This window comes from Harpegnathos saltator, unplaced genomic scaffold (genome assembly GCF_003227715.2).
Source record: "Harpegnathos saltator strain DR-91 unplaced genomic scaffold, Hsal_v8.6 scaffold320, whole genome shotgun sequence".
Taxonomy (NCBI): Eukaryota; Metazoa; Arthropoda; class Insecta; order Hymenoptera; family Formicidae; genus Harpegnathos; species Harpegnathos saltator.
Genome location: NW_020230118.1, coordinates 272,468 through 560,825, shown reverse-complemented (window position 1 = coordinate 560,825; position 288,358 = coordinate 272,468). Strand labels below are relative to the sequence as shown.

At 39.6% G+C, this 288,358-nt stretch overlaps 9 protein-coding genes, 3 long non-coding RNA genes and 3 pseudogenes across 24 annotated transcripts; 9 read left to right on the top strand and 6 right to left on the bottom strand.

Moving 5' to 3' along the window:
- Positions 1 to 22,968: 22,968 nt before the first annotated feature.
- On the top strand, positions 22,969 to 24,536 carry LOC109504249 (uncharacterized; annotated as a pseudogene).
- A 565-nt stretch (positions 24,537 to 25,101) lies between these two features.
- Positions 25,102 to 25,952, bottom strand: LOC105187566 (putative nuclease HARBI1; annotated as a pseudogene).
- A 4,768-nt stretch (positions 25,953 to 30,720) lies between these two features.
- LOC109504250 (putative nuclease HARBI1) lies at positions 30,721 to 48,383 on the bottom strand (annotated as a pseudogene).
- Positions 48,384 to 79,650: 31,267 nt separating this feature from the next.
- LOC112588864 (uncharacterized) lies at positions 79,651 to 83,139 on the top strand. The gene is made up of 3 exons (XR_003113090.1): positions 79,651 to 79,704; positions 82,554 to 82,813; positions 82,924 to 83,139. It is a non-coding gene; the product is annotated as an uncharacterized LOC112588864 (long non-coding RNA).
- A 2,302-nt stretch (positions 83,140 to 85,441) lies between these two features.
- Positions 85,442 to 98,840, top strand: LOC112588863 (uncharacterized). Of its 2 annotated transcripts, XM_025300048.1 has the most exons (3): positions 85,462 to 85,677; positions 97,916 to 98,054; positions 98,285 to 98,840. In XM_025300048.1, the coding sequence occupies exons 2-3, from the start codon at positions 97,931 to 97,933 to the stop codon at positions 98,782 to 98,784; spliced, it is 624 nt and encodes a 207-aa protein (XP_025155833.1). In that variant the 5' UTR covers positions 85,462 to 85,677; positions 97,916 to 97,930; the 3' UTR covers positions 98,785 to 98,840. The 2 variants fall into 2 exon arrangements, 1 of the variants encoding a protein (XP_025155833.1); XR_003113089.1 differs by lacking the exons at positions 97,916 to 98,054; positions 98,285 to 98,840 and adding an exon at positions 86,362 to 87,211 and having other exon boundaries at positions 85,442 to 85,677.
- LOC109504428 (uncharacterized) lies at positions 91,784 to 95,545 on the top strand. Its single transcript, XM_025300054.1, has 7 exons — positions 91,784 to 93,101; positions 93,409 to 93,603; positions 93,791 to 93,919; positions 94,022 to 94,141; positions 94,229 to 94,487; positions 94,948 to 95,352; positions 95,498 to 95,545. The coding sequence occupies exons 1-7, from the start codon at positions 93,037 to 93,039 to the stop codon at positions 95,543 to 95,545; spliced, it is 1,221 nt and encodes a 406-aa protein (XP_025155839.1). The 5' UTR covers positions 91,784 to 93,036.
- Positions 98,841 to 106,043: 7,203 nt separating the features above from the next.
- On the top strand, positions 106,044 to 108,347 carry mip40 (Myb-interacting protein 40). The gene is made up of 7 exons (XM_011146244.3): positions 106,044 to 106,263; positions 106,624 to 106,699; positions 106,827 to 106,962; positions 107,045 to 107,248; positions 107,505 to 107,688; positions 107,860 to 108,008; positions 108,152 to 108,347. Exons 2-7 carry the CDS (start codon positions 106,624 to 106,626, stop codon positions 108,171 to 108,173), a joined length of 771 nt encoding a protein of 256 aa, XP_011144546.1. The 5' UTR covers positions 106,044 to 106,263; the 3' UTR covers positions 108,174 to 108,347.
- Positions 108,348 to 108,387: 40 nt separating this feature from the next.
- On the bottom strand, positions 108,388 to 114,765 carry LOC105186204 (ankyrin repeat domain-containing protein 13D). 2 transcript variants are annotated; one of them, XM_025300047.1, is made up of 14 exons: positions 114,302 to 114,765; positions 113,448 to 113,583; positions 113,160 to 113,284; positions 112,798 to 112,843; positions 112,478 to 112,621; positions 112,251 to 112,322; positions 111,650 to 111,830; positions 111,348 to 111,573; positions 111,129 to 111,257; positions 110,848 to 110,998; positions 110,588 to 110,749; positions 110,406 to 110,506; positions 110,222 to 110,310; positions 108,388 to 109,883 (listed from the first exon to the last, which is right to left on the bottom strand). In XM_025300047.1, exons 1-14 carry the CDS (start codon positions 114,398 to 114,400, stop codon positions 109,646 to 109,648), a joined length of 1,899 nt encoding a protein of 632 aa, XP_025155832.1. In that variant the 5' UTR covers positions 114,401 to 114,765; the 3' UTR covers positions 108,388 to 109,645. The 2 variants fall into 2 exon arrangements, with proteins under 2 accessions (XP_025155832.1, XP_011144547.1); XM_011146245.3 differs by lacking the exon at positions 112,251 to 112,322 and having other exon boundaries at positions 108,389 to 109,883; positions 114,302 to 114,761.
- A 186-nt stretch (positions 114,766 to 114,951) lies between these two features.
- Positions 114,952 to 117,708, top strand: LOC105186206 (uncharacterized). Of its 4 annotated transcripts, none has more exons than XR_850002.2 (5): positions 114,952 to 114,988; positions 115,741 to 116,040; positions 116,122 to 116,263; positions 117,140 to 117,257; positions 117,369 to 117,708. It is a non-coding gene; the product is annotated as an uncharacterized LOC105186206 (long non-coding RNA). The 4 variants fall into 4 exon arrangements; XR_003113088.1 differs by lacking the exon at positions 114,952 to 114,988 and adding an exon at positions 115,314 to 115,523; XR_003113087.1 differs by lacking the exon at positions 114,952 to 114,988 and adding an exon at positions 115,314 to 115,667.
- A 600-nt stretch (positions 117,709 to 118,308) lies between these two features.
- Positions 118,309 to 123,607, bottom strand: LOC109504102 (uncharacterized). Of its 2 annotated transcripts, XR_003113092.1 has the most exons (5): positions 122,979 to 123,607; positions 119,975 to 120,279; positions 119,663 to 119,833; positions 119,425 to 119,592; positions 118,309 to 119,048 (listed from the first exon to the last, which is right to left on the bottom strand). It is a non-coding gene; the product is annotated as an uncharacterized LOC109504102 (long non-coding RNA). The 2 variants fall into 2 exon arrangements; XR_003113091.1 differs by lacking the exon at positions 122,979 to 123,607 and having other exon boundaries at positions 119,975 to 120,489.
- An 8,371-nt stretch (positions 123,608 to 131,978) lies between these two features.
- Positions 131,979 to 134,993, top strand: LOC105186207 (Multiple inositol polyphosphate phosphatase 2). 3 transcript variants are annotated; one of them, XM_011146249.3, is made up of 9 exons: positions 131,979 to 132,112; positions 132,391 to 132,690; positions 132,779 to 133,089; positions 133,157 to 133,282; positions 133,397 to 133,541; positions 133,655 to 133,755; positions 133,896 to 134,005; positions 134,096 to 134,293; positions 134,390 to 134,993. In XM_011146249.3, the coding sequence occupies exons 2-9, from the start codon at positions 132,531 to 132,533 to the stop codon at positions 134,493 to 134,495; spliced, it is 1,257 nt and encodes a 418-aa protein (XP_011144551.1). In that variant the 5' UTR covers positions 131,979 to 132,112; positions 132,391 to 132,530; the 3' UTR covers positions 134,496 to 134,993. The 3 variants fall into 3 exon arrangements, with proteins under 3 accessions (XP_011144551.1, XP_011144550.1, XP_025155835.1); XM_011146248.3 differs by having other exon boundaries at positions 131,986 to 132,112; positions 134,376 to 134,976; XM_025300050.1 differs by having other exon boundaries at positions 131,989 to 132,112; positions 132,565 to 132,690; positions 134,376 to 134,976.
- A 224-nt stretch (positions 134,994 to 135,217) lies between these two features.
- On the top strand, positions 135,218 to 149,827 carry Cep290 (Centrosomal protein 290kDa). 2 transcript variants are annotated; one of them, XM_019842819.2, is made up of 24 exons: positions 135,218 to 135,304; positions 135,399 to 135,565; positions 136,026 to 136,110; positions 136,210 to 136,256; positions 136,335 to 136,418; positions 136,495 to 136,630; positions 136,736 to 136,872; positions 136,970 to 137,208; positions 137,284 to 137,416; positions 137,627 to 137,817; positions 137,899 to 138,040; positions 138,179 to 138,419; positions 138,673 to 138,838; positions 138,920 to 140,263; positions 140,363 to 140,660; positions 140,855 to 141,876; positions 142,020 to 142,218; positions 142,304 to 142,521; positions 144,252 to 144,399; positions 146,352 to 146,747; positions 146,820 to 146,986; positions 147,071 to 147,275; positions 148,531 to 148,788; positions 148,872 to 149,827. In XM_019842819.2, exons 1-24 carry the CDS (start codon positions 135,295 to 135,297, stop codon positions 148,944 to 148,946), a joined length of 6,108 nt encoding a protein of 2,035 aa, XP_019698378.1. In that variant the 5' UTR covers positions 135,218 to 135,294; the 3' UTR covers positions 148,947 to 149,827. The 2 variants fall into 2 exon arrangements, with proteins under 2 accessions (XP_019698378.1, XP_011144552.1); XM_011146250.3 differs by lacking the exon at positions 135,218 to 135,304 and having other exon boundaries at positions 135,311 to 135,565.
- Positions 149,828 to 155,790: 5,963 nt separating this feature from the next.
- On the top strand, positions 155,791 to 244,094 carry LOC112588865 (uncharacterized). 4 transcript variants are annotated; one of them, XM_025300053.1, is made up of 4 exons: positions 155,791 to 156,257; positions 221,527 to 221,640; positions 237,475 to 237,623; positions 244,038 to 244,094. In XM_025300053.1, the coding sequence occupies exons 1-3, from the start codon at positions 156,248 to 156,250 to the stop codon at positions 237,579 to 237,581; spliced, it is 231 nt and encodes a 76-aa protein (XP_025155838.1). In that variant the 5' UTR covers positions 155,791 to 156,247; the 3' UTR covers positions 237,582 to 237,623; positions 244,038 to 244,094. The 4 variants fall into 4 exon arrangements, 3 of the variants coding, with proteins under 3 accessions (XP_025155838.1, XP_025155836.1, XP_025155837.1); XM_025300051.1 differs by lacking the exons at positions 237,475 to 237,623; positions 244,038 to 244,094 and adding an exon at positions 240,938 to 241,220; XM_025300052.1 differs by lacking the exon at positions 244,038 to 244,094 and having other exon boundaries at positions 237,475 to 237,849.
- On the bottom strand, positions 156,629 to 209,326 carry cysu (peroxidase homolog). Its single transcript, XM_011146257.3, has 17 exons — positions 208,873 to 209,326; positions 196,969 to 197,157; positions 182,517 to 182,599; positions 180,973 to 181,066; positions 180,675 to 180,866; positions 176,950 to 177,146; positions 175,673 to 175,925; positions 174,186 to 174,331; positions 172,730 to 172,971; positions 169,781 to 169,913; positions 169,476 to 169,603; positions 169,294 to 169,403; positions 167,196 to 167,288; positions 166,851 to 167,020; positions 166,606 to 166,714; positions 165,881 to 165,971; positions 156,629 to 160,511 (listed from the first exon to the last, which is right to left on the bottom strand). The coding sequence occupies exons 1-17, from the start codon at positions 208,881 to 208,883 to the stop codon at positions 158,073 to 158,075; spliced, it is 4,680 nt and encodes a 1,559-aa protein (XP_011144559.2). The 5' UTR covers positions 208,884 to 209,326; the 3' UTR covers positions 156,629 to 158,072.
- Positions 244,095 to 258,543: 14,449 nt separating the features above from the next.
- Positions 258,544 to 262,461, bottom strand: LOC105186209 (integumentary mucin C.1). Its single transcript, XM_011146251.3, has 3 exons — positions 262,207 to 262,461; positions 260,899 to 261,136; positions 258,544 to 260,260 (listed from the first exon to the last, which is right to left on the bottom strand). The coding sequence occupies exons 1-3, from the start codon at positions 262,264 to 262,266 to the stop codon at positions 259,986 to 259,988; spliced, it is 573 nt and encodes a 190-aa protein (XP_011144553.1). The 5' UTR covers positions 262,267 to 262,461; the 3' UTR covers positions 258,544 to 259,985.
- Positions 262,462 to 288,358: the final 25,897 nt, after the last annotated feature.

The window sequence follows — 288,358 nt, the reverse complement described above, 5'->3', positions numbered from 1 at the left end:
GATTGGCCTGCGGGTGATACGGCGGTACGGTACTGTGATGTATGCCGTTTTCTTTTGCGAATTGCTCGATATCCTTATTCACGAACTCGGTACCGTTGTCTGTCAACAAGACCTTCGGTGTTCCCCAGCGCGATATTACGAGATCGTCGAGAGCGGCCCGAATGAGCTTTCCGTTCGCGCTACGCAAGGGCCGGCACTCCATCCATTTGGAAAATAAATCCTGGATCACTAAAAGATAGGAGTAACCGGCCCGGCTGCGCGACAACGGGCCCATTATGTCGGCCGCGACCACTGTCCAGGGCTTCTCGACGACCCTCCGACCCATCAGGCCGGCAGGGGCCTGCTGGTCCACCTTGGTCCGCTGACAGACCTCGCATCGTCTAACGAAATTTGCGGTATCCCGAAACATATTGGGCCAATAATAGGCGACGGCAAGACGATGATAAGTCTTCTCGACGCCCAAATGGCCCGCCTGAGGATGATCGATTCGCCCGGCAACACCAACTTCCAACGATCGAGTCTCCACCAAATCGGAAATTATTTTCGCGGGCCGCAAGAAATATAATTTTTCCTCAATGATTCGCCAAGTCGGGAAACGCTTCGGGTCCTTCGAGACCTCACGATAACGCTTGCGGTACCATTTGTCGGAGGTCTCCGGTACCTCCGACTCGACATTCGCTTCGAGATCGCTTCCGCCTCCCATTGCCGTGGCCGTCATGGGGTCTCGGAATCCCCCTCATACATGCGCGATAGCGCGTCGGGAACATGATGCAACGCTCCCTTGCGATGTATGATTTCGTAATCATACTCTAGTAGCTCTAACGCCCAGCGTGCAAGCCGACCCGTGGATTGCTCAAATTGTGTAGCCACCTTAAGCTGCTGTGATCGGTAATCACGGTAAAACGGTAGCCCTCCAAATAAGGTCTGAATTTCTTTATCGCCCAAACGACCGCTAAACACTCGAGCTCCGTGGTGCTGTATTTTCTTTCCGCGTCCGCGAGCACGCGGCTCGCGTACGCGATGACGCGCTCGACCCCGTCGATCGTCTGCGTCAACACGGCCCCCACGCCCACCGAACTCGCATCGGTCTGTACGATAAATGGTACTTCGAAATTTGGGCACGAAAGAATCGGAGCAGTGGTCAAATCAGATCGTATCCTCTCAAAAGCGGTAGTTTGCTCGGTAGTCCACTCCCATCGCCTGCCCTTCCTGAGCAGTCGCGTGAGCGGTTCGCTAATAGACGCGAATTTCGGTAAGAAGCGACGATACCACGACGCCATCCCTAAAAAGCGGCGCAGTTGCTTTAAATTGGTCGGCGTCGGGTATTCGAGAAGCGGCTTGACTTTCTCGTCGTCGACCTTTAAACCGTCCCGGTGCACTAAAAAACCCGAGATATCTCACTTCCGAGCGGCAAAATTCACATTTTTCTAAATTCACGGTAAGTCCGGCCGAGCTGATCTTTTCGAGAACGCGCGATAACCATTCGAGATGCTCTTCGAATGTTTCCGGTAACTACGACAATATCATCCAAATACGCGAATGCATGGGGCTCCATTTCTGGCCCGATTAATTTATCGAGAAGCCGTTGAAACGTGGCCGGAGCCCCCGATAATCCGTACGGCATTCGCGTAAAGTGATAGTGGCCTTTGCCCGGTACGGAAAAAGCGGTAATCTCTCGACTTTCTGTTGCCAGCGGTATCTGAAAGTAGGCCTGGCTCAGGTCTATCGTCGAGATGTATCGCGCGGACCGTAACTTGTCGAGAATTCCCGTCATGTTTGGCAACGGATATGCGTCCTTCTTCGAGACGTTATTTACTTTCCGAAAGTCGATACAGAAGCGATATTTGCCACTCGGTTTCTTCACCATAACTACCGGATTTGACCACTCACTACCGGAGGGCTCGATAATTCCGGCCTTGAGCATAACGTCTACTTCCCCACGGATCGCCTCTTGCACTTTAGGCGACACTAAGTAACATCGCTGCCGAATCGGTAAATGCGTCCCAACGTCGATTCGATGTTCCGTCAGCGACGTGACGCCGGGATTTTCGGCAGCGATCGGTACGGTAGAATCGATAAATTTCGTGAGCCTCACTTCCTGCTCTCGCGACAATTCCGAGACCCCGCAGCAAAAGCTCTGTTGTCCGCGCTCGTTGCAGAAAGGATAGCGGCTCAGTGCGTCATCCGCGAAGCTCCATTCGCCCCGGGCGAAATCGAGAACTAAACGAAATCTCGCCAGAAAATCCATCCCCAGGATGGCCGGTACTGCGAGATTCGGTAAAAACCCGATCGTGAGCGTTTCTTGGCGTCCCTGCAATTCGAGAATAACGTCCGCTGACCCGTCCAGCGTGGTCAGCGTCCCGTCCGCCAGACGGATCCGGGAAGATACGGTACTCGGGAACGATAGCCCCTGCCCGCGGATTGCATCGATACCCTCTACACCAAAAAGGGTTCGATCCGAACCGGTATCGACCAACCCGAGCAGGGGAAACTCACCAATTAATATCTCAAGGAATTGCAGGGACGCTCTCTCACGCCCTTCGAACGCACCATAAGAGCTCGCCACCCCCTGCCTTTTCTCGCGGGTCTCGGAAGCGGGAGGAGACGCAGGGACCCTCTCTAGCGTCTCCCTGCCCCGTTTCCCGCGCACGAGGGACACGTCCTCACTGTATGCTGCCCCCTTCCGCAGCGATAGCAGTGGACTCGCGGGGGCGCGCGACATTCGCGCGCCAAATGACCGGCCGAGTCGCAGTTCCAACATTTGTCGGAACCGCTCCTTGCTGCCGGTCCGGGGGCAGGTTCCCCGGCAGTTTCCTGCCGAGTACTTCTCCTCGCCCCCGCCCCCGCGCCCCCGGCTCGAGGGGTCGCCCAGCGATCCTCTCTCACCGGAGCCGGCGGGGTCGCCCCCGCCGGTTGACGCGTCACCTCCGCGGCGCGCGGACGCTCCCTCTCACGAATTTCCTCTCGCTCCGCGGCTCGATAATTCGATAAATGCTCGGCCGTCATCGCGGGAGACGGCCGAGACGAGCGCGGTGGCGGCCGGTAGGCGAGATCCGGACACGCGGATCTCTCGGGAGGCGGAGGGGCACGATACTGACTCGCGGCAGCGTAACTACGCTCGACGCGCGTCGCGAGCCTCTCTAACGCGTCTATCGACACGACATCATCTCGGTGCACCGAGATTTGTAGGCGCGGGAGCATATTTCTATGCGCGTAATTTAACAGCTCGACCTCACCCCACGGTGGGTCGAGCCGCCCGAACAGCCCGCGCATGCACGTCAAATAATCCGCGACCGGTTCCTGTTCCCCCTGAGTGCGCCGCAAAATTTGATCGCGCAACGCGAATTGGAAGTCGGGGTCGCCGAACCGTGAGCGCATCGCGACCTCGAACTCCCGCCACGAGAACCAACGAGATTTGCCCACACGGTACCACTCCAGTGCGATGCCGGTGAGGAAGAACGGCATACACTTGAGCATATCGGTGTCGGCAATCGGCACAATGTCCCTCCCCTCCGATATTCGCAGGAGGAACGCCTCTACGTCACCTCCCGCCGCTCCGGAAAAACTTATATTCCAGCGACGCATCACGTTGTATGCGTCGCTGGTCGACATCGCGGGGTGATTCGAGCGCATCCCCGGCCCTCGGGTCGGCGATCTCGGAACTTGCGGTACGAAAAGAGGAGGTATCTCCTCTGGCGGTAGCGATAACGGCGGTGGCGGTACCGCGCGGTACGGTGACGATATTCTCACCGTCGGCACTCGTAAGGTATCGGGGCTGACCTTCCCCGGCTCGAGGACCGTTCTCTCGACGAACTCGGGTTCCTCCGTTTTCCCCCCGATGTCTTCGCGCGTCAGGGGCGGGCGCATCGCGTCCTCCGCCGGGGACGGCGGGGGAGGGTCTCGCCGCTCCGCTCGCTCGTAGCGCAGCAAGCGAGCACGGAGGGTCGCCGCGTTGCCCGCTGCGTTTATCCCGCGCGCCGTCGCTTGATCTCGCAGCTGCTCCAAGGGCAGCGCGTAGATCCACGCTTCGCGGTCGGAGTCTTCCGGCATGATTCCTCGCTACTCCTCGTCGCGCACGAAACGGAACGGGAATCCTAAGCGTTACGAGATACCCGCAGCCTAAACTTTGGTGTGGAAGCGACCAGCCTGACGGGAGCCTCTTCAACGGCGCTATTAGCCGTTACGGCACACGAAGAACGGTACACGAGAAAGAAAAAAAAAAAGGGTCCCCCAACACCAACAATCACCCAGACAATTTGGTAGCCACCAAGACAAACACCGGGACACCACCACAACAAGAGCAGCCTCGATATCCCGAGCAGAGCGTGATCACGGAAAAAAAAATATAGCAAAGAAACTCTGAGCGAAAATAATCGATAATTCTTGCACCGCGACAAACGATCTCGCACGTGCCGAAATCCCACCGGAAAAAAAACGAAAACACGGAAAGTCGGGCTTAGCGTCGGCAACCCGGAACCCGAAAAACCGTAAACACGAGTCGAGCAAAAAAAACGAGTCGAGACGTGTCGTCGTTTTCGCGACTTTCGGTTAATTTAAATTATCCTCCTTTGTCTCGACCAAATAGCGGAAATTATCTCGCCGAAATCGAGCCCCACGTTGGGCGCCAAAAATTTGCGACGCGATTATCGCTCGCCGTCGGCAAACTGCCGTCGGTCCGCGCGCCTCGGCCAACCTAGCTCTCACCAAAATTGGTTGGGCGCCAGGTGCAGCGGGCTGCACCGTTCACCAATGCTACGCGACACCTCACCAAAGGGCCGAGACACGCGAAGTCGACGGGACCGGTAGCCCTGCGGTATTTAAGTCGGTAGACGGGAAGGGTTCGTCGGAAGTCGGGAACGACCGGGAAAACACAAAAATAACGAGGCGCGTTTTGACTATCGTTAGCTTTATTCTTTCGGGAATCGGAACGGTCCGACCCCCTCGGTACGATACACTCCGCTTGGGCTCTCGCGAATTCGAGATTGCCCGCTACGCCGGTAACTTTAACGAGACTTTCTAGGCTCACGACACCGAAACGATAATGCAGGTGGAAGGTCTTACACAATCGGGAACCTCCCGGCGACGTGGTCCTCCTCTCCGATTTTCCTCTCTCGCTCGCTCTGGCACACGCGGCCACCGACGTCTCCTCCGCTTGCTGACGCCACCAACTCCACCCACTAAATCCCTCAACTGTATCTTCACTTTTTCGATAGCCGATAGTTTCCGGTACTAAATCGAAGCAGATCTGCGATATACGAGAGCGACAACAGGAGACTCTTCTTTTTATCTCCTTCTCTCCGGACAGACTTCCTTGTCCTTCGGTGTTGTCTCGTGCTACCCGCCTCTCCCCGTTCCTCGGTAAAATCTCCCGATACGGGAATCCTTCCGCGGATCTTTGTTTTTCGATCCGCGGGACGGGTGCTCGGTCTCACTCTCTTGCTCACTCTCTCTCTCTCCTGCTCACACTCGCCCGATCTCATTGTTCAGGCTGGCTTTGTTTAGCCGGCGTTCACGCGCCAAGCACGGGAACGCCGACCGTTCGGCACGATATCCTTGCAGGCCTGTGGACAACGGAAGCGACAGCGAGAACTTTTCACGACGATACGAAACCGATACTAGCATTATTAAAGGAGTGCATTCACCTGGCGGTCTTGCCGAGGGGGTGTCATCCTCTTCCTTCCTCCACCGATCCCTCCTCTCCTGATGTGCGGCGCAGGAGGTCCAGGGGTACAGAGCTCGGGGACGCGGGACCGTTCCACCTGCGCGCTCCGACTACTAACGCTAATTATTACGGGGGAGAGCGCAAGGCGACACCCCCCCCCCGAGAGTCTCGCCTAAGGGCCGAAAGGTCGGCCTGTGACGGGCGCCTTTCCGGCTGCCACGTCACAACCGTTTGTTCTTTTGTAAGGAACTTGTTCGTCTTATCCAGTGGGAGAGTTATTGAAAATAAATTCTCCTATTGCATGAGACGGACAGATTCCTAAGGTTACGAGAGAACGAACCGGACAATCTTTTAATCCTCTTTTAAATCTTACCTGAAATGGAATCATTATCAGAGGAAGAATTTCTCTCGACGCCTGAAAAAGATATCAAAGAACATCATTTACATGTAAGTTTAATGTATGTTTTTTTTTATTTTACGTACTTGTTATCCTCAATGTCGACGTTGACGCTTCCTCGTCATTGTGTTGCTGCGTCTCTACGTTTACGTCAGAGTTTAGCGACATTTCCAGTTCTTTTTCGAGTTCCCTCTCCAGTTCGGTAATATTTAAAAGAATTGGCATTGCATCCTGCTGAACGTTGTCGCTATCCGTGCTGCGTACGTCAAGTTTCGTAAAGGCTCGTTTCATCTTGCGTTTACCTTGTTTCAGATTACCTATGATACAAATCATAAAATTGTTACGCAACATCTTTATCCTGTAATTCCAAGTAACTTTTCTTAACACATATATACTTACGTGCGTAGGACAATATTTCGATCTGGGAACATTCCCATTCTTCTAGCGGTTCATGTCGCAAGGGTACTTAATGCTGCAGTTTCTTGTACTCTGCCGGGCAAGGATATTTGCAAAATACTGTTCCTATCTCGTCCGTCAATACCCAGGAAGGCACCAGCTCGATCGAATTTCCCGTCTCCTTTCTTGGTAAAAATAGTACGACAACGTACGATTTTTCCTCCTCTTTGCTTGCTATCTAAAAACATTTTATATTAATGCACGTGAATATATATTCAATTTAATAACGTTAACATTAGTGTTTACACTTACCTCTTGAGAGCAAAAATTGTCCTGCTTGGTCATATAATTGTCCATTGAACCGGACTTATGTCACGAGACGTTGCCGCACCTGTTATTTATCAAGAGGGTACGCCGCATTAACAACTGCATGTACAAGAGGTACATGCAGTCATTAATGCGACATACCCATCTTTACATTTTGCAACATTAAAAGACTATTAACCGTTTGAGTCCCAAGCAGCGCGATCGCGCTGTTCAGATTTTATGTCGAGAAAACCCAGTACATTTCGATCATTGTGGACAACTGACGATGCGTTACCGATTATCGAAGTCGCGCGCTCAGATTTACTAAAGCAAGTATATCACACCGATCCTTTTAATGTAAATAGTACATTTTATAATAGGTAGAATAATACTATAATAATGCAATAATACATTACAAAATAAAAATTTTTATTTCATTGTTATCTTCTCAATAATTTTTATCGAACAAAACTTGAAATATTTATAAATTTACAGTACGCATATGTAATAATACAGATGTATTTTATAAAATAACGAATTACAAATTAACAATATTTTTGTGTTATGAACAAATAATTTAAATGGAGAGTAACAATTATAATTTGTAACATCGGTGTTTATCAAAACATGTTGGATGGATTCCTTTTGCTTCGTTGCTCCGTTGCTTCGTCTAATCATTTTGAAACACACAATTATTAACAATGAGAAACACTTACGCAAGAATACGTCCGATCGCTTTGCAAACTACAATAAATGTGACAGAGCGATGAGAAAAAGACGAGAATCGCGTTACCTAACAAATACAAGAAGCGGTATTGGTCCGATTGGGATTCATCGATGTAAAATAAACAAAGCGCTATCGCGCTACTTGGTATTTCTCGACCTAAAATAAAACAAGCGCTATCGCGCTGCTTGGGTCTTTTCATACTCATTTATAGAAAGCGCGGTTGCGCTGTTTGGGATTCTTCGACAGTGTTTTTTCAATACCCCCGGGACTCAAACGGTTAATAATTGATGAAAAAGTAATATAACTGTATAGAAGTATACAACAGAATAAGTATAGAGATAAAACATGGAAAATATGTGTACATAATGTGTGCAGAATATAAAAAAGGAAACGGTATCTATATATCATGCTCTTTAAATATTGTATATGAAAATGTGAAAGAAATAACATATGAATTTAATCTATTAGATATTGTTTGTATGCAATAAGGAAATTACGTAGTGATCGTTATTAATATTTAATAACATGCATTTATGTCGTACATCCTTTAAAGCGAACATTTCTTCGCGTTCCGAAAATTTTTTGCCAACAAAAATTCCAACTTCTTTTGACGATGTTGGGTAATTAAATGTTTCGCGTGGATCATGCAGTTCATAGCCCAACATATATAAATCTTGCAGTCCTAATCTATTCTCAAGATCTCGTTTCTTCAGCAAAATGCAATCGATCTTAACAATTCTGTTATCGCTTAATTGAACCACATTGTCAGGATGGACACACTTCAGTACAAAGTTATCTATTTTGATGCTAGACACTATGATGTATTCTTCCTCTTCAGCAACAAATGTATTACTAACTTCAAAAACACATTTATCCAAATATCGTTTTTCTCGAATGCCATTTGATATCTGTGACTCTAATTCACACAATCTGTTTACAATTTGTGTAAGAGGTTTTTTGGGTGATTTTACAAGTTTCTTAAATATACCTATAAAACTCTCACCCCAAAAGGCAGACAGCTCGCTCAAAGACATTTTGAAATGTTTAACATCATCTGTTACATGAATTAAATAGTGCATACTCAGAACTTGCGACTGTTGACCATATAAAGAGGGTAATAAATAAAAGAATTTCCTTAATAACTTGCTTGCATAATCACAATATGATAAATTAATGTTTGGCTTGTGTAAAATACGACACGCTACAAATAAAAGTAAAAAATGTCTATAAAAATTATCTGGAAGTACATTATGTAACACGGTTGAACTACAATACAATAAAACCAATCTATATTGAGTCGCTTTCCATGTAGATAGTACATTCAAGTCACATTTCTTACGTTGAAACTCGCATGGTATATCTCTACTAATAGAAATCATTACGTCTCTCAAATATCTCACTCTATGTCTTTTGAGCCCTGCAACGCTCTTTCTCATTGTCCACTTTTCCAGTAAATTTTTCATGACACCAAGATACAATAAGTGCATCGAATCTATTACTACAGAATTAACTATATCAAATTTTGGTAATTGCAACAATACAGAGTGTACATCGCTTTTATGATGTTGTGGCTGTTCTCGGTTTTCAAATGAGTTCTTATTTCGTTTTTTACAGTCAATTTCTGGATAAACTCTTTTAATACCGGGTTTCGTTCCTACTGAAATACCTTTCGTAACACATCTCTCACAAGCAAAAAAAGAATTCGGTGGTTTGCAATACTTAATGAACGCTCTCGCCGGACTGTCAGCTATTATCGCACAAATCTTAAAAGAAAATGTCTTCCCGTTCAATTTTATACCGTTTATTGTTAAATTTTTATACCGTTTATTGTTAAATTTTTAGCTTCTTCTATGAAATCGTTAAGAAAATCATTACTGCTTTAAGGCTTTGAATCACCGCAATATATACCAACGACAAAAGGTTTCGAAATATAATTGATATGGTAAAGCTTTGCGCTTATGGGCCACACTTGCATCTGCGCGTTATTATAAATTTGCATTCCGTCTATATGAATGAGGAAAGAAATTTCATTTTCACAATAAATATTTGGCAAAATAATTTTCTGTAATCCCATCCGTATATCCAAATACACGTATCCACCTTCAGTCTCTCGATTACTATTCATTACTTGTAACACTCGATAATGCTTCGTACCTAACAGGCCCTGAGCAGTTCTTGGCAATGTTTCGTGTCCCTCTTCTCTTAATAACACTAGTAATTCCGTAATCACATTTAATCTCAATGTATTTAAATTTTTCAATGCCCATTGCCGAATTTTATCGTTAATTCATCCCTTTGACTCCTGAAGTTTATCATCAAATAACGCGGATTCATCGTCACTAACATGTTCAAATACTTCATCCATGTGTGTGTTTCCCTCAATATTAAACATTTCATTACGATCTTCTTTATCGCGGCTCGTTTCTGCATGATCCTTTCTACTAACGTCTTCGTATTCACGCGTCTCCCCTCGTCTTCTCTTAAACTCGCGAAACTTTTTCACTCGATAGTAACTCGACATATTTTCCACGTATATGTTTTATCTCGCGGTATGATATAAAAATAACCGACACGTACAACTGACCTCACAGAGAAAAAAGAGAGAAAAAATTATTACTCAACTTAACACCTTGACGAAATCACTCGGGCGATGACTGCAACGACTTCTTCTTAAATAATTAAATAATTAAATACGCAGTTTCGAACGTATGCAACAAACGATTTTGTGAAAAATTTATACAAATTGATGAACAACGCGGTATTCGGCAAAACGATGGAAAATGTTCGCAATTACGTCGATGTAAAACTTTTGACAAAATGGGATGGACGATACGGTGCAGAGGCAATGGTCGCAATGTCAAATTTTCATAGCAGGAGCATCTTTTCAGAAAATTTAATTGCTGTTGAATTGCGAAAACTCGAAGTGAAGTTCAACAAGCCGATCTATGTGGGTATGTGTATTCTCGACATATCTAAGACCTGCCTGTATGAATTTCACCATGAGTATATGTCACTTCTGTATTGCGAGAAATGTAAAGTACTGTATACGGACACAGATAGTTTAATTTACCACATAATGTCCGACGATGTGTATGAGCTAATGAAACGTGACATTGCTAGATTTGATACGAGCGATTATCCTCAAAATAACATACACGGTATACCGCTTAAGAACAAAAAAGTTCCAGGACTTATGAAAGACGAAAATAACGGAGCTATAATGACAGAATTCGTCGGGCTCAGAGCAAAAATGTATGCGCTGAAAGTAGAAGGTAAAAAGGATACTAAAAGGGCGAAAAGTGTTAAGAGGAATATTATAGCGCGAACGATCAATTTTGACGATTACATGCATTGTTTGAGAGAGGAAATTGAAACGAGTCGGCGTCAATCGTACATAAGATCCAAGTTGCATGAGGTATACGCGGTATTCGAAACGAAAACTGCTCTCAGTCCATACGATGATAAGCGATATATCGTGTCAGACTCGATAAATACATTACCATGGGGACATTACAGTACACCATTATAACGTTTATTTGTTTTATTAGCTATTTTACAATTAAGTATGTCATCAAATGTTCTGATAAAACTGTATTCATTTTTTTACAATACATTATCCTTTTGTATCCATGAATTATGCGAATTGTCGAATCCCAACCATTTTACATATACTTTGTTACCTTGCCTGCGTAACACCTTTTCTACTAAGTATACATCTGGATTGGCGACACTATGTAGTTCGTGTTCGTAGAAACCCCCGGCGATAGGTTTCCCGCGCGAGTCTGCGAGTAGGTAAGTTGCAGGATTAGTTGTCTGCACTTTGACGATTTTAAACACTTCGGTTGTCCAATTCGGTGTATAGCCTTTCTCAAAGATAGTTTTGAATTTGCTGACACGTACCAAATCACCCATTTTAAATTTCGCAGGCGCTGCAATCTTTATGTTACTGTAGACTGTGTTTAAGAACTTATTAGCAATCGCAGGAGTCACATCGATAGTTCGATGTTTTTGCGTGGTGTATTCAGCGACGAGGCGCGGTAATGAGTCAATCCATTTGTAAATTCCGTTGAACGTAAACATTTTCCACATATTGTTCTTAACATTCTTAACGTGCGGTTGAATCGCTCCACAACAGATGCCTTCATTACTGAATAAGTCGAATAATGATTGACACCGTGTTTCTTCACAAGTCTCTGCAACTCTGTATTGTAAAACTCCTTTCCCTGATCAGTTTGCAAGTTCTTCGGACATCTTCCATCCGCTCGAATTATCTTTGCGAATGCCTCAGCTATCTCCTTTCCGCTTTTGCTCTTTAACGGCACGGCCCATGCGTGCTTGCTCAGTACATCGATAATGGTGAGTATGTAATGGTGGCTTCCATTGAATCGCGAGTAAGGACACATTTCCACCACATCGGCCTGCCAAAGATCATCGTATCCACGCACTATGACGCGTCTACGAGGAAAATTTCGTCTCGCTGGAGCGTGTAATTCTTTTACTAGTTGTTGTTTTTCGGAATATTTCTTCTCATTTTTCCTTGTTACTCGCTGAGTCGTTTTTCCATCATACGTGAGGTTTTGTCGCTTTATATCGGCAGAAACAGCTAAAATAGTATCGATGAGTTGCTTCCCTGAATTTTTCTTCTTTTTGTTAAATTTTAACGATTGCTTCACCATTACAGCTCGTGATGATCCGTCTCCTGCTTATGTCGATACTATATGTCAATTTAACTATAATATTCTACTTTTATATTTTCCTTGTTTGCTTTATTTCTGAACGAGTCCAGTCTAAAATTTGTTCTATGTTCTCATGAATGCTATTTATGCTCTGTATGTTTCTCTTCCGGTAGTTTTCCAGCCAATCCTTCAATTTTTTAACATTCTCATCTACATACTGCTTCGTCTCAACATTACTCTCATGCAGTAGAAGCTTTACAGCATTTATATTCTCATCAATATACTGTTTCTTCTTAATGTTACTCTCATGCAACAGAAGTTTTACAGACTTTATACTCTCATCCACATAATATTTTTGCGCAGCGTCATTGAAGGCTTCCGACCGCGGTACATTATGTATCGCGTGCATTTTTGCATCGAAACATTTGCCATCAAAACCTTTACTATTGGCGGTTAGACAAAGGGTATTTTCATGTACATATCGTTTGGTTGTAACGCTGTTTAAATGATATCTCACACCTTCAACACATTCTTCCACGTAGCGTTTAGTTGCAACATCACTGTAGGCTTCAGTTTGCGCTACATGTTTTATCTTGCGCGACTTTGCGTCAAAAACTTTGGCAGCGTTTAAACAAAAGGCATTTTCATGTATGTAATTTTCAACATGTTCATTCCATTGATGCGCTCGAGTTTTCGCACCATTGTTTTCTCACGACACTCCAAACTTATTCAACGACATTTCGGAGCAAGTTATACCGACTGACTGACTTGTGTCAATGCTACGCTGCTCAATTTATAATGAGACCAGCTTCACGGAGTTCTTCGATAATCGATAAAATTTCGTGCTCGTGCGAGTTGTTGCCAGCTTGGCGCGAAGCGTCAAGCAATCGCAGACGATCCATCAGCTCGTTGGGATCATCCCAATGCACGTAATCGATATTGCTGTCATTTAAGGTATCATAGCTTGCGATGCGTATAAACCTCTTCCTCTCACTTTATTGCTCGACGTATCTGATACTAGGGGCGCGATTATATGTTTATATTTGTGTCCCTTGTTACCGAGTATAGGATTTTGCGGGAGGTACCCGCGTCTGTGAGTATTTGTCGCCAATAGTATATTTTTGTATTTTTGCATATCAGCTTCGGTGTACACAGAATCGTCAGGGATTCTTTTGAATATTAGCTCGTAAAGACCGGGTGTTCCAATGTATCCTGTTTCGCCTATGATTATATTATCGTCTCTGTCCACATCGATACGTTTATCACCGAGCATCGTTCCATCGTTACTAAGACGTACGCCGTAAACATAATCTATAGTGTTATCTTTTCCACTACTTAGCACAGCTTCCATATATTTTTGACCCAACGGACCAAAATGATCACGTAAAGTTTGTTGTCCTTTGTACGTTCGCAACTGATGTCTAACGGATGTCACTACCGATTTATCAGGGGTTTCGGAAACATTCTCATCATCATCATCATCAGTGAGTAGATTGTCGATCGGTGAAGGTTCATGTGACATTCCATGTAGTTCCTCATGTTGTAGAGCTCCCGTCGATGTAGGAACTATCAGAGGATCGTTTAATAGTTTCCGTTTCGGTGTAGTCAATGCGACTGATGAAAGTTTTGCCTTACGCTTTATCTTTTTTTCGGGTTTTAATATTACACTATTTGTTTCTTCGCTTGTACTCATTGATAGTGGCTCAGTTTTAACATTAACGTTACTTTCCACATTAGCGCTGCTTCCCGCGATTTGCTTGAGAGGTTCAATAATAGGTTTAAAGTGTCTCTCCAATGCAGCATTTTCCACCATTCTACCGGTTTTCAAAGCGCGATATTTCTTGCGGATCGATTCGCTCGTTTTCGCAATCTCTTCCGTTACCTTTTCACGATCCATGATCTTCATGCTACTATTCATCATTGATATGTTTGTCTTGTGGATGTTGAAGATGTTACCACGTTGAGGTTACAATGACGATTGTGCATCTCACAGCACAGCAAAGTCGTTAAATCCTTTCCTGTACCGTCCGTCGGTCATTGAGCTGTCCTTATCAATCACTGTGAAACTATATTTATCCTCCCAACATTTGCAACACAATGTACTGAAATCCACATATGACATGTCATATTCACATGATCGTTGTACACATGTTTCAAGTTGGTACCATCCTGTTTAAAGAGAATCAAAAGATTTGCATTGTCCCGTATAAGATGCTTGGGTATTTTTGCGTACGTCTGACAGAGATAGAAACAGTCAACGTTCGAATGACGACCCATTGCAAAGTATTCTCTTATCGTATCTTGTTTGTCACATGCAATGTCATCAAAGATAAAAATGGAATTTTTGGGCGCTTCGGTCGTTGGAATCACATCGCTGTTATTGGAAAATGTAAAGTATCCAATTTCATCTATCGATTTCAGCAGATTTTCCAAGTAGCGATATTTAGGTTGTTGCAACGATTTCGAGTACACGTACAAGTTCTCGAAACGTAGACCGTGCGGACTTTCCAACAAGCTGATGAGAATGTTTGCCTTGCCGCAATTCGAGGGACCGCGTATGATGCCGCGTATGGTGTTCGGAAGCATGTTTCCATGCCTGCGCGCCTCTTGCTCAAACATTGATTCCGTTCTATTGTCGAAATTTGTCACGCATATCGACGTTGGTTGCTTCACGAACCGCATGCTTCCCCCGTGAGTCGCAAAATAATTTAAATGTGACGCTGATTTAACTATATATATATAAGCGCGTCAATCTTGGAAACACTCAGTTTAGAAAATGTTCCTCCTGTTGACAGATACCCATGATATTCGAGAGCTAACCTCCGAACAACTGAAATATATACCGAAGATTGTTCTGTTACGCGAATTTGCAAAGTATATTGACAATTTGCAGGATAGACTCCCGGAACATTTAAGAGTCGATCCAGAGGTTCAGCAGTATCGTCGGTGTTTGGAACATTACAATCGTCCGTGGCAGCAAACATATATCGACGGTCCAGCATCGCTGATCAGGGACTGTAATGAATGTCGTCGACAAAAGTCAAAGTCGGCAGTGGTCTATTGAATCACGCGATAAATGCGCTTCCTATCGAACTACACATTCCCAGATATCAATTTTGTGGTCCTGGAACTCGCTTGGTAAAACGATTGGCCAGAGGTGACCAAGGCATTAATTCATTGAACGCGGCGTGTCGTGAGCACGATATAGCCTATTCGCGTAGCAGTAATCTCACCGATCGGCACGCTGCGGATGAGATTCTCGCTGTGAAAGCGCGGAAACGCATAATTTCGAAAGAATCAACTCTAGGCGAGAAAGCTGCTGCTGCAGTCATTTGGGTGCTATGAAAGCCAAAACGAAAATCGGCATGGGCATGGGCACGAAGAAAAAGAAGTCGTCTAAGAAAGAAATCCGAAAACGAGCACTTCCAGTAGCAAAACGGAGTGGTATTTTACCAGTTCTACCATTACTGGGAGTTCTCGGTTCACTAGTCGGTGAAGCGGCGGGTGTCGCAAAAGCGGTGAATGATGGCAAAGCCGCTCGGCAGTTTGCAAACATGTCGCTAACGCTTACGTTGACTGGCAACAGTAGCACCCTTACGGTGAGCTACTTTCCCGCTATAGATTTGAGCGATGGTGATTACGAGCTCGGTTTAACGGATTTCGAAGCATACAATACGATACCAAACGTAAATTCGTCGAATAATAAATTTTACAATGGTGCTAACGATGAAGAAATTACGATTCCTGAAGAATCGTACGAATTGCGCGCCATATACGAATATCTGAAACGTGCAATTTCACATTCTCCAAAAGCAGTGCGTTCCAAAAATAATCCATATAGAGATGACGAGAATGAATATCCTATAATAATTCGTGCCAATAATAATACGATGAGGAGTGAAATAAAATGTGCTTATAGAATAAATTTTAGCAAACCAAACAACATTGGTTCGCTTTTGGGATTCTCATCGAGTCGTATATTAGAACCCTACCAATGGTACGAATCGGACGCCCCGATTAAGATTATCAACGTGAATATCATTCGTATAGAATGCAGCGTTGTCAGTGGTGCGTACAGTAACAATATGCGTGTACATACGATACATGAATTCTCGCCTAAGGTGCCACCAGGATATAAGATATCGGAAACACCGACACATGTCATTTATCTTCCAATCATCGCACGGAGCATTACAGATTTAACGGTGCATGTAGTTGATCAAGAAGGACAATCGCTCGATTTTCGAGGAGAAGAGATTACCATTAGGTTGCACGTACGACGGTGACAATAATAAACGTAATCTATGAAATGCTTGTGGTGAATCAAGTGGAACAGGTGAAACAAGCTGGAAATATACTTTTTACGAGACGCGCGATTAACAGTACAAAATCCCTCGTTCGAAAGAAACTCAGCGCGTTGAACGTTGAATTTTTGAAATCTCTGGGATTCATCGTACGAAACGATTGAGAAAGATGATTGACATTTTGAACATTGGAAATGAACCGGTCTTTGACGAGCGCATCGTCAAGATTGAGACACATACGTACAATCCATACGCTAACACAACGTTTGGACATAGCGACGAGATACGAATACCCATACAGCAGAAGGATTTATACATATTGCCATGTGAGAGTTATCTCTATGTCGAGGGGAAGGTGACGAAACAAGTTGCAGTCGATGGTGCGACTGTAACGCTGGGATATAATTGCGTTGCATTCATGTTTGATGAGATCCGTTATGAACTGGATGGTGTGGAGATTGATCGTAACAGAAACGTGGGAATAACTTCAACGCTCAAAAACTATGTATCGATATCTTCAGACAAAAATGTCATCATGAAAAATGCCGCGTGGGATATGACTGACACTATTTCGCCGGACGGATACTTCAACTTTTGCGTACCACTCAGCGTGTTGCTAGGATTCTGTGAAGACTACAAACGTATAGTGATTAACGCGCGTCACGAATTGATTCTATTACGATCGCGCAGCGACAACAACAGTCTACTAGGATCTTCAGCACTGGATCCTAAGATTGAGCTACTCAAGATACAATGGCGAATGCCTCACGTAATCTTGAACGATATCAATAAACTTTCTATGCTGAAAACTTTGGAGGATAGACGATACCTGAGTATAAGTTTCCGCTCGTGGGATCTGTATGAATTTCCTCTACTGCAAAGCACGACCAAACACTTGTGAACCGTCAAAACTGCTACTAATTTGGAGAAAATTCGATACGTTATCTTTGCGCTGCAGACTGGCCGGAAGAATGTCATGTCGGAAAATATAACTCGTTTCAATGACTGCAATTGATCAACGTGAAGCTCTATCTGAATTCAGAGTGTTATCCGTATGACGACATGAATTTGGACTTTACAAAAAATAAATACGCCGTACTTTACGATATGTATAGACGTTTTCGTAAATCGTATTATGGATGCGACAATGCTGAGGCATGGTTAACAACTACCGACTTTCTGAGGCTAGGTCCTTTTGTGGTTATCGATTGCTCGCGTCAAAATAAGTCCGTCAAGAGTGCCACTGTGGATGTGCGCATAGAATTTGAGTGTAAGGAGAATATACCGGCGAATACTACCGCATATTGTCTCATCCTGCATGATCGTGTAGTTGAATACAGCCCGCTAACCAACATGGTGCGCAAACTTAATTAACATCAGAAAGTATGTACGAGAAAAGAATAATACATGCAACAAAGTGCTATAAACAACATTTCTCTCCCGGACGTGTCGAAGAATATTTCACCATGGATGTGCCGACTTTTGTGGATCTACAAGGGTACATGGTTGGAAAGAGATTTATTGTAAAAGAAGCGGCGATACTGAAGAATGGAACTATTCTTTCACACTACTTCTTCACGAGTCCGATGCCATGGCATCTGCTCACAAGATCAGACAAATCGAGAGCCTACTGGTTAACGGCTAATCATCATGGATTACGATGGGAAGATGGAACCGTCAAATACTGCAGAGCTGAACATTTGATTACTACCGCTGTGGTGGGTGATATGTATTGCGACGCGATTTTCGTTCGCCGTCGGCAAACTGCCGTCGGTCCGCGCGTCTCGGCCGTTCACACTCTCACGAAAGTGGTTGGGCGCCAGGTGCAGCGGGCTGCACCGTTCACCAACGCGAAGCGACACACCACCAAAGGGCCGAGATACGCGAAGTCGACGGGACCGGTAGCTCTTCGGTATTTTAAGTCGGTAGACGGGAGGGTTCGATCGGGAATTCGGGAAGCGACCGGGAAAACACAAGAATAACTAGGCGCGTTTCGACTATCTCAATCTTTATTATTTCGGGAATCGGAACGGTCCGACCCCTCGATACGGTACACTCCGCTTTGCTCTCGCGTATTCGAGATTTGCTCTACGCTGATAACTATAACGAGACTCAGCACGTTTGCGACACCGAAACAATAAAGCAGGTGGAAGGTCTTACAGATTCGGGAACCTCCTGGCGGCGTGGTCCTTCGCTTTCCTCCTTCTTCCGCTCGCTCTGGCGCAACGCTGGCACCGACGGTCCCTTCTAGGGCGAGGGGAACACCAAAACTTCTACACTCGCTAACTTCAAAGCGATACTCTTCTTAGTAATGGTAGGCGATATAACTCCGCAATGCTCGGAAGCAGACCGGCGATATTAGAGAGAGCGACAATGGTAGTCCGCTCTTTTTATCTCCTTCTACAGACATGTTTTCTTGTTCTTTTGTGTTGTCTCGTGCTACCCGTCTTTCCCCGTTCCTCGTTAAACCTCCAAATACGGGAATCCTTCCGCGGATCTTTGTTTTCGATCCGCGGGACGGGTGCTCGGTCTCACTTTGGCGCGTGCTCCCTTCTGCTCCCGTGCTCTCTTCGCCTAGGCCGGCTTTGTCTAGCCGGTGATCACGCTCCGAGAACGGGGGCGATGACAGATTCGCTGGATATTCCTGCGGGCCTGTGGACACGGGAACGGCAGCGAGAATCTTTTACGGCGATACAGGAATCGGTAACATATAAAAGGTGGTGCATTCACCACCTGAGGTGGCGGTCCGATCGATGGGTGTCGTCCTCTGGTTCCTCTGGTCTCGTTGGGCGGCACAGGAGGTCCAGGGGCACAGAGCTCGGGGACGCGGGACCGTTCCACCTGCGCGCTCCTATTACTAACACTAATTAATACGGGGCGCAATGCGACCCCCCCCCCGCAATTCTCGCGCGATGTACTGTCCGCCCCCCCCGCCAACCTCGCGTAAGGATCGAGGGTTCGCCCTGGGACGGGCGCCTTCCCGGCTGCCACGTTACAGTATGGCGAGCTTGAAGATGTCGCATCTCAACTTGTGTATGTAAAGGGGCATGAGAAGCAAGAATGGTTGTTACACCTTCTGGATGACAATGTGAGAAGCAACGTGATCATTAGGACCGTGGACACCGATTATGATGACATGCCTTCTCTGCAAAAATTGAATAATACAATACTTTTCGATGTAATAATCATATGAAAAATTGTGCCTTACAGAACGTACTAAACATTTTCAATTGGTGGTCTTGGAGAGAATTGTAGGACGCTTAATAAAACATTATTTCAAATGTACAGATGTTTCTTCCAACACGCTTATCCCCTTTCACCTCTTAGGATTTTATATGATAATTGTGTTTGATAAAAATACAGTTCTTTATTTGCGGTATGATGATTATTAAACGTCCGAAAGACGTCCGATAGACGTCCGATAGATGTTCGAGAGACGTCCGATAGACGTTCGATAGTAATCGCGGGGCCCAGGTTCGATAGTAATCGCGGGGCCCAGGTTCGACCCTACCTACACCGCCGCCATGTTTGTTCTTTTGACGTATGCGTGACGTCACGGTCGCCATCTTACCCGTAATGTGACGTCTACTAGCAATAGGCGACGGTGGTCTAGAAGGTTCGAGCGCTCGATAGCAACCGCGGGACCCAGGTTCGAGTCTGGCCTACACCGCCGCCATGTTTTTTCTTTTGACGTATGCGTGACGTCATCACACACATACTGTAAGAACCTTCACTAGACGTCTATTAGCAACAGGCAGCAATGGTCTAGGAGGTTCGAGCGTCCGATAGCAACCCGCGGGGCCCAGGTTCGAGTCTACCTACGGCCCGACGCGTTTTTCTCTCGTGACGTCACGACCCCCATCTTGCTCATATAATCAAAAATTCTGGGGTGGAGGAGGGAGGGTACCAATAAAGAGGGGGTATCAATTAAGAGGGGGGATCTATTAAGAGGGGGTATCAATTAGGGGGGGGGTATTAGTTATAAAATATTAATTAATAAATAACGTATTTTGCATAATTAATTAGCAATTTGAGTTAGAATCCCCCTAATCTATCTACTTACTCGAATTCGAATCGAATTGAATGAAATCGAATTGAATCATTAAAAAATTTAACATGACTATTAAACATGCAAATAATGATGGAAGATTTTAATATAAAAGGGAATATTGATATTGTAATCTTAAGTATTTTAAGTCTTAAGTATATTGATATTGTAATCTTAAGTATCTAAGCATCTTAAAGTAAAATATATATTTAAGTATTTAAAGTAATTTATAATTAAGTTATTAATTACAAGTTAAGTTAATTACAAATTAAGGGTTTAAACATACAGGCCCAAATGCCCCGTTTTGTAGCGCGCAAACGCTAATGTATTTGATTTGTATTCGAATTTTCGCGTTTCGAAATTTTCGAATTATTCGAATTCGAATCGAATTACATTAGATTCGATTCGATTCGATTTGAATTCGAATAGCTCGTACATCTCTAATTGACAGATCATCCAAACACCCTTGCGGTCGACTTAATGAAAAGCAACACATGTATTAGACGGCTAAAAAGAAAAATCCACAAGACCTGGCAACATAATGCCAAAATTTAGTTATGTGTGCATCTGAAGGCTGCATCTTGCCCAAGTCTTTCGCTGTATCCAAAGATTGCAAAGTGCTCTAATAAGGCAAGTGGCTGATAATTAGGAGTTAAAAAAATGTTCGAATAATGATCATATTCCTCATGGCGAGGACGCTCTGCGCTCACTGCATGAAATATTTAAAAGAGCACTCGAAAATCCTCAAGTCTCATGGACCGACCTTCGCGTAAACGAAAAGAAACGTCGTCGTCGTCGTCGACTGTACCTTCATACGCTTCATATGAATCAAGGCTTTTTCGTGTACATATACATTTTGCGTTTCATTAATTTAAGCAATTTACTTACATGCGCATTCTCTTTGTTTCCGCATCCTTTCGCAAATGCAACTTAGAATGTTTAATGTCGCTCGCGATTTTTTGTCACTTTACGTACACAGCGCCACATGCAGCGAATCTTAGTCAAATTAAACATTCATAAAACACACATGCGTCGTGCTGAAGCGCGGCGTCAATGTTTAAACGTTTAAAAGGTGCAATTAAAATTTCTTTCAGCCTCGGACTGGCGCGCCCGGCTGAATTTTCCAATTTGTTTACACGGATGAATAAGTTGTTCCTTCGCGAAGAAGGAAACTCGTCGGAAACGAACGCGATTGAACTGGCATATCATTAGGTCTTTAGCGGAATTACACGCTCTTGTTGTTTCCATTCCTTTGTCCGTTGACCCGGTGTAATTATTTTTCTTTTTCCTTCTCTCTCTCTCTCTCTCTCTCTCTCTCTCTCTCTCTCTCTCTCTCTCTCTCTCTCTCTTTCTCTCTCACTTTTTCTCTTGACGTATCGTCAATTCGGTGATATAATGAAGATAAAAATAAAAACGCGTTATGACGGTGTGTCCACTCTAACCTATCAAAATGGCTAGATGCGGTCGATTAACCGATATTCCGCACCTTTCATCACTCTCAGGGGTGAAATCTCTTTGTGAGCCTTCGTATTGATGGCACTCATCAATCAATAACATAACAATAGATCTCGAAAACGATCGACAAGAATAGGCGGTGAGATGTGAGTGAGGAGGCGAACGAAGATAGATTTGACGTTTCCTTGGATAATAACGGATGTCAAATTATCGGCTGCGTCAAACTGTCATTACACTTTGGGTGCGTTCACGTTGGACGCTCATGCGCTTTAAGCGCTTACAAGCGTCGTTCAGACCGTTTTCTTTGGCGCTATAAGCGCTTAGAGAAGCATTCGTAACATCACTGATGACGTCATAAATACTGCTCACAAACGCTTATTTCACGGAGGTAGGGCAGCATGAGTGTAAGTGTTTGAGCGTGAGCGTCCAAAAAGAACGCATGTAAACGAGCGGAAGAAAACCTAACCAATGTGACGAATATTATTTTTTTCATTGAATACAGAAAAGAAAAATGGAAGATAAAGTTAAGCTAACCTTGAAAAACGCTGAAAATGGTCAGCTGTATAATATTTTTGTTTCTCCAGAGGAAGCAAAACGCTTAGAAACCGGTAAGTTTATTATATGTAAATTACTTTTTTTTTCTTTTGTTAATGCTGTTACTGAATATTGTGATTAACATTGTCTATTTTCACGTTTGCTATACTATTATTTGTATCTTTGCTTTTACATTATTATTTGCATGCTTGCAATTTACAGATATGATTTTTGCTACTGAAAAATTGCATGAAGCAATAAAAAAATATAGTATGTTTGGTTATGATATGGGGTAATTAGATTGAGTTACTTTAATATAACAGTTTTTATGTATAATGGTAACTAATATATAACAAAATATATATCGTTTTATAAATTCACTCCTATAATTATCTTAATTTAGATGAGAGTAACAGCAGTATCATAGACACTGAATTAGAACACTTTGACGAAAATGAATTAGATGAAAAACAAGGAGAAGAAGATAAAAGTAATATGCAATATCATTTTTAAGTAAATTATATGTAACTTTTGAAGTTTTTAACTGAATATTATTTTAACAGTATTTAGATTAGCCACATGAAGCTATTCTTTTATTAATTGAAGAATATCGTTTGCGGCAAAACGATCTCAGTAGTGGCAAAATGTCTAAAAAAAAATATGGGCATTGATTGCGGAAAAATTAAGAAAACACATATATAATGTTACGGGGCCTCAATGTTTATCCAAATTATCTGGCCTAAAACGGACTTACAAAGCTATCGTAGACCACAATAATAAGTCGGGCAACTCAACAAGAACATGGCCATATCTTTCTGTAAGTCATTATCTTAAAATAACTGATATTATTACGAAAAATATAAAATTAAATTTATTTAACATTTTTCTAGCTTATGAACGAGCTACTTGGCTCAAAGCCATTTATGTCTCCTATAAGCACAGTATCGTCAACTGGAAAAAAATCTAGATCACCATCTTCTGAATGTAGTACATCCAGCTTTGATAGTTGCTCGCATAAAGAAGAAAATTTGTTTGCGATCCGTCCAAGGCGCCGCTCTTTGTGTCGACGAAATCAAGGATTCTCGATATCACGAGATATCCTGCGTGACTCTCGCGTGAGCACGCCGTGCGTGTTTGCTACCGGACACCGCGTAGTTGTTGTCACGTTTTGTCCGTATGTGACTGCCAAATATGGCAACGTTTTCGACAATAGCGGTTACCATATCATCTCCGAGCGACACAAAACAAACAATACATGTAAGATCGAAGTGACGAACGGCTTTTCGGTTCCTCGCGTCGATCAGATCTTCTCTTCGCACGAAACCGCTCGCAAGTAATATTTCAGTTTGTTCCGCTCCGTTTTTCGGTTTTTTTCAACTCAGCTGCTCGACCGCTCCGGTCGAACCTCATCGTACGAAATACGATTGCGGCCTCAACGCATTGCGCTTCGAACGGACGTGCTACGTACGATCATATTCATCGCACATTGTTAAAGTTTATTTTGTATTTTTTTTATAATAAAATTGGGATCGCGTGTTCGAGTCGTGCTCACGCTTCAACTGGCGAGCATTAGCCTCCCAGCGCCTCGACGAACGTCGAAGCTGATCAGGAAGGAAAAGGAGGACCGATCCCACAAGAAACAAAAGAGACTACATTATCTTCCTGTTAAGTCGCACCCCGCGCTCATTGCTGAGCCGTCCCGGCCTCTTGTTCGCTTCGCCAAAGAGCGAACAAAATTCACAACCTAGTAGGTTAATTTATTATGATTATGTAGAATGTTTCATTTAATAATCTTAATTCAATTATGATTTTTTAATTCATATAGAACTATTATAACTACATATGACTTTAAAATAATAGTATTAGTGTTCAAGATTTTAGTAACGTCAGTAAGATAGTTTACCTTTAAATGTATTAATTTTTTATATATTTCTGTTTGTAGAAAAAGCTCGACATACATCTAATATGGAAAGATTAGTGCAAACTTTCAAAGATGAAAGAAAGATCGCAGAAGAAGCTGAACAAAAATGACATGAAGAAAATGTACAGTTACGTCAGAAGTTGTTAAATTTGTTTGAAAGAATGTTGGACATATTGGAAAAAAAATAAATTGGCAGTATATATAAATAATCTTAAAAAAACATTGTAAAACTTTATTATATATAAGTAATCTTAAAACATTGTTTTTAATTATAGTTTATTGTTTAATATAGCACCGAAATGATACAAAATGTACATGACTGTGATATAATGTATGAAAATGACAAATAAATGATACATGTAATCTTTACGCATTTCGCATTATTAAACTATTACAAATTACATCTCGTTTCATAAGCCCTGCATTATTTCCTGCTCGGTTTATTAACGGAATATCATTATTATATTCTATACAATTTAATTCCATAATCGAAATTTCATCATTGCGTAACAAACAAATATTATATAAGGTACAGCATGCAATGATGAACTCTGGAATTAAATCGATACGTTCCATATCAAGTACTGTTAGCAGACTTCGAAATCTTCCTTTTAGTAACGCAAATGCTCTTTCAATTGTAATTCGAGTGAATGCATGACAAAAATTATAGTTTTTCTATCTAGCTATCAGATGACCGTTATCACGATATGGCGTCATTAGATTTTTGTGAAGAATATAGGCTGCATCACCCACTAAATGACTGTCATTAGGAAATTTGTTTACGTCATCCAAATATGTATGAACCTCAGATAAACGAAATACCCATTGATCGTGAACAGAACCAACATGACCAGCAAGACAATGGGTAAATTGTCACTTATGATCACAAACAGCCTAATAATAAATATGAAATTATAATTCATGATATAGTTATTAAAAAACAAAAAAGATTAAGGTAATATGAATTACTTGTAATTGTATACTATGATGTTCTTTCCTGTTAACATAAGATTCGGAATTGATGTGTGGTGCTTTTATATTTATGTGTGTGCCATCAATCGCTCCTATTATTCGAGGAAAGCCACTGACTGCAGCAAATCCTGCATGTATTTCATCTATTCTATCATTCTGTGGCCATTCAATGAAGCAAGGAGTAAACTTCACAATTACTTTTTGTCACTTTTCTCACAGCATTTAATGCTGTAGATCTTCCAACATTAAATTTTTCACAAATAGATCTAGATAGATAAATATCATATTATTAAATAAAATAAATTCTATATACATACATATAGATAAAATAATATCATATTATTAAATAAAATAAATTCTATATACATACATATAGATAAAATAATAATTATAAATTAAAAATATATTATGTACCGATATGAATCAGAAGTGGCCATTTTCCAGATAGTAATCAGAAATTGTTTTTCTGGTGATATCCTCCTATGTCCAGATCTTGTTCTTATTAAATAAGGTTTTATAATATTTAAAATATAATAAAAAGTTGATCGTTCCATTCTGAAAAGAAAAAATCAATTATATATATTATTATATATATATCATTTTAGAACATAAAAAAATAAACTCTCTTATTACTTTAATATATAATTAATAATTATGTACCTATATATATTATAAATATATATTGTAAATATATATATGAATTTTTCTTATTTTCAAAAATGAAATTGTTTAAAAATATTTATATAAGAAATATACAAACCTGAGATGTGTTTTAAATTGTTCGTCACTATAACATTGTACAATTTCTTCCACATAACCTCGTAACCGCAGCGGAGTATTTTTAATAGAATATTTTAGAATAAACATAAAATTATCGAATTTTTTATATGTAATAGAATTCTTATCGTCTTCAAATAATTCTAATAGAATTAATGCTTGCGCAAATAATATAGGCATCAATTCCTTTTTATTTATGTTTGTCATATTAACACTGTTCATAAACGCTTATTAATGTTAAAACAAACAACATTAGCATCAATAACGTGAACATTCACAAACCAAACCGAACTCACAAACCGAACGGTTACTATTAACACTTGTAAGCGTTAACGCTTAAAGCGCATGAGCGTCCAACGTGAATGCACCCTAGCATCAACAACGTGAGCGCTCACAAATCAAACCGAACGATTACTATTAACGCTTGTAAGCGTGAGCGCTTAAAGCGCATGAGCGTCCAACGTGAACGCACCCTTATTTAACGACATTTAACTCTCGATATTTCGCTAACTATTTGTCGGAAGTGTAGAAGTCCGTTAGCGCGACCATCCCGAAAACGACACGTCGAGCGGTTTTGATTTGTTTTATTCCGATTGGTCAAATTTCAATCTTCAATCCGCAATCCTTGATATCGATTCTGTAATTTAAGAGAGATCATTCACTTTTCACACTTTCATTTCACGTAAATGTTTTCGCTCAATTCTATAACACCGAAGTGAAAATACGAAATCACTAGATTTACTAGTATGAGGGAAAACGTTTTATCAGGAACTGTACCTGAAATCATAACCATAAATGTTTGAAGTAAGTGTGAAACAGATCTTGCGACTGTTATAAATATACTTCTTTCTGTGATTTTGTATGTAATAAAAAACATGAATGTGACAGAAAAACAAAAACAAATTCTTATAAATTTTATGCGGTCTCATCCTGATTTTGGAAGAGGCAGATTACGATATAACCGCGAAAATAAAAGGAAAATAGTAAGTGATTTTATAAGTTGTCTTATGAAATATAAGTTGTATTATGAAATGAAATATTACTTTTACAAACGTTAAGTAATAGAAATGATAGATTGTAAATAAAAATAACAAATGAATATAATATATATACTTTTTTTACAGGACGAATTATGGGAAGAAGTAACATCAGCTCTCAATTGTGCAGGCTGTGGCCCTAAAAAGTTGCCAAAAGAATGGGCAAAGGTACACACACACGCAAAGGCACACACGCGCGCGCGCGCACACACACACACACACACACACACACACACACACACACACACACACACACACACACATATATATGAGTCTCAAATTAGATTTAGTATTATTAATATAATACTATCACAATCTTATTTTATGTAATAATATCACATTAATGATTAATGGTTCTTTCTTTATTATAGACATGGCGTGATTGGAAATGTAATTTGCTAAAAAGGGTGGCCGCATATAAAAGTTACGCAGCAGATACTGGAAGAGGTCCAGCAAAACATTAGATACAAGCTCCTCTGAAGATAATTTACTAGAATTTTTGATACCCGAAGCCAGTGGAATGCCTAATATTTTTGAAGGAGGAGCTATTGGCAATAATGATTCATTTTCACAGGAATCTTTTACTTCGAAAATCTCAAAAGAAAATTTTGCCTCTCAGAGTCTGCCAAACTTCACTGCTAGCTATCTAACTTCTAAAAGAACTTTCATGTCGCCGAATCTACAGGATTCTTCTATTGAGCAAACCACTAAGGAGCTCTTTAATAAACATCAAGTAACAGCAATATAACACCAATATTATAATTTTTTACTCAACAATAATATGTTCATTGTAATGGTTACATTGTTGAATAGAAAATTATATTATTGATGTTGTTATTATTACTTGATGTTTAAGACTTGGTCTAACCTTATAGAGTTTGAAGAGTCCCAAGAAGACAACGTGCTCTCAGAGACTGCAGGATGCGACTTTCTCTTGGCAGATTAATGTTGAAGTAATATTGTTTAACAGAGTTTTAAAGTCATAATATTTGTTATAAAATTTGTTATAAATTTTAAGATCAAGTTTCCCACAGCGACGTAATGAATAATATAGAGGTTAATATAGAGGATCTTCCAATAGATGTACAGTGTTGGACAAAATAAATCATACACCTTTCAACTATTTGAATCTGTTAGTGTAACTATTCTTACAACAAGCAAATATATTATGAGATACAGGAAAATCAAAGCATTTTAAAGTATTTAAATAAAGGAAATGTGAAATAATAAAAATTGTGCTCAATTTGTTTGCAAATAATTTATTACTCAATATTGGTACATTGTACTCTGGACAAAATAAATCATACACCTAAATGATATATGGTAGGAAACTGTCAATATTTACATTTCATCGTTCTGCTATTGTTCGTCATTCTACTGTTTGTTTACATTGTATATATGACTAGAGTTTATGTGTTCGGTGAAGCAGTAATAATTGTGACAACCAAGAACAATGTCACAGAAGCAAATTTCTCTTGATATCCGAAATTTAATCATTCGCGACCGACAGAATGGTAATTCTTTTAGAAAAATTGCTAATAAATACGTGATTTCTGTCGGAGCAGTGCAGCACATCTGGAAAAAATATGAAACACATGGGATTGTGGCAAACTATTCCGGAAAAGGTCGAAAACGGGCTACAACTTTTCGTGATGACACCAGAATCGTTAGAATGGTAAAACAAAATCCGAAGCTATCATCGCGAAACATTGTGGAATCGATGAACCTGACTGTCAGCAGTAGAACTGTGCGTCGTAGACTTAGGGAATCTAGACTAAAAAGTGTGTTCGCGTCAAAACGTCCTTTCATCAATAAATTAAATAAGAAAAAGTGATTCGAGTTTGCCACGAAGTACGCGAATATGCCTCTAAGTTTTTGGAAAACAGTATTGTGGTCTGATGAGAGTTTGAGTTATTCGGACAAAAACGACGGTCTAGAGTATGGCGAAAATCTGGTGAGGGTCTCAAAGAAATAAATGTTCAGAAGACTGTAAAACATGGAGGCGGTAATATCATGGTATGGGGATGATTTGCATGGTCTGGTATCGGTAATTTGGCTCGAATTGAAGGCATTATGACGGCAGAAAGATATATTGATATATTGTGCGAGAATTTGGAAGAAACTCTTTTGAAATTAGATTTAGAAACTAACTTTATCTTCCAGCAAAATAATGATCCGAAGCATAAAGCGAAAAAAACTATTGCCTTTTTTAAATCTAATAAAATAAAACTGCTCGAATGGCCGCCACAATCACCAGACTTAAACCCCATTGAAAATCTGTGGGCTTATTTAGATAGGAACGTGGATAAAACGAACGTAACTGACAAGACATCGTACTATGCAGCAATTCAGAAAGCTTGGGAGGATATTGATCCTGAATATATGAAAAAATTAGTTGAGAGTATGCCTCGCCGACTGGAAGCAGTATTAAAAACTAAAGGCGGCAACACCAAGTACTAAGCACCATTAGAATTAATGTTCTTTGTTCGTGACTACTTTTTTCTATAAGTGTATGATTTATTTTGTCCAGGGCACAACGCACCAATATTGAGTAATAAATTATTTGCAAACAAATTGAACACAATTTTTATTATTTCACATTTCCTTTATTTAAATACTTTAAAATGCTTTGATTTTCCTATATCTCATAATCAATTTGCTTGTTGTAAGAATAGTTACACTAACAAATTCAAATAGTTAAAAGGTGTATGATTTATATTGTCCAGCACTGTAAGTGACGCCAAATAATGTTTCTTTTCTACATGGTATGCAGATTTATTCCTTGCAAAGCAGTATATATAATACGAATATTTTGCTCCATTTCAAATATCTTCCAATGTACTCACTTCTGTAGAAAATATACAAGAACAGACTCCTAAAGAAATACATGGCTCCTAAAGAAATACAACTCCAAAGCAATATCAGCAAAAAACAAAAAATATTCTGATGACGAAAGTAATTGAAATTAACTAACTAATAACAAGTCCTTTCTTGTGTGATATCAACAATATTTCATTTAACTGATATTTTATTATTATAAGAAACATGATGTTAATATTATAATATTATTAAACTAATTTTTTCAGATACTGGTAACAAAAAAATAAAGCAGAATGTAAAAAACTTATTCGAGCAATACACTTCGGATCATAGCAATATTCAGAAACAAATATTGCAATTGAAACAGGAAAAATTGGCCATAGCTAAAAAATTAGAATTTAAAAAAAAAGCTCACCAAGAAAATACTACGTTCCTGATATCGTTGCTTGACAAAGTGGATGAATTAACAAATGTTACTCGATCCATTGTTCCACAATATATAGAATAAAAATAACGTATATTTTTACATAAAAATAAATATATATTTTCTGTTACAATAATATTTACAAATATTTCTTTTATAATTTAATATTAAATATAATTTAATAATTTAATATTGTTTCTCAAGGAAGAACAATTATAATTATTATTTGACCATAATCGACCTTGTAGTTAAATAAAAGGTTTGTTAATTGGTAAAATACCACCGGATCACTCGATCTCAAGTTTGTTCTCCACGTTCTTCATTAATACCCTCATATGGCAATCGGTGGTATAACATCTTGTTCATCCAAATATACTTCGTCATTAACAATTCCTCATCTAATTGCCATATTATGCAGAACGCAACAAGCATTGATAATAAGAGCTGTGTGACAAAAAATATTCCATCAATATATATTGCAACTAGTAAAATTATGAAATAACAACTTTAAACTTACATTTAAAATAACAAGAAGTCAAATAACACTTTATCATGAAGAAAACTATAAAATAATAAAAGATATTAAAAAGTGAGATTACCAGCGAATTGTGGACGATAATGTAATGCTCGTTCCTTCCGTAAGCAACGCCAGCGACCTTTGAGAATGCCGAAACGCTCTATAGCTACATGAGTTCGAACATGGTGATCTGTATACCTTGCGCCTGGAGTTCCTTCTGCTTGATTTAATTTTGGAGTCAGCAAAAAAAGTAGAAGAGAGTATGCGGAATCACCTAAAACGTACAATGTTTTTATTACCAAGTATATTATCAAGTTTTTGGTTTTATAGATGCAAAATTAAAGAAAAAATTATTAATATTTAAAAAAAAATTCAGTGAAACATGAACACGACTGTTTCTGAATATCAATATTATTATTGGGCTATATAATTATTTGCCTAGAAGCCAGGAATCTATTTCACCTTCTCTGTATCTCCGTTCCAAATGAGCAAATATTCTGGATGATCGTAATACTCGAGCATCATGTGTTCGGCCACCATGGGCACTATTTACAGCAAGAATTTCGCACTTAGAATCACAAATCTGAAATCACATCAATTATTTAGTAATTTATTATTATTGTATTATCAGTATTGTATATTTTTTATACAGTGTTAACAAAAAAAAGCATTCAACATTTGTATAGTAGATAGTACACATCATACACATCATACTGAATAAAAGTCTTAGTAAATATAAGTCGGACTAAAAACTAAATCGTTGGAGATATTAATATTTGTATACATTAGTCTTGATCTATATTTTTTACACACACTACAGGTTTTTACTCAGTATGGTGTGTATGATCTACCATATGAATGCTGAGTGTTTTTTTAATGCCTTGTATATATTTCAATATTTCAGTATGACAAAATACTTATATACCTACAACTAATACATTTAGCGAATGGTATAACTTCCTATTAATAAATAAATATTCTCTTTCAGCTTTGGGTGGAAAAATGGCAATATGTGTCCCATCGATTGTTCCAATTACTCCTGGAAAACCACTGTTTCTGAAAAATCTGAAAGAAAAAAGTAATTATTTTAAAAGAATATCTCCATCTTTCAAAACCTATTATAACTTATATTGAATGTTGTTATATATAATAAATAAAATTATGATATAAAAACCTGATTAAAAGTTAATATTTAATTGATTTTATATAAATACACATCACAGAATTACTAATTATTACCCTTGTTTGATTTCTTCAATTCTGTCAGTAGTTACTGGAAAACGAATCCAATTATCCATCACATAATTCAGAGCATTGACAGTTGCATGAAGAGAGCGGCTTAATGATGTTTGTGACATGCACGTTAAAAAATCCTGACCAACTCTTCTCTGATAAGATCCTGCTGCAAAAAAGTTTAACGATGCCAGTATCTAAATAAAATATTAAGTACGCAACTAAGTTCCCGCTGTTTTTCAAGAGATGGCTCCAGTAGTAAGTGCTGGTCGATTGTGACATAACCAAAACGTCATGAACCAAGCTTAGACATATAGTAAACAAACCGCTTTGACACATTAGTGATTTTGCGTCATATACTTTTGGTTGTGTGAAAATGTCTGATTTTGTGCCAAATAATCGTCATTTGCGGGAAGTGTTGCTTTTCTTCTTTCATTCGGCGAAAGAAAACGGCGGCTGAAGCACATCGAGAACTCCAAAAAGTTTACGGAGATGCTGCTCTAAGTGAAACAACGTGCCGTGATTGGTTCCGTCGCTTCAAAGACGATGATTTCGATGTTGACGACCGTTCGCGTGAAGGAAGGCCAAAAACCTTCGAAGACGCTGAATTGGAGGCATTGCTCGATGAGGATCCGTGCCAAACGCAAAAAGAGCTTGCTTCAGCATTAGGAGTTACCCGCCAAGCCATTTCCAAGCGATTGCATGCGTTGGGAATGATTAAAAAACAAGGAACTTGGGTTTCTTATGATTTGAAGCCAAGAGACGTTGAGCGTCGTTTTTTCGCCTGTGAACAACTGCTCCAGCGGCAAAAAAGGAAGGGTTTTCTTCATCGCATCGTTACGGGTGATGAAAAATGGATTCATTACAGCAACCCAAAGAGAACAAAATCATGGGGACTGCCCGGTCATGCTTCTACGTCGTCGGCTCGGCCGAATATTCACGCTGCGAAGGTTTTGCTGTGTATTTGGTGGGACCAGGGCGGTGTTATTTATTATGAGCTGTTAAAACCGAACGAAACCATCACTGGGGAACGGTATCGAACTCAATTGATGCGATTGAGCCGAGCTCTGCGCGAAAAGCGGCCACAATACGAGCAGAGGCACGAAAAAGTGATTCTACAGCATGACAACGCTCGGCCTCACGTTGCCAAACCTATTTAGAAACGCTCAAATGGGAAGTCCTACCCCCCCCGCCATATTCCCCAGATATTGCGCCGTCCGATTATTACTTGTTCCGTTCGATGGCACATGGTCTGGCTAATCAGCAGTTCCGCTCATATGAAGACATCTCAAAATGGCTTGATTCGTGGATAGCCTCAAAAGACGAACACTTCTACCGTGACGGTATTCGAGCTCTGCCAGAAAGATGGGAAAAAGTTGTCGCTAGCGATGGGCAATATTTTGAATGATTCATTTGTAACCATTTTTTCACAATAAAGTTGCATTTTCATCAAAAAAACAGCGAGAACTTAGTTGCGCACCTAATATATCATTAATTCTGGGAACATTCCCTCTCAATCTAACCAACTAATTACCTCTGCGATTCAATGGAACTGCAGATCTATAAAGGCAAGGATTGGAGACCTTGCTTCTTTAATTGACTCGTTACCTCAACTCCCTTCTTTTATTTGTTTATCTGAGACGTGGCTTAAAGACTCGGATCACTTTTCAATACCTAACTACAATCTTGTCGCTGACAACAGAGAGGAACTCAGAGGAGGTTCAGCCATTACTGTCCTGAAAAACATTAAATTCTCGGTTATTAATAATCACCCTCTTATTTTCCTTAGCCATAATCATAATGTTAATATTTGCATCATAGAATTCACCTTTAACAATAAGCAAATCATCCTCATATCCATTTACAATCCCCCTAATAACCCCGCTTTAAACAGGAATACTTCCTTCTGGGATCGATTCTTTGTTTTTTGCGATCAATACTCTAACATAATAGTCTTGGGTGATTTTAACTTTAAACATCCGCTTTGGTGCTTAAATACTCCTCAAGCTTCCTGCAATGGCTTTTGTCTTGCCGAAGCTATTTCAAATTCAAACCTTGTCATTTTAAATGATGGCTCTCCTACTTGGCACTCTAAAGATCTTCTACATAACAGTGCCTTAGATATCTCATTAATTTCTCCTAGTCTCATGATCTCCTTATCATGGAATGTCCTTTCGTCTTCACACAGCAGTGATCATTTCCCTATCATTATCAATCTTACTGAGTTGATTCCAGACAAATTTATTTGTAAACCACATTTTAATTTATCCAAAATTAACTGGAATTCTTTTCATTCTGCTCTTAGTGCTCACCTTCCTTCTACACCCGAAGAAGTCTCCTCTTGGACAAATTCCTCGGACCCAGTGCAGAAATATAACGATCTAACCAGGCACATTGAAACTGCTCTTCTGGACTCTGGTGCTCTCATAGATACCAACAGTACACCTTCTAGAAGGCCCCCTTCCCCTTGGTGGGACTCGGAATGTAAGCAAATTTTTCAGAGTAAGATTGAGGCTTTCCATGCTTACAAAAAGAACCCATCTTTACAAAATTTAGAATCTTACAATCAAATATGTAAAATCATTCATAAGCAACTTCGTAAAATTAAAAAATCTAAATATCAAGCCTTCTGCGAATCCTTAAACAAAAACTCGGATGTCAAAAAGACATGGAATACGATCGCCGCTTTCAAAAACAAAAAGTCGGTTAGAAAGGCCTTCTCTGAATTTTCTCAAGAGAAGCTAACTATCGCGGAGAACGCTTTCTGTAATGCGGTTGCTGAACAACCTAATTGTAATATGTCTCTATCGTTTTTAGAAAACAATCCCAATTCAGCTATCCCTAACAATTTTTCTAACATTAATTCAGCGAGGTCAAACATAAAGGTCTTTCAGGAAGATATTTCTCCTGAAGAATTCGAACAAACATTACTGAAGGTACTGAAGAAAAAACCGCCCCAAGTCCGAATCTTATTAGCTATAACATCCTTTCACATCTCCCTCCTAATGTTTTCCATATCATTAGAATCATTTTTAATTCGCTATTACGACATGGGAAGTTTCCAGACGCCTGGAATAAGTATTTTATGGTCTTTTTACCAAAACAAAACTCGGATAAACTCCGACCAATTTCTTTGGCTAATACCTTATTTAAATTGTTAGAAAAATCATTAAAGGCAGACTTGAGTGGTGGCTGGAATCTCTAAATACCTTACCGACATATCAAAACGGTTTTCATCGTGGGAGATCTTATGCTAATAGTGTCTTAAAGCTTAAATACTTTATTAAGGACGCATTCAAATTAGGCTTAAAGGTGGGCGCTATCTTCATTGACATTGAAGGCGCTTTCGAATGTTAACCCTTTTAAATTAATCTGCATGATTATAGATTTAGATATTCCTCGCAAAATTATTCAGTTTATATCTTTTATCCTTCTAAAAAGAATAGTTACAGGCTACTACAACGGCCGATCTTTGGGCACCAGGAAGGGTTCGAAGAGCATCCCGCAGGGCTTTGTTTTGAGCCCCTTGTTATTCGATATCTATATTTCTAAAATACATCTTAATCTTAACAAGAACACGCACATCTTAGCTTACGCGGATGACATAATTATTTTTACTCGGGATAAAAACTTATCTAAATTATCACAAACACTTATTACTAGGAGCTATCAGTACGGAACCGCCGTCCAACGATTACTGCTCCAGATTTCATGAAGACGCCATTCTCGACCATCACGATTATTACCTCAACGGCGCAATTCAGGAATTAGAACAAGAATTCTTATACAAAGGAACCAGATACAAGAAACATTCTTTACATATCCTTCGGGGACCCCGGTTCAAAGGTTTCCAGAACACTGATAGGAACACCCTTACCCTAATAGCCAGGCTCAGGTCGTTCCACATTTCCACTGGTGACCACCTACTCAGTAAAAACATCGTCAACGACGAGTCCTGCCCATGTAGATGCCAACATAGGAGTTTGGAGCACATCCTTTTTAGATGAGATACAGATACAGCAAAGAATCAGATTTGCTACTCTTGCGACTATTTTATTTGGATTGTTCTTTTGCCACAAGCAATTTATATGAAGCCGCCTTTTATACCGACAATATCTCCATATTTGCAGAGATAGCTAGATTTCTCAAAGTCACTAGCCAAGTTATATAAAGCCTGTATATTGAATTGATCTGGAGAATAGCGTATGGACGTACCCCAATTTGTCCGGAGCCATATATTGAACTGAACTGAACTGAGAGAAATCGGCCTGAAGATTCTTAACCTCGAAGGTTCGGATCTAGAAGAACGGCGTAGGGGCTTACTCTTACAAGCCCAGAGCCATATATTGAAGGAAGGAAGGAAAGTTTGGATCTGCCCAACTACAGAATGGTATCAAGGCGTCAATTATGTGCTCACAAGCCGCATGTATTAGATCAGAATTGTATCCTAGACGTTCAGTCACAGTTGTGTTGACATCGACACCCGCATCGAACTATTCTCGTATCCTATCGCCTTGGTCAAAGACTCTCTTCGAAAAAACGTCAGGATACAATCGATTGAGCGGTGAGCTAAGACGCGCTTCTGCTATCAAGGAAGCGGTGTGTAAAATGCGCGATAGTGCTGAGACCCGCACGAGCGTTTTGTTAAATAGCTTATCTCATATTATATAACTTTTGTCGTTCAGTATTTCGAAGATCAATAAGTTCTCCTTTATTTTGTAGCACACAGGCGCCCATGGTTCTCCACGATGCTCCTCGCAGAATATTGGCATTAAGGTGTTCTGGAACATCGTCTCTTACTTGAAGAAGCCGATATTTATCACATATTCGACTTGGTCGACAGTCTTATTGAAGAATGGCAGAGTGACCTTTTTCTTCCTCGTCGAAGCTGTCACAGTTAGATAGTAATGAGAACCGAGATCGGTCGGAAACTTAGGTCGGAATACTATATTCAATAGAATTCACTTCATAGTTCAGCACGTTTCTCACGACTTCCTTCACTTCTTCAATTGAGAGCCACTTCCGAATAACATAGCTTTCAACAACATTGATAGTTTCTGTCTCTAAATGTTCTTTTTTTCATATTGCTGTGTTGGACATTCTACCTATAGATGCTGCTTTTGAAATGAAATGTCTGAAATTATGGCAATTCGTTAGCTTTTATACACTCTATATATTTATCAATTTATTAACTAATTCCGTCATGTGTAATATAGAACGTTCCATATTTTCATCAAGATATTTCTCGATAAATAAATGCATATTCTCGACACAATGCAGACGATATGACAAAACCTGAATTTATGTTAACTTACATTGAACCGTTGATTGTGACGTTGCATTCCTATGTAAATTTATTGACAATTCCTTTTAAGTTGTTATCGCACCGAAATAACCAGCATGATATTTATAATTGAGTATAGATATTCAATATTTGAGTGTATAATTCAATATTTTCGTAACGGGAGAAACCTGAGGAACACTCGTGACAAATACGTCCACGAGCGTTTGAATGAAACGACCTCCGTCGTTTCGGATGGCCTGCCCTTCCGGACTAAACAGCCTGCAAGCTGCCACGTTCCTGAGAAGCGTGGAGATGCTAAGCGACAAGAGAAAGTGCTGAGCTCGTGTCACGCGAGAGGCGACTCAGTTGCTCCGGGGCGACTAGCCAAGGCCTTGAAGACGCTTGGACAGAGAGCTCAGAGTTCTCGAAGAAGCAACCACGTCGCTTTTGAACGCACCAAGATCCTAGATGGATACTTGGCAAGAGAGTTCGCAAATCTCTCAAGGAGACGGCAACGCCGTTCCCAACAGCCGAGGTCTTCGACGGACGTTCGGAAAGAGAGGCGATCGAGTTCGCTCCTGAATCGTGGCAACGAGGCGAACTCAAAGCTAAAGTGGATTCTCACTATAAAGCCTCAACCCAGCAGGGTATATTAGCACCGCAGTCAACTCAGCAGAGTGTAGAGTGCGTTGGTTTGAATCTCTACTATGCACGAAAACTGCTTTTGGAAAGCCTAGAGAGAACGTCGGTAAAGACGGGCGCTACAAGTCGCACAGACCAGACACCAGGGATTGCCACAATCGGCGTTGGGCCATGCGAAGGCCCCGCGCCGGCCGTTGCGCTGGGTGATATACCCGGCCGGCGGATTCTTGCCCGCGAGTCACGGACTGGTGAGGCGTGCCTCATAGCAGCGTCGGGGCGAGCTACTCGCTAGGCGCGGGCGACGGCGGGACGGTCTCGCACTCACCTGCGAGAGACCGTGCGCCTCGTCGACTGCGAGAACACCGGCGCCGGGAAGCCAGACCGCCCGCCATGCAGGATCGGCTGCATTCCCGAACAGTGGAGAATATGGATAGTACAAGCTGATATAATCCTGAATTGATCCATTGGTGAATTATTTATTTATTATTATTATATTATTGAAAAAATACAAAAAATACAAAATATAATATAAAGAATAGTAACGATTCGAAACAGGTAAATTTATAAAATAAATTTTGCAAAATCGTCAATTTGTTAATAAACCGTTAACATTACATTGCTTGTTGAATTCTGCTTGCTGGATTCTGAATCCTGGATTTGATGTTAATTATAACCTTTTTAATGATTTGTTTGGATTTTTTTTAGTTTAATACATTTTTTGCCAGTTTACAGGTAAACAAAAAGAAGAAATATCTACAATATTGTGGAATGTCTAGGATTATAACATCAGGGATTGCAGGTTTGGATATTTTCAATATTAAGAAAGGGTAAATAAATTGGCAGAAACAAAATGAACACACAGAATAAGGTAAATATAATCATAAAATTTTATTTATTATTTAAAATTTTATATATAACTTGAAACATGTTACTGTTATAAAAAATGACTATAAAGATAATATTAATTTTTAAAAAATAAAATAAAAAAGAAGTGAGGTATAAACCATTACATAAAATATATTTTCCATACAACAAAATATGATGCTTAAGCAAAAAGCATAAAAAGTAAAAAAAAGAATACAGCACAAAAAGTTGCAGCAGTGTTGCTGCAACTTTTGTGCTATATGGGATTTAACCGTTTCACTGCTACGCGGCGCAAAAGCGCTGCGTTCATTTGTCTCGAAAACCGCAACGCAGCGCTTTTGCAGTGTGTCTTTGTTACTCCGTGGAAGTGAATGTAGTCTGACCTCACGCATACTTTGTAACACGAGTGCATTCTAAAATAACTTTTTACCGTTTTTATATATTATTTTTAAAAAATAACCATGTCACGGGCTATTATTTCGGACGTTGATTCGATTGCTAGTGATTCTGAGGATGGTGAAAGAACAGACACAAGTAGTGATGATAGTATTATTATAATTCATCAAAGAAAAAGACTGAGGATTGAAAGTGAGTCTTCTATCTCATCCTCATCTTCAGAAACAGAAGAAACACCAACTTTTACGAATATTCCTCCGACAAATGTGTTTTCCAAAGCAACAAATAATTTTTTCGAGACTCCTGGACCACATCAAAAATTATTGACGATATCGAAAAGGAGTGGATGAATCATAAAAATAGCGTGTCAACACAACCATCTTCATCAACCAAAAAATTTGCGCTTGAAAAATTACCGGGACGTAACTTACGACAATGTGCGGTGTGTAGCAACAGAAGGAGCGGGATCAAGCGATCCCGCCTTATTTGCGCTTGTTGTAAAAAAGACCTTCACGCTATTTGTGCGGCAAAACATAGTTGTTATACATAAATTTTTCATGTAAGAGTCAGTGATCTTCCCCTAATCAAAATGATCCTTTACGTGCTGATCATTCAGAGAAGATCAATAAACTTTAAGTTATCTTTTTATAAATTTTAATTTTCAAAGAAAAAAAACAATTTAATGTTTATTTTTTCTTATTCACAATCACAATTAATATTGTTTCTTTATAATACGAAAAGAATTATTAAAATTGATTGATATTTGTCTAAATGAGAGTGTTTTATTTGACGACATCAAGTCAAAATATGTCCCGCAGTTTTCGTGCGTTCTTGCAAGAATTGCTTAGCAGTCAAACGGTTAATCAATATAGAAAATAACTCGAGCTATTCATGTGAATTATTCAATACATGAATGTTTACACCTATGAGTGTTTTAGGTTAAATTTCCACATGAGATAAATCACCGAGAACACCACTTTCTTATCACTTTTATCAATTTCGTTTAATATTGAAATTACGTTTAACATGTTTCACGATATATATGCGAACTCATATTTTTATGAGATTACACTATTGACTCGATGTTTATAAAATTTGCTTCTCAAAACATAAAAGTAATGCCTTTATATTGTTGCAACTCATATGTTTGATATACAACATGTACTTTTTGCTTTCCAGAAAATAATGGCCGCGTTCAGCAGAAAAACTGCTTAATAATGGAGAATTCACACTGCGTCCGATGTCCGTACGTCCGGACCTACGACGTCCGACATCCAATAGGAGAACAGCTTTCCAATGGAGAATTGAATTCTCCATTATAAAACTGTTGAATAAGCGCTTGGTTATTATTATCTATGGCTGCATTCAGAACAAAATAGGTGTTCAGCGGAGAAAACCGCTCAGTAAGCGATTAGTGACTATTGGTCCTTACTGTTAGTTCCTTACATTCAGACCAATAACGTTGACGAATTACTCAACAGTTGCACAACTGTTGAGTGTCGTGAACGCACCCAATAATCAGTGAGCGCTTAATGATTCTCGCTCCTGATTAGCAAATACTTCTGGGTCTATGAAGAATCTAAAAGAATAGGTGCGTTCACGACACTCAACGGTTGAGCAACTGTTGAATAATTCGTCAACATTATTGGTCTGAATGTAAGGATCTAACAGTAAGGACCAATAATCACTAATCGCTCACTGAGCGGTTTTCTCCGCTGAACGCAATGGCCGTGTTCAGCAGAAAAAGCTGTTTACTAAACGCTTAGTGATTATCATTCCTGATTGGTTCATTCCCCTAGATTTGTTAAAGATCTAAAAGAATACTCTAATCATAGATAATAATCGCTAAGCGCTTAATAAGCAACTTTTTTTGCTGAACGCGGCCAATGAATAATCGTTAATGGACCTTCTACAATAAGTTATTAGTCATAAGTTATAACCAAATTGACCAACCACAATCGATTATTTAAATAATCAAGGTTATTTAAATAATCAATTATGGTTGGTCAATTTGGTTACAACTTATGACTAATAGCTTATTGTAGAAGGCCCATAAGGCTTCCTTAAGTTTATCTTCAGATGGTCTATCAGATGGTCTGTACTACAGACTGCAGCCAATAAAATAATCCGTGCAGCATCTAAAGATGGATATAAGGAGACCTCAAATATAAGGCCTGACTATGGATACGGGTATAAGCGCTCACTGATCACTCTGTTCTGCTGAACGTAGCCAGTGATTGGAATATTCTTTCAGATCTTTAACAAATCCAGGGGAATGAACCAATCAGACCAACCTGCGCAGTAACTCACAACGAAAGGCGAGAAATGAAATATACGTGGTATGACATAAGAATGTCAACAATCATTGGCTGCATTCAGAAAACACAACGGTTACACAACGGTTGAATAATTCGTTAACGTTATTGGTCTGAATATAAGGATCTAACAATAAGGATCAGTAGTTACTAAGCGCTCAGTGAGCGCTCTTTTTCTTCTGTTTTTCATTTTTTCTGAACGCAACCATTGCGTTCAGCAGAGAAAACCGCTCAGTGAGCGATTATTAGTGACTACTGGTCCTTACTATTAGATCTTTACATTCAGATCAATAACGTTAACGAATTATTCAACAGTTGCTGAACTGTTGAGTGTCGTGAACGCACCCAATTCTTACATTTTGGAAAATCAGCAGCGGAGGGATAGATACATAATGCACTCAAATGGGAATGCGTCTTTTGCAAGGTATTAAACAGGTATGAATATTAAATTTTAAGTGAAATCGTATTTATTTAGTCACTAATCGCTCACTGAGCGATTTTCTCCGCTGAACACAATGATTGTTGACATACTTATGTCACACCATGTATATTTCATTTCTCGCCTTTCGTTGTGAGTTACTGCATAGGCGTGCTGTGCAGGCGGAGCAGCAGCTCTCATCTTTTTCAAGTCAAGATGCGTCCCAAAAGTCATTAAAAAAAGTGACAACTTTTATGTCCGCGACTGTACTGTTGAACTAGTGCAATAAGTTAGAATAGCTGCGTTCAACAGAACAAAATGATCGGTGAGCGCTTAATGATTATTGTCTGTGGCTGGAGCATTCTTTTAGATTCTTCATAGACCCAGAAGTATTTGGCAATCAGGAGCGAGAATCACTAAGCGCTCACTGATCATTTTGTTCTTCTGAATGCAGCCAATGAGATAACTATACTTCTTCTCACTCCAACTTATTGCACCAGTTCAGCAGTGCAGCTAAAAAGAACAGACCCATAATCAACTACTGGGTGCTTCCGAAATGTCCAGGGTTGGGTCGAGTCCCCTGACTCCCCCCACTTCGGTCCGAACGGTAGGCACCCCGCAGAGGTTTTAGCCGGTAAGAGTTCGACATAACCCCCGCCCTCCCCAAAAGGGCGGGGGTATCCATGAGGATTTCCCCTGCGTGACCAAAAAAAAAAAAGGGTTGGGTCGAGTTGAGTTAGTTCCACTATAGTATATGTATACGGATATTGGCTGCGTTCCGAAATTCACTGCCAGTACTGAAAATACATAGTTTGTGTCACGTATATTATAAATTGTCAGTGCTGGCAGTAAATATCGGAACGCAGCCATTATAGTGAAATTAACTCAACTCGATCCAATTTTAGATATTTCAAAAGCACTTACACAGTTAAAAACATTTCGTACTTTTGTTAAAATTATTTGTGTGTAGAAAGTTTTGTGTTAAATGTTTTATACAGTCGTGTGTTAATTTAACATATCATTATTGTGTTACCCAGACTTTCTTATGTTACATTAAGATTAACTATTTTCAAGTGTCAAAATGACATTTCCAATTAAAATAACACAATTTATATGTAAATGCATGAATTCTTGCTATGACATATTTTATACGTTGAAGTCAACACCTAAAATGTGTTACTTTCCTCATTATGATAGTTATCATGTGTTAAATGTATAATGTTAACGTTTTTGGTATGTGAAGATTGAATTTTTAACACATAAATTATGTCAATCTAACACTTTCATTTCATTAAATCATAGGTCATTACTTTTCCCAAATGTTGAAGTAACATTCATTGTATGTCAATTTAACACAAACTGTGATTCTTGACAGCATCCAAATGTTAAATTTTTGTGTAAATTTTTTCATATTATGTGTTATTTTTTAACATATTTGCTGTATGTTGAATTAACACATAAATAAGAGTGGATGATTTGAGACACATGAAATATGTTAAATTTAACACATTATTTCTACAGTGTATTATGAATCCAGGTATAATTCAAGACTATTAATTGCGATAAATTTGGAGGAATTGTTACACTCGCCATCATTTTGAACAATATGATATGATAACTACTTAATCAGGCCCTTCAAATCCAATCACAATTTGATATTATTGTTAACTTTTATCTGGACCATCTGTTCAAGCGCGAATTGTAAACGTCCATTTCGTTATGGCCAATGTGATGTACCCAATCACTGATCGCTAGTTAAAAGTAACATCCCTAGTGTAAAAAACTAGAAACACGTATGAACAATCTCTATAGCATTGATATATGACTTGCGATACAGCCATTAGGTAAAAATCGTTAATACCTGGAAGGGACGGAAGTGGCGATTTATTAAATGAACAGAAACTGACACAGAAGGTTAGTCGTAGGCGAAACGTCGATGGGAGATGATGTGACGTTGGTGTATAGTGTAGTTATGTAAGTATAAACACATATATATAAACACACACATATACAGGGTGTTTGATAGCTGATCATGCAGACGAAAGTTGGAGATCGATTGGGTGTAGCCGAGAAGAAAAGTCATGTACCATAATGTCAAATTGGCAATAGTTATCGAGTTATTAATTAAAATATGTGAGCCAACGAGCGCGTAGAGAGCGGAGGGCGGCCGCAGTAAGCACGTAGACATTTGATACAGGCGGAGTCAATGAGTGACGGTAGGCAAGCGCGTGCAACGAGGGGCAACGTAAGCGACAAGAGGCGATCGCGCGTGACGAGGAGCGAGCGAGCTTTTTCTTTATAGCTTTTTCCTTATAGCTCGCTCGCTCCTCGTCGTTCGCGCTCGCTCGCTCTTCGTCGCACTCGCTCGCCTCTTGTCGTTCGCGCTCGCTCGCTCCTCGTCGCGCGCGTTCGCCTCTTGTTTACGTTGCCCCTCGCCGCGCGCGCTCGCCCATCGTCACTCGCTGACTCCGCCTGTATCAAATATCTATGTGCTTACTGTGGTCGGCCTCCGCTCTCTACGCGCTCATTGGCTCACATGTTTTAATTAATAACTCGATAACTATTGCCAATTTGACATTATGGTACATGACTTTTCTTCTCGGCTACACCCAATCTATCTCCAACTTTCGTCTGCATGATCAGCTATCAAACACCCTGTATACACACACACACACGAGAGAGAGAGAGAGAGAGGGAGAGGGAGAGGGAGAGGGAGAGGGAGAGGGAGAGGGAGAGGGAGAGAGAGAGAGGGAGAGAGAGAGAGAGAGGGAGAGAGAGAGGGAGAGAGAGAGAGAGAGAGAGAAAGACACATATATATATATGTAATAAAGCAAAGTATTTTGTATATAGTGACCTTGAAAATCGATATTTTCACGGTCACTCTTTACATTGCGAAAAGCTATCTGTTGCGCACGAAAACGCAACAGATGTGAATAGAACATTAAACGAATAAATAGTAGGAATAGTAGGATATAATAAAATTAAAATTAAAATTAAATTAAAAAAAAGGAATACTGTTTAGGAGTGAGTGTGCCGTCCTAGAGACGCGAGCGGAGCCCGCCTGTCACGCATGGCGGACGGCATGGGTTCCCGGCGCCGGCTTACTCGAAGTCGGCGTAGCGGTCTCGTTCGGCGAGTAGCTCCCGCTGTGGCTGCTACGAGGCGCGCCACCCGACTCCGCAACCCGCAGGCAAAAATCCGCCGGCCGGGTATATCACCCAGCGCAACGACCGGCGCAGCGCCTTCGCATGGCCCAACGCCGATTGTGGCAATCCCTGGTGTTAGGTTTGTGCGACTTATAGCGCCCGTTTTTACCGACGTTTTCTCTAGACTCTCCTAGAGCACTTTTCGCGCATAGTCAAGATTCAAACCAACGCAATCTATACTCTGCTGAGTTAACGCGGTGACAATAGACCCTGCTGCGTTGAGACTTTATTGTGAATCGACTTTAGCTTAGAGTTCACCTCGTTGCCACGATTCAGGAGCGAACTTCGATCGCCTCCGTGTGGAACGAGTAACTCTCTATCTCCGAGCGTCCGTCGAAGACCTCGGCTATTAGGAACGGCGTTGCCGTCTCCTTGAGAGATTTGCGAACTCTCTCTTGCCTAGTATCCGTCTAGGATCTTGATGCGTTCAAAAGCGACAAGGTCGCTTCTTCGAGAACTCTAAGCTTTCTGCCCAAGCGTCTTCAAGGCCTTGACTAGTCGCCCTGGAGCAATCTCTCTGAGTCATCTCTCGGGCGACACGAGCTCAGCGCATTCTCTAGTGCCTCTCCACGCTTCTCAGGAACGTGGTGGCTGGCAGGCCGTTTAGTCCGGAAAGGCAGGCCAGCCGAAACGACGGAGGTCGTTTCACTTTGTAACGAGTTTTTTTTACCCCCGTTACTATCGTGTGACGGCGACCACCGATCGTCACACGATCGCGAGAAATCATCGCTAAGCGCCCGGCAACACCTATGCCGCGGCAACCCGCCAGACCGCCGGAAAAAGCCGAATTCTGCGAAGCGGTCGGGGAAGATCGGTCCCCCCAGAAAGGAGTAATTCGCGAAAATCGCATGCGCGACTTTCCGGGAAATCGGGGGGGAACTAATCCCCCGATTATCGGCCATCTATCGTCGAGAGGAATTTAGGGTATAAAACCCGCTCTAGACGAGAAATCGAGGCAGACCGTGAGAGACAGTGAGTCCACCAGATCAGCTACCAAAGAGAGCTCCAGCGAGAATCGTGAAGAGAAGTCGACGAGAAGGCAAGGCATCCGCCGGTGAGTAAAGCTTCCACACCGTACCGAACCATCGGGAACTTTTACAAGACCCGGCAGCCGAGCCTCGTCGGCCGATCAGGCATCGCGACTTTACCGTACTTGTCCGTCTGTGTCGGCAGCAGTTAGCCACCGGTACAGAATATCTCTAAGTCTCCATTCGCGAATTTACCGTATTCGTCCGTCTGTGTCAGCAGCAGTTAGCCACCGGCATAGAATATTTCTAAGTCTTTGTTCGCGAATTTACCGTATTCGTCCGTCTGTATCGGCAGCAGTTAGCCACCGGCATAGAATATTTCTAAGTCTCTGTTCGCGAATTTACCGTATTCGTCCGTCTGTATCGGCAGCAGTTAGCCACCGGTACAGAATATTTCTAAGTCTCTGTTCGCGAATTTACCGTATTCGTCCGTCTGTGTCGGCAGCAGTTAGCCACCGGCACAGAATATTTCTAAGTCTCTGTTCGCGAATTTACCATACTCGTCTGTCTGTGATGGCAGCAGTTAGCCACCGGCACAGAATAATTTAAGTATCTGTTCGCGAATTTACCGTGCCCGTCCGTCTGTGTCGGCAGCAGTTAGCCACCGACACAGAATATTTCTAAGTATCTGTTCGCGGATTTATATGTGCTCGTCCGTCTGTGTCGGCAGCAGTTAACCACCGGCGCAGAATATTTCTAAGTATTTGTGCACGGAATATAAGTGCTCGTCCGTCTGTGTCGGCAGCAGTTAGCCACCGACACAGAATATTTCTAAGTATCTGTTTCCGACCAAACGGCAGCAGTTCGCCGCCGTTCCGCGATTCATAAGTGCTTGCCCGTCTGCGTCGGTAGCCATTAGCCACCGACGTAGATTAATTTCTAAATTCCTGTGCGCGAGGATAAGTGTTCGTCCGTCTGTGTCGGCAGCGTTGGCCACCGACGTAGAATATTTCCGAAGCATCGCGAAGGTTCCGCGGAATTATCAGTGCTTGTCCGACTTTGTGACCGTGGTACGCTGCCCGGAATAAACCACCTCCCGCTTATCCAAAGAACAGCTGGCGTAAGTCGCCCTCAACAGGACTCGTGACCGAGGACGTCGGACCGCCAAGAGGCCGCGAAACATCCCCTCTGATCCCGCGGATAGGGGACCACCCTTGCGGCTACGCAGGAATCACGGGCACCAAGGAACGGACATCGCCGACGCCACACCGGGCCAGCGAGCCGCCCACATACACTAATATATATATATATTATATAGCATCGAACGTCTTTTAAATAAACGGGGCGCCTTGCGGGACGCACCCAACTTGTTAACACAGAAACGCTGAACACACATTTCTTCCGAGAAGCAACCTACGACAAAGCCCTTCACCCGAGTAACGCACCGACGCGGCGGCGAGCGAGGCGTCGCGGAAGCGGCGAGCCGGGCGCGACGGTGGGGTGACCGATCGCACCGAACCCCGTGGGCGTTATCGTTACATGGCGATCCTGCCAGAATCGGTCGGCTAGGGTGAAGAAAAAGGAAGAAGAAACACAGCGAAGAGAATGCCGAAGGCGTGGATCCAAGAGCTACGCAAACCCGAGATCGCCCGAATTCTCGGGGAACACGGGCTCGAGATAGAGGGGTCGATCGACGACCTGCGCCACCGACTGCGAAGGTTCGTGGACGACCACCCCTCGATGTTCGAGACCGGGCCACGAAGACGGGTCATCCCTGCCCCACTGTTGGCGGATGAAGAGTCCTCCCGAGGGGGCTCTGTCATAGGGATAGATCCCCCCGTAAGGATCCCCACCGATGCGCAGACCATGCTGTGCATCCACAAATGGGACTGCCGTTTTTCCGGGAAGGACCGCTGGACTTCCTGGAACGCGTGGACGAGCTCCGGACATGTTATGGAGTCACGACCGCCCAGCTGTTGTGGTGCATTCCGGAACTCCTGCGCGGAGATCCGCTGCGCTGGTACCGAAACCACCGGGCCGCCTGGACAACATGGGAGGACTTCTGTGCCGCTTTCCGGAATCATTTCCTCCCGCCGAGATACCGAGCGCAACTGCGGCGAAAAATATTGGAGCGCCGCCAGCGCGCCGGGGAGGCATACCGTGAGTACGAGACCGCCATGCTCACGATGCGCCGTAGCGGGGATGACGATTACCTGGACAACGCAATACCGCTACTCTATGACAACCTAGATGTCGACTACAAAATGTTCATAGGCGCACACGAGATCCGAGATGTAGCCCACTTGGGACAACTGGCTCGCCAGTACGAGGATATCGTCCAGCAACGCGAGGAACAGGGGCGACCGGTACGAACTACCGGCCCCACGGTCGCTGCTCTTCTATACCGTGAAACGTGTTGCTGGAAGTGCAAACAGCCGGGACATCATCGCCGAGCCTGCCGACAATCAGCCGTAAAATTCTGTTCACGCTGCGGCAAGGACGGCGTGTTAACCCGCCAATGTCATCCCACGGCGGGAAACGAGTCCGCGGCCGGGAGTGGCGCCGCCACGACCGGCTCTCCGTATAAAATATCAGCCAAGACCATACCTGACCATCCAGTACCAGCAACGCCCATTAAGGGCACTAATTGACTCTGGAGCCGAAACGTCCTTAATCGATATTCGATCGCTACGAGACGAAGATCTCCCACGAGGGGAAGCCGGCCGAATCACGCTGGCAGATGGGACCGGCAGTCCGACATACGGTCGGACTTGGCTCCACGTAGAGGTGGGACGGCAGAAGTACCGCCACCAATTTACCGTGATGGCCAACCTGACCGCGGAAGTTATCATCGGGGTTGACCTCTGGGCCCGGCTCCAGATTGCGCTGCCGCCACCCCCGAGGAACTTCCGGCGATTACAACCACCCCGAGTGGGGATCATAGAGGGGGGCCTGACGACCAGGACGGACGAAGAGGAAGCCAGATTCAACCAATTCCTGACGAGCGAACTGGCTCTCTTCGATAAAGTCTCCGGGCCGACCCCATCGATCCGCCACCAGATTCGGGTGTGCCCCGGCACGAGCCCCATCAAGCAGCGCTACCGACCACGGAACCCGGCTATGCAAGCCATTATTGATGAGGAGGTCGCAAAGATGGAGGCGGAGGGAGTGATTGAGCCCTCGTCTAGTGCCTGGAGCTCCCCCGTCGTCCTCGTCCGGAAGAAGGACGGCGGATACCGCTTCTGTATAGACTTCCGGAAGGTGAACGAGATAACCGAGCGAGACGCCTACCCTCTACCGCAGATAAGTGCGACTTTGGACCGACTACGCGGGGCCCGCTACCTATCCTCATTAGGCTTGAAGAACGGGTACTGACAAGTTCCATTGACCAAGGACAGCAAGCCAATCACTGCGTTCACCGTGCCCGGCCGGGGTCTCCGCCAATTCACCGTCCTCCCGTTCAGCCTGCACTCCGCGCCGGCAACCTTCCAGAGGTTGGTGGACACCGTGTTGGGCGCTGACCTAGAACCGCACGTATTAGTGTATCTCGATGATATTATTGTGTTAAGTACTACACTGGACGAACACATGAAACACTTACGAGAGGTATTCCGGCGGTTGCGGGAAGCTCGATTACGCCTCAACACGGAGAAGTGCCACTTCTGTAGAAGCGAGCTGCGCTACCTCGGACACTTGGTCACTCGCGACGGCATACATACCGACCCGGCCAAGGTAATCGCCATTACTGCCTGGCCAGCTCCGAGGACGGTGAGGCAAGTCCGCCAGTTTTTAGGCCTCGCCTCCTGGTATCGGAGGTTCGTCAAGAATTTTTCCGCGATTGCGGCACCGCTGACGGAGTTAACCAAGAAGAAAGTGAGATGGAAATGGGGATCAAGGGAGGAAGAGGCCTTTGAACAACTGAAAAAGGCTCTTACCACGGCCCCAGTGCTGGCATGTCCAGATTTTCAGAAACCATTCTCGTTGCAGACGGACGCCAGTCAGCACGGCCTGGGAGCAGTGTTAACTCAGAACTTGGAGGAAGGCGAGCGCGTGATCGCCTATGCTAGCCGGACTCTCAACCAGGCGGAGAAAAACTATAGCGCTACCGAGCTAGAATGCCTGGCTATTGTGTGGGGCATTCGTCGATTGCGCGAGTATTTGGAGGGCTACACTTTCACCGTGGTGACCGACCATCAATCCTTGAAGTGGCTGCAGAAACTGTGGAAACCGCCACCGGTCGGCTAGGGCGGTGGAAGTTTGAACTACAGCAATATACCTTCAATGTAGCATACCGGAAGGGCTCGCAAAATCGCGTAGCAGACGCGCTGTCGCGCGACCCCGCAGTCTGCGAAATCAGGGAAGCCACCGGATGCTCATGGTACGAGCCGCTCAAAAAACAAGTTGCCGCTCGGCCCCACGATTTCCCCGATTACACCATTCGGGATGGTGTCCTGCACCGACACTTCCTCCACACGTTAAACTTCCGCGAAGTACCCGCGGAGAATCAGTGGAAAAAGTATGTTCCGACCAACGATAGAAGGGAAGTATTGAAACGCTACCACGATAGTCCCGCCGCAGGCCATCTGGGAATCGCTAAAACGATTGCTCGACTCGCCGAGCAGTACTATTGGCCGGGGATGGCTCGAGACGCCGCTGGGTACGTCCGGAACTGCCAAAAATGCTTAGCCTACAAGGCTAGTCAACGGAAGACGGCCGGCCTCCTCCACGCCACCGCATCACATCGGCCGTGGGAGCATGTCTCAATCGACCTGATCGGGCCGCTGCCCCGATCACGACGAGGATTCACCTGGCTGCTGACTATGCAGGATCGTTTTACGAAGTGGCTCGAAACTAAGCCCGCGATAGGCCACCACACCATCGGTAATCCGCGGGATTAGTGATCTGGTGATTTACCGACACGGCTGTCCAGCCGTGATCACCACCGATAACGGGACGCAATTTACAGCGAAAGAATTTGAAACATTCTTAACAGACCATGGGATCCACCATCGCACGACACCAAGCTACACTCCCCAGTGCAATCCCGTCGAGCGCACGAATCGGACCATCAAAACGATGATCGCTCAGTTCGTCGATAAACAACACCGTCATTGGGATGAACAGCTCTCAGCCCTGCGTTTTGCGTATAATACCGCTCAACATGCCTCCACACAGTTCAGCCCGGCGTTTCTAAATCACGGGCGCGAGCTCGACCGACCGCATCCCGCCGACCGCAGTAGTACTAGGGCGGGGGCGAATCCGCAGGAAGTCGGAAAAATATTGAAGGAAACGTACGAACTGGTGGAAGTGCATTTGGCACAAGCGTTTCAAAAACAAGAAACACATTATAATCTGCGTCGACGAGCTTGGCGACCAGAAGTGGGAGACACGGTCTGGAAACGAGAACACCCGCTATCCGACAAAGCTAAAGCATTTAACGCGAAGCTAGCACCGAAATACAAGGGGCCGTTGATTGTGAAGAAAATTATTTCTCCAGTAATTGTAGATCTGAAAGATCCACGCGGAAAGTGGTATCGACACGTACACGTGAGAGATTTACGAACCGCTACAACAACAGACGAACCGTGTCAACAATAATCGAAGACAATACAGCATCAATATCAGCAGACCGGTAAGTATTTCTCAAATAATGTATCAATAATGTATACATTAAGTATAACGGCCGATAAACGGGAGCAAGGAATCGAGAACACCGAAATTACGCGAAACTTCCCGAGAGGAAAAAACTATAAAAGCACCGGTCGCGCAGTGAACGAAATAGTCTTCAAACCGCAATGGAGCTAGGAGACTACGAAGAAGAGCTGCAGGAGGTATTAATCGCCAGCGAGGACGATGCTCGCATCGTTTGGGAGAGGATATCGCGACCGTTCCGACCATCGTCGTCGGAGACGATAGGCCATACAGCCGGACCGGCCAAGGAAAGACCGCTACCAGAATTAGGTACCCCAACACCAAAGGCCGAGAAAACGCCCGTAGCACTACCAGGAGGGCAGAAGATCCGACACGAACCGGCCGCGAACACCTGCGGCCGGATTCAGCGGTCCGACCACCAGATACGGAAGAAATGGGAAGGTCTGACCTCACCACCGCCACCTCGACCGGGACGTGGGCCTTTCCGCCGGCGAGGACTTCGGCCGATCCATCCAGCACCAGCTACCTTGGTACTGAGGAAGGCCAAGGCCGATGAGCAACGACCGCCGTCACGAACACCGACGAGCAGCAACGAGACCAGCGCAGCAAAAATCGGACCGATCATAAGGGAGATCTCGACCCCGCCAGTACGAGTGGTCGTAAGACGGGAGACCGCCACACCAGCCGAACAGCCGCTATCACTGCTACTTTCGGGCCTGCTCCACCGCCACCGGTAGGCATAAGATTACCCGACGGGACAACCGCGGAGATCCCATATTTCTCCGCGGTCGTCAAACGCCGTTACCGGCTCTATATTGCAGGGGCTCGATGGAACCTCTGGTTCCACCGGGACGGCACCCTCTGCAGTGCACATCGCGTAGGGCAGGAATAAGCCCTACGCTGTTCAAAAGGGGGGGGGGTAATGTAACGAGTTTTTTTTACCCCCGTTACTATCGTGTGACGGCGACCACCGATCGTCACACGATCGCGAGAAATCATCGCTAAGCGCCCGGCAACACCTATGCCGCGGCAACCCGCCAGACCGCCGGAAAAAGCCGAATTCTGCGAAGCGGTCGGGGAAGATCGGTCCCCCTAGAAAGGGGTAATTCGCGAAAATCGCATGCACGACTTTCCGGGAAATCGGGGAGGAACTAATCCCCCGATTATCGGCCATCGATCATCGAGAGGAATTTAGAGTAACCCGCTCTCGATAAGAAATCGAGGCAGACCGTGAGAGACACTGAGTCCACCAGATCAGCTACCAAAGAGAGCTCCAGCGAGAATCGTGAAGAGAAGTCGACGAGAAGGCAAGGCATCCGCCGGTGAGTAAAGCTTCCACACCGTACCGAACCACCGGGAACTTTTACAAGACCCGGCAGCCGAGCCTCGTCGGCCGATCAGGCATTGCGACTTTGCCGTACTTGTCCGTCTGTGTCGGCAGCAGTTAGCCACCGGCACAGAATATCTCTAAGTCTCCGTTCGCGAATTTACCGTATTCGTCCGTCTGTATCGGCAGCAGTTAGCCACCGGCATAGAATATTTCTAAGTCTCTGTTCGCAAATTTACCGTATTCGTCCGTCTGTATCGGCAGCAGTTAGCCACCGGCACAGAATATTTCTAAGTCTCTGTTCGCGAATTTACCGTATTCGTCCGTCTGTGTCGGCAGCAGTTAGCCACCGGCACAGAATATTTCTAAGTCTCTGTTCGCGAAGTTACCGTATTCGTCCGTCTGTGTCGGCAGCAGTTAGCCACCGGCACAGAATATTTCTAAGTCTCTGTTCGCGAATTTACCGTATTCGTCCGTCTATATCGGCAGCAGTTAGCCACCGGCATAGAATATTTCTAAGTCTCTGTTCGCGAATTTACCGTATTCGTCCGTCTGTATCGGCAGCAGTTAGCCACCGGTACAGAATATTTCTAAGTCTCTGTTCGCGAAGTTACCGTATTCGTCCGTCTGTGTCGGCAGCAGTTAGCCACCGGCACAGAATATTTCCAAGTCTCTGTTCGCGGATTTATATGTGCTCGTCCGTCTGTGTCGGCAGCAGTTAGCCACCGGCGCAGAATATTTCTAAGTATCTGTTCGCGGATTTATATGTGCTCGTCCGTCTGTGTCGGCAGCAGTTAGCCACCGGCGCAGAATATTTCTAAGTATTTGTGCACGGAATATAAGTGCTCGTCCGTCTGTGTCGGCAGCAATTAGCCACCGACACAGAATATTTCTAAGTATCTGTTTCCGACCAAACGGCAGCAGTTCGCCGCCGTTCCGCGATTCATAAGTGCTCGTCCGTCTGCGTCGGTAGCCATTAGCTACCGACGTAGATTAATTTCTAAATTCCTGTGCGCGAGGATAAGTGTTCGTCCGTCTGTGTCGGCAGCGTTGGCCACCGACGTAGAATATTTCCGAAGCATCGCGAATGTTCCGCGGAATTATCAGTGCTTGTCCGACTTTGTGACCGTGGTACGCTGCCCGGAATAAACCACCTCCCGCTTATCCAAAGAACAGCTGGCGTAAGTCGCCCTCAACAGGACTCGTGACCGAGGACGTCGGACCGCCAAGAGGCCGCGGAACATCCCCTCTGATCCCGCGGATAGGGGACCACCCTTGCGGCTACGCAGGAATCACGGGCACCAAGGAACGGACATCGCCGACGCCACACCGGGCCAGCGAGCCGCCCACATACACATATATATATATATATTATATAGCATCGAACGTCTTTTAAATAAACGGGGCGCCTTGCGGGACGCACCCAACTTGTTAACACAGAAACGCTGAACACACATTTCTTCCGAGAAGCAACCTACGACAAAGCCCTTCACCCGAGTAACGCACCGACGCGGCGGCGAGCGAGGCGTCGCGGAAGCGGCGAGCCGGACGCGACGTTGGGGTGACCGATCGCACCGAACCCCGCGGGCGTTACCGTTACAACTTTAACGCCCGTGGGCATCTTTGTTACGCGGGTTTTCGGCCAAGATTTACGACTCGCACAGGCCGTACAAGACCTGAGCCTATTACCATCTTCAACTCCGATCCTTCTGATAAGGGTGTTCCGGCATTCGCTTATCTCCGCTCATTCGGGAGCGGAGTCGCAAACATTTTATATACATAACCGTAATTAAATACGTAAACCGAAAATTTTTATTTTATATATTTTTATATAAAATGTATATATATAGATATATATATATATTAAATATTTTATTTATTTTGCAGAAACCAACGAGACGTCACGTGAACGCAGAATCATTTAGGTAAGTAAATTTAAAAATCAAAAGGAAGGGAAAGAAAGAGAGAGAGAACAGGGAGAAGAGGAATATAATATTGCGCAATAAGATCTCTTTTCATTATCTTGGTTTGGTAAATATGCAGTATAACGCCCACACGTTAGATTTTTTTGAAATTTTGAAAATTTATGTATTTTAATGCGTAGAATTGATTTCTGAAAACGAAAATTGTCGCTCATGTACCGTTTTTTTTTGTTTTTTTATTAAAAGTTTTATGATATCGGTAAGTAAGAAAGTGATAAAATTAGTAATCTTTATTAATAAAGCTAGCTCGAATACGTCTAACTTCAGTTATATTATATCGTCAAACTTCAATTATATTGAGTTGTTAACACAGTTGTGTGTTATAACCTAAATAATCTGACAAAAGATTTTTTAATGCGAAGCAAGATTCCGGATGGGTTTGCAACTTTTCACACGTAACGAGGACGGGGTGGGTGCGGGAGGGAAGGCCGAAGGCCCCTCTCGCACCCCCCCCCGTGTGTGTGTGTTGTGTGTGTACATATGTTGAGACATTTTCATTTATTAAACATATAAATTTTCAGCTGTATTAGTGGTTATTTCTTTTTTTTAATAACCACTAATACATGAGCTACAAATTCATATACATATATAATACAAATTCATGTTTAATAAATAAAAATGTCTCAAACATATGCACACACACACACACACACACACAGGGCCGAAGGCCCCCCTCCCGCACCCACCCCGTCCTCGTTACGGGTGGAAAGTTGCAAACCCATCCGGAATTTTACTTATCTGTCGCCTCTGTAACAGATTTCCTAATCTAAATTGTCATCAACTTTAACAATTTATATCTCGCTCCACAAGGCAGAGCGACGATTTTTTCAAATAGAAAAGTTGTTTCTCTTGCAAAAACGCGTCGATTAAATATTTTTTCGTTGATATCAGAGGTGAGGGGGATATTCTGTATAATTATCGCATTTATATATGTGAAGTTTATTAAAATTATCCGATTATGATCAGTTAAATTTCTACCCCAGAACAATTTTCTGATAAATTTAAGCCATAATTTTGCATCACCAACTATACCTTGAACTCCAAGCCAAGGATTATTATTAATTTGTTCTACTGAATATCCCATTTTTAGGTTTTGAGGTTACGATTACAGATGAAAGTAAACTTATTTAGGAATATAACTGAAGTTAGACGTATTCGAGCTAACTTTATCAGTAAAATTTACTAATTTTATCACTTTCTTACTTACCGACATCATAAAACTTAATTAAAAAAAACGGTACATGAGCGACAATTTTCGTTTTCAGAAATCAATTCTACGTATTAAAATACATAAATTCCCAAAATTTCAAAAAAATCTAAGGTGAGGGCGTTATACTACATATTTACCTTTGGTTTTCATAGCGACATAGTGTTGAGAAAGAAGTGTTGAAGTATAAATAAATACATATAACAAAAAGGGAATGTATATTTTATTATATGTGTACATATCCATAAAACGTACGTTATTAATATATTTAAACAATCAAACTACTTTGTATTCACAATTAGATCTTATATTTAAGAATTTTTAATTTATCTTCAGATACTTTATCGACCGGTTATATAATGAGAAATTATATAGTATTTATTTTAACATTTATACCTTGTTATATAGGATATAATATATCTAATTTTTGCAATATGAAACAAGGCTAATGTTTACGCTATCTAGGTTTTTGTGTTGGGAAAGGAATGTAGAAATAAAATTAAATATAACGAAAAAAGAATGTATATTCTCTTATATGTGTACACAGGATGGGCCATTTTAATTTATCCACACTAATAACTTCGAAGATTATGGAAATATCGAAAAATGTCCAAAAGAAAAGTTATAGAGTTCGTAGGGGGTCAACTGATGGTGACCTTGACTTTGACCTTGAAGTACATTTTCAAGGTAAGTTGAAGGTCAACTTAATTTTTTTTAATGGAGCCCAATTTTTATTATATCTTCGTTTTCTACCAATTAATTTTAACAACTTTTGTCTGAAACATTTTTTTATTTGCCTAATATTTTTTGAAATATTTAAGAAAAGCTTGATAACTTTTTCAATATTTAACTTTGTTGAGAAATAAGAAGCGGCAGCAAAGGTGGCCATGATCCTACACGTAAAAAAAAGGAGGCTTGTTCAAGACGGTTGCAAGGGGCAATTCTCGATATAACATTTTCTCTTTTATTCATTCTACTTTCTGCTATTACTTGAATCAGTCGTATTTTCATCTCTCTCACGTGCTATAATTGTGTTTATCTCAGTTTTGTTCTAATAGCAGTGTTCTAATAACAGTGGTGAAAGTTTCAGAACATTGCGCATTATGCGCCAAGTATCAAGCTTCTGGCGCCAAGCTTGCGCCTCGTGCGCCAGAACATTGCGCCTTGTGCGCCGGGCATTGTGCTTCTTGCGCCAGGTTTTTTGATTACAGTTTCGCCATCCTCTGTCGCCACCTCTGTCAACGCTCCTGATCAGCGGCTGTTCGTCGCCTCCCTTTCTGAAGTCCAGATCTTTAATGGCTCCCGCCACCTTCTTCACAACTCCCAGATTTACAACGTCTCCTGTCATCACCTCCACCGGCGCTACTGATTTACAGCATTTCTCCATTTCCTTCCCTGACGTCCGAACCTGCATCGTCTTCTGCCACCTCTACTGTCAACGCTCCTGAACTTCGGCTATTGCCCCTCTCGAAAACGCTGTTGAATTGAAATTATCGACTGCCTCCTCTCCCGCTGGCCGAATCTATTACGACTCTCATCACTACCAATTACAACGCTCCCTTCAAAGTTTACGTGAATATACTTATTTCAATTATAATAATTTTACTATACGTATATGTAGTTATATATATAATTATATATAAGTCTCAACTTTACCGCTCTAGGACATCTAGTGTGTCGCGATGGCCTCTTGGTGCTTAGACAGTAGAGGAACAAAAAAGTCCTCTACCATAATGTGAAAATCGTAATAGTTTTTTAGTAATAACCGCGTAAAGTTTGGCGTTTTCCACGCCCATCGTGACCTATAGATGCTCCGCGGCAGGCTGTGTGCGTAGGAGCTGAGCAATAACGCGCTGGCTGTCGCGATGGCCTCTTGGTGCTTTGACACCGCGCGACAGTCAGCGCGAGCCGCGTTATTGCTCAGCTCCTACGCACACAGCTTGCCGCGGAGCGTCCATAGGTCACGATGGTCGTGGAAAACGCCAAACTTTATGCGGTTATTACTAAAAAACTATTACGATTTTCACATTATGGTAGAGAACTTTTTTGTTCCTCTCACTTAGCTCTATGTCCCTACGGAGCCCGTGTCCCAAAGTTCTGAGATACCCTATATATATATATAAATGATATATATACAGGGTGTTTGATAGCTGATCATGCAGACGAAAGTTGGAGATAGATTGGGTGTAGCCGAGAAGAAAAGTCATGTACCATAATGTCAAATTGGCAATAGTTACCGAGTTATTAATTAAAACATGTGAGCCAACGAGTGCGTAGAGAGCGGAGGGCGGCCGCAGTAAGCACGTAGACATTTAATACAGGCGGAATCAGCGAGTTACGGTGTAGATAAGCACGCGCGGCGAGGGGCAACGTAAGCGACAAGAGGCGATCGCGCGCGACGAAGAGCGAGCGAGCTTTTTCTTTATAGATTTTTCCTTATAGCTCGCTCGCTCGCTCGCTCTTCGTCGCGCTCGCTCGCCTCTTGTCGCTTGCGCTCGCTCGCTCCTCGTCGTTCGCGTTCGCTCGCTCCACGTCGCGCGCGCTCACCTACCGTCACTCGCTAACTCCGCCTGTATTAAATGTCTACGTGCTTACTGCGGCTGCCCTCCGCTCTCTACGCACTCGTTGGCTCACATGTTTTAATTAATAACTCGATAACTATTGGCAATTTGACATTATGGTACATGACTTTTCTTCTCGGCTACACCCAATCTCTCCAACTTTCGTCTGCATGATCAGCTATCAAACACCCTGTATATATATACTTGACATATATATAGGAACTCATTAAATAAATTAAAAAATTGAAAATTTCTTAAGAAAATCTTATACTAGTGCAAAAATATATTTTTTTGGACACGTAATATTTTGTTTTGGCTGCACGGATTTCAAAATATTTCTGCAAAGTTAAAATATATATTATTAGAAGATGTGTTATTTTGTAGTTTAAACGTCAAAAGTGCAAAAAACAGACCTTTTTTGGGCAAATATAAGATTCTTTTAATACTACGAAATATGAAGGTAATATTTTTTCAGGTCATTCTACATTAAAATTTGTACATTGTTACACCGGACAAGTAGATTCCGTTCGTGACATGAGAGTTTTTTAATTATCACGTTTTCAAGATATGTGCACAGAAGATAACTTTCCGGAAGATAGCCACCTATTGAGAGATGCTGCATATAGGATACAAAAATATATTATGATCCGTTTCGTGACAATGGGCACTTAACTGAGACTGAAAAAAATTACAATCGCATACATTCTTCTGCGCGTATGATTATCGAAAGATCACTATGTCTTTTAAAAGGACGATTTCGAAATATACTAGATAAGTTACCAATAACAAGAACCGATTTAATATCAAAATATATAGTGGCATGTTGTATTTTACATAATATTTGTTTATTACATGATGATATTATTGATATTCCAATAGTAATAAATGAGGCACAATATGTACGTAATCAGAATATAATAAATATTCAAAATAGAGAAGAAGGTATTCAAAAACGAAATGTTATTGCCTATTCATTGATGAATCCTCATTTATTCTTGGAATAAAAAAATTTGATATATATTTATTTACACACATGAGAAATTGTTTTTATCTATTATAATCTATAATATTTGTATCTGTTGTGTGTATGTGTGTGTAAACGTAATATACAGGGTGTCCCATTTAACCTGACAAATCATAATATCTGGAAAACTACATGTCGGATAAAAAAAGTGGGTAATGAAATTTGTTCGTCTCGAAGGGGGACATCCAATGATATCAAACTCGACCTCCCATCCCATTCCCGGGGGGTGGGGGTTGGGGGCAACTTTGAAATCTTAAATGGGAACCTCCATTTTTTATTGCAGATTCGGATTCTACGCCATAAAATATGTAAGTTTCGTCCGAAACTTTTTTTTTATTCGTGATAGATGGCGCTGTAATCGCAAAAAATTAGATTTTCTGCAATTCTCCAGAAATAATCATTGGATTGAAAAATAAAAAAATACCTGTTCAATATTTTTAAAAATATTTTTAAAAAACAACAGTTATTCCCCCCCATCCCCTCGGAGTAAGGTGGGTGGTAATGTTCAAATCTCAAATGAGAACCCACATTTTTCATTGCAGAATTATATTTTACGTGAAGTTTTTATGGAAACAATTTTTTTCATTCGTGATAGCGTTGAATTTTTCCGAGAAAGTACTTTTAGCGTTACCCAGGAACAAGGTGTCTAATAATGATCGTCTCTTAAGTTCTATGGGCGCGGACGATGGAGAGATGCCACTAACAAATTAATTATGCAAAATCGCCCCGATAATGAGAGGCGAGGGGACTCACCTAAAACAAGCACCCCGAAGGGAAGAGAAAGCTACTACGTCTTCGTCGTTGTTCCTGGGCAACGCTAAAAGTAGTTTCTCGGAAAAATTTAACGCTATCTATCACGAATGAAAAAAATTGTTTCCATAAAAACTTCACGTAGAATCTAATTCTGCAATGAAAAATGTGGGTTCTCATTTGAGAACGTTACCACCCACCCTACCCCGGGGGATGGGGGGAATAACTGTTGTTTTTTAAAAATGTTTTTAGAAATATTGAACAGGTATTTTTTTATTTTTGAGTCCAATGATCATTTCTGGAGAATTGCAGAAAATCTAATTTTTTGCGATTACAGCGCCATCTATCACGAATCAAAAAAGAAGTTTCGGACGAAACTTACGATTTTGTGTCGTATAATCCGAATCTGCAATAAAAATTGGGGTTCTCATTTAAGATTTCAAAGTTGCGCCCCAACCCCACCCCCCGGGAGTGGGAGGTCGAGTTTGATATCATTGGATGTCCCCCTTCGAGACGAACAATTTCATTACCCACTTTTTTTTGATCCGACATGTAGTTTTCCAGATATTACGATTTGTCAGGTTAAATGGGACACCCTGTATTACATCTGACATCACTGGGTGTATATATCGGCACCGCCTTCTACTCAGCAGGGTGTATAATTGCGGTGGTTCGAATGTATATTGCACGCCAAAACTGAACTAGGAAAACCTAGAAGAGCACGTCGGAAAAGATGTACGCTGCACTAAGTCATACAGTCAAACACCAGAGATTGCCACAATCGGCGTTGGGCCATGTGAAGGCACGCGCTTCGCGTTCGCGCTCGGTTATAACACCCGGGCGGCCGAATCTTAGCTGCGAGCAGAGAAATCGGTGAGTGTGTCGCGTAGCGGCCACGAACGGCACTAGTGTAATGCGCGGGGCGCCGGCGGGAGCACCGCATGCTCGCCTGCGAGAAACCGACGGGAGGCCGTCCGCCACGCAGCACCGACTCGACGATTATAATAATATGCATGTTACGGCAATGTGAATGAATGTCGCCGCCCACACACTTCCGAACACTCAACAAGGAAAGCTTGCTCGCCAAATTGCTAATTGCTTATTAATTGATAACAGTACTGTAAATAAGATTATTGCTAAATATAAGTTGACGAACTTTCTAGCTAATAAACCACGAAACGGTAGACCTCGCAAAACTACAAAGCGCGTCGATAAAATAATTAAAAGAAAGTCGATAGCAGATATTAAAAAAATTGCCATGGATATTTCTCGAGAACAACGAGAAGAAAATCTTGCTGATGCTAGTCAAAGTACAATATTTCAACGTCTAATGGAAGTAGGACTTTTAGGACGCGCTAGTATAAAAAAACCATTAATTAGTGCAGAAAAATAGGAAAGCTCGATTAGATTTTGCAAGGAAATTTGAACATTGGACTGAAGTTGATTGGCGAAAAGTACTTTTCTCTGACGAGTCAAAGTTTCAGTTATTCGGAAGTGATGGTAGAAAGTATATACGATGTCCAACAAGCACAAGATATAACTCAAGACACCAAATTCCTATCGTAAAACATGGTGAAGGTTTGGGGATCATTCTCTTATAATGGAGTTGGTCCATTGGTTGAGATTATGAGTATTACAGACGCTATAACGTATCGAGATATATTGACACAGCATATGCTGCCATATGCAACTCGAAACATGCCACGTGATTGGATTTTCCAACAAGATAACGATCCCAAACATTCATCACTTCAAAACTAATAAAAGAATTTTTCATCATGAAAAAAATGCTAGTTCTTAACTGGCCCTCGCAATCGCCGGACTTGAATCCTATTGAGCATTTGTGGCAAGAATTCAAACTGTGTACAGGAAATAAGAAACACTCCAATAAAGCTGAATTGTGGCAAGATTTGTGCAAACTCAATAGCAAAATTTACCTCAAGATCGCATTTTTAATTTAATTGCATCAATGCCTCACCGTTGTGCTGCAGTGATTGCTTCTAAAGATATGCCAACAAAGTATTAAGTTTAAAAAAACGTTGACAACATTTTCTATTATTATTTTTCAATAATATATTTTTCTTATGCATAAGAAGACTTTTTGGCGCAATATTTTTGCACTGTCTGTAATAAAACATTGTATAAAAATAAAGTATTTAGAATTATTAAGAGTTTGTAAAATTTATATAATTGTAGGACAAATAAATTGTATTTTTACAGATACACGAGGATATGAAAAGATTCCCACAGTCCCACTGATCCAGAATATCTGATACAAAATATCTTGGATTATTGCATCCATGCCGAAATTATTTTTCCGGCCGTTTTCATTTAATACATCCACCGCTGAAGAAAAAGAACAGCGATACAGAGACATGGGCTACAATATTATAAATAAACCCAGGTAACAAAAAGTATTCAAGTTTTAAAATGCTTTCTTCTCTCATTTTCTAGTTAAACGGATTGCATTGAATAGCAGGTTTAAATATATATATATATATATATATATGTATATGAGGCATTCTTTGCGAAACCGACCACCCTTTCTTGCCAAATTTGGTTTCAACCGAAAAATTTTTTCCGGGGCTAAAAATTTTCTTTATGATGTCTACTTTCATTAGCCGTGTGGCCTTTTCGGAAAATCTCAATGGCGGATTCAGAATGGCGCCAGCAAACGCAGAAGAAGGGGAAAAAGTTAGAATTAATCCTTCTCTCCACGATTGGTTTTAACAAAAAAATTGTTTCCGGGATTCTAAATACTTTTTGTGATATAGACATTCATTAGCCGTGTGGCCTTTTTAAGAATTCAACATGGTGGATCCAATATGGCGGATGAAACATCAAAACTGAAAATTTTACAGTTGCAAAAATATGATCATATTCTATGTCAAATTTTGAATACAAATGCTCTCTTGCGATTTTTCGATTAAACGCATGGTTGTCGAAAGAAAAATTCATGAACATTGAAATGTTAGTTAAACCTAGAAAAGCTGAATTTCAAATGTCGTATCGAAGAGTGTAGAACCCATCAGATAAAAATTGAGGTCGTGATGAGAATATTTTGGAGTGACTAAATACAAATCCGGGATGAATGTTGGAAAGGCGGATGAATATCTCTTGAAAACATTTGAGCATAAGCTAACCAATCCTATGGGAACGCAGTGATCAAAGTAATGAAAATTAAACCGTTTATTCGTGCTGCTTGGCCTTTTTCCAAAATCAAACCTGTCAATTTGAAATGACGGCAGCTTACGAAAATGGAGAAATGTGAGTCTTCTTAGTATAAATGTATATTACAATGTATAAATGTATATTACATAATGTAATATACATAATGTACATAAATGTATACAGGGTGTCCCATTTAACCTGACAAATCGTAATATCTGGAAAACTACATGTCGGATCAAAAAAAGTGGGTAATGAAATTTGTTCGTCTCGAAGGGGGACATCCAATGATATCAAACTCGACCTCCCATCCCATTCCCGGGGGGTGGGGGCAACTTTGAAATCTTAAATGGGAACCTCCATTTTTTATTGCAGATTCGGATTCTACGCCATAAAATACGTAAGTTTCGTCCGAAACTTTTTTTTTATTCGTGATAGATGGCGCTGTAATCGCAAAAAATTAGATTTTCTGCAATTCTCCAGAAATGATCATTGGATTGAAAAATAAAAAAATACTTGTTCAATATTTTTAAAAATATTTTTAAAAATATTATATATATTATATAATTATTATATAATAATATTATATAATTTTATAGTTTTATAATTATAATTTTTTCCTCCCTTAATAATCGCTTTAAAATATATATGTTTATGTGTTTTATACACACATACATGCATATATATATATTATTTAGTGGAGTAGGCCTACTGGGGAAAGCACTTTAAAAAAACGCATCAGCAATAGTACTTCACAGGTGATGTGGAAATCTATTGCAAAATATATTATATATATAAAATATTATATTGGGTGAGTGCAAAAGTTCGTGCGGAGTTTGTGAGTAAAAGTCACACAGTGATTAGGCAAACAAAAATCTTTATTCAATCAATGATATATTCTCCATCGTTTTCTATAATCTTTTCCCAACGTTCTGACAGCATACGGATGCCTCGATCATAAAGACTGCGCGGTTTAGATTCGAAGAACGAAGAGACGCCGTTTTTTAAGGCCTCCAAAGAGTCAAAGTTTTTTCCATTTAAATAATTTTGCAATGACCGGAACAAGTGATAGTCAGATGGTGCGATACCAGGAGAATACGGTGGATGCGTTAAGACATCCCATTTCAGGCTCTTCAGTTTGCGCAGCGTCTTTTTCGAAACGTGTGGTCTGGCATTGTCGTGATGAAAGACGACTCCCTTGTGATTTGACAAAATCGGACGTTTCTCTTTTATTTCTCGATTCAGATTGGTTAATTGGCGACAGTACTTGTCCGAATCAATCGTTTCGCCAGCGGGGAGAAGCTCGAAATAGATTATGCCCTTGCAATCCCACCAAACAGAGAGCATCACCTTCATCAGGTGCAAACTGGCCTTTGGCATTGCGTCACCATGTTCACCTGATTGTTTCCATGTCCGTTTGCGCTGAACATTGTTGTAGAGGACCCATTTCTTATCGCCCGTCACTAGTCGATCCAAAAACGATTCGTTATTGAGCCGCCCGAGTAAAGAAACGGCTGCAGAAATTCGCTTGATTTTGTTCTTCTCGGTCAGCAAATGGAGCACCCATATATCGAGCTTCAAATCGAATCCCATCTTTTTTAAACGCCGAAAAGGGGTTGATCGGTCAACGTTTAGTGCAGTAGTAACTTCTGTTGAAATTCGCGGATTATTGAGCACTAAAGTACGCAAAACATCGTCATCAATATCAGAAGGTCGACCAGATCGTGGCTCGTCTTCAAGGTTAAATTCTCCGCGCCGAAATTTAGCAAACCATTTTTCCACAGTTCGTTTAGCTGGTGCTTCATCCTGATAAACATCCTGAATGTTTTTTACGGCTGCGGCAACGTTTATTCCCTTCCGAAACTCGTAAAGCATAACATGCCGTAAATGCACCTTATCGATACTCATTTTTAAAGTGATATTTCTCGAAGCAGTTTGTATGAAAACAAATGATTTTTTTTTTAATAACAGCTGAAGACATCACCTTTCCAACGTTATATAATATGTAGATGGAAGTATTAATGACAATACTTTACGACGCTTATAACTCCATCTATTGAAACTCCGCACGAACTTTTGCACTCACCCAATATATATTATAAAATTATAAAACACGAGGGTACGCTCCAGCTGACATCTTACGTAGCGACGGGCCTGAGCGATCCGCGATCGTCGCCTCGGCCGCTGAACGCGGAGCGGTGGAAAGGGGACGGTGGGTGTCACCGCTTGAAATGCGGCCGAAAAGGGCACTTAGTCTCCAGCTCTGATCTAAGGATACCATGAAAAAAGGAGGGCGTACTAGGTGGCGACGGGACACGCCCGTGCGTTCGAGACCTGCATCTTATTTTCGTTCTGAAGAGAGAAAAATATCGAGAGCGCGGTAGTCGCTAGACCGGGAATCGAACCCGGGTCTTTCGCTTGCCGGGCGACTGCTCTAAACCACTGAGCTACCTGACGCTCCACACTCACGACATTCTCCTCTCCCTAGATACCGTGGTACTACATCTCATAGTACGTACATATATTATGAACTACGAGATTTACATTTCCGAACGGAACGCTTGCGCGCATCGCCCTGGCTGGAAAATGTCTGGAAGCGATGTTCACTCTCAGCTTACGACTTGGCAATGTAATTACAAAAAAATCATCTGGCTACCAATTCAACGCTTCTTTTTGGCTTTCGACAAAGCTTTCAGCGAGAATCTATGTATCGAGGGATTTCCGAATAATCTTGATCAAAAACAGGCATATCTAACGATTGTATGTCACAGTAATGATATACTTACTGGGACTTGCAAGTGTTGAATGAATAAAAATCCATCGATGCACAGGTAACTGTTATTTTTAACATTGTACACACAGGATGAGGAGTACCAATGATAGTAGACATGATAATAATGAAATTCACGTATATAATGGAATAATGGAATATGGAATATGGAATATGGAATATGGAATATGGAATAAATATGGAATAAACTCGACATGGACATGGTGATAGGCTCATATTCCCCTCCAATTTTGGAAAGTAGCGATGTACCTGATTTACAGAGAAACAGAGTAAGTTACAACAGAGTTTTCTTATGTTATACTTTTTTTATTTTCGATGATGTAAATATATTTTAAGTTTTATATCCCTACTTATAGGCGTTTGAAGAGTTACGTTCACATTCGAAGAGCTATATTCATCAGTGAATTTGCTCACAAAGCATACATGCTCTTTTATAGATGTGTTGATAGCGAGATGTGCAGCAGATACTTAAAAATCACGAGCATGTACAGGCCAGCTCGGCCATAATTATGAGCAAGGAGTAAAAGCGACGTCTCAAAGCATCAGTGTCACATCAGATTTTTTTCCATGATATTAAATATGATAAGATATTATATGTTAATCTTTTTAATATTTTACTGTTGAAGATAATGCGGGCAAGTACAATATGTTGCTCCCTACAGACTGCGATATGATAGAGAGCGTAGAGCTAATCGACAAAGGTGTTTGTAGTTTTGGAAATATATCTGTTACAAGAAATCGATTCGAAATACAAAAAAACTATGCTAAATCCCAATCTACGACGGAGGCAAATGCTACCATAAATCGTGAGATTTGTCTGCCATGCGTTGGCAGACAATTACGTGGTAATTGACTGACCTATTGGGAACACGAGATAGGAAGGCCGAATAAAGATACAATATTTAATATAAAGCAGATAAAACTTCAGACTTTTAGCGGACATACGAATAATATAAGGTGTCTCTATGTGTTGGACAACGAAAATAGTTTTATGAGCGGTAGAGACAAAGCCGTGAAGTTATAGAGTTTACGAAGCCAGGTAGAGTTTTGTTATTACGCAACTCACTATTCGAATAAATAGCAATAAAAGTTATTATAATATCAATACTTAATTATTGATATTGTGGAATCATACAAGGCGATGAAAATATAGTCTTGTCATGTCAATATACACTGAACACAAAAGTCTATCCTTTCACTTTCTGGGAGTCTTTGAGATATACAGTGACATGCGACGGTGTCATTCATTGTTGGGATCCTTTTATGGATTCGCTTCTGGGATGTCTAGAGAGCAGCCGATCCGTTTTTGTGAACACTTTAGTTATAAGCCCTTCTCCTTCTACTCTTCTTGTGGGAACAGCAGACATCACTCTTAGAGTTATCAATTGCAGAACATTCCAATATGTCAATGAGATGAAAGTATATATATCTAGTTATCTTTAAAGTTGGAACAGTTAATGTTACTTACGTAGGAATTAACGCTTCTAACGTTGATATTTGGTAGGTTTTTATGAATCCAACTGGCTTAATAAGATGTATTACAGTAGCGTCTAGTGGTTATTGGGTCGCTCTTGGTCAAGCATCGGGCTTCCTAATGATACTTGATACTCGCAGTGGCTTGATCATCACGTCTTGGAAGGGATACGAATGCGAGGTAGAAATTTAATGATTATTAACAATTTAAAAACATTGCATACAAATTTACAATTTTATCGCTCCCTTATTTTTCGTTTTATAGATACTACAATTAGAAGTGATAAACGAAACCACTATAATAGTTTCGTCATTGGATCAAAGAATCACAGTGTACGTGGAATGGATGGTAAACTTAAGTTTCACATAAAGTAAGGTCAAAAGTTGCTGAATCGTAGTAAAGTTATTTCTAACGTAAAATTGGACATACAATACGAGGGCGGTCCGATAAGTACTTAGCCTCACCGCCCAATGGCGCCACTATCGCAAGAGAAATTTACTATCGTGTAGTACATTCTCGTAGACGGCTACTATCGAAATTTCAGCCGAATCGGACTCGTAGTTTTGTTTTGACCGCGTGTGGAAGCGGGCGTGTCCGCGGATTTTAGAAAAATGGAAAAAGAGCAATATTGGTCGGTGATTCGATTCTTGTTTTTGGAAGGGAAATCGCGCAGCGAAATCAAAGAGCGCTTGGATGCTGTGTACGGTGACTCTTCTCCTTCGATGACGACCGTCAAAAATTGGTTTAACGAGTTTCAACGTGGTCGCACGTCGGTTTTTGATGAGCCATGCCCAGGTACCCCAAAAACGGCTACCACGGAGGATAACATGACAAAAATCCACGATCTCGTATTGGCAGACCGCCGATTGAAGGTGCGCGAGATAGCTGAGACAGTAGGCATCTCAAAAGACCACGTGGGTCATATCCTGCATGAAATTTTGGGCATGAGAAAGCTGTCGGCGCGATGGGTGCCGCGTTTGCTCACTCCGGACAACAAGCGCAACCGTGAGACCACTTCAGAGCAGTGTTTGACGCTGTTTAAGCGCAATCCGAAGGAGTTTCTGCGTCGTTTCGTGACCGTCGACGAAACATGGATCCACTGGTACACACCAGAGACCAAGGAACAGTCGAAACAGTGGACTTCACCCGGCGAACGTGCTCCGAAGAAGGCGAAGACTGTCCTATCGGCCGGAAAGGTGATGGCCACCGTTTTCTGGGATTCACAAGGTGTGATCTACATCGACTATCTGGAGAAGGGCAAAACGGTCACAGGGCTATACTATGCCGAATTATTGGGCCGATTTGACGCCGAATTGCAGAAAAAACGGCCCCATTTGGCGAAGAAAAAAGTGCTTTTCCACCATGACAACGCACCGGCTCACACCTCCGCCCTCGCCACGGTCAAATTGGTCGAATTGGGCTACGAACTGCTGCCCCATCCACCGTATTCTCCAAATTTGGCCCCGTGCGACTTCTTTTTGTTTCCAAACTTGAAAAAATCACTCGCCGGGCAGAAATTTGAGCCGAATGAGGAGGTCATCGCCGCCACAGAGACCTACTTTGCAGACCTCGAGAAAACGTATTTTTCAGGCGGGTTAAAGAAGTTGGAGCATCGCTGGGTCAAGTGTATCGAGCTAAAAGGAGACTATGTTGAGAAATAAATCGCCACTTTTCCAAAATTTTCGTTTTTCTTTTGTAGGCTAAGTACTTATCGGATCACCCTCGTATATAACATTTTTATCATGTTCCAAAGCGCAGAACTTATTCATTGCATGGCGACATATAAACAGGAATTAGTAATAGGAACAACAGTTTTTATTTTGACTCTCTCTAGAATCCTTTCCCTAAAATCTGCTAGTGACTTCTGAAACACCTTATAATTATGAAATAATATCATAAAATAAAAAAAACTAATTTGATAAATAGTAAATATAAATGCAATTTACATATGCATATGAACCGTTGAGAGCAAAAGTGGTATAAATCAAAATTTTTCAATGTAGATTAGCATCACAGCAGAAAAGGTCTCTTTCTCTATCTGTGATTATCATTTTTAAAAATCGATATTCTGACCATATTAATATCATATGAAAGTAATAAGATTATCTTCCATTTGCTCCTTTATCAAAAATTAAATTTTTCCAACATTAATCAATAAGTAATGCAGTTTTAATCAAAATGATAAAAGGTTAGGATAAAAAAATAATTTCTGATTAATAAAATACTTAAATTACAAAAATTATTTTTTAAGACTAAAAATAAAATATGAATTGTTATTGTCTTTCTATTAATGTTATTTTAAGTATTTTAGACAAACAAATAAACCTTTGTCATTTTTAGTACATTTAATATATTTTTTATAAAACATAAAATGTATTTTATAATGTTCAATTATAGGGTGCTATTATTAATAACCTGTATGACTTCTTAAAAACATTCCTAAAATTTAATTACTGATTAAACTAAATTTCGACATCGCTATATGCTTTATGCTAATAGAATCAGCATAAAAACTGTATATTAAGCAACTAAACAACTAATATTATTTATTAATAAACGTTAGAACAAAAACAAACTTACTGGAGCATAGCAACAAACGTCAGTATAATAATTTTCATTTTATAACGGCATGCGATGTTTCATAACTGCAATTGTTTCAGGTATTACAGAATCATATAAAAAGGAATATAATAGGAGAATTTTAATTTTTCTGTGAAAATTGTTTTTTATAAGTAACTAGCCTTTTTACCAACATGACGTTTTTACTTTACATATTAGGTCTGCTTTTTATCGCTGAACTAGTGTTCAGGGAACATAAAAAGAAATAGATATAAAAAGAAATAGATAAAGAAATAGATATCCTAGATATACATCTAGGAATTAGTGAAAAGGAGAGAAGAAGAGAATAAGTGCAAGTTAGTGCAGCCAGTTCAGCAATAGAAAACAAACCTATGACATATTATAAGGACCTTGCATATGACAGGTTTCAGAAATAAATGAAAAATATATGAAATTATTTCATGTGAAATGATTCCAAAGGTAACTCAATTGAAAATTTTGAACATTATGTTCATGTGAAAGGTTTCAAATACATTTCTGTTGCAACATTTCATATGACATATTGCACAATTTTTTCATACATGTTGCGCATGAAATGTGAAAAGTTGAAATATTTTTGAAATCATTCTAACAGCTTTCTGAAACTTTCTGTGCTATATAGGGGATAATTACAAGATTGTGAGAAAATAGTAATGAAGGAATCACAAAAATGTAAGGAAATGGAAAATATACTATTAATTGATGATTATAAAGAACCAATAAAAAAACTGTAAATATATAGCATAAACCAGAAGCGTATATAATTAAGGAAATACTAAAGTGGACGACGAACTTTAAAAACGTTTATAACGTAGAGATGTTCCTCAAAACATGTCAAGTAAGCATTGTGATACAATCATGCTAACTTTTCATATTTTTTGTGTGTATAGATTTTATATAAATACTACTTGATTTACTTTATTTTATCTCATTTAAAGGTAAACATAATCAGGCATATACAAAAATATTCCTGCAAACTTCTTGTATAAGTGCAAAATATCATTACGTTTAAGAATATGTTATACTTTAAAACTTTACCAACAGAATGCTAATTCTTTTTTTTTCTATAAAGTTTATCTATTTTCTATAAAGTTATCATATTGGTTGCATAAAATTACAAATATTTTTACACAGTGGAAGAACATACAGAAATTGCTTGATTCATAAAAAAGATGCAAACTTTTAAAATTGACATCTTGGATTGTCAGTGTAAAGATTTGCCTAATTTTGCAAAATTTTGTAACTTATACTGAATGTGTGTTTATTTCGCTCAGGAAATTTTCAGAGAAAATTTTTTTCTTTAATTCTTTTTAATTTATGTTTTCTTTTTAATTTTGTTTGTGACGAGGAGGAAGGAAAATCCACAACTCACGATCAAACCGAATGTAAAGTTTAAAAGAAAACTCTTTAATATTACAGGAACGAGCGCGCTTAATAAAAGCTGTCATTTTCAAGAAAATCTTTACAAAGGAATACTAATCTATCAGTTTTCTTAAAAGTAAGAATATCTTATGTTTTTCAAATCATGATTAATATTGTAAATTTAAAGATTGGAAACTTCTTAAGGCTTATTGCGGTGGACCACTTACAAAATTTTCTTTTAAACACCAGATATATAATTATCTAGGACAGTGGTCCAAAAGATCTCAAAGAGACGAAAGCATTAAACATTAATAAACCTGTTAGTATTGACACTTTTAAAGTAAGAATAAATTTTACTTATGCGCAAAGCTGTATACATTTTGTATGACTTCCCGTACGGCACCGAAAGATTGCAACAATATTGTAGAAACATTGCGGTGCAAGATTGCAACATTGCAGAAATGCTGCAAAATGTTATCACAACATTGCTGCAAGATTGCAGCAACGGTAAAATGTCCGCCTTGAAAAACATTGCAATGCAACATTGTAGCAATTGTTGTAATGCAATATATATGCAATATTACTTTAGGTCATACATGCGTTATTATACACACGTTATTATATACAAATTAGCATAATCGCCTTAACATACAAATAAACATACAAATAAACCTTAACATACAAAAGTAAAACCATTCTAGAACACATGGATCTCTTACGTAAAGTTTTAGAATGATATTACTTAAGGCTGCGTTCCGAAATTCACAGTACTGAAAATACATAGTTTATATCACGTATACTATAGAATTTCAGTGCTGGCAGTGAATATCGGAACGTAGCCTAAGTATTAGGCCTGTTCGTTTTGTCTGCACTGCTGAACTGGTGCATTAAGTTAAAGTAAGACAAACGTAGGTTTTCTCACTTCAACTTGTTGCACCAGTTCAGCAATGCAGACAAGACGAACAGGCCTATTACTAGTACATAAATAATACTATTATATTTTAAATTTCCGTAAGATTAATCCGTAAAATATTTCCGTAAGAGATCCACGTGTTCTACAATGATTTCACTTTCGTGGGTTAAGACAATTATGCCGACTTGTATACAATAGCTTAGTTGTAATCTTCAGTTTTGGGAATAATAAATAATGATACATATATCTTATATTTATATATATTAATAAAATATTTTACTGATATTGACTGTTATAATGTTTATAATTATAAATACATAAACTTAAAAAAAGTTATATAGTATAATTATAAGTATTTGTATTATAGCTACTATAAGTAAACAAAAAAGAATTATTTTTTATAATTAACATATAAACATTTCATATAAACAAAAAACATTTATCTATTATAGCTACTATAAATATAAAAAAATAATTATCTTTGGTTAGTATCACATATGTTGTTTCCTTAAAATTCGAATAGATATAAGAAAAAATGTAAATTGCCAGTTAATCAAGTAGTTTTTAAGTGTCATTTTTAAATGCACTGTTATCAATAAAAGTGAGAAAATGGACTATACATATAAAATTGAAATTTATAGGAGTAATTATTGTAATAATAACCGCATATTAATAATTTTTGTAAATTTATTTTAAATAATATTCACACAATTAAAAATAGGATATTTTTGCCACAATATTGTTACAATGTTGCTGCAATATTGGTTAAACAATACTGCACACTAATATTTATAAAATGTTGCTGCAATATTGCTCTACAATGTACAATATTGCAATGTTACTACAATGTTGCTGCAAATCTTTGTGCTATACGGGTTGTAACAAAAATAAAAACAAACATATAATAGAGATAAATTTATTACATATATTTTCTTGCTGCTGGAATGTAAAAAACATTCCAGATGACACCTCCTCCCCCCGCGCAAGTTCAAAATTCAAATATAAATGTTTAACTGTAGGTTTCCTGTATAAAATGTCGAATTGAAACGTATTAAAAAGTATTGACATTTTGAATATGAATTTTGCTTTCTTATCCAAAGAAAGGGATTGAAAAGTATTAGTTCCCATTAAATTTCATCGCGTTAAATGCGAGACAGCAGTGGTGAATGCTTCGCATTAAAAAGGCCAGATAACCAAACCTGCGCGAGCAGATTTCGAGCGAAGCCTGCTATCATACCAGGTATGTAAATATGAAACCGGAATTTTTGTATAGAAAATACATGTTTATTGTATAAAAATAATAAAAAATATTTTATTCGAAGTATTGCCCATCGCTAGCTGTATGTGTGTCAGCAGAGATAAGGACTATGCAGTAATAGTGCATCAATTTTTAACTGATACTTTCCCAAACCGATGAATAACAAGATGTGGAGAAATAGAGTGGCCCTCTAGATCACCAGATCTTTCTCCATTGGACTACTTCTTATGGGGATATGTTAAAAACAATGTGTACGGAACGAAACCTGCTAACTTAGCAGACCTTAGGAAACGCATACTGCACCAAGTAAATCTTATTTCACCAAAAATGAGATGAAACGTTTTAAAAAAATTTCATCTACGATAAGGTTATTGTCAAGCAGCAGACGGAAGACAATTTGAATACTTAATTCAATAAAAACCCGTCTACATACTCACGCGCATGCGCGCGAGCGCGCACACACACATATAGCAGAGAGGGTTTGGAGTCATTAAATACTGCGGTAGTGACGAACCGTGGAGTCCTTATTTTTGCTGACACATACACACACACATACACACACACACAGGGGGGTGTAAAGTCTGACCATGCAACCTCCTCGCGGTACATCCTGAATAATACTAATGCTGGCGGCACCGTAAATTCTAAAGCTCATAACTTAGACAATTCTCAACAAAAATAGGTCATCAAGTAGTGTTTTGGACGTCTCGCTGTCATCTTTAACACTATGTGATAAAAAATGGGATATTCTATTTAAAAAAATCATGTTGGCATTGACTTCGCCTTGACTCCTCTATTCAAAGTCAACCGGATATGATCATTCAATAGAACTTTTAAAACCCTACAACTTTAGTTGGAAATATTTTTCTTAAAAATGTTTCGTTTTCAAGGTATTTGACGGTTTTCAGACTTTTCTAACTAAAGTGATATGGTCCATTATCGATGATTTTATTAAAAAATCTTTCGAACGAAAGTTGCATGGCTTGAAGGACGACACATGACGGAAATGTAGACTTGATCTTGAGTGACCTTGTCAAAATCAGGCCAAGGTCATTAATGTTTTTTTAAATAGAAACTACTATGTTTTATAACATATTCTTGTAGTTTATCTCGAGAGCTTTCCAAAACACTCTAACAAAGTTACATTTCATTGAGTACTTTCCGAGTTATGAGGCTTGGAACTTAAGGCAAGACCGATCACTGATCCGACCAATTAAGGCAAGATCAATTCGAATATGTCTTTAGCCGTTAATAAGTCTTGGCCTTAGAAATACGAAATAAAACCTCCTTGCTTTTATTACAATATCCTGTAAGTTAACCAATATTCTTCACACATACAAACATAGTATTATTATATTTTTATTGAGTAGTGCACTGAACAACTATGACATTGTTCTGAGAGTTTTCTCATTTAGAGCGACGAAACAAATATATTTTATGAATTTTTTTTCGCGCAGATAGAAAATTTCACGGATGTAATTGCTTTTGGAGATTATTTAATATTGTATGAAAAATATTTATTAACTTACAGGATATTGTAATAAAAGCAAAGAGGTTTCATTTCGTACTTCTTGATTCTGTTACAATATTCTTTTATATTTCATACTACATCCTTGTATAATTTAAAATTATTCTTAAAATATTATTAAATAATTCAATAATCAAACCTGTGAACCTGCCCGACTCCGCAAAATAATTAATAAAATATATTTCATTTTCTTGGCGCCGAATATTATCAATACTATTACAAATAATATTACAAATGATATAAATTTTTACAAGTAACATTTGTAAAAATTTGTATTATTTGTAACATTATTATACAATTACAAATAAAATTACAAATAATAATATTACAAATAATATATATTACAAATAATAATATTATTAATAATAAAATATTATGTATAATAATTTCGGTACGCCGAGTAGACAAAACTTTTCAGTATTGTCCTAGAGAGGAAAGGAGAAAGAGACAGTCGCGCCCGCAATTCAGATTATGGGCAAGAAAGAATTAGGCTTGCTCGCTGAGCGAGAACGAGAGCGACAAGGAGGGAATGATATTCTCTCTCTCTCTCTCTCTCTCTCTCTCTCTCTCTCTCTCTCTCTCTCTCTCTCTCTCTCTCTCTCTCTCTCGCTCGCTCGCTCGCTCGCTCGCTCGGCGCGTCGACGATTGCCGATCGCGTGGCTCACACGGATAGACCGAGCCGGCTGTATGCGTATATGGGGGGGGGAGGAGAATCCTCGTGCAAGTCCGTCACCAAATTCGCATCACTGCTACCAATGATGTCAAAACCGAACAAGCTGCAGACAAGCGTAACTTGTAAATACCGGAGATCAACTGTTTATCAGTTCATAGACAATTAATATGACGAGATACCTGTGGAGACCCGTGTACTTCTCTTTCGTCTTTGCGTACAATTGCGATCAATAAAAAATTTTCACGAATTGTTCGGTTTTGACATCATTGGTATACGTGTGTATGTGTATGTGTATGTGTACACGTACAATTACAATATACACTTATCATGTTAACATTGATCATTTTTATTCATGCTAAAAAAAAATTAGTATGATTATGTAAAGAATTTGTCTGCGTATTATTATACATTCTACATAGTTCTCCCTGTGATAGTAAAAATAACACACTTGAACAACCTCTACGCTCATATCACAAAGCCTGATCCACTGCGCTACTAAAGTAAATTGGTAATTCTTCTGCTATAACGACATTAAGAGAAAAGACTAAACTTCAAACTGCATTTCTCAAAAACGTTTAAGTTTGCGCCGTTTTTGGATAGCATTTGTTACTATTACATCAATATTATATTTTTCTAAAAGCAAAATCGCACGGTGATTTCAAGGATGAAGATTCCTCTTGTGTGAGATATTAATTATTCATTCTTTATTAATGAGAAAAGATTTTCCTTTGGTTTAAATGTTCAAGAAAAGTTATTTGTTCTCTGAGAGTCTTTCAATTTTTATGTTCGTGAAATCCGTTTTTATGTTTATAAAATCCGTAAAGAAAAAAAATTATTTTACTACCTACCTGTTCAAGAGTTGCGCATAAAAGATATTTTAACAAATTTGAATCTGAATCAGTCAACAAATTAAATTTTTCATTCAAAGAAGCATATGTAGGATAAGCATAAGTAAGATAAGTATAAATAATAAATTAAATATTATTCTCTCGATATAATAATAAATACTTTTTCTTTAGCTGAATCATCGAAATAAATATTCTATTATAAATTGACTTTTCGGATTACAATATCAATTTGATTTTTCAGAGTACGCTTTCAAATTGACTCTTCGGAATACGCTATTAAATTGACTTTTCGGAGTACACTTTTAAATTGACTCTTCTGATTACACATTTGTTAGTTGACTCTGTGGAATACATATTTTTTAATTAACTCTTCGGAGAGAAGAGAAGAGAAACATTTTATATTTTATTTAAAAAATCTTAATTTTTGCAGAAAACTGATTGATGAATACAAAAATTAATTCACGACCTCAACGAAGATCTTAAAAAAATTACTGCAAGAAATGAAGTTGTTATTATATGCCATATTGTACAATATTAAAACATACGCGCAATAATTATCTATAATTTGCATATATGGACGTTTATGTAATTATAAGTAATATAAAAGTCATGACAAATTAATGTGGCCGCGTGTTATTTCTGTCGCGTCATTGCTAGAAATCGTCCAAACTCTCGAAATTATTTTCTTCCCGAATTATGAATATAAAACAATGTGGAAAGGAAAACAAGGGGGTGAAAGGGGAGACGGCGACGTCTGCCTTACGGTAACATCGCTGCTGGCTCGCTTCGTCGCGATTGTTTATTCGCCGGTGGTGAGACAAAGACCGATTCTTCGTTTTTATCTAACTAATCTAGCTCGCTCGTGAACATAGCACAGAACAGAACCAAATAATTATGGACATAGCACGGAATAGTACCAACAAATCGTGGACATTGGCTTAGTAGTTCATGTCCATGAAAAATGGACCCAGTTGGCGCTTCAAATCAGACAACTTTCCCATAACACTGTAAATGCAGCCATGCCCGCTCTCAGGCTTCTCTCTGCTGTAAATGCAGCCATGCCCGCTCTCAGGCTTCTCTCTGCTGTAAATGCAGCCATACCCGCTCTCATGCTTCTCTCTGGGACGGTTATTGTTCACTCTACTTCCTTGAGGAAGATAGTAAGTTAAAAAAGCACAGACGATCAATCGCTCTCCATCTTTGTCGCACCACCGATGAGCGAGTGCACGGCAGGACGAGGCACGAAGCGAGTCAGCGGCAGATTTTATCGCTAAACTAGAATCTCTTCCGTCTTGCCCCTTCTGGCCTCCTCATCTTTCGCGCAACGCACTACCCGCAATTCGGAATGTACATTTGTGAACTAAAAGATATGTGCGCCGATTTTTTGTTGACTTCAGAACACGCTCCAACTTGAGGAGAAAGATAACCACTGCTTCATACGTCAGCGCTGTCACTTATTACGAGAGCAGAAGGATGGCATATACGAGTGTCAAATAAGTAGTGATTGTGGCATAGACACAAATGTCTTGGAGACTTTGAGTTATAATTGAAGAAATAAAGAAAACAAATAGTGATTGTGAAGAAAAGTGGCAAAAGGCTTCATAAAATTTGTAAAACAGCATATTAAAGGAGAATATTAATTGTCTAATAATATTTTAAGTGAAAAATATTTTTTATAGCTATAAAAAATAATTTTATAGCTATAAATTTGCCTTCGATGTTAAATGAATTTGTATGTAATGCTATCATTTACATAGATGGAAAATTATGCTATTGCGCTCATAAAAAATAAGCAGCAGACCAAGTCGAGTGATATTTTTTTAACAAGATACTCATATCACTCAACTTGGTCTGCTGCTTACCTCTGTGAAGTTGGCCCCACCTTTTCAAAATTTGAAAAAAATGAGCAGAGTTCTGATTGCCCCCAAAGAGTTCTAGAGTTCTCTATTAATAAAAAAAAGAGTTCCGTTGATTAAAGGGGTCAAAACACGAAATAAAATTATGGGGAGGCCAACTTCACAATTGCGTAAATATCAAAAGGTCATAACTTTTTACCTTAAACTTTAGCGCTTTGATGCTTGAAGAAAATCGATAGAACTCTTCGGGGGGCTACCAGAACTCACAAGTTCATGCAAAAATAATGGATTTCTTTTTACTACATCTGATATATCTGCAATGTTGTAGCAACATTTCAAATTGCAGTTATTATTAAAAAATTATACAAGATATCGTTAAATGGAAGAGCACTTTTTCGTTCCTCTCGCTTAGCTCTACGCCCCTATGGAGTTGGTATGTTACAATTATGGGACATTTTGTATATTGCTCTAATTTTCATATTTAATCACCAATTATATTTAATCACTACGATTTTTGGTTTTACAATGATTTAGTTTCATATCCCAAACTTAGACGTGTTATTAATTCAAGAATAGTTACCCCAAGTCTTTAAGACCTGTATTATTCCAAATAACAAGGTGACATCTTATTGACGTTCTATTGAGTCAATAAAACAGCGTCTTTTTAAGATATAATTTTATTCTTTGAAATATTACAGATCTTGGGAACTTTCTGTGACTATTCTTGATTGATGTCAGAAATGAAAACAATGGTATATTAATCTTTTTTTTCATGTACGTTAAAATAAGAGATTTCCATAAAACGACACTTATGACCGATTTTATAAATTTGTAAAATGTTCTGAACACTTTTCTTTTGCTGTATGATAATCATTCACTGTAAATAATTAGTGAAATTTATACAAATGTTAAGTTGAACATATTATCTCTCATGATTATTGTTACAGAATTTTTATGGAAAATTATTGATTGTCACAATAAGAGGAAAGTGTGTCCAGAATATTTTATAAATTTTTAGATCGATCATAAATATCATCCTCTGGTATGTATCTATATAACAAAAACAATTTTTGGCATACGATCTTTCGCTTCTACCGTCATTAAATAAAAACTTTCCAGGAGACTCAATATACAGGGTGCACGATTTATCTGAAGACATTGAAATATCTCGAGAACTATGCATTGGATAAAAAAAAGTGGTTAATGAAAGTTGTTAGTCTCGAAACGGGACATCCAATGATACCAAACTCGACCTCCCACCCCACCCTCTGGGGGTGGGGGTTGGGGGCAACTTTGAAATCTTAAACGGAAACCCCCATTTTTTATTGCAGATACGGATTCTACGCCACAAAATACGTAAATTTTGTCCGAAACTTTTTTTTTGATTCGTGATAGATGGCGCTGTAATCGCAAAAAATTATATTTTCCGCAATTCTCCAGAAATGATCATTGGATTGAGAAATAACAAATACCTGTTCAATATTTTTGAAGAACATAAGAGAAGTTATTCCCCTCCATCCTCTCGGGATAGGGTGATAACGTTCAAATCTCAAATGGGGACCCACATTTTTCATTGCAGAACTAGATTGTACGTGAAATTTTTATTGAAACAATTTTTTTCATTGAAACAATTTTTTATAATAAGCCGTAGTTCGCCATACACCCACAATGGCGCGTCGAGCAGTTCCCTCTTCGATTCCCATTTGAGATTTGAACGTTACCACCCACCTTACCCCGAAAGGATGGAGGGGAATAACTTTTATTATGCTCTTTAAAAATATTGAACAGATATTTTTTATTTCTCAATCCAATGATCATTTCTGGAGAATTGCGGAAAATATAATTTTTTGCGATTACAGCGCCATCTAATAAAAAAAAAGTTTCGGACAAAATTTACGTATTTTGTGGCGTAGAATCCGCATCTGCAATAAAAAATGGGGGTTTCTATTTAAGATTTCAAAGTTGCCCCCAACCCCCACCCCCAGAGGGTGGGGTGGGAGGTCGAGTTTGGTATCATTGGATGTCCCGTTTCGAGACTAACAACTTTCATTAACCACTTTTTTTTATCCAATGCATAGTTCTCGAGATATTTCAATGTCTTCAGATAAACCGTGCGCCCTGTATACGGGGTGTCCCATTTTAAAGGACCTACTCAAATATCTCAAAAATACCCCTGAGTAACGAATTTCAAGTGAATCTGATGAATTTAAGAAAAATTCGTCCGCTATATTGGATCCGCCATTTTGAATTTTTAAAATCTGACTTCAGATTCGTAATCAGCAGCCAAAAATCTTAAAAGAACCATTTCGGCTGAATTTTTTGGACATTATTATTGGAGTATAAATGTGAAGCTGCTATATTTTTTAATTGGACATGGTCAACTTTGACCCCCTATATTTCTTAAACGGGGCATATGCTCATCTTGAAATTTTGCAGGGATTTTTGAGTCATCACAAGTAACCATTTGGCATAAAAAAAGTTTCAAAAATCGAGGTACCGAAAACGAGCATTTTTTGCCGATGCTCTTTTATCTCATGTTTCTTATATACGCAGATTGATTTTTAGAAAAAAAATGATGAGGAAGCAGAGTTTCAAGTTTACTGCAAAATTCTTCGACGAAATCATGTGCGGAAAGACATTCTTTTTTTAAGGTGTATCGATCAGTCGTTTGCCATACACTGAAAATTACTTCCGATATCGCATTCTCGTCAAATGAATTTACGAGAAAGTCGTGGTGTTCATTAACTTGCGGGCAAGTTTTACATTCGCGTAAATAGCATGATAGTGTTGCATCAGGACATAATAAAAAACGAGAACAATCTTGATATTCTTTAATGGGGGTTTCAGTTCCCTCAGTGAGTTTGATTAGATTCACTGCATCACACATATTTTTAAAATTTTGATGTATTGTGCATACACAAACTGTGTGAGTACCATTTGAGCCAGCGGAAACACACCATTTCGGTCGCAGTTCAGCGAATTTAGAAAAGCTAATTTGAAAATGAGGAAATTTTTCTTTGTTGAAAAATTTCCTCATTTTGAACTGATTATGTAAACTTATTATATCACACAGCATCAATCGCTTTTGCTTTTTTCGTTTCTCACCATTGTGTATTACCGTGATGACATCTTTTTGATTTGGCATCATTCTACTGTTTTCATCATCTTCATAGAAGCTTCTTACGGCATGAACGAGGTCGTCCGATAATGTTTTCCCCGATATTGCAACTGGCGTGAATAAAATTCCGAATGACTCTTTCAATTTTCTCGCTTTATGGACAGTTCGTTTCGAGGTACCAAACTCCTTCGCTGTTTTCGTTACACCCCAGCAATCAGGAGCTGTAGTTAAGATCATTAAACGAAGGAGATCTGTGGGCGACAAACTTGAGAAGCGATTTTTCAACCCGGTGAGCATTTCTTCCAGCTCTTCTTCTCTTGATAAATGAGGTATTTTCATTGAAGAAGGGCCATCTTCATCTCCAGAATTCAAAAAATTGCTTTCGGCTTCCTCAGACAAGTCAGATTCATTGTGTTTGGCTGAAGTAAGTTTTCTACAAGAGTGGCATATTTTCTCAAAACCAATAAAATCTGGAAAATTACGTAGCAAACTGTTAGGAATCTTGCTTAAAGATTTCCCTTTGTGACTTTTCAGATCGAACGGATTGCAGCATCTATCTGCCCGAGTTTTTGACGCCAAAGATGACATTTTTATCAGAGTTCGCAAAATATAAAAAATTAGGATTTCAGAATAAATTTTGACTGTGTCGTATCAGGTGCGCTAAATGCAGGTGTGAAAATGCCTGACGAAAAAGAAAGTGATTTTATAAAGCAATTGTTTGCCCAACAGCAAAAAACAACAATAAAAAAATGTTTCAGACAAATGTTGTTCAAATTAATTGGTAGAAAAAGGAGATATAATAAAAAACTAGGCTTTCAACTTAAAAAAATTAAGTTGACCTTCAACCAACTTTGAAAATGCCTTCCAAATAAAAAACTGATAATGCCATTCTCTTTCCCCTTCGAAATCATGGAACGTGTTTTAGCTTTTTTTAATATTTTTCATAGTTTTCTAGATTTCTTACCTGTTACGTTTGAAATTTAGCACTCTATATATATATTTACAAAATCGGTCCTGAAATATAAGAAATAAAAGTAAATTCATTAATAAACTTCTAATATTACAACAACTTTAATGGTTCCTACAGTTACTTGTAGGAGTTAACAGTTACCTGTTGTTGTCCCGTACAGTCGCTTATAATATATATATGTGTTAATAATCAAAACCCTGCTTTATAGTGATGTTAGAAATAATACAAGGAATACAGCCGAACAATTTGATGGTGATATATTACATTAACGAGGCAATATTTCTCATGTTCCAAAATTGTACGTGACATATTGCAATGCCCGGTACAGTCTTTTATATACGATGAATATTAGGCGGTCTGATTGCGAAATCTGGCTTTGTAAAGACCTCGAGGATAGATCGAGGAATAGGTTATAACAATTTGGTGCTGTTATATGACAGCAACGAGGCAAAATATTTTTTCTTATAACATGGTATTTCGCGGGACTCGCTACGATGTTTCGTACGACACACGCTTTATTAATATATGATAAATTTTTGACGGCCGGAATGCAAAATCTGGCTCTGTAGGGACCTTAATAATAGTTCAAGGAATATTCCATATCAATTCGGCGGTTACATATATTACGCCAACAAGGCGGAATATCTCTTCTTGTGAAATTGTATTTGCGTGATCCACCTTGATGCATCTTTATTTATTTATAATAAAAATTAGACAGCCCGATTGCAAAATCTGGCTTTGTGAGGATCTTGAGAATAGTTTTAGAGATATGTTATAACAATATGATGATGATATATTATTACATCAGTGAAGTAATATATCTCATTTTATAAAATGGTATTGTACGTGATCTGCTCCGACGCTTGATAAATCTTTATTTATTTATGATTTCTCACAACCTCACTGCAAAATCTGGCTCTATAAGTTTCTTGGGGATAGTTCAAAAAAGATGCTATAACAATTTGGCGGTGAAACACATCGTCAACGAAGTGAAATTTTGCATCTCCTACAATGATTTTTCAACTGATTCGCTCCAACGCCTAGTACGACGGGCGCTTTATTTATATATTATAAATTTTTGACGACCGGATTGCAAAATCCGGCTTTGTACCGATCTCGGGAATAGTACGAAGAAGATGCTGCAACAATTTGGTAATAATACGTATCGTCAAAGAGACGAAATATTGCATCTCGTAAAATGATATTTCGAGTAACTCGCAGCGACGCTTGGTACAGCGAATGCTTTATTAATGTATGATAAATTTTTGACAGCCGGATTGCAAAATCTGGCTGTGTAGGGTTCTTGGGGATAGTTCAAAGAAGATACCATAATAATTTGGCGATTATATATATTGTCAACGAGGCAATATATCTGTTCTTGAAAAATTGTATTCCGCCTGATTTGCTGCGATTTGGTACAGCTGACGCTTTATTTATGTATAATAAATTGTTGACGGCCTATTTGTAAAATCTAACTCTGTAGAAATTTCGGAAATAGTTGTAGGAAGATGCTATAACAAGTTCATGGTCATATATTACGTCAATAAGGCAAAATATTGCTTTTTGTAAAATGGTATTCCACCTGACTCGCTGCAATTCCTGGTACGGCTAATACTTTATTTATATATTATAAATTTTGGACGACCGGATTGTAAAATCTGGCTGTGTAAGGTCCTCAGGGATAGTTCAAGGAAGATGCTGTAACAGTTTAGCAATTATACGTATCGTCAACGAGGCAAAATTTTGCATCTTGTAAAATAATTTTTGGAGTGATTCGCTGCGATGCTTGGTACGGTGGACGCTTCATTTATATTTCATAAATTTTGGACGGCCGGATTGCAAAATCTAACTTTGTAGGGATCTCGAGAATAATATAAGAAACATGCTATAATAATTTGGCAGTGATATATAACGTCAGGTAGACAAAATACGACAATTTGTAAAATGGTATTGTACGTAAGTTGCTGCGACGCTTGGCTCACTCACCCAAAAGCCTGGAAAGCATTTTCTCGCCGTGTATCGACCGGCGAAATGCCCAAGTGAGTAAGACAAGGATAATGCGATCGATTGTTCGTCCTTGTCAAACTGACTTGACCCAACCTTCCTGCTCTTGCGCTTGCGCGCACAGTGTTGGTTCGCGATCTCACCGCACGAAGCCTCCAAAGTCAACGCTGGATTTGTCTCTGGCTCCTGCAGATCCTTAAGAAGGTGTTTCGTATACTTAAGTACCCAAAAAAGAGCATTTCAGTGTTATAGGAAGAAAGAAGAAGGACCAACGAGGGACAAAGAGCGTGTGGCGTCATAATATTGACATATACGTAAATATTTATATATATATGTGTGTAGATAAAATTAATCTTTATTATAAATCTTTATTATAAATTGGCGACAGATCGTTCAAATGTGACGTGTCGACAGATATAAAATTATCTACGGTCTTTTTTTTTTTTTTTGGTCTTTGGATACCCCCTCCCCTTGGGGGGAGGGGGTTATGTCGGACTCTTACCGACTAAAACCCCTGCGGAATATCTATTTGTTGGGCCGTGAGGAGGGGAGTCAGGGGAACTACTCCCGTATTCCCTCCTCAAATTAGGGCCTACGGCCCTAATCTGCTATTATTATGTTTAAGCCTACTCACACATTGTAACACATATTGTAACAGCAAATTGGTTAAAAACGAGCAGAATCTGCTATATGTTATATAGTATTTAAATATATTAGAACGACAAACTTGATTTCTATACAGTCACTCTATCAAATTTTGCTATCAGATCATATTTCTGCTAGTAAACTACAAATTCTATCAGCAGTTTAATGGCAGAAATATCATAGGATCTGATGACTGAATATATGACAAATTGATGTCAGAAATCGAGCAAGATCTGTCATTTCAATATATTTAAATGGAACATTGCAAATCCTGCTTGCTTCCTATTGTCTATCTGTTGTTGTGTTGTCAGTCTCTCAGCAGGTTCGGTAAAAAGAATAATAACAAATTATAGATGTTGTAGGACTTCCGTTTCCGGCGACGAATAAGACGGCGAGTAGTGAGTGATAGGGCGAAAAAAGGGCGAGGGTGTCAATGGGAAGCCGTGATGGGAAATCGATAACGGGCTCGCCAACGAATTTCCCCTACCACGCACGCACCACAGCCGACTCGGTCTATCTGTGTCGGCCACGCGCTCGGCAATCGTCGGCGCGTCGAGCGAGAGAGAGAGAATATCATTCCCTCTTTCTCGCTCTCGTGTTAGCTCGGCGACATGAGCGAGAATATAATTCCCTCTTTCTCGCTCTCGTTCTCGCTCAGCGACGCGAGTTAGGCTGATTCTTTTTCGGCTGTAATCTGAGTCGCGGGCGCGACTATGACGATACTGAGAAGTTTTTTCTATTCGGCGCGCCGAAATTATTATGAATATTATATTATTATTAATAATATTGTTGTTTACAATAATAATATTAATAATATTCCGCGCCGAGAAAATGGAATATATTTCATTAATTGTTTTGCTGAGACGGACAGGTTCATAGATTTGATTATTGTTAGGAATTGTTTATTAATATTTGAAGAATAATTTTAAGTTGTATAAAGATGTAGAATAAAATCTGGAAAAGTATTGTAACAAAATCAAGAAGGTACGAAATGAAACCTTCTTACTTTCATTACAATATCCTCTGAATTAACAAATACTCTTCAAACAGTATTAAACAATCTTCAAAAACAATTACATCCGTGTATCCGAAATCTTCTGTCTGCGCGAAAAAAATTCATAAAATATGTCTGTTTCGCCGCGCTGAATGAGAAAACCCTCAGAACAATGTTATATTTAAAATGATGTACAGTGCATTAATAAATATGCAGTCTAGTAAAAAGGTAATTTATTTGCTTATTACAATATCTTCGAATGTATGCACTTGTTCGCGAAACAGTTTTCCCATGTATTTTCAATGCAGTGTCAAACAGCACAACTGTTAATCCAATGAACCTGTTTAAGAGAAATAAGTGGACCATTGGCAGCGCTCTGAATTCAGTGTTCAGTGCACCACTCAATAAAAATATAATAATACTATGTTTGTATTAAAATGACACGAAGTTTAACGAATTATTTGTGAAAAATCACCGTAAATGGATGAAAAACAGTGTACAGTTATAGCATACAGTTTAGAAAACCCACTCCTTGCCAGCAATGTGGATAGAATCAAGTTGGAAAAAGAGTAAACATTATTTTTACCGATTCATGCGATGATACCAAAGTATGAAGCAAATGCATTATGTATGTAGTACTGCAGTGGTATTGTGTATGCATGAAGAATGGAAAACTATTAATAAAGTAATTATTAGTAATTAAGTAACTAATCAGTGTTTAAAAAGATGTACTATGTCGTTTATATAAATGGTTTTAGTAAGAAAGAATATGTAAATCCGCATTACTGCTGGATGGAAATCGCGAGAAGGTGGTGGTTTCTTCTATCAGGAGGAAATGATAAACAAATGTCGAATAAGTCACTTATGAAATAGAATTATTTGACATAGGTTTATATTTCCTCCAAGGAATGATAGGATGTAAGGAAAGGAAGAAGCAAACATAAAGGGATCTTTCGTGTATTTTAATATCGCATTTTCTTCTTTATTTGTATGTTTTGTCTGCATAACGCTTGCATGACACTACTATCCCTTTCTTCTTCTCCTTTTTTACTAAAACCATTTATATACACGGCACAGTACATCTTTTTAAACAATGATTAGTTACTTAATTACTAATAATTACTTTATTAATAGTTTTCCATTCTTCATGCATACACAATACCACTGCAGTACTACATGCATAATGCATTTGCTTCATACTTTGGTATCATCACATGAATCGGCAAAAATAATGTTTACTCTTTTCCCAACTTGATTCTATCCACATTGCTGGCAAGGAGTGGGTTTTCTAAACTGTATGCTATAACTGTATATTGTTTTTCATCCATTTACGGTGATTTTTCACAAATAATTCGTTAAACTTCGTGTCATTTTAATACAAACATAGTATTATTATATTTTTATTGAGTGGTGCACTGAACACTGAATTCAGAGCGCTGCCAATGGTCCACTTATTTCTCGTAAACAGGTTCATTGGATTAACAATTGTGCTGTTCGACACTGCATTGAAAATAAATGGAAAAACTGTTTCGCAAACAAGTGCATACATTCGAAGATATTCTAATAAGCAAATAAATTACCTTTTTACTAGACTACATATTTATTAATGCACTGTACACTGTATTGCATCGGTTCGTTCCGCGAGAGGGGAAATGGAGGTCCCCCTCTCTGGCATGCTATTGTGCGCCAGCTCTCGGCGGCCGGCCGCCCGAGCGCTCAACTTATCGACGACTTTACCGACACTGCAATGGTAACACGAGCAGCGAAAGAATAGTTGTTGCGTCGATAAAGACATGTATGTGAGAAAGCGGGAGAATATAAAGTCTGCCACTTTTATTTAGAGAACTTTTGTCACAATGTAAATCGTGTTATTTTTTATGTAATAATATTAAATAGATAAATATAAAAAAAAATTGTATACCGTCACACATACGCGATATTGGATCTAAGTGAGAGATTGGTGCAGTGCATATATGTGACGTTGATTGCAAGCAAATTGAATTTTTGATTAATCAAATAATTATGCGCACATACGGAAGTGTTCCTTTGTTAATATTTGGGTGGCTCTGAAAAGAGCCGTTTGATGTTTGGCTCTGAAAAGAATCGTTTTAATAATCTGTCCAATGCCCTTGGCGTGCAACAACTTGTTGGAGACATGCGTCGATGGAATTGTGCAAATTCCAGAAAAATTGAGGCTCCCGTCTAAGATCCTCTCATGCGTTCTTCGCGTGTGCAACCAAAGTTGTTATATTTCTCTCATGAGCTCTCATGAGCAGGATTTTACAGTTTTCCCCTTATGTTTTCTGTTTAACTGAGATCCGCAGATTTCACTAGACAATTGAGAACTTCATGCACTGTTATCTTGAAATAATCGAATTGTCGGCATATCGTCGTCTGCATAGATTCTGCTGATGCAATAACGTATCGGCAACATCTTTTATCTCGCTACGCCGACGTGCTTGTTTCGCGTCATTACATTTCGCGCTCTTTCAAAAACAAAAGAAGAGCAAAGATATATAGGACTGCGAAAGGAAAACAATTGCCGAGATGCATTTGTTTTTATCATTGCTGTTTCTTCTAACAGTCGTGTCCTATTGCGTATCTTTATATATGATCATGGAACATATATTTACTGAAGTCGACCGTGGACGCATTATTGGGATGTGGGAGTGTGGTGCAACAAATGAAGAGATCGCACGTCGCATTCGAAGATATTCGCATTCCATGTTCCGAAAGAACAGTGCGGAAGTGGATTGGACAGTGGCAAGCAGAAGGAAAAGAGGGCCTTGTCGACAGAAGAAAATATAATAGGGGAGTTCGTCTATCAATCGAGCAGGAAGACGCACTTTTGTTGGCAGAGGCAAACAACAATCCTTTTCTTTCTTTGTCGCAAAGCGTACATCAACTGGATTTGCCGTTTTCGGCATACACTGCGCGATGTAGACTAAATGACGCCGACATATATTGTTATCGTCCTGCCCGGAAGATACTACTGACCGAAGAACATCGCGATAATCGTGTAGCATTTGCTCTAGAGCAAATAAACACCGTTTTGCCAGAAGATTGGGAGCGTACTATTTGGACGGACGAAAGGATATTTTGTTCATCGGTGGATCAACAGCAGTTCGTATGGAAACCGTTTGATTCTCTCCGTCTAAATCCATATATGCCGACAATTCGATTATTTCAAGATAACAGTGCACGAAGTTTTCAATTGGCCAGTGAAATCTGCGGATCTCAGTTAAACAGAAAACATAAGGGGAAAATTGTAAAATCCTGCTCATGAGAGCTCATGAGAGAAATATAACAACTTTGGTTGCACACGCGAAGAACGCATGAGAGGATCTTAGACGGGAGCCTCAATTTTTCTGGAATTTGCACAATTCCATCGACGCATGTCTCCAACAAGTTGTTGCACGCCAAGGGCATTGGACAGATTATTAAAACGATTCTTTTCAGAGCCAAACATCAAACGGCTCTTTTCAGAGCCACCCAAATATTAACAAAGGAACACTTCCGTATGTGCGCATAATTATTTGATTAATCAAAAATTCAATTTGCTTGCAATCAACGTCACATATATGCACTGCACCAATCTCTCACTTAGATCCAATATCGCGTATGTGTGACGGTATACAATTTTTTTTTATATTTATCTATTTAATATTATTACATAAAAAATAACACGATTTACATTGTGACAAAAGTTCTCTAAATAAAAGTGGCAGACTTTATATTCTCCCGCTTTCTCACATACATGTCTTTATCGACGCAACAACTATTCTTTCGCTGCTCGTGTTACCATTGCAGTGTCGGTAAAGTCGTCGATAAGTTGAGCGCTCGGGCGGCCGGCCGCCGAGAGCTGGCGCACAATAGCATGCCAGAGAGGAGGACCTCCATTTCCCCTCTCGCGGAACGAACCGATACAATACAATATACATCATTTTAAATATAACATTGTTCTGAGGATTTTCTCATTCAGCGTGGCGAAACACATTTTATGAATTTTTTTTCGATCAGACAAAAGATTTTACGGATGTAATTGTTTTTAGGGATTGTTTAATACTGTTTGAAGAGTATTTGTTTATGTAATTCAGAGGATATTCCCATATAGCACAGACAATTGCAGCAATATTGCTGTAATGTTGCAACATTGCACATTGCAGTGCAATATTGCAGAGACATTGCAAAAACAATATTTTGCATTATTGCAAATTTATACAAATGTTGAGTTGAACATATTATCTCTCATGATTATTGTTACAGAATTTTTATGGAAAATTATTGATTGTCACAACAAGAGGAAAGTGTGTTCAGAATATTTTATAAATTTGTTAGATCGATCACAAATATCATCCTCTGGAATGTATCTATATAACAAAAACAATTTTTGGCATACGATCTTTCGCGGTGAGGGATAGGATAAGGAAGGGAGCGAGGGTGATGGGGCAGGTATGGGGATTAGTCCCCCCCTCCTTTGGAGGGGAAGTAAGGGGGCGCGGAGGGAGGGTGGATGTCCCCTCCCTCTAAGTATAAACCAGAAGGCCAACCCCACCGGGAAACCGGTCGGGGGACTGCGCCATGTACTCCCTGAGTGCAGGGCGCGGTACTCGAGGCGAGGGGCTCCCGGAGAGCCCTGGGGCCGGGGTGTCGGGGAGGGAAAACGGGAGTAGTTCCCCTGACTCCCCCCACCACGGTCCGAATGGTAGACATCCCGCAGGGGTTTTAGTCAGTAAGAGTCTGACATACCCCCCCTCCCAAAAGGTCGGGGGTATCCATGATGGATTTCCCCTGCGTTATCAAAAAAAAAAAAAGGTATGGGGATTAGAGAAAAGGAGATTTAGAAAGGACTGGGGAAAGAGGATATGGCTGTTTGACAAATTGGTGTGGCCGGTGGTAAGTTATGGGGTGAAGATTTGGAGATGGAGAGAGAGGAGAAAAATAGAGGAATTGCAGGAGAGATACTTGAGATGGGCACTGGGGATAGAAAGATGGACGCCAGGGTATATGGTGAGAGGAAATGCAGAGGGAATTAATGAGGAGCAGAGCGGGAATAAGGGCGTGAGGGTATGAGAGGAGGTTGGGTGAGGGAAGGGGGGAAGATAGCAAGAATGTGTTGGATGGAGATGAGGGATAGGGCGAGGAGAGGGAAAGAAGTAGGGAGATGGGAGGAGGAGAGGAAAAGGTTTTTTGAGGAAAGAAGGTGGAAAATAGACAGGATAGAAGAGATAAGGAAAACAGGAGGGGAAATAAGGGGAAAGGAATTAAAGAGTAGGGAAAAGAGAAGACAGGTGAAGGAAAGATGGGAAAAGATAAGGGAGTCAAGGTTTAATGAGAGATATGGAAGGGTGAAAGGAAGAGGAGTACCAGAGTATCTAAAGAAGGGCTGAGGGAAAATAGATGGAGGAGGATAGCGAGGTTTAGGCTGGGGTGTGAATTGAAGGGAAGTAGGTATTGGGAGGAAGAGGAAAAAAGAAGATGCAGGATGTGTGAGGGAAGAGAGGAGACATGGAAGCACATATGGGAGGAGTGTACGAGGTGGGGGGGGAGACGTGAACTGTGACAGGGTGGAACGCAGCTGCGCTACCTGGCTGGGAGGACGGAAGGTCTGTCTTCCCAAAGGAGGGCTAACCTGGAGCCTAATGCCAGGCGCTCGTTGCGACTCTCTGCGGCCATGGAAGGGAGAGGTTAGCCCCTCTCCAGCTGGTTTGCAGACGGCCTGCTAATGAGAATACCTCCTGTGGTAACAGCAGAGCATAGACCTTATATATATGGACATACATAGCAGATCGTGTCCAGAGGAGGTTAGACAGAGAAACGTACTTTTCGGGACTTCTCTGTCTTTTCATCTCCGAAAATATGTTTTGCACATGCGTGGATTAAATAAACTATTCTGATTGGTTGTACGCAACATGATATAGTTTCTGCAAACATGGCGATGTAGGTATCTGTGTTGTGCCAGATATTGGATAGCGCTTGATGGGATAAATGATCTGATCTTTTAAAAAGATCTTAAAAAGAAGAAAACTTCACCATGGTTGAAACATGTGTCCTTTGCGGTATGAAGTATTGTACGAAAAATAGTGTTTCTTTTCATTCGTAAGTATTAAGCAAATTTTAGTAATACAATGACATAGAAGTAAAGAAAAAGTCAGCTATCATCTCGATAGGAATGGGACGTGGAATCCACGTCGAATTCATGTGAAGCACAGATTGAAGCATAGATTCGACGTGGACTCCACGTGAATCCACGTAGATTCCATACTTCCTATCGAGATGAAGCTTCCGCATAATCGCCTCGACGCTCATTCAACAACCTTTACTTGTTCTATGCCTCTAACGGGTCGATGTTGTAAGATACTCTATTATTAACTAAATTATATTAACTAAACATTAACAATTTTAGTTTCCCAACAAATGAAAAATATAAAAAGTTATGGATGGAAGCATGCAATTTAAGTACAATAAAGAAAAAAAGTAAGATTTGTTCACGTCACTTCAGTTCTTTACAATTTAAAGCATGGAATGAAGGACGTAGATTATTGAAGAACGATGCAGTTCCATTATTATTTTTTGGAGAAAATAAAACATATTTAAAAAGGTAATATATATATAAATATATATATAGGTAAAATATAAAATATACCCAAAGGAAAAATATTTAACTTGCAATTTTACATGTGTTACATTGGAGTTATTTTTCACATCTTATTAATGCGTTCTAAAAAACTATTTTTAAGATATTTTGATTTGATTAATAATATAAATTTTGTTTTTCATTTTTTTAGAATAAGAAAACAGTCTTTGTCTGCTTCAATTATTTTACCAGACTCGTTTTTTTCATCAACGTCAGACGCAGCAAATATAGTTCAACTTATTCATAATGAAAAAGAAGAAATGGAATTTACATCACCAAGGTATATTTTTGCTTTTAAGAAAATGTTAATGTTATTTTTTAACGTTTAATTATTAATGATTAATGGAAAATTTACATGTATTTTGTAATTCGTTTGTTATAGAGCTGATGATTCAACTTTATCTGTATGTAAGACAACAAATACATCCACGTTAGAAGAAAATGAGAATGAAATAACAGACATAAATATTCAACAGGACAATATAGAAATACAATATTCCCAGTAATATTTATTTTCTTTTATCATTAAATATATTTACTGGTAACTATATATAAATACCTGTGTTGACTAAAATATCTTATTTTGTAGGAAATCGCTTGATAGAAGGAAGAAGATTTGGCGTCCTGCAAGAGTTGGAGACTGTACAGAAGAACATTTTTCAACTCCACGCCGTGCTAAACATTGTTTTGACTTAGTAGTAAGAAAACTTTCTGACTGTCGAAGACAATTAGATACTTCTAAGAAACATATAAAAAGGTTAGAGTCAAAAGTGCACACACTCGAAGATTTACTTAAAAAATTACGGAAAAAACAATTAATATCAGAAAGTGCAGCTCATATGTTACAGGTATTTATTTTAAAAAAATTCTATTGACATTTAACATTAAGTAGTAGTTAATATAATCAACAAAAAATACGAATTTTATTGAAATCAGTTTCAACAGTTTACAACACTTTATCCTTATATCAATAAATTGTGTGCGTGTGTGTGCCCGCATGCGTCTGTGTTCATATACTTGTAATAATAATGATTTAATTGTATAGTTTGTATTTAATATAATAGAATATAATTTGCACATAATTTAATTTATAAATCGCAATTTATCTTGAAATTTTGATATTGTAGTGAAACATTGTTTACAGTCTGTGTAATATATATAATACGTAATTGTGTTGCTATTTTTTATATTGTACTACTATTCAATGTTTTAAATAACAATGCCAATTTTTTTCTTAATATAGCAAAACGGTCAATTTTGTTTTACGGACTTTTTTTTTGACTTATAATTTTCTTTTTATTTATACAGACGACAGCATCTGATTCGCTTGCACAAATCATGAAAAGACATTTATCGGGAGTTAAGAAAGCGCCTTTTAACTCTGACTTAAGGCGATTTGCTTTAACATTACATTTTTATTCTGCTAGAGCTTATGCTTATGTTACCAAATCTTTTAACAATTTATTACCGAGTGAGCATACAATACGTAAGTGGTATGAGACGATTGACGGAAAACCTGGATTCACGCACGAATCTTTTAATTCTATTAGACAAAAAGTACAAGAAGGAGTCGTTATTGTTAATATTGTCATTGACGAGATGGCAATTCGGCAACACGTTCATTGGGATGGTCACAAGTGTTCTGGTTTTATTAACTTAGGTTCAGATTTTACTTACGATCATGATGATTTAGATTTGGCAAAAAACGCTTTGGTATTTCTTGCTGTTGCTTTAAACAGTCATTGGAAAATACCGTTAAGATATTTTTTAATTGACGGTTTAAATGCGATGGAAAGAGCTAATTTATTGAAGACTTGCTTATCTTTATTACATGACACAAAATGTCATGTTTATTCAGTTACATTTGATGGAGCACCCGTTAATAAATGTATGTGTGCACAATTAGGTGCAGTTTTTAATTTTAATACTTTGTGTATTTTCGCCATCCCATAACAAGAGACAATATTTTTATATTTTTGGATCCTTCCCATAGTATTAAATTAATAAGAAATGCTTTTGGTGAGAGAAAAGTATTCTTTAATGAAAAAGGAGAATTGATAAAATGGGAATATATAATCGCTCTTTATAATAAAGAAAAAATAGAAGGTTTAAAAGCTGCCACAAAATTAACTGGGCGTCACATTAATTATCACAATGAGAAAATGAATGTTCGTTTAGCAGTACAAGTGTTAAGCGATAGTGTGAACAAAGCACTAATATATTGTGTAGAGAAAAAATATGATGGTTTTCAAGGAGCTTTAGCTACTGCAGAATTTTGTTCTCTAATGAATAGAGCGTTTGACATATTAAACTGTCGAAATAAATTTTCTAAAAGACCCTTTAATCAGCCCGTTAGTAACAATACCTTAATAGAATATTCAGACTTTATATCAACATTTAAAACGTACATTTCTAATTTAAAAGATAATACTGGTAGACACATTATACATTCAACACGAAGTACAGGTTTTATTGGAATAGTATATTGTTTAGAAAATGCACTTGAATTATATCGAACTTTGCACTCAAAAAAATATATAGAATATTTACTTACCTATAAATTATTGCAAGGTCACTTGCAGTCGTTCTTCAGTGCAATCCGAAGTCGTGGAGGTTTTAACAGCAATCCAACATGTATTCAATTTGAAAGTGCTTACAAAAAATTATTAGTACACATCAGAATCAGAATATGCTAATTGTACAATATTAGATACGACATCAATATTACCAGTTTCTGTTTTGAGACATAAAAATGCAAGTGATATTAGTAATATCGATAAAAACAGTGAGCAAGTGATTACCAATAAAAATGTTTTATTTGATCATGATTATATTTTTGGCATTCCTTCCTTAAGTATATTTGTTACTGATATTACTGAATACATAGCTGGATTTGTTGTTAAACAATTAAAAAAAAAATTTCGTGCACAGTATGTAAAAAATATTTGGAAACAAACGATACAACCAACTTATTATTATTAAAAAGAGATAGAGGTATGTTACTTAAACCATCAAAAGACATTTTTTATGTTTGTACATGGGTAGAAAGAATTATTAGACAATATCAAAGTGATATTTTTAAAATAAATGTAAAACCTGTAATTATAAACCGTGTTGTACAATATGTATTACCTTGTGTCTTTTTAGACATGAGTGATCATATTCTATCTCAGGAACCATTCAATAATCATAAAAAGCAATTAATTGTAAGTATTACTTAGAGAGATGGCAGGAAGTGGAGAGGGAGATTCTAGGAGAGGAGGGAAGGAGGAGAGGTGGATGAGGGAAGTAGAGAATTGGTGGAGAGGGGAGGGGGGTGAGGGAGAGGAAGGAGGAGATAGAAAGAGCGGCGGAAACGGAGATCAAGGTGTGAAAGGAGAGGAATGGAGAGTGAGAGAGAGGGAGAGAATGAAAAAGTGGAGGAATGGAGTGTGGGTGCGGAGTGCTCTCCCTCGTGCGGATTGCGAATAGTTTGTAAGGATATAGTTGTAAAAAAGTAGAGTGTAAAAGTAGGGGGTGGGAAAGAATTGTAACCCCAGGGGAAAGCAATAAAGCAAATTATTATAGATATTGTAAATCTATCAATTTGTTAACATATTCCATGAAAAAAGGAGGGCATACTAGGTGGCGATGGGACGCCGTACATTCGGGACCTGCATCTTATTTTCGTTCCGAAGAGAGAAAAATATCGAGAGCGCGATAGTCGCTAGACCGGGAATCGAACCCGAGTCTTTCGCTTGCCGGACGACTGCTCAAGATCACTAAGCTACCTGACGCTCCACGCTCACGACACTCTCCCCTCCCTAGATAACGTTGAGAGATGCGTTCGGAAGCGACATCTCTAGTGCTATCCCGAGCGCAGGGCGACTACAGAGAGAGGCATTGTTACTTGTACCTAGTGGTACAAACTGGTGGTCTCTCAAGGTCAAAGGTTGCTATCCTTTAAGACCTGCTGTCCATATATGCCGGCCTCCACCATTGCCCCTCCTTATCCGGTGCAAATAATAGAAATAAGCCCCGGAGTCGACGCCATATTTAACATATTCTGCTCAAATTTATTGCCAATCGTTGATCACACTGTTAACAAATTATTTACTGAGTTGGTTACCTCTCTTAATATTACATGTTAATATAACACTTAATATTTCTTAGAGAAAATAAAGAAAAGAGAGAATATGCTTCTTACTTTATGGTTTATTTTGTCTTTTTATTAATTAATATTTTATTTTGTATTAATATCTTACTTTATATATAAGTAACAATGTTAATTTTCTAGGTACATTTCTTCAAGATGGTGTGGAAGTGTTGTATTCCGCAATGTAAGTCCACATCTCAAATACCTGTACATCGCTTCCCAGAGGATGCATCGAAAAGGGAACATTGGCTAATAGCTATAGGCAAAACTGATTTGATCGGTAAGTATTAAACAGATGCAATGACAATTTTTTAATAGTAAATATTTTTATTTAAAATTTATTAAATATATTTTAATTAATTTAAACACATTTTCTTTATCTTATGTATAGATATCCATGTTTATCTTTAACATCGCAATGCTCTCGTTTTTCTAATGTAATTTTTAATATTTCATAATTATTTCATATCATGTAATTTCTTATATTTCATGTAATTTGTGATATAATAGGTGCGCCTAAAGAAATTACAACATTGACCAAATTGAGAATCTGTACGAAACATTTTCCAGAAAATATAGTACAGCCTTATGGGTCTAGGCGACGCCTAACCAATAATGCTGTACCAACATTACATTTGCTTTTAAATTTTGAACATGTTGATATTAACGTTAACGATAATATTTGTGAGCATGTTAGTGTAGTAGAAAATGTTCCAAACAATTCTGCTTTTGTGCCACTGCCCATAAACATAGGTGAAGAGACAGCAAGAAAAAATGAAGAAGAAGAAATCTATGTTTTAAGAAGAAACTTAAGGACACAATGGAAGATGTTACACAATAAGAACAGGATTATTTATCACCAGCATCAGAGGATCAACAAACTGCGACGTGGGAATAAATGGGATGACATCACGAAGGACATGTCAAATGTACAGAAGACTTTCTTCCAAATGTTGACGATAAATTTAAAATGTTCTCCACAGGTATGTTTCATTTCATTATTATGTTAACATTATTTCTATAAAAAAAATCATTTTTTCTCATAGCTATTCACTAATGAAAACATCTGCACAATATTTTATATATAAATGAATCTTATTTTACTGTGTGTGACATCCTATTATATATATCAGTATATTTCAAATTTAATATATTATTTAATAATGTAGAAAATGCGATAAATTTTACTTTTATTATAAGAAATATTGTAACCGTTTAAAATAATATTTGTAAACATGGCAATAACAAAATACAAAATAAAAGTTGTAATAAATATGTAGTTTTATATTTATATTGTGTTTCTAATATATACATATTGAGTTGTGTAGTTGTATGCTGCTGATATCTATAATTTTGTATTTTCTATACAATTATTTTAAAAAATTATACAGACATAAAAATTCTATCATTTCATTTTACCTAATAATTTTGAAATTATACATATATTACACAACTCAATATACATATCCCACACAGCACTGCAATATTGCAGCAATATTGAAGCAATATTACAATATCGTAGCAATATTACAAAATCACAAGATTATTATATAATATTCCAGCAATATTATCACAATATTACGAGTGATATATCAGATTACAATATCACTAGAATATTACTGCAATGTTACAATGTGACTATCGTATGGCAACATAGTGACAATATTACAACAATATTGCGCGATAATAAATCTCATTGCAGTATCATAGGAATATTGCCGCTATATTCCAGCATGATAGACCACTACGTAATATTTCTGAGTATCGCAGTAATACTAATGTGATATATCAATCTACAATATCGCAGGAATATTAGAACAATGTTGCGGAGTGATATATCAGACAGATTGAATAAATCAGCATTATAAAGTGAAAAAGCGTTAGAAAAATCGATATAAGATGAAATTCGTGATTTCGGCTGCAATGTTGAATCCGCCATATTGAAAAAAAATTTAGAAAAAAAACTACCCACATATTTTTAAGGTACAAATGTTAATAACGCGATCTTTGTAGTTTCCGGTATAAAATAACAATTTTTTTTAAGAAATCAATAATTTTCATAAAAGACAGACTGAAGAAAATACGCCGTTTTGTTTAGATCTAAATGGTCAAATTGTAAAAAGCTTACCCGAAAACTTTTAAAACAATTATTCTCGAAAAGAATTATTAGCGATTTCTTTAATATCTGTTAGTTCAAAGTTTATAGTCACGCTATTGACGGTTGCTGTACTCAGTTTCAGAATCCTTTACTGAATAAGACATAAAATTTTTTCGATTTGCGAAAAGTTCTTATTGAGAACTTCCATAAACATTATTGTTTATGCTATCATTATATTTATATTTCTATTATTGAAAATTGTCTTATATCAGGTGTAGTAAAAAGAAATCCATTATTTTTCCAATAGATGGCTTTAGTTATCTGTATCTCGCGTTGTATAAGTCCGATCGGGTTCCACTAGATGGCGTTAGAAAGATGAGATTTCGTACTAAAAAAACTTTTCTGACAGTTTTGTGATTAGTTGACTCAGTTTTGTTTGAGCGCGCGTCAAAGATAGACACTAGCAAAGAGAAAATACGCTATATTTTACAGTTTTTCTTCGATAAAGGCGAAAACGCAAGCCAGGTGGCTGAAAATGTGAATAGTGTTTATGGTCCTGATACTGTAACAGCCAATCACGCGCAATTTTGGTTGCGTCGATTCCGTTCCGGTAATTTCGATGTCAAAGATGCACCACGCACTGGAAGGCCAATTGTCAAAAATATCGATAAAATCATGGACATTGTCGAGTCCGACCGTCATGTAAGCACTGTTTTGATTGCCCAAGAGCTAAAGATTGCACAAAAAACCGTTTGGAACCATTTGAATAAGGCTGGATACAAAAAGAAGCTCGATGTATGGGTGCCACACAAGTTAACGAAAAAAAACCTCATGGACCGAATTTCCATCTGCGAATCGCTACTGAATCGCAACAAAATCGACCCATTTCTGAAGCGGTTGGTCACTGGTGATGAAAAGTGGATCACTTACGACAACGTCAAGCGAAAACGGTCGTAGTCGAATCGCGGTGAGCCGGCGGAAACGGTGGCCAAGCCAGGATTGACGGCCAGGAAGGTTTTGCTGTCTGTTTAGTGGGATTGGCAGGGAATTATCTACTATGAGCTGCTCCCCTACGGCAAAACCCTTAACTCGGAACTGTACTGTCAACAATTGGACCGTCTGAAGGAAGCAATCGCCCAGAAGCGGCCAGCTTTGGCCAATAGGAGAGGAATTGTGTTCCATCAGGACAACGCCAGGCCACACACATCGATAGTGACTCGCCAGAAGCTCCGGGAACTTGGTTGGGAGGTTCTTATGCATCCATCTTATAGTCCGGACCTGGCACCAAGTGATTACCATCTGTTTCTGTCCATGGCGAACAATTTTGCTGGTGAAAAATTCGCTTCAAGAGAGGCTTGTGAAAATCGACTGTCTCAATTTTTTGCCAATAGGGACGAGGGCTTCTATGAGAGAGGCATAATGAAATTACCTTCAAAATGGCAACAAGTTATCGAACAAAACGGCGCATATTTGACCTAAATCGGATCATTCTAACTATGGTAATTAAAGCCTTCAATTTCATGCAAAAATAATGGATTTCTTTTTACTACACCTGATATATATACGTTAATATTACATCTGTATTTTTATTATAAAAATGATAATGATAAGATACTGATTTTAATAAAAACTTTTTAGTAATTATGGTTTATAGCATCTTACAAATAAAATTTATATTTATTACATTATAAAATTTATGATTCTGAAGCTATGATTACCGAAAATATTTGCGTTTTGACTTAACAGATGAGCGATATATCAGACAATATCACTGGAATATTACAATATCACTGGAATATTACTGCAATGTTACAATGTGACTATCGTATGGCAACATAGTGACAATATTACAACATTATTGCGTGATGATAAATCTCATTGCAATATCACAGGAATATTGCCGCTATATTCCAGCATTACGGACCGCCACATAATATTTCTGATTATCGCCGCAATACTGCAGTGTGAAACAATATATATACAGGGTGTCCCATTTTAATGTCACATCACAAATATCTCAAAAACACTGCATTAAATCAAAAAAGGTTTCAGACAAAAGTTGTTTGGCTTGAAAGAGGACAAGAAAGCGATAGCATTTTGTTTATAAATGGCGCCACTTTTGAGATATTCACTGACAATCAATTTTCATAAATGGAAATCCGAATTTTTTGTTATATTTTCTTTTTCTATCAATTAATTTGAACAATTTTTGTCTGAAACATTTTTTTATTTGGTTAATATTTTTTGAGATATTTAAGGAAAACTTGGTAACTTTTTCAACATTTAACTTACGATATCTCGCTAACTATTCGTCGAAAGAAAAAATAGTATTAGACTTTTTTACTTTACTTACTATCAAGAATATATTATTATAATAGTGCCCTAACTTTTGTTAACTTATCGACCTTTGGAAATTTCAAAATTATTAAATTAACAAAAGTTAGGGCACTATTAATATATTCTTGATATTAAATAAAGTAAAAAAGTCTAATGCTATTTTTTTGTCGATGAATAGTTAGCGAGATATCGTAAGATAAATGTTGGAAAAGTTACCAAGTTTTCTGTATGGTCGCGGAGATAAAGGTTGTCACTTTTTTTTTAATGACTTTCAGGACGCATCCCGACTCGAGAAAGATGAGAGCTGCTGTTCCGCCTGCGGAGCACGCCTACGCAGTAACCAGGGGGTTCAAACTCTCCGTATTTTTTGGCTCCGGAAGTTCAGTTCAGTGGTCGGTGCTCTAGGCGGCAGCACAGTCGATCCCTCTCTTTTCCTCTCTTTTCCCCTTGCCCATAAGTTGATTTTGATTTGATTTTTTTTGCCTTGACAGTTTATCACCGTTTATGGTTAAACAATTCATAGTGCAGCATAGTACAATTAACGCTAAACGCAAATTTTTTAGTGCTATTTGTGTTTATGTAGTGAATATTTTGTAATATATTATAACGTGTTTTTTTTTTTTTTTAGTTGTATAGTAAATTATAGTGTTTAAGTGTATAAGTGATTTATAGTGTTTAAGTGTTTAATTGATAGTGTTTCAGTGATTTATAGTGTTTAATTATTATTAGTGAATAATACTGATTTCATTGTATATATATACTTATTACAATATTTTATATATCCTTATTATATAAGATATTATATTATATATTATTAGTTTATATATTATTTATTATATATAATTGTTCAATGTTGTTCTCTTTAGACAAATATTTAGAAAATATAGCAAACGAATCCATTTATAATGATGATGAAGTTCCGGAATTACTGTCAGAAAATAATGTTTCGAATGATATATTAAACGTAGTATCTTTAGATAATCGGGAACATATAATTAGATCTATTTTGAAGGAAGTTAATTTTTGTACAGAATGTGAAAATAGTCTATTGAGTAGTGAATTTTCAGTTTGCATTAAACAAATTACAGGCGTTATTAATAAATTGTTAAAAACTAGAGTACATAAAAAAAATATTTTAAAAGTATTGTTACAATTTTTAGAAAATTATAATATTAATATGAGTTGGCATGAGTGTGTAGAACATACAAATATATGTAAAATTATAGTGCATGTGTTAGCTATGCAAATTATAATATTGTGGTGTGAGAAAAAAAATTCTGCAATAAAAAATTCAGATGTAAATATTGAAATACTGCAGCGTAATGTGATCGCGAGTGTTAATAAAATTAAGCAGATGCGTACAAATTTTATAATAGAGCGAACAAAAAGAAATATTATTTTAAAAAATTATAAAGATTATATTCACAAAAAACGGCGTGTGCAATAATATTGTTATATTATTTTTTGAATTATTTAGGTTATATTTATTAATTATATTTAAGTTTTACTTATTATATATAATATATTTATTGTATGTATTTTTTATATTTATTTATTTCCAAAATATTGTATACAATTTGTAATTCTATTTTTATTGTATTTCATTTTTGTAATGGTATGTTGAGTGACAATTGTATGATAAAATTATGTATTGTATGACAATATATTTGTATGACTGTGAGTATGAGTAGCTTATTAATAGAGATAGGTAGGTCCTTCTACTCCGATCAATTATCTACCTGAAGAAGTCATATTTTCCTATAAGAAGGCATGCCTTCAGGCAGTGGTGGTTAGTAGATGGAGATAAGATCGGAGGAAAGATGCGAAATTCTAGCGAAAGCAGAATATCGCATCTGAGAAGAAGTGTAGTGATATAAAAGGAATGCTTCTAGGATAACTTCTGTAAACAATTTGTTATGTATGTTATTATTTAGTTATGTATGTTATTATTTTATATTATATTAATTTGTAAAGTGTGTATGAATGATTGAGTGCTTGAATGCTTTTATGATGCGGTTGTGCACAAATTATGTGCTTTGCATCACATTTTTTAACCACACCGGATATTTTACATGTTTATGTCCGACAGTCCGTAGTCTGTTTAAAGTGGGACGGGAAAATGTTATGTAAAGCTTTTTTATATGTGAATTATATTATATATATATATATAATTTATAATTTAGCAATATATGTTACATGATTCAACATTATATTATTATTTTTACTACTTTTTTCAAATAGTTTACTTATTATATTTACCTGTTATATATATTTTGTTATATTTTAATTTTTGTGCAACAAAAAACTAATAAAAATAATATGTAATTATGTTCTATTTAAATGTAATTAAATGTACAAATGTATACATTGATAAATAATGTAATTAAATGTACAAATGTAAACATTGATAAATATCTTTATGTGCATTGTGATATATTTTAATAATATAATATTAACGTATATATATTATAATCCTCTCAATAATATTGTTTGCAAAAAATAATAAAGTGATAAGTTTCTGAGCGATGTTGTTCAGTTTAACTATTATTTACTGTACTTAAGATTACAAATGAAAACTATTTTAAATTTGTGAAACATTTTTTACGTAGTCTTAAGTAACGTAAATAACATTTAAACTTTACAATATCGCTCAGGAACTTATAAATTTAATTTTAATATCTATAAGTATGTACCACGCGCGCGCGGTATGATTTAAATATGGCGGCAACCTCCCCACCACTCGTTCCTTAGTTCGTTACTTCCGGGCTGGTGCTCCAGGCGGCGTTGAAAATAGTGTCCCCTTCTCACAAGAGGCGAGTTTTAACCTCCTGGCAGTAACTCACAACGAAAGGCGAGAAATGAAATATACGTGGTATGACATAAGTATGTCAATAATCATTGCGCTCAGCAGAGAAAACCGCTCAGTGAGCGATTAGTGACTAAATAAATACGATTTCACTTAAAATTTAATATATATACCTGTTCAATACCTTGCAAAAGACGCATTCCCATTTGAATGACTTACACTATGTATCTATCCCTCCGCTGCTGATTTTTCAAAATGTAAGAATTGGGTGCGTTCACGACACTCAACGGTTGAGCAACTGTTGAATAATTTGTCAACGTTATTGGTCTGAATGTAAAGATCTAACAGTAAGGACCAATAGTCACTAATTGTTCATTATGCGGTTTTCTTCACTAAACGCAATGATTGTTGACATACTTATGTCATACCATGTATATTTCATTTCTCGCCTTTCGTTGTGAGTTACTGCGCAGGCGTGCTCCGCAGGCGGAGCAGCAGCTGTCATCTTTCTCGAGTCGGGATGTGTCCCAAAAGTCATTAAAAAAAAGTGACAACCTTTATGTCCGCGACCGTACCCCCTGGTTCAATGGGTGCATTCAGTACTACAACCGCTCACTGAGCGCTAAGTGAGCTCTTGCATCTGATTGGTATATATTTTTAAATCTAAAAGAATATACCAATCAAATGTAAAAGCTCATTGAGAGATTGTAGTACTGAATGCACCCAATAGTTGCGTTCAGAAAACAAAACGCTCACTGAGCGCTCAGTAACTATTTGTCCTTACTGTTAGATCCTTACATTTAGACCAATAACGTTGACGAATTACTCAACCGTTGTGTAACCTTTGTGTTTTCTGAACGCAGCCACTGAGTGCATTCAGTACTATAACCGCTTACTGAGCGCTCAATGAGCTTTTACATTTGATTGGTATATTCCTTTAGATTTAAAAATATACACCAATCAGATGCAAGAGCTCACTTAGCGCTCAGTGAGCGGTTGTAGTACTGAATGCACCCAATGATTTGTTCTTTTTAGCCAAACTAAATTGCACTTTTTGACATTAAAGTAAAAATATATAAACTTGTGTTGAAAAAAGGACGAAGCTTTAATACAGCACTATAGCTCAGCTAAAAACAACCTTTTGTAAAAAAAGACCTTTTGTTTCATTCAAATTTATTGCACTAATGTGTGCACCAGTTCAGGAAGTTTTGCGAAGGAGAACAGGCTAAGTGATTGTTTTGGAAAGAGGTTAGGACTGAAGAATTATTCTAATCCGCTATTTTTTTATCTATTTTTATTATTATAGTAACATCAAATAAATATTAAATAATTTATTATATGTATACGAAAAGTATATTTGTTATTGGATCAGCAAAAAATTGTTTGATTTAAATTTTGTATGCATATGAACGTTACTTTATTTTGATGTTTACAGTTATTTTATAGTTATTTTATAGCAGGAGCACTGTATGTAAGATGCAAGTTTTTTTTATAAATTATGTAGATTTTTCTTATAAGTATTAATTTAATTATTATTAAATATTAATTTAAGACAAAATAATTAAGTTGACACTAATAAAATCATTGTTAAGTATAGTAATATTTTAGATGGGGAAAAAAAGAAATATTCAACCTCCACCAATAATGCCAGGGCGAGTGAAAGTGGAAATAAAAGATGAAATAGGTAATATTTGAAAATAAAGTATTTGAAATATTTGAAATTGAATTGAAGTATTTGAAAAGAAATATTAAGTACTATAAGTAACTTTGTTAGCAACTTTGAGTATAATGTAAATCATACATGTTAATAGGGGACAGTGATGTACTTGTAGCAAGAGATCGATTAAAAGGTGCTCTCCGTGAATTACTACAACACAGTGATACAGGTTCTTCAGCAGATTCGAGCGAAGAAAGTTCTGCTCATGATTATAAACAAATGAAGAAAACGTAAGTTTTAACTCATTTTCATGATTACATAATATAAATTCATAATGATCAATTTTTTCTTTTAATTATATGAGATATACAGGACAAAGACTATGAATTTTCAACAACCACGGAAAATCAGGCGTCGCCGTCAGATACAAGCTGACACACCATTTCATCATACATATGTGATGAAATTATTTGATCGTAGTGTTGATTTAGCTCAATTTCAAGAAGATACTCCACTTTATCCCATATGTCGTGCTTGGATGGCCAATCAACCAAGAAATCCGAACTTGGTTCCTAAGTAAGCAATACTTGCATATATTATTATTTACTCATCTTGATGTTTGGTTCATTTTAGTTTCAATTGGTTGTACTATTTTAGAATGCTATTTGGTACCTGATACATTTTTATCAATATTTTTTATTTTTTTTAATGTACTTTGTAAGTTATATAATATGAAATATTAAAGCATATAAGTGTATGTGTGTGAAGAAAAAAGGAATTTTATAAACAACTCTTTATAAAAAAATTTAGAGACACTCATATATTTGCATAGAGTACGCAGTCCAAGCCCAGAAATAGTGAATGAAGTTAACATAGGGAATAATTTATTTGGAATAAATGGAGAGTTGAATGATGTCCATTATTTACCACTACCTTTGCCCTGTGAAGAGGCTATACCAAAAAATCGTATTCCATCTCCTGTACTTGGGGAGAAGGAGGAACTGAACTTAGATTATGTAAGTCAATAACTTAGACAAATGTGTATAAAATTCAAATTTATATTAAAAAGACTTGTGAACACATTGTATATTGAAACTTCAAAAATAAAAAAAGATATATATCATACATATTCTTTATGTTAACAATAATATATATTATGAATATAAATTATACATAACACATTGTAGGACGGACATACTCTCAAATCGCGAGAGACACTAATGAAGGAGCATACTGCACGGTGGAATACTATTCGCAAAAAGTGGCATCAGCAAGCGCATAAGAATGAACTACGTTTTATAGAAAGCGCTAATATACTCAGCACCATTTTTAAAAAGTTTGTATAAAAGATGTTAATTAATTATAGAAAATTTTCATGATGAGTATTATAGCGATTCACTAGTATATTAGGTTTAGCATAATGTCCCTATTCCTAATGTCACTATTGATACCTTTATTATAGTGTTTTTAATGTTTCAGGGCACAGTCAGAATTTGAATAGTAGAGACGAAAGAGTAGCATTCCTGCAACTGCTGATTCTTTCGCCGCTGGTAGTTTTTATTATGTCATCAAGGAGTAACTTCTTATTTGCTATTTTTCTATACGGTTGCTTATCGGTGAATATATATATGTAAGAGATGATGATATATGTTGCACATGTGTGTATATATATATATATATATATATATACACTTATACATATATATATATATATATATATATCTGAATTTATTTGTAGTGGTTAGAAGAAAATCTAATCATGTTTTTCAATGAACATTTTCCCGATAGCAAATTATCACTTTAATATGGAACTATTATTGCAACTCTTGTACATTTCCTTTTTCTTTTTTAATAAAACATGCAAATAAGGAAATAATTCCTTCCTCAAAACAGATGAAGCGTTTTAGCAACAGTATATGTCTACTTTTATCATAAAACGCGGCATTTCGTAATAATTCTAGTCATATTTATCGACTCTCTTGAAAAGTGATAATTTTCACGAAATACCGCGTTTAATGAAAAATCGACGACATATAATAATCTTCGAATATCATATATCAACAAAACAACGTATAAAAATAAGATTTACTTATTTGATATTGAATAATTAACAGTATACAGTATTACATGCTAACTTTACATCTTTATAAATTTATTTTTAATTTCCGGAAGAGATTGAACACTTAAAAGTGCTTATATGTTATGTGTAATCCATAATATTTCATACATAATTCTTTCACTATAAATACAAAAACGGATAGTATAAATGTGTATTTATTTTGATTATAGATGGTACTTTCCTGCATTACCTCAATTGCAATTATTAATGTGTGCATTCTCATAAATTTATAAAAACCAAAACTGAGGAGGAAGGATAAGACGAATAATTCTTGAAGACTTGAGAATTACACGCTTTTTATTCTAGATTCTAGATATTAACAATCGCGCAACTTACATTATTTACTTTCATTTATTAGGATTCTCATACAAACACTGTTTGATTGTTTGTCGATTGTGAATGCATTTCTTTCAAAGAGCAGTTGTAATTGTCAAGACTTCCTTTACATTTTCCGAGATGTCTACGTTATTGAAGAATTTCGTCTCATATAAAATGTAACTAAGAAATAAATAACATAATTTAAATATATCATTCGCTCGTTCAACTACTACTATGCTATTTTTTCTATCTTTTGACTTGTATTGTGTAACTGTATACTTCAATAACAAATATTTATTATAAGCAACATTATTACCTCTCAATGCACTTTGTAATTTATGAATCGTGGGAAGTGATTTTTTGTACAATCTCATTTTAATGAGACTGGGAAATTTTCACGATTATCTTGAAGTATACTTCAATGAATTAAATTTTCCGTCACTATTGCACACGTACGCACATATACGTACACACACATACACACATATACGTACACACACATACACACATACACTTTCTCTCTTTCTAATGGAAGTTTACTTGTCCGTCAAAGACAGTTCCAATACTTGGCGGAACGTTTCCTCCTCTAGCAATCGCCGTTGTTCTTCTTCTATTTGTTGCTGTTCGGAAAGTTTTAACGCTAATCTTAATTGTTCTGTTGCGCCCTCAAGAGAATCACTATCTTCGTTCTCATTTACAGTGGCTGAATCTGCAGTACTTTCAGCTGATCCTGCTGTAGTTTCTTGATATAGAACTAAGCTAGCTTGAATTGCTCTGTATTAAAGGAAAATGTGTCATTTAAGTACAATTATTTTTGAATATTCTATTGATTGATATACATAACTTAAAGTTATAATTATGAGTAAACAATATTTATATATTATATGTAGTCTGAATATACGAACAGGTTTACTGATTCTAATTTATCTGCAATTTATATGTGTGTTTATAATAATCACCCACCTGCCTAAACATGAATTGTTGCAGGAAAACACATGCAAAATTAATAATAAAGTTCCGTCAATAATATAAATTTAACTAAAGACAGGACATAGAAATAATAAAATAAATAGAAAGATTATCTTCTATACGTGTATCTACTTATTACATACCTCTGAAGCTGTCTTTCTTCCTCAGAGCTCATATTAGGTGTAGTTGGTCTGGATGGCTTTTGAGCTTTCAACGCTTCCCATATATCAACCTTTGTGTAAAATTAAACAAATAATAATATATACAATCTCTATTTTATATATATATATATATATAAACATGAATTATGAATTAAATGAGTAATACCTCATCACGTTCGCTGCCAGCTTCCAAAAGACTTTGCTGAATTGCGAACTGTAGTAAATCGTCCTCTTCTTCGATACTAAATTGAGTTCTAACTTCTGCACCTGTATTTAATCAATGTTACGAATTAAACAAAGTGAGATATCAATTGTAGAATATATGCGTAAGCGCAAAATGACAGTTACCTAATTTAACATATCCACTGGGAACTTCGAAACAGATATCGTCAACTAAACATGTTATACGATTAGTTTCTTGCAAGTGACCAACATGGGACACTTCTTGATCTAAGCCGAATATATTTCCAAAAGTTATCCTTGCGTTGAGAATATGAAATAATGGAATTTCTAGGGAAAAAAATGATTGTTAATAACTGTTCTGTATTTAATATGCACATATTCGATACTACAATGTATATATCCATCCCATTATATAAAAAATTTACCAATTTTAACGGGAAAACCGGCTGGAAGTTGCATTTGGATGAAATCCTTTAACTTAGCAAAATGTGAACTAGATATAGCCATCAAATCTACAATTGGCATGATCTGCTCTTGAAGGCTTAAGGGATATTCTTCACTCAACCACAAAGTTGCCTGAATTAATATATTATTGATATATTTATATGCCAAATATATATATATAAAAAACTTATCAAAACTTATAGTCAGGAATGTATTATAATTATCAATTTAATCAAATATCAAGATACACAATTCATAATACCTTAAATTTCTGTATTTTTGTATTAACTTCCTTTGGTCTACCTATGTCTCTCCCATTTAAATCAACGTCTGAATCAAAATATTCTTCAGCAGTGATGTTGGAAGGGTTACCTATGTTATTATATTCTTCCTAAAATACACAGAACTTGATACATATTAAAGTTTTAAATAAAGATAGCTAGTTTATTCAGAAATTACTATGTAGGAAAAAGAAAATTACACTAGTGACAATAGCACTGCAGTTATCTTGCTGCTGCTCTGCAATACCAAGAAAGGACTGTAAAGGTGTTCTTGGTGCTCGAGCCCTTGCTTTATCTGCTTCGGATAGATGCTCTAGTCGAGTTTTAGTTATTAATTCCACGTTACTCGCACTAAAGACTTTACATTCATGACCATTTATCATCTCACTTTTATCAGAACGCCATCCCCATAGACCTGCTTTATTGCTAATTCGATATAGGCAATATTAAAATAAATAGAATAGATTGTTATTAATTATACTATAATGATAGATATGGTTACCGTTCGAAACTAATTTTATCGGTATCTATGTATGTCGTAACTATAGGATTGGTTAAACGAGCTATCACGCCTTCTTCAGAAGGTTCCATTAATTGTATATTATCATCTCCTATAAGTTTCATATGTTCAACATACACTTTTCTTGTCTCATGATCTACTTCCATCATTGTTGCTCCATCATCTGAAAAAATAATATTTGTCTTATATTTTATAAGTAGAACATAAAAAATCATAATTTCCATTTAGTCAAGTTTACCATTGAAAAAAATATATTATCATATTAATTACCAACTTTGTTGTATGGTCATATAATTATTAATTGTCTTTACATTTACATACATATATATTATACTAAGTAATTAATAAATATTTAGTTTTCTAAAAAAGAAGCCTTACTGTTTGACTGCACTGTTACCTTATTGTTAAGTCGCAATTTACATAAATTAATAGGAAGAAATAAGAAAAACAAAAGAAATAGAATGTTCTGCTTATTAAAAGATTTATAAATTATTAATATTAATTATCTCATATTTATGCAGATTGAAATGTTTACTAAGTTCTAGCAATATGGTGCATAAATTAAAAGTTCGAATTGTATCACCTGTATGATGGCCACCCATGCTGAACACATAACTGCGTTCACATCTAATTGCCACAGGTGGATTTGATGCAGCTTGCATTAATATACAAAATTTAGTAATAAACAATAGTATAACAATCTCAAGACATAACAATCAATTGTAATTAAAACAGAATTATGGAATAATCATGCGCAAACATGTATATATGTGTATGTTAAGATTATTTATTAAGTAAATTTATGCTTACTTTGCCCTTTGAAGACATAACTACGATTTCCACGTTGCCAATTTGCATGATCAAAACCTAATAGAGTAGTGTCAATCCTCACATTACTACCTTGTTTGTAAACTTTATAGGTATCACTTGGACACATCCGAGATGCGAGAGGAACTGGACAACACAAAAACAACAGTTAACCACATGTAAGTTACTAAAGAAAAATCAAAGTATATATCTTCAAGTTAAAATTAAAATCAAACATAAGCTGTGAATTAAACTAATATGTCTAGCATAGCAGATTTAATCAAATACATTTAAAATCAAGTATTATAATCTTCATTCCTTACCCCAACTTGTGAACTCCCACTTCATTTCTACATAAAAATCTGGTGCCTGAAAAGAACTTCTGTTACTAGGACTATCAAATTAGCAATGAAGAATGTAAAAAAAAATATCGTAATATTATTAGCTTATATAACAATTCATACACACACACATATAAGAAACACATAGGTTATTTTAGCTATACAGAGATTGTAGAAAAAATGTTCTCATCTACTAGAACATATTATTTGTGTATATAAACACACAATATGTTTTTCTAAATATTCTCATTTTACTTTATATGTATATGTACATATCAGACAAAAAGTAAATATCTACTAAATTTAAAATATTTCTAATTACTAATTATTACAGGGTAACTGACCTGCTTAAGCTTATGAAGCAATTCTGGTATGCCAGCCACTCGATTGCAGTACCTCTGATAATCTCGTCGAGCTAGCACTATTTGTAGTAATTCAGGATTCCCTGTACCAACTGCTTCTTGAACAACTATATTGAGAAAGGTTAAATTATTTGTTAATAAACTTTCTAATATAAACAAATATGTTTTGCATTTTATAAAGAAATTAATTAATAAATAAAAACTATCTAGATATATGTAGACATAGTACATGCTTATTCCAGAAATAAATATATTATGAAAAAAAATTACCACTCCATCCCTGAGTATTCTCTGTATTAACATTGGCTTCATGATGTAATAGTACTGTAGTAGAATCTGTATGACCCAAAGTTACTGCCAACATTAAAGGTGTCCTCCCACGATTGTCATGTTTTTCTATATCATGCTAAGAAACATTTAAGTAGTTATATAATTTCATTCATACTATATTTTATATTTAAATATTTTACAATTAATACAAAGCATATATGCTAATATATACTTTGAATATTCTGATATCCTGCTTATTTCTATTTTTGTTATTATTGTATATTGTGTTTCTCTTTAAGTCTATTTTATTATACCTTAACAGTATCTAATTTTACACGATGCAAAGTATACTAAAAGTTTTTTCTCATGATGGGCCACAGATATACTTTTAAAAATTCTTACTATATACTCAAATTATCTAACTAGAATAATTTAACAAAAGCAATATACTGGAATAACTTGTTTAGAATCCTAAATACAAAATATCTATATATATATATGTATATTTTTATAGTAATATATATGTATATATAATTAGATAAATGACAAAAAGTATATATCAAGAATATTTTAGAATAACATATGGCTCACTCACATTATAATACATAAGAATACACGATATCGTATCGAGTGACGTTAAATACGTAATTACCAGTAGTATATCAATTATATTCTCAGAAAGCTTGCTATCATTGATAACGAATCGGCACTTATCGATAAAAGAACACGTAAAACCGTACTTAGTAAGTACAAAGGAAATGTATATTTAACGTTAAACATGTATATGGCTTCATATAATACACGCAATCTAATTAATATCGGATGAAATAAGCTTGTTATAGCAGAATGCAAACCTGATTTGTGGATAGTTCCTTGTCAAGTTCTACATAGCTGTTATGCCAAACGAGCCAGTGCAGTGGATAATTCTTTCGTATAGTATCTATATTCACCATTTCTACTAAATTTGCTTGACGTCACATACAACACGCTTATTGTGACAAATACCACGATGCACCAAATGCACAATACGAAATTTTGACAGCAAGATACATGATATTAAGCGAGTGACGACTATTGGTCGTTGAATGTGCGATGCTTAGGTGGCATGCTGCGTGTGTGAGATTCGAAGGTCAGGCAGTTACGAGGAAAGAAGATTGAGGACCGTATCCTGGAAGTTGATCATGAATCTTCGACTTTAGCGTGAATCCCTTGAAAGTGGAACTTCTAACTTGGAAGCATTTGAAAATGCCCACTTTTCACGACTTCATATTCGAACGAGTTCATACTGAAAAAGGTTTTATGTAGTTCGTTCTTTTTTACTTCTCTCCGCACTACTCTGTGCGCATATCGGTTCTTTTTTCCTCCTTTTTCCAGTCTCAACTTATGACGCTCGGCTCCGTAGGTCGAACAGATGTGATTGGTCACATGACTACCAATAAGAACATTGTATTTGGATCACGTCCGTGATATACCATCTAGAGATATATTATTAATCTATGTATAACGGTTAGGTTAGGGTTTGAAGAAGAGACCGTTGTAAGGTAAGAAAGAATTCTACTTTATAAAATAGGTTTAAATTTAGTAGTTTATGCAGAAAACGATCTTCGTGTGGCAATCCTCTTTTTCAATCATTCGTCTGGTGATTACAACGAAATATGCATCTTTTACCTATATTCATATACCCGTATTCATAGTCCTTTCTTAAGGAACCCAGACAGCACACGAATGTCCATTGGACATCCGTTATATGTCCATTTTTTTTTTACAAAAGACGTCCATAGGACGTACGTTTGTCACAACTTCGGACATAGCACGTCCGATGGATGTGCATCGGACGTCTTACAGGTCCGATGTCCAATAAGGACATCCTTGTTACGTTCAATTTATGTCCACGGACGTAAATCGGACATACGGACATAAATTGGACGTGAAACGTACATTCATTGGTCATACATACATCAACACATACATCAACTCCGTTTAAAGCAAGTTGTGGAACTGGGCCTAAGGAGCCTTATTGGCTTCCTTATCTCAAGGGAGGTCACGAGCTTCCTTGAAGAGGAGATGCCGCCTTTGGTCTGTTCGTTTTTGCTGCCCTTCTGAACTAACGCAAAAGTTAGAGTGAAATAAATATATTTTCTCTTACTCTAATGTGTTAGTTCAGAAGTGCAGCGAAAATGAACAGACCACTTTTAGCACATGATGCGCAGAGTACACAGAGTACAACCACATATAACCTATAAAAATTTGTCACATTTTAATTTTGTGGTTACTTGTGGTGTCGCGTTTTCAGACAAAGTGTATAAGGAAAAAAAGAATCTTGGACAATGTATTTTTAAATGATTCTGACGTGGGATTTGAGGACGAAAATTCAGAGGATCCGATTCTGTGTCGATCTGTGAAAAGGTACATTCGTGATTAGGAAAACCCCTTAGAATTTTTCGAAGATGTTCCTTTTCGGAAAAGGTTCAGCAAAGAAGCTGTGATTGCGATCTTATTACCTCTCGTAAATGCTCGTAAATGGTTGAGGCGATTGAACAACTGTGGTTTCTCCATTAATGCTTAATGGCACTGCGCAACAAGCAGCTTTCAGGTTTGAAACTTTTGTTATAACACCGTGGTAAATAAATAGACAATTAATTTTCATTTCATTTGTATGCTGTTTTAATTGCAGATTGTTAATGGAGACTTGCGAGGATACAGTCAAGCATCAATATCGAGAATTGTTGCATGAGTTTCCAGAATTTTAGCATCATATTTGAATGCATATATTAATTTTTCTACCGAACAAAAACGTCGAGATAATAAAAATAAAGGTAATTATACAGAATACCTCCCTCACCTCCGATATTGACGAAAAAATATTTAATCGACGCATTTTTGCAAGAGAAACAACTTTTCTATTTGAAAAAATCATCGCTCTACTCTGTGGAGCGAGATATAAATTATTAAATTTGATAACAATTTATCCAGCGAGAAATGACTCGTCGATCGACGTCGAAACGATGTCGAATCGACGTCGAAATAATCAAATCGATGTCGATTCGACATCGTTTCGAAGTCGATCGACGAATCATTTCTCGAAGGGTAGGTTAGGAAATCTGTCACGGAGGCGACAGATAAGCAAGATTCTGGATGGGTTTGCAACATTGCAACTTTCCACGCGCAACAAAGACGGGATGGGTGTGGGAAGGGGGCCGAAGGCCCCCCTTGCACCCCCCCGTATGTGTGCGTGTGTGTATACACATATGTTTCAGCATTTTCATTTATTAAACATATAAATTTTTAGCTCATGTATTAGTGGTTATTTTTTTTTTAATAACCACTGATACATAAGCTACAAATTCATATATTTAATAAATAAAAATGTGTCAAACATATGTACACACACACACGGGGGGTGTAAGGGGGGCCTTCGGCCCCCCTCCCGCACCCACCCTGTCCTTGTTGCACGTGGAAAGTTGCAAACCCATCCGAAATCTTGCTTATTTATCGCCTCCGTGACAGATTTCCTAATCTAAATTGTTATCAAATTTAACAATTTATATCTCGCTGCGCAAGGCAGAGCGACGATTTTTTCAAATAGAAAAGTTGTTTCTCTTGCAAAAACGCGTCGATTAAATATTTTTTCGTCGATATCGGAGGTGAGAGGAGTATTCTGTATAATTATCAAAATAAATTTTATGATGTAGCCAACTGTTCATCCACAATAAGATGTATCGATTGCAGCCATATACCATACGCATAGCGAATCTTGGAGGAAGTAATAGAGAGGTATTCCGGAATCGGAAAGGATGGTTCTCTCTAAATGTACAGATACATTTTTTCAATTGTTTTATTTTGTGTGCATGTCAAATTTCGTATGTTAAATAATTATGAATAAGTTAATAATAAGTTAATTTTTATGATTTGTTTTTATAGGTTGGCCCTCAACGAGAAATTCTTGACATAGTTATCAGGCATCCAGATTCAACTCATGATGCCGTAATATTTGATTGAAGCGGTCTAAGCTGTCGTTTCGAGCTAGGACACCTAATGGCGCGATTCTTTAACTCGTTATTGGAGTTAACAACACTTTCGTTACTGCTGCGCAGCTTTTGTATATCGTAGAAAAGCTGCGCAATGATAACGAAACTGTCGTTAACTCCAATAACGAGTTAAAGAATCGCACCACTGGACGGCATTTTATTTGGTGTTAGTGAATATGCGTGCCGCAGTTATCTACTGACGCCTGTTTTAAGACAGACGCAGAAATTCGATACAATACTGCAGATACCAAAACATGAATTATCGTTGAACTGTTCGGAGTTTGGAAATGTCGATTTCCATGTCTGTACTACGGCTTAAGAACAAAGTTGACCACATCGGTGGTAATTGTATGTGCCACTGCCGTTTTACACAATGTATGTATTCAAAATAATTTGAGTGAAGTGGTCGGAGAGGAGCTTAATGAGAATATATTTGAGGATATTATAAATCGAGAACAAAATGGTATAGGACTTGCGCACAGAAATGCTTTTATTTTAAGACATTTTTCTTAAATATGAAACAGTTCTGTGAACTAATTATATTTTTTATATTAAGTTTATATCTACGATGAATGGCATGTTCTAATAATGTTAATCAAGATAAATTCATACAAATTTACACTTATACATATATTTAGATTAAAAATTAATAATTATTTGAAGGATGTTTTATTTATTTACCAAAAACTAAACTAAAATGTTTCTTATTTAAAGTGGCGTTTCAAAATTTAAAAACACAAGATTTCATCTTTTGTAATAAGTATATTTTATAATAAACAAAAAATTTATATAAATATTTTACATTATACTTGTAACAATAACTACATATTTAAAAACATAACTTACATCTGTAGGATAACTTTATAAAGGTTGTTTTATCATATATACAAGGTGTCTCGTAACTAATGTTGCAGAGCTTGTGGAGACATAGAGCGGGTTAAGACAAACATAAAAGTCCTATACCGTTATGCGAGATTCGCAATAATTATCGAATTATTAATGACAGAAATCTGACGAGTGAGCGCGCGTCGAAATGGATGATTGGAGAAGCGTCGCAGCCGGGCCATAGCACGGCTCAATCAATCTAGCAACTATTGGCAGAATGCGGCGAAACGTAGGAGTGGCGAAATAAAACACGAATAGCGACACATTGTCCTTCCCTTCGCCGCGCACCGGCAGTTTCTGGATCGACTGGGCCGCGCTCTTGTCGAAATGGCTGCAACGCTTCTCAAATCATTTATCAGTCGGCGCGCTTCTATTTCTCAGATTTCTATCATTAATAATTCGATAATTATTGCAAAACGGTATGGGACTTGTATGTTTGTCTTAAACCGTTCTATGTCTCCATGAGCTCTGCAACATTAGTTATGAGACATCCTGTATATATTATATCGTTGTCAATATTTTATATATTATACTATGTTTGCTTGAGTGCCTCTTCCTTCTTCAACAGTTTTAGCATAACAATCTTCTCTTCTGCTTCTGCAATCGCCATTTTTTTAGCATGAAGCTCCCGCTGCTGCTCAATTGCTTCTCGTAGTTTTATTAATCTTAATTATTTTTTGTTACAGTTCTGAAAATCAATTACTTTACCATTAGTATTTTATTATCATTAATTTGATGAAATGAAGATTACTTTCCCCCTTACTTTTGTTTCGTTGCAATTTCAATAATATTGCCAGTAAGATAAATATCATATTACTATATAAACGTTATACATTAGGCTGTTGCTGAAATATTTATGTATTTAATTTCATACACAAATCAGTTAAAATTATGTGTTCATTTAATGTTGTAATATACAAAGTTTAATATGTAACGTTACTGGGATATATTTGCTTTACCAGCAAGTTATTGAAATGACAACGAAATATTATTCATATTAACGAATATTAATAATTAATATAAACTAAAATTTATAAGATTTTTCATTGCCATTAGATTTTTACTCTTTAAAGCGGTCCCTTTTTCCAATGGTGTGCTATGAGATTTGGATGGGATGCTCTGATCATACAGAAATACATCATTAGTATCTTCCTCGTCCTTCTCATTTTCATCTTCGATGATCACTTATGTGGATGGTCTTTATGTGGATGTAGAACATATCTGTACATTATCTGAAAAATGAAAAGTCAAAATTGAATGTTGTAATATAAAAGAAAAATAAGATCTACATATAGTGCTTACATTCTTTCTCAAATACCGCAGTGCTGTCAAATGGGCAATTAATTTCTGCGTCTAAATTAGCATGTGTTGCATCCATGAATTCCATTACTGGGTCATTCGGTTGTACTAATGCAGAACCTCCACCTGTCATAAGCCGGTGTGGTACCGGATCGTCGTGTTTAATTTTCGTTTCTTGAAATGATAAATTAATAAGATAAATATCAAAATATAATAAAAAGGAACTAAATATAAAGACATACATATGTTAAAAGAAGTTCACTTAACAAAAGTATATATAATAAACTGATAAATTATCAATAAGATCATTATTACTTTTATTTCATGTTATCCCAGCATTTCCTCAGTTGTTTGCTGGAACGAAGCGTACAACTTTCGCTAGCATATTTTTTTGTTACTCTCTCCTATGCCTCTGCCTTATTCTTCATATCTGTCGCATCGGTTTTTTTATATTTAATAACTTTTTCTTCCGAAATAAGCCGCGCCAAGAGCATTCTCTCCCAGTCCGTATAATGAACACTTTTGTCCATTATTGACTAATATGATTTTTGTTTTATTGTAAATAAGATAGTGACAGGACTGACAGGTTATAGGCCTGTTCTTTCCATGGACCTAAGAATCTATGAACAGCGCAAAGCATATATTGGGAATATAGATTGGCAATAGATTGGGAAATATATGGGCGGTAAGGAGGGGTATAGCGCTGTCTCTTTCTACAATAGGACACTGTCGGATGTTTCCACACACACGATGATTTCCGAAGTTAACGAATATAACATATAAGTCTTTCCCCAGCAAACACAATATTACATGTAATGTGCATGTTAGTTATAATTTCCTACTCAACAATATAACTGTTATATAACACATGTGTTTTTCATATATATATATATATATATATATATATATGTCACATATATATATGTATACAGGGTGCACGATTTATCTGAAGATATTGAAATATCTCGAGAACTATGCATTGGATAAAAAAAAGTGGTTAATGAAAGTTGTTAGTCTCGAAGGGGGACATCCAATGATACCAAACTCGACCTCCCACCCCACCCCCTGGGGGTGGGGGTTGGGGGCAACTTTGAAATCTTAAATAGAAACCCCCATTTTTTATTGCAGATGCGGATTCTACGCCATAAAATACGTAAATTTTGTCCGAAACTTTTTTCGATTCGTGATAGATGGCGCTGTAATCGCAAAAAATTATATTTTCCGCAATTCGCCAGAAATGATCATTGGATTGAGAAATAAAAAATACCTGTTCAATATTTTTAAGGAACATAATAAAAGTTATTTCCCCCCCCATCCTCTCGGGGTAGGGTGGGTGATAACGTTCAAATCTCAAATGGGGACCCACATTTTTCATTGCAGAATTACATTGTACGTGAAATTTTTATTGAAACAATTTTTTTCATTCGTGATAGATAGCGTTGAATTTTTCCAAGAAACTACTTTTAGCGTTACACAGGAACAACGACGAGGACGTAGTAGTATTATGTTCCCTTCGGGTGCTTTTTTAATGTGAGTCCCCTTGCCTCTCACAGATCGGGGTGCTTCTTTAATGTGAGTCCCTTTGCCTCTCACTGTTCAATTAATTAGAGTAAGTATTCGAAATTTTTACCTTCAACTTCAATACACTTATTGATCCTTTTTTCAAATGACTGTACACAGGATAGAAGCATATCTGCGGGAATTTCAGCGCAAGCGTTTCTTATGCGTTCTACCATGTTTTCACGAGTTGTTGGCACTTGTTGATAAACCTTATCTTTTAGGTTAGGTTGATAAGCCTTATCTTTTTAATAACTTTTATTATGTTCCTTAAAAATATTGAATAGGTATTTTTTATTTCTCAATCCAATGATCATTTCTGGAGAATTGCGGAAAATATAATTTTTTTGCGATTACAGCGCCATCTATCACGAATCGAAAAAAAAGTTTCAGACAAAATTTACGTATTTTGTGGCGTAGAATCCGTATCTGCAATAAAAAACAGGAGTTTCTATTTAAGATTTCAAAGTTGCCCCCAACCCCCACCCCCAGGGGGTGGGGTGGGAGGTCGAGTTTGATATCATTGGATGTCCCCCTTCGAGACTAACAACTTTCATTAACCACTTTTTTTATCCAATGCATAGTTCTCGAGATATTTCAATGTCTTCAGATAAAACGTGCACCCTGTATATATACAGGGTATCCCATTTTAAAGGACCCACTCAAATATCTCAAAAACACTCCGTTAAATCGAAAAATGATTCAGACAAAAGTTGTTCAAATTAGTTGGTAGAAAAAGATAATATAATAAGAGATTGGGATTTCTATTTAAGAAAATTGATGATCAGTGAATATCTCGAAAGTGATGCCATTTATAAACAAAATGCTATCGCTGTCTTATGTCTTCCTTCAAGCCAAACAGCTTTTGTCTGAAACATTTTTTCGATTTAACGCAGTATTTTTAAGATATTTGAGTAGGTCCTTTAAAATAGGACACCCCGTATATATTGAGTCTTCTGGAAAGTTTTTATTTAATGACGGCAGAAGCGAAAGATCGTATGCCACAAATTGTTTTTGTTATATAGATACATTCCAAAAGATGATATTTGTGATCGATCTAGCAAATTTATAAAATATTCTGGACACACTTTCCTCTTGTTGTGACAATCAATAATTTTCCATAAAAATTCTGTAACAATAATCATGAGAGATATGTTCAACTCAACATTTGTATACATTTCATTAATTATTTACAGTGAATGATTATCATACAGCAAAAGAAAAGTGCTCGGAACATTTTACAAATTTGTAAAATCGATCATAAGTGTCGTTTTATGGAAGTCTCTTATTTTAACGTACATGAAAAAAAAAAGATTAATATACCATTGTTTTCATTTCTGACATCAAACAAGAATAGTCACAGAAAGTTCCCAAGATCTGTAATATTTCAAAGAATAAAATGATATTTTAAAAAGACGCCGTTTTATCGACTCAATAGAACGTCAATAAGATGTCACCTTGTTATTTGGAATAATACAGGTCTTAAAGACTTGCGGTAACTATTCTTGAATTAATAAGACGTCTAAGTTTGGGATATGAAACTAAATCATTGTGAAACTAAATCGTGGTGATTAAATATAATTGGTGATTAAATATGAGAATTAGAGTATGTGACGTGGCGATTTTGGGGTCGCCCGTCACAAGAGGCGGAGGGTCTCCGAGGGGGTCCCCGGGCTGTCGCGCTCGGTCGCGATCGTGACACGAGCTGCGTAATTTTACGGAGGAATCGCGGATATGTTTTGGTTGGTGAGCGATCTCGTACCAGCAGGTGCAGGATTGCTGTTCTTTTTCTTTCTGGTGATACTCCCGCGGCCCTATGACTTGTGTGCCCCTTCGCCGTGGGTAGCCTCCGACTAGCAGGAGCAGAGGACGAGGGAAAAGAGACCGAGAAGGAAGGAAGGAGATATCGAGAAGCCGCCGCGAGCATTAAGGGATCTCTCAGGTGATGTCATTGGCCCACTTATAATTTCGGTTTCGAACAATTGTGCCGTTAAGATCGCACCGCTGCGATCGATATATTTTTGTCTATTATCGTAGGCACGAAAACAAACCGGGACACGACACCTGCTAACGAGGAACCTGGATCACGCGGAAGAGGCTCGTCGACAAAGGAGAAAATAAAGAGCCGCCTCTCGATGTCGCGTGATCCCGGAAGGAAAAAAAATTGAAGCAACAGGAGCAACGTCGTTCGAGATCGGAGGAAGAGATCTCACTTCTGGCGAAGACGCGAACAGAGAACGAACGCATAATTGTTGTCGAAAAAGACCTCGCGAGCTTAGGGGAGCTATCGCATTTTTTTATGGTGTCGTGGGTGCATGGGCGTGCAGTGTATCGTGCACGTGCGAATCCCGGAGAGAGGTAGCGAGAGCGAGCGAGGCGGGCTAGAGAGAGAGAGAGAGAGAGAGAGAGAGAGAGAGAGAGAGAGAGAGAGAGAGAGAGAGAGAGAGAGAGAGAGAGAGAGAGAGAGAGAGATCGAGCGAGGGCAGGCGGCGAGAAGGAGAGCGAGCGAATCGGACCAGTGGAGGAGCGCGACGCAACCGAAGGAGGCTGCCGCCGGCGTGAGAGAGTGTAAGAGTATCCGTCTGTAGTAGCCTTTGCTGCGTGAACCGCTTGCGCGGCGGGACCGATCGGCTGTCGGACTTTGGGGCGAAAATTTGTGTTGAGAGTTGGTGTCCGAAGCCGTTTGGCGGTCCTCCCGCGGAACGCGGGGAGCAGGGCGTCTCTCTCTCGTACGCGAGTGTTAGCAGCTATCGAAAGCACGAGTTGTGCGCTGCGAGGACATATCGGGTCGATATCGCCTCTCCGTCAGGAGTCAATCGGACAATTTTTGTACGTGGCCCGCGAGTCACCGCGTATACCGAACAGCTATCGGAGTAGCGATCCCGGCGGGACTCAGGTGTCGCCGGGACAGGAATACCGAATTGAAATATACGTCGTTTCTGTTAAACCGCTTGAGTCCGCATTATTTCCAATTCCCACCCCCGACTCCGACTATAATTCTAGGAGTTACCGGTCTCGTAGACGATCGAGTCGTCTCGCCGCCGCTATCGTTAGTGTTGGTGGGCACGATCATCATGCATGGCGCCCAACCACTTTGGAGGAGGAAAGTTTTTGGCGACGAGGCGGAGGGCGACGGACAGATCGTCGCGAATTTTTGCCTGCTTCCTGCGTGATAGGAGCGGTCGCAAGCAATATACAAAGTGTCCCATAATTGTAACATACCAACTCCATAGGGGCGTAGAGCTAAGCGAGAGGAACGAAAAAGTGCTCTTCTATTTAGCGATATCTTGTATAATTTTTTAATAATAACCGCAATTTGAAATGTTGCTACAACATTGCAGATATAATAATGCAAAATATTGTTTTTGAAATATCTCTGCAATATTGCACTACAATGTGCAATGTTGCAACATTGCAGCAATATTGCTGCAATTGTCTGTGCTGTATGGATACTGCAACACAAAATTGACCCCAAAAATTATGTATTACATAAGGGAATCAAACATCTGCGTATGCGTATATTGGAGTCCACAAGGAGAGGGGGTATATAAACAATATGGCCCATCCAATTAGGAGAAATGTGTTTTGATTTAACCAATCGGACGTGAATGTCGGACACTAGGATGGTACATACTTTTCGGGGTCATGTATTGAGTCGGAGTTAGCAGTCTAATTATACTATAAAAGTCTGTGAGTACATCTATGAAATAAGGCGGCCTTGGAGACAGTGTTGAGAACATAGACATAGTATATCTAGACTGCGTGTTCTCCCAAATTTCAAGAGTGGAGGTATAACACTCGTAGAAAAGGAAGCACTCTGTTTTTACTATTCGTTCTCTCTCGCACAGTCCCGATGGAAGGGGAATAGAGGCGGTGGTTACTGTATAGCACTGTACAGCAACTGCCTCCCCTATACCCCTTCTATCGGGACTGTGCGAGATAGAACGAATAGTAAAAATCATAGACTTATAGAGATAGACTGCGCGTCCAATGAGAGGACTTGAGGGAAACATTAAAGTGAGAGGATCGATAGCTGAGCGAGTGTGTCTCTGTCTAACATGTGTCTTTGTGGGGGAAGCCGAAGAGGTGAAAGAGAGTGGGAGAGTTAAGCCCTAAACACAATGCCAGATAACAGACAATAAGAATAAAAATATACCAATCACAATCGACTATTACAAGAATAATCTATTGTGATTGGTCTATTTTTATTCTTATTGCCTGTTGCCTGGCATTGTGTTTAGGGTTTTATACGACCAGTACAACATTCCCCAGTACATCTTTCCCCTTATGTTCTTTTCTCCCCTTTCCTAACACAGAGCGAGAGAGAGAGCCTCACTCACGCAATATCTCTGTCCTCTAATGTTGTCTTCAGCACGCCCATAAGGAGGCGCAATCTATGGACCAGAGCACAGACTTCTGCATAACGCATAATACACAACGCATAAGATAATCAACCAATCAGAGTTCTTCATTTCTGTCCTGAGGAGGGAAATGAAGAAAACTAATTGGTTTATTCTCTTATGTGTTATGTATTATGTGTTATGCAAAAGCCTGTGCTCTTGCCCTATGGGCCAGAGCACAGGCTTTCTGCATAACGCATAATACACAACGCATAAGAGAATCAACCAATCAAAGTTCTTCATTTCTATCTTGAGGAGGGAAACGAAGAAAACTAATTGGTTTATTCTCTTATGCGTTATGTATTATGCGTTATGTATTATGTGTTATACAAAAGCCTTTGCTTTTGCCCTATCTCTATAAGTCTATGGTAAAAACAGAGTATATCCTTTTCTACGTGAGCTATACCCCCACTCCTCGAACACGCAGTTTAGATATACTAGATGCGCAACTAAGTTTTCGGATTTCACACATGGATGGCGCTAACGACACATGTAGTCGACATACATGTCTGAAGTTGTGTTTTTTTATAGCTTGGACATCTGTTAACAATAACCAGTCGTAATACCAACACATATCGCAACGCAAAAATATTTTTTCTAATCACGAAGATGTTGAGTTTTGTGCCAAATAAACAGCATTTGCGGGAAGCTTTGCTTTTCTGCTTTAACTTGAAAAAAGTGCAGCTGAAGCACGTCGTTTACTTGAGGAGGCCTACGGCGAACATGCACCATCGAAAACTACCTGTGAAGATTGGTTTAAACGCTTCAGAAGTGGCGATTTCGATACTGAGGACAAGGAGCGCTCCGGAAGACCAAAAACAAGCCGGAGGACGCTGATCTGCAAACGTTATTGGATGAAGATGATACGCAAACACAAAACCAACTTGCGGAGGTATCAAACATGACTCGCCAAGATATTTCCAAACGTTTACATGCCATGGGAAAAATTGAAAAGGAAGGAAAATGGATGCCGCATGAGTTGACTGAGAGACAAATGGAAAATCGAAGAGCCACTTCCGAAATTTTGCTTTTGCGGCATGAAAGAAAGAGTTTCCTGCATCGAATTGTTACTGGCGATGAGAAGTGGATATATTTCGAGAATCCCAAGCGCAAAAAATCGTGGTTTTCACCTGGCGAAGCATCAACATCGACGGCACGGCCAAATCGCTTCGGAAAGAAGACAATGCTCTGCGTTTGGTGGGACCAGAAAGGAATCGTGTACTATGAGCTGCTGAAAAGAAGCCGGGCGAAACTATCAATGGGCATCGCTACCGACAACAACTGATCAATTTGACCACCATGCATTGCTCGAAAAATGGTCAGAATGGGACACGAGACACGAATGAGTGATATTGCAGCACGACAACGCTCCGTGCCATTGCACTTCTATCGTCCAGGACGCCATCAAAACGCTGAAATGGAATCTGCTACCGCACCCGCCGTATTCGCCAGACCTGGCCCCTTCCGATTATCACTTGTTCCGGTCGATGGCGCATGGCTTGGCTGGGCAACACTTGGCCAATTTCGAAAAAGTGCAAAATTGGTTGGATGAATGATTTCGGTCTAAAGACGCGTCGTTTTATCGTCGCGGTATTCATGAGCGATATTGCCACAGAGATGGCAAAAATGTGTAGTTAGCAAGGGACGATATTTTGAATGAACCATTTTTTATATTTCTCTTGAAATTTTCCATTTTTCATTGATCAAAAAAACCCGGAAACTTAGTTGCGCACCTAGTACTATGTCTATGGCTGGGAATGCCATCGCGCGCACAGTCGCGGCCTATTCCCACCACTCACTCGATCTCCTCATGCTCCTCACGCGCTTGACGCAGTGAGCGAGATTGAGATAGCGCGCTCATGCTCGCCTTATCGCACGCCGAGCGAGACAGCGCGCTCATGTTCGCCTTGTCGCACTGACTTATCACGCGATAGATTTCTTCGCGTCCTCGGCGTGAATTCTAAATCCCCGAGCGGCTCAGGTCGAGCTGCAACTATGACCGTTAATTATACTCGATATAATTAATATATATAATTATTTATAATTATGAAAAATTGAGGAAGAAAGAAAACCACTCTTAACCAGAAACGTGGAGAGAATGAAATCATAAAAATAATATATTCTTACTCATTTATAACATCCCAAAACAATATTATTATACAAAAAAATATTAATATACATGCATAAAGTAAATAATTAGATGTGCACAAGCTATATTTTATCTTTTATAAAAGCGAATTAGAAAGAGATCGAATTGTACTAATTAATTTTGTTAATACCGGTTATTTAAAATTACTGTTCATAGTTTTACTTGATAATATGATTTTCTATGCATCGTCAAAATGTAAAGCAATTAATTGATCCTTCTGCTCTGATGTAAAATTTAGATGCAAAGATTGCCATTCTTTTTGTAAAATCTCCTCATCAAATCCGCTGAATCGTTTGGCAACAAAAAAACATCTTAAATGGATTTGTTCAGGCTGTTCTCTTCGTCTTCTTCCTGCAGAACAAATTTCGGCTCAAAAACTGTTAATTTATTAAGAAATTCCTCTTTCACAAAAAGTCTTTTCCGAATTTATTCTGCAGCGATGTTATAAAAAGATAAACAATTGGCATAAACTGATTTTACAATTTCACCGTGACCTTCCTCATTCAATCGATCAAGAAAGTCTTGGCAATCTTGTCCAACCAGAACTTGATCAAGAGATTGACGATTGCACACGAGTAACGGATTGATTATATCAATACCAACTAATTTTAATAATGGAGCTTTCACAACATTGCGTAGAATTGTTTTCAAAAGATTTTCCGTGGGCGACTGATGAACGTTTCTTCAGCTTGAAAAGACGCATTAAACTTGTTAAAAGCGACTAAAATATACTCAAAAAACAAAAGATATGCTTGTAATTCTGGATTTTGCATCATAGACAGTAAGGTAGCCCCAGACTTCGATTTTTCGCTCAATTGCTCTCCTTGCAAGAATTTTAATAACACGCCCCAATTTTTGTTCAGTCTAGCCACGCATGAATGACGAAAAAGCCATCGCGTTTCAGTCAGTTTAAAAATTTTTCTATTATTATCATGACCGAAAAATGAATTTTGAAATTGTTTAAAAATACACGCGCGTTTGGGACTGCTATTGATAAACGATGCCACTTTTCGCATCAATTCCTCACATGCTTCAGGAATTGCTGCGCAAACTGCATTTGTTACTAATGCAGGTGAATGACAAGGGCATGGCATCTTATTAAATTTTGGCAATATTGCAGTAATTTTGTTTTAAATGATTCATATTTTCCTGTCATAACGGAGATGTTATCACAGGAAAGAGCGAGAATGTTTTGGAACGGAATTTACTTTTTCCACATTTCATCTTTAAAAGTGGTAAATCATTTTTCGGCACTACAATCACTCGCGTCTAAATGAATAAATTCTAATAATTCCGTTCGAACATCCAAAGTCTGAGGCTCAACGTACAAGAAACGTCATCGATTTGTCATTTGTAATATCGGATGTTTCATCGATAAAAATAGAAAATTTATTATTTTATAATTTTTCCATAAGTTATTCCTGCTCACGAGCATATAAAACACTATTAATTATTTTTGGACCCTTCTTCCGATGCATTGTCATACTTTGCAAAACTGCGGAATCTTTTCCAACGTCTTGAAAAAAACTCAAAATTGTTTCTGCCGTTTGAAACGAAATGTTTTTTTCGGTAATTAATGCTGCAAATTTTACTTCAACTATTTTTTCCGATCTGTAAAAGGCAGAAAAGATTCTTCATCTGGCGTATTCAAATCTTCGGTAAAGCCGCTTTTGCGACACTCAAAAATGTGTTTCTTCGTGTCGCTATGCCGCTGAAGCTCGTTGAGACCACATTGAAACTTTGAATTGCAGAAGGAGCAAAAAGAACTGTATGGATCATTCGGGACTTTTTCCAGCTATGGTTTGAATTGTTTATTTTCAAGCCATAAATGATCAAATTCCCTCCTGTAAAATTCCTTTTCAGTTGCTTTTACTTCTACGGGGCAATTTTGCAAAGCGTTATTTCGATGAAGTGTCAACTCGGCGTGTCTAGAAACTCGTGATGAGCAAACGTTTTATTGCATACTTGACAAAAATATTTACTATAGTCCTCAGGGACTTCTTTTATCCAAGATTTATAATTGTCGTTTTCCAGCCAATCATGAGAAAAAGCTTGTTTAAATTTCTTAGCACATTTAAAATCCATATTACAGGAGAAATACTGAAGAAATAAGTACAGAAATAAAGATCTAAAAATAGCAAATAACGCAAAAAAGGCAACTGTAAATACTTCGAAAAAAATTGTATATGAGAAAAAAAATAGAAGAAGCGTCTAAAGAATCTTACTTCACAACTATATTGCGTGGAAATAGAATCTATGATGACCAAACAATCATAAATTATATACTAATAATACACTAATAATACACTAATAATATACATAAAATACTACCTATGAAACAAGTCTACATACTGTAAGCAGTTAGCAGACTGTCAAGACCGCGGAATATTAGATAGAACCGTTAAATTATCGAGAACGAGATAAACGAGGAATATAAACAGATCTCAGACAAATAGACTTGGCGACCGAAACTGTTGTTTTGAATGTTAGTTATTGTTCGTAAGTCTTTGATTAACTTGTATTTGACAATATATCATCGATAATCATATCCCGAATAATATGACGCCTCGTTGCCTTTATCCGCGGGTACATCAGCATCGACGTGGACTAATAAGAAGTCTCCAGGACGATTCGAAACAAAGATTTAAGGGCAGCAACGAGGAAAAGGAGGACACATTATTCTCGCACACATTTATTGCACACTTTATTTTACTCGCTTTTTGCTTTTGCTTTTCGGCTTTGTTCGGCTTACGCTTTGCTTTTGTCACGATTATTGTATGAGCATAAATATCGTTATCTGTTATCATTAAATTGCTTCGAGTACGTGTCACTTTTCTACCGTGTGATCATCCTTGCCGCCTTTCTTTTCGAGCATCGCGGCGGCTTTCTCGACCATTTCTCTGTTTCGCTTACGGCTTAGCTTACTGACTACCTAGGCCTTAAAATATTAAACATCAAACAGCTACGAAAACACAAAAGAATAACCGCTAATCGCACTACGTTTACAAGCGGTAGACAAAGAACAATTAAAAGCGAGACTCATGCCAGATTCGGAACGTTAAGAGAATAGCTATTGCTTGCTTCTATGATCTCCGCCGTACGCTGTTCTGCTACAGTAGCATCGCTTGTTTTTCTTTCATAGAGCGCCTACGCCGCGCAATATCATTCCCCGCGTTTCCTCTTTTCCTTTTTTTTATCGCAGCTCGGCCTGAGCCGTTCGGAGACTTAGGATTCACGTCGAGAAAACGATAGAAAAGTCGATGGACGTTAAATAAGACATCGGATCTTACAAATTTTCGGCAAGAAATACGTCACCCGGCAGACCGCGACTCTGGCAGTGAAATTTTTTATACGATCTAAGATCGCGGTCTGCCAAATGACGTTTTTCTTTCTGACCGAAAACTTGTAAGATCCAATATCTTATTTTATATCGTTTCATGTTTCTAAAAATATCATCTAGGCAATTAAATACTAATAAAGAACCTGATATAAATTTTTCATAATTATAAATAATTGTATATATTAATTATATCGAGTATAATTCAAAGTAGCAGTCGGCCTGAGCCGCTCGGGGATTTCCCAGACAGCACACGAATGTCCATTGGACGTCCGTTATATGTCCATTCTTTTTTATAAAAGACGTCCATAAGACGTACGTTTGTCACAACTTCGGACATGGACGTTCGATGGACGTACATCGGACGTCTTACAGATCCGATGTCCAATAAGGACATCCTTGTTACATCCAATTTATGTCCACGGACGTAAATCGGACATACGGATATAAATTGGACATGAAACGTACATCCATTAAATGTCCGGTGATGTCTGGATCATGCGCTTTAAACCGTCAGTGAGTTTTGATATAAACTACGTTTACACGACAAGGTTAATCCGGATAGTAACAACCGTAGTTGATGAATTCTTTGATTCGATTGATATATTCTTTTAGATCTAAAAATATACTTTAATCGGATTCGACACTGCACTAAAGCCAGCGGTACACGGTGCTTGTTTTCGTGCTGGATTGCTTGCTGGATGAAAATACTGCATTGTGATTGGTATATTTTCGAAGATGGATGAAAATGCACCAATCAGAACACAGTATTTTCATCCAGCAAGCAATCCAGCACGAAAACAAGCATCGTGTGCCGCTGGCTTTAGAAGCCGTGTAAACGTAATCATATATGTAGCTTACGTCACTTCAGGCATGCGCTGTAGCATGCCTGAAGTGACGGGAAATTCTTTGGATCTCGCAGCACTTTGGCCATAACGGAAGTCGGCTGATCCCGAGCGCCATTCAACCAATATACTACTACTAATTTTTTCGTCATTTGCTCGCTAAATGTATACGCATCTTTATGAATTTATACTTGTCTCTTGTTGATTTTTAATATTTCGATTTTAATTATAATTATAACTGTTTTCCACCTACCTCGTCACATATGAATATTTCATATTACTAATATGAAATAAGGAGTCTGTTCTTTATAGTTGCACTGCTGAACTAGTGCAATAAGTTAAAATGAGACAACTATATTTTTTCTCATTCTAACTTATTGCACTAGTTCAGCAGTGCAGCTATAAAGAACAGACCAAATTTAAAATATAAGAAATTATTTCAGATTTACATATGAATCACAGATGAAATACATGTTTATTATTTATTTATTTATTCATGAATATAATGCATATCTCAAATTGCTGAGAGTGCATGTATATGATTGTAAACTCTATGATATAATTGCAATATAATAAGAACAAAATGCTTAAGTGGCTAATTGCTATACTTTGTATAGCAATTGCAAATATTTCTTTGGACTATACTTCTTTCATCCAAGATGAAAGTTACAAATGTAAACTAGGAGCCAAAACTCCATATAGATGTGTAGCTAATTATAATGATACACCAATAAAATATTCAGGTATGCATAAAATTAATATTACTTTTGACATATCTGCTTGATATGAATGAATATGTATTGATATATTTTTTTTATATTCTCATTACAGGTTGTACAGAAAAAAAAATCTGGTTGCTTCTACGGCATGGCACCAGATATCCAGGCAAAAAGTATATACCTCGTATGTTAGATGAATTGCCAAAATGGAAACATATAATATTAAAGAATTATGATAATGGTGAAACAAGATTGTCAGCTGATGATGCTGCTTTATTTAAAAAGTGGAAACCAATATTTACTTCAAGTGATACAATGAAATTAGCAATAGAGGGTGAAAATGAAATGATTGATCTTGGGGAAAGATATCAAGCAAGATTTCCATCTCTGATGCCAGAAGTCTACAGCAATCAGACCTACAAAGTATATATGACTAAGTATTTGTTAAATATAAATTTATGTTCTTTAATTACTAGCTGCTTAGTTTTAGTTCAGATATACTTCAACTCAACGCACAGAGGAGAGTGCAAAACATTTTGCTGTTGGATTATTTGGTTGGCAAAAAAGTCAGTCTGTTTGGTATCCAGAACCAGCATACAGAGATCCTGTGTTGAGAGTAATTTTACTTTAATACTTAAATTTTAAGATGTGAATTACTAATTGTTTTCTTCCTTTTTGTGTCAACCATTTCTTGTTCATCTATCTGTTTCTTATTTTTATATATTTTTAGTTTTACAAAGCTTGTCCTCGTTGGCGTCAAGAAGTTGACAAGAATCCAAATGCAAAAGCAGAAAAGAACAAATTTTTGGATAGCAAGATTGTTACTGATATGTTAAATAATATTAAAGATTATATTGGCCACTATGTCAATTATGGTTAGTATCAATTATGTTATTTATATATGATTATTAGATATTTGATATATGTATACAGATTTAAATTGAGTGTTATATTGACATTTCTCATAAATTCAGTGCAAACGTTTCAGAAACTGCATTTTTAATGTATTCCATGTGTGCCTTTGAGACTGCTTGGGATCAAAATATAGTATCTCCTTGGTGCAAGATATTTTCCTTAAATGATTTTAAGGTGATATTTTGGAGAAATGATATATCTTACTTTTATATATATAAATTAGATTAAGCCATCAACCATTACCATTTAATTACAGATTTCACTAAAATAAAATATTTTTAAGTGAAAATTTTCTTGGAATTTATATTTTACAGGTATTTGAATTTGCAGAAGATTTAGGGCTTTATTGGATTGATGGATATGGATACCAGTTAACTTATCAACAAGCATGTCCTGTCTTAAAAGACATGTTCGACTTCTTTGTGTACGTTATTTAAATAATAAATGTGATTTTGTTTTCGTAAATATAATATATGCAACATTTTGCATTTAAAGAATATGGTTTATTTTACAGGTCCAACAAAAGCCTAATAACAACGGTTTATTTTACACATTCTGGGACAATTCTAAAGTTACTGTCTTTACTTGGAGTAGCTAAAGACACATATCCTTTAATGCACAATTCTTTTACATTGCATGAGGAGGATAAAAGAGCATGGAAGACCAGTATTATTGATGCATTTGCATCTAACATTGCATTCGTCCTATATGAGTATGTTTCTATTTTTTAATTATGCGTGCCATGTCACATATGTGTTTCATATATAATTGCCTGATTTTGCTTTTACCTGTAGTTGTCTATCTCAAGGTCCCAGTATTCTGTTCATGCTTCAAGAACGACCAGTATATTTGCCAAACTGCCCAAGGAACATGCCATGTTCAATATCTACTATGAAAGCTACATATCCAGATAATGATGAGGAATGTCTATTTCATGCTATGTGCAATATATCAACGTAAGAAAGTTAACAAAAATGCTTTTGTAACAGATTTCGTACAATGCCTTGACACTTGTGTGGGTGTGTGTGTGTGTGCGTATATAGGCGCACATGCCATATCTAAGTCATTAAATATTTTTTGTAAAGCAAATATGTTATTCGGATAAACAATATGTTAAACATGATTCAGAATTCGTGATACTTGTTACGTGCGACAAATTCACATATGTGAAAGAAGAAAATCATTATCATCATCATCTCTTAAGCTTCTTTTTATGTCTTCATAAATAATTAAAAATGGCGAGGGTTTATTTGTTGAGTGTACAGCCCTGAGGGGAATAGGAATCTGACTATTGTAGACAGAAATGAGCGCAACACATGAGTTGCATGACAAATTCATTACCATCATCATCATAACAAACGCAACGTTAATAAATTTTATCATTTATATCAATTTATTATGTTGTCTTTTTCTTACGATTTCCTTACGGTTTCCTTACGTACTATTTTATATTCTTTTACAGTTTTTTCTCACAAAATTTTTTCAAACAATATTCCTTTTCTGATATAACTATTTCCCTGAAAAGCGAGAGCTATATCGCTCATATCCATGAGCGATTTTTGATTAATTATCTTTCGATTCTCTATTACTACCTATGCCCATTGGTAGAATGGCGCGTAGGATACGGTCCTGGTACCCTCAGCTGTGTATTGGAGATTGGAGATAAGAAATTAGAGTTCGTCCCCACACTATACATATAACGGTATACTTGTAATGGAAACAGGTGAAACTTGTATACTTACACAATATAGTTACGTAGGAGATTATATGTGCAAAAGATATCTTTTTATTGTTATCGTAAAAAATGGTTCACACAGACTGGGACCGTATATTATCTGTAAACGTTTCCTCTTTGACGGACGAAGGAATCGAGGATCTTTTTCCTGCGGTGATCCGATGCGATGTAGACGAGATCACCGATGTACACAGCTTGCGGACACTCATGAGATTATCGCAAGAAATCATGACTTATAAGGACAATCAAGTAAAGGATTAATTATATATGTTTATTATATATTTTTATGAAGATATATACGATTGTGTGCATGTATCTTACAATGAGGTATTTTAATTGCCCCAGTTAAGAAATATCTTTGCTCTGTTTACTTAGTTAATGATATAATTAAACTGTTATTTTGTGAAAAAATAAAATACAATAAATTGCATATTATGAAATTTCATTGCAAATGTATGTTAATTAAAACTAAAAAGAAGAACTATGCAATATTTATCAATATTCAATTACTACAAATTAATTATTTGCCTTTTATGGACTAAATAATCTGATCCAACTATAATTATTAATGCATATATAATACAATAAGTTTATGTTGTATGATACAAGATTCGATCATATATCTGATAATTTAATATTTTTTTCTTATCACAAAAATAAAATATTTTCTTGTTAACCATCTTGCATAATATATATTTATTGATGTTAGGTGGAAGCTTTACTCCTCGAATGTGGTGAATTAAAAGAAACAATAGCTTCATTACGTCCTGAAGTTGCTAAGCGAAAGATCAAAAGTAATTTATATTTATATAATAATTATAATAGTTATATATCATTATCATTAAGATTATTAAATGTCCTAAAATATATTTATATTATTATTATTTTTGTAGGTCATGATATACCTACAATGAAACAAGAATCTGATGGCTATAGCAAGGTAAAATTTTATATCATTTTTGTAACACAAAATTATACCATATATTTTATATAGTAATTGAGATTTTTATGTATAAAGATTACCGGTTTAATGGAGCAAACCTCTTATACAGACACAAAAGAAAAAAACGAAAAAATTAAGATACTTATGTTAGAACTAGAGGTAAGTATAAGTAATAAATAATTAGGAAGTTAAAGATTAACACTTCATTTTGCTATTAAGGATTTTTCTTCTGTAGAATTTGGATAAAGAAAATGATGTTCTCAAAGAACGGCTAATAACATTGAAGGATGAGATGGAAGATGCAACAGAAAAAATGAATGGAATGACTGAAGAATTACGCTCTACTCAAATAAAAATTGCAGAATATAAAGGTACTTTGTGAGAGTAGTTTATAGTTTCAATACAATATGTTTAATACATTTTAAATAAATACAAACATTAATTTACTATTATGCTTTTATGTTATGTTATTGTAGATAAAATATTGAGTTTAAAACAAGAAAATGCTGCTTTGATTATTCAAATCAGAGAAGTAACGGCACAACAAATAAACAGAGACAAGATGTTAGACGAATTTAGTGTAGCTATTGATGCTAGAGTATCTGAATGGAAGGTATGAAACAAATCAATATTTAATAATACAATTATATTAAAAAAATAGAAAATGTGCACATAATTTATATATATTTATATTATTCTTATGTTATAAGGGCATATTGGATGAAAAAGATGATGAAATTACACGTTTAAAAGAAAGCTTATCACAATCATTAATGCAATCTGTTTCATTGGTTAAAGAAGAAAATAAATTCGAGATTATTCATCTAAATGAAGAAATAGTTCGCCGTGATACAATTATAGTTGAGTTACAGACTAAATTGTCCGAAGCAGTTGCTGAAATAAATGAGAGTGCTACACTTATAGAGAAACTAAAACAAAAAGTACAAGAGTAAGGGATATTTCCAAACTACACTTAATTCTTTAATCGCTTATTTTTAAATCATTAATTTTATTTATTTCATAGGCCTGTAAAAAGTGACAAACGGAAAGAACAGAAAAATCTGTTAAAAAGAATACAAAATGCAAATGAAAAAATTTCTAATTTGGAGAATGCATTATCTCAAGCACAAGATGATGCCAGGTCTCAAAGTAGCAAGGTAATATATATTTTAGTGATTTATTTTCATGTATCATGGTGTTATTATTAATTTAAGACACTATTTTCCAAATAAGAATTATATTAAATACTGTCTGTGTATCTTTACATGCAATTCGTTACTTTTAAATAACTAAATGATCCTAGTAAAGATGTTCTATGTATGCATCCTTCGTTTTATAAATATCTTAAATAATGGATTTGTATGTAGTTGTGCGATGTGCTATCTATCCTAAAACAATATGAAGAGGGAAATGAAGCATTAACTAAAGCATTAAATGAAATTAAAGAATTAAAGATCAAACTGGATCACAAAACTGAACATGTGGAAGATTTAGTTAATGTCGTTAATAAACTGGAGATGTTAAATTCGTATCAAGAAATGGAAATTTTAACCCTTAGGTAAAAAATTTCAAAGTTAATAATTGACATGCAGTGTGTTTAAGAGGAGAAACTTTTTAATATTACTTTTTCGTATCATAGAGAAAAGTTAGGGATCCCAGAGGATGAATCAGTATCAATCAAAAGTGTTGTAGCAAAACGAAAAGAAGAATCAAGAAAATTAGAAGAGCTTGTTCAGCAAAATAAAAGCCTTGTAGAGGAAAATTTAGAATTAAAGTCAGATGTAAGAGATAATTTATGTAAGACATAAATTGATTCATAAGAAATGAGTAATAAATCTTCCTAGTTTAGACGTACAATGGTTTATGGTACAAATTTTTACAATATTTTGAGATTATTTATGAATTTTTAATTCTTGTAGATAAGGATGTTAAAATATAAATTAAGCAAGTCCGAGAAAGTATTAGATATTTCAGATAATTTAGGTGATTCTAGTGATCAGTTTTTACATTCAACTAAGTTAGCGGAATTAGACAATATGCATGTACGCTCCAAAAGTGATATTTTTGAAGTTAATCAGAATATTCAGATACTTATAGAAGAAAATGAAGCGCTTAGAACAGGCATGCACGAGATTATGGACAGTATATACAATCAAGATGGTGAATTTATGCTAACTTTAATGGTACTTTAAATGTTGCACATATTTCCATTTTATGACACCTTAGATCTCTTTTCTATTTAGTACCCTTCTATTTATCCTAATATGGCGTGTAAATATTACCAATTAAATCAAACTGCTTAATTTCTCGTCTTTTTTTTTTTATGTAGATGTGGAATATTGCTACTCTCTTTGGATTTTAATGACCACTACAAAAATAGATAGACGATAATTTCGTGTATTTCTTGTCTCAGGTAAGAGCAGGGTGGAGATACAGTCCAGTACATTGGAACGATTATTGGAAGCTTTAGATGTTAGACATTTAGCTGGTTGGTATCATCCAGCTATGAGATTACAGGGACATCTCAATGTGATACAAGGTAGCAATGCTGAATTGAGGTCGCAGCTTAAGCTACTGAGGTATTTCAACTTTTTTTTTATTTAAATATTATTGTACTGTGTATCGTTTTTGTTCTACAACTGTTAACCATATGATTGCAGAAAGGAATTGCAAAAGAAAGACAATATATTGCAAGAGTTAGCAGTAAATAGGAATATAGATGTTGAAAAATTGTACGAAAAGTATAACGAAGAAGATGAAGCGATGACAATATATCTTACGGAAATGAAAGCTCTGCAAACGGCGTATAAGAATGAAGCGGAAGATTGGGAAAAGCAAAAAGATTTGTTGGTTCAGGAGACCAATGAATTGAAGGACGAATTAAACGGCAAAAAGAAGCAGTTAGATATTTATAAAGAAAGTCTGCAGATTATTGAGAGTGGAGATGACGAAATTCAGAAAGCATTCACGATAAAAACGAGAGAGTACGCGGACGCCGCTAATGAAGCAATTATTGTGAGTAGGAAAAACGTTAATCTTCAACAGTTACTTAATAAGGAAACTAGCAGACTGTACGAGTGTCAAAAGCAGATGATAAAAAAAGAGGGCGAACTCAATAGAGCTCTCGCGGACGTAAATAAGTATAATAAAACGTTGTTATCAGAAATTTCACTTCTACAGAGTAATTTGTGTAATTCTGTGAGTATAGCAGTGCACAACGAACTAAAGGAGAAACACGAAGAATTAAATATACGTTATCATGCTTTGCTAGAAACCGCGATGTCACCTTTCGATCACAATGAAGTTTCGTTTTTGAAGGCCGAGATAGAAACGATAAGGCAAGAAAAATATCAACTCGTGAAGGATATGCAGAAAGTCGACAGTTGTGAGAACGATAATTTACAGCAGAGCTTGAAGGAAATAGAAGCTAGAGAATTAATCGAGAGACAACGAGCGGATCAAATGGCCAGATTGTACGAAATGGCACAAACTCAGTTGACAAAGTACGAAGATAATGTTAAGCGACTTACCGTTTCCAATTCTGAACTGCAGGAGAACTTGATCGAGATGCACAGGAAATTATCTAACGAAGTAGGAACGTCACAGGAAACCGTCCAAGTAGACGATAATCGTGTACAAAAGCTGCAGAATGCGAACACTCAACTTGTCACGGAGAATGAAGGTTTGAAAAAGATGCTGCAGATTTCTCAAGAAGAGACTCAACTACAGTATTCGCTAAATTCGTTGCAAACGCTAGAATTGGACAATCTCAGACATCAGATATTAGACTTGCAAGCTGTAAGTGAAGATAAGGCCACCATTTCGAGACTCGACTTCGAGCTCACAAGTACGAAGATATCGGAAATGGAATTAATTGCGCAAAAAACTCGACTGCAGAACGAGCTGTCTTCCACGCGACAGGAGCTCGACGACTCGAGGAGGAAGTACGAGGAAATGCGCGGTTACATGCAAGATTACCGGAAACGATGTGACAATCGTTGCAAGTAAAATCAAAAGTTTTAATTACTTGTATTGACGTTTATACGAGAAGTGTACCTTAATGTCCAGTAAAATGTCTCTTTGTATATGTATGTGTGTTTCAGGTATTATACAGATATCATATATTTTTTACAATGCCAGTACGCGGGATCAACTTCTATAAGTAGTCTGGAAAAAGTGATCGCTCTCACTGCAAAATTGAAGATAGATCGACAAAACGTCGATTTAGAGATGCAAAAAATTAAAAAGTGCCACGAAAATGTGAAATATGAACAGCAACTCTTGTCCACACGCCTCGAGATTGTCGAGCGCCTGAAAGATATATTGGAGCAACAAATTGGCGCCGGTAATGTCGAGAATATAATGGAACATTTCGCGGAAACCTCACAGCAGATCCTGAGTGTACGTTTGCCTCGTATAATTAAGTATAAAAGCTTGCAGTAATAACAATATTGGCAAAATTGCAATAAATCAGTTAGTGACCGTAACGGGGATTGCGACTACGGAATTTGAGTTTCAAAATTAAATCCTAATGCATTATATTTATAGGCCAGATTTGTATAACACAAAAGTCTCTCTGTCTGCCTGTTAACTAGGACTTCAAGTACAAGCGACGGATAGCCCACTTGGAGCATGAACTTCAAATAGCCAGCAGCAAATTCAACGAATACGAGTTGGTAATTGCCAGTATGGAGCAGGACATGATGAATCTTCAAAGGGCTTGGCATCCGCAACAAGATCATCAGGTTCCAATTCATGTACCACACTTGGAGGCGAAGTCTGTGCAAGCAACAATGGAGCTTCAGGTTGTCGGCGTTCAAACAGATACTTACGTGTGTTGCCTGGATCAAAAGGTAGAAGATGCAGTTGAGAAGGATGAAGTTTCCGAGAGCAGCGCCCAAGGGCCGCCTGAACCGAGTGAAACCACAGTGAAGACATTCCGAGATGCGGAGAGTAATACAGAAGACAACGATAGCTCCACATGTCTTAACGAGCAATTGGATCAAGCGCTGAAACTTGTATCACAACGTTCCGCGATGTTGGTCAAGTGCGAATCGCAATTAGCAGAATGCCAGACAAAAGTGGACACTTTAACCAAGGTAATCGAGGAGAAAGACTCGTACCTTATCCAAAAGCAGAATATGTTGGACGAGTTGACGTCTCAGTCGCACGCCATGGACATTGAATGCACCGACAAGTTGGCGTTGAAATCAACGATAAATAGTTTGCAGAAATTGGTTAGTCAAAAGGAGGAGACCATTTTGAGATACCAGCATTTATTGAAAGAGGACAGGGACGAGCACAGTCGGGCGGCGAGTCGTTTTCAAGATGAGATTAAAAGCTTGCACGACCGTATCTTGACCATGCAGTGTGAGATAAGAAAGAACGAAGAGTCGATTGTGAAGAACGTCCTCGGAAGAGCATCCTCGCTCTCGACGTCCAATGAGGGTGCATCGAAAACACCAAGGGGCAGCGCCGCGCAGGAAGAAGAGATTGTTAGGCTGCGTGAGAGGGTGTCTACTTGCGAAGCGGAATTGAATATCAGCAAAGAACTAAGTGATCGTTGGCATCGATTGGCAGAGGAAAGATTGAAGCATATGGATCGTATGAGAGAAAGGTTCGTCCAATGACACTTAGGACGTCACGTCATTCGATGAATTCAAATATTTAGCTTTTGTTGACTTTTACTTAATTTTAGAGATTAGTCTTAACTGTATTTTTAATACCGACAAATGAAAAATACTTCTTGTACTTTTACAGGCTAGAACAACAACATAAAACTGAACTCGAGAGCTATTGCGGTGAATTGAACAAGTGGCAAGCCGAAGCCGACACGCTAAGGCAGCAGTTATCTGAGAATCGTGTGCTGCTCACGAAAGGAAGTATCTCTCTGATGAAGGAACTGCAAGAGAAGGATGACAAAATACATGAACTGAGTCTCACCTGTCAACAATTGCAGGTGCGATTGTTATACTACATTTCACTAATTTACAGACTAGTGTGTTGTACTATTATTAAATCTCTATTATTCTTTCATATTGTAGAATGAAATTGAGTTAATGGAGTCTATAGGTCGATCTCAGCAGATGATAGCTCGGGCTGACACGAAAACGAACGAGACTGCGTACAATAGCCATCGTGATCAACAGCAGCGCGATCAAAATCAAGTGGATCTTTTGCGTCGGCAGCTTCAGTCGCTAATCGAGAAGGAGAAGATGTACAAGTACGAAATAGCCGACTTGAAACAGCAACTCAGTCGCAGGTATATTTTATTCTCTTCTAGTCGACATTTTGATTGATTTTGTGAAAATGTTGCCTATTGTATCCATACGAAGTATGTATTATACAAAATGTTCCACTTTATTTTTATATATTCGATTATCTTGAAAAAATTAGGTTTTTCGAAGATGTTTCAAACGAAAATTGTAAGATTTTGAGAAAGCATAAAATACTCCCAGAAATAAAATGAGACTCTGGAGAGCGGCGAAATATCTCGAAAATCAAGCATTTTAGAAAAAAATGTTTCAGACAAAAGTTGTATGGTTTCAAGGGGGACGTAAAACAATTATATCATTTTGTTTACAGATGGCGCCACTTTCGAGATATTCACTGATCATCAATTTTCTTAAATGGAAATCCCAATTTTTTATTACATTATCCTTTCCTATCAATTAGTTTGAACAACTTTTATCTGAAACTTTTTTTTTATTTTCCTAATATTTTTTGAGGTATTTAAAGGAAATTTAGTAACGTTTTGAATATTTAACTTACGATATTTCGCTAACTATTTGTCGGAAGAAAAAATAGTACTAGATATTTTTACTCTATTTAGTCTCAAGAATATATTGTTACAATAGTGCCCTAACTTTTGTTAACTTATCGACCTTTGGAAATTTCAGAACCATCAAACTAACAAAAGTCAGGGCGTTATTGTAACAATATATTCTTGAGACAAAATAGAATAAAACAGTCTAATACCACATTTTCTTCTGACAAATAGCGATATATCATGAATTAAATATTGAAAAAGATTATCAAGTTTTCCTTAAATATCTCTAAAATATAGGAAATGAAAAATAATAGATATAATAAATAAATAGGCAAATAAAAAATGTTTCAGACGAAAGTTGTTAAAATTAATTAATAGAGAAAGATGATATAAAAAAAATTGGGGTTTAAGAAAAGTAACGATCAGTACATATTTCGAAAGTGGCGCCATTTGTAAATAAAATGATATAGTTGTCTTATAACCCTCTTGAAACCATACAACTTTTATCTGAAACATTTTTTTCTAAAATACTTAGTTTTCGAGATATTTCGCTATCCCGCTACTTTTTAAACACCCTGTTATATATATATATATATATGTAATATACTGTGTACATATATATACACAGTAATATATATATATATTAGAGATGTGCGAACTATTCGAATTCGAATCGAATCGAATCGAATCTAATGTAATTCGATTCGATTCGAATCCGAATCCCTATGATTTGAATCCGAATAATTCGAAAATCTCGAATCGCGAAGATTCGAATACGAATCAAATATATTAGCGTTTGTACGTATTAGTTATAAAACGGGCCATCTGGGCCTGTATATTTGAACCCTTAACTTATTTTTAATTAACTATTAATTAATAATGTTTAATTACCGTAATTAACCTAACCTATAATTAATAACTTAATTATAAATTACTATAAATATTTAAATATATATTTTATTTTAAGATAATATTACAATATTAACAATCCCTTTCATATTAAAATCTTCCTTCATTATTTGCACATTTAATATCCATGTGAAATTTTTTAATGGTTCGATTCGATTTGATTCGAATTCGAATGAAATTTCATGGATTCGATTCGATTCGAATTTAAAAAATGAGATTCGATTCGATTCGATTTGACATAAAAATTCTTAATTCGCACATCTCTAATATATATATATATAATATACGTACAAAAAATACTTGATTTGATTCAGATACATGGCAACAAAAACTCAGGAGAAAAAAATATCGCAGCGTGAAGCTCAACTCGAGCGCAAAGTAGCGTCGCTGGAAGAAGAGTTATATAAAACGAAAACTCAATTAGATCGCGAATATCTGGCACAAGAAGCTAAAAAGACTAAGGTATGTGCCGGAATATTACTATACAGGGTGCACGATTTATCTGAAGACATTGAAATATCTCGAGAACTATGCATTGGATAAAAAAAAGTGGTTAATGAAAGTTGTTAGTCTCGAAGGGGGACATCCAATGATACCAAACTCGACCTCCCATCCCACCTCCTGGGGGTGGGGGTTGGAGGCAACTTTGAAATCTTAAATGGAAACCCCCATTTTTTATTGTAGATACGGATTCTACATCACAAAATACGTAAATTTTGTCCGAAACTTTTTTTTTGATTCGTGATAGATGGCGCTGTAATCGCAAAAAATTATATTTTCCGCAATTCTCCAGAAATAATCATTGGATTGAGAAATAAAAAATACCTGTTCAATATTTTTAAAGAACATAATAAAAGTTATTCCCCCCCATCCTCTCGGGGTAGGGTGGGTGGTAACGTTCAAATCTCAAGGCAAGGGGACTCGCATTAAAAAAGCACCCGAAGGGAACATAAAACTACTACGTCCTCGTCGTTGTTCCTGTGTAACGCTAAAAGTAGTTTCTCGGAAAAATTCAACGCTATCTATCACAAATGAAAAAAATTGTTTCAATAAAAATTTCACGTACAATCTAATTCTGCAATGAAAAATGTGGGTTCCCATTTGAGATTTGAACGTTATCACCCACCCTATCCCGAGAGGATGGAGGGGGATTAACTTTTATTATGTTCTTTAAAAATATTGAACAGATATTTGTTATTTCTCAATCCAATGATTATTTCTGGAGAATTGCGGAAAATATAATTTTTTGCGATTACAGCGCCATCTATCACGAATCAAAAAAAAAGTTTCGGACAAAATTTACGTATTTTGTGGCGTAGAATCCGTATCTGCAATAAAAAATGGGAGTTTCCATTTAAGATTTCAAAGTTGCCCCCAACCCCCACCCCCAGGGGGTGGGGTGGGAGGTCGAGTTTGGTATCATTGGATGTCCCCCTTCGAGACTAACAACTTTCATTAACCACTTTTTTTTATCCAATGCATAGTTCTCGAGATATTTCAATGTCTTCAGATAAATCGTGCACCCTGTATACAGGGTAATCCGAAATTCCCGCTTTCGGAGTACAGAACACGATATTTTATGCTAAAATAAAATGACAAAATAAAATAAAATAACAACTTTTTCTTTTAGCAAAATTGCGTCTGACAAATAGTTTTTGCAGAAGAGCGTGTTAAAGTTAACGAATAAGCACTCTTGTCTATGTAGCGCTCAGAACCGGCGCGTGCGCCTCACTCGTGTGTAGTCAGTCACTAGTATTCATAAGTAATGTCTTTTATGACGCTCATAAGGCTTTGTTGTGATTAGTTTACGACATCTTAAGACTATATTTAAGACGATCTTAAATAATAAAAATCAATTATGAACAATACTGGGATTTAACCTTCTTCCGTATTGTATTGCTTAAATAATGAAAAGTTAATAAAATAAGTATTGCGTTTATTTCTTATCTAATAAATGAATAAAAAAATGTCTGATTGTACCATATTATCTAAAAATAAAAGCAAATGTAAATAGTAATATGCTTTATGAGTTGTTAAATCCCCGTATTGTTTATAGTTGTGTATAGTAGATTCTTATTATTTAAAATTGTCTTAAGTACAGTCTTAAGATGTCGTAAACTAATCACAACAGAGCGGTATGAGTGTCTTAAAAGACATTACTTATGAATACTAGTCACTGACTAAATACACGCGAGTAAGGCGCGCGCGTCGACTCTGAGCGTGCTACATAGATAAGAGCGCTTATTCGTTAACTTTAACACGCTCTTCTGCAAAAACTACTTGTCGGACGCAATTTTGCTAAAGGAAAAAGTTGTTTGTTTTAGCATCATAAAGTATCATGTTCTGTACTCCGAATGCGGGAATTTCGGATCATCTTATATATTATTGTCCCTAATGCATGTCTCTTTTGATAGACTGCAGAGGAACTTGCATTGTGGGAGAAACAGAAAAAGTGGCAACAAACAGCGGAAAAATTAAAAGTGAAGCTCAAAGAGAAAACCGACGAATATGCGAAATTGTTGGCGAATCACGAGAAACTTCGAGCTGTCGTTTCGTGTATGGAACGAGAGAAATGGTACTTAAGAAGCAGGCTTAAATATGAGAGCGATAACGTACCTGGCGATTCATCAACAAAATTTATGTTGAATGTACAACGCAAAACAGCGGAAGAACTGGAGAAAGAATGTTTAACACTGAGAGAACGTGTTAAAGAATTGTCTGATCGTTTAGGGAAAGAAGGTAATGAACAGTTAATGTTGAAAATAGCGGAATTGAAACGCCACAATGCCGCCTTAGAAGCAACTTCTCAGGTTCGTATGCTTCTTAACATTTGTCGATTTTTATAATTTTGCGGTATTTATTTATTTGATGCTATTTTATAGGGCAATGTGTTTGTGATTAGTCAGCTAGAGAAATTAGAAATGACCAAAGACATCTTGGAAAAGATGAATCTCAAGTTGGAGAGCGAAAATTTCGAGTTGCGGCTCGAATTAGAGAGGGCGAATTCAAATACTCCAAGATTGCGAGAGAAAGTGGATCATTTAGAAAAGTACCTTTACTATAACTATTTATTTGTATTTTCCTCACAGAACAAATAGGAATGAACAATTAATATTACTGCATATTATTATAGATATATAAAGTTATTAAAGGCAGAAAAATCGTCTGATTCGAGCCCCAGATCGTCAAACAAAGACTTGCCAGAATCAGGCAGTAAAAAATCTATCTTTGAAATGGAGAAAACGATATTTACATTGAAGCGAATCATTGAGAAACTTCAAGCAGAGAATAAAAGACTGAAATTTAGTACTAAGAAAAATCATTTTCTAGTCAATCAAGTAAAGCAGCCTCTTTTTTTATGTTACACTATATATTGTTTATACAGGGTGTCCCAAAAGTAACGGACCACCTTAAGAACTCTTCAGTATTGAAGTTTCAAGAAAAATGATCTGAATAAAAATTGTAGGGGGATTTAAGTAATCTACCTTATGATGACCTTGACCTCTATTTTCAAGGTCATTTGAAGGTCAACTTGCGTTTTTTAAATGGGAACCCTTATTTTTTATTACATTATCTTTTTCTAGCAATTAATTTGAACAACTTTTGTCTAAAATATTTTTCTATTTGTGTAATATTTTTTTAGATATTTGAGGAAAACTTAATAACTTTTTCAATATTAACTTACGATATCTCGCTAACTATTTATCGGAAGAAAAAGTGATACTAGACTTTCTTGCTTTATTTAGTCTCAAGAATATATTGTTACAATAGCGCCCTGATTTTTGTAAATTTGATTTGATTTTCAAATTTTCAAAAGTCAGTAAATTAACAAAAGTCAGGGCGCTATTGTAACAATATATTCTTGAGACTAAATAAAGCAAGAAAATGTAGTACCACTTTTACTTCCAACAAATAGTTAGCGAGATATCGTAAGTTAAATATGGAAAAAGTTATCAAGTTTTCCTCAAATATCTCAAAAAAGTTAGACAAATAAAAAAATGTTTTAGACAAAAGTTGTTCAAATTAACTGGTAAAAAAACAGTATTGTTGCGCTCACTCTCACACTCGCGCTTTCACACAGGTAAATAAGAACACTCGCGTAAGAATATCAAGCTTTACTATATACAGCGCAACTTTCTCAAACTTCAAACAAGAATAATTCTCTAATTAATAATTCTGAATTCTCTCGTCTGTCTACGATGACAGCTTGCCAGAGACTCTCTGTCAGCTGTTCTTGTTGTTTACTTCTTATCGATTTTCCGTCGTCAGAACAATCCTCGCTCAGATGTCAAAATCAGCATCGGATGCCTAAGGCTCACGGACAACGGACGCTGCCACAAACTTTGTGGCTCGGATACAACAGTATATTAAAAAATAAGGTTTCCCATTTAAAAAATGCAAGTTGACCTTCAAATGACCTTAAAAATAGAGGTCAAGGTCAAAGTCAAAGTCACCATAAGATAGCTCACTTAAATCCCTACAACTTTTATTCACATCATTTTCCTTGAAACTTCAATACTGAAAAGTTATGAGAGTGGTCCGTTACTTTTGGGACGCTCTGTATATCATTAAGATTATATATTTTGGATATAGGGTAAGATAAGCACCATTGAAGGAGACATTTCACTTCAGAGACAATATGAGGAATCTCAAAAACGTGTGATAAGTTTAGAATCGGATTTGCGACTAGCCGAACAGAGAGTAGCCATGTTAGAAAAGGCTCAAAGAGAAGACGATAACGGGGACTTGAAGATTTTGAAGCAACAGCTGATTCACAAGTCTGAACTTCTGGAAAAAGTAAAACAGTTATTGACGCGTGCGGCCATCAACGAGAAGACGTTGCGGCAACGCGTAAGAATTCCAACTATCGATTTTACTGCAATTACAATGATTAAAAAATTAATCAACACTAGGCTTTGTCTCATTGTTACTAGGTGCAACAATTGGAGTTAAAGCAAACTCTGTCGACGATCCCGGAATGTTATGTGACACCGCCTACACCAGAATAATGGATGTTCTGGGGAAAAAAGCACAATTCAAAATGAGTCGATGGGCTTGCAGTGAAAGTCATATATATTTTTATCGAGACAAATGTACATATATATTTTGTTCAGCCGAGCACATTTATATCAAGTGGGATCTTGTCTTTTCTTTGTCTTTATCCAATGCTTGTGTGTTGTGTTTTACAATAATTTTATATCGCGTAGATATAATCGTATCATTCTTTTTTTTGTACACACAGGTGCACAATGTTTATTTGTAAACGGGAGAAGTTGCTATTTATCCTAAGACGCTTCCTATGTATGTATATTTGGCATACATATGGTATTTGAGAGAACGAAAAGTGAAATTTGGTTGTGTAATAAAACAGGTGTATACACAATTTCAATTATACATCTGCCGCAATTTCAAATTACAAAGTTGCATGCCAAAATACGTCATCATCAGCGCAAAAATCCCATTTAGCCATTTAGAAAGCGTCTGCTTTTTCTAAACGCACAATAAAGTATTTTTAGTTAAATTATATATGTCGCAGTGATGTATACATCTCGAAGAACAAAAAATGTTCTTTCAAAACATTCTAACGTTGTAAACATTTTACATTGAATTACATTTTAGACAGTTGTAAATCGAATGACTTTTTTCCCTTCTGAAGCTGAACAATTTTTAGACATATTGTATATCATATCTATTTGCTCAGTGTCGCATAAAGCCCGCTTCGAACTTGTGTCGATTGTACACTTTCTTTTTAATATATATAACATAATTTATTTCAATATTTTAGATATCGGAAGTGTATCGAATATTTTAGACAATCACAAGACACAAGTGTAACTTGAGTCACATTTCTCATGAATATGGAATAATAAACTTGACTAGCAAATCTCAAGTGCCATACGTAAGTGCCTTCGACGTATCGATACATCGAAACTGGCGATCAGCGCAAACGTCAGTTACGATGATCAGTTTTGTATCAAATTGTACCGAGAGAGGGTTGTAGTTGAACGCTCGTCTTGCGTTTCACACGATTTCCCTCGTTGTTGGAAATACCGAGTACGAAATACACGCGTTTGTTGCAAAAAAGTACGAGTAAAACAATCACAGAAAGCATCTCATGAGTCGGATTATCGGCGGGCCATCTTGGCGGTTAGAAATTTTGCCCGCTTTTCGCGCCTCCCTTTTTCGAGCCTCCGAAGAGGAATCGCGGAATATCGTGACCGAAAGTGAGTCTCATAAGTATCTTTTGCAGTCAGACATCGTTAAAATCGCCAGGATATCGAGAGGTTCGCGGAACGAGCAGCCGAAAGTTCGGTTACAAGTGGTCAGTTGAAAGATGGCCGCGTGGAGAGGCAATGCGAGTTCGAATGCTCGTCCTGCATTCGCCGCATTTTTGGTTGAGAGCGAATGTCGAGCGCGAATTATGGTGTCTGTGACTGCCGAGTACGAGATACACGCATTTGTTGCAACAAAGTATCATGAAACAATCACAGAAAGCATCTCGTGAGTCGGAATGTCGGCGGGCCATTTTGGCGGTTGAATATGTTGCCCGCAGCCCTTCGCGCCTCCCCTTTTCGAGCCTCCGAAGGAGGATTCGCGGAATATCGTCGCGAGTGCCGGAAGTGAGTCTCATAAGTATCTTTCGCAGCCAGATGTGAGTCTCGTGCGTTCGTCGTAGCGGATGTCGTTGAACGAGCACGAAAAGCGAGGGACACATTTCGAAACGGGAAAAACGCGTGTCGAAAATGCCGAGCGATCACGAAGTGTCATTCGCTGAGAGGTAGTTTCGTGTGAGCGTCATCGTCAGGCATGTCAACAAAGTGCAGCGTTTTGCAAAGTCTTCGTCATGTTGTGAATTCGTGTCAGCGCGAGGAATTCAAATCGCAGCTTCGGCCGTCGTAGGAAAAATCGATGAGTACTGACGAATTAGTACAGCAGCGGCCACGATAGATGGCGCCTCTACGTCTTTTTTGCGAACGCTCTGTTCGTGAATTTCAATGAAAGATGGAATAACTTATTCAACATAGTCGAACATAGAAGCCGCCTATGAAACAAGAAGCGTGTTGCATTCTCTGTAAACTCGAGGTAAACATCGAAATTTTCTCCTGTGCGTATTAATAATTGACGGTCATATTCATGATAAAGTCTAACCTTCGTTCGAGTGGGATTGCTATCGAGCACTCGTAAGTTACTAATTAAAAAAATGGCGGTGTGTCTCCCGAAGGATAACGGTAATGTCAGTAGCTTTCGACTAAGCCTAAGCCAGCTCTGATAATTGCGAAACTTTATCTGGGTTCGATAAATTTTTTGCAGCACTTTGTTGGCACCAAATATATTTTTTTCAAATTCCGTCGCGAATTTTGAATCATCTGAAGCGGGCTTGAGGAAAGAACAACAGTTTATCTGTTAGATCATGCCAATAAAAAAATTTAGTTCCTCTGACGAGAGTGCGATGAAAAAAGTATCCGAAAAATAACGGATATTTATTCGGTGAGTATTAATAACGCATTTTTTTCATCTTCCCACAAGACCGTAGTTCTTTATCAGAGCGATCGCGGGATTTAGTTGGATGAAAGAACTTGAATTTAAGCGAACGTGTTGTTACCCATACAGTACAAAAGTTGCAGCGACATTGCTGCACCGTTGCTGCAGCAATATTGCAATATTGCAGCAACGTTGCAGTAATGTTGCTGCAACTTTTACGCTATATGGATTAATAATCACTGGATAAATATTCTTTATCTTTTAAACACCCATGGCGTTTTCAGTATGTGTCTGATTGTTTCTTCGAGTGACTAGATTCGACTCTTCGAATACTGCATCGTATTCTTGCCTCATCGTTAGCGCGAATTGTAATATCACACTATAATTATACATTTATATAATGCTAATGCAATACTAAGAACTTAAAATTAGTCGCTCGATACCTTCGTACTATTCTCACGTTCGCCGTGAGTAATTCCGATGGCTCGCGCGACATGGAAGAGTTGAAGGACGTCATCATCAAACGGAATCATCGAGACATTTTTTCGCGTCTGTCAAACATTACACTCGCGAGTCATAGCTGCACTTCCGCAGAACTTCTGCTTCGCACAATGCTTATGTGAGACGCGCGAGCACACACATACACACACACACACGTACACGCACATACATTATTAACACAGATGTTGCGTTAAGCGTCGCAGCGGAAACAATTCGCGCGAAGACTCGCGCGTTTCTCCCGCGGAGAATGCAATCGCGCGAAGGGAGCCTAAGAGAGCCTGTGTGATCCCGATCCTGATGACTATTAATAATCGTTCCCGGGCTCCTGGAGGAACAGCCGAATCGAGTCCTCGTCCTCGCAATCCGGGATGAGCTTGCCCTTATATTTCACGCAAAAATCTGCGCACTTCTGGACCTTAAAGTACGTGCCGTACATGTCCCTGCACATCGCGCAATTTCTTATGCACACACCTAGGGTATAAGGATCCAATTTGTACAAATGGGTAAAATGGGTAAAGCGGCAAGTACGATGAGCAGAGATCATAGTCTCGGAGACCAGTGATCATAGTGTGATACACATTGTACTCACCGACGTTCCTCTCGGCGTGAGTCGTTGCTGCTGCGAAGCAGAGAAGCGCGAAGGCGGCAGCGAGCAGCATGATGATGAGTCGGTTGGACGAGCTCATGACTGAAACAAACGCAGGCGTTCAACTCTCGTCGATGGCCCTGCACGGGCGAAATTCCTCGATGACGCTCGGTCCCGATCTTTGAAACTTTCGACTCCCGTCTCGCGTGTCTCATCGAGCCATCTTCTCGCATGTCGCGTACTTTACGCTTGGAATATATAAAAATTCATACGCGCACGTGTGTGCTTGATATCTGGTCTGTTCTCCACCTCCAGCCAGCACCAATTTGCAGAGGTTCTCTTCGAGTCTCAAGCGGATGTCTATTTCTTTTTAAGTTCAGAGTCGCTCTATCGCGAGAGTCCAAAATTTCAACGTCGCGCGGACATTTGAATGGAAAGTGACGACCTATAAATAACCCTGGCGATGTCGCGATGACAGTGCGCTACGTGAAGTCACAAAACTACGTTGTGAAACCCACACGCGGGAGGTGTTCTCATGTAATACCGTTTGAATGTTAATTGACGTTGTGTCGCTAAATCGCGGGTGATTGGAAACACCGTCGGCACTTTGATGCAGCTGAGGAAGCGAGTACGAACGAGCACGAGGGGGTGATATCCCTCTTTGAAACGCCAACCCCTACAAAGAAGTATCAGACTCAACGTTAAGAACATTAATTCTCTCCTTACTACCTCCGAGTTTGCAGTCTGCGTTCTGCAGAAGAAGAGGCCGAAGCGGAGCTCATGAAAATCGAACACCCCGGAAGAGTCGGACCGTTTCTCTTCATTCGCTACCTGGACCTGGACAAAGCTCACTGGCGCGACGACCGCGAGACGAAAGATACTCGCAACAAGAGTGAGGTTCAGATATTCTCTCAACCACTCAACCGTCGATGTCGCGTTCTTGCGGTTTGCAATTAGTTCGCGATCGCTCGTTCGTTCGCTCGCTCGCTCGCTCGAGAGGAAGGACAGAGGGGGAGGCGGCCGAAGAACCCGATGAACTCTCAGGGATAACGCGGATGTTAAAGGCGTCTCCCCGTTTCTCCCCTCGGTTTCAATGGAGAAGAAACAAGAGAACGACGACGAGAACCGGAAAAGAAAAGGAAAGGTAAATATATGCATATAAAAGGTTAATACCTCACCGATTTTTCTTTTTATTTTGAAGTATGTTATAGAGGATGAAACACTCTAAGTTTTTATGATACACTATATGGAGGTCGCTTGTAGTTTCCGAGAGATATTTGACTTTAAGGTATTAGAATTAGGCGTCCTCGAAAGTTGTTTATTTTTATAATCGTATGTATAATATATGTTGTTATTCTGAATTCGATTAGGTTAGGTTAGGTTAGATTATTGCATGCGTATATACAGAGTGTCCGGGATTTTTTGGAAACGAAAAATTGTGAAAATCAATCAGATCAAACTGAAAAGAAAAGTCAAGTCATTTTGTAAAAATCGCAATAGTTAATAAGTTATTAATAATTGAAAATTGCCACATCTAAAAAAGAGCTTTTTTAATTTATAATTTTGAAAATGACCGCATCTAGAGGCTCTTTTAATTGATAACTCGAAAATTTGCATACTTATTTGCAAAATTGTAAAGGACTTTTTTATTTAGAATGATCTAACCTACAATTATATGATGGCTATTGTGCCTAGTGACAGGTTCAAGATTCAGGATTCGAAGTTCAGTATACTCATCTATCGCTAGGTACAATAGCCATCATATAATTGTAGATTAGGTCATTCTGAACAAAAAAGTCTTTTGTCATTTTGCAAATAAATACGCAAATTTTTAAGTTATCAATTAAAAAAGCTTCTAGATGTGGTTATTGTCAATCATTAATAACTTAATAACTATTACGACTTTTGCAAAATGGTAAAACGACTTTTCTTCTCAGTTTGATCTGATTAATTTTTACAATTTTTCATTTCCAAAAGATCCCAGATACTCTGTATATAGTACATGTATAGTGATTGCGTATAGTTATTCCATACTATGTAACTCATATTGAGCACATTATCGGTGTAACTTATACAGTTCCGAACCTTAAATATTTATTAAATAAATAAACAGTAACCTAATCTAACCTATTTCAGAGTAACAACGTACGTTGTGTACGACTATAAAGATGAACAACTTTCGAGAATCCATGATTCCAACGCTTTGAAGTCAAATATGCCGGAAACCATAAGCAACCCTCATATCGTCGTGTCATAAAAAGTTTCGCAGAATTTCATCCTCTATAACGTATTTAAAGAAGAAAATCGGCGAGGTATTTACCTTTTACGAGTATTTACCGAGGAAAATAAAAGGGGCCCAAGACAAAGGATCAAGAGAGAACCCGTTAAGCGCGCGCTCGCATACCGTACGCGACGCTATACGTCTTACTACGCCGGTGAGGTCGCGCGCCATCGGCATACGAAAGCCCGGCTGCGGTACGTCGGCTCGTGTCGTCGCGCAATTATCTCTTTTCATCGCCGCAAAATATGCCGTCGCGATGTCATCGTCGTCGTCGTCATCGTCGGTGTCGTCGTCGCGCGTACGAAGTCTCGTCAAGTTTTTCTCGTGCCTCGGCCGACAAGCGAGAGTAGCACGCCTCCGTCGTCGTCATCGTCGTCGTCGTCGTCGTCGTCGTCGTCGTCGACGCGTGGGCCGAAGGTCTTCCGTCAGATTTTTCCGAGAGAAACGCGCGCGCGCGCGTCGTCACCGTCGTCGTCATCGTCGTCGTCGTCGTCGTCGCTGTTGTCGCCGTCATCGTCCACGTCGCTGGTCACTTTTTTATACATATACGCTCATTTATAACCGGAATCTCTCCCCGACGCGCTTCCGCGTTCGCCTTAACGGCCACATTGTGAGCATATAAACATAATAAATATGGATGGAAGGTGTCTTGCCGCTTTCCGTGCTGTCGTCCGCCTCTCTCGCTCTCCTTCCTCTTTCGAGTTCCCCTTCCTCGACGTCCAGGAAGCACTTGAGGATTCAAGACCAAGGATCGCGCGGACGGCGTTTGATATCGCGCGAACAATAACACCGATTGATCGGCGCGCGACTCGATCGATCGCGCCGAGACGTCGCGGATCGGCGGATCGACGAACGACGCGCTTAGGATGACGACGGTTTTCGGCGGGAAAATCCGCGATTTTTATCAACCGTGACGCGGCGCGAAAAGGAAAGAGGGGGGGGTACCGGCGTGAGACTCGGCGGCCGAGGAATCGGAGGTACGGTGTCTCGGAGGTGCGTTTACCTGATCGGAGCGTGGCAGGTTGAAGGCGAAGCAGCTGGAATTGTTAAAAGTCGACGAGTGACAGCGAGCGGATCTCGCCGGGCTTATATATCCGCAAACGCCGGATTCAACCCTCGCGCTAGGGGAAACCCCGCCGCATATCTTCCTGCGACAAATTCAATTTCTTCCATTTCCTGCACTCTCTCAGAGCGGCGAGGCGCCCTGTGCATCGTTAGGGAGGAATGTTGTTCAACGTGATCCTCTCGAGTGCGTAATCTCTTCAAGGATGAACTGATTAGTCCGGAAAACTGATTGAATTTGAGAATAACGTAAATGTGTGACATCTTTCGTTGCTCGTTTTTTTCTTCGTGCACTTTTGTGGTAAACATTTGTTCATGGTGATGTTCGTTATGTCTTCGTCGACAATTCGTCGCCAGACACTCGAAAGACTTTCCAAATAGACAGTCGGTAAAGGAAAATGAGGACAGGTAAGGATCATCGCCGCATTTTGAAGCAAATATATATTGGAATATGTTGAAAATATTTACCTTGATTATTCGATGATTCGGGCTGTATATTGTTTGGAACCTTCTTTTTCAGAGGTACAAAAGTCGACGAAAAATAATGAATGTAAGACATAAGACATCGCATGATGAGACCGAGACATTTAGAGACATAAGTATATCTTTAAATTGTATTTAGTTATCTTTTAATTGTTGACTTTTGTACTACTGAAGGAGACTTAAACATTTGGAACACAACAAATATTTTCTCTTTGGACGGAAATGTTTCGAAACAATTAAAATCGAGAATTTCGAGATTCGAAAACTGAAGCAATTTCCCGAAAATTTCATAACACCGAAATTCATGTATCAAGACAATATTCCGAAATATAATTTTTCCAAAATACACAATTACTTCAATGAGAAGTTATCCCAAAAATAATTAAAAAAATATTAAGTCTCTTACCGCGGCTATCTTGATTTATGATGCCAGAAAAAGCGAAAAAATTTATGTCTAAAATTCCTGCAAAATACGAAATAAAAAATATATCCAAAACATGACAGTTGCAATTGACTAAGCGCGTTTATAAAATGCTTCGCACAATTTCCTTTTACTCTATACACAGACAATCAATAAATGACCGTAAAATTAACATGACAAAATGATGAGAAAGGATAGATTCAAAAGATGAGTTGCATGTCATGTGAATTTTACGGTAATTTATTGGTCTTTAGAGCGAAAGGAAAATATTTAACACGCGCGCTTGATTGATTGCGTCAGTTTTTGGATATATTCCCTTGTTTTAACGTATTTTGTAAGAGTTTATAGCATTTTTTCGCTTTTAATAATTAAGATGATAAATTATAATAAATAGATTATAAGTCAAGATAACCGTGACGAGAATATCCAGGAGCGTCATCTCTTTTCCAGGCAAAACAAAAATTCATGCAAAAAATGAGTCTTCCTCATCATTTTGACGTCATGGTGATTTTCTGTTCTGCCTGAATTGCTTGGCTAGATTCTTGCTGCGCACAAATGAGCAAGTACTGACTTGCATCTGGTTGTGCAACGAGACAATTTCAATATTTAAAAATAAATTTATATTCTGTTTTGCTTTTAATTGTAACTTAAATGATATTCAAGTAACAAGGAAGTAAAATTGTATTTCAGCAAATTTTCTCGGTATCCGAATTGTAACTTAAATGATATTCGAGTAAAATTGTATTTCAGCAAATTTTCTCGGTATTCGAATTGTGGTACCAAGATTTCTCGGGAAATTGTCTCACTCTTTAAATTTCAGTATATTTTTTTTTTTTTCGGCATGATGCATGTCCACTTCTTCATTGACAGTGTTTGAACTAGATGAGAAACATTGAACACATGTCTAAACATGCACATACGTATCAGCTTCTCGGAAAGAACCAGCATCTCGTCTCAACTCGCTTTCGATATTCCCGTTACTTGGCCCGCAGTGTGATTATTTTCGTATATTTCATTCGCAACATTGTGTGATCGCCGTAAAGCAACCATAATGCAATATTCAAGTGCAAAATCGAGAAGAGTGTATTGTTAATATTTAATCTTCGGCAATCTTGCTTTCAATTACATCGCAACGCCACCCAACATCGTAACGGTTCGATAAACAAAATATTATTATTACACAACAATTGATCCCTAATTACGCTACATAACGACATCATAACAGCATGATACGATTACGATTAATTGCGCGTTACATTTTGCTTCGAAACGAAATCACGTGCGACAACGGATACGCAAATTCACCAATCAATTTGACCCTAAACTTCCTCCTTCTTCTCCTTTATCTCCCCCTCCACCTCCCTCTGTCCCTGCCCGTCCTCCACCTCTTCTCTCTCCTCTTCTCCGGATTTATCTTTCCTACGAGGCGATTCGTATTCTAGGCTCCAGAAGTTGTTATATCTGATTGGCACCGCCTCGCCCTTCTCGATCATTTTGTCCAGGTTCTCGTCTAATCTGGAGAAACGATTCTTATTGTTCAAGATCTCCGACAACGTTCTATGAACGTTCTCCCTGCTCCTCGATTCCTCCCGCTTCCTGTCTTCCGCTTCCATCGAGTTCTCGCGCAGCTGGCGCAGCACATCCTGCGTGAAGTAGCGGGACAAGAACTCGTCCTCCGTCTTGTCCACCTCGGACTGCGCCTTTCGCTTGTCGTCCTTCTCGAAAATGCGCTTTAGAAAATCCCGGTCATCGTAAGGATCGTAATCCGTGAGGACCGTCTCGCTGCCCTTCGCTTTTCTCTCCGCGTCAGGATTACCGCGCTCGCCCTCGTCCTCGTGGTAAGCTGCTTCGCCGAAGTCGCCGTCGTCGAAGTCCGTGTTTTTCGTGAAATAGTCGTACCATTTCTCCTCCGGGTACGTGACGTGTTCCCCGCGATATTCGTCATCGCGATATTTCTCTTCGGGTTCCTTCGTGGAATCCTCGGCCTTCTTCTTCTTCGTGTCCTGCTGTTTCGTCTCTGCCTCATTGGCGGCACCACGCCCAGGCTCAGAGACAAAATCGCTCTTGAGGAATTGATCCAGGTCGAATGGCTTTCTGTACTCTTCTATGTCAAAGTGAATCGGCGCGAAGTCGTCGGAGGAGTCCTCCGGGGGACCACGAGCGTCATCATTCGCGTCATCATTCGCGTCATCATTCGCGTCATCCTGCGAACGATTACGAGCGGCGGCATCGCTCTTATCGGCAGCGCATTCCGCGGAATCCTGATTCTCTGCAGTGCAGCGCGAGGCTGCGTTCACGTGCGACGAGCCTCCGTCATTTCCGGCCTGGCTACCCGGAAGCGGCGGAACCTCGGTGCTCGGGGGGGACCTCGAGGAAGAATCACCGACGCGATAAGAGCTCTCGGGCTCGACGTAATCGCCGCCGTCATCGTAGTCTTTATATTCGACTGCGCTCCGGTTACTCTTGTCCAGAGTGTCCTGCCGCTGGTCCGAGTAATCCGGCACCTCGACGTATGGTATCTTCGCAGGATCATACAGCGGCTCATCGCGTTCCGCGTACTCCGCTCGGTCATCATTTCGCGAAGCCTTATCGATCGCGTGCGCGCTCGGCGAGAGTGACGAACCGCCGGGATTCTCGCGAGAATACGGCGGCCCGGGCTTGCGGAGATCCTGCGCCTCTTCGCCCGCGAGGGATTTCGCCGGCGAATTATCCTCCGCCGGCGGGTCGTCGTCCTGAGCCGGCTCGTTCAGCGACCGGTTCAGATCGGCAGCCTCGATCGCCTCGACCGGGACTTCCTTACTCGCGACCGCCCACGATCCTGAGATGTGCGGGTCAGGAAGGGACGTCTCTCGCGTGTCCTGCGTCGCGTCCGCTCGACCGAGCCGCGCTTCTCCGTTCGTCCTTCGCGCCCGCTTGTCTCCCTTTTCTCGCCCAAGACACAAGCGGTCCGGAGCCGCCGCGGGGCTGCTTCCTGCGTCTCGCTTGGAACGATCGGTCATGTTGATACCGCGTGTCGACGTCGCGTTGATGATGTCCCAGATGCGTTTGTACAGCTCCCGTTCCGGCTTCACCGTGGCCTCCACCTGGGGGCCCTCGCCGCTTCGCGAGGTGCTCGGGTCTTTGTCCACGCATATGGAGCGATCCGCCTTGCTGTTCTCTTCCGAGCTGTACTTGATAATGTCGGAGTGCGGACGCGTGCCGTTGATGTACTCCCAAATGCGTTTGTAGAACACGGTGCTCGGTATGGCGCCGTTGCTCGCCGCTACAGCATCGCGTGCCGCCGTTGGCGAAGGTCCTGCCTGGCCACTTCGAGGGCGCCCTGGAGCTTTCGTCGCTTCTCTCGACTTTTTAACGAGCGAGCGTCTCGAGCGTTTCTTCGCTGTACCAATTCCCTCTGTCCTGGGAACGCTCCTGCGCAATCTCCGTCGCATGGTCTCGATGATCGTTGTGATCTTCATCGCAGTCACTTCGACAGCTGGCTTTTCACCTTGCTCTCGACTGGGTCCGAGGGACAACCTTGGCAACGTGACTCCTCGGCCCGGAGATCCTTGCGACGGCCGCGGTGCCTCGCGTCCTGCGAATTCCTGCGCATGATGCGCCCGCCAGGGTTCGCTCGGTTTCTTTTCTACGTCGTTCACCGAGTTCCGAGTTCCCGCGGACGATAGTTTCGACTTACCCATGAACTTACTAAGGTACGCCGGCTGCATCACCGGCTTCATCTCCGACGCAGCCTCTGCGGATTTCTTTGTCACGATATCCTGAAAATGATCGGTTTGAGATTAGAGAGACGATGAGTCGGTATAATTTTGTAAACAACAGCGGAGGCGAGCGTAAAGCATTGATTAATAGTAATGAAGTATCGGAAAAACGTAACGTGGAATGTTTTTCTCCGGTTCGTTCGAGGAAATATACGTCTTACGTTGAGTATGCTAAGAAAAGTATGAAGGAATGTAACATGTAAAATTTCCGTACCTCGTATTTGTTGCGGTGTCAAGCTGTCAAGCCACGTGCGTGACTACTGTGTGTGGTACATGTAACAATGTATCGTGCCATTGCGTTGCACAACAATACTGATCCCGACTGATCGTTATACATGCGATGCCTTTCGCCGGCCTCTCTTTCTATCGACTTACGTGCATCCTAGCTGCTCGCTCCACGGGCTTTCGCGAGTAAACGCGGGGAGATAGGTGGAGGTTCATTGAAATGGCGCTCCTGTTAAAGTGACTTTATTTCTCGTTCATCAGAATTATGTACAAGGTACAGTATACAGTAGATGACGACCACGCCGTCACGATGGCGCGGAAAAAAGGCGCAACTCGATCGCGGGTTTATGTAACGCAAGAGAGGCAAGAAGAATATATCAACGTCGCGCGCGACTTTCCGCACCATCGTGCGCGTGCATATTTACATCCTGCTCGTTACACACACGCATACATATGTATATAATGTCAACCAAGCGATGAGAATGAATAAATTAATGTACTCGGTATATGTTCAACCGTTAGGTGAGAGACTTATACACGTGCATTATCGTACTCCGCGACATTGCGCCGATGCATCGGAGGAAGGAAGCCGTCGCTCAACTTCTTCGTCGTAGCTACGTAATTGCGCAATTTACATCGTGTCGTTTACGCACACAATGTAAATTGGTCGTGCATGCAAGGCCACCGACGGACGCGCAGACTGAACGGCGGATAGAAGAATAACGACGCGGCGTTCGATGATCGACAGGCTCACACAGTTCGTCGTTAGCAAAACACCGCATTTTCATCCAGTCGCGATTCTACACACGCGACGCAGTCTGTTCTAGGTAGATGTGTGTCTCAACTTATGCCGTTCCGAGCTTAAAGAGCGTCAAGAAAAGTACTTCGTAGGTACAGTAATACACAACACGCACACGCGTACGCACCATTACGCATACACACATACACAGGGTGTCCCGTAATACGCGGCCATTATTTGCCTAGCGTTCCTTTCGATTTTTTCTTAACGAAAACATCGAGAATGGTCATCGTTTGTGGCGACTTTTCGATTTTTAACACAACAGATTAACCTTACTGCGCACCTGTCCAGTGGACCCCAACAAAATGTTGAACTTCAAAAATATTTTTTTATATCAATAATAATCATGAATATTTGAAATTTCTTGGAGTTCGATTTTTTCAAAAAATTCCCTGCCTCGTGTGTCAAAATAAATATCTTTTTTAAGCGCCCGCATCCGAACCAATTTTTTCTTGAAAATATAGTATTTAAAGAATACAACCCCAGAGGAATCATTTAAAAATACCAAAAATTATATGAGATATGATTTTTTTGTAAAAAAGTCATTTTTCGTGTTTTTTTTTTATTATGTTCATATTAAAATTATTCAAGAAAAGCTGTTGCCTCTTATTGTAGAAAGTTTCAAAAACATCCTCAATTTTTGTCGAATTTAAATATCCGATAGAACAAACGCGGTGGCAGTTTTAATCGTTGGAGACCCTCTGTGCATCATATTAAATTATTCGAAGGTGTATACAACAAGGGTTAAAATTCTATTGCGGAATAAAGTCCACTCAAAGATGATCGAAGAAGACACTTTTGTCATGCACTCGCGGCCGCGTGAAGTTTAGCTCGCGGAAAACATCGCTTCGTGCGAATTTTCACAAACGTGTGCAAACTTTCGTGCACAGTTTCTCAGGAAAAAGAAGTAATGCCACCTAGGCGCGAATTACGGGACATCCTGCGTACATCCCGTTACAAATAAGGATACGTGTATCGGCATACTTCTTTTCTTTTCTCACGTTCGTGATGTGCTCGTGATGATGTCTTTAGAGACAGAGAAAGAGAGCATGTGGATATGTTTTACGAGAGAGCAGGCGCTTGCCGTCCCCGGCGGTGCACGTTACTTTCTCGTGAAGCCCAGATACGAAGCAATGCCGTTAATACTCTCAAAGAAGATTCGGTAAGCTTGCTGCCGGTCGTAGTGCTCCCGTACCGTCGCCGGATTCAGCGATCGTCCCGACACGTCAAGCAATTGCTCCTTCACCAATCGCTATAGTACAATAGGTAATTGTAGGTACTGATGTAGGTGCATGATGCGGTGTCGCGGCGCGGCGCGGCGCGGCGGGGGATGCCGGGTGAGAGAATGAAATGAGAACTAGATGCGAGTGCGATCACGTATCACTTCGGGATCACAAACGCGATCATCTGATTCCGAAAGAGCGGTACACGACGCCCCGCGTATCACTTCCGACGGCGATCACCGATCATCTGATCGGACGTACACGACCTGCTGCGCGGAATACCTGAGACGAACGTAGACTGGGAATGCAGAATGATGCGCAAGTGGCAAGCGCAAAAACGATCGATAAAAATATATTTTAACACGCGCTCTCTCTCTCGAGCTCTCGTCGGCTAATCGGCCTGTACTTCTGTTTGCTGATGACAACGATGAATGAACGCGAAGCAAACTCTCGTATAGTTTACCGTATGGAGCATCAAAAAGATACAATCAACAGCGTTGAGGACAAAAGAGCATAAAATTTATTTATGTTTATATACATATAACACGGAAGTTTGAGAGAAAATCGACCAGTTCACTGATGGACTGATGAAATCAACGTTTTATGTCAAAACTGATGAGAGTTAATAATTTCGTATTTTATGTGGAAGCTTATCTATGAGAATTTTTTTTTTTTTGAGTCGCTGGTGACGAATCCGGGTTCGAAATATCAAAATTCAAAGTGGCGGATCCAATATGGCGGCTTCAAGCGGCTAACTCCATTACAGATACGATTGAAATCAACGTTTTGTGCCAAAACTGACGAGAACGAATAACTTCGTATTTTACGTGGAAGTTTATCTATAAGAATTTTTTCGAGTCGCTGGTGACGAATCCAGGCTCGAAATGTCAAAATTCAAAGTGGCGAATTCAATACGGCGGCTCCAAGTGGCTAACTTTGATACTCCATTATAGATACGTATCAAATCCGATATATTTTCTTGGTCACAGATGACGACTGTCATAAATCCATTCAGGAAAGAAGTAGTTTCCTTCAACATGTTTTACTCGCTATTAATAGAGGATAAATGTAAGAGTATCCATAACAGATTACCGTTACGCACTAAAAACCGCCATTTTAGATTGTGCAATTTCTACTAGATTAATCATCAACAATTCAAGAAACATGAACATATCAAATATCTTTTCCATAATGGAATAACGAAATTAGTTCTCGGAGCCGCCATATTGGACCTGCCACTTAGAATTTTGGAATTTCGACTCCAGGCTCGTCACTAGTAACTCGAAAAATTCTCTATAAAGAAGATCTCATGCAATATCAAATGAGAATATCAATCTTAATAAATATTCAAAAACTAATAAAATTGAGTGTTTAAGCGCCGCCATATTGGATCCACCGTTTTGAATTTCTCGAGATTTGATTTTGCATTCATAGTCAGCGACCTGAAGAATACGAGTAAAGAATACGATGTATTAAGTTTCACGGGAATTTATTGAAAATAGGCGGAGCTATTCATAGTATTCATATGTGAGTCATTACCAGTGAACTGGTTTAAAAAAAGAAAAGAAGTAAAATGCTCGGAAAATGCTACCGCGTATCGATTTGCATCTCCAGTTTACGGATAATGCGAGTTTCCTGCCACGATAGACAGCGCGTAGCGAGAACGAGAATGAGAAAAACAAGCGAGATATGTAAAAAACAGGACGATAATAAAAAAAAGCTTTGTTTTTATTGCTCGAAGTATATCATTTAAAGAGATGGCACTTACAATTCCACATAATAGTGTGCGGTTATTTTCCGGATGGGGGAGAGTTTGGAGATTCCCGCTTAAAGTAAATACACCATTCGTAACCGCAATCGGGAGTACATAGTCAAATGATCGCGTTCTGCGCACTGAACGCACAGACGGGCTGACTTTTGTGTGTATAATCGGCCGACTTACAGTCTTTAATCGTAATCGTCAAAGGCACGAGACGGGAAGTGTCGTTCAGATCAATTTCGGTGTACTTTGCTCTAGAAATCGAGGGGCACTTATTCCACAGAGCAGAGAGGACTAGATATTAAGCACTGCTACGTAACGTTATAATGGTCCATGATGCTGTGTGGGAGATGGGAAGAGGGGAGGGGGAACTGTGACAGACGGTTGCGTGCAAAGAATGATTCGGCTTGATTGTGACTCACTATGTACAAAGGGTGTATTGTTGTAATACAGTATTGTGGGTAATGCTGAGTCGGGTGTGATATGTCGTGTCGAGAGTAAAAGAATCATAGTGGTTCCGCGAGAAAAGGTTGCCTTGAGCTTGTCTCATCAGAGACAGTTAATATTACTGTATTATAGTCTAGAGTGTCGGATAATAAGGTAACTAATGAACGCAGTGTATGTATGAACGCGGTCAGTGTGTACATGGCTTAATGATACAATTACGGGCTATGGCCGGATTCGTGATGGACTTCCAGACGTGTTATTCGAGCGGAGTTCGACATCTGCGAGTTGAAACGCGGCGTAAAGCAGATCGGCAAGTGTGCTCGTTGAATAACGCCACGATTAATAGCCCTGACGATGGAAAGCTGCGGGGCTCACGGTTGCGCGTGAAAGAGCGAAAGAGAGTCAATCGTGGAAGATCAGCCGTCAACATTCGCGAGATCGTGTCAGGACTGTATTCGAGAAAGAGAGAGCCGAGTCGTTTGTCACAAGGTGTCAGATTCCGCTCGGAATTTTGATTTGCGAAAGTTCAAACGACCGCATGCCGCGCATGCGGCGTATCGGAACGACGGATCAGGTGTTACCGACACTGACCAATCCCGTGCTCCGTCTCCGTGGCTACGTGGCTCAATCGAGAATCGACTCGCTTCGTCTTGAAAGCCTCAGGTGTACTCTTTGTTTTTGCTCTACTTTAATACGTGCATGCCTACGGGATGGTCTCGGGTTAGAGTGCCTAAAGGTTGGACTTCTCGACTTGTGACTTGCTTGGTTATGTGATGGTGGTGGTGGTGGTGGTGGTGGTGGTGGTGGTGGTCGTGTTCGCCTAGGAGCGCTCTATTTATCTCTAGAGTGGTGAAAGAGAGAGAGAGACCCTTTCTTATTTCCCGAACTGCCGATACTGGCCTGCTAGATTACTCACGTATTGTGCGGCGTGACTCGTCGGATATTCGGCCCACTTCGACAAGTCGATGCTAGGTAGAATCTGGGTTCGACACGGGACCCGGGGGTTTCTAACCATACGACCGGAAAAATCGAAATTTCAATTACTCAAGAGAAAATATAAAGGAATATAGATGGCAGCTAATTCCTTTGAGCAAGGCAAGAACTGGGAGCGGCAGAAAGTCAGTCGTACCCGAGTAGAAATATAACTGGCCCTTCTGATTCGGAATCTAATAGCTAGTACAAGCTAGATTATATGTTTTAGCTCATAATTGGCTGCCTATCTTCATCGAAAGCAGCAGTTTTGTGATTTTGCCGTTGTCTAACCATTATGTATCAGCTATATGATCAAATAGATGGCGCTGTATCTGTTCTAAAAGATATAACCTAGCTACTTGCATATTGCTACTGGCGTTTTGAAATTAAGTAACTAATCGGACTAGAATTCACGTTATTTCGTGAAAATTCAAGAAAAAGAGAACAAAAGTAAGCGTTACATCAGTGGCTGGATTTTCCATCTCATAACTGTAATTTCTATCGTTTACTGCCATCACAGCTAAGTTATTTATCTACCTCCTAACAGTGTGAGCGTTATCGGCTAAGAACGAACGAAGTTAGACGCAAAGCTTTGCCAGCACTATGTATGACTGGGCACTCACGAGGTTAAATTTCTACTCGGGTCACGAGGCGATCACCGAGACTTACATGTCGTGATCGGGAAGTACCATGGGATAGATCTGTATCGTGTCGATGAGATCGGTATTATCGCAGATCACTCGAGCGAGCTTTGTCTTTCGGATCTCGTTGAGTTGTTCTAGAAAAGTGAAAGCGAGAGAGCGGTTTGAGGAGGTGTACCATTTCATTATGTGTCGAACGATTATCGAGTCCTTGGGTGGCGCAGCCGCGCGCGCGCGCGCGTGAGACTCGCCAATTCGAAAGGGATCTCTTACCGAGAGTGAAGGACGATGGCTGGTTCGGCAGCTCGTACCAGAATCTGTCGCCACGACGCGAATGACTGAACTGCGTGGCGATCAAGCAGGCGAAGGTTGGCCCGAGCATGCTACCCGGAAGCGGTCTCTCGGATACGCCGCCCGACCATAAATCGACGTCTGCGGGATGTCTGAAAGCAACGTGGCCAGGTGTAGCCAGGTTATCTCCGGCGATATGCTATTTTTAGAGGCGTAACGCGATCGGCCCAGCGACTGAGTAATGAGACGCGAGAGTTTGATCGATCGGCTCTTCGATATTCCGAAGGTTTCACCGGCTATTCCCTTACGCGAACGCACGACACTCACCCGAAAATAGTGCTGTATCGCCTGATCGTCTCGTTCGGCATGGAGCCGAACAGCTCTTCGAAGCTATCCGCTCCGGGCAGGCCGCAGTACTTCCTGAAATTAATAAAACATAATGTGACAGAGCATGCATTTTCGGGCTGAGAATATACGTATTTGGTACTCTTGTGACTCTAAATGCGTGATGAAATAACTGGGAATGAAATGAGCGAGAAATCCATTTCTCTATTGGAGGCTACTTTAGCGTTGGCGACAATGATCTCTTATCGTATATATTGGACGGAGAAAGATTCCAATGATATGAATTAATGGATTATATTGATAGAAACTGATAAAAGGGGAGAAATGAGAGTCGGAACTCGGATGATAATGCACAAAGGTAAATTTATATGCAAACAATCGGTCTTAATCGTATGTACAATAAATGCCAAACATTCTTAGGCGCTTAGTGTTTTGAATATACAGGGTGTCCGGGATCTTTTGTAAACGAAAAATTGTGATTAATCAGATTAAACTGAGAAGAAAAGTAGCATTTTGCAAAAATCGTAATAATTATTAAATTACTAATAATTGAAAATGACCATATCTAGAGGCTTTTTTAATTGACAACTTTAAAATTTGCTTATTTATTTGCATAATAGTACAGAACTTTTTTGCTCAGAATGACCTAACCTACAATTATATGACAGCTATTGTGTCTAGCGATAAATATGAGTACATTGAACTTTGAACCCTGAATCTTGAATCTGTCGCTAGGCACAATATCATATAATTGTAGATTGGGTCATTCTGAATAAGAAAGCTTTTTATCATTTTGCAAATAAGTACGCAAATTTCCAATTTATCAATTAAAAGAGCTTCTAGATGTGATCATTTTCAATCATTAATAATTATTGCAATTTTTACAAAATGGTACTTGACTTTTCTTCTCAATTTGATCTGATTAATCTCCATAATTTTTCGTTTCCGAAAGATCTCGGATACCCTGTATATTATATTATATATACGCTTAGAACAAATAATGTATTTTTTATGTGATTATATAAAGCAGACTTTGTACAGAAAGAAGGTTATTATTGTCATACATATGTAACACGTTGAATCAGATTAAAAACTGAGGAGCGAGAAATCAGGATTGGTTCCAGCAACATTCATTTTAATCACGCTTTGCGTTTTTTTGTTTAGATCTATACAGCTGCAATTTTTTATCTAGATCTATATAGCTAAAAGTTAGCTCAGTGACGTATTTTAAAAACACTCCAGTGATATTCTCTTCAAACTCCTCGCGAATTAATCGCTTGACTCTCGACGACTTACTTCTCTTCGCTCATCGTGCTTCCATCATAGTATTCAATTTTATTCTCATTTATCTTTTAGTTTCATATACAGAGTGTTGAAAAAAAGGTTCAGGATTTTAAGTGCAGATAGTACTCCTAAAATGGAGGAAAAATATCTTAATAATCGTGGGAAAAAATTAATATTATCGGAGTCATGAATAATTATTTATCTTAATTAATTAATTTATTTTAATTCAAGCAACTGACTTACCCGCATACATGAAATGCATTTCTGTTATTTCTTGATATTGGAATAATACGACGTCATTCTTACCGCACTTGAAAACTTTGCAACTGTTCGTTGTTCACGAAGATATGTGACTAACTTGCTTGGCGGATCATGCGTATAAATGGGAAAAAAATAGTTGTTCGTTTACGTTCGTTTCGTGCAAGAGTGAAAAAATTTTTTCTTAAGGATTCTTTTAAAGTATGGTATTCTCTTCACATAAATGACAGATTACATAATAGACAAATTACATCAAAGAGTACAAAAACACCAGAAGCGAGTAAGTCATTTGCTTTAATTAAAATAAATTATTATTCATTTCTCCAACGATATTAATTTTCCGACTCATATTTATTAGGATTTTTTTCTCCATTTTGTGAGTATTACCTGCCCTTAAAGTCCTGAATTCTTTTTTTTAAACATTCTATATACGCTGCGCAACTAGAATTATAATTGGCAAATGGGTACACAGTCGCTAATTACAATTAGTCAAACAAGTCTGCCGGCGCAAGCGGGGCTTAATGTTATTTCAGCTCACCTGAACTCCATATAACTTGGAATACCGAATTCGCGACCACGCTGCATGTTAAAAGACACCAAGTCCATTCCGAATTTCGCCCCAACTTTCTTGAACAGATGATTCGTCACCTGCAGAGAGAACGAACAATGTAGCGCGGCGAAATCGCGCGTTTCGCTTCCGCCAATCGCCACGTCTCTTACTTCTTGCGTTATCGAATCGTCCATCGCTTGAGCGACTTGATTCATCAGGCCCATAAAATACTCGTCGAATACACCGGCGCGATACAGATCGTAAGGACGTCTTATCAGGTCCGACAGTCTCTTCGAAGCTGCAAGAGACGTTTGCGTAATCAGCCAGAAAAAGAGCAAGACAGAGAGAGAGAGAGAGAGAGAGATTTGAAGGTAGGCTACATGGCGATTTTTGCGAACTTTGACAGTCAATTGTTCGGAGAACCAGCAGATGAGAGAATTCACTTTTAGCGCGTTACGCGTGCGGTATCGCTTACCGATGAATTTGTGCGCCTTGCTCCATCGTTCCACAGCTGTGGGCAATAGCGAGTGGCCGAATCGAAAAGCGGCGGCTGCAAAAGCGTCTATCACGCCGGGATTGATGCTCTCGTCGTATCCGTCCCAGTATTTCTGCGGAAAAGTGATTTTCACGATGTCAATAACGTCCGTCGATAATAACCGATGCAGCGAGCGTAAACATTTTCATGGAATTTTCCAAAATCTACGTAAACTCGAATTCCAATGTAGATATTTCTTTTTGGCCTAATTGGAATCCATTCTGATTCTCCCCTTCCAAAATTATGGGTTCTGATTGGAAAATTTGAATGAATCCCAATTGGATTTCAGAATGATCTATATGACAACTTATGGTTTAGATTAAAAATTCTCAATTCGTATAATAATGCGAAATATTAATTTGGAACACACTTAGGCAATTTGTTTGAAATCTCAGCTATTAGGAGTGTGACTTAATTTGAAGGGTTTCGCAAGAGATGGTACCGATCAGTCAGTTTCGAAGACATTCCAATCACAGCTATTGTTTCTTAATGCTTTAATATTAATCCATGATATTTAGTCAACAATGTTAATTTCTTATCAACAATAGACGCAGAAAGAGTCGTGTTCACACCATCTCAAAAATGGAGTTTCCAAAAAAGAGCATTTTCAACATGCGTTGCTTTTGTTTTTTAATCAGAAGAAAATAGCGGCTGAAGATCATAGAATTCTGACAAGAACTTATAGTGATGTTGCTCCATCAATTAAGACATGTAAATATTGGTTTAGATTATTCAAAAGTAGTGATTTCAATGTTAAAGACAAAGATCGTTCGTGACAAGCAAAAAAGCCTGAGAATGCAGATTTGCAAGCATTATTGGACGAAAATCCAGCGCAATCCACTTGAGAACTTGCCAGAGCATTAAATGTTGATCGTACAATAGTTATTAAACATTTACATGATATGGGAAAGATTTACAAAGTAAAAAAATGGGTTTCATATCAATTATCGAAAAATGCCATCGCAAACCGGTTGAACATTTGCATTTCGTTGATCGTCAGAAAAGAAATGAAGACTTTTTTATATCGAATTGTTACTGGGCATGAAAAATGGATCTACTTCGATAATTCCAAACGAAAAAAATCATGGGTTGACCCTGGCCGATCAACAACATTTTGAGGCGCAATATTCACGGTTCAAAAGTATTGCTGAGTATTTGGTGAGATCAAGACGGTGTTGTGTATTATGAACTGTTAAATCCAAATTTAACCGAACCTAACCGTCATAGCTAATCGTTATCCACAACAATTATACAAATTGAAGAGAGCATCGGACCAGAAACGATTACCAACTGCGAGTAAACGACGCAAAGTGATCTTTCTTTGCGATAATGTTCGACTTCATGTTGTATTATCAGTGAACCAAACTACGCTATTAGAGCTGGAATGAGAAGTTTTACCGCACCCTGCGTATTCTCCAAATATTGCTCCATCTGATTATCACTTGTTCCGGTCGATGCAACATGCTCTAGAGGATGCACACTTTTATAGCTTCGAACAAGTGAGAAAATTTGTTGGAAATTGTATCAACTCCAAAGAAGAATCTTTTTATCGTCGCGGAATCCGTCTCTTGTCAGAAATATGGGAAAAAGTTGTAGAAAACGAAGGAAAATATATTGATTAAGGTATTCGTTCATTATCTTGTTTAAGTAAATCAGTTTTTGGAGAAAAAATCCCTCAAAACTAAATCACACCGATAATATATATTTGGAAACATTTCGAAAAATTTCCATACAGGATGAAAAGTGTAATTCAAATGCTGATTCTCTAAGTGGGTGACGCAAAGTTCTCCTGATATTTTTTTCTTGTCCTTTATTGTTGGTCGGAAAAGAAATGTCGGAACAAGCAATTATGCGAAGTTCTCAAATATCATATCTAGAATATCATATCATAGAAACCAAGTTGATACAGATGGTTCTCAACGCTGGATTTCAATTTCCTAACATTTCCGTAATGTGATATGACACGGATTATTTCAATTAAACTAGAGATTTGATCGTTATCAATCTCCATAAGTCTGTCAGAATGTTTATCATCGGTAAGACTAAAATTTCCACCATGAAACTTTTTGAACCATCTCTGCACCATTCTTTCATTCACAACACCATCACTATGCACATGAGAAATCTTTTTTGTTGCTGTACCGCATTTTTACCGCTTTGCGAAAATTAAAAATCATAATTACACGAAAATACATCTTCTCGTTGTTTATCTTCAAAAACATATAGCGAAATAAGCATTAAAAAAATTTAACCAAATATAATAAGAGCTTTCTTTCAAATTACACATTGAAAAATCTCAGCTTTTAGATCTTATTATATAATACATGCGTTTCATAGGTTACGAGTAGTCTTTTCTTCTTTCTTTTTGAACAGGGACAATCTCTTACAAAAAAAAGCGACATTACTTACTGGTCAATCCAATAACATTTGGATTTTATTCTTTTTTTCATCTTATTGAATAGCATGAAGAATAAAATTCTCTGTTTGATACCAACGTTGAAAGAATACCGACGTTACCGACCGAAAAGCAGCTCGAGTTTCCACAATATTCCTGTCTCAATCCTAAACAAGAACCCATGTTTAAAGTAAGAAAGGGACACTAATTGACATCGCAATCGGATAACCATTAGGAAAAATTTGAGAATTTTAATCGACATCTAATCTATATCTGAGAAAATCCTGAGAAATATCTCTATGCCGATCTTAATCATTCCTCCGGATTCCTCAGCCGCGCGTGATTACGCGCTTACCGACGATCCCGTGAAAGTCCGTTCATCCGCTCCGCGATAAATCCCGTACTTACTTTCGCAATTAACGTGCACTCGCGCACTTTTTCGATATCTCCCTTTTCCCGCGAAAAAACGTTTCCGAATCATCAATCTCACTCACCTCCTTCTCGAGGAGAACTCCGAATTTCTCCATGACGTCTTTGCCGAGTAATATCGGCAGGAACTCGTTATAGGTAATGTGCTGAATTTCCGCGATGACGATGCGCCTAACTTCCTGGAAGAGAATCTCGTCGTCCCAGTGCGGATTGACGAGAGCCAGCGCTTTGGCCAGCCGGTTATGCTCTCGCGCCATCAGCGTGTGCATGCAGGTCAGTACCAGCTGTTCGTTCACCCGAATCTCACCTGGAAGCCGAGAAAGACGAGCGAACCCGCCGTGTATCGAGTGCTAATCGAGCGACCTGCCGAGCGAGCCCGCCGATCCCTTCGCATTAATTCGCGCTCGCGCGTTAATCGCGCGCTCGCGGTGAGCGGGATAACAAGTGCAGCTCGCGACGCAGCCTCGAGAGAGCACGTGCGCGAATTTTTCTCACTCTCGCGTGACTTTGTGCAAGCCGGCGACCTTGTGGCGAGCGCGAGCGTTCCCTTTCTCATCCGCATTGAATCGCTCAATCGACGAGCACGCGGCGACCCGGCGCGAACTGAAATCGGCCGACCGAAATCCCGAAGCATTCCCGGGAGCAACCTGACCGAGCAACATTCTTCAACTTTTCCGCTCAACGCTTCTGTGGGCTTTTATGGGCGACGCCGAATGCTCACGCGACTGACATTCGGCCGAAGATTTACGACTTAGCGTACCGGTTCCCGTCTCGCCCGGCTTCGGCTCCGGTAGGAGGTTCCGTGATCTACGTGATCACCGCTGGGCGATAAGTGCGTGTAATTATCGGCCCGCCGTCAAATTGTTTCGTCTCACGAAACCCTCGGCCCCGGTCGGCCCCGGTTGGCGTGTGGGCGCAAGGTGTTCGCTCGCCGACGTCGGCGGCGACGTGGGAAACTGATTTCCGAGTGAACGAGACGTGGGTGCTGGCGCGAGATCAATCGCGTCGAGATCACGGCCATCTCTCTCTCCCTCTCTTTCCGCCTCTTTCTCTCATTCTCCGTCACTCTCGAGGAAGAATGATAGGCGGTAGTGGGTAAGTGGCGGCGGCGCGTGAACGAGCGTGACTGATCGCTCCATTGTGTGTTGTATCGTCGGTCGCGGAAAAATCAGCGAAAATCGGAATAGCTGGCATTAGACTAGCGCGGCCACGTCCGCGACCCGAGCTGACTCACTCTGTCTGTCGTCGCCGACATGTGCGCCGCGCGCGCGCGCGCTCATTGCGTGAATTCAAATGAACGCCTGGCCGAGCTAATAGCCCGCGCCCTGAATCGCGTTTCTCACTCGGCGCGCGCGTTCACCGGCGCCGCCGCGCGAAAGTCGTCATGCGAAGGCAATCGCCGTGCGATTGATTTGTCACGACCGCGTGAGCCGATGATGCAACGGGCGCAAGCAACGAGGATTATCATCGCGCGATATCCTCGCGATAGTTTTCCGCGGATAGGATTCTCGGAGCTGTTACCGGCTTCGAAGCAATACATCGATCGGTTCGGCCGCGTGCACCCTTCGTCCGGGATGTCCAGCTTCAGCGGCAGCAGGTCCTTCAAGCCGTATTCCGCGAATACCGGGTTCATCCGCAGCAGTCCGCCGTAGCCCGTGCGGAGTTTCCTGCGGGACGTCATGAAAATATATCGCGGGCCTCGAGTGCGGCTTTCTTTCTTTTATGCGCGATTTTTTCAGCTGGAATGAGGTGGGAGCCGCCAGCCTTGAGCTGGATTCACGTTATTCGTCTAGACGACAGATAGGACTTTGTCAATCCTTCGTTTTGTTCTTATAGCAGAAATAGTTTATTGTGAACGATTCTGCACAATAAAAGAAAGAAAATTGTGAAAACTGGCGCGTTTCTAAAATGTATAAAATCGTACATTATATTTACTAAATAATATATATTTTTACAAGGAAAATCATATAAAAGATCCTTTCTCTATACATACAAAAAATATACAAAAGATGTTGAAAAAAATATTTGGAACAATTTGAGTATGGATTTACACTTTTGAAATAGTCACGCTTATAAAGTGAAAATACTCGAATTGTTTCGTACACTTTGTTCAATTTTTAATAAAACTGAAATATCAAAAAAATTAGAGAAGAATGTTTAATAAAGATTGAATGAGATTTATTTGGGTTTTCTATTTAGAATCGCTTCAAAAGCATCGAAAGATTTCAACAGAGGATTGACAAAGTCCTGTCCGCCACTGTTGTGAGTGGAAATGTGAACTCAGCTTTAATCTCAATCTCTACGTCACAGTGCTTTAGTATTTGTTTCTTCAAATTATTATCACGTGAGTTTGCGGTGGATAATATTATAAAAAATGGTCGAATCATCTTAAAATTTTCCAAGAAACAGCAAAACTGATTCCAAATAGGATGTCACGCTCAATTAATCGGATATCAGTTGGCAATTCCATTCTCATCTCAAATGTTCTCTCAAATGGATTCTCTACAATGAAAAAAAAAAAACCGGCGTGTTTTTAAGATGTATAAAATCGTATATTATATTCACTGAGTGATATATATTTGACGAATATATATTTTTACAAAGAAAATCATATAGAGAATCCCTTTTCTACATACAAAAACTGTTGAAAAAAATATTTGGAACAATTTGAGTATGGATTCACACTTTTGAAATAGTGATGTCTATAAAGTGTAAATATTGTAAATTGTTTCGTACGCTTCGTTCAATTTTTAATAAAACTGAGATATCAAAAAAATTTTTTTAAATCTTTAACAAAGATTAAGTGAGATCTATTTGGGTTTCCTATTTGGAATTGTTTGTCTAACACTTCTGAGTTGCTTGTCTTCACAGATTTCCCAATCAGAGCCTGCAAATTTTCGTGAACTCAAACCGTAGGCGCCGATTAGGCCCCTTTGTGTAGATGAACACGACTGAGAACTAGTGCTTCGCTTTACGTTATTGCAATACATACTGCATTGAAGTCATACCTAGCGAAAACTTCCGTAATTCCGTAAACCGTGTTACCGTCCAACACACCCGTGAGAAGATTGAAAGGCACGCGAGAGCCGAGACGACAGCCAGGTCGGACGGCGGGAAAAGCGCGAACGAAGTCCATGCAGCGAACGTTGAACAGCCGGTAGAAGTAATCGTCCTCCGGTATGAGGATCTCGTTGCAATATGGATTCTTCAGGTGCGGCGGCCGGCTGCAGCATTCCTCCGGGTCGTTTCGGTTCAGGGGATCTGCAGGGATGCAATGGTCGATATACGATCGCGATAGTGAAGAGCGTGATAGCGTCGGGATCGTGTCAAGATCCTGATACTATACACGCGTAGCGACTCAAGAGAAACTTTTAATTATGTAGATAAATTATACTTTAATTATAAGAATTTAAATTATACATGTCCAAGAGTGAAATTATATTTCAGGAAATCTTATGCTCGAAAATAGTATTTCAGAAAATTTTCCGTTCTGACATATTCTTCTTCGAGACAATACATGTCCGTCGCGGTGGAAAGTTGTATTGCCTGATGAAGATCAACGAAACGGAAGTTTCATGCAGCGCAGGCTCCGCTAACCTTTGTCTGGGGTGTCGCAATCTCACGATCTCGCGTCACCGACGAGCGCGATCGTCGATTAATTATCTCTTCCTGAACCCCGGCTAGGTAACCGTGGGATCGCCCGCGGGCATCGGTAGGATTGTTAAATTATTCCTTCTTCCGAGAACCGTCCGATAATTGGCGAGTGTCACAGTCGTGTCTTTCTCTCGCCGCGCAGGTCGCGGCTTTTCACGGCTCGCCAATTCTGGTTGACACATTCGCGAGCGAACGATCTCGAAACCGAAGCGCTCGAAAACGTCACGGACGGACACGTGATTCGTTTATCCGGCCAGGCGATCGTTCGCTTTCTCTCCTAGTTACCCTCCTTTCGATATATACGGTAAACGCTCGGGCTCATAGAAGGGCCGAGCGATCTACGATGCGCGCGAGCGAGCGAGCGAGCGAGCGAGCGAGCGCGTATCAAATATCTCGATACAGTTGATTCGACTTGAGCAGCTTGGGCAATCCGCAGCCGACGTTCTCAAGGCGCGCTTTCTAATTTCTTTTCTACCAGCTCGATCGAATCCGCGGTCTTTAATCGTTCTAACGTGTGGCCCGCCGCCGTCGGTTGCGGCTTTCTTCGAGATCGATTACACAGCGGGATCGTTGATCATCACGAGCTACTTTGCGTCCCGCTCTAGACTTTCTAGGCTGGAATACTAAGTACCTAAGGGTGTGCCGGTCAGAGTGTAGTCGTGATCCATGAACTGTCCCCATGCGATCACCATCACTGTGCCAGCGTGATCATGGTAGCCCTCGTCGGGGTGCATGGTGCGTGACACGACCCGTGAAAGCGGTAGGTCATGGCCCATCACGGATACCCTCGGCGCCGACAGGCCGTCCGCGAATCGAGGGCTCATCAACCTGCGAGACAATGTACACAGCGACCATAAAGTCTACGCCGTTTACAGGATGTCCAAGAAAAGATCTTCCAGATCTACGTGCATTACGTGCAGGATGGTTGTTCTGAGTAAATAGCTCTGAGATCTTTCAGTCGATTTTTCGACCACTGTCAAGTACTGTCTACCCTGTAGGTCTGAAATCCTTTTTCTGAACATCCTGTATATATCATAATATGCTGGACTGGGCGTTGCATCCATACTTAGTTATTGCCCAAAAGTATGTACAAGCATGGTATCAGGACATTTTGTATAAATCTAACAATAATATCAATGTCGTGAATATATCGTGAACATATGGAGGTTAGGCGAAACGGAAAAAAAGTCTTCTACCATATTTTGCACCGCCACGTAAAATTTTGACTTATTGATTTAAAAAATTTGACGATTCCTGCCGTCGTAGAAGTCGCTTGTAGATTAAGTCCAACTAGACACAAAAGTCCTGTGCTGTTTAACGTTAATTATATTATTGCCACAAATCATGTAGATTTTCAGTTACTAATTGAAAGACGTTGTGGCGCATTATCGCCAATTTCCTTGAATTAACGATTCGAAATTTTACACGCTTGCTCGAAAAATGGAGTAGAAATTTTTTTGTTCAATTTTACGCAATCTATATACACACAACAAGTTTGATTTTTATCATCGGACACTCTGTATACTTATGTGTAAATCGAATGCCAGTCTATGTGTAAAAGATAACAAGAACGAAATAAAGGCACTATGACTTTAAGATCCCCTTTGTCACTTTAAGAAAAATTAGCAAAATCTTTTATCGCGTTTTTTGTCGCGTTTTTATTCTAAACATTCGACTGGGAGAAAAGTGTTTTTGGTTTTTTCTTTATCAACAGCATTTGGGCAACCAACAATTTTACACACTGTTTCGGGATTATTGTATTAGGAGTGTGATTTAGTTTTGACAGTTATTTCTCAAAAACTGATTTACTTAAATAAGATAATGAACGAATACCTTAATCAATATACTTTTCTCCGTTTGCTACAACTTTCACCCATCTCTCTGGCAAGAGACGGATTCCGCGACGATAAAAAGATTCTTCTTTGGAGTTGATACAATTTCCAACAAATTTTCTCACTTGTTCGAAGTTATAAAAGTGTGTGTCCTCTAGAGCATGTTGCATCGACCGGGACAAGTGATAATCAGATGGAGCAATATTTGGAGAATACGCGGGGTGCGGTAAAACTTTTCATTCCAGCTCTAGTAGCGTAGTTTGGTTCATTGATAATACAACATGAAGTCGAACATTGTCGCAAAGAAAAATCACTTTGCGTCGTTTATTCGCAATTGGTAATCGTTTCTGGTCCGATGCTCTCTTCAATTTGTATAATTGTTGTGGATAACGATTAGCTATGACGGTTAGGTTCGGTTAAATTTGGATTTAACAGTTCATAGTACACAACACCTTCTTGATCTCACCAAATACTCAGCAATACTTTTGAACCGTGAATATTGCGCCTCAAAATGTTGTTGATCAGCCAGGATCAACCCATGATTTTTTTCGTTTGGAATTATGGAGGTAGATCCATTTTTCATCCCCAGTAACAATTCGATATAAAAAAGTCTTCATTTCTTTTCTGACGATCAACGAAATGCAAATGTTCAACCGGTTTGCAATGGCATTTTTCGATAATTGATATGAAACCCATTTTCTTACTTTGTAAATCTTTCCCATATCATGTAAATGTTTAATAACTATTGTACGATCAACATTTAATGCTCTGGCAAGTTCTCAAGTGGATTGCGCTGGATTTTCGTCCAATAATGCTTGCAAATCTGCATTTTCAAGCTTTTTGCTTGTCACGAGCGATTTTTGTCTTTAACATTGAAATCACCATTTTTGAATAATCTAAACCAATATTTACATGTCTTAATTGATGGAGCAACATTACCATAAACTTCTGTCAGAATTCTATGACCTCCAGCCGCCATTTTCTTCCGATTAAAAAACAAAAGCAACGCATGTCGAAAATGCTCTTTAAGAAGCTCCATTTTTTAAATGGTATTAATACGATTTTTACTGCGCCTATTGTTAATAAATGACTAAGTATCATGGATTAATATTAATGCATTAAGAAACAATAGCTGCGATTGGAACGTCTTTGACAAAACTGATATTAGTACCATTTCTTGCAGAACCTTGAAAACTAAATCACATTCCTAATAGTACACGCGGAAGATAATATGTCGAACGAATAGAATAAAATAGAGGTTAAGACCATATCGGGCAATCCTGTTACTCCGATACATGTTATATCCTTGTACTGCGCATTCATCCGCGTGCTGCTTTTATATAAGAGGAACACTTGTATATAAGGAGAGAAATAAGAGTGCGCAGTCTAATGTATTACATAGGGTGACTTATTTGAAATGCCCATCTAACATATCTCGGAGGAAATGCATTATCTGGAAAAAAGTCTCAGACGAAAGCTGTTTTAACCTTTTGCGGCGCAGACGGACACTCAGAGACTCACCTATATTCCGTCAGTTTTGTATATTTTATAAGCAGTTTTAATGATCGTTTTAATGATCAATTATATTTTCTAGCTTCTTAAGACCCTAACTGTAAGTGTAAAATAATTGTAATTACTTATAAATTCTTTAAATTTATTATTGCTAATAGTAAATAAGTAAACACAAATAAAATGTTTTTAAGAATAAATGTATGGCAAGGCGAAGAATTAACTATTTTTACTTAGGAATTGATACGCAGGGATATCTTTGGGTCGCTGATTACGAAACCGTTGTCAGATTTTAGAAATTCAAAATGGCAGATCCAATATGGCGGACGTGAAATAAAAATTCAACCAATTTCCATGAAACTAGGTGTCTAAGGTTTTTGTTGGGTCGCTGATTATGAATCCATCATCGGATTTTCAAAAATCAAGATGACCAATCCAACATGTCGGACGGAAAACTTAAGGAAAACTTCAATTTCTAGAAAAATTGGTATTGAGGAGTTTTTGGGTCGCTAATTATGAATTCATCATCAGATTTTCAAAATTCACGATGGTTGATTCAATACAGCGAAGCGAGAATTTTAGAAAACCCAAATTTCTACGCCATTTTGAATTTCGAAAATCTGGCAACGGATTTGTAATCAGTTACATTAAAAACCCCTAGATACCTAGTTTCTCGGAAATTGGTTGAATTTTGAATTTTACGTCCGCCATATTGGATTCGCCATTTTGAATTTCAAAAATCTGACTACGGATTCGTAATCAGCGATCCAGAAAACCCCTGGATACAAAGTTTTATAGAAATCGGTTAGAAGGAAAAATTCCGTGGCTCAAAGAGTTAAGAGGACAAATTATGACCTTGATCTGATCTTGTTGAGATTTTTCAATCTGCGGTATTCTTTCGAATAATGCATTTCATTCGAGATATTTCAGGTGTGTATTTAAAACAAGTCTATATAGATACCTATATGGTGCCGCGAGAGGCATCGCATTTATTTCCGCTAGAAAAGCGATTTACCTCGCAAAAGGCGACAGAGTGGCTCCCCAGGTTGGATTCTGCAAATTCGTGCAGAGGCCGTCGTAACGCCGGTACTTGCCCGGTCGGCACTCCACGTTGCTGAGGAAAGCGGGGCAGACCTCGCGAATGAGCGTTTTCGAGGTATCGATCAGCGGCAAGCTCTTCTCGATCTCCTCGTAGGTCAGTCCGTACCTGGACGTCGATCGGCGGACGATTAACACGAATATACCAAGTGAATTCGTTCGTGATCGGATCTCAGTAAGAAGATGAAATCTCGCGCAAGGAGAGAGAGACTTACGTTTGCGCGAGGTTCGTGCTGATGTCGAGGAGCAGCTCGCCGACCGTCGCCAGGTCCTCCGGTCGCCATATCTCCGACTTCGGTCTCGCGACGTCTGCAGACGATCACGTGTTAACGACAAAAACACGAGGCAGGTGTCGTAAGGGAAAAGGTGTCGTAAAGGAAAAGGAACAAGAGGAACGCAGGCGAATGAAAGGTAAGCGCATTGGGCGAGAAACACGGTTAAAAAAATATCTTACTAAAAGATATAACTACATGTTAATTAATATAAATACGAAGTTAGTTATTTTAGTACAAATAAAAAATATATATAAAAAAATTATTCGGTGAGTACTGATAGTTATGACATTTACTGATGTTTAATTAACAAGATTTATTTGAAGCATTACGATTTTGTAGAAACTGTACGGTTTTGAGAAAACGCACATTCTCCCGTTTGAGAAGGAATTTTTTTAGCGCAAGAGTATGTATGTTCAGTTACGAGTAAAGTTGTTATCAGTACCCACCGAATAAATATTTTTTTTATTAGATATTTTTTTTTCTTAGCGTATAAAAATGCGAGAGGAAATCGATCGTAAATCTACACTCAATCCCGAAACGGTTCGTAAGCATATTTTTAAATAAATAAGGTTGCAGCATTTCAGGTTGTCACATTTGAGAGACATTGCCGACACCTTTACGTTTTAGTGACAGGAGTCGAAGCGACGAATATATGCGATGTCACAATTGCAAAACGGAGGGAAAAAGACGCAGTCTGAATTATAACAAAGGACCAATGTGCGCGGTAAAAAGAACTTTAAACATTTGTTAAAATCGATTCTTGGTGAGACATTTGCGTTAGATTTTTAACGTAAAGTTAACGCGTGTTAACTTAAAATATCGCGTCTGTTAATTTTACCGAAAAATAATCAGATCAATCAAGTAGCACGCGATTAGAAAGATTTCAGTCGAAATAACCGACAACGAAGAACAACGTGATTAAGAAAAAAATGTTGAATAAAAAATCTTTCTCTTCGTGTGAAAGTGACATCTCTTTTTCGAGCGTCACGCTTGACGTCGTAGATGTGTCGGTTTTATCTCAAATCTGCTGCAAGATATCAAGATCGTCGGAGTTAATCTCTTGCGGCAATTTCGACGTAATATTTGCGCGTTGTCCTGCGCCTTTTAACGACCGCCTCGTCGACGCGGCAAATCAACGCGGAAACTCGCGAGCGAGCCGACTGGGAAATCGTGCGAGAGAAATGTGTTAGCTTCTCGATGCAAAATTTTTCACCGGGTATCGCATCATTCATTCGTGTACCGTCGCCTCGGCTCCTGTCACAACCGATTATCGCGCGAACGCGTCGACAGCGCCTCCCAACTGTCGGACAGGCCGCGGCTTCGTCGGGAAGAATGCATGCCGAGCGAGTCCTCGTCACTCGGCCAACCGAGTGTACACGTGTCAGCCCTCGCCTCGCGGTGAGAATTATCGCGGACACGTAATGCGCGTTGCATAATTAACTCGCGCGTAATTAATTCCTCTTAATGAAATTTGATGTACTCACTGATGCGCTTTCTCGCCTCGATGTAGGCATGATTTACGGCGTCGTACGTGATGCAGGTCTGCGTCCCTCCCGCAGCGGTCGGGCTGGCAGAAGAACAAAGATGAAAGTTTAAGACGCACCGGTGTAAGAAATATTATTTATGCTCCCGTCCGCGTCGCCCCCTCTCCCCTCCGGCCGCCTTCCCGTCCTCTCCCTCCGCCCTTGCCGCGATTGCGAGCGGATTAATTACCTAACGCGTTCGCAGCCTACTTTCGCGCGCGAGGAGAACCCGCGCGACACGTGAATTCGTCGCGCGTTTCGCGCGCGCGCGTCGTGTGTTCATGTGCGCGCGAGATATTTCATATCAAGGTAACCCGAAACTACCTCAGACGTGCTCTCCTATGAACGCACGCGAATCGACTTTCATATCCTGTTTCCGCCGCGGATTATAACGGCAATGACATGCCACCCGCGGCTCTCTCGTTCGCCGACGAAGGTTGACCCCGCGGAGCGATCTCTCAGCGCGTTTCTCTACGGGCGTCATATTTTATGCACGCTTATATCCGCTGCGGCTTCCGCCTTTTACCCTTCTGCCTCCCCGGCCAGGTGGGAGTGGGAGTAATTTGGGCGGAAATCTTGTCGGTTTGCCGATTTGCGAAGGCTTGCGTCTCTCTTGCCAGCGGCATGGAACGACGAAGGAGAGGGACAAAAGGGACACGCGGCGAAAATTGTTTCAACATTCATTCAAGACGTGATATTATTGCGTGGAAAATGTCACTGTAACTTCGACGAAATAGACGAGATGGAAATTCGGCTGGAATGCGCGGAACAAATCATCAATATTCCAGCTTGGTATTAGAAGGTTGAATTAATTCTGGTCTTGTTTTGTTAATTTCTTTTTATTTTTATTTTAAGGAAATGGTTAAATTTACATCGATCGAAAATATTTTCCGTCGTTAGCTGTGACTCTTTCCCATCTTTCTGGCAACACAGCGATCCCGTGACGATAGAACGATCTGTCTTTCGAAGCGATTCAATCAGACACCCATTTCTGCACATCCTCATAATTATTGAAGTGTGTATTTGCTAAAGCGTGTTGCATCGATTGGAACGGATGGTAATTAGATGGTGTTAGGTCTGGAGAGTACACTGGATGCGGAAGAGTTTCCCATTCGAGCTCTAATAATGTTTGTTTAACGATTGAAGCAACATGTGGGCAAGCATTATCGTGCCAAAGAAGCACTTTACGTCTATTGCTGGCTATCGCTGGCTTTACTTGCATCAATTCATCATTCAATTTGTTCAATTGTCGGCTGGTATCGCTCCCCGGTAACTGTTTCATTCGGTTTTAGAAGTTCATTGTTCACCACACTTTCCATATCTCACCAAATACAGAGCATTGCTTTGTGACCGTGAACGTTCCGCTTCGGTGTCGATGTTGATGGTTGTCCTGGATCAACTCATGATTTGTTCGCTTTGGATTATCAAAATAAATCCACTTTTCATCTCCAGTTACAATTCGCATACAACACAAAAAAACTCTTTTTTCTGTCTGGCAAGCAAAGACATGGCGATATTCAAATGATTGGCAATGGCACTTTCATTCAATTCATGTGGAATCCATTTGCCTTTCTTTTGAATTTTTCCCATGGCCTGCAGACGTTTAGAAATTGTTGATTTATCGACGTTGAGTTGTTCTTTCCGTTTGAGCGGTGTTTTCATTCGATAGTGCTTGCAATTCAGAATTTTTTTGGAATTTTCTTGATTGACCAGTAAGTTCTTTGTCACTCGAATCGAAATCATCACTTTTGAATCGTTGAAAGCAAAATTTACAGTTGGAATACGATGGAGCTCGATCACCATAAGTTATAACGAGCATTTCATGAGCTTCAGCTGTCGATTTTTTCAAATGAGACAAAAAAGTAATGAATGTTGAAAATGCAACTTTGTACGATCTACTTTAAACGCATATTAGGTTGGGGAAAAAGAAATCCATTATTTTTTCGTTTATTTCAAGGCTTTATTTAACATAGTTAAGATTGTTCGATTTTGGTCAAATAAGCACCGTTTTGTTCTACAATTTGTCGCCATTTTAAAGGTAATTTCATGATCCCTCTTTCATAGAAGCCCTGGTCCTTATTTGCAGAAAACTCGACTAAGCGATTTTCACAGTCTTCTCTTGAGGTCAATTTCTTACCATCAAGGAAGTTTTGCAATGACAAAAACAGATGGTAATCGCGTAGTGTCAGGTCCGGACTATAAGGTGGATGCATCAAAACTTCCCAACCAAGCTCCCGGAGTTTCTGACGAGTCACTATAGACGTATGTGACTTGGCATTGTCCTGATGAAAAACAATTCCTCTCCTATTAACCAATTCTGGCCGCTTCTGGTCGATCGCTAGCTTCAAACGGTCCAATTGTTGACAATAGAGGTCCGAATTTAGTGTTTGGCCATATGAAAGCAGCTCATGGTGGATGATTCCTTTATAGTCCCAAACATTCAGCAAAACCTTCCTGGCCGTTAATCCTGATTTGGCCACCGTTTGAGCCGTTTCGCTGCGCTTTGACCACGTTCGTTTTCGCACAATATTGTCGTATATAATCCATTTCTCATCTCCAGTCACCATCCGTTTCAGAAATGGCTCGATTTCGTTCCGTTTGGTCAAGGCTTCGCAGATTGAAATTCGGTCCATCATGTTTTCTTGCGTCAATTCGTGTGGCATCCAAACATCGAGCTTTTTTTTGAATCCAGCTTTATGCAAATGGTTTAAAACTGTTTTGTGGTCGATCTTCAGCTCCTGGGCGATACTACGACTGCTAACATGCCGGTCTACTTCGATCATTTCCATAATTTTATTGACATTTTCGACGACGGGCCTACCTGTGCGAGATGCATCTTTAACATCAAAATTACCGGAACGGAATGGACAAAACCAAAATTGCTCGTGATTGGCTGTGACAGTATCGGGATCATAAACACCATTCACAATTTCAGCCGCCTGGCTTGCATTTTCGCCTTTATCGAAGCAAAATTGTTAAATATACCGAATCTTCTCTTTGTTGACGTACATCTTTTACGTGCTATAACTCACAACTTAATCGACGAATCACAAAACCGTTAAAGAATTTTTTTTTAGTACGGAATGTCACTTTTCCAACGAGTACAAAAATTAACCTATGCGATTTATACATCACGTGATATATACCACTAAAGCCATCTAGCGGAAAAATAACGGATTTCTTTTTCCCCAACCTAATATAAATAATAAAACTATCAGTAACAATAGCGCGCAAACTGTTATATGTTACAGAGTCGAATGTCAAATCTTTCAGTGTTGACAGATTTCAACGTTCGTACTAATTATTGTTACTAAAGCCATCTGTTGCTAGGGACCAGAACTAACTCAATCTCCTAATATTATGAAACTTTTATGAAATAAGGGGAGCGAAGGAAACGCGGGCAAGTTGCCAAAATTGTTTCAAGTCGTGTGGAGTGCGACATGAAAATCCTCTTGGTGGATTCGTTACTGCGTCAAAGTAACAGCTAAATTGACATTATTCCATGACGCGAATTTAACGACCGATTCGATATGGTATGTCTGCTGCGTAAATGTGATTCGAAAAATTGCAGATCTCGCGCAAAGTGCGCGTGTGTGTTTTCGTGTGCGATCGTCCCACGTCGCAACAATCGTGAAAGTCTATTCAGGTCTCTTTATCTCCTTAGCGCAGGTAGCACTCAACATGTGGCAGGGTCACGAACTCGTTTAATTTAATGCGTTTACGCGGCTACACTGAAGTTCCATGCGAATGCGCGACGGAACTGTTCTACAAATCTCATTCGCGCTGCAACGCGACGCGAGGTTTCGCAAATTACCGCTCGCGATAAGTTGCGCGCGAGAGCTGCGGGAAGGAAGATAGATGAGGAGACAGAGAGGAAGATCAATCAGACAGAGAGAGAGAGAGAGAGAGAGAGAGAGAGAGAGAGAGAGAGAGAGAGAAGAAGAAGAAAGAGACACGCGGTTTCTCGTGTCTAATCCGCAGCGAAGCGTTACGCGTCGCAACCGTTACGCCGTGACCGATGTTAATAATAACGAGAGCATTCCATAATGGTGTCGTGCGTCGACGCACTTACCATAACTGGTCCGAGGGGGACGGCCGTACTCCGTTCTCGCAGATTGCGACAGTCGCGGAACTTTTCTCTCGATGTACATAAATCGCACTCATTTCGCCGTCTGCTCGTGAGGTACTTTGCTTTTTTTCTTTTCAAGCAAGTACGTTAAATAATCGCGAAGCACGTCACCAAGTAACAGCACCGACGGCGTATTCGAGGGTGTTAACCCTCCATGAGCTGTGCATGTGTGTGTGTGTGTCACCGATGACATTAAGCGAGGAAAACCTTAATTGACTAAAATAATCGGCAAGTCAACAATAAAAATTAATTACTCTTCATGTGAGCAGTTACAACTAATGCGATCGGTTGATGAAATTATTAATCAATGCATGATCGATCAAATCAATCGAGAGAAACAATCGTTACACAAGATGTCCGGGATCTCTTGGAAACGAAAAATTGTGAAGATTAATCAGATCAAACTAAGAAGAAAAATCAAATACTATTTTGCAAATAAGTACGCAGATTTTCAAGTTATCAATTAATAGAGCCTCTGGATGTGGACATCTTCAATCATTAATAACTTAATAACTATTGCGATTTTTGCAAAATGGTGCTTGACTTTTCTTCTCAATTTAATCTGGTTAGTCTTCACAATTTTTCGTTTCCAACAGATCCCAGACACCATACTGTATATAATCATGACTTATTCGAAGGTAGTTTTGATGATTTTATGCAAGCAAAATTTTGATCGATTAATGCACAACAAAGTGAAGTCAGTGTTGGACTTTCATTTCATCAACTAACATTTTAGAAGACTGAAATAATCGGGAAATTAACAACCGAAATTAATCACTCGTTATATGAGCAATATCATAAATAATATAATTGATTTGTGAAATTAATTATTAATCAATGCATAATTAATTAAATCGAAGTAATCGGTCAAAACAATCATTATATATGTAATCACGATATAGCCAATGTTAATTTTAATTATTTTAATCCGCGAAATTGTATTTCAATCAATGAATACTCCATACCGACGTCAATGTTCAATTTAATTAATCAATTAAAATTTCAGCTGACTAAAATAATTCGCAAATTAATAGTCAAAATTAATGAAACAAAATTGGATAATTTAATTGATTTATCTCGATATACACAAGGTGCTAAATTTCAAACATATCAAACATATCAAATATAATAACAGATCAAATATCTCGAAAACTGAATGATATCGCAGTTTTTTAGGTCGTATTGTTTCAGAGGGAACACGTTTTGATAAAACAATTAGATTTTGGCTGGAGGCATCAAGGTAAGATGAAGGTCAAATTATTTTCTTAATGGAATTCTGATTTTTTATTAAACAACTACGTTACGTAGTCTTTGTCATTTACTCAAAGTAATTAAAGATTGAATAATGAAAAAAGAGACTCAGAACAGAAAAAGAAGACTCAGAACAGAGAAAAATAATGTTTTAATAAAACAAAGAAGAAACAAACTTTATCGATAAGTCCTGAAGACAAGAACAAGAAAATGGGCCTTTCATCATCTAATTTTCGAAGTATCTGACGAGCTACGTTCGAGATTTGGCACCCTGTATAAACAATCAATAGGAAGCAACCGAATAATCATGATTTATCCGATGTCAATATCGTTCTGGAGATGTGCGAATCAAGAATTTTTATGTCGAATCGAATCAAATCTAATCTCACTTTTTAAATTCGAATTCAAATCGAATCGAATCTATAAAATTTCACTCGAATTTGAGTCGAATCGAATGAAATCGAATCGAATCTATAAAATTTCATTCGAATTCGAATCGAATCGAATGAAATCGAATCGAATCATTAAAAAATTTAACATGACTATTAAACATGCAAATAATGACGGAAGATTTTAATATGAAAGGGAATATTGATATTGTAATATCATCTTAAAGTAAAATATATATTTAAATATTTAAAGTAATTTATAATTAAGTTATTAATTGTAAGTTGAGTTAATTACAAGTTAAGGGTACAAACATACAAGCCCAAATGGCCCGTTTTGTAGCTGATGCACGCAAATGATAATATATTTGATTCCTATTCGAGTCATAGGGATTCGGATTCGAATTAAATCGAATTACATTAGATTCGATTCGATTCGAATTCGAATAGTTCGCACATCTCTGTATCGTTGTTCACTTGAGCCAATGAAACTTTCAGTCGGTCAATGCCCGACGGTTAATTGTGACGTGTGTGCGTACGCGTGTCGTCGCGTGTTCGCACCTTAAATCCGTTCTCGTTAGCCGCGTCGCGGCTATCCTTTCGAAACGCGCCGATCGAGAATCGCTTTCACAGCCGACAGCGCACGCAATTTCAGTCCCCGAATCGGCGATCTCCGCTGTATCGCGCGGATAGTTGGACAGAGCTGGAGGCAGGCAGGCAGGCAGGCGCATAGAGCGCGGGCGCGGTGTCTCGTTATGTTACGTCGTGTCCCCGGGCGGCTGTTTGACATTCCGGGTGCCTTCGTGTCGAAGTAGGTGCGTGACATCGTTAATCGCGCGACGTTACACACAACGCGCCCACCTAAACCGGTCGACCGCGGGTCACGTGTCTACGCCTGCCTGTGCTCACCTCCAATCTGCTGAGCACCTGTCAATTGTGCTCTTCTTCCCTCCCCTCTCTCCTCCTCCTCCTTCGAGGGCTGATCCCGTCGATTTGTTCGTTTGATCCTTAATATAAGTACCAAGGATCAACTCAATCAACGTTGTTCATTATGCCGAGCTCCTCAGAGGGGATTTCTTAAGGATTAATCATCAATTGTTTGATGTTGTAGTTGACTCCAATGATGTTCTTCAGAATGTTTAACATATACTTTAGTGACTCGAGCATTGTTGTAACGACATATTTTGATGTTATAGTTGCAAGAATACGGCAAAAGTTACTTACGGAGGACCCTTGGGTCCTCAGAGGAGCCCTTAGTACATTAAGGATTAACGTTGCTGTGATACATGAGTAATAAGTAGGCGTAGGTTTTGATCGAGTCACATCGAGTGGACGGACAATGTTCACTGAAGCGTTCATAAAAATTCCCTCGAAGCGTTCTTTAACGCAGTAACTGCACACGATGGAAAAGAGGGGGAGGGAGAGAATGTTGAATTCTGAATGACGCTATTATGAGGGGAATGGACTAGTTAATGACGCAATTATGATGAGGATTGAGTGCTTAATTCTTAACGCAACACACGTGCATTATTAAGCCCGTGTCGAGCTCTAGATTGCGATTGCGAATTGGGGATCGCAGCTTGACCAGATAGACGCAGCTGGTTGAGATTGAGAGTGTAAATCACTATCATACTTTAGATTGAAGTTTGCGGGGTTGCGTCGGGATTTCAGCTTCAGAATGCGGCTCGACCAATCAGAAAATTCTGTACATTTGGAAACATTTGTCGGCAATTTCGCCAGACATGCCAATATTGTGGAACACCCACAAAAGAATTGTCTTAAAATTCCACAAAAATGACATAAAATCGCTGAAACAAATCAGGACTGAAACCAGAATCGAACCCGGGCTTTTCGCTTACTGCGCAAATTTCTTACCGACTAGACTACTATAAAAAATAATTCTTGAAATCATTGAAATATTGGAAAGAACCATTTCTTTGTCTCCTTCAACAGTTATCAGACGTAGGGAAGTGAATGCTTTCCTATGGAGGTAGAATAAGAAGATCTACCATTTTGCAAATTACTACGACAATTATTGAGACAGTAGTGGGAGAAAATCAGCCAATTTGCAATCTATGCAATCTGTGCGATCGAACGAGCTCTTCAGGGGAAATCTCATCCTAGTTGATTGGATCTATAGACGATTTCTTAGCAACGGTGAGTTGTACATAATGTTGGACGATAGACTGTGCCTTCTTATGAGATGTTTGAAGACGAGCTATAAAGGACAGATGTATAGCTCCTCTCCATTATCCACAGGCGTGCCATCTTCGTCTAGCTTTCTCTAATAGGGGTGAGGCTAGACAAAGATCGAAAGCCGTCCTCTTCAGACGTAGTCTTCGCAGCCTTTTGCTCGGCTTATTGTATTTCATTGTCAAGCAACCTTGTAATATTGTAATATTGAAGACTATCGACAGTACATTAACCTCTTTCCGCAAAGTTTACGTCATATTGGTTGGACAGAGTTACAAGTGTTATTACACAATGAAAGCACGCGCAGAAATGAATTGGAGTATTGCTCGATATGTGGTGAAAACGACAAAAATTTTCAAAATTGACATTTTGAACTGTTAGTTGCTGTGAATATTTGTCCGATGCAAAAGTTCAGCTTGTACATATCGAAAGTGTGTTTGCTCCGCTCAGGAAAATTTTAACGAACATTAAAGTATCTCCAAAAATTAATTTTAAAACTTCAAAATACACGAAAAGTTTGTAGAAAAATTCTGAGTTTCCTATTGAATGTGATCAAACAAAGCACACACAAAAAGCACAAATTTATAATATAAATTTATGTTGCTTTGTTTTACCATATTTGACGGGAAAACTTAGAACCTTCCTGCAAATTTTTGTATAAATATTCATAATATAAATTTTATTATTAGGTCTAGTAGTTAATACTTTCCGATTTTTGACAATTTTCAATCTTTATTTAAAAATAAATAGAGCAAGATTAATTAATTAATGAAATATTCTCCGTTGTCATCGATAATCTTACGCTATTTGTTAAGCAATTGCCGAATCCCATCATGATAGAAACTTGATGGCTTTCAGGTTACAAAGTCATCGATGAAATTTCGTACGTCGTCAACTGTCGAAAAATGTGTAGCAGACAGTACGTGTTGCATCAACCGGAACAAGTGAAAATTTGATGGAGCCAAGTCTGGAGAATACGCCGCGTGTAAGAGAACTTTCTAGAACTTGAAGTGTAAGATGGTTTCCTTTGTGGCTTCTGCTATATGCAGTTTAGCATTGTCGCGCCGCAGAATGATTTTACGGCTGTCTTGTCCAGTAAATGACCTTTTTTCTCAATTGCATCACTCAAACGTATCAATTGTTCTTGGTAAATCTCTGCTTCAATGGTTTTACCCGGTCGCAAAAGCTCATGGTACAGCACATCTTTTTGGTCCCACCATATATAAAGAAGAACTTTTTTTTCGAAATGTTTGGGTTTTGCTATCGATATTGCTTGTTAGTTGATTAGGGTCTACCCATGATTTTTTGCGTTTTGGATTTTCATATATAGTCCATTTTTCGTCACCAGTTATGATTTTGTGCAAAAAGTCTCTTTTTTGTTGTCTGGCGGGCAAGATAACGCAATTGGTCAATCGGCGATTTTTATTATCAATAGTTGCTCGTGTGGAACCTGCTTCCCTTCTTTCTGTATCTTTCCGATACAATGTAAACGATCGCAAATAGCTTCCTGGTTTACTTCTAGCTTTCCCGCAAGTTCTTGTTGTATTTGTGCCGTATTTTCATCCAGTAGAGATTTTGCAACTCCTCGTCTTCAAATATTTTTAGCCTACCGGAGCGTGGTTGGTCGTGAAGATCAAAATTGCCACTTCAAAAACGTTCAAACCAGTTTCGACATGTGCGATCGGTCACAGCAATTTCACCATAAGCAGCACAAATAATTTTCGCTGCTTCAGAATCGTTTTTATTTAAATGAAATGTGAAATGCATCGTGCATCAAATATGCTCTTTGTTGATAGCCATTGCGAACACTATTGATTATTTGAGGTTGTATCAAACGATAAATCATATGTCATCTCAAAAAGTTAAGTGTCAACACTTTAAAACCGCAAAAGAGCGGGAGAATATTTCAATTTCAAATTTTGCTCTGAGCTATGTAAGTTTCATCGGAAAGAATTAACTACTAGATCTAATATTATTTTTATTTTTCATTAAATTTTATTATTTTATTTATTGTATAAATTTTATATGTGACCTGTGTGAAAAGAGTAGTAAGATTGTGTGATAGAAAAAGAGAGAGAGTGTATGTGTGTGTGTGCGTATGCTTATTAATTAATTAATTAATATTTGAACGATGGCATCTATATTAGCGGCACCTTTGGACTTCGTCATTCGAAATGGCATCTCCTCGACAAGCCCAGTTTGTTTTATCCTCATCGGGACTAGAGGAGCGTTACTGCGGATATTTTTTTTTATCTACTTTAAAGCAGTTTTGTCTTAACGCGAGCCCCTTGTAGTTCATTAGCGGCGCGCCCCAAAAGGCTCAATTAGCCGCGGCAAGATTCTCACGCGGCCGGGTTTGATCGCGCGAGTTAGATTAGCCAGTTACCGCGCCGCTCGCGTATTCACGTGTATGCGAACACTGCCGCGATAGACTGATAGATCAGGTAGATCGAATCGAGCCGCGAATACCGCGTTATGGCCAATTACGACAGCGCGACCGGCAGAGAAATGCGGCGCGTTCCTTTGCCGCGTAATTGCAACGCGGTTTAACCCAGTTTCGGCCGGGCCGAGCGACGTCCACGGTCGCGTGTCGTGGAACGAAGAGACCCCGTGGAAGATTTCTCGGGGTCCAATTGGAATCCAGTTCGGTCTTTTCCGAAACCCATGCAGGTTCAAGCTCCTCTGTGGGAATGGCTCTAAGGGAGACTTCACGACTTTCCAAATAAATGAGGTTATGATTCTAAATGAGAAACTAACCTAAAAGGTTTGTTCCGCTCGCGTCTTTCAGCATTTTTCTTTTAATGCGACATGAAAAGAAGTTGAGCAAGATGCTCGAGACACCTTCGGGAGTACTTTCGTTTTTTAAATATCGTATGTTTGTTTACATACATACATGTCTTTAAAATGTCTATAAATGTCTATACATGTCAATAACATACATGTCTATAAAATAGAAATTGGAAGGAAGAGAGCTCTGAGAGGAAAAAACGCGAGTCTCGGTATTTCAATTCCAGACGGAGAATTCGCGTTTAGGGCAAAAATAGGACTTCCCCGCTATCGCTATCGCTATCGGCTGAGCAATTTTGGGTCAAGTTTGGAGATTCCGATCGGAACCTGTGCCGCGCCTGGGAAAACCCGAAGAAATTTCTACTCTGCAATTTTCTGTTCCGTTGACTTTTCGCCACTGACAGGCTGTAATACACGTTAATATACGAGCGTGCGCATTAACCTCGCAATTGAACCTCGTAATAACAATCTCGCCCGTAATTCCCCGTCTGTCCGCTGTAATCCCCCCCCGGCAAATTTGACACTCTTTCAAGGAGATTTCGCGCAGAAGCGCGCGAGCGTTGAGACCTCACGATCGTCTGCGGTCGTTGATTGTCGAACAGCGAAAATGGCGCCTTAATCACCGGTCTCGGCGTTACGTTACGCACGAGATGCTCGAAATTCGCGAAGATTTCAAGTGCGTTCCACGCGATCATGACGATGACGACGACGACGACGGCGACGACGGGCAGCCTTCGACAGCCAGTTACTCGCGGCTTGTTTACGCCAGCTCGATCGCACCGTAAGCGCGATCTGCCTCGGCGAAAAAACCGTTGAAAAAGGTAGAGAAGGAAAAGCGACGGGCGGGGCGAATTTTACGAGGCGGCCGGCAATACAATACGCCAGCCGAGTCGAGTTTATCCGCTCAGACTCGCGGCGGAATGTCGCGCGTTAATAAGGCGCGCGGTCGCACGGTGAGAACCGGTAAGCTCCGGTATCGGTCCAGCACCCACTGGTCCTGCGGGAACAGGACGATAGTGAAAGTCCTGCGTGGACCGCGCGAGCAAAGTTCCTGCTTTCTCTAATCCTCTAGAACGTCGGCTGAGGATTTACTCCATTACGTAAACGCGCGCGCGCTCCGGCGATGCACAATGTAGCGAGATATGTGTGTTTCCTGCTCGCGCCGTACGATGTAGCGCGTTGATAGACGAGAGATGATAAATAAATGGCCGTTCTCGAGGCCCCGCGTGTATATCGGGTCAAAGGCCGCGAACTCCTCGCTCGCGGAACGCGCGTTGCCTTCCTCCTCTCTCCTGTTCTTCCGTTCTTTCTTCCCTTCGTTGCGCCTTCCCCACCCTCTCTCTCGTCTGCTACTCTCTCTCTCTCTCTCTCTCTCTCTCTGTCTCTCGTTTCTCGCGCCGTAAGATTACCGTAAACAAACAGCGCGGCACCGCTAAATTCAAATCGTGCGCGCTCTCTAACAATAGCGCAATTAACCCATTGTGAGCGCAATTAACCCGCTCTCTGCGCAACAGGGATCTCTCGCCGTGCTCCGTCTCTCCGTGAAATAATATTCGGGCCCGGGTGGATAGACACAATTGTCCATATCGGCGTTCTTCGCGTTGGGCTTCTCCCGCGCCGTCTAAATCGGCGCAGGATTTTGCAAATCAATTCTATAGACTACTATACAGGATGTAACGTCAAGATGTAGGTCAGTACGACGGGTTGCCTGTCTCTATTCGGGCGATAATGCGGATGTTGCCGAGAAAAGCTAAAAGGCAACCTGTCATACTGACCTGTTGGTTTGGCAACTAAGTAATTGCGGATTTCTTTTTGAGAAAATAAAAGACAATCTTTTCATGAAACGAAATAACTTTATGCAGTGATGTATTATCTATTTTTATCAATGACCTTCTGCCATCTTTCAGGCAGCATCATAATTCCACGTTCATAAAACTTTTGGTTTTTATCGGCAAAAAACTGAACTAAGTGCGATTTGACATCATCATCATTGTTGAAATTTTTACCATTCAAGAAGTTTTGCAAAGAACGGAATAAATAATAATAATCTAATGTTGCAAGGTCAGAACTGGTACGGTGGATGTGGCAACACATTTCAACCAAGCTCCAATAATTTTCGCCGAGTGACCAAAGATGTGTATGGCCTTGCATTGCCATGGTAGAACACAATACTTTTTCGATTTCCCAATTCTGGTCGCTTTTCTTGAATTGCATTGTTCAGTTTGCTTAGTTGTTGAATATATACATCTGAATTGATCGTTTGGTTGCGTGGTAAAGTTTCAAAGTAGACAATTCCTTTGTAATCCCACCAAACTGATAACATGAGTTTTTCTTTATGAATATCAATTTTGGATGTTGTTTGCGCCGGTTCATTTTGCTTGCTCCACGATCTTTCTCGATTGACATTATTGTAAACAACCCATTTTTCATCGCCAATTGTCAATCGTTTCAAAAATGGATCATTTTCGTTACGTTTCATTAGCAAATCGCGGATGGCAATGCGTTGTGTTAAGTGAATTTCTTTAAGTTCATGAAGAATCCATAAATCGAGTTTTTTTACGTAGTCAAGTTGTTAAACGCTTTTCAATGCATGTATGTGATACATCGAATTTCTCTGCAATCTCACGTGTTGTGCTATGACGATCCGCATCGATTATTGCTTTGATTTGGTCGTCATCAACTTCATCTGGACGACCAAAGCGTTGTTCATCTTTGAGTGAAAAATCACCCGAACGAAATTTAGCAAACCAATTTTGATACTGCCGTGTTTTTAAGGCTTCGTCACCATACACAGCACATAACTTTTTGTGAGTTTGCGATGCGTTTTTTCCTTTGCGAAAGTAAAAAAGCAAAACATGACTAAAATGCTCGTTTTGCTTTCCCATTTTCAACCGACGCCAAACAAAAGCTATACAACCGATCGATACAATTTTTTTATTGAATGCTAATTGAAATTCCAACTATCAAATAACAATATGGGTTTGACATTTCGAATACATAAATATACCTAAAAATTTAACTAACGCTATCCATCCAGTGAAATCCGCAATTACTTAGTAATAGTACTAACAACGCAGGAATAGACTATCAACGAAGTTTGTCTCGCTAAGAAACAATAAATTTGTTAATAGCGAAATTTTTCCTGGAATATAAATTTGCAAGTTTTTATCGTCATTATAAAGTAAAGTCGACAAGCATGACGATCACAATGGAAAATAAAATTGCCAGTTATAATAAAATTAAAAGAATGAGACGCCGGTTTGTAAAGTTGCTAAAATGTAAATATCACGAAGCGGAATAATAAATTAAAGCGGATTATCGATTATCGTCTGTGCGCTCCTCGATTGGAAAATAATCTCTAAACAACAACTTTCTGCGATAATTTCTCCTATAAAATCCTCCGCGTGTGTAATCGAGGGACGGTTGAATCTAGCGGAGCCGATGCTCGCGTGAAGTATAACGGTGAAGGGTGCCAAAGGTACAATTTATCGAGAATCGGGGAAATCCACGCGATTCGCTGATTCCGCGTCGAAGCTTAAAGCCGAAAGTTAACCTCGGTCAATCGGGAGAAACCGGACTCGGCCGTCCGCCTACGCGTTGAGCTTTCGCTAAATTAAGATAGCCGTCGTTGCGTGAATTCATATTCGATTCTAATGTGAGTACTTACAACGAGCCGCGCAGCAAATTATAGGTATAGTCGTAAACGCTGGTTCTTCCACGAGAGTCCAGGATCAAGGCGCAATCCTCGCCGTTTACATAAGCGTCAAGAGGCTGATACTGCAGTCCGTCGCAGCAGGCCGTTGCCAGCAGCACAAGGAGCCCGACGATCGCGGAACTCGTCCGCGTTATCGCGAATCTGCAACATTCCGATGAAGACGATTACCATCTTCTATTCTCGCCGTCCGGCAGGATCGCGAAATAGCCGACGCGTTCAGACGCGGAAAGGCGGGCCTCTCGCCGTCCTTTCAAGTCGCATAAGCTCGTATCAATAGTCGCCTCTCGGACGAGGTATCCGGACTGCAGAGTCGGGTGGTAACCAGTCAATCTAGTAAAAGTTAAGTTAAAAAGTTATCAGGTAATTAAATAGAAAATGTCCGATTTCCTCAAGTACTAAGTTCGACGGTCGATATCTCTCTGACATTTCGCTTTCACAGTTTTCGGTTTATTCTTTTGTTGTGAAGGTACACCATCACTCTTTCAAACGCATGTCTTAGTTTGTGATTATCTGTCGAGTTGTCTTTATTACAGCAATCTTTGTGTGACCATGGATAAATCGAAAGTTCGTGTTATTTTCGAATATGAGTTCCGTCGTGGAACCAATGCAGCGCAGATGACACGAAATATCAATATAGTGTTTGGTGAAGATGTGGCTAATGAACGCACGATACGTCGATGCTTTGAGAAATTTCGTTCTGGCGATTTTAAGCTTGAAAATGTGTCACGTGAGTGCGACCTGAGGCCAAGGTGGATAATGATAAGTTAAAAGCTATAGTGGAGGCGGATACATCTCAAACTACGCGTGAATTAGCAGCAAGGTTTAACGTTACTATTCCGACAATACTGGACCATTTGGAATAAATCGACAAGGTAAAGAAGCTGGATAGAAGGATTCCGCATGAATTAAACGAGCGTCAGAAGAGAAGTCGTCTCGAAGCTTGCCTTTCTTTACTATCACGGCATAAAGACGAACCATGTTTACATCGTATTGTTACGTGTGATCAAAAATGGATTCTTTTCGATAATCGCATTCGGCACAATGGTCGGATATAGATGAAGTGTCGAAACACGGTCCGAAACCGGATATTCACCAAAAAAAGCTAATGGTGTGTGTTTGGTGGTTCAGCGCTGGTATTATTCACTACAGCTTCATGAAACCTGGTCAAACGATTACAGCGGATGTCTACTGTAACTAACTGGACGAAATGATGAGGATGCTTGCGATTAAGCAGCCGAGATTGGTCAATAGAGACAGGTCGATCCTCTCGCAAAACAACGCTCGACCACACGTCGCACAAACAACGCTGCTCAAATTACAGGAGCTGGACTTGGAAACTTTCTCGGTCACCCGCCGTATTCACCAGATCTTGCGCCAACTAACTACCATTTCTTCCAGGCACTGGACTATTTCTTGCAAGGAAAAATATTCAATTCTCAACAAGCTGTGAGAAACGCCTTCCGCAATTTCATCGCTAGTCGCTCTTCAGGTTTCTTCGCTGCTGGCATAAATAAGCTACCGTTAAGATGGCAAAATTGTGTCGACAATTTAGGCTCATACTTTGAATAGTTGTACTACTTCTACTAGTTTGAGACATAATAAACCAAACTTTTGGTTCGAAATCAGACATTTCATATTTAATAATCTAATATTATGTAAGTACGTATCTTGCCTTCCATTGTTTTTAATAGCTTTATTTTTAAACACTCTGATCTTTCTATTACAATATTATTGTATCTTTTAAACAATGTAAGTTATTAAAAACGAGGAAATACATTATCTCTTTGATAAAATATCATATTACCTTTTTATTATTTTACCTACATTTGCAATTTGTACAATTAAAAGATTATTGTACAATTAAAAGATTATGTAAAGATTATGTAAAAGATTATATAAAAGATATTAAAAGATTATGTAAGACAATTATGTAAAAAACATATTTAGTTCCGCATAGTTAACTCTTAATTTTGGTGAGATGATTTAATTTTTTAACTGAACTTTTAATCAAGTCAGTTGTTTAAGTAAATTTTAACGTAAACTTAGTTAATTTATGAGTCATTAACTTTAAAATTAACTTAATCTAAAAGAAAGATTAATTCATCCAACTCGGACTTGTTAGAATTAGATTAGAATTAGGTTAGAATTAGATTAAAATTGTAAGTTTCTCAGCGGAATCGCAATTGCGAATCTAATGTCATATGTGTTGTATGTTGAAAAATCTATAGCTTCGAAGTTTGTATTAACAGTTGTTGTTATTGCTAGAGACTTGCCTCAAGTACCTCTATTTAAATATTTACTACCCTTGGGCCTGAATTTAGAGTTAGATTTGAGCTTTTCAGTTGAATTATTCTATTTAGTTGAATTATTATTCGAGTGAGAAGAAGCAGTCAATCTCTTCGCTAATGCCTCGTCTATTGTCTTTGAGATAAAGTTGAAAATAATAATAATATACAACATTGCGATTGTAATTATGATACGACTGAGAGAAACTCACATTTCATTCTAAATTCAAATTTGAGCGTGTCATCTGAGCAAGTTCCAAGGAAAATATCTTGAACTTGGAATTAGATGTGAGTTTTTGGTTAAACCTACAGAATTGCACATAACACTGTATAAAGAAATTATAGACATGATGTCTCGTATATTATATAATCTGGCTGAAAAGCCCAGATCTGAAATGGTCTCTCAATTGAAATCCACATATCTCATTTGAGGCAAGTTTTAAGTAAGATATATTTTGGACCCAATTGCATCTATACAATGGAATATGTACAAAGTTACAGATAATATAATGAAATTACACATATAATTTGGCTGAGAAATTTCGGTGAGACTCTCGATTGAAATCCAAGCGTCTGATTTGGGATAAATTTCAAGTGAGATACATTTTGAGTTCAGGTTTGGACGCGAGTTTTCCAGTTAAGTTTACAAATTTACAATCACACGCATATTCTTCGATTGGGAGATTCACGGATCTGACTTAAAGTTTGAACCTAAATATGAGGCAGGCTTCAAGCACACACCTTTAAGGCTTAGTCTGCAACAGATAATTTAAGCTTTAAGAAATTGACCAATTACAGTCGAATGTTCTCCTTAATTCTGATTGTGATTGGTCAGTTTCTTAATGCTTAAGGTTTAAAGTGCTTATTTAACGTGATCGGAATTACCCAATTTACTTAAGGCTAGAAATTACAACTTAAATTGGTACCTTAAGCCTTAAGAAATTGATCAATCACAGACGACGTTAAGAAGAATATTCGACCACAATTAGTCAGTTTCTTAAAACTTCAATCATCTATTGTAGGCGAGGCCTAATACATGACGAAATTCAGATCCGCGTATCTCAGATACACATAAGACAAATTACAAGCGATGACTGTTGATACAAGCCATACTATCTCTCTCTCGTCGCCACGGATCAATAGACAGACCTCACGCGCCGCTCGACATAAGTCCTCAATCGAAGCGATTAATCGCACGCAAAGAGTTTTCGCATATTTCTCACGAAGCAAACGCGCCGTCCAAGCCGCGCGATCTCGCACATTTCCCTCGCTCTCGACGAGGAAAATGGCACCCGAGGAGATCGCACTCGTGAAGAAATTCGAAAGACGAGGCAGAAGCAGGTGCTCCCCAGGTAAAAGGTGCCTTTGACGAAACGTAACGCGTCGTTGTTATCGGCGCGCAGTCACGCTTTCCATTCTCGCGATTGCGAGCGGCTCCGATGTTGCGGACTAATATAACATGCGGACGAGCAAGTAATTAGGTCGTCCGCCGCGATATCCGTTAGAACGACGATTGGATAGCAGATTAATGCGTCCATTTAGAATCGCGGACAGCCGGCCGGCCGGCCGGCCGGGTTGCCTTGCAAGTCCGGATGGAATTGCAATCTCAATAAAGGGAATACGATTGTCAAATATCCGATACGTCTGGATACATATTCCCCGGCGCTACATGACCGCGTTGGAAACTCTCCTTCGCCCCCCCCCCCCATTGTCCCATTGTACGAGAGCAACGTTTGCCGCGTAGGAGTCTGCACTTGGACATTTCATACGAATGATATCGCAGCCACCGTGGGCGAAACAATCGCTAAAAGCGTCGGTCGACTCTCCGATTGTCCGCGACCGAGGCGATCGTTCGGCCGACACAACCGATCTCTCATGAAGCCGTGCTCGGTAAGTGATTACCGATGAAAGTGATAACGGAATCGCTAAACTCCACACCCGGTAGGGCCCGCTTGTAGGCGCGACACGCCTTGTAAGGGCGGCAGTTCGCCAGCAGTCGGCCTCTTGCCGATAAATATCTCCCGCACTCTTACAAACGCGCGTTCTCGTTCGAGCACGTGGCATCCGGTGCATATTCGAGCGCAACGTAGCAGAGAGAAACCGAATTGCAAAACTCCAATTTCTCCCGTAACCGCTCTTCATTCTCGTTCTCGAACAACGAACTCGCGAGCGAGCGACTCTCCGCTTCGTGCTCCGCATTTCCTATTCTCGCGCTCGCAATCCGTGCGCGAAAAGGCTCTGTGTGTGCGAGCGCACAGGAGAAAATGCCTTGAGATTTAACGGTAAACGGTTGTGTTGCGGCTTGTTATTTGTTTGTCGGTAATTATTTCGGCTCTGATCACTGAAGAGATATTCCCGATATTCACGATCGAAACTGACAAGTACGAATTCGAGGTAAATAATTTAAATTTGATTTAATTTTAATTAAATTTTACTTAAGAAATTCAATTCAATTTAAGAATTTACCTTGGGATCTAAATTAAATTGAATTTAAATTTCTTAAATTAAATTAAATTTAAATTTCTTGAATTTAAGAAAAATAAATTTTTTCATACTATATATATGGTGTCTCGTAATTCCATTATTCGTATAGCGAATTATTTCTTTATGAAAATTTGTCACTTTTTTTAGCGAAATTGTCGGGGCATCGATAGTTTCCAACATAAGAGCGATCGAAACGAAGCTTTTCACAAGTTAAGCTTCAAATCGTTAGTTAAGCGATCAAATAAATAAAATTTAATCCAATTTAAGAATTTGTATAAGCATCTGAATCCAATTTAATTTAAACTTCTTAAATTAAATTAAATTTACATTTCTTTGATTAAAATTAATTTAAGAAAATTAAACTTTTTCGTACTATATGTGATATCTCGCAATTTCATTATTCGCGTTATTTCTTTGTGAAAACTTGTCACTTTTTTTAGCGAAATTGTGGAGGCATCAATAGTTTGCGAGATAGGAGCGATCGAAGCGAGGCTTTTCGCAACTTAAGCTTCGGGCGATCAAATGAATAAAATATAATCCAATTTAAGAATTTGTATAAGCATCTGAATCCAGTTTAATTTAAACTTCTTAAATTAAATTAAATTTACATTTCTTTGATTAAAATTAATTTAGGAAAATTAAACTTTTTCGTACTATATGTGATATCTCGCAATTCAGTTATTCGTATAGCGTTATTTCTTTATTAGATTATTTATTAGAGGGGCATCGATAATTTCCAAGATAGGAGCGATCAGAACGGGGCTTTTCGCAAGTTAAGTTTCGAGCGATCGAATGAATAAAATTATATTCTTCGATGAATTTTAAGCGAACTCTGCATCAACAGAATCTTAATCTGAAGCTTGGCTTCAAAGATATGTTATGCTGAGGACTGAAAAGTTTATAAAAATAACGACTTTCCTCGGCAATTTCGCCAAAGGAAATTATCAAAAACTTTCATGAGGAATCACAGGCTCATTACTGTGTGAATAATGAGCGCGAATTTTTGCCCGTCTTAATACTACCCCTATCAATCCCGAAGAAAAGAAAATTAAAAAGCTTCGCTAAATATTCGCCTTAATGCAACGTGTACAATCGTGTACAGCCGCGACAGGCTCTCATTACCTTGAACTCTCTGGTAAAGCGTGCTTTGAAATTAATTACTTCATCCATACGTCCGTTCCACTCACTGCCGCTTCGTCATGAAATTATATTAATTCGCAGTCCAAATTGGCACGTTTGAAGTGACTCGAATGTTTGCGCGCGCGCGCCGCTGTTCGCCGCCGATGAAAGTATCTCTCGTTCCACATAACGATTAGATAAGAGCCGATCGGTGTCCCGAGCTCCGATCTGAATTCCCTTCTTTTTACGTTTCGTCCGCCTCGAGCGGTTCGCACTTACGACGCACGGATGCGACCGTAAACGGTAAACCGGTCCCCGCGTATTCGGTAAGCTTAGACCGTAACGATTAATCACTCCTAATGGAAATCGCTTGCACCTTCATTTGTATGGCCGGTACAATTTGTCAATATAATGTTACATCTTTAAGCATTAATATCAACTTACGTCCATGCTGCTGATTTCTTTTCCTCACATTCTCGGTTGTGTGAATGGAGTTACGTTTCTGTGAATGTCGCGAAAAGTTGGAGAGAAAGTGAAGAATATAAATATAATATATTAAATAATTAATTTGAATTTATCTTAACTTGCCTCTGTTGTTTAATCTTATTGTAGTTGAATTTGTTTATAAAATTATAGAAACATATACCGTTTTGAATTGTTTAGTTCATTGTTTTATTCAGAGACTCTGTAATTTAATTTAAACAAGAGAAGAGAGAGCAATAAAAATATAAATTTATTTAAAAACTTTATATTTTTAGTTCCTATTACAGACAGAACATGAATATAAGATATTAGATAATTAATCTTAATTTATCTTAACTTGGCTCTGTTGTTTGATCTCATCGTAGTTGAATTTGTTTATAAAATTATAGAAATATATACCGTTTTTAGTTTGTTTAGTTCATCGTTTTATTTAAAAACTCTATAATTTAACTTAAACAAGAGAAAAGAGAGCAATATTATATATATATATATATATATATAGAAATAGAAATTTATTTACAAACTTTATACTTTTATCTCCTATCGTATGTTTTTAACAATTCATATTTCGAAATTCAAAGAAGTTTTACGATTCAGGAGCTTTAGCATATTATTATTAGAGCAATACAAAAAATTGTTAAATCGTACTAAAGCTACCAGAAACGTAATCGCATTTATCATATATCGACACTTTTGAAAAGAATTCATCTGAATTTTATTTTAATGTTGAAAAGTACACAGGGTGTCCAGAATCTTTTGGAAACGAAAAATTGTGAAGATTAATCAGATTAAACTGAAAAGAAAAGAAAAGTCACGTACCATTTTGCATAAATCGTAATAGTTAGTAAGTTATTAATGATAGAAAATGACCACATCTGGAAGCTCTTTTAATCGATAACTTGAAAATTTGCGTTATTTGCGAAATGGTAAAGGACTTTTTTGATCAGAATGACTTAACCCACAATTATATGACGGCTATTGTGTCTAGCGATAGATACGAGTGTATTGAACTTTGAACCCTGAATCTTGAACCTGCCACTAGCCTGTCACCTGTCACTTACCATTTTGCAAATAAGTATGCAAATTTTCAAGTTATCAAGTTATCAAAGAGCATCTAGATGTGCTCATTTTCAATCATTAATAACTTAATAACTATTACGATTTTTGCAAAATGGTACTCAGTTTGATGTGATTAATCTTCACAATTTTTCATTTGCCAAAAGATTCCGGACACCCTGTATATTCGTCTCTGTATCTCATCTTATGAGAATTAAGCGTTTTGCTTGCCTTACGCTCGGTGCCAGGTGAACGCAACATTAAATTCAAAGATCGGAGAAATTGCTCCTCTATAACCACCCATTTTTTCCCCCCTCATTTCCCTCCTTTTCTTTCTGTCTTCGATAACCATTGGATAGATCGCGGTTCATTGACCAAGCAGTAGGCTATCTTATTGCCGATTGATTTCTTCCGGAAACCTGTCAGTCCTGCCCGGATGAATTACGTGAATTCGGATTGATATTCCGCGCACGTAATCGCGTGAAATCCGATTGGAGAGCGTGCGAAACGGCGGTCAGGAAGCGCTTGCACGAAAAGTGAAAATTCGTTAAAAAAATCGACCGCAGAGCGCGCCATTCAGGAAAGTTCTTCCCCGTTGTTGCGCAACGGCGTTTCGTTCGCGCTGATAAAGCAATCACGTCGCATCCGACGGTGTTAAGCGGCCGTCGACTTTTAACGACACGTGGCTGCGTCGTTCCAAGGATCCAAGGAGCCGACGCGGCGCGATCGCGACGCGGACTAATAAATCGGGATCGTTCCGACCGGTGATACGTGTCGAAAGATCGCGAAAGAGGCGAGTCGCGAGAGCTTGCGCTGTACGCGTAACTTCGCTAATCGATCGCCTTCATCGAGTCGCGGCCGCATCGTGCCGCGGCATCTCGGCTGGATACAATGATCGCCACCAAGTAGGCGGACAGTGATCGACCGTCTCGCGGTATCCGCGGAATATCCAGTCCGATATTTTCCTTGGCGACTAGAAGCTGTCGGTGAAAGGATTTCGAAAGGATTTTCAAGCAGAAGGATACGCGATACTTGCAAAAGTACAATTTCAAATTACGAAACGAACGAGGGTGCCCGCCCGCCCCGTCGATCTCCGCGCCGCAGGAATTCACTTATTCGCGCACGCGCGCGCGTGCGCCTTCGCTATCGCGGCCATAAACCCCGCAGATATAGACTGGCTATTGCCATTGTAGTTTCTGCATCACGGCCTTCACGTATAAAATGACAGAGCTACGTATACATAGCACACGACCGTTTCGTCTCCAATGAACGTCTAGGAAAAAGTTATGTGAGTAAATGCGACAACTTTTTCCGGGATTGCTCGTTGATTGACGCGGTTCTTCCTGTGCGTACACGGCTGTCATTTCATGTGCGATTGCCCTTAGATACGTATAAAAAAAGATTAGACAGAGTGAAAAAGTACCTTGTAGCATTTTTCTCTACTGAACTTTCAGCGCTCGCGGTGATTTTGCGATAAAGGTAACCTGTAACGTAATCTTAAGGTAACAATAATAATTTTCTTTTCGCTTCCGGAATGAAACTTCTTACAAAAATAGGTAAGAGCTTATAAGTTCCTTTTAATTCGTATTGAGCTACTTGAATATTTTTTATGTAAAATTACTCCATGCTAAAGATATATATTATATTATAATTATACGCTGAATTTGTTATTTCGAAATCTTAGCATTTGAAAAATTTTTCACTCGTATATTTCTTGATAGGATAAAAATATATTTAAAAATATTCTCTTTTGACATTAAATTACATAATCTATGTGGAGTTAAATATTATGATAAAAATATTTCATTATTTTTATGACAAAAAGGTATTTTCTATAATAACCTCAATCTTACGTTTTGCACGATGATATGATGATCATACATGTCTTGCGTACCATTTCACAATCATGTTATACACATCAATCAGAATGTACCACTATATAGTATAGGTCAAGTATGCGCAGAACATATTTCCGGTCACTCATAGAGCGGCAGGTACGCATTTCTCTTTCTAAATTCCTCCGGATAACCTCTCATCCTATTTACTGCCAGTTCATATTTATAATGATCGTGACGAAATGGTTTTTCAAACGCGAGGGACAAACAGTGTTGAACATCGCGGGAATGCTAAAGTGGATGATGAATTCGAAAAATGTTGATAACGTGTAGACAATCGTTAAAATTTTATGCCAAATAAATAAGCACCAACACGATCACACTTTCCTTTCTGCATTTTTTGTACATATATTACGTAAACGTGTGTTACTATGTTTTCTTATATTTAGCAGGACATAATTGTATGCATATATATAAAAATATCCTTTTTTTTAAATTCTTTTAAATTGTGAAGTTATAGCCTTGTTGCTCTTTGAAATTTTCTTGAACGGAGTAAATACGTACATTCAGTACGTACAAGCTGCAAAACTTTTGTACGAAGTAAATGCATATTTATGCCAATAACTAACAATTCGAGATGCCAATTTAGAAATTATTTATTGTTTTCGTCATATATTGAGTAAAGCTTCAATTAATTTTTATAGATATTTTTATATTGCAAGAGCATTTTTAATTCTGCGCAACCAGTACGACGTAAACTTTGTAGAAAAAAATCAGTATTTTGTTAATGAAAATCTCAAGTAGAGCAACTTTGATCGATTGAGATTCTGATTGGCCAAAATGATAAATATTAAGATCGAATAAATTATGATCACATATGACGATTGTTTCAATCGATTGCTTTGTAACCGATTTAATCGACTTTGATCTAATTTATTACACATCGATTAATAATTAATTTCATCAGTCTACGACTAAATTATTTATAAATGCGATTGATTGATTTTATGACCGTTGATCCACCGATTATTTTAACCAAGTCAAATTTTAAGCGACCAGTCTTCTCAACATTGCAAACGATCACGTCGACGGATAACTCGCGTCGCGTCGATTAAAATTAAGTGTGGATTGCTTTCTCGGCGCGCGCTCGCGCGTTGCACGGATTCTCCTTTCACCTTTCGTAGTATTCGCACCCGGTCGCGCCTCCGGTGATAGACGCGAAAAGAGTCGCGTGTGTTTCCTGCGAGACGTCGCCCCATTGCCCCGACCCAGTTCTCATAATTACCCGCGATCATATTTTTCGATGTATCCGTTCACTTCGGGAAGCCTTAAACTCCTCTTTCTCACGTTCGCGAAGACGCTCGGCAGATTAGAAAATACTGATAGGGAACGATGACGGTGATGTATTGGCTCATGCGAGCATCGCGTTTTGCCTTCCGTGTTGTCGACCGCGAGATTACGATACGATTCGAATGGACGAGCCGCTTCTTGCTAGCGGGATCCAAGTCCATTTTTCTCCTCGTTTCTGTCTCCTTTCGCATTGATTCGCGAGCATGGTGGTCAGGTCGATTTTCTTCGGCATTTACAGCCTCATACCTACACCTACGAGTGCCGCTACTTTGCTTTGGAAATTTAGTGTGTTATTTTGATAGAAGGATAAACCGACATATATAGTATTTCCAAAGTAAGATAATATCTTCAAGATTCAACTTGAAAGGTAGTTTCAGCAAAGAAAGAATTGAAATTTTTATGATAATTTAGCATTAATTAAACTAATTAAATTAACTAAATAGCAGCAAAATATTTCATCAAGTGTCGTATGGATGAATAAATCGAAATATTGTTATCTTTGAAAATATTATACGTGCCAGATATCTGCTTATGAGAACTCGCTGAAACTTAAGGGGTTAAAATCGCCTTCACTTTAAGGTGCTGTGAAGACTGTTTCATTCACTACGCGGCATGTTTTGCCTCATTGACTTCTGTTGATTACTCACATCCTGGGATCAACTTGGAACGGTCTTAGATATAAGGTCAAAGTATGAGTATCGTCTTTGGAACTTTGTAATAGCAACCCCTTAATAGAGTCCTGCAGATGCAGTCTTTAGGCTGAATTCTCATTGTCCGTCTAAAGAGCGACAAGCAAGAATCCATCAGTCTCCCATCAAAATCCCCTCTGATGAGGATAATTAAGACGGTGACGAATATTCATCAACACACAAGCATCGAAGAATATTTCGACGGAGGATCAACGAGAGCTCCCGTCTGCTACCATCTAGACGGTCACTGAGAATTCAGCTTCATCAAGCCCAGTTCATCGTATATTCGACTCGCCGCGTATTTACTCACACTTGATCTCCCCTAGTCATCCGACGAACGGGCGAGAAGAACGCATTGAGTTACGATACCCTCGCCCTCTGCAGGATTTTATAAACATTCTCGGTACCATACCAATAAACAAGGTTACCATACCAATAAACAAGGGCGACCGGGCCCAGTCGTGCAATTTTCGCCCTACCCTTTGCGGACAACAGCTCAGCACGCGCGACACGTCCGAGATCGCCCAGGCCGCGGTTCCGTTACATTGTACTCACCTGTTAGACATTCTTCCACCACGTTGCGCTCCACCGTAGCTGGGACTTTGCACGATGATCCGCGATCGCTTGGAACGACGAGCGGCGAGCGACGAACTCGAATCGGGGTTGGCGAGAGCGCCAATTCTCTCTTTCTCTTTTCTCTCTCTCTCCCTAGCTCCCTCTCTCTCTCTCTTTCTCTCTCTCTCTCTCTCTCTCTCTCTCAGCGAGCACTCTTTCAACACATGCGATACGTGACGAACGAACGAACGATCGGATGATGGTCGAGCCGGCGATCAAACTGGCACGATGTTCAAGCGACCCGGCCAACGTCTCCTGCGTTTTCGGGGAGACTACTCTCTGCGGTGGTGGTGGCCAGCAGCACAAACGTGTCGGCGATTTCCTCGTGCTCGTGCGTCCACCTCCTCGCTCGCAGGGGTCGTCCAGGAAGCTCGCAGCTCTCGACCACCACCGATCTCCACCGGTCTTTCTCTCCCTCTCTCCCTCTCTCACTCCTTCTCTCTCTCTCTCTCTCTCTCTCTCTCTCTCTCTCTCTCTCTCTCTCTCTCTCTGCCGGGTGCTTGTTCCCAGCGACTACTCGCTGATCGACTACCTTAACTGCGCTACTCGCGACGCTGTCCTACCTTCATAGCTGCATAGTTCTTTATCGAGGCGCGGAGTGTGTGCACCCGCCTGGTGGTGGAAAGCTCCCTAAAAGCGTGGTGGTGCTGACTCGTGGAAAGGAAACGAGCGTGGCTGGGAGGGGCGGCGGAGTAGGGGGCCAGGGGCAAGGGGGAGAGAGGCGGGAGAGAGAATACGAGAGGTGGAGGAAAGTTATCTTACCTTACATTACCTCGCCAGGTGAGCGAGAACCACGAGGAGTTAACGGCGGACGACGACGAAGGTGAAGGAGGAGGAGGAGGAGGAGGAGGAGGAGAAGGAGGAGGAGGAGGAGGTGGGGGAGGGGAGGGGGAGGAGGAGGAGGCGTAGCTCCCGCGTCCACGTCTTACTTTCCTTTCTCTAAACGAGCCGCGCACGGCTGCTGCCCTCGATTCGAGACATCGATTGTGTCCCGCCGGTCTCCGAAATACGCGCCGGCCGCCGAAAGTGCTGTCCGCTCGACAAATCCGACGACGGATGCTCGCTTGCCTGCTTTCCTTCGTTCTTTCGTTCTTTCTTTCGCCCGCCGCTCGTTACATTTTGCGAGAACGACGACGTATCGCGGCGGGGATACTCGGCCACGCGATATCGATCAATTATCGCCGTGACGGCTTTCGACGATCTTTTTTGCGGGCCTCTTGATGTTTGCTGAGTAACAGAGTCGCGAGAAAAAGAGAGAGAGAGAGAGACACGCTTCGTAAATTCGTTCCTCATCAAAAGGAGGGATACAAGAGAAAAGGAAAACAGATCATACGAGATCGTGCACGGAGAAGAAAGATCGGTTGAACGAAGGATGAATGGACCAAATTGCTGACAATTGCACCTAGTGTATCAGCTGATACGGGTTCATGCGCATATGCTAGATACCTGTCCTTGTTCTACATTTTATACATTATCGATTATAACAAGTTCCGGATAAAATTGAAAGCCGCAGCAAATGACGCAACATCAGAAACATGCTGCTAACAACGACAGTGCGAACAATTATTCGCTCTTGGAAGTTGATAGTCGATATCACATGTTCGTATCTGTTAGATCTATGCAATTGTCCCCTAACCTCAAAACTAAACTCTCAACAAAAAAGAAAAAAGAAGCAAAATTAGCCTGCTGCTGTGTCACTAAACGATACTTCAGTCTCTGAGTGCTTCACTTTCTGAGAAAGTATCAGTGAATTATATAAAATCTGAGATCCTAAACATTTAAAACCTTCAACAAGATCAACTTCGTGCACTTAGCTCAACCCGTATATTTCCAACTAATTGATTTATTGCCACGTTATTGTCACATTAACCGTCTATGTGGCACATTTGTTTTTACCTGACGGGTTTCTGTAAAATCTTGCACTTTTATGTTTTCTTGAGTCGCTGATCACGAACCCGAAGTCAGATTTCAAAAATTCAAAATGGCAGATCCAATATGGTTGCCATATAGGGGTAAATTAGTGTAAGTCCAAATAAATGTAGATCAGACACGCGATAAAAGTTTTTTTCAGATCGTCATTTTCATCATCATGAATTTCCTGCCAGATTTACAAAAATCATTTCAGTGATTTGTTTATAAAAAAAATCTAGCGTGCGAAAAATTTTGGAGAAAATATGTATTACTTTTCTGACACGTGTGTGAAGAGAATATTCGGGAAAATTTTTAGCCCCTAATCTTAGGTACTTCTCGAGAGATTAAATTTCTTTTTCTTAAATTGCTTTCTTCAGCTTCATTTGTTTATAGATTAAAAATTTACGAATTAAAAAATTATAATTAAAATAAATAGAAATCAACAATCGGATACAGCAAACCATGAGAAACCCGTAAGTCAAGTATCGATACATCAGAAAAATGTGAAATCGCGCTTATTTCCATCGAAACAGTACGTCGTAAAAATGAAAGGGTAAAAGCTGCTAAGAAACTTACCACTGTGCCTAACACATGAAGGGTTAACTCCCCGCAGTCCCTCCCCGTGCGTATGATGCTGCTCGTTCCCCGGGGTACTCGACGCTCGCGTATCTCCCGTTCGACGACTCGAACGATCATCGGCCGTCCGTCCGTCCGTCCGTCCGTCTCGCTATCGTCATCGTCCGCTTCATCTGCATACAAATTAGCTTGCGTAACTTCGCGGATAAAGCGGATTCGCGGGTATATCGGCGCATTCGCGTCGTCGGCATTCTTCGGGCCGCTACATTTTCGCAAAATTACGACAGCGCGATGCGCGACGGCGCGGAGGCAGGAGGAGAGGCTGCCGAGGTTCAAACTAGAGACACGGCATCTGTTACGTAAGTCATCTCCGCGCTTAGTCCCCATTACATAAGCCTATGAAAGTTATACCAGATATAATATACGCCAGACGTTATAATTAATTGCATAATTGATTTGTGTGTGCGCGCGCGCGCGCGCAGTAGCTTCCCGTGATCGGCAGGGCGACCGAGCGAGTAATTTACGAGATCCCGTTCATGCGGCGTCGCGCGGTAATTAGTTCGCTTGGTATGCGTGTCCGTGTGTGTGTGTGTGTTTGCCGTGCGCTCGCGCGGTGTTTCGCTTTTTTTTATAAATTCGAGCGTTATTGCGTCGGTCGATAATGTTCGGTTGTCAGCCGACAGAATATGGCGTGCGTGATAACGCAACGGGATTGAGAAAGCGGATTGTACACGTAAAGCCGGCCATGGCACCGACTTTAGTCTGTCTCGCGACGCTTTTAGTCGCGGAATCGAAGCGCCGCGAGAGAAGGAACGAGCGACGGCGACCCCGATGACGAGAACTCACGCGCCGTACATTTTTATCTAATTAAAACACGTTTAGGTGTGCCATTGTGGCGGCGAATGACGCGGCGAGGGGACGACTTAGAGAGAAAAAGGGAAGGAGAATGACGTGTGTTAAATTGTTCGCCTCTGATCGGCATGGAGGGAGTCTGGATTGCGACTGAAACGTTTATCATTTATATGAGATCCGGTAACATGTGTATGCGTGTGTGCGCTTGCATTATTTTTTATAATTATATTTATAATTATATATAAGTATAATTATAATTATACTTTTCTTATATCGGGTTTTTAGTGGGCTTTAATGGGTTAATTATATTTTATGACTATATTATTATTAGAAGTGTAATTTAGTTTGGAAGGTTTTTTCCTCGAAAATTGATTTACTTAAACAAGATAATGAATGAATACCTTGATCAAAATATTTTCCTTCGTTTTCTACAACTTTTTGCCATTTTTCTGGCAAAAGATGGATTCCGCGAATATGAAAAGATTCTGCTTTGAAGTTGATGCAATTTTCAACAAATTTTCGCACTTGTTCGAAATTATAAAAAAAAAAGTAACCTCTAGAGCTTGTGTTGCATCGACCGGAACAAGTGATAATCGAATGGAGCAATGTCTGGAGAATACGCGGGCTGCGGTAGGACTTCTCATTCCAGCTCTACGTTTGCTTTATTGCTGATAGTGCAACATAAGGTCGAACATTGTCGCGAAGAACGATCACTTTGCGCCATTTATTCGCAATTAGCGATCGTTTTTGCTCGCCAATGCTCGCTTCAATTTGTATAATTAAGGTAAATAACAATCGGCGGTGACAGTTTCATTCGGATTTAACAGTTCATGGTACACAACACCTTCTTGACCCCACCAAATACACAACAATACCTTTGAACCTTTGTGAATATTGCGCCTCGAAGTGGATATTGCTGATTGGCCTAAATCATCCAGCTATGATTTTTTTCGTTTGGAATTATCGAGATCTATTTTTCATCTTCAGTAACAATTCGATATAAAAACTCTTCATTTCTTGTCTGGCGATCAACGAAATGCAAATGTTCAACCGGTTCGCAATGGCATTTTCCGATAATTGATGTAGGACTCATTTTCCTTCTTTGTGAATCTTTTCCATATCATGTAAACGTTTAGTAACTGTTTTAATGCTCCGGTAAGTTCTGAAGTGAATTGTGCTGGATTTTCGACCAATAATGCTTGCAAATCTGCATTTTCAGGTTTTTTTGGTTGTCCTGGGCGATCTTTATCGTTAATTGAAGCAACCACTTTTGAATCATCTAAATCAATATTTACCTGTCTTAATCGACGGAGCATTATTACCACAAGTTTCTTTCAGAATTCTATGACCTTCAGCCATCGTTTTCTTCTGATTAAAAAACAAAAACGACGCACGTCAAACATGCTTTAGAAAGCTTCATTTTTAAGATAGTATTACACGAGGTAGTAGTAATAGTTTAAGATAATAGTAACACGATTTTTACTGCGCCTATTGTTAGTAAATGACTAAATATCATGGATTAATATTAAAGCATTAAGAAACAATAGCTGTGATTGGAATGTCTCCGACAAAACTGACATTAATGCCATCTCTTGCAAAACTCTCAAAATTAAATCGCATTCCTAATATATTAAGGTGAGAATTTTTCACCGTGAAAATTTTTCACAGCCGCTCCTTGCCGCAAAGGTCGAGGAATGGTCGTTATTTAACGATTTTTCAATTTTCGGCATTACGCATCTCAGAAGTTAAATCCCGGATTAAAATCCCGTTGATGCGATGTCCGCTTATGGTCAACCTAGGAATATAATCTTCTTACTCGTTTGGTCGTTCGAAGCTTAGCTGGCGGAATCTCTATCGACGCCTCGGTAATTTCGCTAGGAAAATACGTCGTGTTTCTATGGAAAAATAACGCGATGTAAATGGCGGGCTCGAATTACCAGAGACTCTGCATACAATACATTATAGCTCAAGGTACCGGTTACTTTTCTTCTCTCTCTCTTACGAGCCTCTGCTTAACGACTCTTGTACCATCAACTCGCTTTGATTTTTTTGGCGTAATATAGTGGAAAGTAGCCTTTCGCGGTCTTTAAATCGACTTTTATGTCAAGAGCTGGAGTTTTGAAACGGCGACGGAGGAGGAGCGCTCGCGTTAGAACATTTTTGACGTCCGCCTTTCACTCTCCTTCTTAACCCGAGAACTTTATCATCGTATATAGAGCACATTTCGAGAGGATAGCACTTACGAAAGAGAGATGTTTAGAATGTATCGCCTCGGGCGACGTGTATGTACACTGTCTTCATTCCACAATGAAGCGGCCCGATGTACGCGTGTACGTGCACGCACGTTCATAAACACATCGTCCGTCGCGCGAAAAAGTATCGAGATATTTAAGACGAGCAGTCTACGATGCATAACGAGGGCAATTAGGTCCGTCCGTCAACGGCCGAAACTGCAAACACATCTCACGGAGAATAATTGCGTTTTCGGCTCGCGAAAAGGATCCGCCGTCTCGCGCCGTGATGCAAAACTCATCAATTAAGCTCTCGCGCGATCAGCTGGACATCATACGTACGTATGTGCAAACAGCGGACGGCCCAATCGTCCGTAATTGCGACTGTAATCGGCACGGGATTAAATTGTCTTAACGGTACACGGGAATACCTCTTATGTAGCTAGCAATTTCCTTTTCCCGATCATTTTACATCCCGTTCCTGCGACCTCGTCCACGAATAATAAATAATTCAACCTGCTGAACGGTAACTAGCGTCCTGTCGACGTGCACGCGTGTGCGTGTGAGAGGCCGATAAATAAGAAACCGAGCTGCAACGTTCTGGAAAAAATGCTCACCAGGCGAGATCAGTATGTATAATAGTTATGATAATCGTCGTTTTTCTTTCGAATAAAAGTCCACATTGAGAAGACAAAGAGGCTAATGCTGCTAAAATTAAAGGAAACAATAATTTAATGATGGATAGGGCTCACCCGAGACGTTCCACCAGATCCCAAGTTTTATCCTAGAATTATACCTAATAATAACCTAGAATTATACCTAATAAATAACCTAGAATTATAGTCACTTTTGGCGTCGCGAGTATCTTCTAGTGTTGTCGTAATCAAAAAGTAGTAGTATGACCAATAAAAGAAACAAAGATAGTTAAATAAGAAACCGAGGGTAAATTTTCAAAGTCACCTTTAAAAGGCAACTGACTGTCGCTAGTTTGTTTAAAAGTTATATACAAAAGAAGTACATAAATACGAGGTAGATTTCCCACATTGTATACATAGAAAAATAAATAGGTACTCTGCGCCCTCTCCCTAAAACTAAACTAACCTAACACAATCTATATCATTGCGATTGGTAAAAATTAAATTAGGTTAGGTTATTTTAATGTGGAGCGCACATGATGACTCAGCAAGGTCAAAGTCAAAGTCACTGGAACTGACTTCTCTAAACTGAATAATTGTCTTCTTTTGTTTAAAATTTTTTGATAAAAAACCAGCGATGGTTAAAACTTTTCAAAAATTACTTACAAGGAAACGGTCGGAACTGTCCCTCACCGATTTTAATGGGCTTCGGATATGTTGTAGAACAACAAAAACTATTAGACACGTATTTTATTTCATGTGCGTATCTCAAGGTTTAGGGGGTGAAACAACCCCTCGAAAAAAACTAACATTTTCATTTTTTGCGAATATCTTCTAAAGTACGAAGCATATGAAAAAATATTTCCTATAAAAGTTTCATAGTACTTTATACTGTTTGCAACGGTATATTCAGATTTTTCAAAAGTGTCAAAATTTTCAACCTCCCCCTCTACTCATTAATTTTACAAAATTTAAAAATTTCACAAGGACAAAAATTAAAGAGCACTTGATGCCGAATCCATCCATATATAATAATACAATATGGTTATGATTAATTTTTAGAAAAATGAAATGATATCATGCTATAGCCGTCGCGCTGCAGATAGGTGTTGTGTTATTTCTTTCCAGTTGCGCTGTACTCAATAATTGTCTCTTATGCATATTTCCTCATACTATATAATGTAAAAGAATTAATCTTAATGACGCGATACGCAACTTATTACACGAAATAAAGATGTTAGATATGATGTTAGAGATGAATGTGCATATACAGTATGTCTGATTCAAGTGGATACGCTTAAGTATTTGTGATAAAATTAAGAATACAAAAAATTGTTTAAACAAAAGTTGTTTGGTTTGAAGGGGGACATAAGACAGCGAGAGCATTTTGTTTATAGATGGCGCCACTTTCGAGATATTCACTGATTATTAATTCTCTTAAATAGACATCCCAACTTTTTATTATTGTTTATTATTATTACAATACATCATCTTTTTCAACTAGAGATGTGTGAATCAAGAATTTCTATGTCGAATCGAATCGAATCGAATTTCACTTTTTAAATTCGAATTCGAATTGAATCGAATCTATGAAATTTCACTCGAATTCGAATCGAATCGAATCGAATGAAATCGAATTTAATCATCAAAAAATTTAACATGACTATTAAACATGCAAATAATAATGAAAGATTTTAATATGAAAGGAAATATTGATATTGTAATATCATCTTAAAGTAAAATATATATTTAAATATTTAAAGTAATTTATAATTAAGTTATTAATTATAAGTTAAGTTAATTACAAGTTAGGGGTTCAAACGTACAGGCCCAGATGGCCCATTTTGTAGCTGATGTACACAAACGATAATGTATTTGATTCCTATTCATATTATTCAGATTCGAATCATAGGGATTCGGATTCGAATCAAATCGAATTATATTAGATTCAATTCGATTCGATTCGAATTCGAATAGTTCGCATATCTTTATTTTCAACCAATTAATTTGAACAACTTTTGTCTAAAACATTTTTTAGTTACCTAATATTTTTTGAGATACTTAAGGATAACTTGGTAACTTTTTTAATATTTAACTTACGATGACTCGCTAACTATTTGTTGGAAGAGAAAATAGTACTAGACTTTTTTACTTTATTTGGTCTCAAGAACATATTGGTACAATAATGCCCTATCTTTTGTTAACTTATCGATCTTTGGAAATTTAATTGATCTGATTTTTGTTAATTTGATAATTTTGAAGTTTCCTATCTTCATATCTTTGGTCACTCGGCAAAAATTATTGAAAGTTGATTGGGATGTGTTGCCACATCCACCATACAATCCTGACCTTGCACCATCAGATTAATATTCATTTCATTCTTTGCGAAATTTGTTAAATGGTAAAAGTTTCAATAATAATGATAATGTCAAATCACACTTGGTTCAGTTTTTTGCCGATAAAAACCAGGAGTTTTATGAACGTGGAATTAAGACGCTGCTTGAAAGATGGCAAGAGATTATTGATAAAAATGGACAATACATTACTGCATAAACTTATTTCGTTCCATGAAAAAATTGTCTTTTATTTTCTTAAAGAATCCGCAATTACTTAGTTAGCAGACCAATATAACGCCACGCGACTATTGTTACAAATTAGCAAACATTCCCTCCTCTCGGTGCAATAAAGGCGTGACGTTTCATCACGCTGGCCGTTAGATTCACGCTTTCCGCAAAATCACCCCGAGTGCACGAAGTTCCAGTTGTCAAACCGACGCGCGAGTGCACATCGTGTGCCTGTTTCGGACTTGCCCAATAGCGTGCCGTCATTCTAATGAATATTTACTTCGCGCATGATCACCCGCCGGATCGTTCTCGTCCAGGTGGAAAAACGTCTACTAATCCGTAATTACCACGTTCTCTCTCAACCGCGATAGTTGATAGAGGCCGCTGATAGGTAGAAAAACACCGCGCACACGTAACGATCAAGCGCGCGTGTGCGACGAAATCGTTCACGGACGGATTTATATGCCTTTAACAGGATGGAGAACAATTAAAAGATTGACGCAACCGTGGCGTTCTCGTGACTAATAAGTGGGGAAAAAAGAGAGAGAGAGAGAGAGAGAGAGAGAGAGAGAGAGAGAGAGAGAGAAAAGGAGAGGGAGAGCCGCGCGCGGCCAGCCGAACACCTTCGAGCGGGAATTTACGCGGTACATTGACTCCCCTTGCGCGAATAATGTATGGATGTGGAACGGGAGGTAAAGGTTGACACGCCGCCTTAGAGTTCGGCGGACCAGTTTTTACGTAAGCGTTCTCGGTCATTCTTTCTGCCTCTCCCTCTCCCCCCGCCGCTTCTCTCTGGAAACCGGCGAGAATATCTCAAATTCGGCGAGGACGAGGAACTCGGTAAGCCGCGACGACATTCACGAGTGAGACGTCCGAGACGCAGGCGGTTCGTAATTTTAAGCGACGGAGGGCTAGCTTGATCGAGTGCTGATGAGTGCGCGTATTTACATGATCATAGGGAGGGACGAGGTAGGAGCCACGAAACTGACTCCTCGAGTAATCTCACCTGGCTTCGCCTTCGCCTCGAGCGCGATCGACGGATGTCATCCTGCTGCCTTCGGCCTTTAATCCCTTTCTCTCTCTCTCTTTCTCTCTCTCTCTCTCTCCCCCCTCCCTCTCTCTCTCTCTCTCTCTCGCAGGATTCGGCATACGGTATTAACACAATGTGCAGACTGATGAATAATACTGGCGCGACCTGAATTACGTGAAATTAAAGGCCGCTATGCGATTATTTATGCCCGCGACAGGACAGATGCTCATACTTAAGGGGACGTTATTACAGGGGGGCATATCGAAAAAAAGTTACGTAACCGCATTGCGCAGGCGATATAAATATGCGACATGCCGCGGGGTTCCCCGCGAGATTTTCAGGACTGCCCAACGTACACCTCGTAACTGGCAGGATAGCCCCACAGGCGCGCGCGATGTAGGTGGGTTTCTCAAAGTTTGCAACTGCACGAATTATTGACCCATTACTTACAGCGATTATTCGAGAAAGAGCAGAGACGAAGATGCGTCGAAACAGTAATTTATCACCCAAAAGAAAGTATTCTATTTGTAAGGTGATTTTTCCCATAGTCTCATATTCTAAGCGAAGCCTCTTACAACAAGAGGATTTCTCTTTCGATAAAGCGACTAAAGTAAACCATTCATCTAAAATTTATCAGATATTATTCTATATTCCTCTTATTGCAAGAGGATTTCCTCCTGTATTAATTAATTTTCCTCTTATATTAAGATAATTATCTTGTCGGCGTTTTTCCTCTTCTGTCTACTCACACAGAGACTTTCTGTGCATATGAGGATCGTCGCCGTTGTCTTTTGTTTTATGGACAACGTCGAGAAACGTAGAACAAAGGAGAAAAGAAGAAAAATTGTTATTCAGTGTACGTTGTTTCGACATGAACGAAGTGCAAGAATTTTTAGAGAAAATCGACTTAAAAACACACTGGCCTATATTTCAACATAAATATATACATACGTACTATTCATTTATATCCATTTATCGTATCGCGTTGCACACTACATTAAATGCCATTTACGTAGAATACTTAAAATTACAAATTTATGTTTTTTCCTACTTTTTCAGCAGAAAGTAAAAAAAAATTTAACTTGAATTTTTTCTGGACAATTTCATAATAATTTTCTCTCCTTTCCCTGTAAAAGAAAGTGTAACTGGTAAGAATAAAGTACAGTAAGAATAAATAATAATCCTATAAAAAGAAGATTCAATAATTTATATATAAGAGGAAATTTATATTAAAATCAAGAAGATTTGCATCGTGCATATAACATACAATTCCTTTAACTTTAAGATTAATGTGTCTATAATATTTTCCTCTTAATTTTAGAAAAATCCTCTTGAGGCCATATATAAGAGTAAAATCTTTTAAAATTTAGGTGATTTCGCTTGTTCTGAAATTACCTTTTTTAGGTGATGTTGTGATGTTGTGATAAATTTACATCCATATGCAGAAACTTGCACAGTTCATAAGACAATATCAGCAATATAACTATGCCATACGTTGAGACTATTATACACATAAATAGCGTAATACCTACCTAGTATATCCATTTGCTCGTATAATAAGATAGTACTATAAAATTATATACAGGGTGTCCGGGATCTTTTGGAACCAAAAAATTGTGAAGATTAATCAGATCAAGCTGAGAAGAAAAGCCAAGTACCATTTTGCAAAAATCGCAATAATTATTAAGTTATTAATGATTGAAAATGACCAGATCTAGAGGATCTTTTAACTGAAAATATGTGTACTTATTTGCAAAATGGTAAAGGACTTCTTTGCTCAGACCTAACCTACAATCATATGACGACTGTGTCTAGCGATAGATATGAATATATTGAACTTTGAACCTTGAATCTTGAACTTGTCGCTGGGCACAGTAGCCGTATATATAATCGTAGATCAGGTCATTTTGAAGAAAAAGTCCTTTATATATAATAATATTTACATATATAATAATATATATAATAATTTATATATATATATATATACATACATATATAAATTATTATACATGTAAGAGCTATTATGTTAATCTTTTCGGTATACAAACGTCAATTATGGCCGACAGTCACTCACTTTCCTTTATTCGGTTATTAATAAAGTGATTTATACGTCGAAATAATTTTTCATTTTTGGCCAGTAATAATTTTTATGTGTATCGATATATAATTACTTTATTACAGAGGACGCAGCACATAAAAATGCTTCACATATAAGCGCCTCGCGTTTATCGTCCTCGGCCGCTGGATAACTCGACGCGGCAAGTACTTAACGTATCGAAAGCGTTAAAGCTATTATATACCGGTTTATATACAAGCGACGTCTTTTTTCGTCAGGCTTTCGAGAGGATACTTCTGACGAGAATTAACCTCCGTGGGTCGGTGTGTCGAGTTTATCTCGAAATCTTCATCGACAAGACAGACCGACGACAACGTCTCAAGGAGAGAATCACCTGGATCATCCGTTATTTTTGCATAGGAATAAACGAAAGTTTAATTTTTCGCGACACATGCATATATGTCACGAATAATAATTTAATTGTTATCTTTCTTTTCAGCGGATTCTGTAAAAACACTAATCTTTTGTAAATTACCAAACGTATTATTGCATAAACTAGTTGCACTATTTGAATACCGAAATTTTAGAGCAAACACAAACTGTACGCTCGCGAGGTGACCAAAGTTTGCAGATCGTTTGGCAAGAAGGAGGATAATTCGGGCCGCGGGTCAATACGTTTCACCCGAAGTACATCCACCACTTTGTACCACGCCATAAAACGAGAATACTTTCTCCGTAGGTTCGTCACACTGGAAAGCAGAGCCATGTCTCGGGTGTCACGGGGTCATCGCTTGGCAATGGGCAGCAGCAGTCACGCACCGTGAACCTGGACCGCACTCCGATTTCGTGTCACGTGAGTGTCAAAGGATATATTTGATGATCACTCGCGTACAAATGCGACGCGATATTTCGCAAGAGGGAAAGAGAGGAAGAGAGAAAGAGAGGGAGAGAGAATAAAAATGAGCAAAGGCAACGTCTCGACCTGAACGTGGACGCAGTAGACGTGATGCGACATGTACAGGGTGTCCAGGATCTTTCGAAAAAATTGTGAAGATTAATCAGATCAAACTGAGAAGAAAAGTCATGTACCACATCTAGAAGCTTTTCCGATTGATAACTTGAAAATTTACGTACTTATTTGCAAAATGGTAAAGGACTTTTTTGTTCAGAATGACCTAACCTACAATTATATGACGGTTACAGCGACGGTGTCTAGCGATGGATATGAGTATATTGAACTTTGAATCCTGAATCTTGAACCTGTCGCTAGGCACAATAGCCGTGACATAATCGTAGATTAGGTCATTCCGAAGAAAAAAGTCCTTTACCATTTTGCAAATAAATATGCGAATTTTCAAGTGGTTATTTTCAATCATTAATAACTTGATAACTATTGCGATTTTTCCAAAAGGGTGCTTGGCTTTTCTCCTCCTTTGATCTGATTAATCTTCACAATTTTTCGTTTCCAAAAGATCCCGGACACCCTGCACGTGTCAGCAAATTTTTATAATGAATAATGACAAATAACGGTAATATCTCAACAAAAATCGTTTAGATCAATTATTTCTGCGTAGAAAAAGAACCAAAGCCAACTTTTTACGATGTATTGTCACGTATAAAGCTCTTATCACAATATATGTAATGTAATTTCTATAAAATCTATCATAAAAATTGAGAATAAAATTACTAACAGTATATATATGCAAAGTATTTGAAGATATGTAAAAATCTCTCGCGTATACGTCGCAGATTAGGTCAAACTGAAGAGAAAATTCCTTTACTATTTTCCTGAACAAAATCACGCATTTGGAATTATTAATTGAAGAAGATTGGCGAACGATCGCGTGCAACAATGTACCAATACCTCTTAATCAATAACTAAAGATCCACACCATTATTTGCACATTTTTGTACAATTTCATGTACCTTACAGGCACACGACGGCAATTGCAATCACAACTCATCTGTCGTATCGCGCACGATCATCCGTTAATCTCCTTTGATCGATAACTCACAATTTTGCACGGTTGTTCCCGATATGGTAAAGATACTTTTCATTCAGTTTGACCTAATATGTACGTGCATGGAAGATTTATACAATCGTCAGCCACTCTGTGTATATATACAGAGTGTTTCAGGAGAAATTGTAAATATTTTAGGAGGTAATAATATGGACTATCTTGAGTAAAAAAATAAACATAAACATGTGTCCAATTCTCAATTGAAAGTCTGTCCTCACATTATACCATTTAAACAAATGCAATCAATAAATCATTTGTCTTTTTTTTAACTAGTTTACTGGTAATGACTCATATGTGAACAAAAAGGAAATGCCACAACTGGTAATGACTCACATATGAGTACTATAAATAGCTCTGCCAGTTTTCAACAAATTTGCATGAAACTTGATATACTCATGTTTTCTGGGTTGCTGACTATGAATTTGGAAACCAAATTGAGAAATTCATAATGGCGGATCCAATATGGTGGCGTTTAAATACTCAATTTTGTTAGTTTTTAAAGAATATTTATCAGGACTGATATCCTCATTTGATTTTGTATGAAACCTTTATAGAAGCTTTTCCAGGTTGCTGGTGACGAGTTGGGGTCGAAATTTCAAAATTCTAAATAGCAGATCTTATATGCCGGTTCCAAGTTACCAATTTTGTCTCCATCCATTATGGAGAAGATCGTATTCGATATGTTCATGTTTTTTGACGATGAATCCAATTGAAATTGCAAAATCTAAAATGGCGGTTCCATATGGCGACTTCTAGCGACTAACGGCATTCCATTATGGATACTCTAACCTCCATTATTAGCGGATGAAATATGTTTAAGGAAGTTATTTCTTCGCCGAATGGCTCTAGTGGGAATCTCAGATTGATGACAGTCGTCAAAAAACACACCGAGTTTAATACATATTCGTAATGGAAAATCAAAGTTTGCCACTTGAGGCCGCCATTTTGAATTTTAACACTTCGATCCTGGATTCATCACTGGTGACCAAAAAATCCTTATTGATGAGTATTCTATGTAAAATAAGCAATTATTATTAATTGCTCTCAGTAGTTTTGGCACAAAACGGTGATTTTGGGTCCACCAATGAACTGGTTAATATCTTTTGCAAGGCGTATTATAGGTAACGTTCAAACGGGACCCCCACATCCATTGAAAATCGGCCCCATCCATTGAAAGGCATGTTTATACGAACTTTCTTGCTCGAAATAATCCACATTACCACCAACTAAAGTATTTACGATTCCTCCTGAAACATCCTGTATACATATATATCCGAGATATCGCGTGCGCGGGGATATCGTCCGCGCTATCGCGGAGGCGCGCGCGAGACGTTCTCCATTGCTATCTATTACCATCGCCGGCGCGCTTAATCGCGCTTATTTCTACATTTATCTCGTAACGCGCCACTCGCGATGCCCCGCGACGGCGGAACAAAATTGCCTCGAACGCTCGATGCAACTCGCCGGCCGTGTTACGGCAACTTGAGATACTTGGCACGAACGTGAAAGAGAAAAAGAGAGAGAGAGAGAGAGAGAGAGAGAGAGAGAGAGAGAGAGAGAGAGAGAGAAAGAGAGAGAGAGAGAGAGAGAGAGAGTGTGATTGAGAGGGGGAGGAGGGGAGGGAGAGAGAGGCAGAGAAAGAGAGAAAAAGACGTTCTCTCCCGGGCGGTATTGGCAATTTTCTGGTCGCCGTTTTTACGGCTTCGTCCGCGGGCAATGAGGAATCGTTACCGATCCTGATGGCGCACGGATGAGACAACGTGGCCTGCCTCCGGCACGGCCCGACAACGTCACTCGTTCTTTCGCAACGCGCGGCACCCCGGTTATCGCACCTTATTACCTTCCTCGTCTCCGCGCGGCGCGTTGCTACATTTCCCGCAGGAAGATAGACCGTAATACGCCGAGGAGGCTCGCGACGCCCCGCGGGCCGCATTATAACGGCGCGACTTTCCGGATCGTTGATCGTCGCCGTCGCGATGATTACCGCGCGGACGAGCGTAAATCCGTCCGCGAGCACGCGAGAATCGGCCCCGGAGAAATTGCGAGGGAGGACGAAGTCTCCGCGTGGAAATCGAGCGAGCGAGCGAGCGCGAGGAGCCGGTAAACGAGGACGGAATCGAAATTTTCGCGTCGCGCGTAGACGCGTCGCGCGCGGTCGATTTCGCAAGCCGATGTTAATTTGAGCGATTGTGAGCCGCTGCGTCAAAGAGAACGATAAATTATCCGTCATTGGGTAACATTATATCACCGCCCGAGGCCGTATTTCGCCGATTTGATTGTGATCGATCGATCCGGAGCGCGTGGAAAGTTGGAACCGCGCACGCACGTTTCCCGCGCATGTCCAGTCGCCCGGGGCCCCATTGTCTTTTGTGTGGGAATAAACGAGAGCTCGACTCTTCACGACGCCTGTGTTTCACGAGTGATGAATTTGAATGTCGTTCACTTTTTGTGAGATTTGTCGGAGAAATTGAGAGAGGAATTAGCAGTAACAGGATAGGCGCAACGTCATCACCGGCACCTCGCCTGTTTGGTCATTACCATCTCATCATTACCATCTCATGGTCATTACCATTGCAATCGTTTGTATTTTTCACTAATGCATCAAATAAAATCTATTATTATTATTATTATTGTTATAACAATAATACCTCAAGGAGAGTCGCCATATCCATCATATTTGCGTGGAAATATTAGGAGTGTGATTCAGTTTTGAGAGTTCTTTCTCCTGATAATTGATTTACTTAAACAAGATAATAAACGAACATCTTAATCAAAATATTTTCCTTCGTTTTCTACAACTCTTTCCTACCTTTTTGGCAAGAGATTCCGCGACGATAAAAAGATTCTTTGGAGTTAATTCAATTTTCAACAAATTTTCGCATTTACTCGAGGTTATGAAAGTGCGCATCCTCTAGAACAGGGCTTTCCAACCGGAGGTGCTCGCATCCCCCTGGGGGTACGAAAAAACATTCTTGAGGTTGCCTGGAAAAGTAATCGTAATTAATAATAATTAAGATGAATTCTGGAATAATCCGGCATTTTTACCATCAAATTAAAAGAGTTATTAAAATTATATATTTTTTACGTTATCTGTACATCTTTTATTACGTATATATTTGTTACACATCACAATGTGAAGCTTGATACCATGGATAATAATTTTATAATATTAAAATGATAGTTAATCTCTATTAAACAATACTATGTAACAATAAATTATTATAAGTTAATTTCTTACCTTAAAACCCTAACAATTTTTAATTTTAATAACTAATTTTTAATTTTAATAACTAATATTTACCATAAAACGTATGAATAATTCTTTTTTTGTGGGGGGTGCGAAGGTTCATTAATAAATTTTTAGGGGTGCGAAATATAAAAAAGATTGGGAAACCCTGCTCTAGAGCATGTTGCATCGACTGGAACAAATGATAATCGGACGGAGTAATGTCTGGAAACTATGTGAGGTGCGGCAAGACATCCTATTCTAGCTCTAATAGCTTTGCTGATAATGCAACATGGGGAGTCGAGCATTATCGCGAAGAAGGATCACTTTACTCGCAATTGACGACCGTTTTTGGCTTCCAATGCTTGCTTCAATTTGTTATCGATAATTGTTGTCGATAACAATCAGCGGTGACAGTTTCATTCGGATTTAACAGTTCGTGGTACACAACACCTTCTTGACCCCATCAAATACACAACAATACCTTTAAACCTTTGTCAATATTGCGCCTCGAAGTGGATATTGCTGGTTGGTCTGAATCAAACAGTTATGATTCTTTTCGTTTGGAATTATCGAGATCTATTTTTCATCTTTAGTAACAATTCGATATAAAAACTCTTGTTCAACCGGTTCGCAATGGCATTTTCCGATAATCGATGAAGGGATCCATTTCCCTTCTTTGTGAATTTTTCCCATATCATGTAAACGTTTAGTAACTGTTTTACGATCAACTTTTTTAATGCTCCGGCAAGTTCTGAAGTGGATTGTACTGGATTTTCGTTCAATAACGCTTGCGAATCTGCATTTTCAAGCCTTTTTGCTTGTCCCGAGCAACCTTTGTCGTTGAAATCATCACTTTTGAATCGTCTAAACCAATATTCACATGTCTTAATTAATGAAGTGACATTACTATAACATTTCTATTAAAATTCTATTACCTTCAGCCACTGTTTTCTTCTGATTAGAAAAACAAAAATAACGCATGTCGAAAATGCTCTTTAGGAAGCTTCATTTTTTAAATGATATCAACGCGATTTTTCCTGCGTCTATTGTTAGTAAATGACTAAATATCATGGATTAAAACATTAAGAAACAATAGATGTGATTGGAATGTCTTTGACAAAACTGACATTAGTGCCATCTCTTGCAAAACCCTCAGAACTAAATTACACTCCTAATAAATAAGTTCAATTTTTTGCCACAAATGTATCGCGTATAATAATTTAATCGAATTTAATCTAACTTTTTTATAAAATTTTTTATAAAATTTGAAGAATTGCGTATGAGAAATTAATCAGGGCGAGGCAACGATAATATCTCAACAAGAATCACCTAGATCCATTATTTTTACGCACACCGAGAAAAATATCTGAACTATCCGATTGTTACTTTCGTTATCCGATAAAATGTCCGATGCATTTGATTAACAGTCGGATACTTCGAATATTTTTCTCAGTGTAGAAAGACGATTAAAGTGAATTTCTCGTCATGCATTATTACACATAAAAATTTATTTACCACTCGACTTTTATATATATAAGGTATATCGTAAAAACTGAGAGCGAAATTAACGACGATAACATCTCTCAACGAGTTCATCTCTCCTGAAACTCATTACTTTTGCCAGAAAGTAAAAGTTTAATGTTTTGCACGATATATTATCACGCATGAAAATTCAATTGCCCCCGAGTTTTACGTAAAATTTACGATAAAATTTGAGAGCCGGATTAACGATGATAAAACGACGGTAACGCCTCGACGGGAGTTTTCTGAAATTCGTCCTCCATATTCTTCCTCCAAAACTACGAGCTCCACATTTCACGGCGCAAAGCATCACACATAAAAATTCAATTATCGGCCGATTTGGGTAAAGTTTACTGTGAAAATTGAGAGCGTCATTAACGATGATATCGCGATAACATCGCAACGAGGGGCGCATTTTCAAGTATTTCTTCGATGCTCCGGCACACGCGGCTCCGGGATATTTGTTCTTGCCTGAAATCGCAAACGCGCCATCGCGCCTGATCCGTCGTGTATCACATCATCTCCCGGCGGGCGCCCGTCGAACTTAATCACGTTTAATCCGCTTTTCGACGGTGGCCCGCGAGTTACCGACGAAATGTGTATCCTTGGTACCAGTCAAGGCGGCGCCGGAAACTCCCCCGGAGAGACGTTTTTTTTAAACAGGTTTGACCGGTGCGCCCATTGCATACGTGCGCGAACTGCACGTCGCTGTCGCACACACGTACGCGAATGTGAACGGTAACATGTTTGTTGGCGCGAACGCTCGAAATCGGGACAATGATACGACGTCGTGTAGGCACGCGCAGCGATCCGAGTGGACAAGCGGCGGGTTGACCGAGCTTCGATACCGAAATAATACCGCGTGTTTTTCGCATGGGGGAATTTCGTCCTTTATGAATGCGCGTCGGGGTATTAAGAGGATCCCACACCTCTCCGATGAGACAAGGGAAAGTCGCCGACATTGGTTGCGTTCAGAAAACAAAGCGCTCACTGAGCGCTTAGTAACTATTGGTCCTTACTGTTAGATCCTTACATTCAGACTAATAACGTTGACGAATTATTCAACCGTTGTGTAACCGTTGTGTTTTCTGAACGCAGCCATTGTTCCGACTCTTAAATTGCACCGTCTTTATGTTTCATAGAATCCGAAGGCCCAGGCGCCATCTGCGTATTATGCGCAGTTCATCTATCGTCATAATGTTGATAGAAGGAAGCGAGTGTTTACGCACGAGAGCGTCTATAGTTAAAAAGAGCGAGCGCAGGTTTCTTTGGCTTTAGCAGTAAACTTCTTTACTCTCTTTTTACACAAGGCATTTAGAAAGTTTTAGATGTTGATTTAGCTGCTCGTCACTTTTACACCGCATTAAAATTAACATATTTGCATGGCATAATTTGAACATAACCTTACTCTGTGTATACTTCGCTGTCATAATTTGAAACACACGATTAGTCTCTTAAATTATATCTCACCTATTGATTGCTTATTGTACAATTTAGGAATTTCCAAGGAAGACTATATCTGTGACTATTGCTCGTAAAATCTGTAGAAAATAGTTTATTTTTTCTTTTGCATTATCTACATATATTTTCTGTTTTAATTGAGAAATAGATTTTTGTTTAATAGCCATTTGTTTCTTAATTAAATTTTTAAAAATGAAAATATTTCATTTCTGTAATTTTGATTTCGAGAATGTAATAGATAAATTCTGCAATTTTTAGCTACAATCAAGATCAATTTAGATCAAAGAATGATTTTATGAATATAAAGTCAATTTTCATATGAAATAAATTTTATACAAAAAAAATGAATATAATTTCAATAATTATTTTAACAAATAATTTTAGTATTTATCTTTAATTAAAAAATATTTTTCTTAGTTTTTCATACAAACTGTGCTCTTAATTAATTTCTTACCTAAGTTTCTAAAAACAAAAATATTTTGTTTTTGTAATTTTAACGTTTATTTTTTAATTAAAACTCATATGTAATAAATTTATATAAAATTTATATTGATATAATTAAATTTTTTTAATTAAAAAATATATTTTCTAGTTCTAAAGTATGTATCTAAAGTATATACTTTAATCAAACATGTATTTATTTAAATTGTATGTATTTTATTTTCGGAAACACGGTGCAATTCAGGAAACTCCATGATACAATTAAGGCAATTAGTTGAGATTTTAAAAACTTAAGCAACTAGCAGAGATTTTAAAAGAGACGTATCCGCAAAAGATATTGTTGTTCAAAAAATGTCAAAAAATTATAGAATGTCACAAATAAATCAAGGATAATTTCCAATTAATCTTTATCTCATTTTTATTAAATATTTGTAAATTATAAAAAAATTGAAAACCGGTCCAATACAGGCAACTTTCCTCTACTGACTTCTGTCTCTCGCGAATACTTTCGCGCGATAAAGATAAACGCGCAGAAATTAATCGGATTATTGCTCAATATGCGACGAAAACGAGGAAACATTTTAAAATCGACATCTCGAACTACTGGTCAACGTGAATATTTATCTCACAAAGCCGCCGGCACGGCGTTTGTACCGAAAGTGTGTCTGCTTTGCCAAGGGAAGTTGCAAAGAATATTTCTACGTCTTAGCAACCGGATTTAGAAACTCTCTCGTACGCCGTGACCATTGATTATTAATCAATTACTAATCAGTTGTTATCGATCAACAGTCAGTATGCGTAAATATTTAGATATAACCCGTCTGATCGCAGATTTTACGTGTCGCTATCTTGGAAATTTATGAAACTTGGTGTACAAAAAATAAAAAAAAAGTAAAACAAACTGTAGCGTGATTATGTTTTTTAGAGTGTTTTGGAATTAGTTGTCCTCTTGAGAACAAAAATATTTTGTCGGGATTTTTACGCGCGTGTGTCGAAAATCTCGATACACTCGTCGGCAAACGTTCGTCAGCAGCGAGCTTCGAGGCGTCATCTTTCTCGCGTGAAATGTGAAACCAAAATGTGCATGAAGAAATTTGTCGACTTTTATGTTACACGCGATGTTACAGCTGGACGGCAAATGTGCGCACTCCAATAACTCTTTCCACGCACTAATTGCTGAATTAATCCTTACATAATTTCCGCGAAATTTACAAAACGATCGAGAATTACCCTGTTCACTTTTCACGGTCCGCCTGCACGGACCGGCGTTCTGTTATTAATCGTCAAGCGCTCTGCATACAGTAAATACTCCTACTCCAAAACCATCGCGTTCACAAAGAGTTACTCGTCAACCCATATTCCCAGTTTTAAAAAAATCCCCCACCTTACCAACCTCTTCCCTCTTACCAAGCCGGTCTTACCTCTCCGTCAACTAATCATGCAATATGTGTACTTAAGGCTTTTGGTCTCTAGCGAAATTTTTGATTGATGGCGTCAGAAGCGAGGAAATCGATACTGAAAATTCCCACGGATTACGTCAAAATAAGAAGATACGTCTACTAAAATGGCACTTGCACAATCGGTTCTAAAATGCTCCGAAAATCCTCCTTTTGTCGAAGTAATCAATAAATAACTGTAAAATTAGCACAGTGTGTGCTCCTTCCCTTTGTGGACCTTTTCTCATAATTTGGTCACATTGATTTTTCGCCTGTTTTGACTCGTAAGAAAAGTTTTCGCAGCGTTTTAGAAATACGCTCAATCGATTGTGCAGGTGTCAGTTTTTATAAATGTATCTCTTTATTTCGACGTAACTTTTGGCATGGATTTCCTCGCTTCATCGTTCAAGATGTCTCTGCGACGACCAGAACCAGAATTCTTAATCCTTCCAAAATATCCGTAAAAAGGAATCTTCCAAGGAGGACCAACGGTTCCAGCTTGCCCCTCGCCCTGAAGAAGCGACCTGGAATTTGTTCGCAGAACAAATTCGTACGCGTCATCAAGCCGGAAGCCGAAGGATCGAGCATTCCTCTGCGGCACGAGAGCTTAAAATATCGGTATTCATCCAATGCCGCGTATCGACGTGCGTTCCGCGTAAACAACACAAGCTACGTGGATTACCGCAAGGAATCGATATATTAGCCTCGATACGGTGGCGTTAACAGTCGTAAAGATCTCAATAACAAACGATTAACTGCCGTCGCAACGCGCGACTCGCTGGCATTCCGAGTGTAACGCTCGAGCGTAATGACGGTGAGCGCACTTGCATAAATAAATGCGTGGGTGTGCGTGTACAGCCGAGCGAATCTCACGCACGAGTGAGCGCCGCGCGCGCATTTGCATGCGAGTAACGGTGGATTTTACGCGAGTAATAATATGATATAAGATCTCGCGCGCGCGTCTTTTGCTCTTGATGTGTGTATGACGTAAGGGAAAGTTTCACCGCGATGGCGATTACACATTTTAATCTCGACAGCGGATGCGATAATCGTCGCGAATCTCGCGAGTCGAACAAACAAACAGAGCGTACTCGCGCGATGCGAGGAACGATATGGGTTTCTCAGGTTTTAATGACTAAACAACGCCGGTGAGTTCTATGGAGCAAAGTAAGAGAAAAAGGTTGTGCATACACAGACAATCATATAGAAGCTTGATTGAGAAGTTAATAAAAATAAATTTAGTTTTGAGGGTTTTACAAGAGATGGCACTAATGTCAGTTTTGTCGAAGACTTTCCAATCATTGAGCTATTGTTTCTTAATGCTTCAATATTAATCCATGATATTTAGTCGTTTACTAACAATAGACGCGGTAAAAATCGCGTAAATATAATCTTAAAAATGGAACTTCCTAAAGAGGATTTTCGACATGCGTCGCTTTTGTTTCCTAATCAGAATAAAACGGCGGCTGAAAGTCATAGAATTCTGATAGAAACTTATGATGATTATGATGTTGCTCCATCAATTAAGACATATATAAATATTGCTTTAGACGATTCAAAAGTGGTGATTTCAATGTGAACGACAAAGATCGCTCGGGACAACCAAAAAAGCTTGAAAATGCAGATTTGCAAGCGTTATTGAACGAAAAACCAGCATAATCCACTTCAGAACTTGCCGGAGCATTAAATGTTGATCGTACCACAGTTACTAAACATGATACGGGAAAGATTTACAAAGAAGGAAAATGGGTTCCACATCAATTATCGGAAAATGTCATTGCGAGCCGGCTGAATCCCCAGACAAAAATGAAGAGTATTCTGTATCGAATTGTTACCGGGAATGAAAAATGGATCTATTTCGATAATCCCAAACGGAAAAAATCCAAACCAACCAGCAACAACCACTTCGATATTCATGGTTCCAAGGTATTACTGTGTATTTAGTGGGATCAAAAAGGTGCTGTATTATGAACTGTTAAATTCGAATGAAACTGTTACCGCTGATCGATATCGACAACAATTATATAAATTGAAGCGAGCATTGGACCAAAAATGATCACCAATTGCGAGTAAATGGCACAAGTGATCCTACTTCATGACAATGTTCGGCCTTATGTTGCACTATCGGTAAAGCAAACGTTATTAGAGCTGGAATAAGAAGTCTTACCGCAGCCCGCGTATTCTCCAGACATTGCTCCATCCGATTATTACTCGTTCCGGTCGATGCAACACAAGCTCTAGAAGATACACACTTTCAGAACTTCCAACAAGTGCGAAAATTTGTTGGAAATTGAATCAACTCCGAAGAAGAATCTTTTTGTCGTCGCGGAATCCATTTTTCGCCAGAAAGATGGAAAACGAGGGAGAATATTTTAATTAAGGAATTCGTACATTATCTTGTTTAAGTAAATCAGTTTTTGAAAAAAACTTTCGAAACTAAATCACATTCCTAATAATAAAAATAATAAAATGAGTGAATTACGATAAAATGTAAATAAAAATATAAATGTAATAAAATGAATACCATAAGTAATAATAATTATTACTGTTATTATTATTATTATTGATATTGATAGTAATTATATAAATTACTCGTATTAATTTTGAAACTGCCTTGATATGAGGGTTGTCCAAAAAATACATTGCCTAATGCAAAGATGTGTTCACGATTGCAACCGACGGATTCATTTAACTTTAACTTTGACTCAACGACATCAATTCTATGGAGTACATTCATGTGATACAGGTAATTATTTCTTTGCAACTTTGCGAGCTGATGAAGCAATGTTTAAAAGAAGAAATATTTTTAATTTTTCTATTTTTAATTTTTTATATTTTTTTCTTACTTTTACACACATACACACTGACGCAATTTAGTCGTTAAAAACTGAGACATCCTGTATAGATAAAGAGAAAATTAATCGCAAATAATCGTTAATATTTCGCGAAGTCCGATATTAAATCTGAAATGAAGTTCAACTTTCGAGATTTCATCACAAGGATCTCTCAAATTGGCTCCGATTTAGTTTTCGAATTTCTTTTCCGAACAATCTTAATGAACCACAAAGATTGATATTCCACGATTTTTATTTTTTAGAGATCTTCCAAAGGACAAAAAAAAGAATTTGGCGGCAGATTTATTAATTTTTTTTTAAACAAACAGGACAAATTAGTCCTTTCATTTGTAAGTTTGACAAATATCACAACGTGATAAATATGACAAATATGCCATGACAAGGCTCTGTGAAAAAAACTCGAAAGTGGGTTCAATAATGAACCTTTATGAAGCCAGATTGTTATACCGGCGAATTTTAAACACGCAATTAACGTATAATGAGACATGTGTGGCGCACAAGGTGCCTCGCCTCAATGACATAATGCACCAATGGCAAGCTTATCTCTCACACGAATATAAGTCGTATTATGCGAACGTTGACGAATATCCCAATTTAAGGTGTCACGGATTTGCTCCTGTTGAGTCTTCATGCTTCTCGCTTGTTAAACGCGCTGGCTCGATTACGGCAGAAGGTACAGCCGCGCAATTAAGATATCGTCGAACTAATCTGATTGGGCTTGACAAAAAACGACGAATTTAATTTGCAGTGAAATCTGCCCGCACTCTCTCTCCCCTCCATCCGCCTTTTCTCTCTCTCTCTCTCAACTTCTCTTCCTCCCGAATCTCATCCGGTGAAATTAATTCGGGCGGCCGCTAACACGACAGCTATCACGTCAAATGCGAGTGTCTCGTCGTACATCAGCTCGAAACCGGCATGCAATCGACTGTCTAAGTAAAAGTTGCCCAAACCAGCTCTCGCACGAGATTAATATGACAATCTCAATGTAGTTGCCGAAAGCGTTTCGGCAGACAGCGAACGAAAAAGGAAAGGTGAGATTTATAAAGGTTGTACCATTTGATATATTATGTACTCGAAGCGTCGCGGTATAATTCGACGTTTGAGAAGTTGAAGTTGTAACAATAATGATCTTTACTTACGGGGAAACTTTTGAGCATGTATAAATGAATAATAATGCACACAAAAGTCAAAGCCAGCACTAATATACAAAAGAGATATGTGAATAAATAAAAAGATGTAAATGAACACAAATGAAATGTATCAGGCTGGCAAGAAAGTTATGTCGTTCTTTTTTCTATGTAAATGAAAAACGATTTTTTCATACAAAGCAAAAACTTTATTCTGTAATATATTGTCCGTTTAATTCAATGACCTTTTGCCATCTGTTTGGGTAGCTTCATGATTCCGGCCTCGTAGAACTTCTGGTCCTTATCGGCACGAAACTGATTCAAATACCGTTTGACAGATTCATCAGAATCGAATTTTTTTCCCTTCGGGGAATTTTGCGAGGAACGAAATAAATGATAATCTGATGGTGCAAGATCAAGCGAATATGCTGGGTGTGGTAACACATCCCACCCAAACTGCAACAATTTCTGGCAACCAACGATGTATGTGGTCCAGCGTTATCATGATGAAAGGCAACACCTTTACGATTCACCAATTCTGGGCGCTTCTGTTTGATTGCTTCGTGTAATTTGTCCAATTGACGACAGTACAATTCCGAATCAATCGTTTGATTACGCTTAAGCAGCTGAAAAAACACAATACCCTTGTAATCTCACCACACAGATAGCAAAATCTTCCTTTGGTGAATGTCTGCTTTAGAAGTGCTTTGTAGCGATTCATCACGTATGCTCCACGATCTTTTTCGTTCCACATTGTCGCAAACAATTTATTTCTCATCGCCAGTTAACATTCGTTTCAAAAACGGATTGTTTTGCTCACGTTTCAGGAGAAAATCGCTGATATTAATGCCTTTAATGAGATGAATTTCTTTGAGCTCAGGTGGAACCCGAATATCAAGTTTGTTGACGTATCCAAGTTGTTTTAAATGGTTTTCAATGCTCGTATACGATACGTTTAGCTTCTCAGCAATCTCCCGTGTCATATAATGGCGGTTGGATTCAAGCAATGCTTTTATTTTGTCGCCATCGACCTCAATTGGCCGGCCTGACCGTGGTGCATCTTTCACAGAAAAATCTCCTGAACGAAAACGAGCAAACCAACGCTGTCATTGGCGTTCTGTTAAGGATTCCTCACCATACACATAACTTTCGACGGATTTGCACAGCGTCCTTTCCTTTTTGAAAGCAAAAAAATAAAATATGGCGGAAACGTTCGTTTTGATTTTCCATCTTTAACTTATCTGCCAAACAAACAATTCTTTACCGAATGACGCCCTTTTTCTTTTTTAAGGAAAGCTTGAAACATATAAATCAGCTGTCAAATGTTATAAAGATTATAGGACTTAGAGAGAAATTAGTTGCGTCTAATGACAAGTAAGACTATCTATTCGTAAAAAACAACGTGACTTTGTTGCCAATTTGATAATAGAGACGTATTTTGAACAAAGAAAGAAAGATCTAAACTGATAAAATTCATCAAGACCTATGAAAGCTTATGAAACATTATACTAAAACGTTACAAGTAATAAAACATTTAAAGCACGAGACTTCGAATAATTCGACTTGGAAGTTTTAAATCTTCAAGTTCGACGACACGAGATATCGAAAGTCTCAACGAAATTAATATTTCATGGAACGCAGAAGAGTCTGCGTATCGTTCGAATACTCGAATATTCACACTTCGACGTCTCGTTGTTCGAGTATAATGCGGCTCGAGGAGCTTCAGGTATAATTTATAGCTATAATTATGTGGAGAGACTCGATCGAGCCACGTGGCCGAGCCATGTGGAAGAGTTCTGTCTATCGCACGTGTAGTTCCCAGGTCCTTGAGGTGCACCTACTTGTTGCAAAATCGCGGTCACAGAGTCGAAATTCGATCACCTGTGCGCCGAACTGCCCCCCATGGGAGGGGGAGGGGCGGAGGACTCGGTTGCGTTACGGCGAGGAACGGACCTGCCCAGCCGAGGGCGCGCGTAATAAAGGAGAGGGTGAAACCTTGGCATTCTTCGCGGCTGCGAGCCGAATGATGACTCTCACCTTTGCGCGCGCGGCTTCGCGTATTGCCCCACGAATTGCCGTCCGAAGCCCGAAGTCGGATTATTGCGAATTCAAACACGATCGCGAAGACGCAATCGCCGGCCGCGATTGCGATCGCGATCGTTTCGCCCGCTCCGATCTCATGATCCTCTCTCGTCCCTTTTTCAAAGGCGGCTTTTCACTAAGCGCGGCCGGCTTTACGACTCCGACTACGTCGTAAAGCACTTGGCGCGTAGAGCACTTAACGCGACTATAAAAGACACGCGTGACACGCACGCGATTTTATTGGTGTACATGTTCGCAAGTTTGCGAAAGGAAACGGCGACGAGAGAGGTCGCCGGTTTGGGCGACTTCGCCAGCGCAAGGAATACGATATCGGCGTATCTTGAAACTCTTAGTTTCTCGTTAACTCTGGAAATTGCTGCAAATTTTAGATAACCAATACGGGCGAATAACTGGCGAGATTAACTGGTAGTCAAGTTTTTCTTATTCGCACAAATTTTCCTTATTCGTCATCTGTATGTTATTATTGTTGTTTTTTTCTTTTTTTCTTTTTTAGTGTTGGGGTCCCGATCAAATTCGGGGAGAGACGTCTGCAAATATAAAACGAGGTCCGCAACTGTAAAGAGCATTGTCAGACGTACGAGTCGGTGGAATTTACATTAGACTTGCGTTTATATTAGATTCAGTTCTACATTAGATGCTGAGGTTGGTAGGCCCGTAGTTGCGAATTATTTACAATCTTTGATTAAGAGCATAATTAATCGCAAATTCGCGCTCATGTTTCGTTATTTAGCCGAATCATCAGTACTTTTTACCGTGCGAAATATGTATTTGTAAGAACACAGGTTGTGCGAATAATCGGAGATTCAGTAGCGGGCTGTAATTATTATTATTATCTATGGACTGGCATAATGTAATTATCATCGAATAATAGTGAACTATATGAATATATTGTTTAAATTTGAATTAAAATATGGAGATAAAATCTGGTCTTTGTTGCTTTGTTATTTAGCATGTTGATTGCCACATTGATTTTCATCGAGTATTTCAACGCACAAAATAAGTCTTCATCAATAAAGATGCGGTAAATAAATGCAACTCGCCAGCTCATTTTGTTGTCTCTCCATCTGCTGGATATTATATGGAATAATTTACATAATTAATGTGAAATTTTATGGCACTTTCTCCTTCTTTGTTTAACCTGCGCATAGGCTCTAAGGGCCCTTGACTTTTATCATACAGGGTGTATAAAAAATATAAAAAATACCGGGACGGTGAAATATCACAAAAACTAAGCATTTTAGAAAAAAATGTTTCAAATAAAAATGGTAGGGTTTCGAAAGATCTATTCACTGACATATTCTCATTACATATTCTTGTAGCTCTTCTTCAGACCTTCTCAAAGCACTATATAATTTTTTCTATTTTGAGTAAGCCGTTTCGAAGTTATCGAGCTTTTTATAATAAGATGCCCAGCCAATTAAGGCAAAATCAAAGTATCCAGCCAGCCAACGTAAGATCAAAGAAGCATCCAGCCAGCCAAGGCAAGATGATCACAAAGGAAAACTGGTAATTGAAAGCGCGATTAATATATTCTCATCTCGAAAAGTTACATTGATAAGATCCTTTACATCTTGATACGATCTTAATCTATTACCCCAGCCCCTCATCATCAAGACAGATATTCTATCGCATTCGATAAGGTGTTGCATTTTAATTGATGAAAATTATCGAGATGGAAATTTTGAAACGAACAAATAATTATCAGCAATATTTTAAAATGAACTAAATGGAAAAAATGTACAGAAATAAGCAAAATAAAAATTGAGGAAATCTTTACGAAAGCGTTTGAGAATAATGTTAATCTCTAAAAGAAAAAATAAAGTCTAACGAATAAGCTTGGAAACAAAAAGATTTATCCAATAAATAGAAATTTGTATTAATTAGATAACAAAATCGATAATTCAATTAAAGAAAGAAAAAGCATTGATCTTTTCCGTATGAAACAACGCGTATCATGTACAAGTAATGTGTTCTACTTCAAGTCAAATTCATTGCAATTGATTTGAAATGATTCGAAGATGAATTTTAGTGCTGTTATAAATTTAGTACATTAGTATTACTTTTTAATGTTACATATGTCTGAAATACAAGTCACGAAATTGCTCCAGCCGCTGGCTGGACATCTTATCATAAAAAGCTCGATAACTTCGAAACTTTATACCGTCATATCTTTTAACAGAAACATCTGACAAAAAATGTTTTGAACAAAATGTACTTGTTTTTTACCGTAAAATCCAACCATCTAACATTTTATAGGGAGTCCCGTTTGAAATTGCGAAATTACCCTCTGCCCCCCTTTAAGGGGGACAGGGAGTAACTTAATATTTATGTAGTTAGAAAGACCCCTCGAGTACATAAAACTTTCTCATGAACAACTTTTTGATTTGACAAACAGTTTCCGAAATATTCAGCTGTTAAGAGTTATGTGGGCCACTCTGTATATAAAATCATTAGTGCAATTTTCCACAATGGTGAAAGCATAACTGATGGACATTATACAAACGTTGTGCGTGTTAAGTGCACAGAATGGATTTTAATTAATAATTCTAAAATAAAAAAATGTAGTTGGCCTCGAAATTCCAAAAATGAATACATTTTCTTTGCTGAAAAAGAATAATATAATAAGATTTATACATAAATAATTTATACAAAAAGCAGTGAAATCATAACAAAAAGTCTTTACAAGAGAAAAAACGCCGAGCACATATGAAAAGAAGTACCAAACCAAAAAATATAAAAAAAACATACCAAAAGTAAACGTACCAAAATGAAACGTACTACAACAAAAATATAGCTAAAATATAACAACAAAAAAGTACAAAACGAAGATGTTTCATTAATTTTGTTAAAAAAATGCGATCAATATAATTAACCATATAAAGTACATAATATTTATTATATTTTTATTATATTTTATTATTATATTTTTATTAAACGGTGAAATATCTAGATACTGAGGAAAAACTTAACATTAAAATAAAAAACTCGGCGTGCCCTGAACGATGAAATGTATACACATATATATATATAAAAATATATACAATATGAAATATATACAAATATATAACCACACACATACACACACACACACACACACACACAATTTACGTTCTAAACTATGGAATGAGAGAAGCAACATATAGAAAAATGTTAAAGTTCATATGAAAACTGATATAAAACTTAAAACTCATATAAAGGTATAATAGTTGTTTTATAATACTTATTATATAATAGTTATTATATCATATAGAAAACTTAATTTTACAACGATCATACGAACTTGAATTCACAAAAAATTAACATAAATTTTACCATAGCAAATATATATATATGTATATATTTTTTTAGTGTTTTCAATATATATTTTCAATACTGTTCATAAAATTATTCGTAGCATTCTAAATATTTATAATGAAAAATAATATATTTAAATATTATACATTTCAACGCTCAGGGCACGCCGAGTTTTCGATCTCGATGTTAAATTTTTCCTCAGTATCTTATTTAGATATTTCACCGTTTAATAAAAATATAATAATCAAATATAATAAAAATATAATAAATATCATGTACTTGGTTAATTATATTGATCGTATTTCTTTTTAACAAAATTAATAAAGCATTTGTGTTTTTTTAAATGTTCGTTTTGTACTTTTTGTGTTGTTATATTTTAGCTATATTTTTGTTGTAATACGTTTTGTTTTGATACGTTTAGTTTTGGTATGTTTCTTTTTTTTATTTTTTGGTTTTTGATATATTAGCGTCACTGCGTTAACGGCAAACTACTAAACAAATGATTCCATAAATAATAACTGGAATTCGCTGGTAAAGGAATTCGCTAATAAAAGAGATATCGAGAATGGCCACAATATCTACAATCACCATAGTATCACCATAATATCACCTTCTCTTTTATGATAATAAAATAATAATTTGTTATACGCGCAGTTGGTTAGTTTCAGGCTCACGCGGCGACAAACAGAAGTCCGCCAGTCCTTTGTCAAAGGATCCTTCAACACTTCTCCTCGGACCATTCACAGTATCCGTCATCGTCACGTCTCAATCGTCCCTATTTAACCCTTTGTGGCCCAGGCGGACATCCAGAGACCCACCTATATTCCGTCAGTTTTTTATGTTTTATGAGCAGTTTTAATGATCGATTTCTTAGCAATTATATTTTGTAGCTTCTTAAGACCCTAACTAGTGTAAAATGATTACTTATAAATTCTTTAAATTTATTATTGCTAATAGTAAATAAGTAAACACGATAAAAGGTTTTTAAGAATAAATATATGGCAATGCGAAGAATTGACTATTTTTATCCGGGAATTAATACGCAGGGATTTTTTTGGGGCACTAATTATGAATCCGTCAGATTCGTAATTGTTGTTGTCAGATTATAGAAATTCAAAATGGCAGACATAAAATTAAAAATTCAACCAATTTCCGTGAAACTAGGTATCTAGAGGTTTCTTGAGTTGCTGATTACGAATCCATTATCAGATTTTCAAAATTCAAGATGACCAACCCATATGTCGGACGGAAAACTTAAGAAAAACTTCAATTTCTAGAAAAATTGATATTGAGGGGTTTTTGGAGGGGTTTCGCTAATTACACAGGTCTACAAGGTTTTGTTGTTGGGCAGCTGGGGGTCGTTTCCCAAGTAATTTTCTGCGTAGAATCCGAATCCGAGGTCAGAATTGGCCCATCACGTCAGAATTTTGAGATATTTGAGGTTATATACTCGAAAAATGGCTTTTTGGGCTACATCTGAGGTTATGTATAGGACGCACAAAATTTTTTAGCTCTTTTCTTCTAATTGCATCATTTAGTACTACTCTTTCCCTTCAAAATGAGCTGTCGAATGGTCATCTATGATTTTTCCTTGCAAAGTTACGGCCATTTTAAGATAACAGGATGAATTCCAAACCCTGCGCCGTTATAGCCCAACAATCTCATGAGCATTCACATTAAACCTGTAAACTTTGAACTATAAACCCGAAAACCTGGTCTGAAAACTGTATATATGGGTTTTTGGGGTCGTTGATTACGAATCTGATCTCAGATCGACCCCAAACCTATTAATAGGTTTGTTATAGGTTATCTTAAAATATATCTTAGTATATAACCTCAAATATCTCAAAATCCTGACGTGATGGGCCAATTCTGACCTCGGATTCGGATTCTACGCAGAAAATTACTTGGGAAACGACCCCCAGCTGCCCAACAACACTCATGATCCCATTTTTTGTAGACCTGTGATGTGTTATGAATTTATCATCAGATTTTCAAAGTTCACAATGGCTGATTCAATACAGCGATGCGAGAATTTTAAAAAACCCAAATTTCTACGCCATTTCGAATTTCGAAAATCTGACAACGGATTCGTAATCAGCGAGCCAGAAAACTCCTGGTTACAAAGTTTCATAGAAATCGGTTAAAAGGAAAAATTCGTGGCTCAAAGGGTTAAAACAAGACTTGACGGAGAATCGACGGACTCGGTCAAAGGTGTCATTTGCCACGTGCCGGCATCTGCATCATTCAGCCTGGGCTCTCGGTGCAGCATCTTGGCTCCCGGCTATTCCCGTCGTCGCATTCACACGACACTGACATTGACATTCGCGCGGATGGTCAGCCGCCATCTGGACGGATGGCGAGAATGCAGCCTTATATGTAAATTAGCGAGACGCGGTGATATTGCGGAGTCACTCGACTACCTCGGCGGCCAACGTGTTAACATTTTCCCGTCTATGCGAATGGCACCTGCGCGAGTGTTAGTTTCGGTGTCAGTGTCAATGCAACGACAACGGTAGCCGGGAGCCAAGTCTAGGTCGGAGGAAGATGCAAGGTGCCAGCACACACGCTACCCACGTGTGTGCTGGCACCTTGCATCCTCCGACCTGGACTTGGCTCTGGAATACATCCAGGAATATATTCCAGAGAGCGTGCGGTCGTTTGTTGGCGATTTCTTGGTTTTCGACTTTAATGGACCCTTCAGTTGTGTTGATCGGCACCGGCCAATTAGGGAAATGCTAGTTGACTAAAATAGTGGAAATTAACGTCGAGTGAAACATGATTACACATGTAACATGACTGTTTCAATCGACCAGTTTGATTTGATCGATTACACTGATTGATAATTCATTTCACCGGTCGAACAAATCACTCGCAATTATGTTCGTGACGATCGATTAATTTGGATTGTTGATTCACCGATTACTTTGGTCAACTGATCTCCTTTAATCGGCTGATTACCGGCGCTGCGGACGATCGCGTGCGATCGAGTCGATCGAATTAAAAGTGTGATTAATTTAAGAAAATTAAGTGCGGATCGCTTTCTCGTTCGATTCACGTTCCGGGTTTTGCATTCTGGGCATTAATTGATCGAAAAATTAATTGATTAAAATAATGAAAATTGACATCGAGTCAACGAAATCGTGATTGCATATAATGATTATTTCGAACGGCTTTGATTTGATTGATTGTACAATGATAATAATTCATTTCACCGGCCGATTAAATTACTCGCGACTACATATGTGACGATTGATTAATTTCAGTCAAATTTTTCAATCGACCGACATCCGACACTACCTTCGACCAACTTGTCGAATATGAAAAGATACCCGTGAGTTGAAAGTAGGTTGGCATTCACAGGACGTCATCGATGACAAGTAATTATACAGCTTCATTAATCTCTATTAATTATATGTACGACCACTTGTGCTTGTTTCACATTAAACTGAAATATTGATCCAAACATCCAAATAATAGTCCATGCAAATATGTAATTAATTATGTTCTCGATGAAAGATTATAAATAATATGAACTACAAACACCGGCTAAAATCAAGTGTAAGTGTTGCAATACAATACAATATAATACAATATATTATATATTAATATATATAGTGCTCACTCAGAAGCAAATTTTATTATAGTTTGAATTTGTCGTCCCCCTCTTTAGTCTTATTACGACACCAAATTTAAATTTAAATCTCTCTTGGTACATAAACAGAATTATTAAATACATATATGCTATTTTTGTTTTTACAGTTTCGTATACAGTCTGTTAAAGGATTCGAATCCCATCGATACATCCAACATCAACAAAATAAAAGAAAGAAAAAAAAATTATGTGAATAAAGAAAATATATCTATCTTTATTATAATTTGCTCATATTGATTATTTGACATTTTCTCATTTCACATATTTCATTTGCAGAAAAAAGTTATATAATTTTATACGCATTTCTCATTACAATCGAAAATAAAGATTAAATACAAATGGAATATCTCGAGATAATCGAATATTACATAATTTCGAAATAAAAGTAAATATAACTCAAGTCTCAAATGTGACTGAAAAATAGAAAAAAAAACACAACATGGCGACAAATCATCATTAGAAGCATCAAAGTGTGACGATAGAGTTTGTATAATATTACATCTCGCGATTTTCTCCATTCTTTCAAATTCTTGTCTTCCAAATTCGACGGAATTTGCGACTTTAATGGAGAACTAACATTTCGAGTCGGGCGTAATAACAGCAATTGTGTGTCGAGTAATTATTGATGATAACAATAGCAGCACACACTGGGCGCCTAGCTTAATACGAGGAAAGCCTTTTGCGCGCACTCGAAGAGACTTATCTACGATATTAGGCAACTGTAACATCAGTAATCCGTCTCAGAATCGGCACTGCATTTCTTACTGTTATGTAAATCTACCCGTGCCAGGCGTGGAGGATATAACGCAACACGATGCTTGGAAAAGCAACGTGGCCGCCTACAGCGTTAGCTCCGTTGCGTATGCGAGCGATAACTTATTCTAATGTATGCAAATAGGGACAAAAGTCGCAGATAACGTCACGAAAGTATGCAGACGCGGAAAAGTGAAACGTTTCGCAGTGAAATCGCGAGGAAGGGGGCACGACCGAGCGAAAAGACAATCTTGCGCAGGCAATCCTCTGCCGAGAGCTGGTTGCCTTACGATTTGAAAAATAGCGATACGGTACATACCGCATTGCTAGCGGTTGTGACAACGTGTGAGTGCGTAGGAAAAGATTTACATACTTATATAATGTGCACATACTATCATATATATAGTATATCTATATGGTATAAAAAAATTTAGTAAAAAATAAAAATCGACATATTAAGTACATATTCAAATATATAATAAAAATCAAAATATAATAAATAAAAAAAGTATAAATAAAAGAATATAAGAATAAATAAAAGAACATAATGAAGATAAGGAATAAATTAAGAAAGAAAATAAGAGAAAGAGAAATTACATTATTAATAGCGATATATTATCACTGCACGGAGAGAATGTTATATAGTTTTCTTTTTCATACAAATTCTTTTCAATTTTATTTTTACTATATTTATTATATTTTTTACTATATTTTTACTATATTTACTATATTTTATAACGCAATGCAATGATAAATTACCAATAGAATTTATCTTGCTAAAGGATAGAACAAATCTATTAGCTGTAAATTTCAATTTCCGACATATGAGAGAAATATAATAAATGAAAAAATATAAAAATAAATAAAAGAACATAATAAAAATAAGGAATAAATTAAGGAAAAAAATAAGAGAAAGAGAAATTACATTATTAATAGCGAAATATATTATTACTACACGGAGAAAATGTTGATATAGTTTTCTTTTTCATGTAAGTTCTTTTCAATTTTTCTTCACTATGTTCTCTAATGATACAAAGATAGATTGCCAGCAGAATTTATCTTGCCAAGGGACACAGCAAATCTATTAGCGGTAAATTTTAATTTCCGACACATAAGTAGCACATGTAATATGCAAGGATAATAAATTAAGATAGAGTGCGAGATTGTGTGTCTCGGCTACAAAATTCTGTAATGATGTTTACCAGCAAATCTTCCCTGTGTACCATAAATCACGTCTTCACGAGTAAAGCCTGCAATCAACCATAATTTGTTCTGCAAAGAGATAAGAAAATTTGCACGAGCAGTTTGAAAGTTCGCGGACACTTCGGATAGTCGCACAGTCCCGTCGCGCTCTTGAGTCCGCGCATTACGTAACATTCCACACGAGTTATTTTTTGCTACCACGTGGAATGCTTGCCACGACAGAAGCAAATCAAAGACCTCGGCCGCGATTAATTGGTAACCCGTGCTTTCATTCGCAGGCGTACAGTCTCGGCGCGTGTTACGCAGGATAAAACACGAAATACGGTTAGACGAGCGATAATTAATCGAGATATTCGCGACCGAACGCGGCAGGCGGAACATCGCGCGAACGACGCAGCAGCGGCAAAATGGGGAAGCAACGCGTTGTACTCGTGACGTCATCACCAAGTTGCAAGTCGTTTCTTTCAAGTAATGACTTGACGACGGCGCTGCTTTTTGTTGGCAGCGGTAACGGCAACCGCGACGACGGATTTCCCTTTCTTCTTGGGCAACGGCGAATATAATCGTTATATTTTTACCATTACTTTGCACACGTGTTAGATAATTTCCGTTAGAAATTTCTTTCACTTCGGTAGCGGCTTGACGCTCTCCCTCTCCACCGATAACGGTAATAGTGATTAAGTCTTTCGGCGAACAATGCTAATGAATATAATTGTTGCTTTCCCCGTATCACTTTGCACACGCGCACCTAATTTAACGTGCAACCTAACCTAACACGCATGTGGAATAAGCAGGAGCGAATCTCGGGGAAACTTACGCGGAAAAGTAACGGAAATCCCCTTATACCTTGAGTAACGATTGCGGTAACGAGTTACTTCTCTCAATGAGTAACGAGCTATTATAACGAGTCGCTTTTTTTCCCGATTATTAACAAGCTAAGGTAAACGAGTCGCTTCTGAAGAAGTAACTTTCCCGACCCCAGGGGCAGGAGACGGCTGCATTTGCGGCCGGGCGAGCATCTTCCGCGGCTCCTTTTTTCCGTCGCAGGCGAAGGCGAGAGGCGCACTTTGTGCCACTCCCGCTAATTCCACGCCGATACGATCTGATCGCGCTTCATTTTACCGCCAGCTACTATATCAATTATTTCTCAACGCTGCTCGCGCGAGCGGCAGCCATGGGAACCGCCGAAAGGAGAGAGAGGGGGGAGGGGAGAAACCGGCAAAATCTGGTGTCCCGTTGCTATCGAGCGGAATCTCGTCTCGTTTTCGCGTGCAAGATATTATTGATTGAAGTATTATCAACGTGATGGGATTTCGAAAATCGATCTCTCGAGAACGAGCACGTAATTAACATGTTGCATGCCGCGACGGTCATCGCGCGGCCGGAGTTATGACACTATCGTGCCTCATTAAGTCACGTACAAAGTATAACTAATTCCCCCCACTCGGACGAAAAATCGATTGCGTGCGGCCAATAGAGAGGCGGTGTAACGAAGTAAAAGGTGCACGCGCCGCGAATTACATTGATTTGCCGTAATTGATAATTCAATCGTCAATTAAGCTTTGCGCAATCAACGGAAATTAACACGGTCAATGTGTTAACGCATTGTGCACCTCGCTATTCCGTTTTTCAAAACTTCTGAAACTGGCTGAAGTTTAGAAAGACAAGGCATTTAAAGCATTCGAACTTTATCTCGACACCTGACGGCCGCTGCAACGTACGCGTGTGATTTCATTCCGCTGATAATTGGTACAAGGTGTGACAAGAGATACTTGCAAATAACAGGTTTATATTTATAATGTTATAGGAGCTATATACTCGTAAAGGTTTATGGATTTAAATATTGGGAAAAGAAAATATATCTAACAAATAAGATTTTCATTCGGTAGTCTTATAATAATGTATCTCTTTAAATCTAAATTTCTGTTCACTTTAATAGGATAACTATTAATTTACTAGGATATTTAGTAGGATTAATTTATTGATATTATTTAATAGGATAATTTGAACTTTAACAGGATAAAAACAATTGTCTTTATGAAAAGTGGCTTTAAAAGATATTTTCTTAGAAAGCTTTTTCTAGAAATGCTAGAATTTAGAAAAGCTTTTTCTCGATATGTAATATTGAAAATTTTTCCGTAATAAGTGCAAAATGTTGAAACGATCTTAATGCTGAGAGAGAGAAAGAGAGAGAGAGAGAGTTTCGGCATACGTATATTTTTAAGAATATAATAATAAAAATATTTTATTTTTATGTACAATATAAAATATCTTTAAAAATATACAATGCCCTAAAAAATTATTGCAGTTTACTTATCTTGAAAAAAAGTAACTAAATTTTTTGTCTAATTTTCTATTTTATCAGATAAAATTTTTTATTCCTTTCTTTGCTGAAGTAATTTTCTAAATAAAACTTTCGAAGCTATTTTTACATCTATCTGATTTCCCTCTACTAAATTTTCTAAATAAAAAAACCCCAAGGATTCAAAAAGGTTCAAAAAATTAAGTAGAGGATCAACGAATTAGATACATAAAACCAACTATCAGTACCGGAAAACAGAATTTAATAAATTAATCAAATTAATTATTAATCAGTGTATACAGAGTGACCGGGATCTTTTGGAAACAAAAAACTGTGGAGATTAATCAGATCAAACTGAGAAGAAAAGTCATGTACCATTTTATAAAAACCGCAATAATTATTGAGTTATCAATTAAAAGAGCCTCTAGATGCGATCATTTTCAATCATTAATAACTTGATAACTATCGCGATTTTTGCAAAATACCACACGACTTTTCTTCTCAGTTTGGTCCGATTAATCTCCACAATTTTTCGTTTCCAAAAGATCCCTGTATACATAATTAAATCAAAGCAACCGACTGACACCGTTACACGTGGGCACGTATTACTCGACGTTAATTCTCATTACTTCAACCTACCGAAATTTTCCAATCGATTAAGCAAGAGGGGGGGGACCCGAAACACGCTAATCGAATGACACAGCCGCCATGTTGCCCCCGAACGGCCGAGTCCTTCGCGACGCGCTGCCGCGCGCATATTTGCGATGCCGCTTGGCAGTAGCTTTCTTCGCTATTACGGCGAGCAGCGTTTCGCGTGCGATGTGTCCGTTCCAGTCGTAATTCCGCGTGATCTAATCCGCGATCGCGGTCCTTCGGGCCGACGAGTGTGTCGGCCGACCGACCCTGATCGCGCGCCGTTGCGTCGGGAGAACCGCATTCTGAGTCGTGTGCAAGGATCACTTTCGCTCCGTTCATCGCACGCGCGTTCTGCGCAATCTTGCATCTCGATGTTACCTGTGCGCGTCTGCAGCAAAGAATCGCAATGTTTTTCTCAGTGGCGAGGCGCGAGCACAGAACCCTGCTCGTGTAGGACCCTCTTTGCCGTTCCAGTTATATCCAGTTAACCTCTCCTGAGAGTGCCGTGTGGACGCGCTCTCGAAAGTACGGCCGGTGGAATGCTGTACTTGCAACTGCTGCTTCAGTTGCAAGTATAGCGCTGTAATTGGCAAAATTTCGCTGGAAAGGATCGGCTTACGGGCTTAGTCCCTAATGGTATTCTGGAGCACTTACACTTACTCTGGTACACTGTCGCATCTTTTTACTCTGAGGAAAAAACGAATCGGGAATTTAGAGGTGACTCTTTTTTTCACGATGAAGATTGCTGCCAACGAACGCTGCATCAAGATGCAGCATGTGACGTAACGCGAAAACAAGACGTCATCGTGAAAAGTGACAAAAGAGCATTTGTTTCAATGTCTTCAATCTCTGCAAAGTTTAATTTTTGAACATCCTGTATATAAAATTATTAATGCTCAGAAAGTTTAATTATGAATACCCGTAAAACTTAATTTCTGGACACCCTATATGTAAAATTATGAATAGGCTAGATAGGCTTTGTAAAATGGGATTCAAAAGGACTTGAAAATATTAGGTCTAGTAGTTAATTCTTTCCGATGAAGTTTATACAGTTTAGAGCAAAATTCGAAATTGAAATATTCTGCCGCTGTTTTTGCGGTTTTAAAGTGTTGACATATAACTTTTCAAAACGACATTTAGTGCGGCGTTTGATGCACGTAATCTCAAATAATCAGGAGTACTCACGATGACTATCAACAAAGAGCATATTTGATGCGCGATGCATTTCGCGTTTCATTTAAAAAAACCCGCCTCCGGCACAGCCAAATTGATTTGTGCTGCTTATGGTGAAATTGCTGTGACGGATTGCACGTGCTGAAACTGATTTGAACATTTTCGAAGTGGTGATTTTGATCTTCATGACCAATCACGCCCTGGTCAAAAAAATTTGAAGACGAAGAGTTGCAAAATCTGAATAGAAATACGGCACAAACACAACAAGAATTTGCGGAACGCTGGGAGTAAGCCAGGAAGCTATTTGTGATCGTTCGCACCGTATGGGAAAGATACAGAAAGAAGGGAAATGGGTTCCACACGAGCAATTATTGACAACAAAAATCATCGATTGACCACATGCGTTATCTTGCTCGTCAGACAACAAAAAATAAGACTTTTTGCACAAAATCGTAACTGGTGACGAAAAATGGACTATGTATGAAAATCCTAAATGCAAAAAATCATGGGTAGACCCTGATCAACCGACAATGTCGATAGCAAAACCCAAACGTTTCAGAAAAAAAGTTCTCTGTATATGGTGGGACCAGAAGGGTGTGCTGTACCATGAGCTCTTGGAACCGGGTAAAAGCATTAAAGCGGAGATTTATCAAGAGCAATTGATATGTTCGAGCGATGCAATTGAGAAAAAGGCCATTTACTGGACAAGGCAGCCGTAAAATCATCCTGCTGCGCGATAATGCTAAACCGCATACAACAGAAGCCACAAAGGAAACCATTTTACATTTGGACTTCTCTCGCACGTTCTCTTACACGCGGCGTATTCTTCAGACTTGGCTCCATCAAATTTTCACTTGTTTCGGTCGATGCAACACGTACCGTCTGATACACATTTTTCGACGGTTGACGACGTACGAAGTTTCGTTGACGACTTTGTAGCCTGAAAATTTTTATCATGATGGGATTCGGCAACTGCCTAACAAATGGCGTAAGATTATCGATGACAACGGAGAATATTTCATTGATTAATTTTGTTCCATTGATTTTTAAATAAAGATAGAAAATTGTCAAAAATCGGAAAGAATCAACTACTAGACCTAATAATAAAATTTATATAATAAATATTTATACAAAAATTTGCAGGAAGGTTCTAAGTTTTTTCGCCAAATATGCTAAAACAAAGCAACACAAATTTATATTATGAATTTATATTATAAATTTGTGTTTTTTGTGTGTTTTGTTTGGAAACTTAAAATTTTTCTACAAACTTTTTGTGTATTTTGAAGTATTTTGTGTATTTTAAAATTCATTTTTAGAGATGTTTTAATGTTCGTTAAAATTTTCCTGAGCGGAGCAAACACACACTTTCGGTACGTGCAAGCTGAACTTTTGCATCGAGCAAATATTTACATCAACTGACGGTTCGAAATGTCAATTTTGAAAACTTTTGTCATTTTCGTACGTCGAAATTTCGGTAATTGCTAAAAAATGACGTAAGGTTATTGACAACGGAGAATGTTTCATTGATTAATCTTGTTCTATTGATAAATCTAATAAAGATTAAAAATTGTCGAAAACCGGAAAGAATTAATTACTAGACCCAATATGAGATTGAACCTTGAATACGGGAGGAAAATCAAATTTATCGCCAAGCTTGCACATCGATGTGGCAAGCGGAAATTTGTACGCGGTAAATGCAGTCGTCACACAGAGAAGACGAAAGTAATGCTGCAAAGCAGGGAACAAAGAAACTGCCTAGGCCAGAACCTTACAATAAGGGAACACAACCTAGAAGTAACCCGTGAGTTCTCGTACTTGGGTGCTATACTAACGTGCGGCAACGACGAGGGATACAAAGATGCATAACAACAGCGACTAGAACATATTATTCACTACTCCCTAATTTGAAATCTAAAAACATACACATAAAGACCAAATTAAGACTGTACAAGACAATGATCCGCACGGTGGCTACCTATGGCGGGGAAACGTGGACGCTAACGACAGGTGGAGCGGAGAAATTGGACAGCTTTGAGAGGAATATACTACGCAGGATATATAGACCAACGAGAGACGAGAAGGGATGGAGAATTCGTTACAACCATGAGCTGTACCACTTATACAAAGAACCCAAATTGTCAGCGCATGTGAGGTTGCTGAGACTCCAGTGGAGCGGCCACATCCAAAGAATGCAACACGAACGCATACCTAAGAAGGTGCTGGAGGGTCAACCTGGGGGCAAGAGACCCAGGGGGAAACCCAGAGCGAGATGGGTGGATGGTGTGGACGCGAATGCCGAGAGGATCCTGGGAGTTCGGAACTGGAGGGGAACGTTTGGAGACCGGGATGAATAGAGGCGGAGGATTGAGGAGGCCAAGGCTCAAATTGAACTGTAGCGCCATTGGAAGAAGAAGAAGAAACGCAGTCGTCATATTTCAGCGCGACGGTAATGAAGTCCCATTTATCTCAGTCTGTTGCTTCAGATTGTTCACCGAATGACAGTCCGAAGAACTCCATTCTCGACGATCGTTTAATTCTGAAATACTTCGCTCAAAAAATTAAGGCTTCCTCGCCGCAGCCATATTGAATGATGGCGTCAGAAGCAAGGAAATCCGTGCAAAGGATTCCTCAATGTGTTACGTTGAAACAAAGAAATACGTCCAGAAGATGACACTCGCAATCGATTGAGTGCACATTTGTCGTCCCATATTTTTCCAATCGGCGAGCTCGTTGTTGCTCGTGCGACGATCCTTCGTGATTCACGATTGTTCGACATCGAGTCCGATCGGGCGCGCGAGTGTAACGGGATCATTAAGAAATTCCGTCCCCTTGTCGGACGGCATGAGGAACACTTTGTGCGCGCTTAATCCGGCCATTTAATTCGTACATTCATAAAATCCTGCAGAGTCACACAGCTGATATCTTCAGATCATACCGCGAACGCTTTCACACGCGTGACTTCTCATTGAGGCTTTCTCTCGCACGCTGTCTCGCCGACACGAGGAGGAAATGTATTTATCCGCATGTCGAAACTGATAACAATTTAAGTGATCCCATTGTCTCCCGAGTCTTTAATACGGTAATACGGACGGTGATAAAAGCAGGATTGAGTAGCGACTGGTTAATCAATTAAAAAGATAATAACTTTTAACTTAACTCGGTCTATTTTAAACTTGTGTTAACTTTTAACTTGAACCACCAGTTATTTTCAAACGCACCGACTTTCTTCAAGTCACAAATCAAAATAATTTATCAATATTAAGGTCGTGCGAAAATGGTCCACAATAGTTATTGAGGAATTAATTAAACAATATATTAAAGAAAATGTGCGCGTGATGCCTGCGGGATGATCTCTGCAAACAAAATTTTATTCAGAATGACTCGAATCTGTTTGCGCCATTCGCTAACATTGTTTAACTAACTCCTCGATAACTAGTAGATAGTTTGTAAAATGCAGGATTTTCTACAGGATTTTCCTGATCAGTCTGATTCGGTCCTCCTACACATGAGCGCATTTTGCCTTCCACTGTTTTTAATTGTTCTTAATTGAACGTTTTATTTTTAAACCCTCTATCACAACTATTGTACTTTTTAAATAACGTACGTCATTAAAAAAGGAAAGTACATTATCTCTTTTGTAAAATATTACTTTTTTGTTATTTCACCTAAATTTAATGTTAACAATTAAGAGGTTAATTATGTGAAAAAGATATGGCTTAGAATAATTAACTTTTAACTTTGATAAGTTAATTTAATTTTTCAACTTAACTTTTAATCTGGTCAGTTTTTTAAGTAACTTTTAATGTAAACTCAGTTAATTTATGAATCGTTAACTTTAAAATTAACTTGAAAAAAAATTAACTTACCCAACCCTGAATAAAAGTAGAGGGTCTTTCGAGCGAGGACTGAGGATAGTCCGGTCGGACGAGGATAGAAGTCGAGAAAGAGAGAGAGAGAGAGAGAGAGAGAGAGAGAGAGAGAGATATTTCGTACGCGTATTCCGACCTAGTTCCTTGCCAATCCGAATGGTCGCAAACGCCAGGAAACTAAATTGTGGGAGCAAAAGTATCTAAAGAATAGAAAGTATTCTTTCGGTGCTAACATATTTACTAAAATCTAAATTTTTTAAAATTTCAGTAGGATAAACTAATGTTCTTTTGCCTGAAAAAATTACGGTTTTAAGAAAATGAATATTTCTTTTCTCGAAAAAGCGTTTTCTCAAGCAATGAAAGCATGTGTATTAGTATAAAAAATCTGTTATTAGCACCAAATGAAAGTACTTTTTAAATTTTTAGATCCTCACTCTTTTAGTATATATAGAATGTCTGATAATTAATATCACACTACTACTTTCGTGTGGATGTATCAAACTGAGCAGGAAAAGTCTTTGATCTCTTTTTTAAATAAATTAGAAAGTTTTGCAATAATCATCAAGAAATTAATTAAACGGTATTAGCGAATAAATGCGGAAATAATCGAGCGAGCTTTCTGGATAACTCACCAAAGATATCTCATCTATTAAGAAGCTTGGATGAAACATTGTCCCACTGCTTCTCATTTCTCACTCGTTAATATCACTTAACTCCTGAGCAATTATTACGACATTTGCAAAGTGATACAAGACTTCCTCGTTCAGTCTGGTACGACCTATTCGCGCATGAGGATTGTGTCATTGTCAGACACCCTGTACATAAAATCTGGTTTCAACGATAACACGCTCGTCATGTTCTACGGCCGATGTCGTTTCACTTAACCGTAGCTGAACGGTGTCTAGGTCCCACACAAAAGAAAGAAAGATCTCATTCGTCAGCGCAACGGGGGACAGAAACCAGAGGAAAACTCGATATCGAGAAATGATATCTTTGTTACCGCGTGACAAACTCCCCGACCGAAAACATCCGTCGGAAAATTCCTGTTTTAGAACTTCGTTTAAGACAACTGAGAACAATCGATTAAACGGGAACTTGCTATTTATCTGTCCTTATAAAAGAGTTTTCGTTATCCGCAGAAAATCAGTTACACGAACAACCGAGTTCTCTTCCTTCGTGCACGGATCTAGAAGACTCGATAGGCATTGTGAAGCTATTTGGAAAGGTTTCCGATGGGAACAATTCCGTTCTCCCTGGAAAACACAATGGAAATCTAGGCATTAATTGAACGATTCCGATCGGAAACCTTTCTGAATGGTTTCATAATGTCTGCCTTGGTCCGACTGCTCGGCGTTTCATGATGTGAGTCGCTTGTTCATGTCAGTGAGATAACGGGATGGGCATATCTCGAGAAATATGTATTCTCCAATAGCTTTTGTTTTTTCTACAAAGAGACTACACGGATTTTATTTTTCACAGTTCAATAATTCAGAGGTTATAATTTCAGAGCTATATAATTTTTATGTGTCATTTTTTATATTATATAATTACGTCAATCTCTCCCTTCTCTCCCCCCCCTCTTTCTCCCTTTCCTCTTATAATATTTTTGATGTATACTACAAAGAAATGAAACGAATCTTATTTTCTACGGTGCAAAAGTCCGGAGCTGTATCGTTTTTGTACAATCATGCCGTTGACAAAATTAACTTTAGAGATAAAAGGAATTAGTTGTTTCTCTCTATGATAAAAATTTGCTTTGAGATACTTGTACAAACGAAGATGCTACAAATTCAGGCTGACTCAGGTGCCATAAGTCGCGGTGGCTACCGGAACTGTCGGTATTGTGTCAGTATTGTGTCAAGAATCAAAGGCGTCGACCGTGACAAAACTGTCAGGCTAGCAAGAAAGTCATGTCGTTTCTTTTCTATGTAAATGAAAAGCGACTTTTTCATACGAAGAAAAAACATTGTTCTGTAATATATTGTCCGTTTAATTCAATGACCGTTTGCCATCTGTTTGGTAGCTTCATGATCCCGGCATCGTAGAACTTCTGATCCTTATCGGCGACAAACTGATCCAAATACCGTTTGATAGACTCATCAGAATCGAATTTTCTTCCCTTCGAGGAATTTTGCAAGGAACGAAATAAATGGTAATCTGATGGTGCAAGATCAGGCGAATATGCTGGGTGTGGTAACACATTCCACCCATGCAACAATTTCTGGCGTAACCAACTATGTAGGTGGTTTAGCGTTGTCATGGTGAAAGACAACACCTTTACGATTCACCAGTTCTGGGCGCTTTTGCTTGATCGCTTCGTGTAATTTGTCCAATTGACGACAGTACAAATTCCGAATCAATCGTTTGATTACGTTTAAGCAGCTGAAAAAACACAATACCCTTGTAATCTCACCACACAGATAGCAAAATCTTCCTTTGGTGAATGTCTGCTTTAGAAGTGCTTTATAGCGATTCGCCACGATATGCTCCACGATCTTTTTCGTTCCACATTATCGTAAACAATTCATTTCTCATCGCCAGTTAACATTCGTTTCAAAAACGGATTGTTTTGCTCACGTTTCAGGAGAAAATCGCTGATATTAATGCCTTTAGTGAGATGAATTTCTTTGAGCTCAGGTGGAACCCGAATATCAAGTTTGTTGACGTATCCAAGTTGTTTTAAATGGTTTTCAATGCTCGTATACGATACGTTTAGCTTCTCAGCAATCTCCCGTGTCATATAATGGCGGTTGGATTCAAGCAATGCTTTTATTTTGTCGCCATCGACCTCAATTGGCCGGCCTGACCGTGGTGCATCTTTCACAGAAAAATCTTCTGAACGAAAACGAGCAAACCAACGCTGTCATTGGCGTTCTGTTAAGGATTCCTCACTATACACGACACATAACTTTTGACGGATTTGCACAGCGTCCTCTTCTTTTTGGAAGCAAAAAAATAAAATATGGCGGAAACGTTCGTTTTGATTTTCCATCTTTAACTTATCTGCCAAGCAAACAATTCTTCACCGAATGACACACTTTCCTTTTAATGAAAGCTTGTAGTGAAATTTCGTTAATGTCGAGGAATATTAATTGCTTACAGAGATTATTGATGTTGAACTAAATATGTAGCGTCATGGTACAAAATTTTAATTGCAAATTTCGAAAACGTAATTTTTGACGTATTAATAGAGCGCTTTTGTAGCCGTCAAAAATTATACTTATAATATTTGTTATATTATTATATAATTATATTTAAATATATTATTATTTTTTTTAGTTAAATTTGCAGTTTTCATATTTTGAGGAAACAAATTTTCTAATTTCTCATAGTAAAATTTTCTTGATATCTCCCTCTTAAAACCATCTTTTATATCAAAATTTTGAATCAGTATTTACACCTATCTGAGTGACATTGTTTTTAGTGAAACAACACAGAATTTTTAATATAAAAATCCGGGGAATTTAAAAACCTAATAATGGAAGAAACGGGACTTTTTTTTAGGTCATCTCAAAATTCCGTTTTGAAAATCCGATTTCGTTCGTAATCCGATTCGATTCGCGGGATCATTACGTGCGAAGAGCAAATAATAGAAGCAACATAACATTGTAATATCATCATCTTCCGTCTGCTGGTTTACGTCATCAATTAAGCCGAGGAGTAAAAATTCCCGGTTTACGTATCGTGCCGCGTCACTCGGTATTCTCTTCCCGCGATCAATTTGCAAGCTGCATGACACAGGCGTGAGCGAATGTGAGAAAAGATCCAATTATTATAGCTTATCGACGAGAGGCTTTCCGCTTATCGCGGATGAGAACCCCATTGTGACGTACAAGCCGCGAAAGCGACGCGGTAAAACTTTACAATTAATTCTGGGATACGATCGGTCGCGAGAAGTTTATTATCGCGCGGAAAATCACCTGCGTGTGTGTAAAGCGGAATTATTATTTAACATAGACGATAAAAGTGTGTCCTTATCCCCCGGACGATATCCTGCTCCACATCGGCTGGACACACTGACGTCGTATTTTAGCCCGGTATTTGCATTCTTTCGCATGCCGGCGGCCGTGATTCACGCTGATGCAGACTGATCTGTATCCTGCAACGTTGTCTGTATCCTGGAACGCATGTTGTTCCACATGTCGGCAGCTCGCTCTCGAGTGACTCATAGTCGAGATCGAGATTGATAGATCGCGAAGTTTAAAGCATTTTAGCGCCCGTAATTGCTCCATTAAAAATTTAACTGCTCATTTAATGTGACGGCTGTTAAGTTTAATAATACGTTCGAGATAAGGCTACTTATAGATTTCCCCATTCCCGCGATTCGAGTCGGCCAAGTCGAGACAACCGGTAAAAATTTATAGCACTCGAATTTTTTCGTCTGCCTTCTTTCGCTGTAATCGGAGTATGACCTTCGGAGTTGACAGCGGTATCATCGAAACGAATGCTCGGGTTATTCAAGCAACGTTGGTTTTGCATTTAACATCGCTGTTGAGTCAAAAGGACCAATCGCAGTATTGTTAATTAAGGCCACAAATGATATATGAAGCTTCGAATTTCCGAGGCTTCGTGGCGTCATATTCGAATAACGAAATTTAAATTAAATTAAATTAAATTAAATTTTAATTAAATAAAAAATTTATTTTAACGTGAATATTCGAACGATATTAATTACACAGAATCTTGTTGCATTCTCTGGAATTAGTTCTATTAAGAATCTCGAGCGCCTAAACGTCCGAAACTTTGAATAAACACAGAATTAGTTCTATTGAGACTTTCGACAGTTCGAGTTTCCAAGACTCGGAACTCCGAATTTCAAGTTCAAACGTCGAAGCTTCGCAGCTTCGAAAGCGCCATATAGGCTGAATACTCGAAACTTCGAAAGAATTAAAGATACTGATCAAATTGGACAAGCGCAAGATTAGTTCCACTAAGGGCTCCGATATTTCGAGTCCTCGAGCAGAGTCCGAAAATTCGACGCTCCGAATTTCGGCTTTAAACGTCGAATTATACCGAAGCTGCGGAGCCTCGAGTGTACCAAATATTATAGTATTACCTCGATCGTTCATCAATTGCATTTGATGCAATGATATTTTTGGTGAGGTGAGGTGTGAGACACGATAATATACAGGAACGGGGATACATGCTGAAGAATCTGCACGTGCTCGGGATGAGAATACCTGGGCGTTCTTGCCGCGCCGCGGCGATTTAACAGGACTCACCTCTTACGGCGTTAAACTGCATTTGATGTAATTCGCCCGACGGCCCATTGTACGTGCACGCAGAAAGTGAGAGGACGTAAGCTCCTCGTAATAGGCCGGCCGACATTACTTTCACAACGAGAGCAAGGTCTTATTTTCTACATTGATGAGTTTCGCTCTTCCTTTCCCGAGAGACGCCCGGCGGGCGCTTCGCGTCAGCGTGTCCTCCGCCGCCGAGAGGCCGAACGTATTAAACAATTTCCACCGCACTCCGCAATTTATGCAAATTCGAGCGCGCGTAAAACAAATCCGCCGAAACGAATCGCGCGTAATTCATACAGCGTACGGAAATTTATATAACGCAAATTTCATTTGCGCGGCCAAATTTCGCCTCCGAGAATCCGCGAGTATCGGGATTTCGAAGCGGAATTGGACAATTAAATGCAGATTCGTGCGCGTTAAAACAATATCGGCGTGGCTTGCGAATAATTTCACCGCCGCTAATTACCGCACGCCTCATTTCAGGAACGAAGGGAGATCCGTGAAACGGGAAGAGAAGGAAGGCGCTATGTCCACATAAGGAAAGATCGCGCGCTTTACTTGCCGTGCGAATTTTTTTTCACGCGGCGGCGCTGGTAACGTCAGGATCGTTTTTATCAGCGCTCTGTAAGTGACTTCATACAAGCGGAAGAAACCTTTCTTCTTAACCCGGAGTAGTGTTTTTGAGGAATGCTGCGACATCTGTCGCACAAATTACAAACATACTTGCGAAGTCAATCAAAAATTCCTCGCTGCTTATTTTATCGTCGTACAGTATCGTTTTCTGATTTACAAAAGTAGTTTCTTCTGTCCGTTAGCGATAACGTTGCGTTGATACTCGTCATATCGTCGTGTTCGCACCTCGTCGGATCGTTTTATTTAGCCCATAGGAGCAGGAGGAGCCGGAGTAGTAGTCGTCGTCGTAGACAGAGTAGTAGAGGCTGTAGTAGAAGGCGTCGTCATAGACGTAGTAGTAGAAGGCGTCGCCGCAGACGGAGTAGTAGAAGGCATCGTCGTAGACGGAGTGGTAGAAGGCGTCGTCGCAGACGGAGTAGTAGAAGGCGTCGTCGCAGACGGAGTAGTAGTTGTCACAGTCGGGGTAGCAGAAGTCGCGGTTGTCGCGGGCGTTGTGGTGCTGGTGGTCGTCGTTGGCGCTGTAAGTTTGAGCAAATGGCAGCGAATAAAATTAAGAAGAATGGATTTAAAACTCTTAAATAAATAAATAACAATAAAAGAGACAAAGTAAAAATGAAATACAAAAATAATCCACAAGAGGAGCAACGGAAGAGCTGAATATAAATAAATGAATAAAGTTGAATGAATAAAAGTAAACGAGCAAATATAAATCGTGCGACAGATTTGTCGGTGTGCGCGGTCCTTTAATCGACGCTCCGCGTCTCTCTGCGCAATCGATCGTTTCGCAAATGACATTGTCGAGGTTTCGTCCGATTTTGCGAGCGATTTAATTTCATGCATTATACCGATACTTACGTATTGTGTAATCCCCCTCCCCCTGCCCGCCCCCCCCCTCCCACGCACACTTTTGTAATTTCTATTTAAACCTAAATTTAATTTCGTTCTGCGCAATTGCGATTTTGTATTAATAACGCCAATCGACAGACGCGAACAGATTCCGAATATAAATGCGGAAAATTGAAGAATTATTGAATCGACCGAATCACTCGATTGCCTCTGACATCGCCAGGAAATAATTAAAAATAACGAATGATTCGTCGGAATCGATTATTCCTCCGACAGTCGAAGACCTCTTCGGCGTTTCTCGTTCTTATACCTGCGGTCGCATTGGTCGTCGGCGGCGATGCTGTCGATGACGCGTTTCCTGGTGCTTCGGTCGTAGCGTGCGGCAGATACAATTCGGGACACTTAGCGGCACACATGATATTCGAGATATACGGCATCTTGTCCGCGGATGTACACATGGGCGATTTGCAGAATAACTGCCGTAGATATTCCAGCATGAAGAAACCGAATCTCGCCTGAACTGGTTGGTCGTCCTGCCTCCCTTGCTCCTAAAAATGGCGTCTGTCGCTTGACACGCTTGTCCCCTATCAATTCTTCCCCAGACAGAAAAAATGACCGAATCGTGATGGATAGATGAGTTTTCCTCATCATTTTTACGTCATTTTGACGTCATCATGATTTTCTCTTCTGCCTGGGTCTTTACTGCTATCGCGGGTGACACGGGTAGCGCTAATTAGTACATCAAATTGTCATTATACCGAGTGTTTGGATTTAACTCTCATCCCCCTCTCGTCCGTCGCTGTGGAACTCTTCATCGACGGCGTCAAGAATATGCGCCAAAATTTCTTACAAAATACATTGAAGCACAAAAGCCGATGCATTCATCGGAAACACTCGCGATAAATGAGCGCAAAATTAACATTTACTTTTACATTAACATTAATTAACATTAACATTAATTAACATTTTACATTAACATTAACATTAATAATCATTTACTACTTTCTTAGTCTCTTTTCTCCTCTTTTCATAACTCTTTTCTTATAAGTCGCACGTTAACTTCACGCTTACTCATTGTTAGGGAATTATTAGAGAATTGTTAGAAAAGAAGAAGAGTGTTTATCGGCATCTATTTTGCAAACCTGCTCGATTCGCAAGTCAAGATGGCACTACGGCAAGGAAACGGCCGAGTTTGAAACTGAACAGAAAATCACTTCCAGCATTTTATAAACCATCACGGTAATTACGAAGATATTAATAGTAAAATAACAAAATGGGCGAAGGGGAGCGTGTGATGCAATGAGCTCTTCAGCCAAAGCCTCATCCACATACACAGCCCACGCTGCCCACGTTATTGTCAAAATAAACCCAAACATCTTGCATGAGACTTCGTCCGAACAGCTCGTTCCTCGTACCGCGCACCGATCAATCAATTGCCCTTCATTAATGCCTCGATAATTACCGTGATAATTCACAAATCAGTGCGGATGATTCTTCTATTTAATTTAATAAATTCTACCCGAGCGCGATCGCGCTCGGAGGGTGAGTCGAACCCGAACACTCTGCAGAGGCGAGAGGTGAACACTTGAAATTGATTAAATATAAATTCACGTCATACCTGCGCCAGGAACGTTCCGAACAACGTCAGCAACACAACGTAGATACTCAAGCGTGACATTGCCGTTTCTTTCTAGAAATTTCCGCTTTACTAAATCTCCTGCTCGTCGTTGCAGTTCGCAGCTGTAATGCTTCTGGGCGAGCGCGCCGCGTATTTATATAGACACGAGATTTCGAAAAATCCGAACGTGACAAATCAGCGCAGCGACATATTACTCACTACCTTCTCTGGATCTGTTTTCGTAGATTACAGACGTCCCTTATCTCGCTCATTAGACATTCTGAAGACGTTACAATATGCCAGCGCGACGCGCAGATATGCACGCTTTATCGCGCACAATTGTCCCACTTTTCGAATCCTTCGGAACTTTTTATTGCTTATTTATGTTTATCTTTGCGTTAAATTATTATTTCTTTCTCACTGCAAAGAGATCTCACCGTGAAACAGAGGCGAGGCAGAGGCGAAGGAGGGAGTGGAAAGCAAATGACCTCAGATGTCTCATCAATGATAAAAGTATTTTGTTCTAAATATCTCGCGGCTCTGACTTCATCCAAATTCGTTAGCGATATCGACACATGTAACTTTAGATAGCGTCCTTCCTTCTTTCTCCTCTCTTCTTTTCAATCCGAGCGTTGTCGACGGAACATTAGAAAAAAAACTGAAAATTCAATTTAAGTCAGATTGTAATTTAAGTCAATTACCGCGGCTGAATATTCGTCGCAAAATTGTACGAGGAAAACCAATATCTCGTCGCATGATTAACAGATGTGAACTTACAATCACATCCGTGTTTACGTAATTTTACAGTCGAATCATTTTACTCTTATTGTTTGATTAGGTGTTGCGTTAGGATAGATTAGGTGTTCCGGTTAATTTCCGCTATTCGCGTTTAACTCATTAATGCCTGCTGGGACAGAAATTTCACGTTGATTTCAATGTTATGAATTTTTATGAAAATGCTCGAAAATTTTAATCCAAAGTACATTACTAGAGGTTTTCGAGGTCGTTCTTTCCGAATCCGCTGCGAGAATCATAAGAAAATGAATGTTTGTATTGATTTGAAACGGTCTTTTTCCAAAAAATGCGATATTTTCTCGTCAATTTTTTTTTAAATCATGGATTTCATCTTGGTAAAAATGTTGAATATTACTGAAAAGTACTCCAATCGTGTCCTCGAGACTTGTAATTTCAAAAATACATATCTGGACGTAAAATTTTCTGTGCTTTTCAAATCTGTAATAAAAAATATAAGTTTTGCACCAAAAAATCAACATTGGGCCTCGTTAGGCCAAAAAATATATCGAACCCAAATTTTGAGCCTACCACGTGAAAGAACTCGATCAACAGGACAACTTTTATTTTGAATAATTTTTCATAAAAATGCATTCATAACGAGTTATTCGACCGAGTTATACATATGGTCGCCATATTGAAATTACTAAATTGTAAACAATTTCAGAACCACATATATTTTAAGTACAAGTCTCGAAGACACGAGTTTGGAGTACTTTTCAATAATATTCAACATTTTTATCAAGATAAAATCCATGATTTAAAAAAAAATTGACGAGAAAAAATCGCATTTTTTGGAAAAAAACCGTTACAAATCAATACAAACATTCATTTTTTTATGATTCTCGCAGCGGATTCGGAAAGAGCGACCTCGAAAACCCCTAGTAATGTACTTTGGATTAAAATTTTCGAACATTTTCATAAAAATTCATAACATTGAAATCAACGCGAAATTTTTTTCCTAGCCGGCATTAATGGGTTAAATGGCTCCAACTGCAAATATAGTCAACCGTGACAGCTCGAACTCATGCTGTATCAAAGGTTAGACGTTTTTCAACAGAATTCAGCCCACCAAGGTTTACTTTTGCAAGCAGTGATATTGTTTTTAAATCAATTCAAAATGGAACGCAATAGTTGTTTTCTTTTTATACGCTCCACCACTTTGGTGTAAAGAAAACTACAGCTGAAACGTATAGAATATTAGTGGAAACTTGTGGTGACTCTGCTCCATCAGAACCAACATGTAGAGATTGCTTTCGGCGATCAAAAAATGGTAATTTTGTTGTGAAAGACAAGGAACGTCCAGGTCAGGCAAAAAAGTTTGAAGTCGCCGAACTGTAAATATTATTGGACCAAAATCAATCTCGAACTCTCAAGGAATTGGCTGAGGCACTAAATGTTGCAGTTTCGACAGTTTCTGGCCGTTTACACGCAATGGGAAAAGTTCAAAAGGAAGGAAAGTGGGTGGCACGTGAACTGACCGAAGCAAACATGCTGAACCATGTATCCATCATCATTGCTCTAATTACCAGACAGAAAAAGAAAAGTCTTTACCGGATTGTCACTGGTGATGAAAAGTGGATCCATTATGACAATCTTAAACGCCAAAAGTCACGAGTGGACTCAAGCCAACCATCCACATCGGCGCCAAAACGCAATATTCATGGTCATAAGACATTGCTCTGTATTTGGTGGGATCAGAAAGGTGTTGTTATATTATGTTATATTATGTTATATTATATTATGTTATATTATTGGGGACTTGAATAAGTTCTCGCTGCTTTTTCGTGAAAATGAATGCTTTATTTAAAAAAAATTAGTAAAGAACATGTCATTGAAAGTATTGTCCATCGCTAGCCACTACTTTATCCCATCTTTCTTTATCCCATCATACGAATACCATGTCGAAAGAACGACTCATCTTTTGAGGTTATCCATGAATCGACCCATTTTTGGGCATCTTCATAAGAATGGGAGTGCTGCTCAGCCAGGCCATAAGTCATCGATCGGAACAAGTGGTAATCGGAAGGAGCAATGTCCGGTGAATACGGCGGATGGGATAGGACTTCCCATTTTAGCGTTTCCAAGTAGGTTTTGACCGGTTTTGCAACATGTGGCCGAGCGTTGTCATGCTGCAAAATTACTTTGTCGTGACTCTCCTCGTATTGCGGCCGTTTTTCCTTCAATGCTCGGCTCAAACGCATCAATTGTAGCAGACAGCGATCTCCCGTGATGGTTTCGTTGAGTTTGAGGAGCTCATAATATACTACACCCAGCTGATCCTCCCAAATACAGAGCATGAGCTTGGAACCATGGATATTCGGCTTTATCGTCGATGTTGATGTATGGCCGGGCTTACCCCACGATTTTCTACGCTTCGGGTTATCGTAATGTATCCACTTTTCATCGCCAGTCACGATACGACGCAAAAAACCTTTTCTTTTCTGCTCTGTTGGAGCAGCTGTTCACACGTGAAAAACGCCGTTCGACGACTGTCGGCTTCAATTCGTACGGCACCCAATTTCCTTGCTTTCGAATCATTCTTAATGCTTTTAAACGTTTGGCAACTGTTGTGTGATCAACTCCTAATGATTCTGCAAGTTCATTTTGCGTCTGACATGGGTCTTCTTCGAGTAATGCTTCCAATTCTTCGTCTTCAAACTTTTTCGGTGCACCAAAGCGTTCTTTATCTTCAACATCAAAATCATTATTTTTAAAGAGTCTAAACAAATCTCTGCATGTTGTTTCCGACAGAGCATGGTCGCCGTAAGTCTCCACAAGAATTCTATGTGCTTCAGCTGCAGATTTTTTTTGAAAAAAGTAATGCAGTAAAATTCCCCGCAAATACTCTTTTTTGGCACGAAATTCGACATGTTTAACGCTATGAAGAAATATATTGTTTACGCTTCGGCGGAATAACATATACTGTCACTTCGAGCCTAATGGTGGAGCTTCGCGATGAAGTTGGCTGTAGTATTGCCCGATGCAAAGAGGCTAAGATAACACCATCTGTCGGGAAACAGCGAGAACTTATTCAAGTCCCCAATATATTATATTATGTTATGTTATATTATTATATAGGTGTTGTTATATTATGAGCTCTTAAAACCAAAAGAAACTGTTACGGCTGACCGGTACCGACAACAATTATACAGTCTGAAACTAGTGTTGGATCCAAAACTACCACAAATCGCACACAACGAAAAAAAAGTGACTCTGTTGCACGACAATGCCCAGCCACATGTTGCAAAAGTCGTCAAAGAAACGCTGATAGAGTTCGAATGGGAGATTCTTCCGCATGCCGCGTATTCTCCAGACCTGGCCCCGTCTGGTTACCACTTGTTCCATCACGGCCTTCAAGACACACGCTTTCGAAGAAGTCCGAAATGTGGGTGGACGAATGGATTGCTTCAAAACCTGAGTCGTTCTAACGCCGCGGAATTCATCTCTTATCAGAAAATTGAGAAAAAATAACGATGGAAAACACAAAACGATGGAACAATGGCAAATATTTTCATCGATTAATCAACTTATTTTGCGATTGAAATAAATGTGTTTTTCGTCCCTGAGCAGCGTGACGCTCTAGATGAATGAGTAAATCTATTTCCATGGACACGCGTGTCTACAATGTTACGGGAGAGTATTGTTTCGCGCGCACGCGCAACGTCATACGCGAAGCTCGCACGAGCGAGACGCTGATGACCGCGTCTCCTTTACGACTTCATCTCGTCTTGGAACATTGCGACGCGTGACCGGAATATGAAATGGGACATCGCCGTGGGAGTTAAGGAAGTCGGAATATATGATTTTTACCTAGAATCTCCTCGGTACTCTCCAACGCATCGCCGATTAGTCGAATTAGCACAAGAAAAGTATCGCTTAGCGAGCATACTTATCTTTACGGCCCGGTCGTATGCAACCCGTTGCTCGCGCTCGTAAAGCGCCAACTTTTTCTGCTGGTCGTAAAAAAAAAAAAAAAAAAAAAACAGCCGTTAGATTTATACGCGAACGTCGCGGCAAGTCCGACTCGCAGACGCGCGTTCGTCGTTAATCCGAATATTCGCGCACGACGAAAATGACTCAAATATCGCAGAGAAACGCCGAAGGTAAAGATCAACGTGCGGTCATTGGGAGTCTTCTTGGAAGCGCGATGCTCGATAACGCACGCCTTTATACAGACGAACAATCTCTCGGGCGAGTTTTCCGCGAACGTTCTCTTAATCATACGGCTGAATACACTCGGACAGGACTTTTCGCGCAGATCGCGAAACTACGTCACGGATGGAGGTAGGTAGGAAGGTGCTGCCTGGCCGAAAGGTGATAGCTACGACGTGATCACGTTAGCAATGAAGTCGGGGGATCCCAACGGGTCGATAACAATGAGAGCGACAACGAGCGCCGTCCAGAGTATTCCGAGCTCGAGTTGTCGTTCGTCTCTCTCTCTCTCTTTCTCTCTCTCTCTCTCTCTCTCTCTCTCTCTCTCTCTCTCTCTCTCTCTTCTCTCTCTCTCTCTCTCTTCATTTTCTCGTTCTCTCTGTGAAGTTTTTGCTCCTGCCGCTGCAAATCCCTTTCGATCTCTCGGTCCTCCCCCTAACCGCTCCTATTTCAATTAGTTAATGCCTGTGGTGGAAAGAAAAAGAAAGAGAGGCAGGGTTCGCTGCGTTTCCGCACGACCGGAAAGCGAACCGCCACAAATCGAATCCGTCCGCGACGAACGAATATCGGTAGCGCCGGCGATTCGATACCACAATTGCTGCGTCGATAATGCAGGAGTGACATGCGCGAGGTGTCCTTACCGTCGGCTGACCTCTCGCCGGCACACTCCACTTTACTCGCAGCAGATGCGAGAGACGATCGCCGAGCGCGAAAATTGTCCACGAAATTATTTCCGCTCGGGACAATTTCGTTATTCGCTGGTATCCCCGGTGTGTTATTTCGGAGGAGGTAAACGGAATTATCGTGGTCAGAATATTTCCCAGAATGCCTCACGATATTTGTATCCAACGTCATTTTATCGCGAAACTATTCGGAGAGGCTTGCGATTGGAATGCTGTTAGATTCTTTTTTAGATCCCAATCTTCCCCCAGGGGAATTATTTCGGTCGAAATCTGCTCACAATTTCGTGATGGCTGCTCTGCCGTTATTTTATTATAAAATATAAACCTTAGATCGGGTTCGTTCTCGCCTATTCCATAGGTTTCTGCTGTATTTTCTAGGGAAATAGTGTTTCCTAGTTTTTCTAGGGAAAACAGAGTAATACCGATCGGGAGCCTCCCCGGATAGTATCATGATAGCCGGCCTAGCCAGGTCGGCGGCGGCAATCAGCACTTTCGACGTGTGTATACAGCACGCAATGGTCGTTTCGCCACATGCGTCGAGAAAAGTTCACCGCAGCCCGATCGATTGCCGATTACCCCGTGTCGCTCGTCAGCCCGAGCTTCTCAGGCGGCCGTTATCTCGAGACGAGGCGTAAATTCGCGTGTAAAAAGTCCAATATAGGATGTGTTACGACGGCGAAAGTATCATTATCGCGTTGCGGTGTTGTGGTGCTTTTCATGGTGCTCGAACTGTCCTCGGAAAGAATCAGGAAGCCGAAGCGACCGTTGTAGCGGAAACCCGCTGTGTCGCGCGACCGTTCTCGGCTAAATGTTTTACGCGACCGTCGACCGCGATTCCAACGACGCAAAATTATTCGTGAAAGTAATTGGGCTCTCTCGTTATGAAACTCGCCGCTCGTCGCGACAGCAATATTTTGCGAGCAACTACCGCATTTTTCTTTCAAGCGACTGATTCATTATTTTATGTTCAATCCCCCATAACGCCATGTAACTTTGAAGTCCCATGCTGATATATCGGTATCCTTAATTTAAAATATATATGCGTATAGATATTGTACTCCGCTGTAACTCCAAAATATTACGACTGTTTTCTTTTTCGAATAAAGTCTTTGAAAGTTGTAAATTAATTGTTCATTTATATCTAGAGGTTATTATTAGGCGTGCAAATTAATTCTCGGCCTCAATATATTTGACGTATCGCAGCACTTATTGAATCGGAAACTTTTTCCCGCCAAATTTGATACCGAATAATACCGATCTAATGGAACTATAAAATTTGAAATTCAATCGACATAACCTCAAAAAATTGACCGTGAGAGTAGAGAACACGGTGTCGTGAGACAAAGCACATATTAGGCACTGCTTACTTTTCGCGTTTCAATTGAAAAAAATGCCTCCGAGGCAAAGGAAATGATTTGCTCGGAGTTAGGAGAGAATGCTAGATCCTACAACGTGCAAAAAGTGGTTCTAGAGGGTCCAGGATGGAATTTCAATCTTAAAGACGACGAACGCCTGGATAACCAAAAAAGTTCGAAGATGACGATTTGCAGTTATTGGCAGAAAACCCATGCCAGACCGAATCTGAACTTGCTTCAGCATTAGAAGCAACCTAGCGAGCCATTTCTATCCGGTTGCGAACGCTGGGAAAAATTCAAAAAGAGAACCGTTGGGTTCCGTATGTGCTTTTCGTGGACAACAAAGCGAGACGCTACGGCTCTGTCTTTACTTTCTCGGTTTAAAAGAAAAGACTTCCTGCACAAAATAGTGGTGGGAGATGAAAAGTGTATGTATTACGAAAACTCAAAAATCATCGGTAAATCCGGATGAGCTTTCGACATCGATCGCGAAACCTAATATTCGTATCAAAAAAGTTCTTTTGTGCATTTAATGGGACTTCAAGGGTACGATACATTTTGAACTACTTAAACCCGATAAAATTGTCACTGTTGAACGCTACAAACATCAACTTCAACGTGTGAATGATGAAATCCAACGTAAAAGACCTTTTATTGGCAAGAGTTTTACTGGCCTAGACTGGTAATATTGCTACGCGACAACGCAAGGCCTCACACAACGAAAGCGACTAAGACACCCTTAATTTGTTGGGCTGGGAGGTTTTGCCACATCCAGCGAATTTAGCTCTGACAGATTTTCATTTATTCCGGCTCCTTCAACACTTTGCGGACTCACACTTCGAGACATACGAAGAGGTCGAAAATTGCATTAAAAACCTCATCGACTCGAAACCGCTATCTTTTTACGAAATGAGGATCCGCCAGCTTCCTGAAAGAAGAAACATGTCGATACTAGTGGAGATTACATTCCTGACCGAAACATAATTTGATTCTATATAAATATACCTTAATTCTCACTAAAAAAGGCCGAGAATTAATTTATACAACTAATATATCTCTAATATAGTACAGGATTAATTAATCATAACCATTAACCTGCGTCGGGCTCTGATTGGCCAATTTTCTTACTGATATTCATCGATAGAGCGAACGTATTCTCAATTTGGGCAGGTGTCGCAATTTGTGACAGTTGCACTTAACAAAACAGTCAATACAGACCTACGTTTATCTGAAACATGTGTTTTTGCTCATAATTACATATATTATCGATTACAACAAGTTTCTAATAAAATTACAAGCCATATATATACATGGTAATTGCTAGAGCATCATAATTTACAAGCGTTACTGCTGACGGCAACAGTTTAAAGTTACTCGCCGACATCCGAGAAATTGATGGTTAATGCCTGTCTGTTAGAGCTGTATGGTTATTCTTTAAAATTGTCCCTGAAAGGACCGACTTAATCTGTCATATCAGTAAACGGTACTTGAGTTATTTACGAAGAAAGATACAAGTATAAATTAGGAGCTTTCCGGAAATTAGGAGAGGCATAACACAATTAAGACATCGGGTGCTCAAGCTTTCAAAGAGAATCCAACCTTGTGTACGTAGCTTAAGCGTGCGTCATTAATTTATTAATTTATTTTCGCGAAGGGGTTACTTCGTCACTAATTGGGACATCCACCTTCTCTAGCGATTTTATTTATTCACTTATTCATTTATATTTCTACGATATTCAGCGATATATCCCGGCGGCGCATTCTCGACTGAATCCCTAATTGGGTCTGCATGTGCCAATCGATCCTCCTACGGTCACGCACCCGCTCATGCCGGAATCATGCAGGCGAATAATGCGCAGTCGAATGGCCGCCGTTGCCGCCGTTCGACGTTTAAGATGAATCTTTCGTCGTTCGCGGCTCGATCAGCAGCTCGGAAAACACGACGCTGCCGAGCCGCGAATCCAGTCCCCTCGGGTCTCGAATCTTTCTCAATCTTCGGGACCTCGGGGCCGCGAGAACGAATTAAGCCGAGGAGGCATTAGCAACGGTCGATAACACGTGCTGAGACAACGTTTCGAGGATTGGTATTCGATGCGACAGCGCTCGATGTACGACGCGAATTAATCGATGCGATCTCCTTACGTAACATCGCACGGAGAAGCGGAGGAGCCGCTCCGTGTTCGTACGTTCACGACGACGAGACTATCTCATGCTGCGGGAACGTCGCTCTCAAATTGGCGACGTGTTATTCTCGCGAAATACATATACATATATATTATAAACTATAGGTCGCTGTATTCGTGGCATAGATGAAAACTAGGCAACTACTCGCGGCTGTCTGCACAAATCGGACGAGGAGGATCGCGAAAGTGGAGTGTAGAAGAGCACGTGGGAAGAGTAATGTTGACAAACTACCTTCGAGAATGAAGGAGAAAAGGAGAAAAGATAAAACACTTGTTACAGGGCTGTAATTAAATCGGTAACTCCATTAATTAACTATACGACCAAATAACGCGATCACCCGGATTCCTGCAAAGAGCGACTGAGCCAGTGATAGAGTGAGAGGGGGAGAGAGAGAGAGAGAGAGAGAGAGAGAGGGAGTGAGAGAGTCGGATATTTGCGTGTGCGCACTGAGGGGGTTGCTGAAGTCGATATTCGATCATTACCCAAACGCGGACCGACGAAATTATTTATGATATCGGGAACATTGCAATTGTGGCAAAAATCTGCACGCGGTAACTCGAGCGTCTCGCGTATAAAATCGGTCATCGGAAACCGCAAATTTCAGGTAACAAAATTTCGCAGCACCACAATGTGGTACCACGTCGTGTCCTGTATGTATCCGAATCGACTTATGATTAACACGTGCAATCGTAATAAAGAAAAAAAGAGAGGGAGAAAGAACGAGGGATGGCGAGAAAGAGAGAGAGAGGGGGAGAGAGAGAAAAGGGGAGGAAGAAAGCCGCCGAATATCCGCGACCACCGAATGAGAGGCAACCGCGAGGGTTGATAAAAAGATTGCAGGTCGTAAGGTCGATGTGATTGAAGACATCGAATCCTACGGAAGATTGCAAAGGTGCGTGGTTTCTCGTGCAGGATTCCGCCGATACCCGGCTCCTTGACGTTTCTCCGGAGAGTTTCTTCGGTCGCGCGACGGAGGGTGCGAGTGGCGTAAGGTGCATACCGAAGGGAAGATGAGAATGGGCGAAGGGAAGGAAACAAGCCAGCAAGGGTAAGCGAGTAGATAAAGAGACACGATGTAGACAGCGAGAGAGGAACGAAAGGGGGACGGAAAGAAAAAGGGAGAAAGAGAGATAGAGAGAAGTAGGGAGGAAGTATAGGTAGGATGAAGAAGCGGCAAGGGTGGGAGACGAGGGCGCACATCCGATCGGGAGCGTGGAAAAGGGCGATTGGGGAGATTATGAGGTGGTAGTGGTAGTAGTTGTGACAGTGGTAGTGGTGGTAGTGGCGGTTGTAGTGGTTTTAGCGGCAGTGGTAGTAGTGGTGATGATGCTGGTTGTGGTTGTAGAGTTGGTAGTGTTGTTGGTGGTGTTAGTGGTAGTGATGGTAATGGTGTTGGTGTTGGTGGTGGTAGTGGTGGTGGTGATGGTGGCGATGTGGGTTATGATGGTAATGGTAGTGCTGATTGGTGATGGCAATGGTGGTGATGATGGTAGTAGTGTGCTGGTGTCGATGATAGTGGCGGTGATGGTAGGTAGCGGTGGTGGTGGTGGTGGTAATATTGGTGATGGTAGTGATAGAGATGGTGGTGTGGGTGCGCAGAAATACTGGTTCTTCCGTGGGACGAGAGAGACAGAAGGAACAAGGGGGATGAATGACGAGAGGTCCAGGGATGGAGAGAGACGAATGGTGGGAGATGGAGGGGTCCCTGGGAGATCGACCGAGAGAGGAAATGAACACGAGCGTACGAAGGTGGGAGCGAGAGAAAGAAGAACACGACGCAACGGAGACGTGTAATCGAGGAGGAACAGTGTGAACGCAAAGGACGAGATGGTAGGATAGAAAGAAAGCGAAGAAAACGTGAAAACAAGACGGAACGACTTGAGAGAAGAATGAGAGACGAAAGAATTGAAGAGAAATACTCGTTTGGAGGGGCAACAGAACGTATGGAGAACAGAGAGAGAGAGAGAGAGAGAGAGAGAGAGAGAGAGGGGGGGGGGAGAGAGAGAGAGACATAGGAGGGGGATCAGCAGGAGGGTAGGATGTGGTAAGGAGGGATACGGGTCGAGTATACTGCGATGGTATAGACAGAGAGAGAGAGAGAGAGGGCAGGATGAAGTGTTACGGAGAGTGGATGAGAGAGAGAGAGAGAGAGAGAGAGAGAGAGAGAGGGAGGGAGAGAGAGAGGGAGAGAGAGAGGGAGATGGAAAGAGAAAGAGAGGGGGAGGCAGAACGAGAGGAAGATGGAGAGAAAGCCAGTAGGTAAAGGGGGTCAAGGGGTGAGGATGGAGGAGAGCGTGAGAGAGCGAGAGATAGAGCGACACATATACATATTCGCGGGGGCGCGAAAGGGAGAGGGTGAAAGCACAAGCGAGCGAGAGAGCGGGCGAGCGAGCGCGAAGCGAGACGGGGGAATAGAGCAAACCAGAGTCGACTCGGATATGAGGGTGTCGCGCAAGCCGGTCACGCCGAGGTTTCCATGGCAACGACAGGCGATAAATCAACCCGCAACATCCCCGAGTACCGTCAGATAAAACCGCATACACATATGTGTATACGTACACATACGCGCGTTCGAGCGCGAATACCGACTGGTAACTCCGCGCCCAAAAAGTTTTCCCTTCGGCCGATTTATGCCGCCGCTGCCTGCAGCGGCGCGAGAGCGCTTTGCTGCCAGGAAATCTTCGTCCCTTTCCCTCCCCGTCCCTCCAGCCATCCTCCTGCCAACTTTCTCTCTCTCCTTCGCCCCCCTCTTTCTCCTTCTCTCTCAATCTTCGGCCTTCCTCTTTGCCGTTGTCGTTTCCTCGGTCCTCTTCGCAGCGTAAAGTATTCCTCTTTCTCTTGTCTTTCTCTTTCCTCTTTCGCTCTTTCTTCCTCCCTTTCTCTCTCTCTCTCTCTCTCTCTCTCTCTCTCTCTCTCTCTCTCGGTCCGTCTTACATCTGCCCCCTCTCTCTTTCTGCCTCTCTCGCTGTTCTGTAAAACCCCACCAACCCTCCGATAGACCATCGTTATACCTTTCTCTACGCTCTCCACATTTTCCCCGTCTATTTTTGATCGTCTCTCTCTCTCTCTCTCTTCCTCCCTCTCTCTCTCTCTCTCTCTCTCTCTCTCTCTCTCTCTTCCTCCCACATCCAACTCCTGAAAAGCTCCGCGTCTCCCGCGCCAGGCGAACACAGCGAGAACTGTGTATACGCGGTGAACTGACTCATCGCATTACACGCGCCAATCTTAACATTTTTCACTCTTCATAGCCTAATACGCGAGCTCGGAAGGAGTCGCATGCCGCAGCGGCATCTGTTTCTCGTCAGGCTAATCTCGAAAATCGTACATCGTTATTTCCATCTCCCACGTGAATTACTCGGCGCTCACGCGCCTAATGTGCGTCATCGTTCGTCTGTCGCGAGCAGAGGCGCAGCCGGCGCGCGCGCCGCCATGATTTTACAATTGACTCAATTTCGATCTCAAGCAAATAATAACAATCAGACACAATCCCTCTCACCCTCTCGCAGGGTGCACGAGTGCGAGAAAGCAGCGGCAGCGACGGCGGCGTTCGCGTTCGAAAACCGCGCGCCGCCGCCGTGTAAGCAGTTGCACGCGGCATTTTCCTGCCGCCGCGGCGAGGGCGGGAAAACGCGTGGGCCGCAAATAAACCCTTGCACGCCTAATCTCATTTAGCATGCTACTGACGTCACCCACTGGCGCCCCCGTGACGTTGCGGGGGCTCCCCGTCAGTGACGTACCGCGCTCGCGCGCCTTCCTCGCCTCCGAGCGTGTCCTTGCTGGGAATGGTTAAGGTCGGAGTAATTGGACGTTCCCACGCACCACGTATGTGTGTGTACATATATATATATATATATGTATACACGCGATTTTTATAGAGGCGAGAGTCGATAATGAGAGAGAATCCGCCCCGCTCGCTCTCTTTTCACGAACGCCCCCGCCGGCGAAATTAATTTATTCCTGCCGAGCTCGCCGATGAGCTCGCGATCAAACGAGCGCGCGGCACGGTGTCTCCCGTCTATCGACAGCACGCTCGAAATTGTGGCTCGCGCGACGATGGAGACTCAAAATGAAGGGAGAAAGAGAATTGTTTTTCATCGCAGAACATTGACGCTTCGATTGCCGGCGATTTGTTTGGATTTTTCTTCTCGAAAACAGAAATCCGCTGCGAATTGCTCAATGTAAATGTAAAACACACTCTCACGCCGATTTTGTAAACGGTCCAGCTCCCCTCTCCCTCCCCCCCCCCCCGCCCACTCTCTTTTCCTCTCGCTGACCGTTCATCGACTAATCGACCGGCCGCTTAATCGCGCGCTGATTAGAGTTCGATATTTGAGATCTCGACGTGCTTAGAGATCCAGTTTCGCGCCGCTTTTTCCCGGAGTGTACGTGTGGCATATGTGTGTGTGTGTGTTTGCGTGTGCGTGTGCGTGTGTGCGCGCTCATCGGAATGAATATATATCCCCCGTCGGCGTCGTCATATCGCTCCGCTACTATTTTAACGCGCCGAGTACATCGGATGATCAGCAGCAGCAGCAGCAGCAGCAGCAGAGAGAGAGACACCTGTTGCTCTTTAATTTGACGTAACGCGTATGCGATCATAAGGTCGTTCGGCTCTGAAAAATTGCCGGCTCATTACGGATGAGTACAACGCGGCAAGGAATAAGAGCAATAAAGGACGCGAGATAGCGCGTTTCCAGCGCGATAATTCCTGCGCCCTTTCTCCCACCCTTCTTCCCTCCCCTCGCACGCGCGCGCGCGCGCGCGCGCCGCTGTTTAACCAAATCACGTAGTTCATAGAACGCAAAAGTGCACTCCATCAAAGCGATTCACACCGGGGAATCCGATTAATTTCATCGCGCCGGTAAAAGTGGATAAAGAGCCGCCACTGATGAATCGCGAGCGACCGCTCCCCCGCTCCGCTGCCGCTCTTCCGCGCGCGCAAATGGGGAGTCTTACTCGGACGTTCGACCTACTTCCCGCGGAATCTCCAAGCCGGAGACTCTCAGGACCCAGCCGGAGTGTGACCGGAGCGGCGCTCGTCCGGCCGCGCCGGAGCGAGTCGCGCGGCGAGCGGCTGCTCTCTCGCGTGAAATTTCTCCGCCGGCTGCTCGTTACCCATCGACACTTGCGTGAGCTCACAGCCGCGAAATACGCTCCGTGTTTACGCTACTTACGGTTATCCCGCGCCGCGGATTATTTTTGACGAACCGCTCGCGGGGGTTCCCTTTCCACCTCTCGTTCATTTCAGCCTCGCTGATCAGCGCGATGAACGCGCGATGCTCGCCGTATTCCGCCCGCGACGTCGAGCTCCTCCCCTCCCCCCTGCCCTTTCCTTTCCCTCTCTGTCTTTCGCGCGAGGATGTCTCAGGGCCAGAAACGAATCGACGCCGATGATTGATCCTGTCTCGCAGCGCAGAGAGTCGCGCAGTTCGCTGAAACCGATGTTGCAACGGCCGCCGTTTGAGACTCGCGCGAGGCTCGCTCTGTGCGTGCCGATCTCAAACGGCGCGAGCGCGCGCGCCCGCTCGCGCAGTCACTCAATTTTCGAGCCGCCGTTCAAAGTAGTCGGATAGAATGATAATCTGGGAGCAGCTTGGTAGTTGGTAGGTATTGATCTGTCGGTCGGGGTGTTACTGTGTGGTATGGTTGGTCGGTGGGCTGGATAGGTGGGTGGTTGTGCCATGGTGGGCGAGGGAGGAGGCATAGGGACGTGGGGACGAGGTAGTGCGGGGTGGAAGGGGTTGCTTCAGAAGGGTGGGTGGAGACAGGAATGGGGATGAGAGGTCGGGTCGGAACGCCAACAGCTCTAGCCTTATACTCGACTCTCTCTCTCTCTCTCTCTCTCTCTCCCCCCCTCCCTCCCACCCTCCCTCCCTCCCTCCCTCCCTCTCGCGCTCTCATTCTCATTCTCTGTCTGTCTCTGTCTGCGTCCTTCTTTGTCTCCCTCTCTCTCTCTCTCCCTCCCTCCCTCCCTCCCCTCCTCTCTCTCTCTCTCTCACACTCTCTATATACATTTTTGCTGTTTCTCTTTCTTTCTTTCCCCGTTAACTTCGTCTCTCCTCTCCGCCTTTGTCAATCTCTCTGTCTACCTCCCGCCGTATCTCGTATCTTCCGCTGCCCCCCTCCGCCTCCTCTCTCTCTCTCTCTCTTTCTCTCTCTTCCCCTCTCTCTCTCTCTCTCTCTCTCTCTCTCTGTCTCTTTTCCTCTCTTTTCTACACAACTGCCCGTTTCGCTCTGATTTTTGTATCGCTACGCGTTTTTCGACCGGGCTCTCTCTTTCGTCGTCGCTTGTTTAATCTATCTGTCTCTACCTCGTTTTCATTTTTCTCCCTTTCCGACACATTCATCCGTGCACTCTCTCTCCCGCCGCCTCTCTTCGTCGCGTTCTCTCTCGGCGCCGCTCGTCCATCTCCTAATTTTTGTTTCTCCCTTCTCTCTCCTCGGCCTGTCCGTCTCACTTTCGCCCATCTGCCTCGCAGTGGCCGCGCTCTTCGTCCTCCCTCTTGACTCGTTCTTTCGTTTTCTCCCCCCCCTCTCTCTCTCTTTCTCTCTCTCTCTCTCTCTCTCAGCCCCGATCTCCCCTTCGTTTCTTTCCTTCTATTTCTCCCTTCCTCTCGCTGTTGTTCCATCTCTCTCCTTCCCTCTTACGCTCTATGTGTCGAGGGTGTGCAGTAGGAGAGAAACGATTATGAGGCGAACGGGGTGGCTATGCCCCCCACAGGATATAGGGTGTCAGGGTGAGATTGGCAACACAGTATACTCGCTCTCAGTTTTGCTCTCCCTTCCACTCTCTGTTATATTCTCCTAGCCTAACATTCACTCTCTCTCTCTCTCTCTCTCTCTCTCTCTCCCTCCCCTCCCTTTACCCCTTTCACTCACTCCCTCGCTCGCACGCTCTCGTTCTCTCTCACTTTCTCACTCAGACTCTCTCTCTCTCTCTCTCTCTCTCTCTCTCTCTCTCTCTGTCTCTCTGTATGTGTACATCTCTGTCCCTCTCTCTCCCTCGACGCTCTCGTTGCATCCTGCACGACCCCACGAACTTTAGATTCGGCGTCGTCGTCGTGTACGTTGCACGCCACCGGATTGGTGGGTTGCGAGCTAGCATGAATTATTCGGTAACCTAATAGTTTCTTGAGTAAAGAGCAGCAGAATGCTATATCTACTCTTTGTGCATGCCTCGCGATGTCACCCTTCTCGGGATATTTCTCTTTCCTCAGACGAGAAGCCCGCAGGGGCGAGGGCGTATCGGTGACGCATTGAGAATCCGTCTTCTCCCGCTCGCGTCGTCGCATCGACGCAATTGTTATTCCGGTCTAATTAGTCGACCCGGATCCTGCTTCCGGTCGCCCCGTTCCTCCGCCCCGCATTAACCCCTGGCGTCTTGCTCGCGCAAGTTCGTTACTCCTCCTCCCCGCCCCCCCTTCCCCCCCTCGTGTAATTTGTTAACGAATTTCAATTTATAGACGTCATGAACGTTTGCGCTTGTCACAGAGATGCGCTTTGAATTCGCGCTGTCGTGATATTTGTCGATTTTATTTCTCGCGTGAGCCGCGCGCACGTGTACTTTTCTGCCGAAAAATAATAAATTTACACACACATACACACACACAGAGAGAGAGAGAGAGAGAGAGAGAGAGAGAGAGAGAGAGAGAGAGAGAGAGAAAGGGATAGAGAGGGAGGCAGCCTTTCATCCCGTGCTCGTAGAAGCACGTTGCACAGGCCGCGTGTACGGATTATGAATTTTAGCGACGGGGTTGCGCATCAAGTTAATCCGCCGCTGGCTGGCTACGCATCCCCCTCGGATGATGTAATCATTCGTCCGAGGGGCGATAGAATAGCTCAAATGAAAATTACTTTCTCGAATGGCCGGAGCGAGGCGATGAGTAAGTTGAAGGTGAAGGGTGGCCGGCCCGCGCCCTCCGGCGCGAGCGCCGGAAAATAAACTCCGGCTCGTGCGCCAACTACGCAGTCGGAAGAACTATTTCAATGGACGAGATGCGAGAGAGTATCTTGTCGCACCATCGGGCGAGTCCTATCCGCCGGCCGGAACGCCGAAAGCGCGAGGAGCGCTTTCCGCGCAGCCGAGCTTCGGCGATTCGGAGCGGCTTCGTGCGAATCTGCGGCGGCGCTCCATCGCGCGTAGCTTTCGTTTAATGGGACATTCTATGAGTTATTTTCGACTTGTGTGTGTGTGTGTGTGTGTGTGTGTGTGTGTGTGTGTATGTGCGTGTGTGTATTATGTGTCATATTCCGCCTGCGCACATAAATATGCTCGGCGTCGAACGTGCGCGACGCTGCGTAAATGCACGCGCCTGGCCGACGCGCAACCCCTGTATGTATGTTTTGCATGTCGTGTGTGCGCGCGCGTATGCTGTACTTGGTTCACACGTATGTACACAGATGTGCGCCACGCGCATCGCTTCATCGCACACGGATCGAGTAGGCGCGCGCGCACCAGCCGTCCCTCTCGCGCGTGTCGACCTATACATTCGTATCGTATAACAGTTGATGCGAGAAAGAGAGGTGCTCGAAGGGTCGCAGCTCCTATGCCCGTATTAACGCTGGCTTAATTTCACCAAGCGTGATCATCGAGTAGACTAACCGCGGCCAAATTCGCTTTGCCTCCATCTTTCCCCGCCGAACCTCGGCGCGACGCGGAGCTTCCCGGCGGGATGAATTTTTAAAGATGCGCATGAGGATGTGGCTTCGGCTCGTCGAGAGTGTGACGTCTGTCGATCTTGCAGAATGAGCCTTTTCTTGCGCCCGCGGAGCCTTAGGGCGCGTTCACACCTGGGCAGAAAAATAAAAAGCAAGAAGGCAGCAGTCAAGAGAATGATAGAGAGGAAAACTCTCGCAAGAGAGAGAGAGAGAGAGAGAGACACAGACTGTCAGAGCGAGTTCTGATTGGCTGCTGCCTTCCTGCTTTCTGCTTTTCTGCCCAGGTGTGAATGCGCCCTTAGGGAGGATTCACGTCTTGGCAGAAAAGCAGAAAGCAGAACCGCAGAAGCCAAGAGAACGACAGAGAGGAAAACTCTCGCAAGAGAGAGACAGACTGTCAGACTTCTAGCTGGATACTGCCCTTCTGCTTTTCTGCCAAGGTGTGAATCCACCCTTATGCTGAATATTTGACTAATGCTTGCTCCGTCGATGGTGTTTAAGAATCGAGGACAAAAGTATCGAGCGTATACACTTGGTTGCAAAGTAGTTTCAACATCTTCCCGGCAATTTGAAACGCAGCAGATGAGCTCCAATGAGAGAATTTCGGTTTGAATTTTGCGAAAGCAAACCCCAGTAGACCATCGGCTGCGTTCCGAATTACAGACGTTTAAACCATTTTGGAGAATTAAACGTACTCAAATACATACAATCCTTAACCTTAAGGTCTAATTGCAATCGCATTTCTTGATCACGCATGACGTATCTATATATTCGTGCATCATAACAGTTGATTATTCCGAGGAATCGACAACGTTACTTCGAAGTTGACTTGCTAACAGCTTGCGATGTATACAACGCATCTTCTCGGAAACAAGTCGCATCGCATATCAGGACGCTCTTTTGACGAAAGTATTTAGAGAGGTTTTTCAGCACGAATCAAGTGAGGAAAATTCGGTGTCGGTTGGCGTATGGACGACGGGATAAACTCATAACAGATTTTATATGCGTTGAAAGCGGCCAGTGTCAAAGTTATTCTGGCCCTCGGAATAATCAACAGTCATGATGCATGAATGTGTAGACACACATTGCGCATGGTCGAGGAATTCGATTGGAACTAGACCCGGCAAATGTTAAGGCCAATGTTCTGCCAGATTATACACAGTGTGACCGCCACAGCAGCCTTAATATTTTATACAACTAGGTTATCGGAATTTTTTAATCGTGCACGATACTGATTTATAATTTATCGATTAGTTGATCGTAAGACTACTGTGTCGGTTGGTGCACAATCGTTAACAGAAAGGTCGTCCGCTATATTTCGTGTGAGTTTCGGAACGCATCCGTTTTATCCGACTGGAGAATTCTCCTGTTGAAAAACAAACTCTCCCATTGGACGGAAGACGGATGCATTCCGGAAGTCACACAAAAAATAGCGGACAACCTTTTTGCACACGGTCGTACGGTGAGTTTCAAAACACTTTTGAATACTGTTTTTTTTTTTTGGGGTGCAGTTCGGAATGTAGCAGATGTCCGATGAGAGAATTTAACTTCTGGACATTTTTTGGGAAACAAATTTTCTCATTGGACCGTCGCCTGTGCTCGGAACTGCATACAAAAAAGTGCACCGGAAAGGGAAAATCGTATTCCCGAAATACAGGAATTATATGTATTTTTCACAGACCTCGGCCTAATAAAAGTTCTTAACAAATGAGAATATTTTTTCTCATTTGTTAAGAATATTTTTCTACTCCCCTATCTAAAATATTTCTTAGAATTAATAATATGGTCTACGTTAGCAATCAATTGTAGCGACCAAGTTCATAGTCACCGTGTCATTTTGGCATAGTCTCCGCATTTGTTGATATTGAATTAGTCATAAATTGTTGATATTGAATTAGTTATAAATAGTGATTAATAGTGTTTATTTATATTTACGGAAAATGAACAAAAACATGAGAGAGCGAGAGGGAGAGAGAAGACCAAATGAAAGTCAGGAAGGGAAGATTTAATGGTAGAAGTATACGCCCATAAAATATATATAAAATATATGTAAAATATATGTGTAAAATATATAATAATAATTGTTAAATAACTTAATATTAATATTAATATTAATATTATTAACCCTTCTGTGTAGATATCTCAAGCGTCTAGAAACCGAAATGCTTTTAATTCTCTCAAGTATGTATCTTATAAATTTTTCTTCGTCATACGGTAGTTATTGTAACCGAACATAACCTAACCGAACATAACCGAACATAACCTAAATTATATATGACCTTAGTTAAGAACATTCGCGATAAATAAGAATCTAATTTTATATATAGGAGAGCCCTTCTCTTAAGGCTCATGTTTCTTCGCCGCGGCCATCTTGAATTATGACGTCAGAAGCGAGAAAATACATAAAGATTCCTGCAAGATACAGGAACATCCTTGTTCCTGTTGGGACATTTTGTTCCTATTGGAACAAAAAGATATGTTCATATAATAAATTGATAAAATATTTGCAGTCGATTAAGAGAATTTATAAAATATATAGTTAGTGACAGGTGATCTGAAAGGACAACATATGAGACATTCGGCATCACAATTGCCACGAAAGATTCGGAAGAAACATTGGCTCTTTTATTATATTCAATATTTACGCCGTGTAAATGTCACTTTGGCTCCTGTCATAATTGATCACTGCGGGAATCTGTCAACAGTAGCTCGCGATTGTGACAACTTGAAGTGTTTCCAACTTGATCGGAAAAAAAGATGTCCAAGTTGTTCCGCAACCGGGCATATAAATATGTAACAGTGTTCCTGTAAAGGTTAATCGAAACGATATATTGAGATCGATTAACGTGTGTGCTATAATATAACACAGTTAAGGCAGACTTTCACTCAACTCCGATCGATCTGATCGATCGAAAAAAACCGGTACAATTGTCAACATTGGTTCATGTCATTTGTCGCCTAATGATAATCGACGAATCCAGTCATTTCCATCTGATCAATTCCCGTCTCTACGTATTTTTAGCGAAGCAGAGCAATCAGCCGTCTGTTTTAAGCGAGACAAGCCTGTCGCAAGACAAGGGGTCGCCTGAGCAAACGACTGACAAATCGTCAACTGGATTAACCTTTTTGGAAATAAATTCATTGAGGTAAGAAACATTCAACCGTGAAACAACATAAGTAAGACAGCATCCGTCGATCATGATGAGACTTCTCTTTCTCTCATTGCGAAATTTTGTTTGCGAAGACGGTTAACGAAATTATAGATAGGACAAAAGAAGGAATTAAACCGACGGGTAGAAATTGATAAAAAAAAGGCAATTGCCGGGTAACAGCGCGCAAGAACAAATTTACAAGCACAAATAATTGATCCTTCTTCATTACGTATGCGACGCGCGGTAAATTTCGAAACACACCGCTTTGACGCTTCGAACTTCAACATACGCACGCAAAAGTTGCTCTAATTTCCACGATGATAATTTACTCATAATTTACGCAGCGCGACAAACGCGGAATATCGTCACCTACGCAACTCGGGAACACGCAGATCGGCGATTTCGCAATCTCCCGCTGGCGCGTGCATCAATGTCCTTCGTCGAAATCCGATCCCGTAAATAGATATTCTCGTCCCTTTCGCTCCAATAACGCCACCGACATCGGCATCCCGTAAAGCTTATTCCGCATAGTGTATTAATAATATTCAAAGGTTGTCAACTTCGATGTTACGTTAAGGCGGAAAGCGCGGCGGCGACGAAGGTGGGCGAGAACGATCGCTCTCGAATGGCGGCTAGGATAAATTGAAATCGAACGACGCGTCCCACGTATGCCGCGTCGAATCGCCAGATCGTCGATTAACTTTGGCGTCACGCGTGCTATTTTGAATAGCCGAAGTAGCTGTGTAATCGGCCAGCTGACAAGTGCCCGCGATACCGCGTATTCTCCGCGAAGGGCTTTCCCTTAGCGCGGATTTGCCTTCCTCTCGGCGAGACCTAACTCTCCTCTCTCCTTCTCTCTCTTCTTCCTATCTTCCCCGTTTCGCAAATCGTAACACGCGCAAAATGGCATCTGATCGAGAATCGAGAAAGGCATCAAGAGTACGCGTTTACGTTAATCCTACATTTCTTATGAAGGCTAGCTCCAAACTATCCTTGGAAAATTAGCTGGTGATTTACAAATGCATTATTGAACCTATATGGGCTTATAGAATTCAACTATGGGTACTGCTGCTAACTCTAACCCTAACCTAGAAATTTTGCAAAGATTTCAATCAAAAATACTACGAATAATTGTGAACGCCCCGTGCTTCATTATTAATGAAAATTTACACTGTAACCTAAATATCATAACAATTAAGGACGAAATTACAAAATTAAAATTACAGAATTAAAAAAATATAAAGACAGACTCGATCAGCATCCAAATCTGCTGGTCAAAGATCCTATGGACCAAAGGACTTCTCGAAGGCTGGAACGTACAAATATCACAGGATTTTTTACCACGCTAGGCGTGTAATTCACCGGTGTATGAGTCATTGGACACATATCAAGCCAGAGTAGTTCTAAATTATTCTTAGAAAATAAACTGCTGATCCACAAATGCATCATGAAACCTATATGGGCCCATAGGCCTATTCAAATATGAGTACTGTTGCTAACTCTAATCTAGAAATTTTGCAAAGATTTCAATCAAAAATACAACGAATAATTGTGAACGCCCCATGATTTGTTACCAATGAACATTTATACCGTGACCTAAATATCTTAACAATTAAGGACGACATTACAAAAGTTCTGAAAAGATACAAAGACAGACTTGATCAGCACCCAAATCTGCTGGCCAAAGACCTTATGGGTCAAGAGGTCTTCTCGAAGACTGAAACGTAAAATACTACAGGATCTTTTACCTAAGCATGTAATTCACTGGTGTATGAAGAATCATATTTAAGCATACCCATAACAAATTAACATATTTTGCTGAATGTCCTATTGGTGACAGATTGCAAAATTCCGATGAGGGTTATAAAAAGAATTTCTTATGAAAGAAATAATATGAAAAATTTATGTTATGCTCGTAGTCCCACACTTTGTCTCTCTCTTTGCTGCTTCGTAAAATACAATATAGACAAAAACTATATTTTTCTTATTAAATTATATTCGCTGATATGTTAAATCTGCACTTCCTATGAAAGAAATGATGTCAGGAATGATATCAAAAATAGATTTACGTTACACCCTTCGTGATCCGACGATCTGTTTCTATCGTTTTCCGTTTCGAAAGTTTCAATGCGTAAGGTAGAAAAATGTACAAAAGGAATATCAAGACGTAACGCTAAATAAATTTTGCTACCATGCTCGACTCTGGCACTCTCTAACATCTATAGATTATGGACCTAACTCTTCCTCCTCTCTTCCTCTCTCATTCTTTCTTTCCGCTAACTTGGATGTCCAATGGAGATTTAATTTATACAGGGGGTCTAGGATTTTTTGGAAACGAAAAATTGTGAAAATTAATCAGATCAAGCTGAGAAAAAAAGTCAAGTACTATTTTGCAACAATTGCAATAGTTACTAATAATTGAAAATGACTACATCTGGAAGCTCTTTTAATTGATAACTTGGAAATCTGCGTATTTACTTGCAAACTGGTAAAGAGCTTTTTTGTTCAGAATGACCTAATTTATAATTACATACGGCTATTGTGTCTAGCGATAGATATGAGTACATTGAATTTTGAACCCTAAATCTTGAACCTGTCACTAGCCGTCATATTGTAGATTAGGTCCTTGACCTGAAGAAAAAAGTCCTTTACTATTTTGCAAATAACGCGAATTTTCGAGTCATCGATTAAAAGAACCTCTGGATGTGGTCATTTTCAATCATTAATAACTTAATAATTGCGATTCCTGCAAAATGGCACTTTGATTTTCCTTCTTAGTTTAATCTGATTAATCTTCACAATTTTTCATTTTCAAAAGATTTCAAACATCCTGTAAAGAAACTGTTGACCTCTCTCTCCTCAGCATCCTCACCCCTAAATGGCAGAAGACGCACATTTTGCACATTCCAAATTCTTAGAAGGCTTTTCGCAGCAAAGCTCTATATTAAATAGAATCATTACAGACTGATCTAGACTCTGGCATCAAATCAGCGTTGAACGGAATGTTGAGGACGAAAGTAAGATCAAGATTTCGACTCGCCTGCGTGTCGTGGCCCGATTCTACCTCTCTTTGTCGTTTCGGAAATCGCGCTACGTGGAAGATTACATCTTTTGTAAAAAGATTGCGTTCTTCGAAAAGAAAGAAAGTACATTTATCGCTGTTAAATCTGCAGTTCCTACAAAAGACTATCAGGAAGTTTCGCCACAGGCGAATTTACCTTACGTTCGTCATGACCACTCCGTCTCTCTTTCTCCGCCTCTGTCTCTCTTTCTCTGTCTCCCTCTGGCTGGTGAATTGTAATCGTAAGCGCGCCGCAAGCGTCATTAGACCGCTGATGATCCGTCCGCGATGCTCAGCGACAAAGACGCGGCGGAGTTTTTCGTCGAATCCTTCGGCGGACTCGCTCGCCGAGAAAGAAGAGAGAGAAAGAGAGAGAGAGAGAGAGAGAAAGAGAGTGAGCGAGTCAGCCGCTGAAAAACGAAAAACCGACGCCGCGGAATCCCGCTATTTTCGGTGCACACTTACCATCGAGTTATAAGACTATTTCCGGACAGTAGCTTCGACCCTGCGCCGAATCCGACGAGTCTATCCAATCGGTCATCCTCCCTCGCTTCTCCAGCATCGTCTGTGTCGCTCGGTATGCGCGCTCAAAACGGCTCGGCGGGAGTTTGTGTAATTTTAGGAAGTGCCGGGAGAGATCCGCCGTTAATAATCGAGCCGAGATTCGGCGCTGCCGAGCGCGCGAGCGAGATATTCTCTCTCTCTCTCTCTCTCTCTCTCTCTCTCTCTCTCTCTCTCTCTCTCTCTCTCTCTCTCTCTCTCTCTTCAATGATAAAGGAAAAGCAAACAGAGTTGGAGCGAGACAGACGAACAAAGAAAGACAGAGAGAAAGAACAGTACCGTGCACAAAATAGTGTGGTGCTCAATCCCGCGAAAGATCGATTCCTCGCCAAAGCACATCCGTAATCGCTAATGGTGAACCTCTCTCTCTCTCCCTCCCTCTCCCTCTCTCCCTCTCTCTCTCTCTCTCTCTCTCTCTCTCTCTCTCTCTCTCTCTCTCCCTCCCTCTCTCTCTCTCTCTCTCTCTCTCTCTCTCTCTCTCTCTCCTTCTCTCTCTCTCCACGCACGCAACTACGGGGACCGGGGCGAAGAACGGACGTGCTCCTGAAGGACAGACACGAAGGTGGAAGAAATGCTTCGGCGTCCCGTCGCGCGGCATCCCGGGATCCGCCGTCGCCGCGCGTCGCCCTCCGCCAGGAGGGCTTCACTCTCGCGGAGGCCCGTGCGGAACGGCCGACGCGCCGCGTCGTCGGGGGATCGCGCGGCGCGCGCGAGAATATGTTTCGTCGTGTAAAAACCATATGAATAATGGGATGGCATATCGTGCATCAGTATGCCGGTGACTGTTGGCCCAGGTCAAATTGACTTGAGCGTCTCCATGGCAACAACTACTCAGACTTCCGGCTGGTCGATATCCTACCAACTTGTATTTTGCGGCGGACCTCACCTTCTCTCTCTCTCTCTCTCTCTCTCTCTCTCTCTCTCTCTCTCTCTCTCTCTCTCTCTCTCTCTCTCTCTCCCTCCCGCCCTCTCTCCCTCGCCCCTCTCGCTCTCTCGCTCCCTCTCTCGCTCTCTCGCCCACATGTACACACACACACACACACACACACACATACACACACATACGTGTACACTCTCTTCTTCCCTCCGCGTCTCCTTGCTGCGCTCCCTTAGCCACTCAGTCCGCAGTGTCTCCCTCGTTCGCTCGCTCACTTACTCTCTAGAGCCTCACCCTCATCTTTACTCCTTCCCTCCCGCCGCCGCCGCCGCCGCCGCCGCCGCCGCCGCCGCCGCCGCCGGCCTCTGCCGCGACTTCTATCCGCGCTTTACGATTCTCTTCGTTCCACGACTGCCTCCGAAGAAAAGACAGACTTTGGTAACAGGCGTGGCGAATCTCTCCCCTTCGACGGCGTGGCGATACGATTCCGCTCGGTCCTCCCGCCGTAAGATTCATCCCATCGTTCAGCGCTTTCGCTGTTCAGCCGGCCGAGACGCGCGTCCGGCCGACGTTGACGGGACGCGTTAAATATGGACTCGATGGAGCGGACCGAGCGAGAGCGAGCGGGAAGCATTCCTCCATGATGTCTGAACGTGGGGATTGATTCTCCGCGT

What these genes read in the sequence shown, in the direction of transcription:
- LOC109504428 (XM_025300054.1), top strand. Translation starts at nt 93,037, where the DNA reads ATGGTTGAAACATGTGTCCTTTGCGGTATGAAGTATTGTACGAAAAAT. An exon ending in AATAGTGTTTCTTTTCATTC is followed by an intron (nt 93,102 to 93,408) that starts GTAAGTATTAAG and finishes TAACAATTTTAG; the next exon opens with TTTCCCAACAAATGAAAAAT. An exon ending in AATAAAACATATTTAAAAAG is followed by an intron (nt 93,604 to 93,790) that starts GTAATATATATA and finishes TCATTTTTTTAG; the next exon opens with AATAAGAAAACAGTCTTTGT.
- LOC112588863 (XM_025300048.1), top strand. Translation starts at nt 97,931, where the DNA reads ATGGTGTGGAAGTGTTGTATTCCGCAATGTAAGTCCACATCTCAAATA. An exon ending in AGGCAAAACTGATTTGATCG is followed by an intron (nt 98,055 to 98,284) that starts GTAAGTATTAAA and finishes GTGATATAATAG; the next exon opens with GTGCGCCTAAAGAAATTACA.
- mip40 (XM_011146244.3), top strand. Translation starts at nt 106,624, where the DNA reads ATGGGGAAAAAAAGAAATATTCAACCTCCACCAATAATGCCAGGGCGA. An exon ending in AATCCGAACTTGGTTCCTAA is followed by an intron (nt 107,249 to 107,504) that starts GTAAGCAATACT and finishes ATATTTGCATAG; the next exon opens with AGTACGCAGTCCAAGCCCAG. An exon ending in CTCAGCACCATTTTTAAAAA is followed by an intron (nt 108,009 to 108,151) that starts GTTTGTATAAAA and finishes TTAATGTTTCAG; the next exon opens with GGCACAGTCAGAATTTGAAT.
- LOC105186204 (XM_025300047.1), bottom strand. Translation starts at nt 114,400, where the DNA reads ATGGTGAATATAGATACTATACGAAAGAATTATCCACTGCACTGGCTC. An exon ending in TGCTTCATAAGCTTAAGCAG is followed by an intron (nt 112,844 to 113,159) that starts GTCAGTTACCCT and finishes AGTTCTTTTCAG; the next exon opens with GCACCAGATTTTTATGTAGA. An exon ending in CGGTTTTCCCGTTAAAATTG is followed by an intron (nt 110,750 to 110,847) that starts GTAAATTTTTTA and finishes TTTTTTCCCTAG; the next exon opens with AAATTCCATTATTTCATATT.
- LOC105186207 (XM_011146248.3), top strand. Translation starts at nt 132,531, where the DNA reads ATGCTTAAGTGGCTAATTGCTATACTTTGTATAGCAATTGCAAATATT. An exon ending in TTTCCTTAAATGATTTTAAG is followed by an intron (nt 133,756 to 133,895) that starts GTGATATTTTGG and finishes TATATTTTACAG; the next exon opens with GTATTTGAATTTGCAGAAGA. An exon ending in ATTGCATTCGTCCTATATGA is followed by an intron (nt 134,294 to 134,375) that starts GTATGTTTCTAT and finishes TTTTACCTGTAG; the next exon opens with TTGTCTATCTCAAGGTCCCA.
- Cep290 (XM_011146250.3), top strand. Translation starts at nt 135,386, where the DNA reads ATGGTTCACACAGACTGGGACCGTATATTATCTGTAAACGTTTCCTCT. An exon ending in CCAGGTCTCAAAGTAGCAAG is followed by an intron (nt 137,417 to 137,626) that starts GTAATATATATT and finishes ATTTGTATGTAG; the next exon opens with TTGTGCGATGTGCTATCTAT. An exon ending in CCTTAGAAGCAACTTCTCAG is followed by an intron (nt 146,748 to 146,819) that starts GTTCGTATGCTT and finishes GCTATTTTATAG; the next exon opens with GGCAATGTGTTTGTGATTAG.
- LOC112588865 (XM_025300051.1), top strand. An exon ending in GCACTCCGATTTCGTGTCAC is followed by an intron (nt 221,641 to 240,937) that starts GTGAGTGTCAAA and finishes GCAGTTGGTTAG; the next exon opens with TTTCAGGCTCACGCGGCGAC.
- cysu (XM_011146257.3), bottom strand. An exon ending in GCCATCGTCCTTCACTCTCG is followed by an intron (nt 166,715 to 166,850) that starts GTAAGAGATCCC and finishes TCACTTTTCTAG; the next exon opens with AACAACTCAACGAGATCCGA. An exon ending in GTACTTCCCGATCACGACAT is followed by an intron (nt 165,972 to 166,605) that starts GTAAGTCTCGGT and finishes TCGTATGGTTAG; the next exon opens with AAACCCCCGGGTCCCGTGTC.
- LOC105186209 (XM_011146251.3), bottom strand. Translation starts at nt 262,266, where the DNA reads ATGTCACGCTTGAGTATCTACGTTGTGTTGCTGACGTTGTTCGGAACG. An exon ending in TCGGAACGTTCCTGGCGCAG is followed by an intron (nt 261,137 to 262,206) that starts GTATGACGTGAA and finishes CGCCATTTTTAG; the next exon opens with GAGCAAGGGAGGCAGGACGA. An exon ending in GACGACCAATGCGACCGCAG is followed by an intron (nt 260,261 to 260,898) that starts GTATAAGAACGA and finishes TCAAACTTACAG; the next exon opens with CGCCAACGACGACCACCAGC.